The sequence below is a fragment of the Peromyscus eremicus genome, chromosome 5 (genome assembly GCF_949786415.1).
Source record: "Peromyscus eremicus chromosome 5, PerEre_H2_v1, whole genome shotgun sequence".
NCBI classification, from domain to species: Eukaryota; Metazoa; Chordata; class Mammalia; order Rodentia; family Cricetidae; genus Peromyscus; species Peromyscus eremicus.
Window position 1 is genome coordinate 127,679,516 of NC_081420.1, and position 288,358 is coordinate 127,967,873.

At 44.0% G+C, this 288,358-nt stretch overlaps 2 protein-coding genes and 1 long non-coding RNA gene across 4 annotated transcripts; 1 reads left to right on the forward strand and 2 right to left on the reverse strand.

The window, feature by feature from the left end:
• Nucleotides 1-26,445: 26,445 nt before the first annotated feature.
• Nucleotides 26,446-45,587, reverse strand: LOC131912025 (uncharacterized). The gene is made up of 4 exons (XR_009379500.1): nucleotides 45,326-45,587; nucleotides 28,813-28,893; nucleotides 28,026-28,109; nucleotides 26,446-27,150 (listed from the first exon to the last, which is right to left on the reverse strand). It is a non-coding gene; the product is annotated as an uncharacterized LOC131912025 (long non-coding RNA).
• An 84-nt stretch (nucleotides 45,588-45,671) lies between these two features.
• Lonp2 (lon peptidase 2, peroxisomal) lies at nucleotides 45,672-168,322 on the forward strand. Its single transcript, XM_059264503.1, has 15 exons — nucleotides 45,672-46,010; nucleotides 74,107-74,341; nucleotides 77,632-77,763; nucleotides 80,021-80,143; nucleotides 83,597-83,760; nucleotides 85,093-85,187; nucleotides 89,486-89,744; nucleotides 98,704-98,845; nucleotides 110,663-110,813; nucleotides 112,459-112,585; nucleotides 116,246-116,379; nucleotides 159,252-159,394; nucleotides 164,593-164,800; nucleotides 165,205-165,395; nucleotides 167,909-168,322. The coding sequence occupies exons 1-15, from the start codon at nucleotides 45,778-45,780 to the stop codon at nucleotides 168,128-168,130; spliced, it is 2,559 nt and encodes an 852-aa protein (XP_059120486.1). The 5' UTR covers nucleotides 45,672-45,777; the 3' UTR covers nucleotides 168,131-168,322.
• Nucleotides 168,323-175,138: 6,816 nt separating this feature from the next.
• On the reverse strand, nucleotides 175,139-200,013 carry Siah1 (siah E3 ubiquitin protein ligase 1). 2 transcript variants are annotated; one of them, XM_059264505.1, is made up of 2 exons: nucleotides 199,898-200,013; nucleotides 175,139-177,066 (listed from the first exon to the last, which is right to left on the reverse strand). In XM_059264505.1, the coding sequence occupies exon 2, from the start codon at nucleotides 177,062-177,064 to the stop codon at nucleotides 176,216-176,218; it is 849 nt and encodes a 282-aa protein (XP_059120488.1). In that variant the 5' UTR covers nucleotides 177,065-177,066; nucleotides 199,898-200,013; the 3' UTR covers nucleotides 175,139-176,215. The 2 variants fall into 2 exon arrangements, with proteins under 2 accessions (XP_059120488.1, XP_059120489.1); XM_059264506.1 differs by lacking the exon at nucleotides 199,898-200,013 and adding an exon at nucleotides 179,787-179,898.
• Nucleotides 200,014-288,358: the final 88,345 nt, after the last annotated feature.

Genomic DNA, 288,358 nt, shown 5'->3' on the forward strand with positions numbered 1-288,358 from the left:
GACCAATCACAAAGTTGTAGAAGGGTGCTACTGTGGTCATGAATGAGTTCAGAAGGAGCAGTCTCTGATGCCACTGTGGCCATGAGTGAGTTCAGAAGGAGCAGAGTCTCTGATGCCACTGTGGCCATGAATGAGTTCAGAAGGAGCAGAGTCTCTGATGCCACTGTGGCCATGAATGAGTTCAGAAGGAGCAGAGTCTCTGATGCCACTGTGGCCATGAATGAGTTCAGAAGGAGCAGTCTCTGGTGCCACTGTGGCCATGAATGAGTTCAGAAGGAGCAGTCTCTGATGCCACTGTGGTCATGAGTGAGTTCAGAAGGAGCAGAGTCTCTGATGCCACTGTGGCCATGAGTGAGTTCAGAAGGAGCAGAGTCTCTAATGCCACTGTGGTCATGAGTGAGTTCAGAAGGAGCAGAGTCTCTGATGCCACTGTGGCCATGAATGAGTTCAGAAGGAGCAGAGTCTCTGATGCTACTGTGGCCATGAATGAGTTCAGAAGGAGCAGTCTCTAATGCCACTGTGGCCATGAATGAGTTCAGAAGGAGCAGAGCCTCTGATGCCACTGTGGCCATGAGTGAGTTCAGAAGGAGCAGTCTCTGATGCCACTGTGGCCATGAATGAGTTTAGAAGGAGCAGTCTCTGATGCCACTGTGGCCATGAGTGAGTTCAGAAGGAGTGGAACCTCTGATCTCAGAAACAGCAAACCGTGATTGGCTTCAAAGTGCTGTTGGACCTCCCAGCTGACCTCTGAGCAGTGCACCTGGCCTGACCTCCCAGCTGACCTCTGCCCAGCATACCTGGCCTGCAGGACATCTTTTGCTATGGCCCAGTTGGGGTTTTGCTTCCCTGAGTTTTAGTCACCTACAGACAACTGAAAATATTAGATGGAAGACTCTAGAAGCAAACACTTTAGAAGGTTTTATTTAATTGGAGCCCATTGTGAGGAGTGTGACAATGCTTGGACTCCCTGACTCTGGACATCACTGCTGTCAGTCACTTAGGAACCAGCTAGGTATCAGATCAATTGTCAACAGAATCACTGTGCTCATATTCAAATGACCCTTATTCTGCGCCATAATCATAACCCAAAATGCAAAAGCTGTGATGCTGGCAATTTTATTACGGTATATGAATGGTTCCGTTTTATTATTCTTTATTGTGGTTATTCTCTTACTGTGCCTAACTCCTGCATTTCATTTATCACGTGTAGGTAGAGGGAAAGCATCATACAACAGAGGGCTCAGGGCCAGGTGCTCTCTCAGGCTTCCACTGGGGGGTCTTGGAATATGTTCCCCACAGACCACAGGAGCTTGCTCTATTTTAGACCTGTCAGGTCTCAGCTTTGCTTCTTCCTGCGGATTCCTCCCTCTGCTGGCTGTTTCTGGCTTCTACATTTTCTGAAGAAATTCGCTTGCATTTCTCTGCCTGCAATAAACCTGATGTTTTTCTCCTGGCCCTAAAAGGAGGTAGAAATGTGGTAACTGGACAATTAGGTAGTAAAATGGATGCTCCAAGGGGATGGACTCGGGGCAGGTTCTCTTTACACATGCCTGGAGTGCCTGGCTTCATGTGCCCCCCTCAATCCTCTATGGATGCAAATTGCTGCTAATAATATCACTTGACATTTATAAAGCCCTTTGCTTCATCTTCACAACAGCCTCAGGATGCCTCCTAAGCCCAGCCAGACTCTCTTTCCAAGTCTTGCAAACAAATCCAGATACAGCATGCTTACCAATGGAGGATGCTGAATTTAACCCCCATCTTCATGCGAGGCAGAGCAGAGATGGATTTCTACTAAGACAATATTTTGGTGCTACATCAAAGGGTACCAAAGATGGGATCTTGAGGTCAGATTCTGGAGCAGAATGATACAGAGGGGCTGTAGGTCTCTGCATAAAGGAGTCTTCCCAAAGAGATGAGCTCCCACCTCACACAGCACCCACCAGGGCTCATCCTAGATCAGGGAGCAGAGACTCAGCTGAATGAGCATACCTGGGAGAGTGGAAAGAGCACAAGAATGCATTGCAGGATGGTAAGAAAAGCTGGGCATCCTCGATAGAGCCTGGCACAGTGGCACACCCCATCTCAGCACTTGGCAGCAAGAAGGACTGAACCAGAACAGTCATTAGCTTCAGGTCAGCCTGGGATACAATGAGGTCAGCCTGGGATACAAAGCAAGATGCTAGGATGAAAGAGGAGGAAAGGAGGGAGGGAGGGTGAGAAGGAAGGAAGGGAGGAGAGAAGGAAGGAAGGAAATCTTGTTATATTTCTCATCCTTTGAAAAATTCTAAATATATACTGTTAAACTGAAGATCTCGAGACCAAGGATATCTAAAATAAAAGGATTTGTCAATTGCTAGGCACACTATCCAGAAAAGGGACCAGGTCCTGGGCCAAGTGTCTACAAGTTCCCAGCAGCAAGCTAAGTAGCCCCTGAAAAATGTCCTCCATGGAGCAGAGTTGAGACCTTGATATTTTTTCCCTTGAGGAAGGGAAGCCCTGTGGGAGGTCCACCCCACCCTCACCCCAACCACCACACCCCATCCCCACCCCACACCCACACCATCCCCACCACACCCCCACCACCCCATCCCCACCCCCAGCTAAAGGCAGGAGGGGCAGATAACACAGAATGGGAAGCTGGGAAGCAGGACATGGGCCGTTAGAGTCGCCACGCCCTATGTTGTGCTGCTTGCCTATCCCTCCTGTCTTGTCCTCCTCTGTCTTCAATTCAGATAGCAAGCAAGCCGATCAAAGCCAGTGATGGGCTTCAGAGGAAGACACTTCTTCTGCCAGAGTCAGGGTCCCTCTATCAAATCAAAAGGATGAATTAGATGAATGTTATTACTAATCTTTTTCCATGCTCTGGGCCTCTTTGATACTCCAATATATTTTCAGGATAGTTTTTAAAATGTCCAAGACAAGATACATAAAACTACAGATAGCCAACTATACTAAAACAGGTTATGATTTTTAAAAAAAGGCTGAATATTATGAAACATAGTCTGCTGTGTTGATACACTAAGTAACACAATCTAGAAGGAGGTCTCTTGACCAAAAGTCCAAAGCATCAATACATGTGAGAGTTGTGAAAATTGGGCAACTAAATAAGATTTGAGAATGCCCATTGGTGGGACTGTCCACATGAGGGGCACGGATATGATGTGTTTGGTTACCTCTGTTATAATAAAGGAAAATTCTGAAGTTCAATTTCTTTTTCTATTCTTTTTCTATTTTAGCCCACAGGCCCATGGACCACAGGGAAACTTCCAGATTGGCAATCTGTGAGTTCGCTTCTAGCACTGACATGGTTGAAGTCCACAGACTTATCAGATGAAACAAGGGGATAAAATGGGGAAAGAGTTAGGATTTCTTTTTTCTGAGATAGAGTTTGCTATTGTAGCCTGTGGTGATATATTGTGTACCCCAATAAAACTTACCTGGGGCTGGGTGGTGGTGACACATGCCTTTAATCCCAGCACTTGGGAGGTAGAGCCAGGTGGATCTCTGTGAGTTCGAGGCTAGCCTGGTCTACAGGACAAGCACCAAAACTACACAGAGAAACCCTGTCTCAAAAAAAAAAAACAAAAAAACAAAAAACCTTACCTGGGGATCAGAGGACAGACCCAGCCACTAGATTAGACATAGAGGCCAGACAGTGATGGCACACATCCTTAATCCTATCACTCTGGAGACAGAGAGCCATCTGGATCTCTGGAAGAAAAATGGCAGGACAAAAGGTATATAAGGCATGAGGAAACAGGAACTCACTGTCTTGAGACTGAGGATTTCGTTGAAGTAAGAACTTGTGGCTGGCTTGTTCTGCTTCTCTGATCTTTCAGTTTTCACCCCAATATCTGGCTCCAGGGTTTTTTTATTCATAAGACCGTTTAAGATTCACGTTACAGTAGTCCCAGGTGTCTTAGAACTTACTGTGTAGACCAGGCTGGCCTCAAACTCAGAGAGACCTGCCCATCTTTGCCTCTCAACTGCTTATGCCACCAGGCTGCCACCTAACCCTAGTTAGGATTTGACAGTCCTAAGAATTGGCACCAGAGTATCTCATGGATGGAAACAGTTTTGGTTTTGAGAGCTATCTGCTAGATGTAGTGGTTCATACCTGGAACCTCAGCCACATGGCAGGTTGAGAGTGGAAGACTACAAGTTCAAGGCCAGCTTCGACCATATTGTGAGTTTGAAACCAGTCTGGGCGACAGAGCAAACTGAAGGCCAGCCTGGGCTGCAGAATGAGACCCTACTTTAATTAATTAAAATAAATTCACCTTTACTGATTTAGCTGCTGTTGGCTTTGAGATGGGTCCAGAAAGAGAGGCTGCTGGAGGAGGTAGGGACGGGAAGGTGGGAGGGACCCTGTGGATCGGTGGCAGTGGCCTCTTTCCTGTCCTCTGACTCAGGGGTCTGGGTTTTCTGTGCTGGATTCTCTGTAAATCACTGCAGTTCTGAGTCAGCGGCGCCTTCATGCAATTATTGGGAAGAACCTGCCATCTGCTGGCCAACTTGAGGAAAACATGACGGCTACGTTAGGCTAGGAAGGTGCCTAGGAAGAAGTGTGAAAGGTGGACTGCTGTTTGGGGAAGGCATCCTGCTGGTACAGCAGGTTAGAGCCACACATCAAGTGTGAGAGGGACAGGGCCCAGGGAGTGGAGGAATTTTCAACAGGCAACTCTGGCCCAGCAGAAGCAAGATGAGATGGCACTAGCTGCTTCAGTTGCTCTTTAGGTGTCAGAAAGCAAAGAAAGAAGAAAGCGGAGTGGAGGGAGATAATAACTGGGCAAAGGGCCTCTGAGAGAGAAGAGGCATTCACTGCCAGGGGATGCCTTGAAGGAGAAACAGGTGCCACTGGAGACGCCTCGGGGCAGAAGGGGATGAGACCCTTTCTCCGTCTTCAGTGTGGATGGTGCTGTTTGCTCCCGAGATTGCGTAGCCCTCCTGCAAAGCTGTTCCTCCTGCCTTGAGCACGCTTCCTGACCCTGTCCTTCTTATCTAAGTAAATATTTGTTCGCTGCAGGCCCAGGAAAACCTCTGCAGCGCCTCCCCCAGGGAAGCAAGCTCTAAGGAACCTCATCTCAGCTCTTTGTCGACGCCTGGCGCTGCTCTAGAATAGCCTGCTGACTTGTTTACTGTTTACTTAGTGCCACAAGAGTCCAAAACCACCCACCACCAGGCAGGATATCATTTATCCCCAGCTCTATCCCAGTGTGGGAAACTGTGGGGACGATTGGTTTACTGGATTCATTTTTCTTGTGATATTTGGGGACTTTGGAGAGCATAATTTGAAAACAAATTAAAATATGCTTTGAAATGTGTTTCCCTAGAGATCTGTCTAGAAGTTGGAAATCATTTCTTTTCCTATTTTAGTGTCTACAAACACACTTTAGGGGCCTCCTGGTATCCATATCCATTCAGCCTTCTTGTAACAAAAGCCTCTCAATTTAGAACAGAAAGCCCTCTATCCAGGCCACGTGACTTGGAGAAGCTGACCCTATCCTCCTGCACAGAAATTAAGATGTGACATGAGTCTGGCAAATCCAACTTCTAATCGCTTAACATGACTGGTTCAGGGGTGAGCACATGACTGAGCTGACCCAATGAGATGCATCCTCACTTGAAACCTTGACTAGGAGTTGCTGAACTGGGTAGGCCATGAGCTTCTGGTCACTATGAAGCCACCAGGAAGTGGAAGGTGGCTAGAAGTAAAGCCAAAGGAAAGACAGTGTCTTCAAGATCAGTGTCCTTGCTACACTGGCCCCAACCCAGAACATTTTCTAGACTTTGCTCTTCCATGAGCCAATAAAGTGTCCTTCTGGGAATCAGCCCGGAGGAGTCCCTGGTTCCTGAAACTGAGCAAAGCATATGGGACATACAAAGCAGAACGTGAGGCTTTCCCTTCTTAGTCTTTTTGTTTACAAAACGAACACGTCATTGCAACCCTTCTGGTGCAGCCAGGACACTGAGAGCTCTTGCGTTATTGTGAAGATCCCCGCTGTGTCAAAAAAGGGCTGGGGTCCTAAGATGTAGGAACACCAGAGTGGTCTGTTCATGTCTTGCTGCCTGCTTCTCCTTTTTTTTTTTTTTTTTTAAATCCCTGCTCCCCTCACTGCATTTCAGCTCTGCTGCCTTCCATCTCTAGATAAGAGGCCATGGATCTGCAGTTGGCCGCCAGCCTCAAAGAAGTTTCCATGTCTCCTTGGGTGAGCAAAGAGCCGGCTATTGCCAGGAGGGTTGCAAGCAGTGACTGGGGTGCTTCTGTGGGCCCTTGGGCCTATCAAACTCCGCGACCTGAAAAATGAAGCAAGCACAATGCCTTATTTGTGTGCTGTTTTATTTATGTTCTCTGTTGTTTTTTCATGGGCACCCCTCCCTCAAGATGACGACAACCCTTTCACCTCGATGATAAAGAAATGATGGTTTATATGTGCTAAATGGCTTGCTCAAGGTCACAGAAGCATAATCTATATGAAAGCCAGGCTAGAATCAAAGACCAAAGCAGTAAGGGCAGACACTCTCTTGGATTCTGGCTTTGGCTCCACATTTTCCTGCCACAAGGGGGTGCATCGTCGCCGATTCAATGTGCTAGGCCGGCATCTAATCTTTTACTGTGCCTCCTTCCAGAGTCGCTTTCTTCAACGGAAATGTGAACAAAATCAAACAGCCTCCTGTGGTAGTAAACAGTATATTAAATCATGTGTATGGCACAAATAATTTCTCAATAATTTTTCGTTTTTACTGTCCTTTATACCAAATCACAATAGATTTGGCCAAGTTCGACTTTGATGTATCTAATCTCCAGATAGTCTGTGCACATATTGCTCATTCCCCTATGAAGATTTTCTCTCTTTTACTGACATGAAAGGTCCTGTTTATTCTTCCAGACCTTACTTAAACAGTCCCCCATCCATGGGGACTCAGGCAGTGCCACTCTCTCACCCTGGTTCCCTAAGCAAAGTCTCATAGAGATGATCTAACAGCTGCCGTCTTACCTTGCAATTCATCAGATCTTATACCTACACAGAACCCCCCTTCTAGACTGTGATACAAGCTCCTGAGGGAGCAGAGGAAATATCCCCATGGTATAGAGGATTGAACCTAGGGCATCATGCATGTCAGGCAAGTGCCAGCCACAAAGCTATGTCCCCAGGTTCTTCTTCATTTTGAGATAGGATCTCAGTTGCCAAGACTGACCTTGAATTTGCTATCCTCCTGCCTCAGCTTCCCAAGGAGTTAGAATCACAAATCTGTGCCACCATGCCCAGCCAGAAAATGTGCTTCATAAAAGTGTCTCCAGTAGGTATCACAGTGTCTAGACCTGGTAGCAGCTCAGAAAAGGCCAGTTAAATAGGCTGGATGAGGAAAGATGGAGGTTGGGAGTCAGTTTAACATTTCACCTCTAAGATTAATCTCTCTCTCTCTCTCTCTCTCTCTCTCTCTCTCTCTCTCTCTCTCTCTCTCTCTCTCTCTCTCTCTCTCTCTCTGAGATTCTTTTATTTATTTTATGTGTGTGAATGTTTTGCCTGCATGTATGTCTGTAAACCACATGCATGCCTGCTGCCTACAGAGATCAGAAGAGGGCACGGGATCACCGAGAACTGGAGTAACAGACAGTTGTGAGCTGCCATGTGAGTGCTAGAAATTGAACCTAGGTTCTCTGGAAAAGCAGCCAGTGCTCTTAAAAACCAAGTCATCGCTCTGAATCAGACCAGTCTTCATGCACCCGTCTTCCCGCCTCCCCGCCATTGCCCCTTTACAGTGAATGCACTATCAGAAGTAGCACTCAGCTGGAAAAACTCAGTCCCCAAATTGAGCTCCAAGGAAGCAGATGTTATGGTGAAGATGCTGGAATGTTCAGTGCCAGCTGCTCCGGTGGCTGGCCTGCCTGGACTCCTTCTGCTTCCCCCTACCCTGAATACATCTCCTGTGCAGAGTGTTCTAACTATATCTTAGCTCCCGACCAGGGAGACGAGAATACGTCACGTGGGACACTGAAGAGGATGGTGTCCCAGTACACTGCTTGCTGGAGTACTGAGCACGCTAATGTTTTTTTGTTTTGGATTGGTTTTTGTTTTTTAATTAAACTATGCCTTGCTTTTGTTTGGGATATTGCGATTTGCTAATGTCCTTGTATATCATAACCTTGTCCAATCTTCAACAATACCTTAGTGAAGTGAGTAAGATCAATCTGGATAGCCCAGCAAGCCAAGAGACACATGCTATCCTCCACACCTGACTGGTCTTTGATCATGCTCTTGCCTTATGGTCCCCAAGACCAGAACTGGATAGTAAAGGCTAGCTTGTGTGACACACAGGTACTCCAGGCCTGTGCTGTAGATGCCAATACTGTTATTTGGGACCCATCAGCCAGAAGGTCCACTCCCAAGGAGAACTTGCCCGTTGGGCAAGAAACCAGTGTTTCTCAATTTTGTGAGTCCTCACCAGGGAAGCCCATATTCCCCTATCCTTCAGACCTGAGTAATACCCCTCCATGGCCCTTCTCAATCACATTGAATCCAGAGAGGCTAAGAGGGCTGGGTCTCTGCTACCAGGAGTACTCAAAACCATGAATAACTTTCTTACAGCCCAGATCAGCAGTCACAATGGTGCCATCGAGGATGAAAAGTATCACCTCTGGGTGTCAGGTGATATTCCTGGAATGTGACATCATCCTGCTGTGACCACCTGAGTGAACAACTTGTTCCTTCCATGTATAAAGGAGCCACAAAGACATGCATCTTGTTTTTAAAGAGAAAAAAAAAAAAAAAGAAATCAATAGTTACATAAACCTCTGCCCAGGCTCTGTGGATCTGCCGGCTCCCAGCCACTGGGTATGTAACCAACCCCAGCCAAGCCCACAAATGGCCAAACTGCTGGTTGTGTGGTCAGAGGGACATCACGCAATGAGTTACCTTTCACCCCATAATCACTTAAAATACACATTGTAGGAACCCGTGTTAACAACACAGAACACTTTGCTAACTTATTGTGACACCCTAAAGCACTAGGGTCCTTGGGCCTGGAGAAGATGGTCCAGTGGTTAAGTGGCTGCTCTTGCAGAGGACCTGAGTTTGACTCCCAGCACCCACATGACAGCTCACAACCATCTGTAACTCCAGTTCCAGGGGTTCCAACACCCTCTTCTGGCCTTAGTGGACACCAGGCATACACGTAGTTCACAGACATACATGCAAGCTAAACACCCATATATATAAAATAAAAATAAATATATATTTAAAGTTTTTTAAAAAAAAATAACTAGAATCCAGAACATTGATGATATGGGTAGCAAAAAAAATGAACCCCCATGTTTGTAGCTTAGAGCCCTTGGGCAGCCCCCTCCCCCCACCTTCCATCCTTCTCCTTGTAGGTGGGCCTTCCTAGATACATTTTACAGGTGTGGTGGTTAATCCTCATTGTCAGCTTCACTGGATGTAGAGTTACCTAGGAGAACAGACAAAATCTAACCCCTTTAGAATGTTCAGTGTGCTAAGAATGTCATTGAATGGCTAGGGTCTAGGGCCCGAGGTGGCTTCAAGATGAGAGAGATCACTGGAAAACCAAGGCAAGATCAGAGGCTTGAGGCTTCCAGCTGTACCCTGCAGACTCCTGGGAGAGGTCACCAGGAGCTAAGGACAGAATCAACTATGCTACACAATAAAGCTTCTACAGAAGTCCAAAAGGTTGGGACTCCCAGGGAAAGGTGGAGCTGGGGCAACTTCTAGAGCATGGTACATCCCAGAGAGGGTGTAGGAGCCCTGCACTGCATCCCACTCGCCTGCTCTGTGCATTGTTCATTATGAAGTGGTAGACATAGGTGTTTCCCTAAGTTCCCTGGGTAAATTAATGAAACCTAATGAGAACTTTAAAGTAACTTCAGTTTATAACAGGCTGGTCAGAATACAGGTCACAGGTGATGCTTGTGATTAGCATCTGGGTTGGGATCCCTGTCGGGGCCTGGGTCCTCCACCTGCACAGCTTGCCACTAACTCCAGGCAGATGACCTCAGAACTGATCTGGGTGAGAGAAGGCCCAGCTGATGTCTGCTGAAGTGTCTGCAGTTCACCTGGCTCCTGGGAGGTTTCCTAGTTAGGGTTTCTGGTGCTGTGACGAACCATGACCAAAAGCAACTTGGAGAGAAAAGGATTTTATTTATACTTTATACTTCTATATCACAGTCCATCATCAAAGGAAGTCAAGGCAAGAACTCAAGGCAGAAACCTAGAGGCAGTAGCTGATGCAGAGGCCATGGAGGGGTGTTGCTTTTTGGCTTGCTCCCCATGGCTTGCTCGGCCTGCTTTCTTATAGCATCTAGGACTACCAGCCCAGGGTGTACTGTGGGAGGGTCCCTGAAGGCTTTACAACCTGCAGAGAAACAATCAGCCACTAGTTCAAACACTCAGAGTCTGACACCAGGCTGTTAGTTTTAGCCATATTTAAGTCAAGCACAATATTTGGGGGGGGGAGTTTTCTGACAAAAATTAATTCAGTCCTGTGGATATAGCAGAGCTTAAGGCATGTTCACATTGAAAGTCTTTACAAAGTACATCTTTCACAAAGATGGGTAGGTACTGTTGACTCAGAGATTGTGCCCAAGATGTAGGGTCTTAGAAGAATGAGGTAAACATAACGCCTGAGGGAGTCAGGACTGTCCTGTCCTAAGATAACATAAAAGTCACTTAGGCTGTTGTAAAGCACAAGTGACATCTCTCATAAGAGTGGGTTTTATGGCCTAGAAGCAATGCTCAAGATTTAGGGGAAAGGTCTGAGATAAATGAAACATAAATTCTGAGGGATACAGTGAAGCCTGACCCTACAGATAGCAATGGATCACCAGTTGGAAACTACATTCTTTCCCAGCATTCTGGGAGAACAAGTAACATCTTCCTTTGAAGCGATAAGCTTGTGTAGTTAACTTTTGCTGGCTTCTCCAGTGCTTATCTGTGTGCATGAGGACTATTTGCTCTCTGCATGGCACTGCCCACAGTGAGCTGGGACCACCCATATCAATCATCAATCAAGAGAATGCACCACAGGCTTGCTCACACACCAGTCTGGAGGTAGCATTTTCTCAAGGAAAGTTCCTTCCTCCCAAATGACTCTAACTTATGTCAAGTTGATATAAAACTAGCTAATACCTTCAGGACATCTTCCATGTCCTACTGACTGCTGGAGAAGAGGGAAAGCACAACTCGGTTTATGCCATGTCGTAATAGAGGCCAATTCGGGCGTCCAACAGGGAAGAAGCACCTCTGAGCAGAAGCCTAAATAAATGAAGGAACAGGAAGCTCTGTCCTCTCTGCAGGCCTGCGCCTCCACCTCAGTGTTGTACAGTGTTCTGTGATCTCTGTCGCTGGGCTCATGTCTCACACAGCCCCAGGAGGATTTCCAGGTCCTGGCACATCTCTCCAGAGTCCTAAAAGACTTTGGACAGCTCCATCCTGGTGTTGTTTATATGTGTGCTCATGTGTGCAAATGTGTGAGTCGGTGTATGTAAAAGAGATGAAGAATGGGCAAGATGCTTATGCTCCCTCAGCCTGGAAGAAGGGTATGCTATAGGCTGCTATCTATGGAACACCTGGTCTCAGGGAGCCACTATTGTAGACGTTCTCTCTGTGTACCAACCTGATTTCTACGTGTATTCCTCACAAGTCTGCGATTTCAGAACTTGAATTACCATCCTTGTATAGTAAAGATCCCCGGCACAGAATGGTTGCAAACTTACTCCGAGTCAAACAGCTGGTCACAGGTCTGGAGCCTGGTTTAATATGTACATTACAGACAACACATCCTCTGCCACTTTGCTGGATGTCATGCAGAATGATTAGCGTTAACTGCACCAGGCCAAACCCTGACTGGACAGTTCCTGGGCACTTTCAGGGGACTCATTAGCTGCTCTTTTGTGAATCTATGGCCTTTGATCTAGTTGGCTTGGGATCACGTCTCCACAGTGGAGGAGTGATTTCGTGTGTGCAAACGGCTCCAGCTCACCTGTCCAGCCCCTGAGCTTTGCCCTCCTGCACAGTGTCCCACCAGGACCCAGGCAGGACTTAGGGAATCAAAGCTCAGGAGATACTGAGCTAAGTGCTCCTGGTAAATGTACATGTTGCCACACTCAGATATGAGTGTGAGCACAGCACGGGAATCTATGTAGCTGAATTCTGAATTTTACATGTGTAGGCATGTTTTACAAGACGTGACCAGTGCAGACATAGTTCACCTCAGGGGGATCCTGAAGAGCAAGGACACTGCTTTGGCACACCTCAATAATTTCTCCACGGCTGAGGAGACGCCAAGAAGAGGGAAGGCCACAAACTGGAAGTTAATGAGTAAACCTGGGGGAGGAGGCCCTGAGAACCCACAGTGCTTTGCCTACAACCCTCCTGTGGGCTCAGTAACAATGACCCTTGACTGGCCACTCTAATCTATGCCACCTCTCACCTACCTAGCTCTAAGGCATGGAGAGACTCAGGCCCCAAGGCACAGAGGTCACTAACTCCCCAACTCCTAAAGAAACATAGTTAAACTTCACTCCCAACCTAGCCCGGGAATCTCTGACTGTTCTTTCCAAGTGTGGTGTAAGTAAACGCCAGGATTTGCGTGTGAGCAGCATGGAGGGAAGCAATCCCTCAAGCAGGAGCATGAGGGTCTGAGATTGCTGTTTTGTTCCCACAGGGGAACCCTGAGCCTGCCTGGGAGTCTCCAAGGTTGAGAAGATAAAGTAACAGGGCGGGGCAGAGAAGGGAGTCGTCCACATCTGGGGACACTGGCTGAGCCCAAGGTCTGTCCTCACTGTGTGTGTCCCCTCCTTAAGTTCCATCATCTCTCTCGACAAAAGCATTCTACCCCTTCCTCCCCAGCCTTTCATTATCCACATTGTTAAGCTCAGAGGAGTTAAAATGCTGATCTAGCGAACATCCGTAGGCCCTCGGTCTAACTTAGCAATTGCTAATGTGTTTGCTGTTTCTGAAGTCTCTGCTAGGCTCCTATGAGAAGGCTAAGGCCTTCTCCTGACCCTTCTACCTGAAAGACCTATCAATGTCCAGTTTTCACATGCCACTCCTCAGAACTTTCCGAATCAAAGCACACGTGACAGGAGCTCACTGTGTAGCCCAATCTAACCTTGAACTCATTATTCTCCTGCCTCTGCCTCCCAAGTTCTGGCATGATGGGCATGCAACCACCACTCGTGGCTCCAACATCTTCATTAATAATGTGTTTCCTGTGTTTGGACTAATATATTCTGTAATTAACATTAAAAAGAAGCCTTTAACTCCCCCCAAATTATAAAAATGAATCTGATGTGTTAGTTATATATTTTTCCTAAAGAATATTCAAATAAGCTGGTGAGAAGGATCAGCAGTTAAGAGCACTGGCTGCTCTTCCAGAGGTCCTGAGTTCAATTCCCAGCAACCACATGGTGGCTCACAACCATCTGTAATGGGATCTGATGCCCTCTAGCCAGAGCACTCACTTAAAAAAAGTAAATAAATATAAAAAATATTCAAATAAAGTTTTTGTTTACTGAAACAGAAAGTGTTGGTCTATATCCCAAACAAAACCACCTCATTTATCACTGGAGTGGGCACTAACCACAGACACAGTGCTTAGAAAGCACACTGCCACAACCCTTGAACTCCCTCACAGACCTCTCCACATTCCACGCATCAGACCCTTCCATGGCGATGAGTCACCCTCATCTTGAGGCTTTCCCATGTTTAAAACAGCGTACTTGACCACAGTGTGGTTCCCGTGTCAAGCCGCTTGGCTGGCCCTCAAGCCGATGACCCCGCATGAGTCTTTGCATCCTCAGTTCCTCAGCATGACATACCTCTTTCCATAGATCATGCTCACATGGCAAGGATCTCTACAAGTGTCCTCCCCGACACAGCAACTCCAGTCCCCATCTCCAGCCTGTCTCTGCCTCTCCTCCTGCTTCATGCCTCAGGCCAAGGATTGTGCTTATTTGCTTATTGGTTTGTCTGATTGTTTTTGAGGCAGGGTCTCACATTATAGCCCTGGATAGCCTGAAATGCAATATGTAGACTAGGTTGGCTTCAAACTCTGTCTCTGCCTCCCGGTTGCCTAGATCAAAGGCCAATGCCTGGCCTGACTATGTCTGCCTTATTCTCTACCCTGTTGATGGAGGCTGAGCACATGGCAGGGCCTCTGTAGACAGAATGAATAAATCTCTGTCTGTCCCACCCTGGATTCTCTCCTATGCCAACAGAACACGAGCCAGGATTCTGGTTAGCCGAAATTCATTGGGCTCCCAGGCCCAAATTTTTTTTAAGGAAAAGAAAATATGATTTCATTTTATCAACTGCCATTCTTGAGTATGCATATATAACATTCTATGCACACCACAAGATTTTTTTATCACCAGAGTTCCCATTTTTACTGTGCATACTCATAAACAGAATTATTATAAAAACAGACTTTACAATACAAAATGTTATAATCTGGTTCACTACTAATACTATAACAATTTTCTTCATTTTACAACAGTTAATACAGTTGTATAGCTTGGAGAAAACCAACCATTTTGCAGAAAAGATTCATTTAGCTTTTGGGAAGGTTTTGTGACATGGTCTTACCATTTAGCATTTGCTGACCTGGCACTCAGTACAAAGTCCAGGTTGGCATGAGCTCTTGGCAGTCCTGCCGAAGCCTTCGGAATGCTGCAGTTACTAGTGTGCACCACTGTGCTTGGCTGGATGGCTGAGCCTTTTAACTTGCCTATTGGTGCCAATGTAAGCCATAGTCAAACAACCATCCTATTTTTCCCAAACTGTCTGTCTCAGTTGCTCCCTCTTGTCTGTTGGTCCCTCTGCACAGACCCCAGTTGCTTCTCCTCTCTATCAGTTCCCCTGTAAGATGCTTTCTTTTCTGAAACACTGTTTTACTGTGTAACTCTGGCTGTCCTAGAACTCACTCCGGAGACCAAGCTGGCCTCAAACTTGTAGAAATCTGCCTGCCTCTGCCTCCCAAGTGCTAGGATTAAAAGCATGTGCCACAATGACCTGCCCTTTTCTTTTTTTTTAAAAAAAATGTCTTAACTGATTTTTTTTAATCTTCTTCAAGATTACTCTCAGTTGTACATTACGATTTAATAATCCTAGAATTGTTTTAAAATATTAGTTAAAGAAAACGTAAGAGTTACATTTATCAAGAAACACAGGATGTGGACACATGGTAGACAGCACATTTTTTGTTTGTTTGTTTGTTTGTTGTTTGTTTATTGACAGCACATTTTTAAAGTAAAGTTGCTTTTAGGCTGGGCATGTAACTCAGTGTTAGAGCACTTAGCAAATACAAGGCTTTCTAGCTTTGACCACCAGCTCAGCCAAAGGGGGATGAGTAGAGCAGACAGATGTGCAGGTAGAGCTTTGAGGGGGCATGTCAGGGATCACTACGGAAATGTGCGTGCTATTTTAAGATGAATAACAAATGACCATCTTTGTTAGGACACTAGTCACCAAATTCACATGACACTTACACTTGCTTTTCTAGAAAAAGACAAATGGCAACTTGGTACATGAATTCTGAAATGGTCTTTTAATAAAAAAAAAAAAAACGGAGTGAGATATTGGGGTAAACGCTGAAAGATCAGAGAGACAAAGGAACAAGCCACTGCCACGTCTTACCTCACCAACTCCATGAATCCTCTGACTGAACATCTCTGAAGCTCTCCAGCCAAAAAACCTTCAGCCAAAAAGGCTTTAGTTCCTGTCTCCTCATGCCTTATATATATACCTTTCTCTGCCTAGGCATATTACTTCCTTCTTAGTGTTGGGATTAAAGGCGTGTGTGCCTCACAAGTAATGGGAGCAAAGGCATGAAATCCCAAGTGCTGGGACTAAAGGTGTGTGCCACCACTGCGTGGCACCTATGTTTAATATAATGGCTTGTTCTGTTCTCTGATCTTCAGGCAAATTTTATTAGGGTACACAGTACATCACCACAGCAACTAGCACAAAACCAGCCAGCATGGATAGTGCTAGTCCGCAGTACTGGACCAGGTAGCTAGGCTCTAACAGGGAACACTTCTTGGGCAGCCAGGCGCCATAGGAACAGACCTATGGTGCTCTTTGCACACTTTGTATTTACAGTTGCATCCATGAAAGGAAGGTGGACACGCACAGAAGGACCCCAGGATGCAGGTCCCTCCATTCAGACATGGTTTATTTAGTCACTGACTACAGCTTCCTCCTGGTTCTAAACGCTGTCATCTCCGACAGCCAGGTCTCCCAGAGATGGAATAGCCAGCTCACAGTGGCCCATCCCTAAGATCTCTGCACTCAGGAGGAAGAGGAGAAGAGGGAAGGGGGAGGATCCTGAGTTAGAGGCCAGCCTGAGATACATGAAGAGACCCTGTCTCAAAACACTGAGGGCCCAGGATGTAGCTCAATGGTAAACTACACCAAAATCCTCAACATTAGTTAATAATGGTTAAACATGCAACATACATCCTTACCAAAAAAAAAGTCAAAATGCAACTTAAAACAAACGTCTTACAAAATCCTCAACATTAGTTAATAATGGTTAAACATGCAACATACATCCTTACCAAAAAAAAGTCAAAATACAACTTAAAACAAATGTCTTACTCATTTTAAAAATGTTTGTGTTGGGTGCCATCACTTAAACCATTTCCACTTTGGCTGTAGTTGAAAAAGTCACAATAGAAAATAAAGTCTTTGGGGTTTTGTGGGAGTCCATGGCAGTCCAGCTCCTACCTTTCCCACCTTTTCTAGAGTTCTTAGGAGGAGGAGAGAGGGATAAGAAATATTAGGTAGAAAGAGAGACCTAGTCCACGAGAAGAAAGACAGAAACACAAGATAGCTCCAGGAGGGCCTGGATCAATACCCAACAGCCTCATCCTTTGTTGAAAAGGGTTTTTTATAACACGCCAAGGAGAGGCTCAAGAGACCTCCCCCTTGCAAGATCAAAGCACCCCATAGAGCCAAGTGCAGTGGGCAAAGAAAAAAGTCTTTTTTGTTTTTTGTTTTGTTTTTCCAGACAAGGTTTCTCTGTGTAGCTCTGGCTGTCCTGGAACTTGATTTGTAGACCAGGCTGGCCTCAAACTAATGAGATCCACCTGCCTCTGCCTCCCAAGTGCTAGGATTTGAAGTCTTAAGAACAAGAACATGATCTAAAAATGAAAAGCAGAACAGAGAGGAGTATTGGTAATGTTTTATAGCACCAATCAACAGGCACTAGCTCAGCTCAGCCAGATCCCCACCAAGCAGTACAAAGCTGGTGTGTTGAGCTGTGTCCAAGTAACTCATGGGACAAGGTTGGAAACCTGCAGGGACAGAGCCCAGTAGGACTATGAGCTTGACCACAGACTTAGTTTGAGGCTTGACAAAGACTTCTTGTTCTGTCAGGCTCTGAAGAGGTGCAAGATAAAGTCCACTGGCTGTAGAACAGTAAGTGAAACCATGGAGAGACTCTGGAGTCCTTTACCCAGCCTCTTACCTGCTACAGGAATTGCTGCTGCCTCATCTTTAGCTAACTGTGTGTTCCCTCGGAGTCTCCAGGTCCCCCCTGATAAAATTGGAGTGATAATATATTTCCTGGAATTGGGAGGATTAAGCAGCTCTAAAAATAACACTACACCCCGAGGAGCTGTACAGGTTTAAAAGGTCAATATTACGATGTGCATGCCATATGCTATAACATGGGAAGGACTCAGAACAGTTCCTCTCCTGGCAAGTATTCCATCAGTATTAGCTCTCAGTATGTCATACAGATAGGACAATTAACCCAGGGTTGCTTAAGACCAGCAGCTTCAATGCCACTGCAATCTCACAGACCCTGGGCTCCGAGCTGAATTTACCTGTGACTGGCCCTTCTTAAGGCACATGTCAATGTGACCTCTAACAGCCAATAGCCAAGAGGCTGTTGGGAGATCAGTGAACATTTCTCTGTAGAAGGGCTCTAAGGTAAACATCTAGTTTGGTGTCCTTGGTCCACTGAAGTAGAGGAGGGGAAGTGGCTTCGTCATTTGCTCAAGATCACATCTCTAGGCTCCCCTACCCCTAGGCCATGGCACCAACAGACTGGCCATCTTCATTCCTGAAAGCATTTCTCAATCCATTATTTAAGTGCTACAGCTTGAATACATAAAATCCCCTTTCCAGGCTCACGTGGGAGACCTGGCTGCCAGATGACGGGCTTCTGGAAAGTGATTGGATCTTAAGTTCTTTGATCTAATAGATAGATTAATACATTGATGGAGTCTGACAGTTGGGGGGTGCGAAAGGAAGAGTGTCACCGAGGATGGGTCCTTGAAGGCTCTGTCTCACCAAAGGCCCTTCCTTGATTCTCTCTTTCTCTGCTTCCTGGCCGTTGTGATGTGGGCTGCTCTGCTCCACTGTGTCCTTCCCGCAATAACAGACTGAAACCTCTGAACTGTGACCCAAAACAAACAATTCCTCTCTAAAGTTGTTGGGGTCAAATGCTCTGTCACACTGGTAAAAAGTCTGGCCAGCAGAAAACCGAAGCAAATATAAGCAAAGAGTATCTATCAAGGCCAATAATAAAGGGGCCAGAAAAGAGGGGTGTCGACTCAATACAGACACATTACTGTAGTCACAGAGTGCCTTCAAGTAGCTCTCCTTGAGAATGTCCAGGTCCTGCTGACCAGGCAGAGCTCTCCCTTAGGTTTGCTTTCTCAGGAGGGAGGGGGACACAGGAGGGTCAAGAACAGGTTAAAATCCACCTTGATTCTGATGCCTCTGAATGTATTTAGTTTATTAGAATCTTAGTTTTCATTTCTAAGATCTTTTGTTAAATACTTGAGTTATAACAATCAGAATTTTCACAATCACCGGAAGAAATTAAAAGGCAAATAGGCCAATCCCTCAGAGATTCCCAGCACTCCTGGGACTTGGGGGAATTGAAGCACAAGAATATTGCTAGTTCTGTGTGTGGAGAACCTGGCAGACTAAGGATTGTCCCAGGCAGTGAGGAGGGTGCAGAGGAATGCTTGCTGCTTCTGAGTGCCAAAGGGCAGGGTGGGTTGTTAGTTGGTTAATCCCCCCCCACACACACACACACACCGCGTGCCATTCTTGGAGTTGAGCTGATTTTTCAGAGATTTAGTCTTTACTTTTGAATATTTAAAACTACAAAGGCGAACTAAACATCAATAAAACCATATAAAAACTAGAGAAAGGAAAATACAGAGCATTTTCTAATAGAAAGAAACTTGAACATTTTTCAAAATTAAGATACAAGTGTCACAGATTTAGGTACTGGTTATTTTAGAACCTTGGTGTGGTGACCAGGGCTTTCTGAGGGACAGAACCAACAGAATGGGTGTGTAGTACAGGGGGATTTATGGCTCTCTTCACACTGGACAGGCTGAGAACCCCATAGCTGCTTGGCCAGTGATGCTCAATGTGTCAGCAGGCACAATCCAGCACTGACAGCCTAGATGGTCCCTGGAGAACCACTGGTTCTGGGTCCACATCGGAAGGCTGGAAGAGCATGTCCTGGTGTCAGCAGAGGGTGGTATCAAGTTGGGCAGCAGCAACAATAGGGTAGATGAGTTCACAAACAGGGTAAATGAACTCACCAAGGAGACTCGAAGGCAAGCAATAACAAAGCAAAAAGCTTTTCCCTCAGACCTTACATCTGGGCCACCACTGGAAGAGTGGGTCCTTTCACATAGATTAGCCTAACCAAAAAAAAAAAAAAAAAAAGCCTCAGAGGTATGCCTAGAGACTAGCCTTTTAACTGACTCCAGATCCAGTGATGCTAACAACTAAGATTAACCTTAACATGAAGTCAACCTCAGCCACCAGGCACAGGTGCCAACCCCAGGCCTTGAGGAGGATCCCTCCTCCTGTTTCTGGCTTGGCTGAGACGTGATGAAAATCTTTGCTTCGTCCTCCCAAGACTGAACTTCACATAAACATAACTTGCATTCAGACTGTGAGGAACAATGGGTCCCTCCTTACTTGCTGGGTACTCTTATCAGAGCTTCTATGTGCTTTTCTATTACTGTTATAAAACAGCATAATCAGAGAAAGTTATAGAAGATCAAATTTACTTGAACATAGTGTTCCAAAGGGTAAGAGTCCATGATGGCAGAGCTGTGGTGCAGAAGTTGAGAGCTTGCATCTTGAACCAAAAGCAGGAGACAAAGAGGGAGAACGGGGTACAATACGAGGTTTTGAAACTTCCAAACCCACCCCCAGTGACATACTTCCTCCAGCCAGGCCACATCTCCTGGACCTCCCCAAGTAGCACTACCAAATGGAAACTTTGTGTTCAAATGCCCAAGCTATGCAGGGTATTCTCATTCAAACCATCAAACCCTATTCCACACCCTGAGTCTCAGCCTTTCTGAACTCCGTTCACTTAGGAAACATTTTATTTTTGTTGATTTCTGACACAACCTCAAGCTGGTTGATTCCCAATTTATCCTTTAAGAAACTATCCTGGGCCCTCCCCACAACTTCCTCTGCTGTCCCCAAATGGAGGCTGAACGCCCCACCTGTTCCTACAGGCTTTGTGCCCCATCCAGTGGTAAACACACACCATAGTACAATGGCCTGTTCTCAACACTCTCTTCTATTTGTCTACAAGCCCACCATGTCCCAACCCCTTCTTGCATTGTTCACTCACAACCATAAGCCCAATGACCACTAACAAATCTGGCACTGGTAATAGTTGATGATGATAAGTAAGTGAAGAACGGTAGTTCCAAGAGAAGGTGTGCTGCCGTGGACAGCTTGATGCTATGGCCGTATCAAGCCCATGAATTCTGACCATAATATACCTGGGATGTCAGCCTTCTCGGTTGTCAAATGCAGGTGTTCACATCAATTTGAATGAAACTTAGGGCAATTGTAAGCAGCTATACATGACAGTGCTCAGCCAGGAGGACCATGTCAAGGGACACTGACCTCTTAGACTCATGCTCCTAGCAGCAAGAGAGCGCTGAAAAGCTGTCCTCATTCTTATTTGCCCAGCAGCCCAGTGGATCATCAGCAACTATGGCATTCTGGAAAAGGCTGAACTAGTGGGGAAGAGAAAACCTGTCGTTGATTGACAAGGACCTGAGGGAAAGGAGAGAGAGAGAGAGAGAGAGAGAGAGAGAGAGAGAGAGAGAGAGAGAGAGAGAGAAAGATGAAAAGGTCAAACACAGGATTTTTAGGACAATGGAATGATTCACTATAATGCCAAAATGCTGGGTACATGTTGTTGTACCGCAGCGAAAATCTATGTGTGTGAGCCCTAACATAAACAATGGACTTAAGAACATACTGATGTTGGTTATCTAACTTTTACAAATGTTCATTTTACTGCAAGATGTTGAGAATAAGAGAAACAAAAAGATCAAGGTGGGGCAGGATGTACAAGAATTATTTTACTTTCAATCAGTTTATTTATAAAACAAAACCTGTGCCCAAAATGTGTTAACTAAAAAATAGAAGTTGGGGGAGGTTGGGAGTCAGCCTGGGCCCAGCTCCATGCCTGTACCACATCCTCAAACTTGTACAAAGTGGTAGACAAGCTTTTCATGGCCTTGCTGAAGATGTCTGGGGAGCAGGTCCTCTCAGATTATCGGCATAAGACTGAGGCTCTGTACAGCCAAGGATTGACTAGTGTGCAACCTGGGTTTGCCACCATCCTGCTCTCTTGGTTGCCATTGATGTTTAAAAAAAGAGGTCCAGACCATATGCATGCAGAGAAATGTAGTGGGAGAGCATCCTTCTCCCTGAGGTCATACAAGATGGAGGGTCTGGTAGAGGGTGAATACATATCCTGGACCCCATACAGTATGTAAGCTGTCTTCCCTTGCTTTACTTCCCCATTTCCCTGCAATGGACTAGGCCCCCACTGTGCATTCCTTGGGCCTCAGTGGCTTCCCTTTCACTGTGATACAAGCAAGGTAGAAACTCAAATCCCTATGGCCCTTGCCAGTCTGGCTCCAGGTTAGAGCCTGACAAGGAGAGGAGCCAATGGGGACTCTGAAAGGTTAAGTGTCGTGGAGAAGCCCTTACTCCCTCATAGCAACTTGAACGTGTGAAACGTGGCTTTGTCAACTGGTGTCTATCCATCCATGTGTCACTTCAGTTCATTCTGCCCACTGGTCACTGATGACCACATTCTGTCTCCTCCAGCTCTTCCAGTGGTAATGGAAGCCTCTAACGGGCAACATTAAGTCTTTGGAAGTTCTAAATAGCTAATGTGGCTTCCACTGTCCTGTCCATTTAGAACTCAAGTCCAAAGTTAACTAAGTGGAAAAACTTGGCTTCGGCTCGGAGTGTTGTATTCCTCAGGTCCTAGGCTGGGCTCCTTAGCCTCTCTAGACAGTGTCCCCACAGACAAGGAGAGAACAGGGCTGCCTAGCCTGGAGTATGGTCAGGAACATAAAAACTACCTAACACATGCAGCACACCAAGGCTCTACCCTTACCCTGGAGCACATTTTAAACAAAGCTTCACTAAAGAGGCAAAGCCCAAGCCAGAGGGAAATTTCCCTGAAGAGAGATGCACAGGTTCCCAGGGAGTGCTTGTGGACAAAAACCTCCTAATCATCCCAAGAGGCCTGTTCTGCAAAGCTGGAGGCCAGGACCAGGAGAGATGCCAGGCATACCTCTGTCCCAATAGCTCTCAGATCTGGCACTGCCCTATGGGGCCTCAGGGAGCAAGAAAATCCACTGCAAAAATCCCCCAAAGATGCAGCCTACCCCATCATCTGGAGCAGCCAACAAACAGCTCAGCCACTAAACACTGATGGTAGTGAGAAAGAATGATCCCACCATGGGAAGGGAAGTCACGATGGACATGCAACCTGAGAGGGAGATGAAGTGATGCATGGGTGCCTCAGGAAGGAGGAAGAAAGCAGCTACTGAGAGAGATGCTTAGCTACCCCAGGCTATTAGCTCACTGGGTGAACCCACCTCAAGCATCTTGAAAGACTGAGAAGAGTTGGGTAAAATTGAAGAGCCCTGAATTCAAATCCCAGCTCAGAGTCCAGCTTCTGGTTGTAGGACCCCAGATAAGTCACCAAATGTCTGTGCCATTCCTCCTCCTTGCCTATAATGTGGTGACAGTCATACCAGCCTCACAGCATGCTGGAGACAGTATGAGATAGCATGTGTCAGGCACCCTGACTTCTAGAGGAGAGTTACCCTTCCATAGATTCTGATGGTTCACTGTTAGAAATAGTAATATCAGCTACCCTTTCTATGGGATGACTTGGCAAATGAGTCACTGTTGTAGAATATTATTTTACAGTGTGGTAATTTTGTTTATGTTACATTTTTTAATTCTGTGAAGCTCTGTTACTGTGCCTGTCTAAAACACCTGATGGTCTAATAAAGAACTGAATGGCCAATAGCAAGGCAGGAGAAAGGACAGGTGGGGCTGGCAGGCAAAGAGAATAAACAGAAGGAGAAGTCTGGGAGGAGAAAATAGAGATGGAGGAGAGGAGCTAGGAGTCAGAGAAGGAGGACTCCAGGGGCCAGTCACCCTGGAGCTACACAGCAAGCTACAGAATAAGAGTAAGATTTACAGAAGTAAGAGAATGGGAAAAGCCCAGAGGCAAAAGGTAGATGGGATAAGTCAAGTTAAGGAAAGCTGGCTAGAAACTAAGCCAAGCTAAGGCCTGGCATTTATAATTAAGTATAAGCCTCTGTGTGTGATTTATTTGGGAGCTGGGTGAAGGACCCCTCCCCCCCCCCAAAAAAAGCCAAAATACCAACAAGTCACAGTGATTATGAATGGTAGGCATTTCATGTTATCTAGAAGACAGGTAAGAATTCTTATTTGATTAAAGTATTACCACACCTTGGACACAATTGGAATGTCACCCACCATGCTCTACAATTGGTTCTCCACTTCTTACTGCAGCAGCTGCTAATATGTACAGGGACCCAGGCCCTGCTTTTCATCTTCCTACCAATTAATTTGTATAATAAAAAATATAGCCAGGCAGTGGTGCACGCCTTTAATCTCAGCATTCAGAGGCAGGTGGATCTCAGTGAGTTTGAGGCCAGCCTGGTCTACAGAGCGAGTTCCAGGACAACCAGGACTGTTATATACAGAATGCCTGTCTCAGAAAACCAATATATAAATAAATACATTGTGGTGACGTTTATCTTCTTCATGGCAGAAGTTAGCCATTTGGGCAAGAAACTGTTCTTGCCTGGACTGCTTGACAAAATGTTGTATAAACCAGACATGCAGGACCCATAGGAAGGTGACCACTGAACTTTGCAAAGCAAGATGGTCCTTCAGGTTCCTGCTTCACAGAGGAAACGGCCAAATATTCTACAGGACATAGGAAGAAGTGACTAAAAGACTCTAGGGCTATTGGCTGAAGATGGATGCCCCAACGTTACAGAGGAACTTTGGATGACTATCCAGGCAGGCAGCTGTCTCTGTCATTTCCAGGTTTTTGGAAGTTGCTTACAAAGCACTTCCTGTTTACTTAGGTAATATTATATCCTTCTGGGGTCTTTGATGTAGTTGAAGACTAGATAGCTATAATTTTCTTTGGTTATGATAAGAGATAAGTTAGATATGAAACCTTAGACTAACAAATATAGGATAGATAGAATATTTTCTTTAAATTTGCCAAATATAAATAGACTAGATATTGTAACTATAATTCTTGCTTGATAACTGTTTTGTTGTATGTAATTTTACTATGTTAAAGTTAAAACCTTCCTTTTTGATTAGACAGAAAAGGGGAAATGCTGTGGGATAATGCCCTTGTACACTGGTTTAATAAAATGCTGAGTGGCCAGTAGCCAAGCAGAAAGTATAGGCAGGGTGAGCAGACAAGGAGAATTCTGGGAAGAGGAAGGCTGAGTCAGGAGTAGCCAGTCAGACACAGAGAAAGCAAGATGACAAGGCAGAACTGAGAAAAGGTACCAAGCCATGTGGCTAAACACAGATAAGAATTATGGGTTAAATTAAGTGTAAGAGCTAGTCAGTAATAAGCCTGAGCTAATGACCAAGCAGTTATAATTAACATAAGCTTCTGTGTGCTCACTTGGGGCACGTGAGTGGGAGAGATTTGTCCTGACCAAATAAATAAAGACCTTTGCCTGTTATTTTGTATAATGTGTGTATATGCACACATGCAAGTGTGTGTGTGTGTGTGTGTGTGTGTGTGTGTGTGTGTGTGTGTGTACAAATGTAAGCATGCCATGGTGAGCATGTCAGAGTCAACTTTCAGAATTCGGTTCTTTCCTTCCACCACATGGGAGCTTGGGATCAAACTCAGGTCATGAGCTTGGCATGAAGTCCCTCTACCTGGTAAGCAATTCCACTAGCCCATCAATTATTTTTTTTTTCATCCCAGCAAATTCATACCTCTGACATTGAAGGGGCCTCTCTCAGCCCAGGTGGGCTTTACCTAGGGACTATGGTACTGGATGATCTGTGGTCACCAAAGGTTAAGCAGAGATGATAGCTCTCAAATTCTTATGTCGATGAGGAGTAAAGATGCAGGGAGAGGAGGAGTGAGCAGAGCAGTGCCCTGAGAAAGCGAGAGGAATTCCTGAGAATGGGGTGGGGGAACTTAAGGAGGGAAAAACCACAGAGTTGCTCACCTGGGGCTGTTTAGAGGCTTATGGTAAAAACTACACAAAGACTGAAACAATTTCTATTGGAATTGCTTGAGGGGCCCACTCTGTGTATGCCCCTCTGGCCTAGCTGACAAGATGATGATACACTGCTTTCATACCATTTACCCAGTTAGGGGGCAGTCCCACATTAAAGCCCCATCTGTCCACCTCTGGCTTGTTCTCTTGGCTGCTGTCCTGGCTCACCTGCAGGCCTCTCACCTTTGCCAGCTTTTAGTCTCCAACCTTGCTGGAGTTGCCAGTCTCTGGCTAACATCTCGCTGGCTGTTAATAAATAATGCTCTCTTTGTTCTCAGGTCTCTAAAAGTCATGTATAGTTATACCTCAAGCCCTTTGTCCCTACTGTCTACAGAAAACTAACTCCTGACTCACCAACATGGCTCCTACAACCTCTCAAAAAGAAAACAGAACCCCAAATGAGAGAAATTGCAGGTGAAAGATATTGTTCCACAGAAAGTGAGAGACTAGTTACTTTATTGCCATGGCAAATCATAAGATACTCTGCTTAATTTGTGATGAATTTGTGCCAATTTTCAAAGACTTACACTTAGGGCATGAAAAGTAAAAACATTCCACCTAATTCAGTGTGTCTCAAGGATTGTGTTATGTGGACAAAATAGAAAAGCAAAAGAGTCTGTCTTTTCAACAACAAAAATTTCAAAGTTACATTTAAAAAAATTTTAAAAACTAGTTATGTATTAGTGTATTTGAGCAAAAAAAAATCAAAGCATGTTAGTGATGGTGAATTTACTAAGCAATATGTGGAGAGCATAACCAATGCAATAGGCCTTGGGAAAGGAAACTATTTCTGCAACTCAATTTGTTTCACTGGCTGATAACCAGGCAAAGTAAAGACACTGGAACAGGTATTACAGAAGCTTTTGTGTAGAGCAACCAACTTTAAATTTTAAATTGTGTGCTGTGATGACCGATGACATGCCGATGCTACAAATATGGATGGCTCAACTTGTCTCTAATAAGAGGCATTGATGGTGAATATAATAAAGTTGCTGAATCAATGGCTTCTTTAGTGTCATTAAGAGGCACTAGAACAAGAGATTTATATGAAGTAGTAAAAACTATGTTAAAGTAATTTTCTTTGTCCATTGCCAACATCTCTGATGTAGTTACTGATAATGTCTGACAAGAGGAGATAAAAGACTTTAAAAGTTAATAGATGATACAATTGCTGCCCTAAATTCACATTTAATGAAGTTTCATTGTATAGTGCATCAAGACAACATATGCACAAAAGCATTAAACATTGTGGGTAACATTGTGCAAATCATCATCAAGTATGTGAGTTTCATAAGAGCCAAGGGATTACTGAGTTCCAGGAATGCCTGGAAAGTGTTCATGCTGAGGGGCTGGAGAGATGGCTCAGTAGTTAAGAGCACTGGCTGCTCTTCCAAAGGACCAGGTTTCTATTCCCAATACCTACATGGTGGCTCAAACCATCTGTAACTCCAGTACCAGGGAATCTGATGTCCTCTTCTGGCCTCCATGGGTATCAGGCAAATACTCTGTGCACAGACATATATACAAGCAAAAACATCGGTACAGTTAAAATAAAAATAAGCAAATCATTTTTTAAGTGTTTATGCTGACTGTGGTAACATCATCTCCTTTTGAAGCTGAATGCATTTAAACCACACCTAAACTGACACTGAAATCAAAGCCCAAAGCCCCTCGTGGCCAGAGCTGGGGACCTTTTCTCTCCTGTTTCTTTCATGCCATATATTCCTTATCTGTCCAGTGGGTTTCATTACTCAGCAGAGGTACAGGACCTAAAGTCTAGAAAACACAGGAATAATGAGTGTTAGGGTCTGCAGATCAACCCACAAAAGACTACCACTCATGTATGCAAAGGCAAGGGCATTTATTTCTCAAGGGAAGAATTCTTTCATGCAGGGGTCATCCATACAACAAGATGGCAACAACCCCCAGAGAAGCTCACAGTTTCCTTTTATAGACAACCAGGAGGGATTAGGCCATCCTAAACATGATTGGTCAAGCGAGCAGCAGTCACACTAGTATGCTTCTGATTGGCTGGAGCTGTAAGTGCTGAATGATGCCTGGTATGCAACATCTTCCTCACCTGCCTCATCAGAAACCAAAACTAAAACAGAAAATGAGACCTAAACAGAAACTGAAACTCAGGTCTTGCAGAGGCTGGGGCTGGGAGAAGCCCACTATGGTGCTACCATGGCATCTCAATGAGCACCGGTGAAAAAATGACTTAGAGAGCTATCTCAGGTCAGAGAAATTTGTACGTGAGTGTGGTTGGGGCTGTGCAAGTCAAGCCCTCTCATTTCACACGTCCTCACATGCTCTGCCTGACCTATGTTTGGCGGCTATGACAGCCCCATGCCTGGAGTCCGGTACAGGCCCAACTTACCACTGGCTGTCCACATATGGTAGTTTTAGACATTCCCACTTCTGAAATTTTCCTCTATGGCCCTCTTCTTTGGTATTTGGAGTTCTGCACAGGGTGGGTAAAGAGAAGAAAAATGGATGCCTCCTGATAACCTTTCCCCTCTGGAGTTAGAAGTCCTAGCAACACCCTCCTTCTGGGTTTCTAACATTCTCAGGAAGGACAGTGGTGGAGGTGGGATTCATGTTGGTCTGACCTGATTATCAGGATTTCCAGGAAATCTGCAGCCAATCAGACCCAAGTCATCCCTGTTTGGCCTCTGCCCTAACATTCACTTCTGGGATTCTCCAGACCTCCTATCCTCTACAGTGTGTATCCTTGGTTGCTCAGCTGCTCTCTCTATAGACCATATGCACACAGGGATCAAGAAGACCTTGTACATCACTCAAGCTGAGGTTAGGAAGAAATGCCAGAAGCTCCAAAGTGTCGGCAGTCTCCTTTCCTACACCATTGTCAGCACTGCCCACGAGGTCCTGTCCATGGCTACCTGTATCTTTGGTGTTCCTGTGGCAGCTCTGCAGCCCATCTAGACAGAAAGCACAGGCGCAAATGTAGAGGGAGGGGCACTGTAGAAAGTTAGAACAGGAGTCACCTGAGTAGAGGCCTCCACGGAGAGCCAGAACAAAGGGGTCGCCTGGTAGACTAGGTGTCAGGCCTTAGAGGGGAGAGGAACCTGTGGGGCTTCTCCTGAATCTTCTGTAACAGATGCCTCCATCCCCATCCCATTACCTCTCCCACCCCACCCTGTTACCTCTCTGGGTGGTCTCATTTCACAGACATCCCCATCTTCTCACAAAATGATCCAGTCTCAAAACTCTAATCATGGGACAGTCTGCAGAAACAAGATCTTTTTAAAAGATATGCGAAGGTGTTCAACTTCATTATTCTTTAGGAAAATGTGAGTTTAAATAGAACGTTAGCAAACATTTGTTGGGCAACTGCAAGTGTTGGTGATGATCAAAGGCAAAGACTCATCTCATACAATGCTGCTGTGGAATGCTAAGACTGAGGGCTGTAACTCACCTGAAGAGTGTGAGGCCCTGGGTTCCATTGTAGCATTAAAAGAAAAATGTCGAGGAGGCTGTAGAGTACTTACTACCTCTACTTAAAGAATATCTGATGCCATCTACTTATAAAGAAGATTTTTGGATAATTATAAACCAACAATTCAACTAAATCTGCCTTTTAGAAAGCCTCTCAGGGGACTGAAATGGTGGCTCAGCAGTTAAGAGCACTTGTTGCTCTTACAGTGGACCAGGGTTCAATTCCTAGCACTGATACGGTGGCTCACAATTACTTGTCACATCAATTCCAGGAGATTTAATGCCCTCTCCTGAGGCATCAAAAATGCACATGATACATATATATATACATGGAGGCAAGCACATATATATAAAATAAAAATAAAATCTTAAAAAACTCCTTCCAATATGCACAGAGCAGATGTAGAAGGAAGCACACTGAAGTGCTTTTGTAAAAGAGAAAAATGGGAACAACTTCATGTTCATCTAAAGAAGTGTATTCTAGAATCTTCACATGTCAGAAAGTAAGCATGGAGGCATATGCTTATAATTCTAGCACTGTAGAGATGGAGGTAGGGAGGTTGAAAGTTTGAGGCCATACTAGATAATGTAGCAAGAACCTCAAAAAAATAACAACTATATAAAAGAAAGTGTATTAAATATGGAAGAGCTCAAATGCTGAGTTAAAAAGGCAAATTACCAAAGGACAAACAAAAAAATCAATATGTAAACTTTGAGACATATGCAAAAGGAACTTTATCACACCTGGAGATTTATACATATACTGTACAACTGCGAACACATTTACAGAAACATACCACAGAGAAAGATTGGAAGGTGGAGAATGGATCAACTTCAGCTGGAATAAATATTTCATTATTTGATATGTTTGGTAGGTATATGGGTTTTCAAGAATTATCTTCTAAACCTTTTTAAATCCTAATATTTTGTTCCTTAAAATGCAAAAATAATGGGCAAGAAGATAAATTAAAAAGGAAGAAAGAAAATGCAGTCCTTGGGGCGATTGATGGAGAACTGCCTGATGAAAGCCCGGATCCAGAGCAACCATATCACTGCACAACCCTCCACAAGCAAAAGTCAGCATGGGAATTCGCCTTCCTTGGGAGTGTTCCCTTTCTTTGTAACTTGAAAACCAGGGGTCCACCCATACATTTTTGAAAATAATGGAAACCTTAAAATTTGTTTGTTTTTAAATTAGCTACAACATATTTTACAAATCTATGATCTCTTATAGACAGCAAAGGAAATCCAAGTTCATATGACATTCTCTACATGCTATGATTTAGACGTGTCCCCCACCCCCAAACATCCATGTGCTGGAGCTTGATCTCCAACAGGATGGCACTGAAAGGTGGTTGGGACTTAAGAAGTAGGGTCTCATAGGAGGAAATTGGATCCGGGGTTTTGCCTTCATGATGGATTAATGTCTCTTAGTTACTTTTCCATTGCTGTGAAGAGACATCATGATCAAGGCAACTTATAGTAGAAAGAGTTTACTGGTGCTTACAGTTTCAGAGGGTTGGAGTCCATGACCATCATGATGGGGAGCATGGCAGCAGGCAGGCAGGCATGGTGCTGAAGCAGTAACTGAGTGGCTATATCCTTATTCAGCAAGTAGGAGGCAGAGAGAGAGAGAGAGAGAGAGAGAGAGAGAGAGAGAGAGAGACGAGGGGGAGTGCTAACTGGGAATGGTGTGAGCTTTTGAAACCTCAAAGCCCACCCACCAGTGGCACATCTCCTCCACCAAGGCCACACTTTCTAATCCTTTCCAAACAGTTCTACCAACTGTGGACCAAGTATCCAAACATATGAGCTTATGCAGGCCATTCTCATACAAATCACTACAGTGCCTTTCTCCAGAAACCAGATTATTTCCCTCCAGTCCAGATTAACTTCTCCCAGCAGTGAGCCAGATCTTGAGAGGTTAATACCACAGGTCCCAATCTGCAGATAGTTACCCAAAAATAGCATGTCTACAAGGCAAGAGTGGGCAGCTGTGACTGAACAGGTGGGCAGATGTGGCAAACAGGACTTCCCTAGTACAGACCAAGATATGCCCACAGTCTTGGACACCTGATAATCTAACACCCCTGAGACTTAAAAGAGGTTTTTCAAATTAGCTCAGTAAAAAAAGACAAAATGATTTTTAGTTAATTAAAAATTGACAGCTCTTAAGATGGTTCAACTTGCTGCCAAGACAGAAACCATGTAAAGGTAGTAGGAGAGAACGAAATCCACAAAGTTGTACTCTAGCTTCTCCAGCACTGCCTTAAGCCTCATTCTGACTCAGTCTGTTAACTGCACCTTTCTGTTGCTGAATCACCAACTTGGGCTGGGGTGTCATCTAAGACGTTTATACTCTGTACACTACTCAACAGACGGGCTGCCATTGCTTGAGGCTTCACAGAGACCACAGTGGCAAGGTCAACTCACAGGGCACCTGATGAGTTAGGAGTCCAGGGCAGAAATCTAAGTTACTGAGCATCATACAAGGTCCCCTGAGAGATTGGCATGGCAGGGAGTTCTGGGCCCATCCCTCACACAGCAATGATGATGCTGAGGCCAGCATTTAAGTCTTAGACTGCCATGAACTACTGAGGTCTCTGTAGAGAAGAGTCCAAAGGCTGGACAAGGCCCCATCTGTAATCCCAGCACTCAGAAGCCAGAAGCAGGAGGAGTATGAGCTCCAGGGCAGCCCGGGCTACAAGAGACCCTGTCTTGAAGGTGGTAGAGTAGTGGCAGCCTTTCTTGTCACTGCTGTGCATCAAGGTCACTTCCTTGTGATCTTGGACAAGCTGCTTGACCTTGCTAAATTTCAGCACCCCCATTAAATTCACTCATCCAACAAATTCTTAGCAATGCCCACTGTTCTCCTGGAGTAACATAGCTCTAAGCTTGGCACTATTCAAAGTACTCTGTACATATGTTCATTCATTCAAACCTCACAGCAGCCAGAGAAGAGCAGGAGCCTAATACCACTTTATAGATGAGACCTGTTCTTCCCATTGGAGGAAAAGCTTTACATATGAGAACTGAGCTCTCTGTCCCCAGTGATTTGCAAGCCCATTTCTTTTTCTTTCTTTTTTTTTCTGAGACAGGATTTCTCTGAGTAGCTTTGGAGCCTGTCCTGAAACTCGCTCTGTAGACCAGGCTGACTTCGAACTCACAGAGATCTGCCTAGCTCTGCCTCCCAAGTGTGCCACCAACGCCTGCTTACAATCCGTTTTCTAAAAGAAGGATAAGAGGACCCTCCTGGGGTCATGTGAGGCTCTCCCAAACACTCCAGTTCACATAGCCAGAATCACAGTTTGCATGTAATGTAGGTAGGCAGTGCTCAGTAGATTAAGCTAGTTTGGGACAGTAAAGTTGAGAGAAAAATACAACTTGATCTTGGGAGAGGGCTCTTATGTGAATTAAAAGTAGCTGTAAAGAACAAATTATCAGAGAAATGTTACAATCGGAAACCAGACCGCCTGTGCAGGGCCCTGGCTATGCTCCTGCTGGCAGAAAAAGTGCTGGCCAGCAGGACACCAAGCATGACTTCCTTCCTCTTCAAAGTCTCCTCAGCCTTGTGGGGCAAGGCTGCCTATCTCTACACCACAAGCCCCAATTTCTCTTCCAGGAGGAGAGTCTTGTCCTTGCCCTGAAAGCAGTGGCTTCTGGGAAAGATTGACTGCTTGGGGAAGGAACAGCTGGTGTCCTTCTGCCTTCTAGGGCGGCAGCCTAAACACAGAACCCTTTCTGAGCTGCAGTACCTACCTCCACCCACTTCAGTCATTTCCCCAAGGCCTGATTCAGGAATAGCAGTGGAGCACTTGGAGGTGTTTAAAGGAGCAGGTGGCCTGGATGTCAGGCCACTGAAGACATCCCAAGTATCAAAAGGAAAGCCATTGAACTCCATGCTAGGATATCTGGACTTGATCTTGTACTGTAGTAAACACTAGAGGCCTTTTTCATTTCTTTCCTCCTGTCATTTCTTTTAAACCAATGCACACCATTTGCAAACCTGCGAGCAGAAGCAAAGAAACACAAAGGAATCTCCCTGTCATCCCTGACTCTTAGTTACTTTTCTAGGAAGCAGTCATTAGTTTGGTATCTTATCTATTTATTCAGAAACAATTTATCAGGGCTGGAGAGATGGCTCAATGGTTAAGAGTACTGACTGCTTTTCCTAGATGTCCTGAGTTCAAATCCCAGCACCCACATGTTGGCTCACAACCATCTATAATGAGATACAGTGTGCAGGCAGAACACTGTATATGTAATAAAGAAAGAAAGAAACAATTTATCTCTATATATGTATTGTTCAGTATAAGTACTTGAATGTTGCTTTTAATTGTTAGACTTAGGGATTTTTTTTCTTAGCTTTTGTTGTTATTGTGGTTTTGTTTTTGAAACAGGGTCTTGTGACACAGTCTAGACTAGTCTGTAACTTAGTATAAGTCCAGGCTGGTGTTGAACTGAAATCTCCCCATCTTTACCTCCTGGGATTACACGTGTATATGATATATGGGATATATGGTTGGTTAACATTACTTAGAAAGCTGCCAGGCGGTGGTGGTGCACGCCTTTAATCCCAGCACTCAGGAGGCAGAGCCAGGTGGATCTCTATAAGTTCAAGGCCATCTTGGTCTACAGAGCAAGATCTAGGACAGGCACCAAAACTACACAGAGAAACTCTTGTCTCAGAGAAAGAGAGAGAGAGAGAGAGAGAGAGAGAGAGAGAGAGAGAGAGAGAGAAGGAGAGAGAGAAGGAGAGAGAAGAATCAGAGAGCTATATTGAAGAATAGAAGATTCACCTTCCATTGGAAACCAGACAGCCTGTATAGGGCCCAGGCTATGCTCAAAAACAAAACAAAACAAAAACAAACAAACAAACAAAACATTACTCAGATAGCTCTTAGATTTCCACTGTAAGGTGACACCATAGGTTATTTAACAAGTACTCTGGCAATGGACACCGATTGTGTTGAGTCTTTTGTCCTATAAGCAGCACAACATGAATGTTCTTGGGTGTGATTCTTTGTATTCGTGGGTGGAAATCTCTACACATTAAATATCTAGCAGCAGACTTGCTGAGCCAGAGGCTTGTTGTGCTTTTATTTTCAAAAGATATTTTAGAACTCATCTATGAAATTTCTGAGTCTTCACGAAGCAGTGGCAAAATGGGAGCTGTGCTCTGGGATGATTGCCTGGAAGGCAGCAGGCAGGGTGGAACTGAGTGGGGTAGTGGGGATAGGGAGCTTGGGTATCAATGAGAACTGTTCAATAAGATCATACACTGCCAGTGTCAGCAGAGTCAGGAAAGAGAGGGACACGAGATAGGTAGTAGACAGATTGATCCAGGGCTGGACTATTTGATGTAGAAGCATCAGAGGAAGAAGCAGTGGTCTTACTGGGGTGAAAGTTGGGGTGATGCTCTTAACCTGAACATGGAATTGGGGAAGAGAAGTGAGAGACCAGGGCTGGGTGAGCAGGTACTCATGAGTTGGCATTGTACATGACACATACGGTGTCCACAGGACAACAGATGTTGATTTAGGCATCTGTATTCTAAACCTTTCAATGTCAACGGGAGCAGCTTGTCAACCAAACAAGTAGTCAAAGAATCTGAGATCAACACATGTAGCATCCCAGACATTGCCTACAGACTTCTCTCAAGACCTCCAAGGGCCAGTCAGCAGGCCAGCCCTAGGGGAAGACTGCTGGGAGCTGGGAGCAGGGAGGATCTCTGAGCATGAATCCAGACCTGTGGCCTCTTGGTTGCATCATTTCATTACCCTATTTGTTTTCTTTCAACACATGGTCAGGATAAACCATGTCTTTGACTCAAAAATGTAAACAAAGAGCTAGGGAGATGGCTGTGCAAGCATGGGGGCCTGAGTTTAGATCCCCAGCACCCAAGTAAGATGCTGGTAACCCCAGACTGTGTCAATGAGTGGAGACAGAGATCACTGGGGATTGCTGGCCACAAGCCTAGCAAAAATTACAATGAGCACAGGTTCAGCAAGTTCATTTCTCAAAGGCATAAGACAGACAGCAATAGGGGAAGTCACCAGTTTCTCCCTCTGCCCTCCATGTGCTCATATATAGGTGCAAGTACCTGCACACACGTATACACCACACACACAGACACAGACACACACACACACACACACACACACACACACACAGACACACACACACACACACACACACACACACACACACACACACGAGGAAATGACCATATCAGAGAGTATATATAAATATTTTATTTTCAACATTGTTTTGATGTTATGTGTTTCAATATGAGGAAACCTTAACTATAAATAAATAAGAAAGAGATATGAGGAAAACTTAACTATAAATAAATAAGAAGTAAGATATGGGGAAGAGGATTGTTTCCTTTCCTGTTGTTGAGACCAAATACATAACAAGAAGGAACTTACGGGGGGGGGGATATTCTGGCTTACAGTTTGAGGGGATACAGCCATTAAGGCGGGGAGGATGTAGCAGGAGAAATGGGAGGCAGAGGGTCACATTGTGTCCTCCAAAGCAGAGAGATGAACACCGGTGCTCCACTTGCTTGCTTTCTTTTACTTAGCTCAGAGTCCTCAGGGATGGTACTGTTCACACATAATTTCACCTCAGTTAATCCAATCCTGAGACTTTCTCATAGATCTGCCTGAGGTTTGTCTTCTAGGTAAGCCTAGATTCAGTCAGTTTAAAAATAGTAGCCATTATAGGCAAATAGAAAGATGGATATGATCATCGAGGTCCAAGTTGCTATGCTGGCATGATTTTACAGATATGTATTATAAGCAGACAAATAAATAAATGGAATAGATGATTTATGCACAGATACAGAACTAGAGATGGTCAGATAGTCAGATATGCACAAACCATAGGAAATGTGTCATAAGTAGGCATTATGACTCATTTAATCCTGAAAGCCTACACACATCATTGCCATAAGGCCATCTACTCTTTTCTCTACTGGGAATGTGCTTGGCCTTGATTCCCAAGCCTCAGGGGCAGTCACTTAGGGAACCTTTCTCTAGCTACCATCCCTACTTTGCCCCCAGACTTCCATCTTTTGTGTCATCTTTTGACTCATCAGAGGCCTATTCAGAAAGCTGTCTTCCTGGCCAGGCATGGTGGAAAGCCTGCTGCCCCAGAACTTGGGAGGATGATGTAGGAGGCTTGCCTCAGTTACCAGGAGCCTGGTATTTTCACTTGGCATTGGAGTCTATGCAATTTAGGGTTTAAGTCCTGGAATCCAGATACAGGTTTTGACATTCAGATTGGATTATGCTGCAAGTAAACAGACTACAAACTCACACATTATTTTGAGAGAAGATTATCTAATTTTCTTTATCCCATCCTCCTTCCTTTAACAGCTCACAAAACTCTGGTAGATTGCTTGAGGAAGACAGACTTCCCTGCTATGGTATTAGGCTATGTTTACTTGCTGCATAAGGGTAGAATGTGGGCCCTTCAGGGATGTTGGGAAAACAGAGTGTTTTAGGTAAGAGAGGGCACTGTTCATTCTGTGATTAAGATTCCAAGGGTGGGGGTGGGGGCCAGTTTTCTGGTTACATGAGAAACCTAGATCATAGACATACTGAGGCAAAAACCAATATGACCCAATCCACTGAAACTCTGCTGGCATATTCCTGTGAGGTTTCTTCATACACAAAGACTCTCAGTGGATCGAGATAGGTGAGAGGTAAAGGCAGGAAAGCCTGGATTGCAAGTCATGCACCCTGGCAAGCCATCCTTGGTGTTGATCAAGGTGTCTGTAACTAACCTACAAGCCATGGTCAGTGTCCTAGTTTGCTTCTTTGTTACTGTGATAAAACGCTGACCAAAAACAATTTTGAGGAGACAGGGTTTATTTGGCCTCTAGGTTATAGTCCATGGTTGAGGCAGGAACTGAAGCAGAGGCCGTACACGAATGCTTCTTATGGGCTTGTTTCTCCTGGCTTGCTCAGCTACCTTTCTTGGATAGCCCAGGTCCACCCACCCAGGGGTGGCACCACCTACAGTGTGCCAGGCCCTACTACATCAATTAGCAATCAAGAGAATGCCCCACAGACATGTCCAAAGGCCAATCTGGTAGAGACAATTCCTCAGCTGAGTTTCTCTCTTCTTAAGTGTATCACATTGACAATCAAGACTAACCAGCACAGTGTATGGAGTCCAGTTTGGGGGCTGTTTGAAATTTTGCTCTACATTAATGATTAAGAGAAAAGTGAAATGCCAAAGACCTGTGCTGGTTGTATTTGCACTTGTTTGTCAATAACCCTAGGGACTATTGAATAGTTTCTAAGCCTGAAACTCCCCCCACAACTACTTACCTTGTGGCAGCTATAGACAACGTGTTTGTGAATTAATTGATATCATTAACATTTCCTACACTTCCTGATTAAGCCCACATAATTAACAAAATAATAATAAGTCCTTATATGTATCCTTTACCAATTTCTGTCATGTAAATATTCCCACAGTGGCTGATTTCAAGGAAGCAATAGACTCTACTAAATATAGAACTGGGAACAACAGCACATAATACCTTCTCCATACTACCTGTTACTACCATGCAAATGTGAGCTTCAAAACTAAAAATAATAGATGGGTGTAGTGGCCTATACCTTTAATCCCAGCACTCAGGAGGCAGAGGCAGGCAGATCTCTGAGTTCAAGTCCAGCCTGGTCTATAGAGTGAGTTCCAGCAGAGCCAGGACTACACAGAGAAATCTTGTCTAGAAGAAGAAGAAGAAGAAGAAGAAGAAGAAGAAGAAGAAGAAGAAGAAGAAGAAGAAGAAGAAGAAGAAGCCGCCCTACCTGATACCTTTGTTTTTATTATAATTTGTTTAATTCTAAGTTTAATACAGTTTATTTTAAAGATAATATTTGTATTGTAAAACTAAACTTGTCAAAATTTCTTGTTTTGGTGATCAGTTTGCACAAGTCATTGTGAGCAGGCTCTCCAAGCACCCCAATTAATAAAAGTGGTGACTTGGTGTTGCTAAGATGGCTTAGCCAAGGAAAGCACATGTAAGCCCAATGACATGAGCATGTAGAGAAGCCAGATGAAGCAGCATGCATCTGTAATCCCAACACTCTTGCTTCAAGATGGGAACCAGAAACAGAAGACTCACCCAGAAGCTTGCAGGCCAGCTAGCCTGCAGTACGCATTACAGTGACAGAGATGAGAGAGGCCTTGTCTGAACTAAGTGGAAGGCAGGAACTGACTCCTAAAAGTTACCTTCTGACCTCTGCATGAGTGTGGTGGCATGCTTGTTGACATCACATCACACACACATGCTGTGGAATAATGCTTTTGTACACTGGTTTAATAAAACACTGATTGGCCAGTAGCCAGGCAGGAAGTATAGGCGGGATAAGCAGATGAGAAGAATTCTGGGAGGAGGAAGGCTGAGTCAAGAGACGCCATCCCGCCATCCAGGGAGCAGCATGTAATGGCACAGTTAAAGCCATGGAACACGTGGCAACATATAGATTAACAGAAATGGGCTGAGTTTAAGTGTAAGAGCTAGTCAGTAGTAAGCCTGAGCTAATGGCTGAGCAGTTTTAATTAATACAAGCCTCTGTGTGTTTACTTGGGTCTGAGCGACTGACTGCAGACCAGGCAGGACACAGGAAAACTTCCAGCTACACACACACACACACACACACACACACACACACACACACACCAGTAATTTTTTTTAATTAAAAAGAAAGTAGCAGGGCAGTGGTGGCGCATGCCTTTAATCTCAGCACTGGAGAGACAGAGCCAGGTGGATCTCTGTGAGTTCGAGGCCAGCCTGGGCTACAGAGTGAGTTCCAGGCCAGGCACCAAAACTACACAGAGAAACCCTGTCTCGAAAAACCAAAAGAAGAAAAAATGATAAATAAATAAATAAATAAATAAATAAATAAATAAATAGAAAGTAATGGTGAGTTTTTTCCTAAGTGTTCCTTCCACTAAGGCATCCTTCACAATTTGCTCCTAGGTGCTCTGTGCACTGATATTGCTGTGTCTGTGTGGCTGTTAGCTTTCCTGTGGTGTAGATGGAAATAAGTCACTAGCCATGGTGGTTCATTCTAGCCCTTGGGAGATGGAAGCAGGATTATTGGGAGTTCAAGGCCATCCTAGCCCACACAGCAAGCTTGAAGCCAGCCTGGGTTGGCTTTCGAGACAGGGTTTCTCTGTGTAGTTTTGGTGCCTGGCCTGGAACTCACTCTGTAGCCCAGGCTGGCCTCGAACTCACAGAGATCCACCTGGCTCTGTCTCTCAAGTGCTGAGATTACAGGGGACCCTGTCTCAAACAACCAGAGAGAATGAAAGAAGTCAGAAGTGTAGGTGAGCCTAAGGGATTTCCCAGGTTGTGAACAACTGGGCTCATAGGAATATCTTGGAGGGGGTAAACTGCCAGCAGAGGTGGGAGAGGTGAGGCCCAGCAATAATCAGGTGAGTGAGTCAAAAAGCATACCTGAAAACTTACACACGATACTCCAATGACAGTGCAGGCGGGGGCCAGGTAAACACAGTTATCGCCTGCAAATCCTAGAACAGTAGAAAAAGCTCAGGACCCTGGCTGCTCTGAGCCCGAACCTTTGCTCATATTTAACAAAGCTAATTCTATCACTGAACCAGAAAAGATCCTAGAGTGGTTAAGCTTGAACATTTCCTTTCCTTGCATTAACCAGCAAATGACAGCCCATAAGAAGAAAAGATTCTGAGAGACCAAGTAAATTAAGAGTTTCCTTTGCTTTTTAGCTGAAACATAATTTGGTGGCCTGATATATTCATACCACCAGCAGTGACAGCCACAATGATGGTACATGCCTGTAATCTCAGTGCTTGGGGGCTGAGGCAGGAAGGTATGAACTCCAATGAAATCTTATCTCAAAACAGCAACAACCACACACACACACACACACACACACACACACACACACACACACACACCTGCAAACTAATGCTCCAAGAGTTTTGTATGTGTGACTCTTTCCTCTACAGGTTTTTTCAAGAAACTAACTGTACAGGAAATAATCCAAATAAACAATGATGAAGTGCAAGTGTGGATAATGGTCCTGTTTCTAGAAGGTGAATTGCTCATCTCTCCCCTACTGGAATTGGCTCATCTCCTTGCATTTCAGTAAGGTCCAGCTTCTTGGGCCAGCTACAGGAATCCCTCTAGAGTTTCAGTCCCCGGGACTCTGAAAAGTTCCCTGGCTTCCTAACTTCCTCTCAGGAAGAAGCCGGAGCCAAATAGAACAGAGAGGAAGCAATTGCTTTCAGCACCGTGTTTTCCCTTCCCCATGATGGGGGCTGGGGGGAGGAACAAAGGTAAGGATTACAAATTTGAGCCAGGCAATCTGCAGCTTAAGTTTTCTCAAGAACCTTACTTATTTCCTCCTTACCATACTACCCTTCCCCAGCAGAGTATAGTTCTGAAAACCGGGTCTACCACAGGGTGAGAAAAGTGCCCAGGGCAAGTGGCAGCAGGCCTTCCTGCCAGCTCTGAAGATGTTTATGAGGGCCATGCATTTTTTTTTAAAGATTTACTTATTTATTTATTGTGTATAGTGTTCTGCCTGCATGTATGCCTGCAGGCCAGAAGAGGGCACCAGATCTCATTACAGATGGTTGTGAGCCACCATGTGGTTGCTGGGAATTGAACTCAGGATCTCTGGAAGAACAGCTAGTGCTCTTAACTGCTGAGCCATCACTCCAGCCCCAAGGGCCATGCACTTTTAAAAAAAGTTTTGTGTGTGTGTGTGTGTGTGTGTGTGTGTGTGTGTGTGTGTGTAAGAGAGAGAGAGAGAGAGAGAGAGAGAGAGAGAGAGAGAGAGAGAGAGAGAGAGGTAGAACTAGAAAAGGGAGCCATTATCGAGAAGAGAAGGGGTTATTTTTGTTTTTTGGTTTTTTTATTTTGCTGTCGTAGCATGCCAATTTCTCTTCCATCTGGCCTCAGCACAGTCCTGGTCTCTTTCCACTCCAGAGTCCCACCAGCAGCAGGGAGACAGCACCCCTGAGAGCTTCCCTCAGGCTGCTCTTCCCGTCTATGCCTCCTCCTATTCTTTATCTCTGGAGCTGCAGTCACCAGAAAGGTTGCAGCCCCCAAGGTTGGCACCTCCCAGCCGACTACCTCAGGCCATCTGCTTGCAATTTGACTTGGCCCTTTTTGGGGGGCACTCTGTCGTTTCTAGGTGTTTTCCCCATGAAGTAAAAATCTGTTTTCTTAAAAAAAAAAAAAATCTGTTTTCTTCTTTACTTCAAACTACCAGTCTCTTCCTTTTCTTCATAATGAAAGGGGGAATGAAATCTCACATACAGAACCCCCCTTTCCCCTTATTTAAGATGTTGTCACCGACTCTTTCCACAGTAAAGCTGTGAAACCTTGTTCTCCATGGCATGCAGGCCCGGGGTCTGGGACAGTGGTGTAAGGATTCTGTCCTTATTACGTCATCAGCTTGCGACTGCATCCCAGCCTAAAAAGCGAATGTGTGCTCCCACGTGCTCTCTCTGTACTCCTTCTCTGCATGCTCTCTCTCTCTCTCTCTCTCTCTCTCTCTCTCTCTCTCTCTCTCTCTCTCTCTCTCTCTCTCTCTCTCTCTCTCTCCTAATAAAGCTCTAAAAAGGTAACCATGGCTCGTGATTCTTTTGCCACCACAGTATCTAGCGCCAGCTACTAGCGCTGTATACCCGCGTAGCCCCGGCCAGCCACTAGCGCCGCCGTCTACCCCTTCAAGTGGGTCTGGATTTCTAGATGGTTTCTCCTTCCACTTAGGGTACTTGCTGAGGCATGGGGGCCTCTGACATGTTTCCTCCCTCACCCACCCCAGCCACTGTTTCTTTAGAATCTTTCAGTCAACTGAGACCCTAATTTTTAGGCAATTTGGTTTGGAGTCTTTTTATTTATTCTGTTGGGTTTTTTTTTTTTTTTTGGAGGAGGGTCTCAAAAAACCAAGAAACTAATAAAGCTGGGCATGGTGGCACATGCCTTTAATCTCAGCACTCAGGAGGCAGAGGTAGGCAGATCTCTGTGAGTTCAAGGCCAGCTTGGTCTACAGAGTGAATTCCAGTACAGCTAGGGAAACTCTGTCTTGAAAAACCAAAATAAATAAATACATAATAAAATAAATATAATTAATTTACTAATCATAAAATAAGTCCAGCAATTAGTATGCCAACAAAACACTTACATGTTTGTTGCTTTTAGGATATGTGTGTATAGTAGAAAGCATTAAACAAGTGTTTTTAAAATAGGTACAAGGATTTTAAGATGGTCACAGAGATTCCTCATTAAAATACCTAGCATGTGTAAAGCCGTTGGTCCAATCTCTGGTGCTATTTTTAAAAAGACACCAGAAGTCTCAGAGAGTATGGGCCCTCTACTCTCCAGAAGAGACTCTTAATGAAAAGGTAAGCTCTTGTGGACCCGGACCATGCAAATTTTGTTTTCATATCACTCTCAGAGTCTATCTCAAGATATACTACACAATGCACACCCAGAGGCATGCTCCAGGATCTGTGTGTCCATCAAGATCAATCAAGATCACCAGCTACCAGTTTATCCTTCCTCGACCTCGGTGACTCAGCCTAGAATCTATCACCTAAATTAAGACCTTCTACAAAATAATTGAATGCCCTTTAAAAAGTATCTGCTTAATGCCATGGTGACGTCCAGGCCAGAGCTGCAGTTGAGGGCCATGTCTGGGGCCATAACTCTACTGCAGCTAGGGTTTGTGTTGATGTTTGAGGCTCCTGTTATCATCAAAGGCCATGAGGATGCCCATGTTAGTCTGGGCCATGTCTGGGGCCATGTTAGTGTCCGGGAGCTGCACTGCCTCTGGGGCTGGGCCCATCTTGAATGGCCCACACTGCCACCTGGGGCAAGGGTGACATCCAGACCTGGCTGCTGCTGAGAACCATGTCTGGGTCTGTGGTCCTACCACAGGTGGGGTCTGTGTTGAAGTCCAGGCTTCAACCTGAGGCCTTGTTGAGGTCCAGGGGCCATGCCACCACCAAAGCCATCCTGATCTGAGTGGCTAGTGCTTCCACCTGGAGCCTGGATGTTGTCTAGGCCGGAGCTGCTGCCAAGGGCTGTGTCTGGGTCTGAGGTCTAGTTGCAGCTGGGGTCTGTGTTGATATCTGTGGCCTGTGTTACCTCAGGAAGCCATAGGAACCATGGGAGATGAAATCAGAGGGCCATGCTGAGCTGGCCCCACCCTTTGCTGGCCCAGGGAAAGCTGTCCCTGCCTCTCCCTGGACACTGTAGCAAGAGAGCTGGCCCTAACCCTCACAGGAGAGCTGCCCACCACACACACACTCGGGATAGATGGCCCCACCCCTCACCACAGGTGAGGGAGAACTGACACTGATGGCATGGGCATAGGGGAGCTGGCTCCACCAGTCACCTGAGGGGGCAGCTCCAGTGGCCTGCATTGACCAGCTCAACTACCACGCAGGCCCACCCAAACATCTACCCCATCTAGGACCTGCTGGAGCTCTTAAAGGAACTTGTCCTATGGGACGATACCGGAAGGATTTCCATGAATTGGGGCAGCCTTGGGACATGCCAGAGGAGTTTCAGTGAGGATCCAGTGACGATGGTGTACCAGAAACCAGAGGCCTTGAACCAGACCAATGACTCATTGCAGTGAACATTTGCTAGTAAAGCTGATTGGACAAAAGGGTAGACTGTGTGACATACTGTAGCTCCCAATGCCATCAAGGACAAGTGAAGAGGTAATAGAGAGGCAGGAAAGATGGAGGAGCAAAAAGGTTTTTTGTTTGTTTGGTTTGGTTTAGTTTGATTTTTTTTTCTAATTTTAATTGTGGGGCGCTGCAGGGGTGAGGGGAGGATATGGGGGATAGGGAGGTGAACGGAATTGGGGTGCATGATGTGAAATTCCCAAAGAATCAATAAAGAAATTATGTTTTTTTTTTTTTTTTTTTTTTTTTTTGGTTTTTCGAGACAGGGTTTCTCTGTGTAGCTTTGCGCCTTTTCCTGGAACTCACTTGGTAGCCCAGGCTGGCCTCGAACTCACAGAGATCCGCCTGGCTCTGCCTCCCGAGTGCTGGGATTAAAGGCGTGCGCCACCAATGCCCGGCTTGAAATTATGTTTTTTGAAAAAAGAATTCACATATAAGAAGACACAAAATGTTCTTTATAATACCATAACTACAAGGTGTCAGGGGCCAGGGTGGGGCTCAAATGGAAGAGATAATGAAGAAGAATAAGGGAAATTCAGGAGATGACCGGTATATTTCTATCTTTATCAAGGTGATGGCTCCATTAGTCTATACATATGCCAAATGTTATCAAATCATATGCTATTAATATCTACAGTATGTCAGTCAATCTGCAAGGCTGCTTAAAAGAAACCAACTTCAACCTTCACTAAACTGTGTTATTAAGAGTGACGAAGCCGGGCAGTGGTGGCGCATGCCTTTAGTCCCAGCACTCAGGAGGCAGAGCCAGGTGGATCTCTGTGAGTTCAAGGCCAGCCTGGTGTACAGAGTGAGACCCAGGCCAGGCACCATAACTACACAGAGAAACCCTGTCTCGAGAAAACAAAACAAAACAAAACAAAACAAAAAAAAGAGTGACGAGTTTGCCTCTTTGGAATTTACCTCATCTACAAACGACAATAATATTGGATTCCTGTGAAGCTTCAGGCTCACTGTATCATGTGAAATGGTTTTAAAATAAAGAGCCATCTCTATATTTTTTAAAGTATCTGTTTAAAATACTAGTAAGATAAAGCAAAATGGAAGCAATGTCACAGACTCAGGAGATCTCGGAGATAGGCAAAGTGAAAAATTAAGGACAGTAGTAAAAGCCAGAAGGTTGAGGAAAGTTCTCTGGATTAGGTAATGGTAATACTAACTTCTTGGTTTTGATAATGAGCCCGGATTGTGTAATATAACAGGGAAAACCGGGTGAAAGGTGTACGAAACTTGTTAAAATCTAACATCTATTCAACAAACAGGTTAAAAAATACTTCTAGTATACACCGTTCACATACGCTCCTTCTCAACACTCCTTTTGAATCTAAATGTCGGCACAGTTCGCGCTGAATGCATACGGGTTTCAACTTCTGGCATCACATCACGGCCTGCGTGCATGGTTGTGTCTCAGTCCCCTCCCCGTGAAAAGTGGGAGTGACGCTTTTAACCAATGACCGTCAGTGAGCTAGATAACTCACGGGGCAATACCTGGCATGGGTACTCTGCAGAGCGCAGCGGCAGTTTGGGCCAGGGGGCGCGCCAGATCTCTCCGCCAGCCGGAAGCGGAGGCGTTCCGGTATAGGGACCAGCCTAGGGGTGCGGCCAGAAACTGAGGGGCCCAGGCCTGGGGGCGGGGCCAGAGCCGTGCGCTTAGGCCTGGGGGCGGGCCATAGCACAAGGCCGGAAGCCTAGTCGCTCGGGCCTCTGGGAGGGTTGTGGGCGGGCCGGAAGCAGCGGCACATGGGCCTGGGGGCCGGGCCAAAGCCGCGGGGCTTCGGCCTAGGGGCCTGGGGAAGGGGCGGGGGGCGGGGCCGGAAGCGTCGGCACTCAGGCCGGTGGGGGGCGGGCCGTAGTGCGCTGTCTGTGGTGAGCTCCACAGCCTTGGCTGGCATAGGACGCTTAGAGTCCTCCTGACCGTCCTGGTGCTAACAGCGGTCGCCATGTCGTCCGTGAGCCCCATCCAGATCCCCAGCCGCCTTCCGCTGCTGTTGACCCACGAAGGTGTGTTGCTGCCCGGCTCCACCATGCGCACGAGTGTGGACACGGCCCGCAACTTGCAGCTGGTGCGGAGCCGCCTGCTCAAGGGTACGTCGTTGCAGAGCACCATCCTAGGAGTCATCCCCAACACACCCGACCCGGCCAGCGACGTGCAGGACCTGCCACCTTTGCACAGGTATGCCGGGCACCCGGAGGCCTCCCCACCCGCGCCCTGGCGGCCTGTGTGCATGGTTGTGTCTCAGCCTCCTCCCGTGAAAAGTGGGAGTGGTGGTCTTATCCAGGGACCGTTAGTGAGCTAGATAACTCTCGGAGCAATACCTGACATGGGTAGAAACTCCGCTGTTGATTACCTGCCTGTTGCTGTTGATAATCTGATTCGAATCCTGGTCCTACCCGGCCGGCCCCCTTCAGCGCCATAAGCCAGTGCTGTTTACTTCCCAGGCCCCTCCCTTCTCCCTGGGTATTGCTCCCTTCCCCCACCCACCTTTCACCCTGTGCCCTTTCACCCTGTGCCCTTTCTTTCCTTTTAACCGGCCTCCTGTCATGTTCTCCAGTTGAAACAGTATAAGTCTAGAGATTTTTTTTTCTGCCATGCCTAAACTGCGCAGTTAAGTTCCTGCGCAGTTTTGCTTTACACTTTATGCTACCCCATTTTCTCCACCCCCAGTGGCCTCTTCCTTGAAGGGCCTTTCCTGTTCGCGTTTTCCTTGGGGGTCTCCCCCTTCAACCTTTCTAGCCTCTCATCTCCCCTTTCCTCCTTCCTAGCATTTTTATCTTAGGGTCCGGGCTTGTTACTGGATTGCCCTGTGCACTGGCCCTAGTTCTGTGACCTGCGTGATAGATTTCACCGGTGTCTGACTCTTCCTCTGCGTTTTTGAAACTGCGTCTGTCTCTTAGGTGTGTTATGAAGGTCCGTCCGTGTAGACTGCTTTGCACCATGCTTGATGGCTGGCTTTGCTCCCCTGGACTGTACAGTGATTATGGATCTAGAGCACTTGAAGGGTGGCTGGTCTAACATGAGTTTTAGCACTGGAGTGGCTGTGTTCCAGAAAGGCTGTCAACCCCAGGCAGCTTAGGGCAGTTGGTCACATATGTCATAAATGTGCAGTGCACACTAGACTTTGAGAAAGCATGAAAGATTTTGATTAATGCTACAAAGAGTAAATGTTGGAATGCTAATATTTTGGCCATTTCACCTGTTATTACTTTATTTGTGGATACTAAAATCACAGATGTGGCTCGTATTTTTATTGGACGGTACTAAAGTATAAATAGTATGTCTTAGCAGATGTTATCTTCAAGCTCTTCTCTCAAGTTCATGTTCTATATATTGTACTGAAGGCATTTCTCCAGTTTGGGGAACCTCCTCCCCCTCCTTATTTTCAAATTATGAACTCCTGGATTCTGAATGGATTTTGAAAAGGATTAGAATGCCTTATTTTTACTTAAGTGGGACTACATTACTTTGACAAAAGTTTTAGCTCTTCTTCATGTTTTCAAAGGAGACTAATAGCTCCCTAAAAACAAAGCAAACAGTAAAACATAAAACAAATCCACAACAACTAAATAATGGTAGTTAACTTTGTATCATCATGAAAATATTTTGCCTCCATTTGATCTGTTTTGGCTGTTGCCTAAATAGGGTTGGACACTAAAGTTTCAGTACTTTATTCCAACATACTATATTTGACACTAATTTCCCAACATATTACCTCATTCCTTAAACTTCTGCTTATTTCTCCCATATAATTTTACATTCTGTGTTCAACCATTTAGCTGAGGCAGAAGTTCTCATGATTAGATTTTTTTGTTTTATTTTTTCTGGGGGGAGTGCTTTGGAGATTAAACCCATGGTTCTCCTGCTTGCTAAGTACCATTAAGCTATATCCTCAGCCCTTTTTTTACTTTTTATTTTGGTACTGAGTCTCACTAAGTACTCTGTGCCAGCTTTTGCTGTAGAATAAAACTTCTGTATGCTGTGAAGATGCGTTTCTCTCATTGTTAATAAAATCTGATTGACTGAGATGGAGGCAGGAATTTTGGTGGGGAGAGAATGGTGGGAAGAAGAAGGGTGGAGTCTCGGGAGTTAGAAGGAAACACCATGAGACTCAGTGAGCAGGAAGGGAAGTGTGTAGATGAGGTAAACAAGCCTGGGGCAGCACATACATGAATAGAAATGGGTTAATTTAAGTTATAAGAGCAAGCTAAAAACAAGCCTAAGCTATCGGCCGAGCATTTATAATTAATATTAAGTCTCTGTGTGGTTATTTGAGAGCAGCTGGCAGAACAGAGTGGATCAGCAGTCCCTAGGAAAAACTCCACCTACAGGCTTTGAACTCTTCTGTAGCTCAATCAAGTATTGAACTGGTGGTCCTCCTGGCTCAGCCCTTCAAGTAGTCAGGATTATATGCCTGTGCTACCAGGTCTAGCTTGATTTATTTCTAATGTGTGCTGGATAGTTTTATGTCACTTTGACACAAGCTATAGACTTCTGTCTTAGTTAGGGTTTCTATTGCTGTGAAGGGACACCATGACCACAGCAACTCTTATAAAGGAAAAACATTTAATTGGGGTGGCTTACAGTTTCACAGGTTTAGTCCATTGTTATCATGGTGGAACATGGCAGTGTGCAGGCAGACATGCTGGAGAAGGAGCTGAGAGTGCTACATCTTGCACAGGCAGTAGGAAATGGTCTGAGGCTCTGAGCAGTTATCTTGAGCATATACAAGACCTCAAAGCCTGACTCACAGTGACATACATCCTCCAACAAGATCACACCTACTCCAACAAGGTCACACCTCCTAATATTGCCACTCTTTTGGGGGCCATTTTCTTTCAAACCACCACATCATTTGGGAGGAGAGAACTGCAATTGAGAAAATGCCTCTATAAAATCAGGCTGTAGGCAATCCTGTAGAGCCTTTTCTTATTTAGTAATTGATGTGAGAGGGCCCAGACCATTGTAGGTGGTACCACCCTGGGGCTAGTGGTCCTGAGTTCTATAAGAAAGCAGGATGAGCAAGTCACAGGGAGCAAACCAGTAAGCAGCTCCCCTCCATGGCCTCTGCATCAGCTCCTGCTTCAGCTCCCTGCCCTGCTTGAGTTCCTGCCCTAACTGCTTTTGATGATAAACTGATATATGGAAGTGTAAGTAAATAAACCCTTTCCTCCCCAAGTTGCTTTTGGCCATGGTGTTTCGTGTAGAAGAACTTTGGAACTTGGGGCTAGAAAGGCCATTGAGTGTTCAAAGTTTGGTGAGCTTTTCTGTGGGAATTTGGAACATTAGAATGTTGAAAGAAGTGCAGATAGTGGAGCCCTGGCTTACAAAGTTTCAGAGGAAAGCAAAAACTCTACTGGGCCTTTGTGTAAAGAATCTGTGGTGTCTGCTCAGTTGGAGCTGAAGAAGAACTGGATGCAATTAACAAGAGACCAGAACCATTAAACTAAAACCTTTGCTTTGCTGGGACAGTGGATGCTTGCCAGCTGGGGCTGAAGAGTCAGTTGTGATTAGGAAGAGGCTAGCATCATTAAGGTGAAATCTTCTAGGAAGTGCTTCCTTAGAGTCAGAACATAAAAGCTGTGTTCCAGAGGTGACCAAGGTTTTGCCTTGGTGTGGCAACTGAACTTGGTAGTTCAAGTGTCAGCCAGGTATTACTAGTTTTGAAGGCATGAAGGGGTCATGGAGAGCAGCTAGGGCTTGGCACTGTGTGGCAGGGCTGGAGTACCTGAAGAGAGCCCAGGAGAGGCTATTGGTGAAAGTGGAACCCAGATGGACAAGAGACCCCAGCATTTTGGAGATGCCAATACCATGGGATGACCACCAGGAACAGCAGCAACAGTAGTGTGGAACCATTGGAAACATACAAGACTAGCTGTGTGTGCTGCAGAGGGCAGTGCTGGAGAAGTAACCCAAGCTCCTTTGAGGAGCCTAGGAGATCATGAGTGAATAACAGATAATTGGACATTGTGTTATTTATACCTTTGGAGATTAGTTTTGCTTTGTTCAAATTGTGATTGTGCCCTCGTTCTTCCCTCTTGAAGTAAGAATGTATTTAACTTACATTTGATTTTACAGGAGCCCACAGTCAAACGACTAATTTTTAAAGAGATTTTAGATTTTAAAAGAAACTTCCAATTTTTAAAGAGACTTAATTTTAAAGTGTTTGAATTTGTAAAGACTGAGACTTTTGAAGTTTGTAAAATGTTCTATATTGTGATTTCGTTGTTAATGTGTGATCTTGGGGATGAACAAGAAAGGAAAGATTATGGCTTAACAGTGATATGTTTGCATGTCAGCTGACAAGAGGTCAATTGTACGGGCTAGTTTTATGTCAATTTGACACAAGCTAGAGTCATCTGAAAGGAGGGGACCTCAATTGAGAAAATGCCTCTATATAAGAGCAGGCTATAGAGCATTTTCTTAGTTACTGATTGGTGGCTTACCAGTTCTTACCCAGCGCCAAGTTGGGTCACCCACAACTGCCTGTAACTCCAGCTTGAGGGGATCCAATGTCCTCTTTGGCCTCTGCAGGCACTGGCATACACCTGACATGTGCACATAGCACCCCCCCCCCCCAGATACACACATGTACATGTAAGTTAAAAAGAAAATCTTTTAAAAAGTAGAATTAGTCATATTTTAGGTTTGAGGTTTTATTCTGGCAAGAGTTTTGAGGATTACTAATTGCTTTCCCATAAATAACTGCAAATAACAATAACTAAATTTTCCTTGCCTGAAACTAAGTAATAGGACAAGTGATGTGCAGTCTTAACATTCATATGTGCCTTTGTTTAGGTGATTCAAAATTAACTGGCAGTGCTGTTGGTTTGTTTGCTTACATTGCTGGGGGAATTGAATCTGGGGTCTTAGCATGCTGAGAAAAGCACTGAGCCACACTCAGTCTAATAATTTAAATTAGAATGTGTCTGTAAAAGCCTTTACAGAGTTTCTGCATTGTAAGAACTCACTGTGTCATAGCTATATCAGAAATATTGTTTGTTACTTGAGAAGTTTACATATAGAAAGATTGTACTATATTCTTCAGACTAGATTCTGGAGTCTTTTCTCTATCATGGCTTTCAACACGCTTTGTGCTTTAATAGTAAGAACACTGAGATAGCTAGTGTTCACTTGCTTCTGCACACAGATCTGTCCTTCCCAGTTACCTCCTTTTCTGGATGCTAGTAATGCCCAGAGGAGAATGGAGGGCTCTGTTCCTGCCTGATTTCCTTTACAGTCTCCTGGTGACCAGCCCCAGTACCCAAGGACTTTGCTCTCCTGTGTTTCTTGCCATCTGTTTGCTGGCTTCTCTATGTAGCACAGCCTCTTTTTTCGTGTTTAGTATATAGGCATGTTACTGCATAGGAGGCGTTTTCAAAGGAATGTGGATCTTGGCTTCCATGTCACCTAAGGACTGCCTGTATTTCTTTGTTTAGCTGAATTGTATAATTAGTGGCTCCTGTGTGATATTACCTGTCTCATTAGTGAAAATAGGCAATCATTTAATACTATTTTCACAGTGTCATTCATTCTTCAGCCTCACATTTTAAAAGCTTTTTTTTTTTTGTGAGTGTGTAAATGTGTGTGTGTGACTTGGGGGTGAGCACATGTACTCTGTGCAGCACCTGTGGAGATCAGACAGCTTGGAGAGTCATTTCTCACCTTCCACCTTGTAGGTCCCCAGAATTTAACGCACATCTACAAGGCTTGGCAGCAGGTACCCTTACCCCTGAGCCATCTCACTACCTAACTGTTGTGGAATATTAGTTGACGATGTGTTACATCTGTTTATGTTCTCGAATATTTGTTTAATGATGAAAAAGATGTGTTTCATTCTTTTATGTTGCATTTGTTTAACTCTGTGAAGCTGTGTTATTTTGCCTGACTAAAACACCTGGTTGGTTTAATAAAGAGCTGAACGGCAAGGCAGAAGAAAGGATAGATAGGGCTGGCAGCAAAGAGAATAAACAGGAGGAGAAATATGGGAGGGGGAGATCTAGGATCAAGGAAAGAGAAGAGGAGAAGGAGAGTAGGACATCAGGGACCAGTCATCCAGCTACACAGCCAGACATGGAGTGAGAAGGAAAGAAAAGATATGCAGAAATAGAGAAATGTAAAAGCCCAGAGGCAAAAGGTAAATGGGATAATATAAGTTAAGGAAAGCTGGCTAGAAATAAGCCAGGCTAAGGCCAAGCATTCATAAGAAAGAATAAACCTGCGTATGGTTGTTGGGGAGGGGATGGCGGGCCTCCCAAAGAGCAAAGAGCCAAAAGAGCAAAAGAGTAAAACAAACAAACAAACTTGACTTTGTTCAGGGCCCATGGATGCTAATCCCTCAACCTCTGTTTATTTGTAGGCTTTCTTACTCATCTATGAGGCCCTAAGTCATTTTCTTTGGGATTTATATAACAAAGTATACAGACTTCAACAGATACATAGTTCCACAGCTGGAAGGATCCATTGCCCATACGTTACTCCTATTTGTACCCATCAATATTCTTAGGCACCAAGAAGTACTATCTGATAATAATGAAATTTTTAGATTTAATGTTTTATATTAACAGGTAGGTGTGTACTGAAGGTCTACTTAGATCTTCCAAAGTCTTTATCTGCTCTCCTACGAAAGGTCTGTTTGCAAGTTGGATGTCTGACATTTGGAAATAATGTTTTAGGAAAAGATGACAATAAACTATCCTATAGCAACAGACATCTCTTCCAGTTTATACAACTTGGGATTGTTCTAATAGAATCCTGCCTTGTTTCTAAATAGTTATTAATAATGATAAATTTTTCAAGAAATCCTCACTGGCAACAAAGCTAAGAGTGTGCCACTAAGACAAAAGTAAAATCATGTTTCCCAGAGATGTGTAACTGTCTCCACTGTGTCATTAATGCTGTATTTTCTGTATCTTACCTAGTTAGAAGCTACCTGTCCAAGTTAGGGTTACTATTACTGTGATGAAACACCATGACCAAAGCAACTTGGGAAAGGGTTGATTTAGTTTACATTTCCATATCACTGTTCATCATCAAAGGAAGTCAGGGCAGGAACTCAAATAGGGAAGGAACCTAGAGGCAGGAGCTGATGCAGAAGTAATGGAGGGGAGCTGCTTACTGGCTTGTTCAACATGGCTTGCTCAGCGTGTTTTCTTTTTATAGAACCCAAGACTGCCAGCCCAGATGTGGCACCACCCACAATGGGCTGGACCCTCCCACATCAATCACTAATTTAAAAAAATGCTATACAGGCTTGCCCACAGCCTGATCATATGAAGGCATTTTCTCAACTGAGGTTCCCTCCTTTCAGATGATTCTACCTTGTATCAAGTTGACATAAAACTAGCCAGGACACTATGCTAATATGTTAGGGATTATTATTTTAAGGTGTGTTACTTTTGTTTATGTTGCATTTGTTTATCTCTGTGAAGTTGTGTTACTTTGTCTGTCTAAAACACCTGATGGTCTAATAAATAACTGAATGGCCAAGAGCAAGGCAGGAGAAAGGATAGGTGGGGCTGGCAGGCAGAAAGAATAAATAGAAGGAAAAATCTGGGAGGGGAAAAAAGAAGTAGCCAGAGAAGGAGGAGGACTCCAGGGGCCAGCCACCCAGCTACACAGCAAGCCACAGAGTAAGGTGTACAGGAATAGAGAAAGATAAAAGCCCAGAGGCAAAAGATAAATGAGATAATTTAAGTTAAGGAAAGCTGGCAAGAAATAAGTCAAGCTAAGGCTGGGCATTCATAATTAACAATAAGCCTCCATGTGTGGTTTATTTGGGAGCTGGGAGGTGGGCCCCCAAGGAGCAAAGAGTAAAAACAAACAACGACATTTTAGTGTACCACATGGCGCTCAAATTTCCATAGTGACTGAGAAAGCTTTGAAAAAAAAAAAAAGAAAGAAAAAAAAAGAGAAAAAGGACACAGCTCCTTTAAGGTGATATTCAGCTTCTAGTGATAAATAGAAACTAGAAACGACAAGCTAAGTAAAAACCACTTGTAGCAACACAAGTACCGGCTTCCATAGTTAGGAAGATTTAATGCAGTTTTTGGTTACAAACCTCTGAGCAGGCCGTGAGCTTTAGGCTTGGCTTTTATGACCTGAGAAATAGTCAGAGCCTGCTGAGAGAACCACAGAGAGGATCCAGGTGTAGGTTAGCAGTTTAAAGGTTTGCTCATATGGTCAGAAAGACTAAAGATCCTCATTAAAGGCAGGTTCAGACGGAAAAACCTTTAAACAGGTTCCAGTGTGTTTTACAGTGTGTAGGCTTAAGAAAGAAAAAGGGTATAGTATTGGTGAAATTATTAAAACCACTCCACATAGTTAAAAGGAGATTTATTTAATGTTGTAACTTACAAATTAAGGGATAGGTAGGTCGCAGGGTCTGGGGAAGGTGTATCACAGTCCAGTGGTGTTCTCTGGAGCTCTGCTCAGTCGACCTCCACCATTCAGGGTCCTGGAACAGAGAGAGCGCTGGCCCATCCAGATCTCGGGTCTCCAGGCGCCTCCCTTGGCCCCGCCTTGTAGGCGTGACAGTTGCTGAAGTCTCAATGGGGGTTGGAACTTCCAGATCAAAATTGGAATGGCTGCCCACTACATCTCCCCCTTTTTGTCTAAATAAGAAGGTTCTAACCTAATACAAGACTTTATACAAAGGAATGATTATCAAATATTATCCAGAAATAATGAGGGATAATTAGATGGAACTACAACCAATGCAAACAATATCAAGCAAGAAACACATACTAAAATCCAGAGAAGTATAGAGTATAGGTAAATGGCATGTTACAAAGATCATTCCAAAAGGTGTCCTATCCTAAAGAACCTGAATCTAATACTTAATATGTTCTATCTAAGGTTTTATATATATATATATATATATATATATATATATATATATATATATATACATATACACATACACACACACACACACACGCACACGCACACGCGCGCGCACACACACACACACACACACACACACACACACACACACACTAAGTTGTAACTATAACTGTTAGTCTTCAATCCCATCAAAGACCTGAGAAGGAATATAATGGTACCTGAGAAATGGTAGATGGATGCAAGCAACTTTTGGGAATCTTCCAAGAGTAGACCGAGACAGGTGGCAGCCTGGACAGTCACCTAATGTTTCTCAGCATTGTTGGTGCATTCAAATTGGCTACAGGCCTAGAGTATGTGACAGACCATTTTCAGAAGCAGGAATTCTGAAAGACCATCTTACCCTGTCTTGGCAGAGTACAGTGGTCGCTTTCCTTGTGTCCCGCTTGTCCAGAAAGGACAGAATTGCATTCGTACTGTCAGCAGTCGAGGCAAGGGCAGTTCTTTGCCCAGTAGGCCATTTTGTGCCAAGAAGACAAACTTCCAAATGGAAATGTCTTAGAAGCCCAACATTCTCTCAGGATCAAATTGGTGCAGCCAGGAGCAATTGTGTCTCAAGTCAACAGAATTCTAAGTTATTTAAATGCCATATTCTCTAGGTCTATGAAGTATTTGAAGATTACCTGTCCATCTGACCTATGTATCTGTAAATATGGATAACCTAACTAACAGAACTATAGAGATGACAAGCATAGGTGACTATAAATCTGTAAGTCTTATCTACCGAAATAATCTAAGGACTATGGCTTCACGTAAACAAGGTAAACAGTCTATAAGCAAATGTATGGTAAAGAACGATGACTTCAAAATTGTGAGAATACACAAGATATTTATAACAGAGGTAGGAATATATAGTGCGATATGCAATATGACATTAATCTTAAATATATATATATATCAATATATCGAATATCCTAAACAGAAGTAGAACATACATAAAGTATAGATATAAATTTACATTTGTATCAATATACAAATATTTCAAATAAGAGTAGAAATATATGTACATTATAACAAATATAGTTCTGCATTTGTATCAATATACAAATTATCTTAAATAGGAATTTAAAAATAGTTTACATTTGTATCAACATATAAGAATCCATAACAGTGCAAATTATCTAAGGCTGCTATTTTACTAAATTTGTTTATTAGTATATACAATAATCTACCATAATATCTTATACTTATCCATTCCATTTCTTCTTTTCCCTTTTTTTTTAGAATACTGAGTCTAATATTTTCTTCCACCCCAACCCTATAACCATCATCCATAACCCTGAGAATTATGAAACCTGAGGGAGAAGGGGCGTCGTTTTCTTAGAATTGCTTCCTGCTGTTTAGGGGGTGTTGTTATCTCTGTTGGGTACTCAGATAGTTAAATCTCAGTTAGACTAACTGTAGGTTCTGTAGCAAGTCTTAGAGTAATGGGTAAGATTGTCTGAAATTCTGGCAAGAAGTGTAGTATGATGATTACCATGGCATCATTCTGGATTGGGTAGAGTTGTTGTTGGGGCTCCATCTTCCTTCTGGAGACTTCCAAGAATGCTATTGGAAAAACTTATTTGTTATCAAAATGGAAGGTTTGGATTTAAAGAGGACATAGCATGTAAGAAAGGATTCTGAGAAATCAAGAGTAAGCATGGAGAGAATTAGAATCTAGAAGATAATGGTCCCTTTTTATTGGTTTTCTTCTGTCCCACACCAGAGGGCTCTTCTGATACAGGACTGAAGAATCTCTCAAACTTTTCTTTTAGCAATATGCTTGGGTTTAGAGGAGTGAGCCAATTCCAAAGCCAGCTTGGCTTATAATTGAATTGGAACCACAACTTTACTAGATTGATAGAGAGATAGATTTTAGACAGTGAGATTTTACCATGTGTAGATTGGTACCAATAGATTCTTTCTGCTGTAAACATCCGGATATCCAAGGCCTTATGATTTTTGGAAGATGGGTATTTCCATTATCCTTGAAAGACAAAAACAGAACCCTACCCCAACCTTTGATTGTTAAATTTTTCTTACAACTTGTAGAGATGTCACATTGGTGGATGATCTTTTACTTCTCCTCATCAAGGGGTTTTTCCTGTTTGAATCGAATTTTTATTAATTTTGTTGGTATCCATAGCTTTTCTTCTCCTGCAGAAACAAAGGCAAAACCCCTTCCCCAACATAGAAAATATCCAGGTTTCCATTCTGAGGTCAGCACATCCTTGAAATAAACCGGTTGGTTTAGCTCAGGAGTTTTGTCTGTCGTCCAATGTCTCTCCGCAGCTGTTGTTCCTTTCTCATCAGCATTGAGAAAATTCAAGGTTAATAAAGCACTATGCAATCTATTTCTAGGAGTCATTGTTACCTTTTGCTGTTTATTTAGCATATCCTTTAAAGTTCAATTGGATCTTTCTATGACTGCTTGGCCTGTGGGATTGTGTGGTATACCTGTGACATGCTTTATATTGTAATAAGCAAAGAATTGTCTCATTTTATTGGAGACATATGCTGGGGCATTGTCTGTCTTAATTTGTACAGGTATTCCCATGATGGCCATAACTTCTAATAGGTGTGTAATCACAGAATCAGCCTTTTCAGAACTCATAGGAGTTGCCCATTGAAATCCTGAATAGGTGTCAGTGGTATGATGTTAAATCCTGAATAAGTGTCAGTGGTATGATGTACCTACTTTAATCTTCCAAATTCTGCAAAATGAAACACATCCATCTGCCAAATTTCATTTCTTTGTATACCTTTTGGATTGCTCCCTGCAGGTAATGGAGTTTGGTTATGGATGGAACAAGTAGGACATTTTTTCACAATATCCTTAGCCTGTTGCCAAGTGATAGAGAAATCCTTCTTCAAACCTTTGCTGTTTACATGGTATTTCTTATGATATTCTGAGGCTTCTAGCACATTACCTATTAGTAACTGATCAATCTCATCATTACCTTGTGCTAGAGGTCCTGGCAGACCTGTATGGGATCTGATATGTGTTATATATATAGGATGTTCCCTTTTTCTGATGATTTCCTGCAATTGTATGAATAATGAAGTTAATTCTGTATTATCAGGAATAAATTCAGCAGTTTCAATATGTAAAACAACTCTCTCTGCATATTGAGAGTCAGTGACTATATTGAGGGGTTCTGTGAAGTCCATCAGTACAATAAGAATGGCATACAGTTCTGCTTTTTGTACAGAGCTGTATGGACTTTGTACCACCTTACTTAAGTCTCCTGATTTATATCCTGCTTTCCCTGATTTATTTGCATCAGTATAGAATGTGAGGACTCCAGAAATTGTCTTTTGTCTTACAGTGTGAGGAAGGACCCATTCAGTCTTCTTTATGAATTCTATTCTCTTGCTTTTGGGATAGTGGTTATTAATCTCTCCCAAAAAGTTACTGCAGGCTCTCTGCCAGTATTCATTATCTTTCCATAGTGATGAAATTTCCTCATTAGTTAAAGGTACTACAATTTCTGCTGGGTCCATTCCTGTCAACAGGCGAAGTCTTAATTTACCTTTTTGAATCAAATCAGAGATCTTTTCTATATAAGTCTTTAATTTCTTATTTGGTTTACGTGGTAGGAATATCCATTCCAATATAATATCTTCCCTCTGCATTAAAATACCTGTTGGGGAATGTCTGGAGGGGAGTATGACCAGAATGCCTTTAAGTTCTGGATTCACACGGTCCACATGTGCTTCTCGAATTTTCTTTTCTACTAGAGCCAATTCCTTCTCAGCTTCGGCTGATAATTCTCTTGGACTATTTAATTCTTTGTCCCTTTCTAGAGTATTAGCCAAATTTTGTAGTCCATCTTTGGGTAATCCTATGATACCCAGTAAGTTGGAAATGCTTCCTAATAACTTTTGAAAATCATTAAGAGTCTTCAATCGATCTCTCCTTAGTTGTACCTTTTGGGGTCTAATTTTTTGTAGCTCTATCTTATATCCTAAGTAATTAATAGAATCTCCTCTTTGTATTTTTTCAGGAGCAATTTGCAGTCCCCAGCAAGGCAAAACTTTTTTTACTTCTTCAAACTTGCTTTCTAATGTATCTAACTTTGGATCAGCTAATAGGATATCATCCATATAAGGATAAATTATGGATTGTGGAAACTTTACACAAATTATCTCCAATGGTTTCTGCACAAAGTATTGGCACAAAGTAGGGCTGTTTAATATTCCCTGTGGCAGGACCTTCCATTGATATCTCTTGACTGGCTGAGAATTATTATAGTTAGGTACTGTGAAAGCAAATTTTTCTCTATCATTTTCTTGTAAGGGTATGGTAAAGAAACAGTCTTTTAAGTCAATAACTATTATAGGCCATTCTTTGGGTAGCAGAGAGGGCAAGAGCATCCCAGTCTGTAGGGAGCCCATTGGCTGAATTACTTTATTAATAGCTCTCAGATCTGTCAGTGTTCTCCAATTACCAGACTTTTTTAAAATAACAAATATAGGAGAATTCCAAGGGCTGGTAGATTCTTCAATGTGTTGAGCATTTAACTGCTCTTGAACCAGCTGTTCTAAAGCTTGTAGCTTCTCTTTTGTCAAAGGCCATTGTCCAACCCAGATAGGTTTATTAGTTAGCCATTTTAAAGGTAAGGCAGTTGGTACTTCTGAGAGTTCAACAACAGTCGTGCTCTGTTTGTGAACAGCCTGAATGGTTGGTGACTGATTTTTATAGCATGTCATGATATTATTCCTAGAAACATGCATTAGTCTGTATTCCTTTTCTGAAAGTGTAGGAATTTTAATCTGGGTATTCCACTGTTGTAACAGATCTCAGCCCCAAAGATTTACTGCTACATTTGCTACATATGGCTTCAGCCTTCCTCTCTGTCCTTCTGGCCCTATGCATTCAACCCATCTCGAACTCTGTTTTATCTGAGACAGGGTGCCAATCCCTAAAAGTTGGAAATCTACCTCTTGAAGAGGCCAATTCGGATGCCATGATTTTGGTGTAATTATAGTCACATCTGCACCTGTGTCTACCAGACCCTCCAGAACCAGGCCATTATTTCGAATTCTAAGCTTTGGTCTTTATTCATTTATGGAAGTCTGCCAAAATATGTGTTTTATAGTGTTCTTTGTAAACTGTGATCCATCTATCAAAGCTGTTTTATCATCCATTGCAGTATCGGTTCTTACATTAGGCATTGGTTTATTCAATTGTCCTGGAGAGGAATTTCTTCCACAGTGGCTGGGAATGTTCATACTGCGTTTGAGTTGGGGGCCTGCAAGAGGCCCCCTGAGGCATTTCCTGCCAGTAAAGGGTTACCTTGTATATCTATTTTTGATCTGCACTCACTGGTCCAATGTTGGCCTTTGCCACATCTTCTACATAATCCAGGAGGTGGTTGGGGTCTCCTGTTTAGGCTATTCCTAAAAGGAGTATTACTTCTAGGAGTATCCCACGTACAGTTTTTACTTATATGACCTGGTGTACCACATTTAAAACATTTGGTACTACGGGGCTTTCTTTCACCTCTGGGATTTGTCTCTCCTATCCAAGCCTCATTACTGTAGTTAAGAGACTCAACACCATTAGTATATTGAATCCATTCTTCCAAAGGAGCTGATCTGATCTGATCTTTAATGGTGTAAGTATTCTTCTGCATTCTGCATTAGCATTGTCGAATGCCAAGGACTCAGTTAATACTTTTCTTAATTCTTTATCTGACACAGCTCTTGTTATAGCTGTGTTCAGTCTTTTTAAAAAATCAGTGAAGGGTTCGTGCGGTCCCTGAAATATCTTTGTGTATACCTCAGTTGGTTTTCCAGGTTCTGGAATTTTTTTCCCAAGCATTTAGAGCTGCTGTATGGCATAGGGATATTGTATGGTCATCATAAGTGGCTTGTACATTCCTGTCAGCGAAACATCCCTCAGCAAGTATTTGATCTTGGGAGATCACAAAACCTCTGATTTTACCTTGTTCTAAATTTTTTGCCTCTTCTCTCAACCAGCTTTTCCACTGTAACTGCTGGCTATATTCTAGAACAGCTGAAATTAACTGATGCTAGTCATCTAGAATGATTCTATGTGAGGTAGACCACGAATTTAACATCTGTTTTACGTATGTGGAGTGTATCCCATACATAACTACTGCTTCCTTTATATTTTTAAAGTCCCTTGTTGAAATTGGTTGTAGTGTATATGTCATATGTGGCTCAGGGTGTGTGTCATCTGCTGGCTTCTCATGGGTGATAACAGGATAAGCCATTGTATGAGAGCCATTTGGAGATGTTACAACCTCTATGGTCTTGCCCTTCTGCTTATTAGGTACCTTGTCATGTTTATTGAGAGTTTCTTCCAGGGCTTGCAAATGAGCACCTAGGGTCTGCTCTAGGGAGTAAACCTCCTCTCTTGCAAGGGATTCCAGATTTCTCATGGAATCATGGAAGTTTTTATGTTCTTCTGAAACACATGATTCCATGGACCTTATCTTATCAATTAACAATAATCTTTCTTCCTTATATACTGTCTGAGTAACCACAACTTCACTCTGGAGAGTTAGTGTTCTATCCATTAAATATTTATATTTATTATCAGTAAAATTAATTTTGGGTACAAGCCTGTTTTATAAATCCTGATTAGCAGATTCTAGAGAAAGAATCTTTTTCTGTAAGCTTTCATTGCTATCTTTGAAAGCCTGTAAATCCTGGTTAGCAGATTCCAGAGATAGAATCTTTTTTTCTGTAAGTTTTCATTGCTATCTTTTAAAGCAGCTTCCAGAAAGAGAATCTTTTTCTGTAAGCCTTCCTTGCTATCTTTTAAAGCCTGTATCAGTCCCAATAATGACTCATCTTTGTTCTTGTTATTAAACCAGTGTTTGAACACTGTGTGAATTATTATGATAAATGCCAAAATGGTACAGGCCAGATATGCCTTAGGAAGGTCGTATATTTCCAGGAAGATGTCATTCATCATACAGGTGAAAAGGTTTTTAAATTCTTGTGAGGTAATGTTGTCAGCCATATTACAAGAATTACTCAAAATTTGTTAGTCAATTTTAAGATATAAAATTATCAAGTACTTTTACTTGAAATAAGACACTGCTTTGCCTATATTACCTTTCCACGGTTCTGGGGGTGTAGTAGGACTTTTCAGCCAGAAGGTGGCATTGGTACAGCTCCAAAGCAGGGCCTGCTGGCGACCTTGGCTGACCACAGCTAAAGGCAGGAATCCAGATGGTGGGGAGCCGGAGCCGGCACTATGGGAACAGGGGAATACCTCACTCACAGCGGTTTTTCGCTGGTCTGGGGGCTAAGCTAGGGAACTGAGAACGGACTGCTCCCTTTTTCAGGAATGGAACCATGTAGGCATTCCCTGGTTATATGTAACTTTGCAGGCGAGTTTAGGTACCTGCCAGCCGGGGAGGAAGCTGAGGTTGGGAGCCACCTAGGCCTTTGGAATTTGCCCCACGTGAGCACCAGATATTGGTGAGATTATTAACGTAGTTAAAAGATTTATTTAATGGCATAACTTACAAATTAAGGGATAGGTAGGTCACGGGGTCTGGTGAAGGTGTATCACAGTCCAGTGGTGTTCTCTGGAGCTCTGCTCAGTCGACCTCCACCATTCAGGGTCCCGGAACAGAGAGAGCGCTGGCCCATCCAGATCTCGGGTCTCCAGGTACCTCCCTTGGCCCTGCCTTGTAGGCGTGACAGTTGCCGAAGTCTCAATGGGGGTTGGAACTTCCAGATCAAAGCTGGAATGGCTACCCACTACAGTATAGTCATAGAAAAAAAATGAACAGTTTATAAAATAAATTCTTTAAAGAGAGAGTAAAAGAAAAAAGCCATGTAAGGTGAGAAATACACAGGGAGTCTGGATCCTGTTATTGTGTTGATTTTGAATTTTTTGATTGTTGAAAAGCAAAGGACAGCTGCAAAGAGACCTGGAATTGAAAGAGGGACTGTTGAAATAAATCAGGCTATAAACTTTAGGAATGCCTTAACTTTTAAAAATTTAGAAAATACATTTGTCAAATGGAAATAAAAAATGCTTTGGAGTTTTGTTCCCACAGGGGATGGAAGGCTGTGGATTCCTTCAGGGTTAATGTGGATCAAGATTGATCATGGGAGACCTCCTGAATTTTGACAGGTGATATCTATCAACAATGGTTACTGCTCGTCTTCCCAGGACTTGGTCATTATCTCAGAATTTTCTCAAGGACCCCTAAAGATGCCTTTGCCCACAGCCAGCAGGAAGCAATTTAGAGAAAACTATGCCCACATTCCTAAGTGTTGGGGAGAGTCGGTGGTTTTTGGTTACTTGGTGGGTTATGGATGTTTGTTATCATTTAGAGGAATATAGAATCTTGATACAAATTTAAAGTTATTTTTGTTACACTATATATATGTTTCTACTCTTGTTTAAAGGATTTTTTGTATATTGAAGCAAATCTAAGGTTGTTTTTGTTACCACATATTGTATATATGTTTCTACTCTTGTTTAAGGTATTGTACCTATGCAGTTCACTTAAAAGTGTAAGGTGAAGTACTCATTTTTGAAAGCTATCATCATAAACTATATAGGACAATCAAGAAACATAGGTCAGTAGTTAGTCATTTATAACAATCAAATTTAAAGATATGTTAGGTATGTTTTCTAGGTTAAATAGATATATTTTAGATAGATAGCCTTCAAATACTACAAAGACCTATAGAATATGGCATTTAAAATGTTTTGTTGATTTTAAGTTTTTCATGACAATGAGACACATCTGTTCCTGGGTGTACCAATTTACTTCAGAGATGATGGGCATTGAAGAAACTCCATAGGAATTTGCTTCATTGTGGTAAGGTTAGCCACTTATCAAAGAAATTGTTCTTGCCTTTGATGCTGACAATGTGCTGTGCAGACTGGACATGCAGGACACACAAGCAAAAGACTGTTGAACTTTGTCAAAACAAAGGCAGGACAGATCTTTAAAATTCCTGCTTCACAGAAGAGTCTGCCAGATACTCTGCAGGACACAGAGAAAAGTGACTGATGAACATTGCCAATACAAGGCAGGATAGTCCTTCAAATTTCCTGCTTCACTGAGAAGTCTGCCTGATACTCTAGGCCTGTAGGCTGAAGACAGATGCCCCAATGTTGTAGAAGGAACTCTGGGTGACTGTCCAGGCAGTCAGATATTTCTGTCATTGCTAGAGTTTTGAAAGTTGTTTGCAGTGCACTTTTTGTTTACTCAAATAATATTATCCTCTGGGGTCTTTGATGGAGTTGATGACTAGATAGTTATAGTTATGCAGTTTTCCTTAGATATGAAATTAAATTAGGTATAAATTAGAAAGTAAATTAGGTATAAAATTTTGGATTCACTAAGATAAGACAGATAATGCATTATTTTCTCTGAATATGCTAACTACAGATGGACAGAATATTGGGAATGAATGCTTACTTGATAACTGTTTTGTTGTGTATAGTTTCACTATGTTAAAGTTAAAACCTTTCTTTTTATTTAGACAGAAAGGGGGAAATGTTGGGGAATATTATTTTAACATGTATTACTTTTGTTTATGTTGCAATTGTTTAACTCTGTGAAGCTGTGTTACTTTGCCTGTCTTAAAACATCGATGGTCTAATAAATAACTGAATAGCCAATAGCAAGGCAGGAGAAAGGATAGGCAGGGGTGATAGGCAGAGAGAAAAAGAATGGATAAATCTTGGAGGGGAAAAAAGAAGTAACCAGAGAAGGAGAAGGAATCCTGGGGCTAGCCACTCAGCTACACAGCAAGCCACAGAGTAAGGTATACAGAAATAGAGAAAGATAAAATCCCAGAAGCAAATGATAAATGGGATAATTTAAGTTAAGGAAAGCTAGCAAGAAATAAGCCAAGCTAAGGCCGGGCATTTATAACTAAGAATAAGGTTCCATGTATGGCTTATTTGGGAGCTGGGTGGCGGGCCTCTAAAAATAGTAAAAAAATAACCAACAACACTAATAAGTACTCATTTTTATAATTCCTGATAGTGCAAATTTATATCATCCATTGTGGTGAGATAGAGTGACAGCTGTCATAGGACCTAAGCCAGGAACTCCATTGCTAACAAATATCTTTGTAACTATGGGTATCCACTTTATTTTCCCGGTTTTGGATCTCAATTACTCATTTGTCACATTGAGATATTGGCACCTTCTTAGTTATAAAGGGAATATAGCAATTATTTTATATTATTTATATTATTATAGCAAAATAATACTCAAGGAAGCTTTTTATAGCTGGAAAGCACCTATACCCCCATGGAGGTGTTGCTCTCTGAACAGGAAGTTTTAAGCATAGATTTCATAGAAGAGGATTGAGGAGAGGAGAGGAGATCCCTACATTTCCTCAGCATGGGCAGAACTGAACTGGCATCATTACAGAAAAGACTTGGAGGGTCGTGAATTCTAATATGAATAGTGGGCTTTTAGTAAAGTGGAGACAGCAGTGACAACAAAGATCACGTGTTTGGTAGATAGGGCACGGTTTAGATAATTCCCTTCTGCTCTCACCGTAGAAAACTGCCCTTCTTGAGTGGTCCATTTTTCTACCACTGTACAAAGGGGTTTTCAGATAGTTCTGGAACTCCTGGATTGCCCAAGGCAGATTCCAGATTATACAAACCATAGCCCTCCTACTCAGACTTCATGTGGAATAACATTCTGTGATGTTTTACAAGCCCTGAAGGTACATGGCAACTGGGAACTTCAAAATTTCTTTGTAGATAAAAAGAAACAGGTTAAATTAAGTTACAAGAGCTAGTGGAACAAGTATTAGAACAAGGTCAAGCATTCATTACTAATAAGAAGTCTCCATGTCATGATTGGAGCTGGTTAGTGGCCCCAAAGAAAGCCTGCTACAAGGAAACAGCAAGAGCACACCGAGATGGCAGGAGGCTTTGAAACTTCCAAGCCCACCCCCAAGGGTACACTTCCCCAGCAAGGCCATACCTCCTAAGCCTCCCCAAACAGCATTACCAACTGCAGTTCAAATATTCAAATGCCCAAGAATATGAGGGACATCTTACTCAAACCACCACATTCTACTCCCCAGCCCCAAGAGTCTCATGGCCATATCATAATGCAAAGTGCTTCCAGTTCAACTTAAAAATTCCCTGTAGTCTTAGACTGAAATTTTTTGAGACTCAAGGAAATCTCTTAACTGCAATGCCTTGTAAAATCAAAAAGCTAATTAAATAATTCCAACATACAATGGCAGGGGATATATATTACCCTTCCAATAGGGATAAATTAGGGCATAGTGAGGAAATATTGAACCAAAACCCAGCAGGGCAAACATCAAAATTTCTAGCTTCATATCCAGTGTCAAAGGGCTTAGATGGCTCTGTCCTTCCAGCTTTGCTGCCTACAACACACTTCTAACCTTTCCTAGGCTGGTTCTTCACCCTGTATGCAGCTCTCCTTGGAAGACATCCCACATCCCTGGCATTGTCAACATTTTGAGGTCTCCACTGAAATTCAGGATTCAACTTCACAGGTTCATGAGATAGCCTCTCAGAGCCTTCATTCAGGGACTCCCCTGTCACATGTCTGGCCTCAGTGGTTCTCAGATTCCACAGAGGAAGGTTCCACAACTTCTTTACTCATGTATCCCTCATGACTATAAAGCCAGAGCCTGTGAACACTTCCAGCTTCAGCTGCCAGCTTGGGATGTACCCTGGCTTCTTAAATCACAATTGCAGCAGCTTTTACTTGTTGTTCCTTTCTAAGAGCAGAATATTCCTTAGGTCTTCTCCTTCTATAAGTTGGAAGCTTACCTGAGTGGAATCTTGCCCTAAGGATGCTCCTCCCTTTATTCCAATGCAGCTTTGGCCCATCCTTAATGACACTAATCTTAACAGTGTTCAGACTCTCTTCTAGCAAAAGCCTTGGCTATAACATTAAGCTTTCCAATGGCCATTTTCTCTCCAAACTATACATTTTTGTATTATTTCTGTCCCACTTGCTCTTTCTTCATTATAGTCGTGCATAAGTATAATTACTAATAACCGTGTGACAGAGTCAATACTAGGCTGTCTTGAAATCTCCTCCACCAAAGAAATAGTCCATTACTTTTTAATTTAGCTTCATGAAAGTTCTTAGAATGTAGGCAAAAAAGAGCCACACTTTTTGCCAATATCAACAACAGTCCTCTAGCCCTGTTGCTAATATTGTTCCCCTCGAAAACTTCTTGAGTTTGGCCTCCACAGTCTTCATCACTCTCGGCACTACTGTCTTCTAAGATCCTACTAGGATGGCACCTTGATTTCTGCTTACAATGTTCAACTGATTTCCTAGTCCAAATTTTTGTGTTCTTTACCATTCGCCAAAAACAAGAAACAATGTGATCAAGTCTGTCACAGCAATAGCTCAGTCCTTGGTACCAACTTCTGTTCAGTTACGACCTCACTGTTGTGATGAAACACCATAACCAAGGTGACTTATAGAAGGAAGGGTTTATTTTAGCTGATGGTTCCAGAGGGATAATAGTCTGTCACCATCATATGGGAAAGTGTGGCAGCAAGCCCAGGCATGGTGGCAGAAACAACTGAGGGAACACTGGGGGTGGCAGGAGGCTTTGAAACCTCATATCCTGTCCCAAGTGACACACTTCTGGCAGCACCATACCTAGGAGTGTCCTCATCAACTGAGGACTAAGTATACAAATGCCCAGGAATATGTGGGACATCTTACTCAGGCTATTGCAAAAAGATGCTGCAACTTGCCTAAAATAGAATTAAACTTTCCACAATACTTTTTATCTGAAATTGTCTTTATCAGGTATCATGTTTAATAATACCAATAGTGTCTAATCATGCCTCAAGTCATGTTTTTCTTTGAAAGGCATATATTCAGGACTGTGAAGATAGCTCAGTGGGTAAAGGTGCTTGCGTCCAAACCTGACAATCTGAGTTCAGTTCTGGACACACATAATGGACTGAGAGTACCAACTACTGCAAGTTCTCTGATTTCCACAAATGTACACATGCAGACACACACACACACACACACACACACACACACAATATATATATATATATATATATATATATATATTGTGATAAAAAGGCACATGTTCTGTTATGAGCTGCAGGATTGTAGTAAGAATTCAGCTGAATATGGTAAAGCTGAATCTGGAAAAATTAAGGCATTCTTCCAGAGGATTAAGCCAAATATCAAGGAGTATTTGGTGTTATTCGGCTTTTAATAAAGCAGCTGTTTCCTGCTATGAATTTCATGTGTGTTCATAACTTCCCCAAGAACTTTTAACAGTGTATTTTACCTGAAATTCTTCTCAAGCATCCTAGGCCAAAACGGCAGTCTCCTGAATTAAGGTAAACATCCTTCTGGAGACACCAGCCTAAGAGACAAGTGCATAGCTTTGTTTCTTGTGCAAATGAAGTTTATACCCTCCTTTCTCTCACAGCCCAAATGGCATGAGGCAATTGACTCAAAACAAAAGGTTCTGCATACCAGGTGCAATGTAGCTATGAGGCAGGTTTCCTAGCTCCAAGCAGAGTCACCCAGCCCTGCCAGGATATGGTGGCATAGGAAAATAGAGGCAATTTTATTTTAATGACTTATAGTCTCTTTTACCTAACCACTTGTAAGATTGTAGTTTGAACACATTTATGATAGACTTGTAACATTTCACCTAACCACTTACAAGAATGTATTTTGAGCACAACTTCCCTTTCTGACTTACTCCAGGCCTTATCTGACCCTGTCTCCTCTATTCACTCCCCTTTGGGGTTGCACATGAAACTGGGTATCACTGCTCTTTTTTTTTTTTTTTTTTTTTTTTTTTTTTTTTTTTTTAATTTTTATTTTGCAATACAATTCAGTTCTACATATCAGCCACAGATTCCCTTGTTCTCCCCCCTCCCGCCCCCCTCACCTTCCCCCCAGCCCGCCCCCCATTCCAATCTCCTCCAGGGCAAAGCCTTCCCCACAGACTGAGATCAACCTGGTGGACTCAGTCCAGGTAGGTCCAGTCCCCTCCTCCCATGCTGAGCCAAGGGACCCTGCATAGGCCCCAGGTTTCAAACAGCCAACTCATGCAATGAGCACAGGACCCGGTCCCACTGCCTGGATGCCTCCCAAACAGATCAGGCCAATCAACTGTCTCACCCACTCAGAGGGCCTGATCCAGTTGGTGACCCCTCAGCCATTGGTTCATATTTCATGTGTTTCCGTTTGTTTGGCTATTTGTCTCTGTGCTTTATCCGACCTTGGTCTCAACAATTCTCTCTCATATAAACCCTCCTCATTCTCACTAATTGGACTCCCAGAGATCCACCTGGGGCCTAGTCATGGATCTCTGCCTCCAGGTCCATCAGTAGTTGGATGAGGTTTCTAGCACGACAATTAGGGTGTTTGGCCATCCCATCACCAGAGTAGGTCAGTTCGGATTGTCGCTCGACCATTGCCAGCAGTCTGTTGTGGGGGTATCTTTGTGGATTTCTGTGGGCCTCTCTAGCACTTTGTTTCTTCCTATTCTCATGTGGTCTTCATTTACCATGGTCTCCTATTCCTTGTTCTCCCTCTCTGTTTTTGATCCAGCTGGGATCTCCCACTCACCCAAGCTCTCTTTCCCTCGACCCTCGCCCTTCACTACCCCCACTCCTGTCCAGGCTGTTCATGTAGATCTCATTCCATTTCTCTGTCGTTGGGCGATCCCTGTGTCTTTCTTGGGGTCCTGTTTTCCAGGTAGCCTGCCTGGTGATGTGAGTAGCAGTCCAGTCATCCTTGTTCCACATCTAGTATCCTGTTATGAGTGAGTACATACCATGTTTGTCTTTCTGAGTCTGGGATACCTCACTCAGGATGATTTTTTCTAGATCCATCCATTTGTCTGCAAACCTCATGATGTCATTGTTTTTCTCTGCTGAGTAGTATTCCATTGTGTATATGTACCACATTTTGTTTATCCATTCTTCAGTTGAAGGGCATCTAGGTTGTTTCCATGTTCTGGCTATTACAAACAACGCTGATATGAACATAGCTGAACAAGTGCTCTTGTGGTGTGGTTGAGCATTCCTTGGGTATATGCCCAAGAGTGGTATAGCTGGATCTTGGGGGAGATGGATTCCCAATTTTCTAAGAAATCGCCATATTGATTTCCAAAGTGGTTGTACAAGCTTGCATTCCCACCAGCAGTGGAGGAGAGTTCCCCTAGCTCCACATCCTCTCCAGCATAAGGTGTCTTCAGTGTTTTTGATCTTAGCCATTCTGACAGGCGTAAGGTGGTATCTCAGAGTTGTTTTGATTTGCATTTCCCTGATGATTAGGGATGTTGAGCAATTCCTTAAATGTCTTTCAGCCATTTGAGTTTCCTCTGTTGAGAATTCTCTGTTTAGTTCTATAGCCCATTTCTTAATTGGACTGTTGGGCATTTTGATGTCTAATTTCTTGAGTTCCTTATATATTCTGGATATCAGTCCTCTGTCAGATGTGGGATTGGTGAAGATCTTTTCCCATTCTGTAGGCTGTCGCTTTGCTTTGTTGACCGTTTCCTTTGCCCTACAAAAGCTTCTCAGTTTCAAGAGGTCCCACTGATTGATTGTTTCTCTCAGTGTCTGTGCTACTGGTGTTCTATTTAGAAAGTGGTCTCCTATGCCAATGTGTTCAAGACTACTTCCTACTTTCTCTTCTAGCAGGTTCAGAGTAGCTGGATTTATGTTGAGGTCCTTGATCCACTTGGACTTAAGTTTTGTGCACGGTGATAGATATGGATCAATTTGCAGCCTTCTACATGTTGATATCCAGTTTTGCCAGCACCATTTGTTGAAGATGCTTTCTTTTTTCCATTGTGCACTTTTGGCTTCTTTGTCAAAAATTATTTGTTCATAGGTGTGCGGATTAATGGGACCTTGGAAGCTTTGCACTGTATTGTAAGAGGATGCTGGTAAGGGAGAGAACTGTTCTGGGAGAGGAACAGGAAGGAACCACAATGGAGAAGAACAAGGATGAAGATGAGGACAGAGATGGAAAAGAGTTGGAATTGTTAGAGGGTAAGAGGAGAAGGGACAGGGGGAGTTAAGTATAAGTACAGAATTGAAGCTGTATAGATAGAATTTAATCTCAGAGGAATAAAGTAGACAGATGAAAGAACCTGATGTACTTAGATTATTTTCCTGCAGATTATTCCCGCCATTAGTAGTATCTCTTCTGGGCCCCTGGGAAGGAAACTAAGAGGCAGGATCTCAATAATTTCTAAAAATGTTCTTGTCGACTCTGTGAGTTCAAGAAAGAACCAATTAACACATTTAAATCTTTGTCCCTTTAGGAGCCTGAGGGGTATAATATAAGCCCAGCTTAAACTTGGTTTGGTTTGTAACATATTCCTTTCAATATATGTATATATGTATACATGGATATTCTTTGTAAGAAAATTCATTTTTAGTGTAAAATTCTATCAGTGACCTAGACAAAATAATTAAATTTGTCTTTCAATCTGGGGGTTTCAGTTTGGCTCATCTCTTTAGTTTTGCTTCGTTATATAAAGTAGAGAGAAGCAAGCTAGAAGACTGAATGTTGTATATAATCCAACAGAGTTTATAAGAAGTAATTGGGAATCTGCTGTATATACAAGTCAGCAAGTTTACTGAGATAGTCACCATATTTGTGTGTGATTCATTACATTTGAGATAATTAGCCACAAAAGTCTAGTGTTCCATTTTCCCAAAGTGCGGTGTGCTGGCTAGTTTTATGTCAACTGAACATAGGTTAGGGTCATTTGGGAAAGAGGAACTTCAGTTGAGAAAATATCCCCACCAAATTGGCCCAAAGACAAGCCTGTAGGGCATTTTCTTAATTGATGTGGAAGGGCTCAGCTCACTGGGAGCGGTGACATTCCTGGGCTGGTGGTTCTGGGTTGTATAAGAAAGCAGGCTGGGAAAGCCATGGGGAACAAGGCAGTAAGCAGCACTCTTCCATGGCTTCTGCTTCTGTTCCTGCCTTGTTTTTCCTGCAGTGGATTCCCTGGGTGATGGGCTACAAGCTGTAACATAAAATAAACTCTTTCCTCCCCAAGTTTATTTTGGTCATGATGCTTTATCACAGCATGTCAAGACAGTGTGTCATGTTAATTTTAGCTTTGTTCTGAGATTGCCACCTTCTCTTAGGGGATAAAATATTCTAACTTGGGATCTGGAAACTTTTTGCTTTATTTTGGGTAATTTTTTTTCATTTATTTTGTGTGTTAGAGGGAATTTTGTACATATGCCACAGTATCCTTTTGAGGGTCAAAGAAAAGCCCACAGAAGTCGGTCTTCTCCTTCTACCTTGTGAGTCCTCAGGTTGGGAGGCTTGGTAGCAGGATCCTTTACCCACTGAGCTATTTTCCTGGCCCTGCAGATAAGACTTTCTTTCTGTGTATTACATGGTATTACATGTGCATGTGACTTGATCAGAAATATATCTGATAAGGAGCTAAAACTTAAAACATTTCAATTCATTCAGTGGGGTTTTGCCACATATAACTAGGGTTGAGGATTCTTGGGACACATGCCTTTAGTCCTCTTAAGTCCTGCAGTGTGTACGTGGGAGTATTTACTTTCCATGTGGAGCAGTTCAAGATTAAGTGCATATAAATCTAAGTGACAGGTTGATGTTGGAGATAATTGGCTTGATGTTAGGAGAGGCGATACTGGAACTGATTTGGACATTCATTTGTGCTGTTTATGTTTTGGCCTTTCAGAATGGTATTCAGATATTCCTACTTGGTGTAATTGAGTTAAATAATTGCCAACAACTTTTATTCCTACATTTTTATATTTAAATAATCCAAATATATGGGATTCTATAGTGAGTCTTTCTTGTCGGACTTTCTTTGGACTGCCAGCCCCCAAATAATGACATGGAGACTTATTATTAATTATGAAGGCTTGGCCTTTAGCTTAGATTTGTTCCTGACTAGCTCTTATAATTTAAGTTAACCTGTTTGTATTAATCCGTTCTGCCATGTGCCTCGCAACCGTTCCATCCCAAATAAACACACAGAGGCTTATGTTAATTATGACTCCCTCTGTGTCTCACTTGCATCTCATGCCTGAGTTCCTCTCTCTGCTTGGAAGTCCCTCCTATTCTCTCCTGCCTAGCTATTGGCCATTCAGGTTTTTATTAAACCGGATGCCTTAGGCAAGTGAGATAAAACAGACACATTTTCACATAGTGTGATCAAATATCCTGCAACAGAATTTATACTTCATTTTTAAAAGAAGTGCCAAATAAGATTATGTGCTTTGTACCTCACTAGATGGTTAGTAGTCTAACAGACCACATACCAAATGATATTTTAAGTACAGAAATAGTAAATTCATACTTTAGATCCTCTTTGTTATTAAAAGAATTTATCAGGAAAGCAAACATTTCTGAGTTTTATCTTTTGCTAATTTTTTAGTTAGAACATGAAGTAATGGGTCTCATGAAATTTTCTTTTCTTTCTTTTTGTTTTTGTTTTTTTGAGCCAGGGTTTCTCTGTGTATCCCTGGCTGTCCTGGAACTCACTCTGTAGACCAGGCTGTCCTCAAACTCGGAGGTCTGCCTGCCTCTGCCTCCTGAGTGCTGAGATTAAAGGCGTGTGCCACCATGCCTGACTCATTGTGACATTGTCATTTCATACATGCATATAATAACTGTAGCCAGAAGTTTTCCTGTGTCCTGCAACCGTTCCGTCCCAAATAAACACACAGAGGCTTATGTTAATTACAAAGTGTTTAGTCTGTGGCTCAGGCTCATTGCTAGCTAGTTCTAACATCTTAAATTAACCCATGTCTATTGATCTATATTTTACCATGTAGCTGTAGCATTACTGGTGTGCTGACATCTTGCTCCTTGGGTAGCTTGATGGTGTCTGCTGCTAACTCTGCCCTTCTCCTTGTCTCTCTGCTTGGATTTCCAACCTGGCTCTTATCCTGCCTTACCATAGGCCAAAGCAGCTTTATTTGTTAACCAATTGGATCAACATATATTCACATCATACAAAAAGACCATCCCACAGCATATAACTATATTTTGTTCTTATTTGCTCCCCCCTCCTTGCTCCCTTTCTTAGCCTTCTTTCTCCCCTTCAGTGTTCCCTTTCTGCTTTTATATGCTATAGACATAGGTGTACACATATATCTATAAGTTTAAGTCTATTTTGTACGTGAAAGAAAGCATGATATTTGTCTTTCTGAGTCTAGGAAAGTCAGCACTTTTGTCAGAGTTGGAGGTTTTTCCAGTATTGTCCTGGATGTCCTAAAACTGCTCTTTAGACCACGTGACCTTGAACTCAGAGATCCCCGTCTCTGCCTCCTGGCTACATTAGCACTTCTTGAAAGGAGTTTCTGTTTTGCCCTGTTAAATGTAATGCCAACGTTTTGTGTATTTTTCAGGATTGGAACAGCTGCCCTGGCAGTTCAGGTTGTGGGCAGTAATTGGCCTAAGCCACACTACACTTTGCTGATCACAGGCCTATGCCGGTTCCAGATTGTACAGGTATTAAAAGAGAAGCCATATCCTGTGGCTGAAGTGGAGCAGCTGGACCGACTTGAGGAATTTCCCAACACCTGCAAAACCAGGGAGGAGCTGGGAGAGCTGTCGGAGCAGTTCTACAGATACGCAGTGCAAGTGGGTGGCTTCCACTCCCCCGAAAGCCTTTCCCCTTTGGTTCTTTGCTGTCCTGAGATCAGGTGACTCTATTAGGTGGGGAAGCTGTTGGGCTGTAAAGCTGCGTATATTGAAATGGTTTGTGGTATTTTGATAGTGTATTCCAGTTTTCTTTTGCTTAGGTTTGTACTTAAATCACCCTGGACATATTGGCCAACTCTTTCTAAACGTGTTACAAACGATATGACCACAGTTTCTTGATAATCCCCAGTGCCTCCTAAGTGCTTAATGTTAAAAAAAAAATAACACAGAGTTGCCACTAAAACACCAGCCAGAGTAATAGCAGTTATATTGTTTCAGGTCCAGTCCTAGTGCCCAGGTTCGTGACTGGAAGGGTGAAGCCATAGTGGACCAACTTCAAGAATGGTTGCACTTTTGTCTAGCCAGAATGCCAGGAGGGACACATGCTTTGACTATGCATGAAGGATTGCACTCCTTAATTCTAGATGTCAGTTTTTTGGTCAATCCTAGATTAAAAACTTCCTCTCTCCACCTAGTTTTACTTAAAACTGTAATAAAAATGCAAAATGGTATCATCAGATGTAGTTTTCTACTTTTCTATTTGTGTAATCCACTGACCCTGACTGAGTCTGTGAGGACTAGCTGGTGTCTAAGGTCTTGATTTCAGACACCACTGGTGACTGAAGTGTGGAGCAGATGTGCACAGCCTATGGCGTTTGCATCTGATGGTCATTCAAAGTAATATGCACTCCTGATGTGGGGACCAGCAGTAGAAATCTGGAAGGTTTGGAGTTGTAACTTCAGGGCTGAAGGAAGAATGTACTGGAAGGAAGAACCTCCAGGATGTGAACTGGTACAGGCAGGCTTATATACTCCTCATGTGCAGAGGGGTGGGGCTAGAGTGGCTCCCACATCACACAAGGATGCAGCTCTGTAGCCTCATTTCTGGCCTTTACTTCTCCCCAGTTTGAGTCCACAAAAACCTGTTAAACATGGGAAGATTCTACAGTGACATTAGAAGACCTTTTGTAGGGAAATCAGATTTAGTTTCTGCCTTTTTTTTTTTTTTTCTGGATTGGTCTATATTCCACTTCGTTTTACTTTTATATCAGTGTTTTATTTTTGTGTTATGTACTTTTAATTAAGTGCATGGAGTAAAGTCACTGGCTTTTCTGTCCTCGTTAGGCTGTGAGAGTGTGTTTAGTGAGTGCTTCTCTTGGCTTCCCTGCAACACCTTCCTTTCTGGCTGTACAGGGAGACCTGCCTCTTGAGTCTTCTCCCTGACTCATTCTCCCTGCTGAGCCTTTCTTCCACAACAGCGACCATGCAGGCTGAGAGTGCATCTCAATGGTAGAGCTGTCTTGATATGTCCAAAGCCGGGGTGGGTTCTCTTGAGGAAAACATGTAGGATGAACTTCAGATTTCCTAGCAATGCTAAGTAAGGCCCTTCATACAGTATCTTAGGCCTGTCTTGCCTCAGCTCTGGTTACTATGCAGTGATCAATAGTTCTGGCCATGCTGAATAACAGAAAAGCCCTACATTATTTCTTGTGACTTTTGCTTTTTGTTCCCGCTTTCTTCTCTGAATTTTAGACTCCGTGTGCTTCCCACCTGCTGTGTGGCGTTGCTGTTCCTTCCCCTTCTGCCCAGCCGTGTGCCATCAGTGCTTGTCTTGTGTGAAAATGTCTTACAGTCCTGTTTCTCCCACAGACCCCAACTCCACACTGTGCTGGCCATCCTGCAGGAGCAGCACACTGTGCTGGGCAAATAGCTTCTAGTCACAAGGCCGGGGGATGAATTTTAACTTTTGGTTTCTACCAGTGAATTCCTGGGAACAAGATTCTTTGAATTTTTGTGTTTTTTAATGGCTTATTTGTTTGTTTGTTTTTATGTATTTTTTTCTGCCTAGCCATCTGTATCTAGTTGTACTTTAATCCTCTTGATTCTTGGAAAGTATGGGTAGTTCCCGAAATTACAGTGTTTTCAGAGCTGTTTGATTATTACTGGCCTATGAAATCTTATTAGAGTTGGTTACATGAGGATTGATATATCATTTATAAATTAGTTAGTATGAACCAAGTTTTGTAATTAGCCACAAAACAGAACTCAAATAATAAAGGTTTATTTATTTATTTATTTATTTTATTTATTTATTTTTGCTGTGTCTTCATGCCTAAAGCTATAGGTGTAATGATCTGTCTTTTCATGTCACTTAAGAACCAAGGTAGACAGGATTTAATCTTGAGATATCCTCCCTATGCTGAGACAGAAAAAGGAAATCAGACAAATCTTTCAGTGACTTAGTGTTTCTGCCCAGAAGGAATGTTTATACGCCTCTTACCTTTCAAAGATCAGCACAAGACTGCAGCTGCCTCTGTATTCAGAGGAGGTGAGGAAGAGCAGGCCTACTGTGTGCCCAGAAGAAAAGGGAATCACTGTTATTTGTCCTGATGACTACGACAGTTGCTGGAAGCTTATCTTCAGCTTAATCTATTGCAGTATTCCAGCCTGGAAGTTTTGTTTGTTTTGTGTGTGCTCGCCAACTAAATTATCAGTGTGCAGACTAATTAATCCAAATAGTACATTAAAAATCAGGATTTCAACTAGTAATCGGCTGTCATGTTAGCATCAACTGTACTATCAATTTCCAGAATCTAATTATTATATTGTAGTTATGTAAGAGAGTGTTCTTTTGTTAAGAACATGAGGCATGATGCCTGCAGCTTGCATGTAGTGTGTCTGGGAAATGCACAGAGAGAAAGCAATGTCACAAGATAGGAAGAATTAGTGAATCTAGATGAGGAATACAAGGAGTTCATCATATTCTTCTTGCAACTTGTTATACATTTGAGTTTTAAAGTCATAGAACAGATTTATAAAGCCTTGTATAAAATTTAGTATTAAATACTTACTACCCATTTTTGCTTTTCATTCATAGACATTTAAAAATATTTTATTATTCACTTATTTTTTTGTGCATGTGTGTGGGGTCAGAGGACAACTTTCAGAAGTCAGTTTTCTCCTTCTACCGTGGATCCTGGGGGTTAGACTCAGGTCATCAAGCCTGGAGAGTGGCACCTGTATCTGCTAAGACACCTCTCAGGCCCTCCGATGTGCATTCTGTGAAGTACTTGTTTCTTCTGTAGCCTGTGAAATGTTTGCCATGTATGAATCAGTGATCTTTCAAGACAAAAGATGCAGACCCAAACATTAAACCTGCTGAAAATCTGATTATTTTGGTTCACAAATGCCACTGCTTGATTTCATTAGACTCTCTTTTTTCCTTTTAGTTGGTTGAAATGTTGGATATGTCAGTCCCTGCCGTTGCTAAATTGAGACGTCTTTTAGATAGTCTGCCAAGGGAAGCTCTTCCAGACATTCTAACTTCAATTATTCGAACAAGCAACAAAGAGAAGCTCCAGGTACTGTGCCCTTCTGGAATAGATCTGGATAGTGCTCACACTTTCACCTTCATAAACACATTCTGGAGGCTCAAGGAAGTAGTTAAAATGCTTTTACTTTTAAAAAAAAAAAAAATTGACCTTTGCCAGACATTATGGCACATGCCTGTCATCCAAGCATTTGGAGGTAAGGGCGGAGAGATCAGAAGTTCAGGGTCATCCTCGGCTGCATATGGAGTTCAAAGCCAACTGTAGCTACATGAGACCCTCTCTCAAGAAAAGAGGAAGAGGAAGTGGGGGTGGAAAGAAAGAATACAAATTGACTTTCGAAGGTGGTTATTTTTACCAGGCCTGGTGGCACATACCTGTAATCTCAGCGTTCTGGATCAGCAGTTCAAGGCTAGTTTAGACTGCACAGCCAGACTGTGTCTCATGACCAAAAGCAGAGAAAACAGAGTTTACATTGGTGTTTATACAACCAATGCTTGGGGTACAATCAGTAGTAGTAGTTGTCAGTTAATGAAAACAGAGAAAGCAAAAATGATCTTTTAAAGTAAATATTTAATTTTTATTTAAATTTATTTTTCTTTCAATTTCACATATTTGGAGTGTATGGGGAGGAGGTGGTCAGAGATTGATATTGGATGCCTTTCTGCATCACTTTACACCTTACTTCTTTAGACAGGGTCTCTCATTGAACCTGCAGCTCTCTGGTTGGCCAGACTGGCTGACAGTGAGCTCTGGGACATCTGCCCAGCTCTTCCCCTATCCTGCAAGTGTTAAGGTTATGGAGGTGAGCCAGCACACCCAGCTTTTACAGGTGCCTGGAAATCCAAACTCAGGTCCTCAACGGCACTGGTTGGTACGCATTCAAAAGGTAGAAGCAGGAGAGAGCAGGCATGCTTTGGAGTCATCTGGCTGCAGCATTAGTGAGCACATTGTCCTGAGGAATGGGGTGGAGCAGCTGCCGGATCAGGCTGTCCTTGAGAGCTGTTAATTAGCTACAGAAAAATGTAATATTTGGGCCTGGGGAAATTGCTCAGTGGGTAAAGTGCTTGCTTGCTATGCAGGGATGGGGACCTGAGTCAGAGTTTTAGCACTCATGTTAAACCACCCAGGCATGGAGGTAAGTGTGCATTTACAACTCCAGCACTTCAGGAGACTATGGATCCTGGAGGCTCACTGGCTAGCAAGTGTCTAGCCAAACTTGGCCAGTGCTGGATTCACTGAGAAATCCTATCGCAAAAGATAAGTTGGAATGAGATAAAGGAAGACATCTGACATTGACTCCTTTGGCCTCCATGCACATGTGCGCATGCACACCACACACACACACACACACACACACACACACACACACACACACACACCATGCATACGTACACAGATACATACATAAGTTAATATTTTGAACCTAGAATTTGCTGAGACCCAAAATATACATAGACTAATTTTCAGAAACAGTTGAAATCAATTATGTTTGGTTATCTTTTTTCTTTTCAGTACTAGAATTGAACCCAAGGTCTTACACATACTAGGCAAACATTCTACTACCATTCTATATGCTCAGCCCTATTTTTCTACTTTGTGTTATGAGACAGTGTCTCATTAAGTTGCACAGGCTGGCCTTGAACTCACTCTAGTCTAGGAAGGCCTTGAACTTGACATCCCTGTCCCTCAGTCTGCCAAGTAGCTAGGATTACAGGCCTGTGTTACCAAGCCCAGCTATATGTTTAGTTCTTGATCATGGGATATATGACATTTTCAAATAAAAATCAATATTTTGGTTGTGTCTTTTTACAATTCTGCTCATTTCCACTTGACTGATAATATAGTTAATTATGCTATAGCATGATTCCTATCATGGTTGTTAATGGAATTGTTGAGGTTAGTTTAGTTGTTAGTTTAGAGGAGCATACATTGAAAATTGGCAGGGTGGCTGCATCCCATCCAAAGCTCCCTGGAGGAGACTGGCTGGCCCAGTGTGGCCAACGTCCCAAAGTGGCAGGGAGGTAAGAGATTCAGGCAGGGCTAGAGATGAGGCCCACATCAACACAGAGTGCCTCAGATCTGCTCCTTAGACAGCTTTGCCTCGGCAGCTCAGTGGCAACTGCCCAGGCACTGCCACACCACCCTGATAGGGCCCGGCAGGGCCAGGGCCATTCAGATTATAGTTTTGTCCTTCTTGTAATTTTAAGGACTTAAGTCATGGTTCTACCTGCTGTGTTTAGAGTGTGTGCTTCTGGGATAGTGCTCTTGATTGACTCGAATTTCCTAGATCTTAGATGCTGTGAGCCTGGAGGATCGGTTCAAGATGACCATACCTCTGCTTGTCAGACAGATTGAAGGCCTGAAATTACTTCAGAAAACCCGGAAACCCAAACAAGATGATGACAAGAGGGTAATTTTTTTTTTTTTTACCTTTTCTTTCCTTTTTTTTTTTTTTTTTTTTTTCTTTGGCAGCGTCTTGCTTTGTTGCCCAAGCTGGACTTGAACTCACAGCAGTTCTCTTTCTCTAGTCTCAAGAGTACCAGGATTATAGACATGTGCCTCCATACCAAGCTCACTCTTTTATTACATTTTTTTCTCTCTCTGTAAGATTATAGATGTGTGCCACCATACCTAGTGCTCTTTTATTACATTTTCTTTTTTGTTCTGTAAGATTTGTTTTGTACATGGACTGACAATGCTTCCCGGAGGACCAGCCTCCAGGCAGCACCCAGGGTATGCAAAAAAAAAAAAAAAAAATCCATGAATGTGATGAGGGCTAGACTTTCTGTCTGAGGGGTAATAAAGAAACACATATTTTCTGATGGTAACTTTTTCTTTTACTTCAACTTAAAAAAGTCTGTTTCTGAAAATCTCTCTGTCTTCACACAGCTATATCTCTTTATATACAGCTACATATCTCTTTACATACATATGTCTCTCTCCTGCACAGTCATACATCTCTACACACAGTTACATCTCTCTCCCCAGTTACATCTTCCTTCTACACAGTCACACATCTCTATACATAGTTACATCTCATTTTTACATAGCTACATAAGCTCTTTCTTCTACATAGCTATTCATCTTCTACACAGCTCTTTATACAGCAGCTTTCTACACAGCTCTATACAGCTCTTTACACTGCTCTTTCTACACATACTTCCTTCAACAGCTATATCTCTTCTCTCCATGCATCTCTCTTTACCCACATCTCTCTCCTACACACATCTCTCCCCTACATGCACATCTCTCTCCTCTACACACCTCTCTCTACACCCACATCACACTACCTTTAACAGCTAACATCTGAACAAATATGAGTTACATATACAGGGTCTGACCCATTCTAATAACACATGGTAAGTCACACAGTTTCTTTCAGGCTAGGGAGGTCACACTGACCAGGCATGGTGAGTAAAGCAGGCACGTAGCTCTAAGTGATCAGGGTTCCCAGACAGAGAGTGACATTGAAATTCAGGACTTAAACAATAAACAGTTGGCTGAACCTTGAGGTTAGGAGTATGCTCAGAAAGGCAGTTGCTGATGTTGTTTTATGCCTGACTTTGGTTGAACAAACAGACACTTGGGAATTTGTCTTTATACAGTTCATCTCCAGGGGCAACTAGTTTATTTTGGATTTGAAAAAGCTGCTTTGTAGCTGTACTGTCATTTTCCTATTTCGATCTGAATTATGAAAAATATCTGAGTATTATTTCTATTCATCAGAATTATATAGTGTGAACAGAAATCATCTTCCTGACCATCCACAGCTATATGTGTGCCCAGTAGATGAAAATATATTCATGAGATAAACACACAAGCAATGGGGAAAATACCCATAGCTGTAGTCAGAAGTTTTCCTGTGTCCACCTGGCCCATGGTCAGGACAAATCTCTCCCACTTGTGTCCAGAAGCTGCTTAGTCCCAAATAAACACACAGAGGCTTATATTATTTATAAATTGGATGGCCTATGGCTCAAGTTTCTCGCTAGCTAGCTCTTATAACTTAACCCATTTCTATTTATCTATAAGTTACCACGTGGCTTCATGGTTTACCAGTACTTTCATATCTTGCTTCTCCTGGTGGCAGGTCTCAGTGTCTCTTCCACCTCCCCTTTCTTTCCTTTTCCTCTCTCTCCAGTTGGAATGTACCACCTAACCTTATTCTGCCTCACCATTGGCCAAACAGCTTTATTTCTCAACCAATCAGTGCAACACATATTCACAGCATACAGAAAGACACCCCACAGCACATAGCTGTTATTAGAGAAGAAATGTAATGGCACATGAGAAAATTACAGACAGAAGCAACTGGTTGTCAGAGTCTGTGGTCCCATAAGCCTTGCTGAGGAGATTCCTCCATCAGAGGGTTACTCCTCTGATGGGTCAACACCTGAATTATTAATTGCCATCTGTTGTATATTCTTTTTTTTTCCTGTTGTATATTCTTAATGGCTACCAGCATGCCACCATACCCAGTCATTCTTTTATTACATTTTCTTTCTTTCTCTGTAATATGAGATTAAGTTCTATTGAAAAAAGAAAAATTTGGAAGCCAATGTATGTCTGTATTTCTAGCTACTAGGGAGCTGGAAGTAAAGTGATCTCTTGAGTGAAGGAGATGGGAGCCAGCATGAGCTACATAGCAAGACCCTATCTCACAAACAAACACACTTGAGAAGAATTTGAAAAAGGAGAAGACAAAAGTTCACTGTTTCTCAGAAGATCTTGATGTATCAAAGTACTTCATTTTATTGCCTAGATTTTATTCTTTTTTAGTATATAAATCCCATCTCAGTTCTTAACAACATTCCCAAAATGCTATTATATCATGTTTGTCTAGCAATAGTTGGAGATAGTTCATGATACTAATGAGTTGGTAATTCAAAGAACACATACAGTACTTTTAAAATATGATAGTAAGATCATGGGGAAAAGCCAGGTGATGATGGCATATGCCTTTAATCCCAGCACTCGAGAGGCAGAGGCAGGTTCTGAGTTTGAGGCCAGCCTGGTCTACAAAGCAAGTTCCAGGAGAGCCAGGGCTACACAGAGAAACCCTGTCTCTTTGGGGAGGGGAGGAGATCATGGGAAGAGAAAACATAAATAAAAACCGTTTGAGAAGGGAAAGGCTGTTTGAATTGGCACAGAAAAGAGTTTGGATTGGAAAAAGAACAATTTGAGCATGATGGACTAGAAGCCAGAAGTTACTGAAGCAGTGTAACTAATGGGGGTGGGGGGATTAGCAACCCCTTGCTGGAGAAGCAGAACATCACAAGAAGGAAGTAAGCAAGGTGGCACTCACCCAGGATGGGTCACGAGACAGGTGAAGTTGAATTACTGTGGAAAGGTTGGGAATGCTAAGAGACATTTGCATGCGGGAGAACGATGGCAGTTACTGAGTGTAGGTGGCATGTGTGTGAGAAAACAGTAGGGCAGTTAGGTGCAGAAGACACCTGTGCTTCCTGGTGTTTCTTGCAGACACGTTTTAGCTGTTGTGTGCACTGACAGTCCTGCCCATTTTATGCTGGTCTGCTATTTAAGTTCTACAGTATGAATATGTGCACCTGCCTCCCAGTAGTTCTGAACCTTATTTCCTAAAGAACTCAAAAAAGCCATAGAAGTGTCTGTGTAGCACCCATCCTGGCCTACCTTAGCCTAGTACTTCTCTCCTCTCCCCTCCTCTCTCTCATTCTTTCTCACCCCCCTTTTCCTCCCCCTCACTGCTCCTTTTTTCTCTCCTTTCTTGTTTTGTTTTATTAATATTTTGGAGACAGGGCTCACTTTGTAGCCTGGATTGCCCTTCAATTCTTATCCCTCCTGTGTCAGCTCCAATTTGTTTTGATGTGTCCTTTCTACTTAGGTTATAGCAATACGCCCCATCAGAAGGATTACACACATCCCAGGGACTTTAGAAGATGAGGATGAGGAAGAAGATAATGATGACATTGTCATGCTGGAGAAAAAAATAAAAACATCAAGTATGCCGGAGCAGGCTCATAAAGTCTGTGTCAAAGAGATAAAAAGGTAAAAAGTTCATTAGTATTTTCACTTTGCTTGCTAATGTTAAAAAAAAAGCTGCATATTGTTTATTCACTGATAATTTTTTTATGCTTGATCAGTTCTTAGGCTACCTATGCATATTACTTCATTGCCAACTTTTGTCTTTCTGACCTTCCTAATTCTTTGCTTTCTTTCTTTTAATTTATTTTTTTACTTGTATGTGTATTTAGCCTGTACATACATGCAGTGCCTGAGGAGCCATAAGAGAGCATTGGATCTCCTGGGATTGGAGATGGTTGTGAGCCACCATGTGGGTGCTGGGTATCAAACCCTGGTCCTCTATGAGGATAGCAAATGCTCTTAACTGCTAAGCCGTCTCTCCAGCCCCACCTCCCTAACTCTTGATTGCAGCTGTGATTAGTGGAATTCACCCTCTTTCTTCATTGTTTTGTGTAGCTTACATTTTTTTTTCTCAGCTTTTTTGGAATCAGCTTTTTTTGGAAACGATCTCTCTGTGTAGATCAGACTGGACTTGATCCTGCCTCAGCCTCCTAAGTGAATAGACCATAGGCATGTACCACCATGCTCAGCTGTGAAAACATTGTTAATACTCCTAAACTAACACCACTTTCACTAATCTTTTCTTCAAAGACTAAGAGGTGGTTTATCTGTTCTGCTTGTATTCTGCTGTCACAACTATTGTAGCTGCATTTTCAGTGTCTAAAAGAATTGGCCAATTTTCTTTGTTTAGTTACAATGTTGTTCACATGTCAGGAGTCTGTTTGTTTTGTGGTTCTAAGGGTTTAACCCAGGACCTTGTAGACAGTAAGCACGTGCTCTGCTGCTGAGCTGGTGTATCCCAGCTCTGTTATTTCATTTCTCATTGGATTATAAAGCCAGAGGAGAGTTGGGGCTGTAGCTCAGCAGTAGCATGCTTGCCTATCACGTACAAGGCTCCAGGTTCTGTCCCCAGTACTGCAGTGAATTAGTTAATTAACTCCAGGGGATGGGGACTGTCAGTTTTTCCTTATATAGGCAAATTATAGGAAAACCGCTACAACAAAATAGGATATATTTTATTAAATTTTTACTTGTATGGGTATTTAGTCTGTACACACATGCAGTGCATTGCACATTCAGGATAACCTTGGAGTTTAATAGAGCATCCATTTTCTGATACATATATTTTGATTTTTATATATAATATATATATTATATATAAACGTGTCGACTAGCTCTTTAAAGCCTTTGTTCGGGGTTTTCAGTTATACATGATAAGGAAACGTGCTTGGTTTTTCTGTTTTTGTGGAATTATTGTGTTCTTGAACCTGTTGGCTATATATTTTCTCCCCACAGACTCAAAAAAATGCCTCAGTCAATGCCTGAATACGCTCTGACCAGAAATTATTTGGAACTTATGGTGGAGCTGCCGTGGAACAAAAGCACAACTGGTGAGCTCACACCGACACCTGTCTGTCAGTCTCAGGCTCACTCAGAAAGCTGATGCTGCCGATTTTCGTTTTACACAGCACAGCAGGACGTGATGGTACCTGCCTGTATTCCTACACTCAGGGTTCTAGACTCAAGGCCAGCCTGGGCTACACTGGGAAACTCTATCTCAGAAATCAAACAGCAACAGATTTTTACTTTGTCATTTTGAAACCACTTTATTGAGATGTTGTGACATAGAAAAGTTGCACACATGTTAAGATGAAATTCAAAATACCATTCATGAAATTATCGCCATCACCTACTCTATAAGTATACCTATCACTTCCCAAAGTCAACTCCCATTCATTGTGCTCTTCTAGTTGGCATGTATGTGATAGAGAAGCAGAGTCGGAGAGGGAGAGGTGATAAAAACATGTGACAACTGCTCTTTGCAACATTTTATGTGTATGTCTGTGTATCACATGCATGCAATGCCAAGGAGACTAGAAGAGGTTTGTCAGTCCCCTGAAACTAGAATTATAGACAGTTGTGAAAAGCTGTGTGGGTGCTGGGCATTGAGCCTGGGTCATCTGGTAATGTGACCAGTGCCTTTAACTGCAGAGCCATTTTTCCAGCCCTCTTAACAAATTTTGGTTTAGTTTGGTTTGGTTTGATTTGGAGACAGTGTCTCACTGTGCAGCTCTGGTTGTCCTAGAATTCACTGTGTAGACCAGGCTGGCCTCAAACTTACAGAGATCTGCCTGGCTCTACCTTCTAGCAAATTTGAAGAGTACATACAGTGTTGTTAGGTTTAGGCACTGTACTGTGTAGTAGAGCTCCAGAACTTACACTTGTCTAACTGAAAATTGAGACTCTTTTTCTATCACCCTCCCACACCCTCTTCCTCGAGATCCTGACAGCCGTCATACTCTGCTTCTAAGAGTTTTAAATTCCACGTTTTAAATGAAACCATACATTATGTGTCTGTTTGTGGCTCATTTCTTTTAGTGTAATGAACTCTGTTGAAAGTAATGAGATTTCCTTTTTTTAAGGTTAAATATAATAGTTACATGGTATACCACATTTTCTTTATCTGTTCATCTTAGTGGGCATTTGAACAGCTTTCATTTCTTGGGTATTGTAAATAATATCATGTTGCATTTTATGTCAGCATGTAGACATTCTCTAAGGTCCTGATTTCAATCATTTATGCATATACCTAGAAGTGGGGCTGCTTAGTCACATGGTAGGTTTACTTATTTATCTATCTATCTATCTATCTGTTTGTTTGTTTATTTGTTTTGTTTATTTGTTTGTTTTTAATTTCTTGAGACAGTGTTTTTCTATGTGTAGCTCTGACTGTCATAAAACTCACTCTGTAGACCAGGCTGGCCTCGAACTCACAAAGATCCACCTGCCTCTGCCTCCCAACTGGTGGGATTAAAGGAGTGTGCCACCACTCCCTGGCTCATAGGTTTATTTTTTAATTGTTAAGAAGCCTCTGTATCATCCAAGACCACAGCAGTTACTGAAAACGTGTCCAGGATTCCGGAAGTGAGAGGAAAGGAAAGGGTTAGAAGTGTCTTCTGGTACCAGGTGTGGCATACACACCTGTAATCACAGCATCTGAGAAGCAGCAGCCAAAACATAATAGCTCAAGGTCCCTGTGGCGGGTTCAAGGCAAGTCTATGCTGCATGAGACCCTGATTAAAAAAGAAACAAAAAAAAAAAATCCCCCAAACTATTTTTTTTTTTTAATTTCTTAGGTGTTTATTATTTTCAGGCTGTCCTGGTTTTTGTTTTTGTTTTTCCAACTTGACGAAAGCTAGAGTTATTTTAGAATTAGTAACCACAGTTGAAAAAATGCTTTCATAAGACTGGCAGGCCTGTGAGGCATTTTCTTAATTAGTGATTGATGTTGGAGGGCCCAGCCCATTGTGAGTGGTGCCACCCCTGGGCTGGTGGTTCTGGGTGTGTAAGAAAGCGGGCTGAGCAAGCTGTGGGGAGCAAGCCATCAGGCAGCACTCCCCCATGGCCTCTGCATTAGTTCCTGTGAGTTCCTGCACTGACTGCCTTGAGTGGTAGATGGGATATGAAAGTGTAAGCTGAAATAACCACCCCCCAAAAGAAAAGAAATGTCTGTACTGTTTTAATTCTGGACATACCATTTCACATTCCTGTAGCAGTGTGTGAGGGCTCACATTCCTCCACATTCTCAGTATCACTTGTTATAGTTTGTTTTGTTGCTTATTTGAGACAGGGTCTTATGTAGGCCAGGTTGGCCTGGAACTCATTATATAGCTGGGGAGGATCCTCCTGCCTTCCCCCTGTCCAATAGTAGGATTACAAGCATGCACACCATGCCCAGCTCTTGATTTTGCATTTCATGACTTGCTGTTGATGTCACTTTCAAAATTATCATTGCAAAAAACAACTCGAGGAATTGTTATTCATCTGCATGCTCTAACCAGTTCTCACTACAGCATCTGTTTGAAGAGACTATCCTTCCCCAGTACACATCTTGACAGCCTTACTGAAATGAGTTGGCCATATATGGATGGGTTTATTACTGGGCTCTGTTCTGTCCCAGTGTTGTGAATGTTTTTATACCCAAGCTATACTTTTTGATTATTGTATAACCCACTGAACTTGCTTAGTGTTGCCCCTGTGCACATGAGTGTAGGGCTGTCCACTGAAGCATTGACAACATACCAGTGGCCACAACCCCAAGAAAAAAAATTATACTTCCTCTCTTAGTACCTCTGGGTGCCTTAACCTGGGTCAGTTCCAGCCTCCTCCCTGCTCCTATAGCTTGGCCCATGTATTGTGGGCTGCCTGCCTTTGGGTGCCTTACCCTGCGTCAGTTCTAGCCTCCTCCTTAGTTGTCAGCTTCTGCCCCAAAGTTTGCTGAATTCTTATCATAAAAAGAAAGTGAATTTTGTCAAATGCTTTTCTGCATTTATTGAGATGATCATATGACTTTTCTGCTAATGTAATGTAGTACATTTATTGATTTGTGTGTTAAATTACCTGTGTAGTCTCAGTAAAACATCCTACATGGTTATGCATTTGAGTCTTTTAATGTGTTTTTGAGCCCAGTTCAGTATAGGAATGGTTAAATGAATATGGATGATTAAATAATACACTACAAAGTAGCCACAAAGTGTTGCTGAAATGTACATATGCTATTGAAAGTTGCCTAACATTAAATGGGGAAGAAAAGGAAAGCATTTTACAGAAGCCCTCCTAAAATCTCATTTTGAAAAATATGTGTGTAAGCTCACACTCACACCACCTGAGACAACACACCAGACTGTTAGGAGAACAGATTAGAGGTACCTGCTTTCTTCTTTTTTATTAGTTTCTAAATTGGGGGAGGGCATATATGATATTACTGCTGAAATGAAAAAATACTCTTTAAGTTTTAAAGTTTTTGTTATTACGTGGAGGGGATCATGTCAGTGGACAACTGTGTGGAGTTGGTTCTCTGCTTTCACCTTTATGTGGGTTCTGGGTTGTCAGGCTGTGCAGCAAATGCTTCTATCCCCTGAGCCATCCTTCTGCCCACCACCCCTCCTCCCCCCAAGGAAAAATGCCAGCACAATACATTATATAGAAACCATATCCCCCAAAGAAATAATGTATCTATGGAAAATCATTGCAAATTATGTGATTTGGGCAGGGGTCTCTTTTTTTGAGCATCTCTGGAGACACTAAATCTTAAATAGAATAACCAGACACAATGGAGGACTCTGCCTTGTTTTCTATTGCTGTGATAAACACCATGACTAAAAGTTACTTGGAGAGGAAAAGGCTTATTTCATTTTACAGCCGGTAGTCTATTATCCAGGTTATTCGGGTAGGAGGCTGGAGGAAGGAGCTGATGCAGAGGCCATGGAGAAGTGCTGCTTACTGGCTTGCTCCTCATGGCTTGCTTATTCTGCTTCCTTATAGTACTCAGGACCACCAGCTGAGGAGTGGCACTACCCACAATGGATTGACCCACATCAGTCATCATTCAAGAAAATGCAACACAGGCATGTCTATAGTTCAGTCTTATGGAAGCATTTTCTCAATTGAGGTTCTCTCCTCTTAGATGACTCCAGGTTGTGCCAAGTTGACAAAACAAACAAACAAACAAACAAAAAAAACCTAAAAAAACCTAGCTAGCATAATCTATTTGAAGACTTAGAGGGATCCAGTCTGTTTTTTATCATTTTCTTTCTGAATAATATTTAAGCTCTTGCAAAGCTTGAAAAGAGTTCTTTCACTTAAAAGTTCCAAGTGCTACAATGACTTCTATTGGATTGTTTGGCAGACCGCCTGGACATTCGGGCAGCCCGGATTCTTCTGGACAATGACCATTATGCTATGGAAAAACTGAAGAGGAGGGTTCTGGAATACTTGGCTGTCAGACAGCTGAAAAACAACCTGAAGGGCCCGATCCTCTGTTTTGTTGGCCCTCCTGGAGTAGGCAAGACAAGTGTGGGGAGATCAGTGGCCAAGACTCTGGGTCGAGAGTTCCACAGGATTGCACTTGGGGGCGTGTGTGACCAGTCTGACATTCGAGGACACAGGTAAAACACTTCCCTCAGCCTCAGCTCTGATTCTGCTTCATGATTTAACTGGCATTTGTACAGTGGGCTAACTAGTGTATGCCTCAGCTTTTTACAGTCTTACTTGAATGTGATTGGACATTTAGCCGCCTTTACGTTTACTTTGGCCTCAGAGCATTACCTAAGTAATGACAGTAACTTTTTAGCCTTTAGAAGAATAATTATAGTGCTATGGGTAGATATGAGGAGGTGAGTAATCTTTGAGAGCAAATTTGCTCTGGCTTCAGTCTTTCTTTTATGAAAACCAGGCTTCACTAAGGAAAAAAGTTCGCATATCCATCACTGATTACCCTACACACTGGACCCACTTTCTGTTAAAAAAAAAATAGACTAAAAGAGTGTTATATTTGATTAACCTACATTATTATAATCAGATTTATCTTTCCTTTCCATTATTTGGCTCTGTGGTTCTCCCTGCTGACCTGATTGGAAGAGCTTTAGGGAAGCCCAGATCTGTATTCTGTGGTCAGAGGGCTCCATGGCACTTGCAAACTGTGAGAACACACCCAGAATATGTGTGTAAGAGAAGGGAGGGGGGCTGCAGTGTACCTCAGTGGTAGAGCCTGGCATGAAGAAAATGTGAAACATGGAAATCCTGAACTGCTGGTGAAAGAATATGACGCATTTTTTAACACCTTTTTCACAGGGATCACTGACCTTAGGTAATGATGGAGACTTTTCTCTGAGAAATGATTGTTTTCTGAGTGGCCCATGCCTGTAATCTTGGGAGGTGGAAGCAGAAAGGCTCGAAGATCAAGGCCAGCCATAGCTGTATACCAAGTTTAAGACCAACCTGGGCCTGTTTAAGAAAAGTATTCTCTTTTATTTGTTCATAAATAAGATTATGCATAAAAGGAAAAGCCTGAAAGGTTCTAATAAGGACTGAAAGTACACATCAGGCCAGAGAATTGATTTGGGTCATTTTTCTGACAATTTCAAAGGATTCTTTCGTTGCCTGCAGTCTTGTTCTCCCTGGTGCCACTAGGGGCTGTAGTTCACTCTCATAATGAAATGGCACCCTCACTGTGGACCAACAGCTGAGAATTTGGAGGCTGAAATCCGATTTTGACTACAAAACTCACCAGGCTTGCCCCATCCCAGTGACTTGATTTGTACTCTCTCATTTTGGATTATTTCCTTTCTTAGTGCAGCACAGTACTATGTCCGATGGGGTTTAGACATTGTTAGGGAGTTTTTGTTGCATGTACATGGTTGATAAGGAGTTTGTCTTTGTTTCTTCCTCCATTGGTGCTGGTAATTCTGTAATGCTCAGTGCCTAGCACACGGGCATGCAAGGTCTCATCACTTTTTACAGACTTTGCTGAATTTAAACACATCTCTGTTCTGAATTTTTACTTAAAACTCTAGCTTTGTTATTATTTTAAATGTAAATTCTCAGGAGGACGAGTATAAGTTTATAAGCTTCAATATGACTTCCTATAAACTTTAATCTGATTTTTAAATTGCATCCAAACCATTTGTCCTATGCTCGGTATTATTATTTATATTGCAGAATTATGAAAAAATGTCTCTTGCCTAGTAATGAATATATACTATCATGAGTCTTGCCACTAATTATTTTGTATGTTTTGAGATGAGGGTCTCATATAAATCAGAGTGGCCTTGGACTTACTATGTAGTCAAGGCTGGCCTTAACCTGAAGAGCCTTCTACCTCAACTTCCCAAATGCTGGTATTGCAGACATGCAGGGTGTCATCATTTCTTAACAACATTGTTGAATTTAAACACATCTCAGTTCTGAATTTTTGCTCTCAAATAAAATTTGTCAATAATTTTCAAGCGAATATACTTTGTGTATTGTATGATTGTATTGAAAGCTAAATCTACTGAAAATTAAAATTTATGGTTTCCATTGCCTAAAATTGTAGCTATCAGTTCACTTAGAAATGGATGGTACAGATAGAGAATGTGATTGCTGTCCCCTCCCTCCAAAAGATATTTAGGTTTGGTTATGAATTCAGTCTGACTTTAACTACATTCTAGGCATGTATCTTCTGTAGTTTATTGAACAACACAGCAATCTTTCCTTGTGCTGCTGGGGACAAATGTAAAGCACTAAAACCCAGTGACAGCTTTTCTCTTAAAACCTGTCGGAGGCTCATGGACAGTGGGGTGTGCTTGCTCAGGAATGGAGAATGTGAGGACAGAGTGTGAGTCCACAGCCCAGTTATGAACTGGATGTGACTGGAAGCGGGCAGAAGGAATAGTCCAGGGTAGAACACAGCTCTGGGTGTCCCCTGAGAACATGTAATCCATGTGACAGTGGAAGCCTTTAGGAAGCACCCAGGTTTGGGCTTTGAGTATTGGTCACATACACTCTATCAGCATTGATGGGAAGTTGTTCTTCCTTAGCCTCCAAGTGGGCGCCATTACTCTACAGTCTGAGAAGAGGAAACACAGTTGCTTTGGGTTGTCCCCTCACTTCATCACTGTTTTCCCATGCATGAGACTCTAACCGTTTGCTAGTATTACCTGTTTAGAGAAAAGAAAGGTGCTAGTAAGTCAGGGATCAATTTTTAAAAACAACCAAAGACTGTATTTTTAGTAGTTGAAAAATGATGAGGTAAGAGGGAGATAGGGGAGAAAAAGAAAGACTTGACTTACATTTATGTCTTAAAATAATGATCTGATGAAAGGAGTATTGCTATAATTAATGAGGCAATTCCATGTAGTTTATCTGGTAATTAAAAGAGGTTTATTTCAGGGGTAACTTACAACCAATAAAGGGTCGATTACAGGATCCAGGAGAGATGAGGTACAGTCCAGCATAGTTCTCTGGGGAACTCTGACTTGGTCCGCAAATCCAGCCTCCAGGACCATGAGGAGCTAAGAGAGCAAACACGTATGCATCTCGGGTCTTAAGGGGTCTCCTCTTGGCCACACCCCAGGGGCAGGTCATAGGCAGGGGTGGCACTTACTTGCTGCCACACTAGGGGCAGTGTTTCAAGGTCAGAGCTGGAACAGCTACCCACTACAAAGGAGCCTGTTGTTTTCTTCATATTATTTCTAGTGGCTTAAAGGAAGAATGAAGTAAACCATAGCCATTAATTCACTCATGCAGTTTTATCTCTGCATAGTTTTCTGTCTATAAGCCACAAAATGCCCATTACTGCTGATGAGTTCTTGTGTTTAAATAAATGAGTTATCAGGAATGTAGTATAAAAACTTCCTAAAGGATGAAGTTTATGAAATTGTGTTTGCATAGATCTGGACTTTTTTGTCTTTGTGTGTGTGTGTGTGTGTGTGTGTGTGTGTGTGTGTGTGTGTGTGTGTTGTGTTGTGTGTGTGTATGTGTGTTCTCATATGTATGGGCACATGTGTATAAGTGCATGTGCATGTAGAGACCCCAGGTTCTTGTCAGGAATCTTTTTCGGTTGCCCTTCCACCTTGTTCTTTGAGGCAGGATCTCTCAGTCAGACCTGGAGCAGAGTTTGCCAGTTCAGCTAGTTTTGTTAGCTAGCTTGCTTCAGTGGTCTGTCTCTACCTTCTGAGGCTGGGGTTACAGACAACCTGCAATGCTACCTGGCATTTGCACGGGGACTCAGGCCGTGAACTCACAGACAACCTGCCGTGCTACCTGGCATTTGCATGAGGTCTCGGGACATGAACTCTGGTCCTCTTGTTTGCTCAGCAAGCACTTGAACAACCCAGCCAACTCACAGCCATAAGTCTGTTTCTTATTTGTTGTTCTTAGATGGAAAAAAACTTATCCCTGCATTATAACTCAAATCACTGTTGATATCATTGAGTCTTTGAAGTAACTTTGCTTCCTACATGTACAGGTAATAAAGGTCTGTCATTGCAAGATGACTCAGTTTTAAAACAAGATGAAAAGAAAATCTTGTAACTTCTAATGTTGATAAATTTTCATCTGTAACTGAAATAGAAGTTGTAAATAAACCATCTATTCTTCTGTGAAGTAAAAATAGCCATATCAGTAAGTTCTTAATATTTTTTTTATTGAAGTACATTAGACATACTCTGGTGCACTCATATCCTCCTCACCACCTGCCTCTGCATATAGCTCTCCCACAAGAGGTTTACTTTATCTCTCCCCCCGCCCCCATGTTTAATACTGACTGTCAACTTGACAAGATCTAGATCATCTAGGAGACAAACCTCTGGGTATGTGTGCAAGTTGGTTTTCAGTTGGGTTAACTCAGGTGAAAAGCCCCAATCTAAATGCAGGCAACACTATTTGGAATGAATAAAGAGGAGAGAGTGGGCCAAGCATTCTTCAAATTTGATTTTTAGCTAATACATAAACACAAAATTTGTAGTGGGGTACTATGCTATGTTTCCACAGAATCCCTGTACTTATTATCTTATTTATTATGGTGATGGGGTTGGATGCAGGGTCTTCCACATGCTAGGCAAGCACTTTGCCATTGAGGTTTGTCTCCAGCCAGAATTCAGGTTTTTAAATGAACATGTTTGCTTCAGTTCTTGGTAGTTGTGCTCTGAGGCTGATTTGTTTGTGGGAGTGATGTTCTGTACACACTTACACATTGTGGGCATGTACAGGGAGTGATGTTCCATGCACACTTACACACCATGCTGGGGATATACAGGGAGTGATGTTCCATGCACACTTACACACTGTGGGGATGTGCAGGGAGTTATGTTCTGTACACACTTACACATTGTGGGGATATACAGGGAGTGATGTTCCATGCACACTTACACACCATGGGGATGTACAGGGAGTGATGTTCCATGCACACTTACACACCGTGCTGGGGATGTGCAGGGAGTGATGTTCCATGCACACTTACACACCGTGCTGGGGATGTACAGGGAGTGATGTTCCATGCACACTTACACACCGTGCTGGGGATGTGCAGGGAGTGATGTTCCATGCACACTTACACACCGTGCTGGGGATGTACAGGGAGTGATGTTCCATGCACACTTACACACCGTGCTGGGGATGTGCAGGGAGTGATGTTCCATGCACACTTACACACCGTGCTGGGGATGTGCAGGGAGTGATGTTCCATGCACACTTACACACCGTGCTGGGGATGTACAGGGAGTGATGTTCCATGCACACTTAACACCGTGCTGGGGACATAGAGGGAGACAAGGCTAGCCTTCGCAGCTTTCACTTACTTCCTGCCTCTGTGGTTTCTCCGGAGGACACTTTCATATGTTTGATTTATTGAGAAATGACTACTGTTTGGCGGGTTTGAGAGAGATGATCTTTATTTTGTGTGTGTCTGAATTCTCACTAGCCAAGTCCATATTCCCCAGGCTTCTTAGAATAAAGTATATTCTGCATCTTCAGTCGGTGAATGACTTGTCCTGCCATAACGTTTTATGTAACAAAAGTCGGTCCTGAATAGAAAAACATGTGCAAACAAATTGAGCATATATAGACACTTGATTGCTACATTTCTATGGTAGTTTTAAAAAGTTAGAAATTTTCTCCTCTAATAACTAGAAGTAGTATTTACTCTTTCCACTACATAATCATTTATCTAACCAGCTCATGGTAAATCAGTGCTTTTCTCTGCTCATGGAAAGGAATATACTCCCCAGTGAAGCTCGAGCCTCAGACTCAGAGTGTCAGTAAACTTGGTAGATTTGGGTGTTGTGTAATGTGGGGATTCTCTACTTTGTTGTGAACTCACATAGACATTTGCAGTGGCGTATGAGCTTTGTAGTGTCATTCAGACTTGTCACCCTAACAGTGGTGACTGGATCCCTGCATGTTCGATCTGATAGTGATGGTTATCTTCTTGGCTTCATTTTAGACTAGTGGCCCAAAGTTTGGAGATGTCACTTTCAACTGAGGAACAGTAACAATACTGTGTGTGCCTGGTGCTATTCAAAAGGCATTTTTGGAGTTGTTTTCACAAAGCAGAAATTAAAGTCAGGCTCAAATTCAGTTGTCCTGATTTCTACTTTAAGTCGTGGTTCCTGATCAAAGTCTGATGGCTTCTTCCCAAGTTTTCATGAGATTAGTGTTGGCAATGTTGTTCCTGTTTTATAGGTGAGGAAACTGAATCTTAGGTCAAATAATTTGCCCAAAGTACCAGTGGTGGTTTGGAGTATCTGAGGGAGCAGAATGTAACTTCTGTGAATTAGCTGTGCTCTGTCAGCAGCCTGCTCGGTGCTCAGAGGTTACAGCATCCAGACTGAACTAGGTCATAAGTAAGAATCAGATGAGTTGTGGAGCCGGTCAGCGCTGTAGGCATGGCATTATTGAAGATTACTGTGGGAGACGTGTTCAGGAGAGGTCTCTGAGAACTCTTGGAAATTCAGCATGGTGGCAGCCCATGCCTGTAACTCAGGAGGATAAGGCAAAAGAACTAGCCCAAATTCAAGGCTACCCTAGGGTACATAGTAAATTGGATACACTGGATATAAAAAAAATTTCATTTTTATAATGAAATACCCGAGGCAAGCAACCAGTCAAAGAAAGACATGTATTTAGCTCACAGTTTTTAAAGTTGAAAATCCAAACAGCATTGGACAGCCTCTTTCAAGGGCTTTCTTTGGCTGCGTCACATCCTAGGAGCTAATACTGGAGCAAGTGGTTACACTGATTTCGGGAAGCCTGGCACAAGTTTGAAGACAGTGTACTCCTTTCTAATAGCCCTCTTCTAAGAATCAATCATAGTTTATTAGAAATATCATAATCCCTTTGTTAGAAATATCATCCCCTCCCAGTAGACCCTACTTAAAAAGTTTCACTAACTCCTGATACTGCCACCTGGGGACCAAAGCTTTACCACATGGGGTCCTTGAAGGACACTCAAACCATGTCTATTACCATAGCAGAGAACATGATGTTAAGAACTGTAAAGAAACCTCCTACAGGTTTTGTGGATCTTGTTTATGAATGAAGCAAGAGAAGGCTGGCGCTGTTGGGGAAGTTGCTAGCAGGTAGACTGTGATGACCCTTAATTCTAGACAGAGGGGTTTGGATCTTTTCTGCGGGCTTTGGGGGAAAGTGGGCCATAACAAGAACCTGTTGGTTTGCTCTAGAAAGGATCCTAGGATGTCATTTTCTCCCCTGTCTCTAGGTATAGAATTGTAAGTACCTGTTTTTAAAACCTTATCAAAACCAGAAAAGCAAGAGAATTTGAAATTTTAATTATTTTCTTTTCTACTACATTTAAACAGAGTAGGGGCAAGTCTGTATTCACTAGAGAAAGAATTTGAAAAAGTTTAGTGCTTTCTCATGTTCTCCTTTTTGTATTCCATTATCAAATTTATTATTATTTATTATTACTATTTAAACTTTTTGTTAAATTTTTTCCCACACAATGTATTTTTTAATTGTGTTTTTCCCCTACTTTAATTCCTCCCAAATCCTCCTTACCTCTGTACCCACCCTACTTAATGCTCTCTCTCTCTCTCCCTCTCAAAACAAAGGCAAAAACAAAACAAAAAAGGGAACAAACAAACAACCCCCCCCATCAAACCACAAACATGAAAATCAGCATAAACAAGCAAAAGACCAATAAGACTGAGACAAAAATGCCCAAACAGAGCATGATGAGACCAAAGGTCTCCAAAATACTATTGAGTTTATTTTGTGTTGGCTAACTACTCCTGGGCATGGAGCCTGCCCTGAGGTGTGGTCACTGTACTGAGGGAGACTCTATTAGAGAAAACTGACTCTCCCTTTGCCAGTGGGTATCAATTGCAGGTAGCTTCTTAGTTACGTACGTGTGGTAGCCCATGCCCACTTCCCCCTCTGAGCTGGCTTGAGCTTGTTCAAGTCCTGTGGATGCTGCCAGTCTCTGTGAGTTCATACGTGCTTCAATTCAGTTGTATCTGGAAGACACTGTTCCCTTGGAGTCATCCATTACTGCTAGCTCTTACAAAGATTATTATTATTTTTAAGACAAGGTCTCGTGTATCTCAGGCCAACCTCACTTGCTATAGAGCCAAGGATGAACTTGAACTTCAGATCCTCCTCCTTGGCTTAGGTAGTGCTAAGGATCAAACCCAGGGCCTTGTGCATTGCTAGTCAAGTGCTCTACATCCCCAGAGCTCCATTCTGAAACCTTAAATGTGCTAATTTCTTATTGTAAAAGAGCATTATTGTAGCTAACTTCAGTACTGTTCACCTCCCCTGGAAAAAAAGCCGTTCCCATGACAGTTTTTCGGGCTTTCTTGTTTTTTTCAAAGGTCACTCTGTTTGTTCTGCCCTACTTTGTGCAGTCATGTGGCAGAGCTGAGGCTTGCTCTGTAAATGGGCTTTGTGGTTGTGTGGGTCATGATGTAACTGCTGCTGCTCCACTTAGTGCTGAGCGTTTTCTTCCAGGCAGACTGAAGCCCTTGAAGCCCTTTCAGAGGCAAAATCTGCTCTGCCTGGTGGAGGCACCAAGGCTGTAGTAAAATCAATAGAGTGCTGCAGAAAGCTTGCCCCCTCTGGGCAGAGGCCTCTTTTTGTTGTGTAAACATGTTTACATCTGCTGTAGTTATGTAATGATTCTGATTCACACGTGACACGCAGCCTTTGACATTTTCCCTCAGTAATACTGGACTGAACTGAGTTATGCCATTTAGTGCATATGGGGCAGGAATAGGCCAGAGTAATGGAGTCTTGATAGAAGTACTGTTTACCTCAGATTATTGTGTTTAAAAACTAGAGATTTGGATCTCTCTCTCCATCTCTCTCCCTCAAGCAGAACTATGTGACTTAAAGTTCTTCCAATGTCATGGGCAACTCGTGATTAGAATCAAGCAGAAAATTTGAATTGAATCGAACATCTTTTTGACACATCATAATTATGGTAGTGCTTTTGTGTACGTAGAGCTTTCTTCCTGTGCTGGTGAGAACTGAGGACGTCCCAGTCCCAAGGTCTCCCTCCTCAGTGGTGTTGCCCTTTGCCTCATCATTGCCTTGACCTTGCTGCTCTCTCTCTCTCTCTCTCTCCAGGCGCACCTATGTGGGCAGCATGCCTGGTCGAATCATCAATGGCTTGAAGACTGTGGGAGTTAACAATCCGGTGTTCCTGTTGGATGAAGTTGACAAGCTGGGTAAAAGCCTACAGGGTGATCCCGCAGCAGCTCTGCTTGAGGTAAGGTCTAGAAAATTCCCTATGAAATCATACTTGAGTATGAATGAATGAGCATAGGCCATACCCAAGTCACATATATCTTGGTGTGTAGTTGCTTATAAGAAAAATGGTGGAGCACAGACCAAAGTCTGAAGCTGGTTAACATCTACATAAAAATCAAAGATTCCTTCCTTTTTGTGATGTCTTCCTTTTTAAGTTTTATGAAGTAAAACAAAATTTATACATGCTTGGGTAAGCAGAGGTGGAGTTTTTTTTGTCCCGACCACTCGATCCCAAATAGACACACAAAAGCTTATATTAATTACAGAATGCTTGACTGATAGCACAGGCTTAGTGTTAACTAGCTTTTACATTTAAATTAACCCATTTCTATTCATCTATGTATTGCCATGTGGCTGTGGCTTTACTGGTCCCCTAGCATCTGCTTCTTGGGTGACTCACTCTCGTCTCCCTCCATTCTGCCCTTCTTCATCCAAGTCCTCAGTTTGATTGCCCCGCATAACTTTATCCTGCCTTGCTATAGGCCAAACAGATTTATTATTAACCAAAGAGAGTAATACATATTCACAGCATACAGAAGGATTATTCCTACAGCATGCTTGTTGTTCACAGACTTAAGTAGTGAGTTTATTGCAGGAAGAAGGTATGAAGTCCCCTTTCCCTGGGTCCCATCCTACTCCTCTACTTTAGCCTCTAAAAGGCTTTGTTAATTTGCTCCATTTTCTAAATCGCTTAACTTAGCCAGATACAGTGGTACATGCCTGTAATTCTAGCTACTCAGGAGACTAATGTAAAAAGATTGAATTCACTGTTAGGCTAGGCTGTATAGCAAGATCCTGAAGACAGAAGTAGAGGACAGGGAGGGGCAAGAGAAGGGGTTCAAACCTGCAGAGCAGCTCATTCCTCTGTGTAGACTGCTATAGCAAATTGAGAGTCCGCCTTTATTCTTTTGATCCCACTTCTTCCTTTATAGATTGTTCTCTTTGGTTAGCTCCTGACTGGCTGTTCAGTTTATAGATCATGTGGTGCTTTTCCCGCTGACCATGCAGTTAACCCACCACCTTTCCTCTTTGTTCTTCTGTTCGTTTGCTTATGCTGCTCCGAGAATCTGTGTTGACTTTAGCAGTTCGTGCTCCGCTCTCGGGACAGTCGGGCACTCTCGGGACAGTCGGGCACTTCAGGTGTCTAAGTTTTACCATTGTTAGTCTTCCAGTCGAAACCAACTGTTTGCTCCCTGTGGTACATGAAGCTCCCCCGTGTCGTCCTTCACTCCCACCATGTTGAATTTCCTGCCTCCCTAGGCCGTGTTTCGGTTTACCTCACTCTGGAGAAAGCTCATCTGGGTGGTATTTTTAAATGTAAATTTTAAAGCATCTTCATGTTTTCCTCAGACTTGCTTGATAATTTGACCACGCATGGAATTCTGGTTGGGAATAATTTCTTTAAATGGTTTTCCTTTGTCCCAGTGACTTCTGGGCTCTAGTGTTGCCGTTGGTAAGCCTGAAGTCACTCTGTTCTATCCTACTTTACTGTCGGAAGACTTGTGGAAGCGCAGCCAGCAGGGCAAACAGTCAGGCTGAGGTAAGAGTGAAACTCATCAGCCCGATGTAGAGAACCAGCGCTGGGTCAAGACTTCAAGTCTGGCCTCAGCTCGTTTGCTCTTGCCATATTTAAGCATAGCACACTTTTGGGGAAACGTCTTTGGATGGCAGTTAATTCAGCCTGGTGAGTAAAAGGCCTAAGACATGTTTACATTGATCTTTACAAAGAGCATATGGCTTCTTCTGTAAGAAGGGTTCTTGTTGACTCAGGAACAATGCTCAAGGCAAGTGGTTCTCAACCTTCCTAATGCTGCAACCTTTTAATACAGTTCCTCAGTTGTGGGCACCCCCAACCATAACATTATTTTGATGCTACTTCAAAACTATAATTTTGCTACTGTTATGAATTGTAATGTAAATACCTGTGTTTTACATAGTCTTAGGCAATTCAACCCCCAGGTTGAGAACCACAGGTCTAGGAAGAATGACTGAGGTAAACTTAATCCTTGTGGCAGTGGGGATTTGGCCTGGCCATAAAATAACATAGAAGTCACTTAAGCGCTTGTAGAGTACAAGTTACATCTCTCACAAGGATGAGTTTTATGGTCTAGAAGTAATGCTCAAGTTTCTAGGGAAAGAGGGTCTGGGATGAGTAAAACATTAATTCTGGGGGATACAAGTAGAGGCTGGGCCATCAGACAGCAAAGAATCACCAGGTTGTAAACTACATCTATTCCCAGCATTCCAGGAGGAGGCTAAGCATCTCTTTCCTTTAAAGAAGGAGTGTGAGTTTAATTTTCCTGGCTTCTCCAGTGCTTATCTGTGTGCACAAGGCTTTTGCTGTCTACAAAAACTCTGAATCTTCTCTTTATTTCAGTGTTGTTCAGTTTTATAATGTATATCATATATATGCGTTATCACACATATATAATAACCTTATATACATTATATATACTATATAATAACCTGCCTGTTGTGGGTCTCTTCCCAAACATTTTTGCTGATTCTTTAAAGAATCCTTGAATTTTTCTTGTCCTTCATTTTGGAAGATTTTCTTTAATTTTTTTATTGATAACTTTTCCATCCATTTGTTAGAGCTCAAATTTTTATTCCTATTTCATGTGTATGAGTTTTGGTGGCACATATGTTCATATACCATGTTTGTGCCTGGTACCCACAAGAGGGCATTGGATGCCTGTACCTTGTTACAGATGGCTGTGAGCTGCCATGCGGGTGCTGGGAAGGGAATCTGGATCCTCTGCAAGTGCAGCCAGTGCGCTTAACCACCGAGCTGTCTCTCCAGCCCCAGAGACGTTGGGTCTTTAATTATCATGTCTTTTCTTTCCTGCTATTCACTCCCTTTATTTTTTGTTCTACTTTCTATGAGAAATTCTTCAGCTTTATCTTTTTTGGGGGGAGGAGGTTCTTTTTGTTTTTTTTCAAAACAGGGTTTCTCTGTATATCAGCCCTGGTTGTCTTGGAACTCACTCTGTAGACCAGGCTGGCCTCGAACTCACAGAGATCCACCTGCCTTTGTGTCCTGAGTGCTGGAATTAAAGGTGTGCACCACCACTGCCCAACCCAATTTTATCTTTTAAAAAAAATGAAACTTTTCATTTATTAGTCATTTCAAAAAACATCTCGACATATTCTTTTCTAGCATCCTGATTTTGATATATAGAGGTAATTCTGTGAAAAAGATATTGATAGATTTTTTTTTAAAAAAAATTTTCCTTCTTCTTAAACTATTTGAGATATATATATCATGTTAGAGTCTTTCATTGGATGTCTGTAAAGTTTCAGTTCTGCATTCATATTTAATAGCAAAGAATTGGAAAGCTGTGGACACAGAAATGGAGTGTGTTGACTGCAGTCACATTGGGGTCATCTGCTGGACTGTGGGTTTTCTTTTCCCCCTTAAGATTTATTTTACTTTTTAATTTATCTGTATGTGTGTGTGCACATGTTTGGAGACTCTAAGGGGGCACTGGAGTTCATGGAGCTGGAGTCACAGGCAATTATAAGTTATGAGCTATTTGACATGGGCACTGGGAATCAAACAGTCCTCTGTATGAGCAGTAAGTTCTTCGTCTTTTCTTTTGTTTGTTTGTTTGTTTTTTAGTTTTTCAAGATAGCATTTCTCTGTGGAACTCGCTTTGTAGACCAGGCTGGCCTCAAGCTCTCAGAGATCGTCCTTCTACTTTCCAAGTGCTGAGATTAAGGGCATATGCCACAGTGCCTGGCCAGCAGCAAGTTCTTAAGCACGGAGCCATCTCTCCAGCCCCAGTGAGGTCTTTCTTCCTGGATTTCCTTTCCCTCAGAAAAGACTCTGGCTCTCTTGAGCATGAAGGCCAGCACTAGGAAACAACAAAAATGGTCTAGGGTGTCACTGTGTTCAGCATCTATGTGTGCACAGTTTCCTGAGCCTTCGGAGAACAGAACTTGCTCTTCTCAGCCGTGCCCAGTGTCTCATGGGCCAACAAACAGAAAGAAACAAAACAACACTGGTTTTTTTCCTTAAGAAAATAAACCTCTGGTGTTGGGAGGGATGTGTGTCAGTGAAGGGGCACATGTTCCAGAAGTGGCTCCAGTGATGGTCTTACAAGGGAAGTTCAGAACATGATGCATGCTTGCTTTTTCTAACTTTCTCTTCATCGAGACAGTGTTGAACAGCCAAACTAAACTCACTTAGAGGAACAAGGTCTTCTGTTGTCAATTCTTAATTTTCAATGCCAGCAATCCTTGTTTCCAATTCATAAGGCATCCTTGAAAACTAGACCAAAAAAAAAAAAAAAGTCATGCTGTTCTCATTAGCCTGTTGCTTTTCTGTCTTTCTCTCTCCCCTTTTTTTTTTTTTTTGGTTTGGTTTGGTTTTTCAAGACACGGTTTCTCTGTGTAGCCCTGTCTGTCCTAAAATTGACTGTAGACCAGGCTGGTCTCGAACTCAGAGATCTACCTGCCTCTGCACCCCCTCCCCCACCCCAGTGCTGGGATTAGAGGTGTGTGCCACCACTGCCCGGCTGTCTTTCTCTTATTTTTATCTCTCTTTTCTTATTATCCACATTGTGTACAAGTGCCACCTGGATGTATACAAGTGTGTAACAGCTCTTAGTTGTTTTCCTAGCAGTTTGTTCTTTTTCATTTCCAGTTTAATACTCCCACTAGTAGAGTTCAGTAGTGACTGCATTTCCATGAAAATCTTAAGAGTTGGAGAATTACGGTATGAACCCACAACTGACTAATAATCCCCAACACTTCCTTTACTCTCCTGCCATCCTAAGAGATACCATGTCAGGGAATCGTTGAGATGTACATCTCAAACCCTGACACTTGCCATCTTTTCGTCTCTGTAAGGACCTACCAGTGGCTTCAGTAGTCCCATGTGAAAAGAGAAATACCCAGCTGAAGTTATGATGGGCAGTTCCATTCACAAGTAGAGAGAGGAGGCCAAGAGTGATGGAAGCTGCCACCCACCAACTAAACCAGAGAGCTTTATCTTTACAAAACGCATCTAGATATATTGTATTGATTTTGAAATTTTATAACCTTACTGAAGTGTCAGGAAAATGTCAGATATCATTAAGCACACGAACACATGTATAATAGGACAGAAGAAAAGGGAACAATTGTTTAAAGAAATAATGGCTAAAGTCTCCCAAAAAATGAATTTCTAGAAACTGAGCTTGACTTCATTATTTTACATTGTATTCATAAATCAAAGTATCACTTTGTACCCCATAATATATACATCTGTAATTTGTCAGCTATACAATTTTTTTTAAAATTAAGCATTAAAAACAAAAAAATTGTTAAGAAACCATGGTTCTTTTTAAAAATAAAATAATTTTACTACTTTTTTTAGAATTTCCTACATGCATTCAATGTGTCTTGATCATATTCAGTCCCCACTCCTCCCTCTATCCTCCTAAATCCAGTCCTATCCTCCTACACCCTCCTAACTTCTTGTATTTTTTATAACCTAACAAAACCATATTTCAAACATGAAAGTAAAATAAAAGCATTCCCAAATAAAGAGTAAGAATTCACTTTAAGCAAACTCACCCTACAGGAAACATAAAAGGAGAACTTCAGATGGAGAGTGAGCCGCTCAGAGCTACAAACAAAAGCACCAGTGAAGGGATTTCCTTAGTGAAGAGAGGAGAAAGGCTTCTTCTCCTCCTCACTGGTTTAAAAAGCAGTTCTATAGAGCAGTGTGTGTGTGTGATATGCATATGAAAATATAATATGTTTAATAACAATACAGTGGGGGTAGGAGGAAACAAAGCTGTTCTTCACTGGGGTAAGGAAGTGACTAATCAAAAACACAAGGCAGCAGGAAGCAGAACTACACAAAAGACCTACAAGCAGGTAGCAACAAAGAAGGCTGGAGTAGCTATACTAACATCAAACAAAATAGGTCGTAAAGAGCAGTATTTCCTAACAAGGGAAATTGACCAGGAAGTTACAGTGGTCTTCCCCACTACCACACACACACCAGAGCCCCAAGACACTCGAAACAGAACTAATAGACAGGAGAAGTAGACCACTGACCAGTAATGGTGGATAGCGACGTCACCACCTACTTTCAGTTGTGCTGGAAACCAATTAGACCCCGGGGGGATAGAAAGCCCTGTGGTCCTCTGTGGAGCACTTTCTACCAGCAGCAGCATCCACATCTTCTCAAGCTCACAGGGACATTCTCCAGGATAGACTATGTGCCACACGTCAAAGAAGCCACAATATAGTTAAAGGGATGAAAGCATAGGATGTGTTCTCCTAAAGCATCACAGCAACTAGAAATCAGCAGTGGGAACTGGAAACAAATACATGGAAATTACACATTCCTGAGTGACTGGTGGACCAAAGAAGATGCAAGAGAAATTGGAAAGTCGTGTAAAGTGAAGGAAACGGCAAAGCATGTGTGTCTAGTAGACATTAGACCCGTGTCCTCAGCACTTATCCTCAACTAGTAACTTACTACAACTTCAGTGCTTAGTATGGTATCCTAGAACGTTACTTAAACTATTTCTTAAATTTGGTGTTATTAGAGTCCTTTTTTATAAATAATTAAATTTTGGAAAAGCTAGTGTTTTGAGATCTTCTACCTGAATTAAGGGTCCTGACAAAACTTCAGTAAGCTGGATGCAAGTGTCTGTGTACTGCCGTCCACAGAACACTTCTGATCTGGGGGATGGCCTGCGACCCAGCTCACTCATCCCCCACCGTACCCCTCACAGGAAGCCTGGCAATGGCAGATACTCCCTGGCTCTCGTTTGACCTGTAACCAGTGTATGCCTCCTTAAACATCCAGCCCTCTGGCTCTGGGGAACTGACTTGTGTTCTGCCCAGTGGTGTCTTTGGGAAAAACCACACTGGGCTGTCTCCTTTAACTGAAAGGCACAAAGCTTATATACCACCACAGCAAGAATAAGTTCAGCTTTTGTTAACAAATTGAGGGCAAGGAGGGCACCATGAGACAGAAGGGCAGTCTTGTCCTGGGTCACATGAAGTAGCAGGCAAGAAGGGAGACAGTCAACTGACAGTGTGCAGAGGAATGGCTGTGGGCCACTTTACAGTCCAGTGCCTGACTGCCACTCTAAAGGAAGCAGCAAGAAAGGGTCTCCGTGGCCTTTTCTGATCGTATGTGGCACAGTCATGGCTTTCTTGATTGCCAGTAGTAAATACACCAGGACTTTTAAAACAAAAAACAAAACAACCAATGTGTATCTTATCCCCTCATTTTTTTTCAGTGTTTTGTTTTGTTTTGTTTTGTGTGTGTGATGCCAAGGATGGAATTCAGGACCTTGCACATGCTGTCACCCCCCCACCCCACACCCCACCCCCCGCCCCAGGTTGTTTTTTCTTCTGGTCGCCATGTTAGTCCTAGCTGGTGTTATTGCATCAAGCAGCTGCAGTGTTAAACAGTTGCCACTGATTGCTGGGGTAGAACTTGTTGCATGAACATTTTCTTAGGTAACAATTGGAGAGCTTTTCCAAGAACATGCCATGTGAGCCAAATATTGACCATTCTCCAGGGCTGAGGCTAGAGAGCTCTAATTCTGCTCTGCCCTATGGTGCTTGCTAGACTACAGGTTTTCACACTTTCCTAGTCACAAAGCTGGTTTCCCAGGCGTCTGTCAATCTGGGAAAGGGAGGTGGAGTTAAAACAAGTTTAATATCACAGCACTTGAGCCACTTGCCGGGATCCAGTGTTTTTCTGGAATATACACCGTTTGGGTGATTCCAGGTCGGAATGGAACGTCTAAGGAGGTCGATTTGGACCTTTTTGCTGGAGGGATGACTCATTGCTTTTGTGGAGGAGCAGATTTTGGGAGTTCCTGGCTCTGCTTCCTGGCTCTGCTTCATCCCGTTGGAGTTTTAAATTATTTCGGTGCTTGCTTTTGACATTTTTATTGTGGTTTATCTCCTGTTTAGATAATATGTATCTTCAGACTACCTTTTTCAAGGATTTGTCTTTGAGCTGTGTTTTAAGCCCTTTCATATTTGAAGCCTCTTTGTGATCTGTGCCATTAGCTTCTATGTGTTCTGTTCATAAAGCATGCTAAAATTATGCCCTCACATACATGCACATGTAGACATGTTACATAAAACAAGGATAGGTCATCTGTTAAGGCCACCACACAAAATACTAGTGTAGTTGGCTTCTAAAAACTTGACAGCTTTGAAGGCTGGAAGTCTAAAATCAGATGTGACAGGTTGCGTTCCTCCCAGAGCTTCTGTGGCTTCTGAAGGTCTGTCTTCTGTGTATATGCATTGCTGGGGACTTCCTGTTCTTGAAAAAATACTAGTTAGATAATATTAGGACCTCATGCCCAATCTCTTTTAACCTTACTCTCTCCTTAAAAGTTCTGTGCCCAAACAATCACAATGTGTGAGAGTGTGTGTGTGTGTGTGTGTGTGTGTGTGTGTGTGTGTGTGTGTGTTGTATGTATGATGCATTTTTAATAAAGCCAATGTGTTTTAATTAAATAATTGTTTTTGAATTCATAATGTTATCATGAAAACTTATTTCAAAAAGAAAAATGCCACCTCTGTTATTTCCTGTTCAAATCTTTGTCTTTAATGGTCTGTTGCAGTCATCTTTTACAACTACTCTCTGCATGTCTGTTTTGGAATGCTTAACCTGGCACACATGTGCCAGATGCATAAATTACAATGAAAGCAGGTGAGTGAGCACACCATAACTAGCTTTGCCCACTGGCTTTCTGCTCACTTTAACATACTTGGCGCTATTGAGTGAGGGCATCACTTCAGTTTATATATTGTTTTGAAAGCCAATTTCTTCCTAGTATCTTCAGATAAATAAGATGAGTGTCAGGGTTTCTGCTTGTATTTTGTAGGAGGTCATTTTCTACTCTGTGGCCACTGATCTAAACATCTAAAACAAATGTATACCTACCTGGGTAGAGGACTCACAGTGGTCTCTTTTGTTAACCTTTATATCTTATATATGTTACATATTTTCTGTGTATTCAGGATTTTGAAGATTTTAAAGCAAAATCTAGGCATTGTGTCTTTTTGTAAATATTTCAGTTCCTATCTCTAAAAGGAATAGCTTTTTATAAATGATAATAGATGGATAACTATACCATCATACCTCAATATGGTGATTACCAAGCCATCTCTGGTCAGAGTAATGTTGCCTGTAAAATATAGTTCACCTCTTTTCAGAAAACATTGTTGAAGAACACTTCTCAATGGATACCTCACTCTCCACACACACAGGTCACATCCCTGTCCCCTGACTTCACCCTCCAAGGAATAAAGTGTTGCATCTCAGCTTCTTCCATACTTCCCAGGCATGCCATGTTAGACAGGAATTCTGTTCATAGGGCTGATGTAGAAGTTGGCAGAAAAGGAAGAGATTGCTCTAACCAGCCAGGAAAGCCAACCATATATGCAGCTGAGCTGTAGAGACAGATAGCCCTGGCACTAAAGTAGGCTAAAAAGCAGAGGTTTTTGTGGTGACCAAGAGCAAAGGGCAATGCTGTTCTTTTGTGTGTTCATCACTTTCCCCTGAGGCTTACTCTGAGAAGTAGTTACTAGAAATTATTTTCTGCTACGTTATTGATTAGTATTTCTGGAGCTTTTAAAAAGGTGTTTAAAAAACACCTCCCTTGGTGTTTTTCTTGAATAAAAGATTAAGGGCTACTAACTTTCTCTTCTCATCACCTAAATCCCTTATAATCCTTTTCCTTTCCTAGACTCCAGTGATCTTCCCACTTAGCCTAGGATTACAAGACACTTGCCACCATGCCCATATGTAGTATTTTATATACATTACAAGAGGATTTATCAGATTAGTTTACAGGTATGGTCTAGGTAGTCCAACAATGTTCTCACACTAGAGAAGCCAAGAATCCAATAGTTGTTCAGCCCACAAGGCCAGATGTCTGAGCACTCAGTCTCAATCTGGCCCTGAAGGCCTGGAACATCCCTGGAGAGCTGCTGGTCTTCATTTTATATTGGAACCCAAAGAAGCTCATCCCAGTGTCAATGAAGAAATGCAGTACCAGGACAGATGAACTTGCCGTCAAGACTGAGGGCAAGCAGCACAAAGCAAAGCTTCCTTCTTCCATGGCCAGAGCTGCTGCACCATTAATCTGATCAAGAAAATCCCACAGGCATACCCGGTGACTTGCCTTTAGTTGGTTGCAGATCCAGTCAGGTTGACACCAATATTAGCCATCACATACACTGTCTTGTTTTTAAAGGGTAAAATATTACTTCATCTAAACAGTCAGAAAGTGTGGTTATTCTTCACCAAGAATACTATTAGAGCTTTCTTTGGGTGAATTGAAAGTACTTTATTGTTTTTATAATATTAAACATTATTGTGTTTTATAAAAATGTGAAATTAGGGTCTTCTGGGAAATGCAGTCTAGAGAGATACAATGAGTTTCTGAAATTCAGGATTCTAAGTAAAAGGCTTTGAATTAAAATCAGCTGGTGTGTGTGTGTGTGACTTTAAAAAGAAAATCAGAAGCAAGAAAAAGCTATTTTATGGTGAACTTACAATGAACATTTTAAGAGACTAAATTTGACATTTTGGGTTTGTGTTATTTTTTTGTTTGGTTGGTTGGTTTTTTTCTTTTTCTTTTTTTTTTTTTTTTTTTAGTTTGGTTTTTTTCTTTTTTTTTCTGGGTCGCCCTGGCTTTCTGGGAACTCACTCTGTAGACTGGGCTGCCCTCAAATTCGGAGATGTGCCTGTCTCTGCCTCCCAAGTGCTGGGATTAAAGACGTGCACCACCATACCTGGCCTGTGATGAATATTAAGTCATGCAATTTCCATTTTGAATATGTATATCAACCCTAGAGAGTTCTCAGTGAAAATATGTTGAAGGTTTAGGACATGCCTGAGGGTTTAACTAGCTTATAGTCATGTGTAACTTGTGAATATGAGTGCCTGTAACTTGAAGTACATGAGCAATAACCTGAAGATTATCTCTTTAATACAAAGTTGTTCATTTTAAGAAACTAATTACTAAGGAGGCCACAGAGATGGCTGAGCTGGTAAAGATACCTGCTGCCACCTGGACCCATGTGATGAAAGGAGAGAATTGATTCCCATAGGCTGTCTTCTCACCTCCATAAGCATGCTGTGGTGCACATGCATGCAAGTGTACACATATCCAAAATAAAAAAAAAATTAAACCACATAATTAATACTAGTTATTAAATTAGCTATTGCATCAGGTTAACTATTTTTTTTTTTAGGTCTAATGGTGTTTTAAGAAGTCAGTTTCTCATTGTGCTACATCAATATACAGTGACAATTTGTATAAGTTTGTTTCATTTGGCATTCTCCTTCTAGGCAAAGAATTTATACCAGACATTCAGATAATGTCTGAAGAGATATCTACTGTTTATTAATTTATCTAAGAATTTTAAAATAATCTACATATTTACTTTATGTTCCATAGTGACTAAGACAGCTGTGTTACCAAAAGTAAAAGTGGTTCTTTAGCTTGTGATCCACGGGAGCTGGTGGTAGAGAGGTCTGCGGGCAGAACTCTGCAGTGCGGTGTTTGTGGCTTTGTGTGGGTATGCCCGCCTGTGTTTCCAGGTATTTTGACAGTAGAACTATTTAAAGGATATAGGATATGGGGAGATCAGGGTTTTTTGTTATCCCAGTGTTTATCAGCTAACTCTATTGAACAGAAGTGTCAAGTTTGCTGATACGTTGAGTGGGTTTTAGATTGTGGAACTTTCTGTTGTAACTAAGTTTGTTTAAATGTTAATCATTCTTTCCTAGGTGTTGGATCCTGAACAAAACCATAACTTCACAGATCACTATCTAAATGTGGCCTTTGACCTTTCCCAAGTTCTTTTCATAGCTACTGCCAACACTACTGCTACTATTCCACCTGCTTTGTTGGACAGGATGGAGATCATTCAGGTTCCAGGTACTTCATTCATAAATATATAGACGCACACGCACACGCACACGCACACGCACACGCACATGCACACACTTTGGAGCATACCCTTTAAAATTGGTTGTGTTATGGAGTTTCATTTGTCCAAAAGTTCATCTGTCACTATTTAATCTTCCAAAGTTCTGAGCAGAGTGTATAGACCATCTTTTCTGTAGCTCCAGAGTCAAACAAGAGTTTGTTTGTTTGTACCATGACAGGTAAGAGTCAATGTGTGTTCTAGAAGACATCCAGCAAGAGTCAGTGTTGACTTCACACTCGGCTCCAATGCTGCCTTCAGGGATGATTGCTTCTTAGAATGTCAGACATTATTTTCTGAAGCAATTCTCAAAATTACAGGTGAAAAGGATTCATTTCTACAAAGCCAATGTCTTAGACCCAGATACAGCTTTACCTCTCTATAAGGTTTTTTCTGAGAATATATTACACAGTAATTGACTGTAGTAACTCTTCCTGGATGACGCTGGCCCTACTCTTATCTAAAAGCTCATGGTACTTTCAGACGATCACTTCCCTTCAGTTGATTATGTCAGATAGTTGCACGGTTGTTTGTGTTTTTCAGCCATGTTTTCTTGTCTTTTTAGTTAGACTCAGATCCTAACCTTTTCACTTTATTTAATTAGTCAAAATTATTTTTGTCTTAAAAGAGATCCAACATCAATGAGTACTCCAGTGAAAATAGGGTAGACTCTAAATATATTCAAAATGTAAGTGTAGCCATATATTTTACATTCAAAATACATTTTACTCTTCAGTAAATGTTAATTGAATTTCTCAATTACCTGCAAACCTTGTAGATTCTCTTATTTAGTTTTAAAATGTGGTGAAGTAAAATGTTGCTTTTGTGTATTCATAAGACTAAAGTAAACAAAGGAGATTCAGTTGTCCAGAATCTACACATGAGGCAGCCAGTCCATGCACTGCACTGCTGTGAAATGAAGTGATGAAGACAGTGGCTGCAGAGGTGGCTCTGGGATGCTGCCTCTTCCTTTGATAGATGCGGTCCTGTCCTCTAGCCTGTGTGATGCTTTCAAGCCTCTTCTTCCTAACCGAAAGATGCTTTATCAGCCCATGTTTATTAGACAGAGAGGGACGTTAGTTTAGGTGGGATTCTTTTTCTTACAGAATTTAAGCTCATTGGGGCTTCTTAGTAATAAGAACATAGTCTCTTAAATGTGTAATATATATTTTTATAAAATGCGAAGGTAAAAATCGAAACTGATTTAGTATATATTTTCTTATTCTGCTACAGTACTGAAGAATACTTAAGCTCATTCTAAATCTCAGGTCTACTGAATCTGCATTTGATTCATTAAATTTTGTGGCAGGGACCACAAAGATGGTTCAGCAGTTTGGGGCACTTGTTGCTCTTACAGATGACCTGTGTTTGGTTCTCAACACCCACGTAGTGACTCACCACCAACTGTAACAACAATTTCAAAGGCTCCTATACCCCCTTCTGATATCTATGGGCACCAGGCATGCACATGAGGCACCAGCATACTTGCAGCCAAAACATTCACACACATAAAGTAAATTAAGCTTAAAAACCAAACAAGACGTGACATTGTGGAAGCCTGGCCGATAATTACAGACCAGGTCTCTTCTTCTCCAGGATATACACAGGAGGAGAAGATAGAGATTGCCCACAGGCACCTGATCCCTAAGCAGCTGGAACAACACGGCCTGACTCCTCAGCAAATTCAGATCCCTCAACTTACCACTCTGGCCATCATTACCAGGTTAGTCATCTTGAAAATGGGATTTTTTTTCCCCATGCCAATAATTTGCTGAAAGTCTGTGCATTGAAGAAATGTTTAACTGTCATCCTAGAACATGAATTCCTCTAGCAAATGGAAAGCATTGCTGTAGCTGTGACTAGCTCTGGATGAGGAGGAATTTCATAACAAAACCATGTAGAATTGTCTTCGTTGCAAACAGTCTTCATAGAGCCAGAACTTTGACTTTGCCACAATGGCAAACTAAGGGTTAATTTAATAGATTAAGAACCAAACTCATGAAAAATATAGAAGTGCTCCTTTTTGCACATTAAAAACTAGAGTCAAAGCCAGGAGTCGTGGCTCACACCCTTAATCCCAGTAGGGAAGTAGAGGCAGGTGGATCCCTTAGTCCTAGGCCAGTTCTAGCTTGGTCTGCTGAACAAGTTCCAGTACAGCCAGGGCTATACAGAGAAACCCTGTCTCAGGGTGGGGACAAAGCAAACAAACAAACAAACAAAAACAAGTCAGGCTGCTACTTTCAGACAACCCATTTTATGTTGTTCATCTTTTTCTTTTCTTGTCTGACAGACTAAAATAATAATAATAATCCTTGGAGTTTTTATGCTGAGACTTCACACTGGAGCAATAGAGAATGTGCTTTCCCAAGTCTGCTCCAGAATGCTTAAGCCCATGATAAATACCACATACGTTTCCTGAGTAGAGGCTGCCATGGGGGCGCACACCTTTAATGCCAGCACTGGGAGGCAGAGCCAGGCAGATCTCTGAGTTTGAGGCCAGCCTGGTCTACAGAGTGAGTTCCAGTACAGCCAGGGCTGTCTCTCTCTCACCTCCCCCCAAAAGAGTAGAGTATTGCTTCATCTCATTTATAGGTCGTGTGTTTGAATGACAAATAGACCCTGTTGGGAATTTATATTGGCCATAGCCTCTTACAGTTTTCCTGGCTCACTATTACAGATTGATTGCATCATCCAACATTTTAAGTCAGCCAAGAACTCCAGCAACCCTTTCCTAGTAACTTGTTTTCAGGAAATGTGAAATTTCTCTCCATGCATGGCCTTTCTGACTGCCTTATGATCTGTGCCAACTTTTTTCTAGGTCTATTTAGTTATTTACAGAAAGTAGGACTAAGTCTAACCCAAGAGTTCCTTTTTCTTAATTTGTTTTGACATAAACTATGTGGATAATGCCAGAAGAAATAAATTGAGTGATTATCCAATGTCTTCCAGCAGTGACATCACTCTGGACTTCTAACAAGCCACATGAACCTTTATGATAGTGTCTATATCTGAAAAGGGGGAGTGAGTAAGAAGACACGTGGCTTACCTACTTCTGAAAATGATGCTGAAGAGTTCATTATTTGTAGTTCCCGATCACTGCCCCTTACATACTTGTTAGCTCAAAATGTGAGATGGTAAACACTGTAGACGTTCGGGACTTTCTTGAGCAGTCTTATTGATTTAATACTTAAAAACAGAGCACAACCCAGACAGTGCACTGGACACTGCTCCTCTTAAGCTCCAGGTACTGAGTTACCAGACACAGGAGACCAAAGGTCATGGCCAGACCTTTTCATCTGCTGCTGGGCAATGTAGACATGGCCCTTGGTGTCCTTGTCCCCTCCCCTCCCTGTGTCAAGCTGATTTGAACCTTGTAGTTCTTAGGTACTTACTGAGCTCCACTTCCTTGAGAGAATCCTGAATGTTGCATGTTTTCAAAGTCACTGTCCTGTGAATGTATACTCCTGTCTTGTAGAGACGTGTGAAGCCTAAGTATAATTCCTCTGAAACTTAATCCTTCTGAAGTTAGCAGAAACACTTTCAGGTCTCTACACTACAAACGCTTCTTCTAACTGAATGTTCCTCTTCTTTGCCACTTCTTGAGGGCTGAGGACACAGATCAGTGATAGTGTTTATGTCACCTGACGAAGCCTTGGGGTTGGTTGCTTTTAAGACTTCACCTTTCTGGTTTGCTGTCTTTTTGAATGAGCCGTGGAACCCTGCAGCCCTACATCCAGCTCTGTTACTAAGCTGATGCAGGGGGAGCCACATTAGTTATTTTTTAAATTAATTTTCTGGTTAGGATACAAAGAAATGAGTTTCTTGTGATATTTTCATACATGTATATCTTCATACTTTGTTCTCCCTTACTCTCCTCATGGTCCCCTTCTGTTTCTATGGCATAGCTCCATACTCCCCTCTTGTTCCCCCTTCCCCTTCTCAGAGTCCTCCCCCACTCCCTCGTCCCATGTCACACACAGACTCAACTCTAGATTCTGTATTTGAAGAAAACATATTATTCTTTTTGTGTATGGTTTATTTCATTTAACTTGAGTGATTTCTCCTCTGTCATAATTTAATTCTTTTTTACCACTCAATAAAATTCTACTGTGTCTGTGTACCACATTTTCTTTGTCTGTTGATGGACACCTAGGTTGTTTTCATGTTTCAGCTACTGTTAGTAGAACAGCAATCAACACAGATGTGTAAGCATCTCTGTGGCATGCTGACTTACAGACCTGCAACTATCCACCCAGGAGTAGTATAGCTGGATCATCTGGTAATTCTAGTTTGGATTTTATGAGGGCCCTCTACACCAGTGGTTCTCAACCTGTGGGTTGTGACCCCTTTCACAGGGGTCAGATATCAGATATCCTGCATAGTAGATACTTACATTATAGTTCATAACAGTAGCAAGATTACAGTTATGAAGTACCAACAAAATAATGTTCTGGTTGGAAGTCATCACAACATGAGGAACTGTTAAAGGGTTTCAGCATTAGGATGGTTGAGAACCACTAGAATACACTGACTTCCATACAGTTTACCTTCTCATCAGCATCCCTGTATCCTCACTAGGATTTGTTGTTTCATAATGACAACTATCATAATTGGGTGAAATGGAGTCTCAGTGCAGTTTCAGTTTGCATTACCTGGTGGCTGAGAATGTTGAACACTTCTTACATCTTTATTAGCTGTTTGTGTTTCTTCCTTTAGGAGAGAACTGTCTATTCAATTCATTAACCTTTTCTTGATTTATGATTTGGAGGGGGTTGGGTGGGTGGGTGGGTGGTTGGTTGGTTGGTTGGTTGGGTGGGTGGTTGGTTGGTTTTATTTCTGTCTTAGGTTTTAGAGGGTTTGTCTGTTTGTTTGTATACCAGTTAGCCCAGGCTGCCCTCCAGCCCATGAGGATGACTCTTGGTCGCTCTACTTTTACCTTCCAAGTGCTGGGATTGCAGGTGTCACCAAGCTCTGGCCAGTCTCTCTGATCCCTTCAGCAATAGTTCAAGAACAGTACATTTGGAACCAAATGACACTGACAAGTTGTAGCCAGTAAGCTCCTTAATATACACCAAGAAACAAGTGGTGTGTAACGTACTGCCAGGTTCACTTTAGGTGTGTAAGCTTGCAGGGCCAAAGGTCTGCTTTTCGATAAAGGGTAGCAGTTCAATATAATGTATGTAAAGGAAATAACTGTGGCCAAAAAGATACCTTAATAGTTAAAAACACTATTTAATGAAATGTGTTATGTGTGGAGAAGTTAGCATTTTTTAAAAATCTACATTTTCAGATCTACATTGTTTCTTTAGTGAAGTGGTTGCTTCTGTTTTACTTACTTACAGGTGGTGTTTATCCAAAAGTAAAATGTTTTCCTTTGTAACAGATACACCAGAGAGGCAGGAGTCCGTTCTCTGGACAGAAAGTTTGGGGCCATTTGCCGGGCCGTTGCTGTGAAAGTTGCAGAAGGACAGCATAAGGAAGCCAAGCTGGACCGTTCTGATGTGGCTGACGGAGAAGGTTTGTGGCCTGGTCCTGGTATTGTCAGTCGGGCAGCGCAAAGTAAATGGTACTATCAGCTGAGTGTGGAGCAGGGAGAGTATCAGGTAGTCCTTGAAATGGTGGTGTCCAAGTGAAGTTGTAATAACATAAGATGTGATGGGTTTCGAGAGGTTTTTTTTGTTGGTTTTTGCAAATAACAGTATTATTCAGTATTCTTCAATGTTACTACTTTAATGATATAGTAACCTCAGATTGCCGTAGTGTACACTTTACACATGGTTTGCTGTTCTCTTTTTGGACAAGTGCAGGCAATTGTTAAATTCTTTATAATAAAGTTGTTAGAAGCCAAATGTGATGACAGACCTCTGTAATCCCAGCACTCCTAAGGCTGATGCAGGATCAAAGCCATCCTGGTCTACATAGCAAGAGCCTGTCTTAAAAATGCTGCTGCTGATATGATGATGATGTTACATTTTTTAAAAAAACGTAAGCTGTTCAAGTCTGCCAAAACATACCTGTACATTAGAAGAGATTCACGTGTTTTCTCACACAGCTTCTTTTATAGGCACACAATTAAATGTAATATAAACTTTCCTCCAGTAATTCTGGAGGTGACACTCTAAGCGGAGTTGTTCTACTGTAGTTATCCAAATGCACGTGTTTCTTTTGCTTCCCGGTTAAAATGTGTGCCCTTCTTGCCCCAGAACTTTAAGAAGCTTAAGCTTCAGTTCATCACAGTATGTTGTTAAGTAATTCCCCAAAACTTGCTTTTGTGAACATGTAGCAATAAGGAATTGAAATTGCTGCATAGGAAACAGATATATTAGAGTTCTACCATTTCCAGAACTCTTTCCAGAATGCAGGTAGGTGACTGGGAGAGAGTAGCTGCACTCTGTGGTAGTTGTAGTAGACCAGATGTTGTTTCAGTGCATGGAAGAGTAGGTACTCACGTGACCCTCTTGGTTCTGTGTAATCTTGCCTGCTCCCACTTGGCCTGGGGCCTCACTAGTTCATTTTCTCTTGAGAATAACCTCCACTTTAGCTGAATTGGAGCAATATAGTTATGGTATGTAGAGTATGGATATTTATATGGATAAACAACAAGTCCAGTTGTTTCTTATAAGGACAGAAGACTTCTGTTGTCTTTTGTATGATTTGTGTCTCCCAAGTTCATATATTGGAAACTTCACCTCTAACGAGTGTTCTGAGGTAGGGCTTTTAAGAGATGATGAGGAACTAGGGATGTAGCTCAGTGGTGCGCTTGCATAGGATCCACAAACTCCAAGTTCTATCCTGATTGAGTCAGAGGGCTCTTCCCTTATGGGGATTAATGTATTATCTTGGGAAGTATATATACATTTCACAGTTGTAGATTCCTGGTGAATGGATGAGTTTGGGTTTCCTTCACCTCTGTCCTCTCAGGAGCTCTCTGTCATGTGATTCTTTCTGCCATGTTGCACATAGGCCCTCCTTGACATAGTTCTTTGCTCTTAGATTTCTCAGTCTCCAAAATTAGGAGTCAAACACATTTCTATTCACTATAAATGACCTAGTCTGTGCCTTCTGTTATAGCAGCGTAAACAGGCGAGGTCAGTTCTCACCCATACTTTCTGTCATTTTCCAAATTCTGAGTCTTTTTAGAATTTCATGGCTCAAATCAGTTTGTTGTTGATCACTCTGCTTAACGCTGTAGACACTGAGGTTTCTGCTTTCTCTAACCTGCTAAATTTTCATTGTATTTTTGTCTGTTTACATTATACTTTCCAAAATTTTGTCAGCATTTCTTTATCAGGTATCTTCATTCTCATCTTATTCTTAAGAGTTTGTACTTTTTCATTTCTGATTGTTTTAGTAGAAAGTTAGTAGAATTAAATAGAGGAAATATAAAGACATGTTCAGATTACACTTTGTCGAAATTGTAGTTTTGAAAACCTGTCGTAGGCCTATGAACACAAAAGGCCATGCAGCAGCATGGATAGCTCTTTCTCTTGCCTCTTTAGAATTAGGAGCTGTGCTTTTCCTGTACTCCAGTGTGCTCAGCCCTCAGCCATCTAAACCTCTGCCTTTTTGCTATATCTGTGAGATGATAGAAAGTAAAAGTTAAAATGAAATGTATCCATTTAACATATTCAGAAAATTATGTTTAAGATTTAGATGGTATTTTTAGAATTTTTAATACATTCAGAGGTGTCAAATGGAATTTTCCATAGCTATAATGCAATTTAATATTTATATATACATATATAATATTTCTAATATTTGTACTTATATTATCTTTACAAATGTTCAAGAACCTGTTCAAAAAATTTGTGAACTATTTATGAACATACAGTTTTAATGAGAATATTCCCTTGGGTTTTGTTGTTATTTTCTTTAATTATGGGTCGTCTTATACATGATCAGGTAGCTAAGCAAAATTGAGTAGTTAAGCTGTCACCTAAGGTACCTATGTGTCTTCATAATTAAGAAGACATTTATGTTTCAAATACTTGGGCTATAATTCTTATCAGAAGCACAGACACAGCCCTAGGTGGTTCTGATATCATGAAACATAGAGTTACTAGAAATGACTATCCTCCAGACTTAATAGAATAATTGTAAGGAATATTATATTTATAACATATAGTATATAATATAATTATAACAAGTGCTATTTATGACCTCAAACAAACCAAAAGGAACATTTCTGCAAAAGAAACTGCATGAGGTTTTCATGCCAGAAAGTTCAAATGGAGCTCAGTAACTGTTTTTTATTAGAAAATGATTTATTTAAAGTAGGAGTTATTTGCTAAAACAGTTGTTTCAGAAATTTCAAGCAATTCAGTGGGTGAGTTATTTTTAATGTTAGAAATAATGCTGGACTCAGAGTTACTGCCAGGAAGAAAAGTAACTTTGGGCCATGAGCTTCAAAACAGGCAGAAACTGGCAGTGTTTTTAACCAGCTTCTGGAGCAGACCCAGCATTGCTGGTCTGTGAGCAGCGTCTTTATGTTTGTGGGATTGTTTAGACAATTAAATTGGCCACATAGCAATGGGGGATCTGAGGAGGCAGATGAGGGACAGAGTTGATTAGTGACAGAAGAAGAATACCGATGCTTCCATCGGCTGTGAAGCAGGACCTTTCATGAAAGCATTGCCTGTTTCTCTACATGGTATTAGGACATTCCAAATTCAGTTTTTTCCTTCCTGGGGTATTAGTTGGGTTGAAGAATAAAAACACATGACTGAAGTTTTATTCTGCTATTTGCCTGTCTTTTGCTAAGACAAATATTCCATGTGTTCAGCTTTACATGCTTGGGTATTTCTCTGTGGAGTTAGACAAATGCCTGCTTATTCTTATGTGTCATATGAGCTCAATGACATACATGCCTGGTAAGGCTTTTCCTTAGCAGAGAAATTGTCCTTTTTGATCCTGATTCCATTCATAAATCTTTCCCGTGTTCTCCAGTAAACACTTTGCCTTGGCCATCGGATTCTGGGAACAGACACATATCAGATGTGTGACAAAGTGTGACTTGTCCATTTGTTTGCAGGTCTGGAGGTTGGACATAGAGCCGTGCACACCCTAAGCAAGTTCTCTTTCTGAGCTCCATCTTGCCTCGTTTTCTTTTTTCTTTTCAGTGTTTGTTTGTTTGTTTTTAGACAAGGTCTTATTAAGTTGCCCAGACTGCCCTTGAGCCTGCTAATTCTCCTGCCTCAGCCTCCTGAGATACTGCAATTTCAGGCTTGTACCACCAGGTCTGATAGATATTGTTTATGTTTGTTCAGCTTAGGATTTCCCAACCTTTTGGAATGTGTGAACTAATTTTTCATCAGTTTTAGAAAATTTATGACAGTTGTTTTTCATATTTGTTTTTTTCCTTCCCCATTGGGACTCTAAGGAAAAACTATATTGTCTCTTAACCCTTCTTTTCCCATTAATTTAGCTGTCTAATTCAGTTTGTATATTTTTTGTTGCCCTCTATTCCAGTTTATAATTGCTGACTTCTGCTATTTAAACATATGAAATTGTTTTCATAAATTGTGCTTTCTGCTTTTTAAATGGCCATTTATTTACAAATCTGTGAATATGTATATATACATATATTTGTCCCAATGGAATGTCCATTTAATTATCTATATGTATATCTATGTTTTAAATATTTATATATTTTTTTTCACATAATGGATTCTTCTATCTATCTATCTATCTATCTATCTATCTATCTATCTATCTACCTATCTATCTATCTCTTTTGGTTTCTCAAGACAGGGTTTCTCTGTGTAGCTCTGGCTGTCCTGGAATTTGCTCTATAGGCCTGGCTGACCTTGAACTCAGAAATCTTCCTGCCCCTGCCTCCCAAGTACTGGGATCAAAGGTGCGCATCACCATCACCCCCAGCTGCTTTTCATCTTCAGTCCATTTTTCCCTGTTTTCTTGGATACTCAGCATGGGTTTAGGGTATCTTTGATCAGTCTGTCATCTGATCCAGCTGTGAGTCTGTCTGTGTCACCTGCCCTTTATGGCTGCTGCTGCTGCTGCTGCTGCTGTTGGGGAGAGGGGGAGTTGTTGTCTTCTGTTTCTGTTTTGTTTTACTTGATTTCACGTCTTCTGTTTGTACAGAGCTGCAGGTTGAACCTAGGCTCTCACATCCTAAGCAAGCGCTTCTCCCTCTGAGTTCTGTCCCCAGCCCTGTTGCTTCTTGTTCTCCCTCCTCCTGTGCCTCCTGCTCCTCCTCCTCCTCTCTCCTGTGCCTCCTCCTCTTCCTCCTCTTTCTGCTCCTCTTCCTCCTCATCATCGTCATCCTCCTCCTTCTATAATTTATTCTGTTTCTTACTATTCCTTTTTTCTTTTTGGTTTGTTTTCTCCCTTCCTTATAATGGAAAATATAAAGGCTATAGCAATCACTGCCCTCTAAAAAGGGGGATATTTTCTCCTCACAAATCACTAGGGACCAGCAGGCCACTTTTGATACTGCCAAGACTTAATTTTAGACTTTGTAGGACTACTCTATTTCTTGATTAGCTTTATTCCTAAACTGTGATCTTCTAGAATGTGATTCTCAAAAAATGCAGTTCTGACTGCTGATGTGACCCCTCACTTGTGAGTTCTCAATTTCGAATCTGGTTGGGCCTTTACTTTTTGCTTATTTTTCCTCCTGAGTTTCTGAAATCCCACCCTGAACGTGCTCCAGTTAGGAGCTAGTCACATTAGGGAAGAACTTCAGTGCAAGTTTTCTAGCTTCTTTGTCAATGATGTCAACTGTTTTGACAAATTTGACTTCTCATAGTTACTTTAACTAAGTCCCTTCAAGACTGAAAACACAGCTCGTCTTCTAAGCATTCTGAGGTATGGCAATTCTAGCCCACATCCCCAAGCAAGGAAAGCGAAAAAGAAATACATCTGGTCTGGAGAGTTGTAGCTCAGTGCTGAGAGTACACACTTGTCCAAAAGACAGCATGTAAGTGACCCTGGTGTGAGTCCCAAGTCCCGTCACAGTACTCCTCAGCTGACACTGAGCTCACCTCCTTCATCCAGTTAACAGCTGACCTCCCAGTCCACAGGAGGATAAGAGCTGTGCTTTCGAGGAGAGAAAAACTGGTAGTTGGATTTTATTTCCATGAAGACAGCCTTGTCCTCCCATAATAAACCTCTGAGCCCTATGCTGGGCACAGAATCCTGGACTATTGAGGACAGGCTGTGTAGTTCAGTGTAGATCCTGTTTTGCCTGAGGTGCATTTTGATCTGTATTAGTCTCACTGTCCTCCAGAAGGTGTACTTACAGTGACTCGGCCTAAGGTAAATACTATGTTTAATATCTTTTCTCATTCCTTTCTAGGCACCTTCACAGTTTAAAATACGTCAGAATAAAAGATTTTCATTCTGTACCTTACGACTATCGTTCATTCACTTTAATTCTTGCCTATAAGCAGGAATGGAGTGGGTGAAGGGAAGGTAACCCACCCCCTGAGCTCATTTACTTAGGGCAGGGTCCAGATGGCCTCAAGGAGCGCTGCTCTGCACTTCCGGTGTCATTCCTCACCCCACCCGCTGTGGTAGCTCCTCTCAGGCTCCAGTTCTGCAGGAAGAGTTGGTCCTCCGGTGGGCAGCTAGCTGTCAGAGTTCTTTGTAGTGGTTTCCTGCTGTTGACTTCTCAGGTGAAAACATGCTCTGCTAGATGTTCTAAGTGTAGCTCCTTCCTAACCAGAACAGGAAGCTGTCCTGCAGGAAAATCAGGGGACTTTTTCCAACTTCTTTTCTGACTAGTCTCCAAATTTGAAGATTTGCATCCTCCTGTCTGTTGCCATAAGTATGTTATGTGGTAATGAAGATAGTGAATATATATAGTCAGGTGCCTTGGCTCACACCCATAATCCCAATGCTTAAGAGAAGGGAAGCCAGAGGTGGACAGGAATTGGAGGCTAGCCTAGGCAACAGTGTGAGACCTTGTCTCAGAACATAAAGTAAATAAAAAACGGTATATATGATACTTGGAGGTGGTAAGGTTTGTGCTTTGTGTAATTTTTTGCTAAATCCTTTTTATCTACTTGTTGCAAGATTTGTCTTTTGAATTTCAAATTACTTATCAGTTACTTTGTAGCAAATTACCCTGTAAACCCAGCAAACTAAAACAATTTATCAAGTATTTATTTCGAAGTTTCTGTGGATCAGGAATCCAGGAGCAGGGAGGGTGGTTGAGTAGCTGTGACCCAGGCTTGTCCTGAAGGTTTGTAGTGAGGCTGCAAGCTCACCTTGGGGATATCTGCTCACTCACAGTTGTTAATGGAGCCCAGTTCCCTGCTGACTGTTGGCTAGAGTTCTTTTCTTTCCACAGGGGCCTCTCCCTGGGCTTAGGACTTGGCAGCTAGCTTCTCACAGTGAGGATGTGATATGTTACACAAGAGAGGTGGGGAGAGCCAGAGGCAGAATGGGCAACCTTTCCTAATACTGGTACCACATTCTTTGATAGGCAGTGAAAAGGAACTGACTTCATAAAGATGTGAACACTAGTTGGTGGGGATAGGCTGCTTGGGAGCCATCCAGTAGACCCTCTGCCACCAGCTTACTTGTTTGTTTTATTGCCTCCCTCCCTTGTTAGACTTTTTGTTTTTCTTTATTTGGTGCTGGAAATTGAACTTAGGCCCTCATACATGCTAGGTAAGCACTCTACCACTGAACTGTGTTCGAAGGCCAGGTTTAAATACCTTTTTTTTTTTGAGCATTGACTTGTGTGCTATTCAGTTTACATGCCTTATCGCCACACATCATAAAATCTTCACAAAGTTAGGTATACCTGCCCTATTTTATGAAACAGGAATTGGCTATCCGGGGAGATGACCTGTTCATGATCATAGAGCAAACAACTCATGCATCTCAATTCACATAGGTTAACCCCAAATAATGCGGTCTCCCACAGTGGCACACGCCTTTAATCCCAGCACTCAGGAGACAGAGGCAAGTGGATCTCTGTGAGTTTCGAGGCCAGCCTGGTCTACAAAGTGAGTTTCAGGATAGCCAGGACTGTTACACAGAGAAACCCTGTCTCAAGAAACCAGAGACAGACAGACAGACAGACAGACACTGTCCTCCAAGCCAAGCAGCCACCATCTTGAGACATTCAGCCACACCTCCTTGCTTCCTGCTGCCTTTCGTGTGCAACTCTGCCTGAATTGCATGCGGCCTGGAGGAGGGCTGGAGTAGATAGGCAGGGAGGACTAGGAAAGGGTGCTCCATCAGTGCCGATGCCCGGAGCCTTCATCTCTGCTGCGTGAAGGTTTTCCAGGGGTGGCTTGGCAGGGTGGGAGCACGTACACCCTGTAAGTAACCCAGGCACTGTAAGGAAGCCCAGCAGACTCATTGGCTCCCCAGAGTGAACTTGGGTGGACCACGTCTTGGTTTGTCATTGGAACCATAGGAGAAATGGTAGACTCTGCCATGTCTCCCTCTGAGAAGGGATCTTAATAAGAGGCCATGCTAATCATCTCTAATCCAGTTAGTGTATGTGCTGCCAGGGAGCACAATTTATTGCTGTTTTGAGGTTTTTACACATTTCATTTCTGTTGTATAGCACCATTTCCCAGAGATTAATTAGTTTGTTTAGAATTCTAAAGAAATCCTGTTAATAGATAGTATAAATTTCTGTGACACAGAGCAGCAGTAGGAATAGGTTTAGACCATTGTTGAATGCCCGTGAGGGGAAGAAAGTCTATAACACCCATAAATGAATGAATCTCTAGCAGAAATTGAGACTGCTTGTCAGCATGCAGTGTGGATTTCGTTGTTCTTGTTTAAAGACATAAAAACTTCATTCATGGGGCTGGAGAGATGGCAGTGCAGGTAAGAGCTCTTGCTGCTCCTGCAGAGGACCCATGGTTCACTTCCCAGCACACACATGGTCACTCATAGCCATCTGTAATTCCAGTCTAGAAGATCTGCCCTCTCTGACTTCTGTAGGCACCAGGCACACACATAGTAGACAGACATGTGTAAGCAAAACACTCATATACACATAAAAGTAATAAATCTATTTTTAAAAAACACCTTTCTTCACTATTTTTAGTGAAGTGAAATTAATTGGAAGGTTTCTAGTTACATAGAAAAGTCCTCAAGTATTTTAACCTACCTTTCATGCCTTTCTTTCTGGTTGGATTTAAAATAAAGAGAATAATTTGTGTATTTGCCTCTGTTGGCCAAAACCATAAAGCACATGCCTTGGCTGCTTGTTTTGGAATGCTTCAGGACTCAGAGGTGAGCTTTAGTTTCTAAAGTAGTGCCTAGATCTGATGGTAAGTTTGTGACAAGTCACAATTTCTGTGTGCCGGGGGCTGAAGAAAGCTGACCTCCATTTTCCTAATCTTCAGACTGTGTAGCTTGAACTCTGCCTGTTCCCAACAAGTCTGGCCATTGAAAAGCTGTAAGAGTCAACAGTCATTGTAGTCTGAGACACTTTGATTATCAGGAGAATGATTTAGCCAACACTGAAGTTTCTTACTCAAGACCCAGGTTATACAGGTAGGGCATGGAAGTGTTGATTCTGTTCACATTTTCAGTGTTGAAAGTGTTCCTCATCTTGTCAATCCTTTCCTACTCTTTGATTATATTGGTAATTCAGAACAATTGAAAATCTGCCACTATCAAGGGCCTGAGGTTACTGTGGGGACTATGGATTTACACTGGTAAATCAGTGTAAGCGTCGCCCTCAGAAGGAAATACTTAGTACATCTTCATGATACTGGCAGGTGTGAATAACAATTTTCACTTCAACTTTTCAAGTCACTTGGCCTGCCTGCTGGTAAAGTAAAGGCTTTTGTGGCCTTCTACAAACTAAAATGATAAAATTTAAGCCCAGTGTTGATAGCTTCTTATAGTAAATCCTTTGTGTTTGGTGGCAACAGGTTGTGTCTAAACATCTAAAATCAGACAGTATTCTAATGTTGAAGTGAAAATTGTTATTCACACCTGCCAGTATCATGAAGATGTACTAAGTATTTCCTTCTGAGGGCGACGCTTACACTGATTTACCAGTTGTTCCTGTATGGGTACTCGCCTGGCCCAGGAGCACAGTGTTTGCCTATCTATGCAGATGGGATATATAGGGCACTGCAATAAAAGGAAATCCAGCCTTTCTCAACTTTAAGAATACTTAAGGTTCTACTGGGAATTTTTAAATACTGTGCATGGTCTTTTCAGCTAAACTAATCCAAATAATTGTCTGAGAATATTTTCTGAATCTCCACTATAGAAAATGAGTTTTGTTAAGTAACTCCTGTAAACTCTTTGAGAAACTGGGGTAGTGCCAAACAGGATCATATGGCTTAGAGTATGTTGGTTCATTCAGTCACTGGGTCAGCTAGCACTGCTGAATGCTTGCTGTATGCTGTGCAAACTGAATAGAACTTGTGACAAGCATGTCGTCTACAGTTGAAGGAGACGCATAAAGAGTCATCTATTGGCGTCACAGGGAGTGCTGAGTTTCATAAGGACGGTTCATTTCAAGTGTGTTAATATTTTAATAAGTATGCTCCCCACCTGTGCTGTCCCTTTCCTCTCCTCCTCCCTCCCCTCTTCCTGAGTCTGGATTATTTCACTTATTGTGATGATCTCATATTCATTTTCCAGTAAACCACAGTTTCATTTTTCTCCAACTTCGTCCATCTTTATCCATCCATCTGTTGACAGCACCTCAGCTGATCCCATGCCTTGGCCATTGTGAACAGTGCTGCAGCAAGGGTGTGCAGGTGCCTCTGTGGGGTGTTGACTTGGGTTCTGGTAAACATCCAGGCAGGGCGGAGCTGTGTCATGTAGCAGTTCTGTTTTTCATGTTGGAGGAACCCCCATATTGATTTCCATACTCTCTGGCCTAATTTACATTCCCATCCGCATTATCTGGATGCTAAAGTTTATGTCAGCAGAACTTCAGTTTTTGTAGCTACTGTGGCTTTAAAAAATGCTTGTAATAAATTGAAACAAAAAATAATTTACTTTGACATCTAAATTCATATGAATGAAAAAGGAAGGTTACAGATATTTTTTATATTCATAATTGTTACTCAAATTGAAATGTGACTCACAGTCATAACTTTCTGCTGTATTACAGTGATTATTGTGTCAGATGTTTAGTGAGCAAGCAGAAATAAAACATACTTTGTAATATTTAGGTTGTATTAATGAAGAAAATATTAACAGAAAGAAAATAAATTACTATGAGCATGAAGATTCTTTGGCTATTTAATCCATAGATTCCTCCATTTACTGCTAGTTTTTAAAAAACATTTTTTAATTTTTATTGCACTATTGTTTTGTGTGCATACATACATACATACATACATGCTCCTGAGTGCCAGTGGAGATCAGAGGACAATCTGAGGGAATTGTTGTCATCCCCTTCCTTGGGTCTGGGGAGCAAACTCGGGTCATCGGGCTTGGAGACGTCCACCTGTGAGCATCTCTCCAGCCTTTTAAGTTGTTTATCGTGATCATGATTATCATTTCCGTGTGATTGTGGAACTCGGGCCTTGCTTGCTAAGCTCTCTACCAAACTATCTCCCAGGCCCTATGGCTAGCTTGTTTCTTTAAAAATTTTATTTAAAAATAAAAATAAAAAATTTTATTTAAAAATAAAAAGCCAGTGGTAGGATTCATGCATGGCTTTAATCTCAGCACTAGGGAGGCAGAAGCAGGAGGATCCTCCAGGCCAGGTCAGCCTGGTTTACAGAGCAAGATTCAGGACAGCCAGAGCTACATGGAGTAAACCCTGTCTCAAAAAAAAAAAAAAAAAAAGGGGGGGGGGGAGTGGGAGTGGGAGGGAGGAAAGGAAAGGAAAAGAGAGGAGTGGAAAGGAAAAGTTCAAAAGTGTGCAGGCTCAAATGCTGAGTCCCCCTGGTTAGTAACTTGACTCTTATTTCCTTTGGCATGCTTCCTTCAGTTGTGAAAAGGGGTTTCTGGAAAGAGTAACCGGAAACTGACCGCACAAATTATGCAGTTGGATATATTCTGGGTTTTCGGATTTTTAAAAATATTCAGTTTTGCCCTTTCTGGGTTCCACTGAGGAGCTTCGCATATCTCCTGTATTTGATGGTCTAGTTTTAAGAGATCTAATTCTGCTGTCTTATAAAATAACAAAGGTACTTATATCCTATTTTTTTTTTTTAAATTGTGTGTGAGAGAGAGAAAAGAATGGGTGTTGCTGATGCGTGTATCTGTGGAAGCCAGAGGTCAGCGGCAGGTCTCTTCTGTTGCTCTCTACCTTATTTTTTGAGACAGAGCCTCTCACCGAACCTGGAGATCACCGCTTGGCTAGATCCTGTCTGCTGGAATTACAGATACTGCACCACACCCAGCTTTGCATGGGTGTTGAGAATATAAACTCAGGTTGTCCTGTTTGTGAAACAAGGTCTGAACTAACTGAGCCATCTCCCCTGTCCCCTTCCTCTTTTTAATGTTTTGGGGCTCAAACTCATGGCCTCACACATATGCTGGAGAAGTGCTCTAATCACTTCAATTTTTAAAGATTCATGGGGGAGGCTTGAGACAGGGTCTCTCTATTAGCTGGCTCTGGCTGCCCTAGAACGCACTATGTAGACCAGGCTGGACTTAAAAGAACTATTTTTTATTTTTTTGTGTCTGTGTGAGTAAATGTCACATGCGTGAGGGTACCCACGGTTTGAAGAGGTTTTCAGATCCCTTGAGCTGGAGTTACAGACTGTTAGGAGTTACCCTCATGTGGGCGCTGGGAGTTGAACTTCTGCGAGAGCAGTATGTGCTCCTAGCTGCTTAGCCATCTCTCTAGCCCCCATTATCTCACTTTTTAAAGCAGGGTTGTGTAGTAGAATATTATTTTAAGATGTGTTACTTTCGTTTATGTTGCATTTGTTTAACTCTGTGAAGCTGCGTTACTGTGCCTGTCTAAAACACCTGATGGTCTAATAGAGAACTGAACGGCCAGTAGCAAGGCAGGAGAAGGGATAGGTGGGGCTGGCAGGCAGAGAGAATATATAGAAGGAGAAATCTGGGAGAGGAAGATTAAGGAGCCAGAGAAGGAGGAGGACCCCAGGGGTCAGTCACCCAGCTACACAGCAAGCCACGGAGTAAGAAATGAAGAAAGGTATACAGGGATAGAAAAGGAAAAGCCCAGAGGCAAAAGGTAGACAGGGATAATCTAAGCTAAGAAAAGCTGGCTAGAAACTAAACCAAGCTAAGGCTGGGCATTCGTAATTAAGAATAAGCCTCCATGAGTGATTTATTTGGGGGCTGGGTGACGGGCCCCCCAAAACAGTAAAAAGCAACCAGCAACAGGGTTGATTAAACTGTCTTTGAAAGACTTACTTGATTTTATAGCTGCCATGCATATCCTTCTCTCCGTGCCAAAACAAGATCTAAATTCATGGAGACCTAAGTATGCTGCCAGGGTGAGTGAAGGGTCAAAAGACAGCCAAGTGGAAACTTGCTCTTCAGCCATCAGTTGAATGGCGTTTGGGGCGATCATACCCCCAAACCAAAAGGCTATTGCTGACTCCCCGAAGTCCTGGAATGACACCCTCAGCTCTAAGGTGGCTACTGTCCTAGCTGCTTTCTGTTTCCATGACAAACACTGTGGGAGACCAGCCCCCACACTTATTTACCCCAGGAACTCTTGAGGATTGAGGGATAAGAGACTTAGTTAGAAACAGAGAGTAAAGAAACAGAGAAAACACAGGATAGACTCGGGTGAGCCTGGATCCTTATCCAGTGGCCCAGAGCTTTATTCCAAAGGTCTATTTATAACAATGCCAGGGGTGGGGCAAAAGACCTCCCCCTTGCTAGTTAGACCCTTACAGACACCTGGTCCCCAGGCCTGTGGTCTAGTCAACCTCTTATGCAGTCCTGCTGGGTACAGCCACTAGGAAACCTAGTGGGCTCCAACAAAACACAGTGACTAAAAGCACTTCGGGGGCTTATTTGGCTTACACTTCCATGTTGTAGTCCATCATCCAGGGAAGCCAGACAGGAACTCAAGGCAGGTGCTGAAGCAGAGACCACAGAGGAACACTGATGACTGGTCTACTTTCTGTGGCCTGCACAGCTTGCTTGCTTATACGATCCGGGATTACCTGTCCAGGGGTGTCACCACTCACATCAAGCATTAATCAAGAAAGTGCTCCCACAGACCATTTTGATAAAAGCAGTTCCTCAGTTGAGGGTCTCTCTTTCCAGGTGATTCCAGTTTGTCTCAAGATGACAAAAACTAACAACTGACTCCTTAACCACTTGACACACAAACTAACACATACTGTTAAGCCTTAATATTTTCTGTCTTTGTCCCCAAGATCTCATGTTTATGTTAATATCATAATATAAAACACAGACCAACTTTTAAAAGTCCCATGGTCTTTAAATTTTTCCAATGATGTAAAAGTCTTAAGTCCTCTTTAAAACTCCAGGCTTTTAACTATGAGTTCTTGTGAAATCCAAAATAAGTTACATACTTATTTTAAAACAGAAGAACCAGAGTGTAGTTAATCAGATCAAACCAAACCCAACCTAACCGGGGAAACAGCACAGTGCCTAACAGCCTGGACTCACTGTCTTCTAGGCTCCAAAAGGCTGGGGCAGTTCCACTTCTCAGACTCGGTCATTACAGCATACACAGCTTGTCTCAGCGCTCTGCTCCACACCCGTCACTGTCCTTGGTGGTCATTGCATGGTCCTGGCATCTCCAGTATGTTGCAGTAGCGGCTGCATCTTCATCAATGGCCTCTCCTGATCACTTAAAGTGCCAAGTCTTAGTGGTTCTCTATAACCCATTCAGTCCTGAAGCTTTCATGCTACCAGAACAGTACCATGTGGGAGACTCGTACACATGACCAAGTTCAGATGCCAGATTGGGATGCATCCATGGCCCACTCTGGACCACACCTTCTCTGTGCTGATCCTGAAGAAACACTCCCCAGAAGATTTCACCTCATTTATTGTGGTCTCATTAATTTCAGCTTATTCTTCAGTCTCAGTTATCCAGCATCAGCCCCAGTTACCAGCATCGTGTGTCACAGGAAAGCAAAAGTTTCAGTTATAGTATATCACATGAATGGCCCTGCTAGAGTCTTTGCTTCCCTCTGAAACTTTACAAGCCAGGTCTCCATTATCTGTACATCTTTCAACATTTCTTTCAGGCTCCTATAACAGTTCATTAAGCTTTGAGCAATGGCTTTTCCAGCCCAAAGTTCAAAAATCCTTCCACAAATAGGGAAAGCTTGACTTCTTCCTTTCCAATTTGTATCCCCTTAATCTCCTTATGTTGTCTTATTGCTCTGGCTAGAACTTCAAGTACTATATTGAATAAGTATGGGGAGAGCGGACAGCCTTGCCTCGTTCCTGATTTTAGTGGAATTGCTTTGAGTTTCTCTCCATTTAATTTGATGTTGGCTGTTGGCTTGCTGTAAATTGCCTTTATTATGTTTAGGTATGTTCCCTGTATTCCTGATCGCTCCAAGACCTTTATCATGAAGGGGTGTTGGATTTTGTCAAATGCCTTTTCTGCATCTAGTGAGATGATCATGTGGTTTTTTTCTTTGAGTTTGTTTATATGGTGTATTACATTGACGGACTTTCGTATGTTGAACCACCCTTGCATCCCTGGGATGAAGCCTACTTGATCATGGTAGATAATTGTTTTGATGTGTTCTTGGAGTCTGTTTGCCAGTATTTTATTGAGTATTTTTGCATCAATGTTCATGAGAGAGATCGGTCTGTAGTTCTCTTTCTTTGTTGTATCCTTGTTTGGTTTAGGAATCAAGGTAATTGTAGCCTCATAGAAGGAGTTTGGTAATGTTCCTTCTGTTTCTATTGTGTGGAACACTTTAGAGAATATTGGTATTAACTCTTCTTTGAAGATCTGGTAGAATTCTGCGCTGAAATCATCTGGTCCTAGGCTTTTTTTTTTTTTTTTTTTTTGCTTGGGAGACTTTTAATGACAGTTTCTATTTCCTTAGGGGTTATTAGAATATTTAAATAGTTTATCTGGTCTTGATTTAACTTTGGTATGTGGTACCTATCCAGAAAATTATCCATTTCTTTTAGATTTTCCAGTTTTGTGGAGTAGTGGTTTTTGAAGTATGACCTGATGATTCTCTGGATTTCCTCAATGTCTGTTGTTATGTCCCCCTTTTCATTTCTGATTTTGTTGATTTGGATGCTCTCTTGTAGCATGAATCTTAAATGTTCTTATTAATAAAATCAAACTTGAGCCAGGTAATGGGGTGAACACTGGAAGGTCAGAGAGACAGAACAAGCCACAGCTATCTCACCTTGCCGGATCCTCAGCTGGTCCTGTTTCCTCAGACTGGAAGCTTCTGTGTCCTCATCCCAATGGCTCTCAGCTGAACTGCTGCTAGAAGCCTGAATCTTAACCAGCCAAATGCTTAACCAGCCAAATGCTGCTAGTTTCTGGTCCTCACGCCTTATAAACCTTTCTGCTTTCTACCACCACTCCTTGGGATTAAAGGTTGCTTTCTGGGATTAAAGGCATGAGTCACCATGCCTGGCTGTTTCCAATGCGGCCTTGAACTCACAGAGATCCAGAGGGATTTCTGTCTCTGGAATGCTAGGATTAAAGGCGTGTGCTAACATTTTCTAGCCTAAGTATCTTGTGGCTTTTCTGTTCTCTGACCCCAGATAAGTTTATTAAGGTACACAATATTTTGGGGAACACAATACCACCACACTCTCTCTCTGTCTGTTTGGTTAGTTTGGATAAGGGCTTGTCTATCCTGTTGATTTTCTCAAAGAACCAACTCTTTGTTTCATTGACTTTTTGTATTGTTCTCTTTGTTTCTTTTTTATTGATTTCAGCTCTCGCTTTGATAATTTCCTGGTGTCTATTCTTCCTGGGAGACTTTGCTTCTTCTTGTTCTAGAGCTTTCAGGAGACCACATGAGAATAGGAAGAAGCAAAGTGCTAGAGAGGCCCACAGAAATCCACAAGGATACCCCCACAATAGACTGCTGGCAATGGTCGAGAGACAGCCCGAACTGACCTACTCTGGTGATGGGATGGCCAAACACCCTAATTGTTGTCCTAGAAACCCCATCCAATGACTGAGGGATCTGGATGCAGAGATCCACAGCTAGGCCCCGGGTGGAGCACCAGGAGTCCAATTAGCGAGAAAGAGGAGGGTTTATATGAGCGAGAATTGTTGAGACCAAGGTTGGATAAAGCACAGGGACAAATAGCCAAACGAATGGAAACACATGAACTATGAACCAATGGCTGAGGGGTCACCAACTGGATCAGGCCCTCTGAATGGGTGAGACAGTTGATTGGCTTGATCTGTTTGGGAGGCATCCAAACAGTGGGACCGGGTCCTGTGCTCATTGCATGAGTTGGCTGTTTGAAACCTGGGAGGAGGGGACTGGACCTGCCTGGACTGAGTCTACCAGGTTGATCTCAGTCCTCAGGGGAGGCTTTGCCCTGGAGGAGGTGGGAATGGGGGGTGGGCTGGGGGAAAGGGGAGAGGGGCGGGAGGAGGGAGAACAAGGGAATCTGTGGCTGATATGTAGAACTGAATTGTATTGTAAAATAAAATAAAATAAAATAAAAATCCTTCCCCAAAACATGATCTTCCATGACCAAACACAGTCTTCCCCAAAAACATGATCACCATGACCAAAAACAATTTGAGGGAAGAGGTTTATTTGACTTATATTTCCACATCACAGTCCACCATTGAAGGAAGCCAAGGCAAGAACTCAAAGCAGGAATCTGGAGGCAGGAAACGAAGCAGGGACCATGGAGGAGTGCTGCTTACTAAATTGCCTTCTATGGGTTGCTCAAGTATTTCCTATACAGCCCTGGCCCATCTGTCCAGGGGCGGCACCACTCACAATCAAGAAAATGCCCCACAGACATGCCCCACAGACCAGTCCGATAAAGGTAATTCCTCAGTTGAGGTTCCTCTTCCAGGTAACTCTAGTTTGTATCTCCTTGACAGAAACTATCCAGCACAGCTGCTCTACTGGATATACCACCAGCAATTGATAGGGTTACTACAGAGTGAGGGTGGCCCAGACAGGTTTAGTGAGTTATTCTGAAAAGATGTTTGAAGAGTCCTGTGCTCAGGAAACAAAACATTGTTAGGATGCCTCAGTGATACACACATTCAATGTAGTTCTTTCCAAACTCCAATTGCCTTGGTTTGGGGTTTTGATTTTGAAACTGTTTACTATCTCACTCTGCAACTGAGGCTGGCCTCAGACTTATAATTCTCCTGCCTCAGTCTCCCAGTTGCTGGGGTTATAAGCATGTACCACCATACCTGGTGCAATAGCCTATTTAAAAGAAATGAAAAAGACAGTCTTCAGATCACATAGAATTGAAAGAAAGATTAGCCAAGTCTTGGGGAAGAAGAAAAAAATGGTTTTTCATCTTTGGGCTTGTGAGAGTAATGCTGCCATGCACGTGAAGTCCCCACATGCAGTTCTTTAGATATGCACTGTGTGTAGGAATGGAATTGCAAGATATATTGTACTTCACGTTGCAGTTCTTCTGACTTTGGACTCACTGACTTCAGAACCTGCTACACTGCTGTAGGAGTGGAAATAGTATGATGCTGGCCTAAGAACAGAAGTGCAGATGGATGGAATGGAATGGAGACACAAAGAATAAATGCTAACCAGATGAATTGTATTTTAGCAAGGGATCCAAGCCTATTCAATTAGGAAAGGACTCTCTTCAACAAGAGATGTTCAAACTTGATGTCCACATGCCACCAAAGAATAAAGTTTGGCTTGGATGTTGAACACTGATGTTAACTCGAAATGGACCAAGCTCTAAACTGAAGAACTATAACCGTATTTTTAAAAGAACCTGGTAGAACTTTTAATGATATTATAGTTGACACTGGGTTTGTGGACATGACACCAGAAACAGGAAACAAAAAAGAAAAATGAACTGACTATCATCACAGTTAAAATTTTGTGTATTGGACTGGGAAGGTGGCTTGGGAAGTAAAGATGCTTGCTGCCACTCCTGCAACTGACTCCTGCAAGTTGTCCTCTGATCCTCATATATGCAGTATGGTAAGCATACACACACACACACACACACACACACACACAATAAATAAATAAATAAATAAATAAATAAATAAATAAATAAATAAATAAATAAATAAATAAATGGTGCATAAAATAGATGCAATTTTTAGAAAGTTGAAAGAAGGGCTGGTGAGGTGGCTCAGTGGGTAACGGTCCTTGCTACCAAGCCTGACAACCTGAGTTCAACCCCTGGCTCCTGCTAGGTGTCCTCTGACCTCCATACATGCACCATGGCATGCATTTATCTGCACATATCCACACATAAAATAAATTTATAAAGTTAATAATGAAAGTGAACAAAGTCTACACAGTGAAAGAAAGTACTTGTAAGTCATATATGATTAAGAATTAATACCCAGAGCATATAAAGAACAAAACATAATTCATAGAAACAACCCAATTAAAAATGCCAAGTATTTGACTGGCTATTTCTCTAAAGAAGTGCAAATGGTCCATGAGCACATGAAAAGATGCATAATATCATAATTCACTAGGAAATGCACATCAGAACTACAGTGAGATCCACTTCATGCTTAGTAGGGTCACTATAATAATTTTTAAAGGACATGTTAGTGTTGGCAGGAATGTGAAGAAATTAGGACAACTCTGCATTTCTGTCAGATGGTGTAGCCACTTTGAAAAGAACATGGCAGTTCTTCAAAAAAATTAAAAATGGAACTAAAGTAATCCAGCAGTTCTATTCCTGGGCACTGCATATACCTGAAGGGAAGAACACAGATATGTGTCTTGTCATGTTCATAGCAGAATTATTTCCATAAGCTAAAAGGCAAAAACAGTCCAAGTGTCTATCATCAAGTGAATTGAGAAACAATATGATATGTAAATGTAATGGTTACCAGGGCTGTAGAGAAGGAAAAATGGATAATTATAGTTTAATACAGTGGTTCTCAACTTATGGGTTGAGACCCCTTTGGGGATGAATGACCAGGTCAGAGGGGTTGCATATTAGATATTCTGCATATCATATATTTACATTATAATTCATAACAGCAACAAAATTATAGTTATGAAGTAGCAATGAAAATAATTTTATGGTTCCTCACCACAATATGAGGATCTGTACTAAAAGGTCGCAGCATTAGGAAGGTTGAGAACCACTGGTTTAACAAGTTCACTTATGCTAAAGATGATGGGAAGTTTGGGTATAGATAATGATGATGTTGTATCATCACTGTGGGTGTATTTGATGTGTCCAGATTGTTCATTTGCTGGTTAAAATGATAAATACTGAGCTACACATTTTACTCTAATAAAAGCAGCTTCTAGCAAAGGATGCAAAAGAACTTTCCTAACATCTGTTTGCGAATGAAAGAGCTGGACTTGTACGCCAGGTTGTCTGACCATGAAGCATCTTGAAGGTGGAGTGAAAAAGCAATTGCGCCTCTGCTGAACATTTTGGAGAATTTCCCCCAAAGCCTTGGGTATTGGTCCTTGCCTTCCACATTGTTTGAGGCAAGGTCTCATTCATTTTCACTACTCTATGCACAATTCTGTCTCTCCTCCCATCTCCCCAAAAGGGTATGCAGGGCTACAGATGGTCACTCTATGAGTCTAGCCTTTATGTGGGCTCTACATATTTGAACCCAGTTGCCAGGCTTGCACAGTGAACACTTTACCCACTGAGCCTTCTCCCCAACTCCACTCCTTTTGGAGACAGGGCCTCACCTTGTAGTCCTGGCTGGCCTGGAACTCACCATGTAGACTAGGCTGGCCTCAAGCTCCCAGAGGACTTGTTCCTGCCTCTGCCTACTGACTGTTGGAATCAGTGTGCTACCATGTCAACAATCCCCTAAATTTTTAAAACCCAAACTACATCCATTGTTCTTAGAAGTTAAAAAGTGTTTACTGTAGCTGGACTTTCTTAGTAGGCCTTTCTTTGGACCACCAGCTCCCAAATAATGACATGGACACTTCTTATTAATTATGAAAGCTTGGTCTTAGCTTAGGCTTGTTCCAAACTAGCTCTTAAAACTTAAATTAACCCATTTATATTCATCTACATGCTGCCACGTGGCTCGTTACCTCTGCTCAGTATCAAATGTGTCCCATTCTTCCATGCCTGGCTGGCAAATTCCCATGGCCCAGATTCCTCTCCAAGTTCCTATCTCTCTCAGAAGTCCCGCCTATCCCCTCCTGCCTAACTATTGGCCGTTCAGCTCTTTATTAAACCAATCAGAAGGTGCATTAGAGAGATACATCTTAGAGAGTATACAAAAAGATTATCCCTGAGCAGTCTACTCAGAAAAATCTACCTCTCTTTGAGGAAAAAAATGTTTCCTGTACAGTATTTTAACAAATAATTAAAGTCATTACTAGTGTATAAATAGGTTGATGTGTCGAAGATTTAGACAACTCATCAGTTGAAAGAACCTGTAAGGTTTTTCATTCTGGTTCAGTAGAGAACCAAAAAAAGAAAAAAAAAATTTATTTGCAAGTGGTAGTGCTGAAACCAGAAATCATTTTGTTAACAAAGCCTATTTCCTGGAGTGGGAGGGGCCACCTGTACCCCACAGACACAATTTATTTTTATTTCTAACAATTTATGCAGTTTAACAGAATTGGAAGATAGATGGAAAGCTGTAGATAGCTTGAGGGTAAACAGACCACAAACCCTTCTCTTATTTCCAAGTCTTTCCTGGTTTCACCTAGTGATAGTCAAAGAAGTATGGAGGTATAGTATCACAAGAAATCCAGGGAGCCTGCTTAAAGGGTAAAGGGATTTATTAGGGAGAAAGACTCACTACAGCATGGGAGATTTATTGTAGGGTCCTGGAAGGCTGAGATACAGTCCCATGCTGTTCTTCCATCTGAGTGTGTCCCAGCATCCAAGCCCATGAGGGAGAGAAGAAGGAGCTTAAGTACATCTCAGGTCTTAGTGGTAGCCCCAGGGGCAGTGTAGCTGTAAATTTCTCGGGTTCCCCACCCCTACCCCCACCCCCTATGCCCTCACCCCACCCACCCCTCACCCCACCCACCCTTGCCCCACCCCGCTCCCCTACCCCCACCCCCCATCCCTCACCTCACCCCCCACCCCCGCAGTCCAGACATACCTCTTACCCACAGTCCCGAGTAAACACACAGAGGCTTATATTATTTACAAACTGTATGGTCTATGGCAGGCCTCTTGCTAGCTAGCTCTTACATCTTAAATTAACCCATTTCTATTAATCTGTGTTTTGCCACGTGTTCCATGGCTTTACTGGTGTGCTGGCATGTTAATCCTTGGGCGGCAGGCTGGTGTCTCTCCAGACTCCCCGCCTTTCTGTTTCTTGACTCTCTCCTTGGATTTCCTGCCCGCCTCTAAGCTGCCTTGCCATAGGCCAAAGCAGCTTATTTATTAACCAATGGAAACAACATATATTCACAGTGTACAGAAAGACAGCCCCCAGCAGGGCAGGTACTTCAAGGTTATAGATAGAATAGATATCCACTACAGTATAGTTTTTGTTTTGTTTTGTTTTTTATTTTTTTAGTTTTTGGTTTTTAGAGACAGGGTTTCTCTGTGTAACAGTCCTGGCTGTCCTGGAACTCATTTTGTAGACCAGGCTGGCCTCAGATTCACAGAGATCCTCCTGCCTCTGCCTTCAAGAGTGCTGGGATCAAAGGCATGTGCCACTACCACCTGGCGCAGAGGTATGTTTTGATACCACTTGTACTGGTTAATTTTCAGTTAAAAAGGTCTCTTTTTTAAATTTTTTTATTAAGAGATTTTCTATTCAATTTACCTATCAACCTCAGATTCCCCTGTCCTCCCTCCTCCCACCCCCCAGCCTTCTCCCCCATACCACCCCCATCCCCATCTCCTCCAAGGCAAGGTCTCCCATGGGGAGTCAGCAGAGCCTGGTGCATTCAGCTGAGGCAGGTCCAAGCCCCTCCTCCCTGCACCAAGGCTGTACCAAGTGTCTCACCATAGTCAGTAGGTTCCAAAAAGCCGACTCATGCACTAGGGACAGGTCCCGATCCCACTGCCTGGGGCCCCCCTAAACTGTTCAAGCTAAACAACTGTCTTACCTATCCAGAGGGCCTAGTCCAGTACCATGGGGGCTCCTCAGCTATTGGTCCACAGTTCATGTGTTTCCGCTAGTTTGGCTAGTTGTCCCTGTACTTTTTCCAATCATGGTCTCTATATCTCTTGCTCATAGAATCCCTTTTCTCTCTTGTTGATTGGACTCCTGGAGCTCTGTCTGGGACCCGGCCATGGATCTCTGCATCTGCTTCCATAAGTCACTGGATGAGAGTTCTATGACAGTTCATGACAGTTGGGGTATTCAGCCCTCCGATCACCAGAATAGGTCAGCTCAGGCACCCTCTCGACCATTGCCAATAGTCTATAGTGGAGTCATCTTTGTGGATTCCTGGGGACCTTCCTAGCACTCTGCTTCTCCCTATTCCCATCGTGTCTTCATTATGCTCGCCTTATATTTAAAAAAGTCTTTATAGAAGTTGGGGGATGTGGCTCAGTAGCGAAGCAATTGCCTAGCATTAATGGGGCATTAAGTTCGATTCCCAGCACAATAAGAAAAAAAAAATCTTTCCTGCAGTCTTCGTCTTCTCTCTTGCTCAGCTGGGATTCTGTCTGTGTTGCTCAGACTGGTTTCTGACTCATGGCCTGAAGTGGTTTTACTGTCTCAGTCTTGTCGGTAGGTAGAGTATGGATACACACCGCCACGTTCAGCTCACATAGTCTAGTCTCTAGATTTGCCGCTCTTTGCCTTGTCAAAGAACTCCTGGGCTACAGGTGTATTTTCAAGACTGGACTATGAAAATCAGTCTGGCTGGGAGTCAAGGCCTGATACATCTATGATTGCTCTGGATTCTGGTGAGATGTTTCATCTCCCAGGGTCTGTCTCCCTGGGCACAAAATTGGACCAGCTTAGCCCAAATTTTAAGATTTTAAATATCATGCTTCTCTCGTGTGCTTCTTGAGTTCCCAGTTCTTCCTAAATTCCCTAACCTCAGGAGTGACCTAGGTGTTACCAGAAAGCTGTCACCTAAGGACATCACGTTAGTATGACACAAACAGTAACATTTCTATGGAAATTACCTTTGTCTATGGACTCTCTTACTAGCTGTAGTTAACTGTGTTCAGTACTCTTGTACATTCTATTGTTTCAGCCTTCGCCTGCCCAACAGCCATTAGAATTCTGCTTTCTTTGGAAACAGACACACCTTTCATAATCTCTGGAAGATTATGCCCAAAGACCACAAAATGTAGCTTTTAAACTTATGGAACTGGGGCTGGATAAGCAGTGTAGAGAATAAAAAATGGTAACTAGGATTTTCTGCCCCAGCAAGGATGGAGTGCAGGTATAGGTATCCATCCTAGAGCTGTCTTTGGGTGTGTCATAAATAAATAAACAAACAAACAAACCACAGCTTTTATCCTAAAGGGAATAAGAGATAGTTTATTCTAGAGCCATTATGAGTGACCATGAACATAGATTATGTTGCCCTACATGTTCCAATGTAGAAGCAGTTTCATGGGGTTTTTATAGTTGTATAGAACAAAGGAAGTCATAAATCAAGCCAATTTTAAAATACATTGGTGGTTACGTCACAGAGGCAGATACGTCTAGATGAGGAAATGTTGTCTTTTTAACCATTGCTGCCTTTTAAGCCACCACTTGCTAATCAGCAACTGCAACTCTGCCACTACCAGCGCAGTTCCCATGAAAAGGCCACAGCCTGAGGGGACTCCGTTACCTCAGGCTCTGACTCTTTCAAAGCTACCAAGGGAATTTATCTAAATCTCTGTCCCTCTAAAGAACTCAAGATTCAAAGGTTGAGGTGTAATTCTGCCCCTCAGAGAGGCTGAATAGCAAGTCACTCACCTCCTCTTCTTGCTTGCATCTCCCAAAAAGCCCCTGACCTTCTCCCAGGCCCCACTGAAAAGCCCTTCTGCCCCTGGCTCCTTCCTATCACTTCCTGTCAGCTAGTTGCTGACTCAGCCTCCTGACTGTAGGTGAATATTATTTAATCAAACAAATGTAACACATCTTGCATCATTAAACAAACGTTCAAGAACATAAACAAAAGTAACACACCTTAAAATAATATTCTACAACAGGGAAACTTTTCTATAGGCCCAAGATGTTATCTGATGACATTCTTAGCCCTTGGATTGGTGGAAGCTAGTGTTTGCTATTAACAGCTTCTACCAATTTTCTGTTGGTGGTGGTTTGGTTTTTGTTTTGTTTTATTGTTGTTGTTTTAATATCACAAGGTGTTAGTTCAGATACAGAGTGGGGTAAGGGATGGCTGTTCCAGATGCCAAAACTAGGTCAAGATAAAGTCATTAGTCTCTGAACCTACAAAATTCCCGTCTTCGCACCGCTGAGATTCTGATCAGCCCACAGATCTCTGCAGACACAGAAATGCCTTCCAGGAGGTTTTTGTTCATAGCCAGACACAGCTTCTTTTCAGGGATTTTGTTCACAGGTGTTTTGACAATTCAGTGTGGGGCTCAGTGGTGAAGCAATTGCCTAGCATTCATGGGGGCATTGGGTTTGATTCCCAGCCCCAAGACAGGCCACCTGCTTGGACAGATCACCTTAAGGAGACACCATTGTAATGACAGATTTCTTTCAAAGGCGATTCTCTGGGCATTTAGAGACCTGCTACAATTTCCTGAGGTTTTATACCGTATCATCTTTCTCTTTACCTCACCTATTTTTTTTAATGACAGAGTCTAATGTAATACAGGCTAGCCTCAAACTTAGTATGTTGGACAGACCACCAAAGTCTATTAAACCAAAAGCAAACTTTATTCCAGAAAAAAACAAAGGAGGAAAAAAAAAATCACCGCAGTGCACAAAAGCCTATCAGCTACCTGAGACCACAGCCAGGTTCAGGATTCGGAGGCTGTGGCAATAGAGGCGGAGTCTGGCCCCCCTTTCATAGCCATGGGGAAGGCATCAGGCACAGGGTGCATGCGAGGACTAATGGAGGAACATCAGCCGTGGGATGCATGCTAGAAGTCAAAGAGAAACATCTATTAAAAGTTAAGTTTGGTCCAGGCAGTTTTTTGGCTATCAGGGGCAAGGGGTTAAAAGTTAACCCCTGCCTGTTGACAGAGGAGCTGGCTATAAGCAGAGAGCCACTGTTAGAAGTTAACCTTTAGAGCTGATGACTGTCAGCTTTTATTTTTTTAGGTTTACAATTTTATATTTCTATATTCCTGGACCCTTCATTCCCCTTGATTTATAACCAGAATCAAACCTTTGATTCTTCTAGGTCTAAATATGAGCCAGATTATAATCTTGAATAGTTTATATAAAAAAAAATAATTTTTAAGTGTGGTGATATTTGTGTCCCCCAATAAAATTTGTCTGACGATCAGAAGGAAGTACGCTGCAGGGAGCTTGGGGTCCCAAAGGGTTGCAGATAAGCAACCCAACGGCCGGAAGAGGGGTCGAAGCATCCTTCATCCCCTCCAGCTCAGTGGTCTTTGGTGCATCCACCTACTCTTATTTAGCTCCAGTTTTGTCAAGACACCAGATACAGAAAACTTACCTTTTGACCAAAACCAGTAGAATAAAGTTTGCCAGAGACTAGGGTACCCTTCCCAAACCCAGTATTGTGAGAAATCCTGGTTTTCAGCACCAAAATGTTGGGTCCGGGGTCACGCAATAATGGGGACAGACCACCAAAGTCTATTAAACCAAAAGCAAACTTTATTCCAGAAAAAACAAAGGAGGGGAAAAAAATCACCGCAGGGCACAAAAGCTTATCAGCTACCTGAGACCACAGCCAGGTTCAGGATTCTGAGGCTGTGGCAATGGCCCCCTTTTTATAGTAAGGGGGAAAGCATCAGGCACGGGGTGCATTCTAGGAGTCACATGGAAACATCTGTTAAAAGTTAACTTTGGTCCAAGCAGTTTTTGGCTATCAGGGGCAAGATGGTTAAAAGTTAACCCCTACCTGTTGACAGAGGAGCTGGCTGTAAACAGAGAGTCATTGTTAGAAGTTAACCTTTAGAGCTGATGACTGTCAGCTTTTTTTTTTTTTATGTTTACAGTTTTGTATTTTTATATCCCTGGACCCTTCAAGTATGAATCCTTGAACTTTGGCTACTCCTGCCTCCACCTCCTGTGCTGGGATTACAGGCATGTGTCACCACTTTTTTTTTTTTTAATGTGCTAGGATCAAAGCCAGGGTTGCATGCATGATAAACAAACCCTACCAACTAAGTTACATTGTCAGCCCCTTTCTCAATTTCTAGAACCTTCTTTGCCTTTCTCATGACTTTTCGATAGCTCTGGGACCTGCTTTTCATCAAAATCATGTTCAGTTATGGAAAAGGTGAAGAGGACACCTGCAAGTCTCTCAGTAGCTGACAGCTGCTTGAGGAAAAACTCACCTCTCTTCCTGAGGGGTCTGTGACAGCTCAAGAGTGTGCCTGGTCTCTGGGAAATTCACCCACCTCCAACTCTGCCTTGCATCTGTAATTCCCAGCATCCATACTGGAGCACCCTGCACAGTGTGCTTCCCTGCTACCTTAGTGCAGTTCGGTACCTTGATTTTCCTCTGACCATCTTGGCTGTATCCTGAATTAACTTCAGAACAGTCTGGATTACCTATCAGAAGGGCTTGAAGATTATCTGAAGATAGTAAGTCAGTTTTTAAAAACTTCAACTTCCTTTTGTGTGAGGGCCCACAGAGGCTCCCTAGTAAGGCCTCACTCAAGGCCAGAGAATCTGAGCTTGCTTTACCCAGCAGGGCTGCATAATGGGATGATTTGGCCACGGGCGTGTTTACCAGGTGTTTTGAAAAGAGTCTACTTGACTATACATTGTGTTTTGATCTTGAAAGGGGTAGGTCTTTTGCCGCTCCCCTTGGCAGTGTATAAAATGTCCATTAGACTAAATCTCTGGGCAGCTGGGTATTGACCCAGGGCCCTCCTGAAGCTATCCTGTGTCTCTGTCTTTCTCTCTGTCTAGGTCTATATTTCTATCTAATACTTCCTCATTCCTCTCTCCTCTCCCCAAGAACCCTTTGATAGGTTGGAGCGCATTCTGAAACTGTTGGTTTCAAACCAGTTGAAGCAGGGAGGAAAAAGTTATGGGATGGGATTGACCTAGCTTTTCTGCTACTCGTGTTTTTTTTTTAAACATCTTTTATTTGTTGACAATTTCATATGTGTATACAATGTATCTTGATCATATCCTCCCCAGCTCTCCTCTCTAACCCTCTAGAGCATCCTCCAACACATCCCCTTCCTGTTTTCACATCCTCTTCTTTACCCCATGGTGTCCAATTAGTGCTGCCTGCTGGACCATTGACCAATCTCTTTGGCTTGATTTTGTGAGGGTAACCACAGCTGCAATGTGTTCAAGAGTGCCGTGGCCATGTCATGTCCACGGGACAGCATTTCACAGAGTGCCGTGGCCATGTCATGTCCATGGGACAGCATTTCACAGAGTGCCGTGGCCGTGTCATGTCCACGGGACGGCATTTCACAGAGTGCCGTGGCCGTGTCATGTCCACGGGACGGCATTTCACAGAGTGCCGTGGCCGTGTCATGTCCACGGGACGGCATTTCACAGAGTGCCGTGGCCGTGTCATGTCCACGGGACGGCATTTCACAGAGTGCCGTGGCCGTGTCATGTCCACGGGACGGCATTTCACAGAGTGCCGGGGCCGTGTCATGTCCACGGGACGGCATTTCACAGAGTGCCGTGGCCGTGTCATGTCCACAGGACGGCATTTCACAGAGTGCCGTGGCCGTGTCATGTCCACAGGACAGCATTTCACAGCACTTCTCCCTTCCTCTGACTCTTACACTCTTTCTACTTCCCTTACCTAGTGTTCCCTGAGTCTTGAGTAGAAGAGATTAATACATATGTTCAGTTTAGGGCTGAGCATGCAACAATCACTATGCTCAGCACTTTGACCAGTCTTGAGTTTCTGTATTAACTGCTACCCATTGCAAAAGAAGCTCCTCTGGCCAAGGTTGAGAAAAGCCCAGATCTGTGAACGTAAAAATAAGTTTGACGATATGTCCATTTAACAAATCGACAGTGGTAGGTTACCTGTTAGGCCTATCACTGCCCAAGCCATGGACTTCTGATTAGGTTTACAGTATCAGGCATAAATTCCTTCCTGTGGAACAGGCCTCAAATCCAGTCAGAAAGTCGCTGGGCATCCCATAACTTCTGTACCACTATTGCGCTGACAAACAACTCTCTGGTAACCTTAGTTGGGCTCTCTATTGCTCTGATAAAAACCATGACCTAAAGCAATTTAGGGAAGAAAGGGTTGATTCACTTCCACTTTCACATCACAGTCCATCATCAAAGGACATCCTGGCAGGAGCTCAAGGCAAGAATCCAGAGGCAGGAACTGAGGCAGAGGCCATGGAAGAACACTGCTTACTGGCTTGCTCCTATGGTTTGCTCATCCTGTTTTCTTATACAACTCAGGACCACCTGCCCAAAGATGGTACTGTTACAATGGGATGAACCCTCCCACATCAGTCATTAATCAAGAAAATGCCCACAGGCTTGCCTATGGACCAATCTGGTGGGAGTATTTTCTCAATTGATGTACCCTCTTCCCTAATGACTCTTGCTTGCATCCAGTTGGCAAAGGATTAACCAGGCCAGTATTGTAGCTTTCAGAGTTCAGCATTAGATAATATTATTGGTGACTTTTCTCCCCCAGCAGCCTGCGTAGCATCTACTGGCACTATGTAGACTAGCTAACAGGGAGGAAGTTTTCAGATCAGTTCCAGCTTGATTTTTCTGTCTTAGAACAAGAATACGTCATGTCATCAGCAATGGGGTCTTAGCATCTAGTTATGATGGGCAACCATGAGCAATAACAATAGCCTGTGTTGTTTGGGGGGCCTCTGAGTCCTCCCTAACAGTAACTCAAAGGGAGGTATCCCACATCTGACTGACACTGCGATTTTGATTTAGTAGCCCATGTCTTCTGGAATCCTCTGCATTGTCCATCTATGCAGTGCATCTGTATTCAAACTCCTTTTTATAATTATATTTTTAATTCGCTTACAAAGTAGTGTCTTTCAATAAAGGTTTCTCATAAATCCTTAGTGTTGACTATCTTCCCTCTACTCCTCCCCCATACCTGCTTAAACCTTTAACCCCCCAGTCTTTCCTCTGTTACTTCCACAGCACATGTGTGTGCTGTCCCCTTATTCCTTAAGGCGTCTTCCCTTACTATCTCATAGACCTTTTTTTTGTTTGTTTTTTTAAAGCTTCCTGACCTTTTTGAATCAGTCCAAGTTTAACCCAGAGATATAAAAGTTTGAAGCTAAGATCCACATGAGATCCTATATATGAGATCCTATATATGAGATCCTGTATGTGTGTGTGTGTATGTATATATATGTGTGTATGTATCTGTGTGTATGTGTGTATATGTATATACATACATATGAATATATAAATATATAAATGCATCCTGAGTCCTTTTAGTGTTCGTGTGTGTGTGTGTGTGTGTGTGTGTGTGTGTGTGTGTGTGTTTAACTGACTTCTTGGGATTGGGTAACCTATTAAGGGACTCATTTTTAGAGAAGACTGATTCTCTTTCTCCAAGACATTAATTGCTTATAGCTCTTCATCTAGGGGCGGGGCCTTGTGAGATCACACCCATCCATGTTGGCATGCCAGCTGGTGATGTTGTGCAGGTCTTGTTTAGGCACTCATACTTTTGAGATTTCATGGGTATAGCTTCCCTGTCATATATAGAAGACACTATCACAGTAGACACCCTGGTCTTCTGGCTCCTACAATCTTTCTGCTCCCTCCTCTTCAATGTTCCCTGAGCCTTAGGTATGCAGGATGTATTATAAATGTATCTACTAGTTGGGCACCCCATAGTCAGATGGTCTCTACATTTTGACCAATTGTGGATTTCTGTAATAGTCTCCATCTGCTGTAAAAAGAAGCTTCTTCGATGAGGGGTGAGAGCTGCACTCATTTATGTATATAAGGATAAATATTTAGAATACAGTTAGAAATTGAATTGGTTTCAGAAAAGTGGGAGTAGTAGGTTCTCCTCTAGGGTCCTGACCTCACCAGCCTCAGGTAGTTGGCTAGGTCTACAATAATAAGCATGACTTCCCTCTTGTTGAGCAGGTCTGTATTCTAATTAGTCAGCTGCTGGTTGCTGCCAAGATATAAGTGCTACTATTGCATCCTTAGGAGTATCTTTCCAGGTTGGCAGTTCTGTGGCCAAGTATTTTGTTGAGCTGTTTGTTTAGTTTCTTGAGATCTTTGTATGTTCTAGACACTAATCTTTGGTCAAATACAAAGCTGAAAACGGTTTTCTGCCACTCAGTAAGCTGTCTCTTCTCTTGATTATTGGTTTCCTTTGCTGTGCAAAAGCCCTGGGATTTTTAAAATCCTATTTGTTGATTGTTGGCTTTATTTCCTGAGCTATCAGTCCTATTCAGAAAGTCCTCACCTAAAGCCAGTGTCTTGAAATGTACTTCCTACTTTTTCCTGTAGCAGTTTCAGTTTCAAGTCTTATACTGAGGCCCTTGATCCACTTAGAGCTGATTTTGTGAAGGGTGAGAGATAAGGATTTAGTTTCATCCTTCTACATGTGTATCCAGTTTCCCAGCATCATTTATTGAAGATGCTAGCTTTTTGCTAGTGTATTTCTGGCCTCTTTGTCAAAAACCAGGTGGCTGTAGTTTAATGACCTTACATCTTAGGCCTCTATCTACTCATTAATCTAATGTCTCTTTCTGTGACAGTACCATGTTTTTTAAAAATTATTTTACTGTGTTTGTTTTGTGAGTATATATGTGGGTGCACACATGCTATGAGGCATATGTGAAAGTCAGAGGACAGCCTGTAGGGTTTGGTTCGCCCCTTCCACTATGTAGGTCCTGAATGTAGGGACTGAAGTGGCAGATGAGCTATCTCACCTGACTAGCCATGCTGTTTTATAATTATGACTCTGTAATATAACTTAAAATCAGGTATGGTGTTAACTCCAGCCATCTTCTTTCCTGAGATTACTTTGGCTATTCTCTTGTGGTTCTATATTAATTTTAAGATTGTTTTTCCTATTCCGTGAAGAATGACATTATAATTTTGTTGGGGATTGCATTGAATTTGTATGTTGCTTTTGATGGTATGGTCATTTTCACAATATTATTTGGCAGGTCTCACTATATAGCTCTGGCTGTCCTGGAACTCATTCTGTAGACCAGGCTGATCTTAAACCCATAGAGATCCACCTGCCTCTTCCTTGCAAATGCTGGAATTAAAAGCATGCGCCACTATGTCCAATTCTCTTCAATTTCTTTCAACTGTGTTTTAAAGTTTTTACTGTAGCTGTCTTTCACATACTTGGTTAGGTTTATTCCAAGGTATTTTTTAAGACTGTTGTTGTAAATGGGATTGTTTCCTTGGTTTCTTTTCAGTTTGTTTGCCATTGATGTATATGAAGGCTAATGATTTTTGTGTGTTTATTTTGTATCTGGCCACTCTGCTCTAGGTGTCTATCAGTTTTAAGAGTTTTTCTAGTAGAGTCTTTGGAGCATGGAGTCTTATATACATAATATACAGAATCATATCACCTACAAATAGAGAGGCACTTTTGACTTCTTCCTTGCCCGTTTGTATCTGTTTATTCTTCTCTTGTCTTACTGCTGTAGCTAAGACTTCCAGTACTATATTGTATGAGAGTGGAGAATGTGGAGAACCTCCTTTGTTCCTGGTTTTAGAGGAACTTTGTGTTTTCCCCAATTCCATGTGATGTTGGCTGTAGGTTTGTCATATGTGTTTCTTCTATTATGAGTTTCTTCAGAATTTTTTTTTCAAGATAGAGTTTTTCTGTATAGCTTTAGAGTCTGTCGTGGATCTCACTTTGTAGACCAGGCTGGCCTCAAACTCACAGAGATCTACCTGTCTCTGCCTCCTGAGTGCTGGGATTAAAGGCGTGCTTTACTACCAACTGGCTTGAGTTTCTTCAGAATTTTTTAACATGAAGGGATGTTTAATTTTCTGCATCTATTGAGACAGCCATGTTTGACCTTATATAATTTATAACATTTATTGATTACATGTACTGAACCATCCCAGCATATAGTTGGAGTTAAATCAAACTTGATCATGGTGAATGATCTTTTTGACGTGTTCTTGAATTCAGTTTGCAAGTATTTTGTTGAAAAGGTTTGCATCTAAATGCATCAGAGAAATTTCCCTTCTTTTTTCTTTTTTATCTATCTTTGGTATCAGGGTAATACTAGCTTCATAAAAGGAATTGGGTGATATTCCTTTCTTTGCTATTTTATTGACTAGTTTTAGACATGTTATTGTTAGTTCTTCATTGAAGGTCTGGGAAAATCCACCTATGACTCCATCAGGGCCTGGACTTTTTCAGTTTAGAGAGATTTAATTACTGCTTCAGTCGCACTGCTTGCTACAGATTTGTTTAAATTGCTCATCTCCACTTGGCTTAGTTTTTATAGGTCATCTGCATCTAGAAATTCAAAATCTCATTTCTTAGAGATTTTTCCAATCTAGTAGAATATATGCTTTCAAAGTAAGACCAAATGATTTTCTGAATCCCACTGGTATTTCAAATAATGGCTCCCTTTTCATCCCTAATTTTGTTAATTTGGGTCTGCTCTCTCTCTCTTTTGGTTTGTTTGGCTAAGGGTTTGTCAATATTTCCAAAGAATCAGTTTTTGTTCCATTGATTCTTTGTACTTTTGTTCGTTTCCATATCATTAGTTTCGGCCCTGATCTTAATGATTTCTTTCTATTGACTGATTTGGGGGTTGTCCTGTTGTTCTCCCAGGGCCCTAAGGTGGATCATTCACTGTTACTTATTTGTAACCTCTCTGATTTCTTAATGTAGACACTTAGAGCTATAAACCTCTTTTCCTAGGGCTGCTTTTGTTGTATCTCATAGGTTTTGAAATGTGTTTTCATTTTCATTTGTTTCTAAGATTTTTTTTGTTGTTATGTTCTTGATTTCTTTAGGGACCTGCTCATCATTCAGTAGGGTATTGATCCCCAGGAGTTTGTCTGTGTTCTGGGCTTTCTCCTGCTGTTGATTTGTAGTCTTGTTCCATTGTCATGAATAGGAGGAATTATTTCAATGTTCCTGTATTTGTTGAAAGTTGCTTTGTGTCCTAAAACATGATTTATTTTAGAGAAAGTTCCATGGGCTTCTGAATGTATATCCTGCAGTGCTTCAATAGAATGTTCTAGAGTGACTGTTAAGTCCACTTGATCTATAATTGTTTAATTCACATATTTTTAATTTAAAAAAATATATATTAATATATATGAGTGTTTTGCCTGAATATATACTGTAAACAATATGTGCGCCTGGTGCCCATGGAGGCCAGAAAAGGGTGTCAGATCTCCTGAAACTGGAGTTATAGAAGGTTGTGAGCTATTATGTGGCTGCTGGGATCAAACCTGGGTCCTTTGGAAGAGCAGCCAGTTCTCTTAACTGCTGAGCCATCTCTCCTGTCCCTCTATTTATTTTTTGTTAGGAAGACTTGTCAGTTCATGAGAATGAGGTACTAAAGTCACCCACTATTATTGTGCAAGGTTAAATCTGTGGCTTTATGTCTACTCTAATTGTTCCTTGAAATTGAGTCCACCTGTTTGGGGGCATATGTTTAGAATCATAATGTTCCCATAATCAATACCGAGTGGCTATCTTTTCTTCCTAGTTTGGATTTGAAGCCTGTTTTGTCACATATCAGGACAGTGGCACACCTGCTTGTTCCCTAGGTCCATTCACTTGGAATACCTTTGTCCATCCTTTCACCCTGAGGTAGTATCTGTCTTCTATGGTTAGATGTGTTCTTGGAGGCAGCAAAAAGACGGTCCCTGCCTTTTGATCCATTCCACTGGTCTGCCTTTGACTGGGAAATTAACACCATTAAGAGCTAGTATTATATATTGATTTCTGTTATTTTGTTGATTTTTGTAGTATTTGGGTTTTTATTCCTTTTCTTTCCTTCCTTAACTATTATTCTAGCATGGCTTATTGTTTCCAGTGACCTTGTGGGTGGATTTTTTCTCTCTTTCTTCAGTCCAAATGATTCCTTTAGGTAACTTCTGTACAGCTGGTGTAATGTTCATACATTCCTCTAGCCTATTTTTATCATGGGAAGTTTTTATTTTTCCTTCAATTATGACAGATAGAATTAATAGGTTTAGTAGTCTGAGTTGGTAGTTATTGTCTTTCAGAACTTGAAATACATCTGTCTAGGCTCTCATGACTTTTAAAGTTTTAGCTAATTAATCTGCTGCTCCTATTCTGATGGGCTTGCCTCTGTGTGGCTTGGTGTTTCTTGCTTGCTTCTTCCTGTATACTTTTTGTTTTGTATATTTAGTGTTTCAATTATAATATGACAGAGGGGTTTTTTTTCTGGTCCTAACTGTTTGCTGTCCTAAATGCCTCCTGTGTCTGGATTGGCATCTCTTCCAAACTCTGGGAAATTTTGTTGTGATGATTGTTTGTTAGGATAGAAAGAGTCTCACTGTATGGTCCTGGCTGACCTAGAACTTGCTATGTAGACCAGAATGGCCTGAGTCTTATATAGATCCTGCCTCTGCCTCCTAAGTGCTGGGATTAAAGATATATACCACCATGCCTGACCTGTTAGGATTTTTTAAGGTTTTCTGTGTCCCTAGAATTATATTTATCTTCTATAATATATAAGAATATAATGGAATTATATTCTGTTCTAAATCTTTGTCTATTATCCAAAGATTCAGTCTTTTCTGCATGCCATGTGTATTTGGAATTCCTGCTGGCACCTTGTTATTGCTTTGTCTTTGTCCTTGTTGGATGGTTCCAGTTTCTCTACCTTGTCATTAAGCTCAGGTATTCTGTCCTTTCCTTGATCCAGTGTATTGGTGCTATTTTCCACAGAGACTTTTATTTGACTAATTGGTTTTTTTCTTCATCTCCATCATGTCACATGGTCTGTCGTCAGTACAGTTCTTTGTATAATCCCTCTCTGATGGTTTGCATCACCTTCCTTGTCTCATTCAGCTCCTTGGTTCTCAAACAGGCACTTATTTCCTTCTTTTATTTTATTGAACACCCTTGTAATTATTATGGTCATTCTTTTGCGTTCTTTAGCTGGCATTTCATCTAACTCACTCTCACCATTACTGTTGGATTAGTAATTTTTGGAGTTGGCTTGAGTTTTCATGTTATGTTATTGCCTAGGGATGTACACATATGGAGTTATTTGCTTGGTTTATTTTTTATCAGCTATATTCTTTCAGTTGACATATTTACAGTGTTCACGTGGGACTTTAATGTGGTGGAGTAGAGTGTTTGGTTCAGAAAATGGTTCCTCAGTCCAAGAGCTCAGGGTACCTGGTGGAACCTCTTTATTGTTCCCTAAGTGGAATGGTGACTGTGAGGTCAACCCCAGCTGTGGATACTCCCACTCTGTATGTGTGGTGCAAACCGGTCAGTGACAGCAGCTCGTGGGACCTCAGTCACTGCTAGAACGAAGATGAAGAGCCAAGGACAGTGTGGAGTAGACTCGGATCGTAGACTAGGAGTGGGAGGGAGGTGTAAGGGTCAGGAGAGGGTGGGTAAAGATGGAGGTTAAGTATTACATTAAAAAGTGAACTGGGTAAAGAAGCTAGGAAGAGAAAGCTGGCATACTGTTGAAGTGCACAGCATTAGGGATTGTTAAAGCTATAGAATGCTTTAATCAAGGAAAAAGAGGAGGGGTTAAGGATAAGAGAGAGGAGAAAAACCTAAGTGGAAGAACATCAGTACCAGTTCTGAAACCTAACTGAAGAATACCAACAAAAGCAAAACCATCATGATACATAATATGCAAGTGCAAACACTAAATAATAGAAAATAAGAAAGGAATACTCAGGAAGTGAATTGTGGGCACAGCTGCACTAGGTTGAAAGGTCACTTTTTTTTCATACCCTTTCTGTGCATCCCGTTTAGTAGCACTTTACTACAGAATACTCTGTTATTTCCAATAATATGCTCTGTCATTTTAGAGAACTTTAATAGATACCATTCTATTAAATATTGGGCAATATATAATAAGTATAGATGTGTCTTGAGTATTAACATCTTATTTTCTTATATATGTTTAATTTACATAATTGGAAACAATTGTGTAATTGTGATCAGAGCCCTGTTTGTTCCTGGATAGAATTAAGTTGTGGAAAGCACTTTCTGTTCTTGTAATGAGAGGATAATGGGGTAGGAACACTTGAGTTCTAGAAATATGTCATGATTGTGACTCTGAAAAGCAGCTAATAGTGTCATTCAGTACCTGTCTTACTTCTGGAAGCGCTGTGACTGCTTTTGTTTTGTTTGATTAGAAAAACAAATGCAAGGAGGTAAAGTAATTTTGTTCAAGGGTGACTTGGAAACCAGAGATAGGACTACAGTGTGTGTGTGTGTGTGTGTGTGTGTGTGTGTGTGTGTGTGTGTGTGTTTGTGTGTGTGTGTGGTGTGTGTGTGTGTGTGTGTGTGTGTGTGTGTGTGTGTTGTGCTGTAAGAAATTACACCCTCCCCTCATTTCCCACCTAAATCTTGTTTCAAAAAACCTTTTGTATACTACTTTCAGACACTTTGAAAACAATTTTAAATTGTGTCAGGTTATTTATTAGAAGGAGTTGTGGGGATTTTGTTTATTTTGTTTTGTTTGTTAAGATAGACTCTCGCTATGTAGCCATCATGGCTGGCCTCAAACTACCATGTCACCCAGGCTGGTTTAGAATTCTTGGCTGTCATCATGCCTCGCCGGCCTCCTTAGTGCTAGGAGTATAGGTGTTGTGATAGTTCGCTTTCTGTTGCTATGATAAACAACATGATTGAAAGCAACTTGGGGAGGAAAGGGTTTCTTCCTTTACAGGAATACTTAGGAAGTGAAGTCTTACAGGTTAGAGTTCATTATCCAACCTTAATACATGTTACCTGGGTGTAGCAGCTTTCTGGACCTTTGGTGCACACCCACACGACCTCCTCAGTAATGCAGCACTTGCTAAGTGAGTGCTGTTTGTGTGCCATTGCCAAGTTGTGCAGCTTGACCACAGTTGCATTAGTCTCTGAGAGCAGCTTTCCTCAGCTTAATGTTTCTGTGTCTCTGGTATCTTGAGGTCTCTGTTACAACTGAGGTTTCACTTACACAGCTTCACACACAGCCTACTCAGGAGCTCCATGCAGGGAATCTGGCTTTGGTGGCTTTCTGGAACCTTGGTGTAAGCCTCCATGGTCCTATAATTCTTACATTTTGCATGCCTGCAAGACCAGTGCCATATAGATGATGCCAAGTTGTACCACTAGTTTAACCTAGTTCCCTTGGACCACAGCCTTAGTGGGCTCTCTGCCCGGGACTAGTTCTCTGAGTAGTCCTGGTCCTGTAGGATGTCCTAGAAGTTCCTTTGTTCAGTCATTCTCTTTTCAGATGAGTTTGCACTGATACATGCTGGAGCTCTCTGTGGGTGAGGTCTTACCTCAAGACAGCTTCTCAGTACCATGCAAGTGCCAAGTCCCTCCACTCTCTTCAGTGGCACTCAGCTCTTTAACCACTGTGCACACTGCCAGCACCATCCCTGGCCACAGCTTTAACTCTGTTCACAACTTTAAACTTACTCATAGTCCTTTCCACACCAAACTGCATGTTCTTAGAAGTATCATCCTGCTTGTCTGGTTATAAATGGCCTGGATATCATGCTGTTTCTGAATCTCCTCCACCAAAAACTATTTATTACTTTAGCCTTACTCAAAGTTTCAGGACACAGACAGAACACAGTCACATTCTTTACCAGAATGTAACACTGATGGCCTCTAGTGCAGTTCCCAGTAGCCTTTGATCTTTTCTGAAACCCCGTGAGCCCAGCTCTCTCTCCACATTCCTATTAACATTCTAGTTCCCAAGTGTCCATCAGAATAGCCCATGTGCCTCTGCTTACAGCATTCTACAGTATCTCTAGGCCACTACTCCAAACTCTTCCAGATTTCTTCTACAAGCCAGTTATAAAAAGCTACAAACCATATAGTCATGTTTATCCCAACAGCTCCACTTGGCTAGACCAGTTTTATTTTAGGTACCCGACAAGAAGCAATTTAAAGGAGCAGAGATTTGTTCTGGCTCCAGGGCAGTAGGAGGGTTGCAGGGCAGTAGGAGCGGCTGGTTCCATCTGCCAGTGGTCAGAAAGGAGAGAGGCCAGTGCTGCTGATCAAAGCCAGATGCTTTAATTATGGAACGTTTTTACTATAGATTAGCTCTGAGCTCACTGGATTTTTATAATAGCTGCTGGTGCATAAAGGGCCATCCTTTCTGTAGAAAGGTCTCCTTCCTCTGTATACAGAGCCTTGACTCCAAGGCTACACCTGGAAAAGGTTGGCTGTCCCAAGGCAGTACCTCCATAATGGTTTCTTGATCCCCCCCCACCCCCCTGTGTGGCCTTATCCCCTCTGACAATCCAACAACAGCAATTCCATCTCCGCAGAGCCCGCAGAGCACTTCCCGGCAGCTGGCAGCTGTCGGAGGCACTTCCTTGCACTCTGGGGTGCAGTAACCTGAAGCAGGGAGTGCTTTCTCCTGCAGCTAACGAGGGACACCTGCTTTCTCTTCTCCTCAAAGATCAAATGCAGCTGAAAACAGTCACATGCAGAAAGTCTGCCATTTCACAAGCCTCAGAGAAGCCAACAGTTGCTCTCGTGTGTGTGTGTGTGTGTGTGTGTGTGTGTGTGTGTGTGTGTGTGTGTGTATAAGAAGTGCTATGAAGAAAGTTAGGAAGATCAAAAAGACTTTGTAGTATATGTTGAGCCAAACCTTGGAAGAGCCTGTGCATTACAGGCATAGTTATGAGCATGTAAGTGAGAAGACTCCACACTTCAGTACATGTCCATCGCACTGTGGAATCTAGAAAGATTTTCTTTTTAATTCTTAGAACCCCATAGAAATAGGTAGTGAGGACCTTGCATAGCTCAGCTTGTTCTCTTATCATCTTGCCGACAAGTCTTATTTTCATTCCTCTGTTACCCATGATTTATTTGTAAAGAGAAGGCCAGAAGAGCCTTTACCCTTCAGGTCACACTGTGTCATTTAATGGTCCCCTCATAATGACTCCAGTTAGCATTAGAGACTAAATTCAGGGTTTGCTGCTGTTATGCATACTTGGTAATCACTTTTGGAAGAAAAGAAGTTAATGAAACAAAAAGTCTTAATGTTATGACCTGTAAGAGTAAAAGAAAGAAAAAGAAAAAATGGGAAAATTGTAACAAAATGAAAATATATAAACACAGGATTTTCGCTGACTGTAATCACTGTATCTTTCTAATTGTGTGCACAGTGATCACTTTCACTGGGAGGATGAGACAATATAAGTACATCTTAGATAGCAGAGGAAATCAAGGCAACACCAAAAGGAGCACAAGGCTGGTGTCTTAGTTTGCTTTCTCTTGCAGTAATAAACACCGTGACATAATCAGCCTGAGGGAGGAAAGGGTTTATTTGGCTTATACTTGCACATCACAGCCCATCCTCAAGGGAAGTCAGGGCAGGAACTGAAGCAGATACTGTGGAGGAATGCTGCTCACTGGGTCTTCTCCAGGGCTTGCTCAGGTTGTTTTCTTACACAATCCATGGCTATTTGCCCAGGGGTGGCATCATTCACAGTGGGCTGGGCCCTCCCACATCGATCATTAATAAGGAAAACTGAATGAAAAAAAAGGAAATAAATAAAAAGGAACATGACTGCTCCTAGGTATGGTGGTGGAGTTTATTGTAGATATGTGGGAGAGCATAGTCAGAGGCAGGGACTTCTGGGAGACTTCAGAGAGGACATACCCTGAGCCATGTGAGGAGAAGGGGCGGGGAAGGGAGAGGGAATAGAGGGGGACCAGGTGCAGCAGCCAGGAGGCCCAAAGAGTAGACAAAATGGACCAGGTAACCAAAATAGTTGGATTATCTAAGGAAAGGCAGCCCAGCCCCTGGGCTGGAGAAATTAAGGGTAAAGGGGTAAGGGGGCAGAGTGTACCAACCAGGAGGGCCCTGTAACAGGTAGGGACTGAGGGATGCTGGGAGAACCTGCTGTCAGGCCAGCTTTGATATGTTAAATAGGCACCTCTGCCATTTGTCCCTGGTTTGAGACCTAACAAAAACAAACCCACAGACATGCCTACAGGCCAATCAGATGCTGGCAATTCCTCAACTGCCCTTTCCTCTTCCAGGTGACTCAGGCAGCACAATAGCTATGAGACAGAGCAGAGGCACAATTTCCTACAGTGTTGAAGACGTTTTTATGCCCAGCATGGTGACACATGCCATTCACTATTCCCAGCACTCAGGAAGGGCAGTTAATTTTTAGTTTGAGGCCACCTAGTCCATATAGCGAGTTCCCCACCAGCCAGAGCTATACAGTGAGAGCCTGTCTAAAATATGTGTACTGATTTACAAATTGTGGGTGTGCCCATGTGCACCTGCATGCATACATAAGTCAGACGACCATGTGGGGGCCCAGGAATCGAACCTGTCAGAATGGGCTGCAGTGCCTTTACCCATGAAGCTGTTTCTCCAGTCCATACACATTTGGGGGGTGGGGGATGATTTCTGTTTTGTTTGCTTCGTTTTTTATGTGTATGAATGTTTTTGCCTTTTTTGCCTACATGTATGTCTGTGCACCGCATATGTGGCTGGCACTCAAGGAGGCAAGAAGAGGCATTGGGTCCCTTGAAACTGCAGTTACAGAAAGTTGTAAGCTGCCATATAGGTGATGGGAACCAATCCAGGTCCTCTGCAAGAGCAGCAAGTACTCTTAACTGCTAAGCCATCTCTCCAGCTCCCCTGATCCCTACAGTTTTAAACCTCCTTTTAGGTCTGATTGCAGGTCATGTAATATCTTTCACCTGAGGAGTTACAAAAACTGATAGGAGAGGTAACCTCTGAGCTCAGCATGGTCTAGCCCCCATGTGCTAAACCCAAATGAAAATAAGTACTTTTTACTTTATCATCAAGAGCATGCTCCAATGGGAGAAGTACCTCAAACTCGGCTTCTGCATCTTCTGCTGTAGCATGCCCAATTATTTATGGGCAGGTAATAACCTTAAAGTTGAGCTTTATCCATACAGAAGAGCCATTGCTGGCTAGGTACCATGGCACATGCCCTCAACCCCAGCACTCAGAGTGAAGCAAAAGGATCATGAATTGGAAGCCAACCAAGCTACAAGGCAAGGCCCTGTGTTTAAAAAACAAACAAAACATACAAACAAAACCCGTACATAGACCATCAGGGCTCTGTCATCTCCAGGCTCACATTGCCCATTAGATAGTGAGACAGGACACCTGGACAGGATTGGTTGCACGTATCTGTAATGGTAGCACTCAGGAGGTTGAGGCAGGAGAATGAATATTTGAGGCCAGTTTATTCTATGTAATAAAACCCTATCTCCAAAAACATATAAGAAAATGGGACACCATATCAAACTCCTCTATCGATCCAACAGAACTGTACTAAGGGACGTTGTGTCCACACCCTCAGCCTCTGGTCTCTGGGACCAGTAGTTGAATTGTGCCTGGTGTTCCTAGTGTGCAAGTTTTGAGACTAAGTCCTCGTATACGCTAAGCAAGCACACTCCCAGTGAAAATATCCCCAGCTGCTTTCCTTTCTTATTTACTTATTTCTCTATTTACACTGTTCAGGGTCTCACTACATAGCCTTTGTTGTCCTGACCAGGACGGCCTCCCATTCACAGAGGTCTGCCTGCCACCTCCTAAGTACTGAGATTAAAGGCGTGTGCCATCATGCCCGACTTTTTGTTTCTGAGGCAGTCTCACTAAGTTGTCCAACTTGCTCTTAAATTCCCTCTCTAGCCCAGGCAAGCTTTGAACTTGTGATCCTTCTGCCTGAACCTCCCAAGTGCTGGGATATAGTCCATTTTACCTAGCCTGCCTCAACATTACTACTTTGGAAGGTGTTTGTTGTTTGTAGACAAGATCTTATTTTGTATACCAGGCTAACCTGGGATTTTCAGCAGCCCTCCCTCTCGGCTTCCCAATTGCTGGAAGGTTTGAGCCACCACACTCAACCAAACATTATTCCCAGTGAGAGAATTTATATTTTAAAAGAAGACAGTCCAGTTTGCCTCTTGTGATTGGGCAGAGACAGTAAACAAGTAAAGGCATTGCAGATACTCCCTTCAGGGCTCTGAAAGACTGAGTCTCCACTTGTGCACAGGTAAAGGAAGGCTCTGCCCCTAAGAGCATAAAGGACTGAACTGGTGGCATCCACCATGCCTCCAATTGCACTTTACTACTAATGGATTTTCAAACCGGCAGCTCTCTCAGAACTTGTAAAGAAATGTTTCTCTTAGGTTGCAGAGAGCACGTGCTGGAAGATGCGAAGCCTGAATCCATCACTGACACTGCGGACCTGGCCCTGCCACCCGAAATGCCGATTCTGATCGACTTCCACGCTCTGAAAGATATCCTGGGGCCACCACTATATGAGCTAGAGGTGATAATTTTCATAACTGTATTTATGTGGATGCTTACTTGGTATCGGGCAAGTAGAATTGTGGTTTCTGAGGGTGAAGCTCTGTCTTAAATGGGAAACTTCCCTGTGTACTGTTACATGTGATAGTGTGGATCTGTAAGGGAAGAGACCCTGGTCATGTCTTCTTCTGGACAGCCAGGCTGGCTTGATTTAGTCATCCGCTCCATCTCAGGAGTGGCTCATGCTAGTGGATTTGCTGCTGCAGAGAATCCAGTCTTCTAGTGTATGGATTTTAATCAAGGATGTCTTGTGCCACTGAGGGCTTGGGAAAGAGGCAAGGAATCTGCCTGGTCCCCGCTGTCTGAAAGCAAGAATCTACCTTTAGTGTCAGACAGCTGCTAGTGTCTTTCAGGAGCCTGTTGACCCATGGATAATTCCTTTGGGGTTAAACCGAGTGCTGGGCTCACCCTATTACTGTTCTTTTCTGCTTTTCCCTTTCCTACTTCGCAGAAGGACTAAGAGCCAGGATGAGCTGAGGCAGCAGATGGACATGGGTTATAAAATAGGATGTTGAAGGCATTATGACATGTTTGGGGGTGTTTAGATGTTCAGGGTGCTTTCACAGTTCCTAGGAAAGCTTTGTAAAGATGTCTAGAAAATGAATCTGTTAAAACATGCGTAAGGCAGTCTCTAGCAAAAATTCAAAATCATTACCAGTGATGATGGTTTTTCCCAAGGGCTCACAAGCAAAGGGGAGAAGAAACACTCCCTGCACCCATCTTCCTTGCTCACGTATTAATTTTTGAAGTGGCTGTCGAAGGTGACAAAGCTCCCAGTCACCAGAACTGTCCTTGTTTATTCTTGCCAGCAAATCTGAACTGGAACCATACAACCAAGGCATTTGGGCTGTTTGAATTCTTAAGATACCATGGATTTGAATTTAAAAGCTTTTAAAGAAATTGAGCTTAATTTTTGTTGAGAAAAGTAGTTAATCTTTCTCGCTGTTAGAGTCAGTGAGTTTGTGAGTGAAGACGGGTTCTGATCCCATGTTCTGATCCACTTTCTCTAGACCAGAAAAAGCTCATTCCAGCAGTTCTGAGAATTTGAACTATTGAAACAGAGTTGATACTTGTTTCTGTCATAACCCTTCTCAGCTGATGTTGAGTTTCTGCCATTCCAAGAGCTCTGGCAGAGAAAGAGCAGGAAGAACAGAAAGGAAAAGCTGTACACATGGCTTAGCAGTGCTCCTTGGTGTCGCTTTCTTTTCCTAACAGCTTCTTAGCTGTTACGTGGGACTACTTTACCAGTTGAATGGAAAGGAGGACTCCAGCAGGCGGTTTGCAAGCCCATTCTTACTCTAAGAGTCTGCTCTGACGCTGTCCCTCTCCCCAGACAGGGAGCTCGCCTCTCCAGGGCCCCTGCAGAAACAGGCACTCTGTGGATGCACTCGTGGCTTGCTCCACTTGCTCCACGTTCTTCATCTGTCCATGGTCTATCAGTCCTGGAGCACATTCCCATTTATATTCCTGTAATGTTTGCCAGGGCCTTACTAGGACACCATGGCTCTTTGTGAAAGGAATGGAGTGACTGTAAAATCTTGGTGGGTCCACAAGTCTTCCTCTAAACTAAAAGAGTCAAAAGAACTCTGCACATTTGAAGATGCCATTATTTTAGTCATGTGAGGTAAAAGCAATATCAACTTGGCCACAATTAGATATGCAAATGCTTCTTAAATGTTGATATTTGAAGTTTTAAAACCAATAGGGCTGAAGAAACAACTCAGCAGAAATGCTACTAAGAGACCCAGTCTAGTGTCCAATAACCTTTTCTTTAAACATGTTAAATGTTTCCTTGTTCTGCATGTAGCATAATTGGCAGTATGAGTGGGAACATAACACAAATCTCCTTGAGGGCTGGGGTTAGCGTTCAGAGGTAGACTGTCTACCTAACATGCACAAGGCATTGGAGGGCAGGGATGAACCTGAGATACTCTTATTCTACTTTGATGCATAGTGAGAAAAACATTGTTTGTTTGTGTAGCCTTAACTGTGCTTGGCTGTCTTGGAACTCTCTCTGTAGACCAAACTGGCCTCAAACTCAAGAGATCTGCCTGCCTCTGCCTCCTGAGTGCTGGGATCAAAGGTGTGCGCCACCACTGCCCAGTGAGAAAAACATTCTTAAAAGGTTTTGTGTGTTTGTGCACAGGCACATGTCACAGTATGCATGTGGAGGTCAGGGGACATATTTTGGGAGTCAGTTCTCTCCTTTTACCATATGGGTTCTTCTGTGAATCAAACTCAGGACATGAGACTTGGCAGCAAGCACCTTTACCAGCTGAGCCATCTCTCCAGCCCAAGAAAACAGTCTAAACCTCAAGTGTCCACCTGTCTTAGTTGATAGAAACGCTGACTCTACAAATCAGTAGTAATAATGGGTAAACAGGGTTTTGAATTGTTTTGTTGAGTCACTTCTTAAGAAACACTGTAAAACACAGCTTGCTCTGTAGAGGGGCCAGGATTTAGCATTGCATTTAAGAGATGTTTGGGCTCCCCATGAGCTTGATTGTTGAGTTTTATGTGAGAACAAAAAACATCAGGACCCCAAATCTTGGTCTTTCCTTGGGTAACTGTACTAACCTTGACCACAGGGATCTGCTGTTTGATCATAATTTCATTCTCCTGCTTGTGTATGTCACTGTTCTCCGCCTCAGGTCAGTCTCCACTTACTATGAGTCTTGACACTTTCAGCCTGGCCACACCCACTCTTCCAGTTAACAATCTCCCAGTCTCCTGCCCAGAATACCAAGATTCTCAAGCAGACAATGTTAGGAAAGTAGCCATGTATGTGCGCTTGCACGCATATGTCGGCATGCCAGTCCACTTGCATGCCATGATATACATGTGGAAGTCAGAGGATAACTGCCTTCCTACCTTGTTTTTGAGGCAGGGTGTTGCTGAAGTTTTCCTGGTCCTGCCTGGCCCACGGTCAGGACAAATCTCTCTCACCCGCCAGTCCCTCAGTCAAGTAAATACACAGAGACGCTTATATTATTTATAAACTATATGGCCGAGGCAGGCTTCTTGGTATCTAGTTCTTATATCTTAAATTCACCCATTTTTATAAATCTATACCTTGCCACGTGGCTTGTGGCTTACCAGTATCTTACATGGTGGCAGCTGGCAGTGTCTCTCTTGTCCCACCTACACTATAGCAGGGTCCTTCTTGGTTTTGACACACATATATCAGGCTAACTGGTGCTGTGGATATCTGTATGCTGTGAATATGTTGCTCTGATTGGTTAATAAAGTGCTGATTGGCCAGTAGCCAGGCAGGAAGTATAGGCGGGACAAAGAGAAGAATGCTAGGAAGTGGAAGGCTGAGTCAGGAGACACTGCCAGCTGCCACCATGAGAAGTGAGATGTAAAGTACTGGTAAGCCACAAGCCACGTGGCTTAGATTAATAGAAATGGGTTAAGATATAAGAACTAGATAACAAGAAGCCTGCCACGGCCATACAGTTTATAAGTAATATAAGCCTCTGTTTTTACTTGGTTCTGAGTGGCTGTGGGCCTGGCGGGACTGGAGAAATCTCCAGCTACAAACTGGTATGCAAGCTTCCATGATTCTCCATCTCTGCCTCCAATTGCCTGTAGGAATGCTGAGATTAAATGCACATTGCCATGCTCAGCTTCTTACTTGAGCATGGGATTGAACTCAGGACATCAGATACAGAGCAAGCTCTTTTACCTTCAGCATAATCTACCCAGTCTGGTTTCTTTCTTTTTAAATTTTATGTGTATGGGTGTTTTGCCTGAATGTTTGTCTACGTACCACTTGCATCCTTGGTGCCTATGGAGGCCAGAAGAGGGGATGGGATGCCCTGAAACTGGAGTTAACAGGCAGCTGGCTGTGAGCTGCCATGTGAGTGCCAGTAGCTGAATCTGGATCCTCTACAAGACCACTAAGTGACCTTGACTGCTGACTCATTTCTCCATCCCCTTGCCTGGTTTCTTGAAGCAACATGGTTAATAATTTTGAGGATTCAGCTGTAAGAATGTGATTGACAGCTATTAAAATTTTAATTAATAATTGTGGCTTACTGTGTTAAAGATGACTTTGCATTCTTAAGATTATTCTTTAGGGTTAGTTCATCCAGCCAGGGAAAGAAGCCATGCAATAAAAAAGAATACGAAAATTGATCCTGTACTAATTTTTTAAGATTGTGAACAGTTTTATCATCTATTTGTCTTGTTCTTAAACAGCACTGGCATATCTTTCCCATCTTTCTCATTAAATACAGCACAGAGCAGGTGCTGGTGCTAGAGGGTGAGCGGGGCTGGTGCCCATGGCTAGCTAAATCTGCTGTCTCCCTGTGAAGTGAAAGGTCAAAGTTAGCTCTTAACGTAGGTGACTACCCAGTGGCTCCCCTGATGCCACAGTTTTCTCTGCACACACCTGCTAGAGAAAGATGGTGTGAGCACCCAGTCTTCTATCAGAAGCCAGCCAGTCTCTGCTGTCCCATAGTGACACAGGTACCTGACAGTGGAGAAACCTCACAGTGGATTGGTACTGGGTGATATACTGTACTTACTTCCTCTGACTCGGGTAACACAACAGAATGGGCAGTCTGGAGACATGGGGGTGCAGCAAAGTTAGCACTGCTGTCTTTAATGCTACTTTGCATTTTCATACCTGGGGTGTGTCAACCTATAGTTTATCACCTAGACTCATAATCCCAGCTAAGCAGCTCTCTCTACTTAAACTGCAGCCACGCAGCACAGGGCTGTCCCATGCCCCGAGTCTAGGATATCACTAAGGAGTGGCAGTGTTTCTGCAGTAGCAACAAAAAGCTTCGAGAGCTACTGCTTCTGAGTGTCAGGGGGAGGAGTGCTGCTCCCTGAGGCATGCGCACTGATAGAAGGACTGCTTCCTGAAAGTCAAGGTATATATAACTGGACCCAGCTCTGGAAGTCAGTGACTCACCCATGTTCTAGAGCTAAACTGCATCTGGTAAATACTAAATAAGAAGTGTATGTATCTCTGTGGCAGAAAACAGGGTAGTAAGAGGTATGACTCCAAATAATGTCAGGTACCGAGTTCTCAGAGATTAGTGCTTAAGCTTGCCCTGGGAAGGCAGAATCTTAGAGGACAGTACAATTAAATGCTCTGGAAACAATTTCTTCATGTTGATATAGCTGATCATTTTTTCTTCCTTCAAGGTATCTGAGCGTTTGAGTCAGCCTGGAGTGGCAATAGGATTAGCATGGACTCCCTTGGGTGGCAAAATCATGTTCGTGGAGGCAAGTCGAATGGACGGTGAAGGCCAGCTAACACTGACCGGCCAGCTGGGGGACGTCATGAAGGAGTCTGCCCATCTCGCCATTAGCTGGCTTCGAAGCAATGCAAAGAAATACCACCTGACTAATGGTACATGGCCTAGTGGCTGTGGGGACCCAGCTGGGAAGGAGGGCGCTGGGATCATGATCCAGGAAGCATCTTAGAGTGTGTGACAAAGGTGACCCATTCAGTAAAGTCTAGGGCTTGGCTTCTGAATGCCTACGGAGACTCTAGTGATCATATTAGACCTATCTGGCTTAGTGCCTGAACTAGAAACAAGAGCAAAGGTTTGTTTTAAATCATACTTAGAGCGAATCTTTCTGTCCAGACCTCACTCTAAGTACACTAAGAGTGAGGTGTACTCTTAGTGTAAGTAATATTTTTTGAAGGATCCATTTACACAAAACATCCATTTTTGTGTTTGGTTTTATTCAGAGAAAAAAAAAGTGTTTAATTTTCTACATTAAAATCCCTTTTTTCCCCCCCTTTTAAAGCTTTTGGAAGTTTTGATCTTCTTGACAACACAGACATCCATCTGCACTTCCCAGCTGGAGCTGTCACAAAAGATGGACCATCTGCTGGTGTTACCATAGTAACTTGTCTCGCCTCACTTTTCAGTGGGCGGTTGGTGCGTTCAGATGTAGCCATGACTGGGGAAATTACTCTGAGAGGGCTTGTTCTCCCAGTAAGTATAGAAAGCATTCATGTGCTTGTCATTTTTACTCAAATTAATATTTTTAAATTTACATGAATAGTAGTTTGCCTTATTTTTGTAAAAACTCTGGTTTAAAATAGACATTAAATATATAATCTGTAACTAATTTATATTTTAAACTTTGGGTCAAGCAAAAGAAAACCTGACTGTCTCCATGTTCCCTTGTCATCTAAAAAGATTTATTAGTGTGGTTGATAGGAAGATCAAGGTCTGCAGTCTCTCTACTTAGCAGTTAAAGTGCCTTGCATTTACATAAAGTCAGATGGTTGCTTTTAAGCTCAACCCACACTTCTTGAAGTGTGTTTGAGACATTCTATAACCTTGTAGAAATCTTAGATTACTGTAACTGGCAAGATTTATAGCAAAACTAGGAGCATAGAAATGGAAACTGAATTAAAGTGAGTTCCAGGACAGCCAGGGCTGTTACACAGAGAAACCCTGTCTCCAAAAACAAAAAACAAAAGATTGACAGATCCATAGGAAAAAAGAAAAGAGCTAATGTTCTTTACTCTGCAAAATATGAATGAAAGTAGATTATAGAATTGCCAGTTAACACTAAAGGGGCCAGGCACACACACCTAAAACCCCAGCAACTCAGGAAGATTGAAGCAGCATAAGCAACTTAGTGAGACCCTGCCTCAAAGTTAAAAGGAGCCAGAGCTAGGCCTCAGTTAGCAAAGGACTTTCTTAGCCTTGCATGTAAGACTCAGCTCAATTCCTAATATTGGAAAACCACTGAAACTACTGTACTCCAAGATTTTCATTCAACCATGCAAGTATGAAGAAAAGTGGTAGAACTTTAAAAAAAAATTGCTGAGGCTAAAATAAAAGGGAATCTTATGGGTGGAGTGTGGTTAAAGAATGACTAGGAAAATAATATACAGTATAATCAGTCTGACATGTCCAACATCTGACAGGAATTAGAGCAAACAGGAAGATGGACTAGAACAAATAACCAAAGAAATAACAGAGCATGTCCTGGAGTGGAAAGACTACACCAAACAGCCAAGATGTTCTCAGGACTTCTCAGCTCACTGAGTAACAGTGGATATACAGTGTTATTAACAGGATTATATATCAGCTCACTGAGTAACAGTGGATATACAGTGTAACAGGATTATATATCAGTTCACTGAGTAACAGTGGATATACAGTGTAACAGGATTATATATCAGCTCACTGATTAACAGTGGATATACAGTGTAACAGGATTATATATCATGTCTGTGTCAATGAAGTGAGAGTGTAAAAACAAACATTTCACACTGGAAGGAAGCAGTCTGTCTCAGAATTTTCTCTGAAGAAGGCACTCCAGAAAAGTGCAGTCTGGGGCAGGGTGACAGCTGTGTAAGAAGGTCTAAAGCTAGCCAGTTAGGCTGGAGCCCATGTGGGAAGGCCCGGGGAACTTAGCCCTTTTCTGGTTCAGGGTTTTGACTGCAGGCCACAGTCACCTGGGTGACTCAACAGGAGGACCTGCTTCTGTGTGATGCATAGGAGGCCCAAGTCCTCACCTTGCGGGTTTTCCCAGTCTGTGTAGATAACTTCAAACATGATACCTTGCTACCTCTAGGGCAAGTGGTCCAAGATAACAATCTAGGCACAAGCTTTCTTTTTATGCCTTAGTGTTGAAACTCACAAAGCATCACTTCCATATGCTTCTTACAGACAGGTTACAAAGCCAGGTTCACAATGGAGGGAAAGGGAATCAGCCCCATCGTTTGTGAAGGAATCATTGTGGGCATAGCTTTCTGTTTGTTTTTAGATCACAAGAGGGGCCAGCCCTGGTGGCACATGCCTTTAATCCCAGCACTTGGGAGCAGGAAACAGTAGCAGACAGATCTCTATGAGTAAAGGCCAGGGTAATCTACAGTGATTTTGTCACAAAACAACAAAAAACCACCAGAGCTAGTTTGGAGTGTTCTCATTTTTAGGTGGAACAAAGGTCTTTGCTTTGTGGTAATGAAGGCAATGATCTCATAACACAATTGAGCTTCTTCTGTAAGACCAGTTCTGTTTGTTCATTTAACTTTTAAAACTTTATTTTATAAAAACAAAATTGTATATATTAAGATACAGATCACATTATATAACATTTAAACCAACATATTTATTTCCTCCATTTGTCATTTGTTTATGGCGAAAATCTCCCAAATCCTTTCTTCTAGCTAAGAATAGTATAACAAAGCTAATGTAATGCTGCCACGGAATCAACCGAAATACAAGGTTGCAATGACATATATATGTATTTTTTAAAGGTATCCACAGCCATCATAATTTCAGATTTTCTCTCATTAAAAATATTTAATATGGAAGTAACACAAACATTTTTAAAATAGGCTACCATTAAGCCTTTTAGTGGCATCCCAACTCATACTATTAACAAATGGGAGGTGGGCTGAATATCTAAGCCAGTGATAGTTCAGTGAAAAGGAGATCCCCTTGGCAGACAATAACCCCTGACAGCTGTCTTCTCTCACTAACAGGTGGGGGGAATTAAAGACAAGGTACTCGCAGCACACCGAGCAGGGCTGAAGCATGTCATAATTCCCAAGAGGAATGAGAAAGACCTTGAAGAAATCCCAAGCAACGTCAGACAGGATCTAAGTTTTGTCACAGCAAGCTGCCTGGATGAAGTTCTAAATGCAGCTTTTGATGGTGGCTTTACTGTCAAGACCAGACCTGGTCTCATTGACAGCAAACTTTAGGCCCCAACTTCAGATGGAATTTCAATTATGAGGTGCCAGGAGGTCCTGGTAAGGCTGGTTTTAGGCACCAGTAAGAGTAAGCAAAATATCTCTAATTTGTGGACATAATCAAAATAGCAATGGGTCTGTTCAAGTAGCTGTTGATGTTTATTATTACAGCAATGTTAGTTTAATAAAGAATTAAAACTTAAAGTGTGGTCTTCAGTGGGATTGGTGTCCCTGGAAAAGATACACAACAGAGGTTCTCTGTGGTCCCAGAACCACAAAAAAACTTGCTAGAAATGTCAACCATCAGGCCTACTACAGACCTAAATCCAACTCAGAGATGTGGAGTAGAGATCCAGGAATCCCTCCGATGTGTCTGATGTGCTTGATAACTGGGTGAGTCAAGTGTGGTAGCACATGCACTCAGGAGGCAGAGGCAGGTGGATCTCTGGACGTTTAAAGCCAGCCTGGTCTACACACCAAGTTTCAGGACAGCCAGGACTACACAGGGAGACCCTATCTCATTATAAGTAACAGTTGACATATACTTTTAACCCATATACACTTTACTGGATCCTGTAACCAATCACTTAGAAGGAAATCTAGCAAAGACAAAACTCTAGGCAACTGTTCTTGTTAAGAGTCTAGGATGAGGCCCACACATGACAGTACAGGTCTTAAGCTGAGGCATGTATTGGCAGTCATTACAGGAACACAAGGGCTTCGGGTTCCTGTAACTCAAAAAAAAGTACAGGCCCAAGGGAGCAACTGTGTTCTGGGATGATCCTTAAACTTGGAATCATTTGTTTATGCCAAATCCCAAGTACATCAACTTCCCATGACTGTCCTCTCCTATGGCTCAGCCCAAGGCACCAAGATAAAGGCCCCTTGTACTTACTAGCTTTCTGGATCCGTTTCATATATGTTCATGTGTGAAATAATAGTATTATTGCTGATTCAACAGAATGCAATGTAAACAATGCAATTTTAATTCTGGAGTCAGAATCTTATATTACAAAATGTAAGAGCTATTATAAAGATACTTTTGATACTTCCTGGATGAGAATGGGGTATGCAAGTTACCTGAAACCCTGCTCAGGCCTGCTAATAAAAATCTCTGGAGGAAATGCCAAACCAGGACTACTTGGGGCACTCACAGCACTTGATGAGGTACCGACCTCTGTAATCTTACACAAGGAGTGAAGGAACACCGAGCTCTGCCTCATACCTGCCTGAGGTGTTGACAGAACATGTTAAAGCTCCAGCTTCTCTGGGTCCTAGACATCAGCCCTGACCTGCACAGGACACTTCACAGATCATCTGTGCTGTTTGAAGTATGTATTTTTTTTAAAAAGATTTGTGCCCATCTTTGTGTGTGTGTGTGTGTGTGTGTGTGTGTGTGTGTGTGTGTGTGTGTGTGCGCGCATATAGGCACTGAAGAGGCCAAAAGAGGGACCCCTGCAGCTGGAGTTACAAGTGGCTGTGAGCTGCCTGGTGTGGGTGCTGGAAACTGAGTTTAGGTCTTCAGCAAGAACAGTGAGCATTCTCAACTGGAGAGCTGGCTCTCCAGCCCATCTTTCCTTTTGAAAGGAGCCATTTGGGATTTAACAGTATGGTTCTTGTTTTTCTAACACTGTTTTTGGTTTGCTAAGGAGGAGTTTTTGATCTGAGAAAATGTGCATAAAATTCACCACTATAACCACTTACAAGTATTTAATTCAGGGACCTCTGTGGCATTCAGTGTTCCCACTGTCCATGATTTTTTTCAGCACAAACAACTGAACTCATTCCCCCAATTGCAGACCTGGTAACCACTCTTCCATTTTCCTTATTCTAAAGGCTTTGAAGGTTTTTCGTTTGTTTGTTGTTGTTGTTGTTTTCCTTGTCTGACATCTCACCAAGTGGTCAAGTTTATCCCTATATCATGTATCATGCTTTTTATGGCTGAACAAGCCACTGTACACATATGGCACCTTTTGTTTATCCATTCCTCTACTGTTTTGTGACTATTGGCTATGAACAGGAAGGTACAAATCCCTGCTTTTCTAATTATTTTGGGATGTGTGCGCAGAAGTAGAACTTTTGTGGTGGTGCTCTGATCAGAATGCCTTCCCAAAATGCATGTGTTCCACTCTCACTAGGAAAGGGCTCAAGAGAACTAGCTAGTTACTTTGTATGGGCATACTTCTCTACCAGGTTAGCACTGAGGCGACATCTCACACGTAGGGGCATTTGGCCCCCACCATTCAACTCACCAACCCTCCAACTTCCGCCTCCAGATCTGTGAGAAATGCTTTTGTCCTTTACTAGCCACAAACAACTGAGATAGTCCGTCCAACTTTCTGACTCTGCATACGTATGTATGTGTGTACATGCACTAGGGACTAAATACAAAATACTAAATACTAAACAACACCTCAACCCCAACTCCAGCCCCAGCTCCAGCTTTTCTACCTTGGCCATACCATTTGGAATTCTCACATGCACATAAGTTTTCAGGTATCAAAGTCGAACAAAGCTGTAAGTACCTTGGTTATCAACTTTATAGGACAGTTTCAATTGGTTCTGCCCATTTATCATTCCTCTGGATTTTTCTATGTACTACAAAATAAGACTCTGAGGTCCTGAGTCACATAATAATCTATATGCAAATTTAGGGGCAAATGCCTTCTGTTTTAGTTGTTCCTAAAATATTTAATAGCAATTGGTAAATCAGTGACTATAAGTAAGATACCAGATTATAAATGATATAAAACATACATGAATCTTTAAAAAACACCAGGTCAATGTATATACTAAAACATTATTTTCCTCTTCCCTGATAGCAATTAAAATTTGTATTCTGGACTAGAGGTATAATACAGTAGAATGCTTGCTCAGCACTGGAGAGGCTATGGCTTCAATCTCTAAAATACAAACCAACTTGTGGCCATACCACATACCCTCTTCATAAAAGTGGGGACACAAGGGTCTCATTTACAGCACCAACTCCCAAGTCAGAGGCAGTCACCGAGTACATTGATTCCCATCTGGGCACGGTGGTTAGTGATGTCTACCATTCATTTCCAATACTAGATGAAGGAACAGTCACTTTTCATTGCTGTAACAGAATAACCTGAGAAAAAGACTTCTTTGGGCTTATGGTTTCAGGTTGCCATCCACAGCTGAGCTGCCCGCCCTATCGCTGTGGGCTTGCGTTGAAGGAGAACACCATGGTGGGAAGGAAAGGCATGCCAGAATAAAGCTGTTCACCTCATGGCAGCTGGAAGCAGAAGAGCCAGAGAGGAAGATCTAAAGACAAGATGCATCTTTCCAAAATATATTCCCCAGTGACATAACTTCCTCCAACTAGCCCTCCCCAAACAATCTATTCAGCCATCAACATATCCACTGATGAAGTTATCAGTGACCCACTTTTCAATACCATCATCGGGGTCAAGCCTTTGACACCAGCCATTTTGGAGGATGCTTCATGTCAAGACACATCTCCCCCACCAAAACCAACGCAAATCAGGTCGTCACCTGCAGAGGACAAAAGCACTTAGTGTCTTCCCCTATGAAAATTACATGAAGTAAACCACACTATTAGTAAGAGTCTTGACAGTAAGTCACACAAAAGTATTAATTTTGACAATTCTTCCAAATACAAACTGCAGCTGGGATTATTCACTAGTTTTGTTTAATGAAATAACATGTTCATCACATTACTCAGACCCAAAGGTATGAGGCCCTCCCTGGGAAACCCCTAGCAGCTCCTTCAGACAAGAGAAGTAGGCTTACTCAGTCTCTGATTTGATGGTTAAGATCCAATGCTAAAGTACTTCTCCTTGTTGTATTAACACACAGTGTGCCTTACAATGAAAATTATTCTTTATTAAAAACAACAAATGAGCTGGGCGTGGTTTTAATCCCCGCCAAATGCTGAGAATCCAAGGTCTTACGGAGCAAGTTCCAAGCTAGCCGATGCTGCAGAGCTGCACTTCAAGACCTGGCTTCGTAAAAGAGGTATCAAAAGGATTTTAATTCTAGGGAAAATTTGTTTTCAATAATAATTCACTTCAGATATACTATAGGGCTTTGTATGAAAGCTAACTTTTGTTTGGGTAATGCCAGCTTGAAAAACATGAGTTTCTTTTGATAAATGTAACCAGCTTACCTGGGCAAGTCAGACACTGAGAACTCTTGTGTTTTATACACCCACAATGGAATACTGCTCAGTCCACACTATCCATACCTTTTTTTTTTTTTTGAGACAGGGTCTGTGTAGCCCAGGCATGCTGCTTAACTGCCTATGCAGTGGTATGTTATGATCCTCCTCCTACAGCCTCCCAAGTGCTGGTTTGGGATTACCTTTTTCAGATAATGCATACAGTGGCAGTACCAGGAAGTAATATGCTCTACGCACTCTTACATTCTGATCTTATTTCTGTCCAACTAATGAGATGGTCACAAACTGACCCCAGGTATATTTAGTTTGATCCAGTGTTGGGTTGGTTGTGGGTATTTTGTTTTGGTAACTTAAAAAAAAAAATTTTTTTTTCAATTTGTTATGTGTACAAATATTTTACCTGTATATATACCTGAGTACCATGTACATGTCTGGTGCTCATGGAGGCTAGAAGGCATCAGATCCCCTGGAACTGGAGTTACAGACAGTTGTAAGCTGCCACAAGAGCACTGGGAACTGAACCCAGGTCCTTTGGAAGAGCAGCTAGTGCTCTCAGCCACCGACTCCTCTCTCCAGCCCACTTTTTATTTTTAAATTTGGATTATTTACTAGATTTTCCTTTCAGGAATCTGAATAAAATTCTACATTTTATTTATCATCATTGTAGATGTTCCTGAATTTGAAGAGCTCTGGAATTCTTTGAGGACAGAAAGTGAGAAATGAGTGTCACTTTTTTTGAATTAAAGTCACCTAAGTGTACATGGCATAAATGTTAGCTTTCAAGTCGTACACACAGTTTAAAAAATTAAAGCAAAGGTAAACTTCCACCAGTCACTGATACACACTAAACTGGTCCAGGACTTAATTCAGTATGACAAACTGAAGCTTAAGAGGTAGGGGTGTAGCATGAGAGGCCCTAGTTTGATCCAGAGCAACACAAACAGGAGTATTAAAAGCAAAAGAACAAAATCAAGGAGGATCATGTATACCTACCCATAAAACTTCTGATACTAAGAGGGTCAAGAGCACAACATAAATTATCCATTCTAACAAACAATATAAAGACTTAATAGCTAATAAATGTTAATGTGTCAACCTTACCTGCTGCTAAATATACATAAAATATGCCTTCACTTGCTAAAATTAGCAAAAACAGAAGGTAAACAAAGTCCTTCACAACTGTGGGTCCCACTGAAGCCTCTCCAGAGAGCACTGCTAAAAATGTCAAGACTTTTAAAATATTAATGCCCAAAACATATTAAGATAGACAGACAGATAGATAGATATTAGAATGTACAGGCTAATTTGTAAGTAGCAAAAATAAAAAATATTGACATACAACAAAATATCAGCTAAGATTACAGTGAGTGGTCAAGTTTCTAAAATGTTTTTTCTAGGGATTCAGTTCAGTGGAATGCTTGCTTGTGGGTTATGCAGAGGCCCTAGGTTCAAGCCCAATAATAACCAAAAAAAAAGGTCTAAGTTTTGTTTTTGTTTTTTTTCTGTTTTCAAGACAAAGCCTTGCTGTGTAGAGCAGGCTGACCTCAAACTCTTGAGTCTGCTGTGGCCTCCAAGCTCTGAGATTGTAAGCATGAACCATGACCAGCCTTCCCAAGACCATCAAAATGGTGAAGTCTAGGGTGATCAATGTATGTGTTAAGGGTTACAGAAATAACCAATCAACATTCTCAAAATGTTGTGTATAAGAACATGCACGTGCATTTAACTAGTAAAATAAAAATGTTAGTCAGCTCACTTCATGGAGGACAGTATGGATTTCTACTGGATATGCCGTTTGAGATGTTAAAAGTCTGGGCAAAATACAGTGAAACCACAAAATGGCATTCCCCCAGACATATACTCAGTTGCTTTTCAGCCATCTTATCTGTCATCATAGCAGTTGGGGGACTGAGGTGAGATGTAGGATTCAGGGCCTTCCCAGGGCTAGCAAGACCTTGTCTCAACATACACACAAGCTGCTTTTCTAAATTTTCATGCAAATAAAAATCTGGTTGTAATCTGTGGCTAAACTATTCCTTTCACCCCAAATATAGCTATATAAGCACATGACAACCAATTCACTAGAAGGCTTACCTGTACTGAAAATGGCTAACAGAACCAAGCTCCATAATCCAGAATTGGAAATAGGATAAAGGAGAAACGCAAATTAATCCTCAATGACTTTCTAAGCTTGGGGTACCCACTAGGAAAACACAAAATTATCAATGGCAGATTTCTGCTGTGTGCCTGAGTGTAATTAGGAACATGACACTAAAGGCAAAGTCCAGGGCCCCACACTGGCTAGATGCTTATGTTGTGTGAAGCACTGTTTCAGGTTAAAGTACTAGTTCCTCATTTAACCCTTCACATACTCATCATAATTAACACATTAGGAAACTGAGCCCAGGGTCAGACAGCTGGCTAAGTTGGGTAAAGGTAAACTGGTATATAGGAACTTGGCAATCAGGCTATATAGTCAAGACTCTACCACCGGAATTATGAAATAATAAAACAACTTACTTTTTATAAAGGAAAATTGTGATCAGCATTAATTAGCCATACTCCGAATGTCCTTTTGAGAATCAAAACGGGGGGGGGGGGGGGGGGGGTGCCTAGTCTTTTCTGTGCTTCAGAATAAAACTAACGCACTTCAGACGGTGGCATACAATCTTCTGCTCTAAAATACAGACTGGAACAGGAAAATACCTTTGGAAGTTATCAAAGAGCTCTATTTATTAGAGCCAGGGGCTGGGGATATCGCCCAGTGGTAGAGTGCTTGCTTAGCAAGTGCTAGGCCTCAGTTCTGTCCTCAGCTCCAGGGGAAAAAAAAACCAACCAACCTAGAGCTAAAGTAAACACATTAAGATTTTTTTTAATTTGCCAGATAATCTTTTAATGAGAATTATAAAAGACCAAAAACATTTTTTGCAAACTGCCTTTTTTTAAAAACAAATGATTTACTTTAATTACAAATACTGTGTATGATGATGCACTCTTTTGCAAAACCAATAAATGCAAGAACCAATTTAAACATGTGATTTGCCCAAGACATTTGAAGAGAGGAAAAGCCTGATTTTTTAAATACTTATATAAATCAGAGTTTACTCCCTAACCTAACCTTTCAAAGAGCAAGCCTGACGGTGTGACTCACACAGACAAGACCATCCTACACCTGCTGCAGCTATGACAGCTGCTCTCACGTCACCTTTCCTTTCTGGAATTCCTATTTTCACAAAAGGGCTGAATTAAAAATATTTCTAATAAATTGACTGAAGGAAAAGAAAGTATGTACTGAACACAAACTTTTGACATAAGCAATTATGAATATCAAAAAGACACTAACTTAAAAGGTACAAAAGTGAGAAAAACCTGAATTACAGAAAAGAAAGTCAAATTTATTTCATGAAAAACTAGAATAAAAATTAGCAAATACACACACACACAAAAAAAAAAGGAGAAAAAAAACCAACAAAACAAAAAACACAGCAGCACTATGTATTGACTCACAAGGGGAAAGCAGTGGTCTATGACCACGCAGATGGCTTGTCAGTTAAAGGAAAACCAACCACACATGTGCACGCATGTGTGCACAGACACACACCCCCCAAAAAATTGTTGTCAACAATACAATCAATCTACAACAAACACAAAGTTCAGAAATATTTTACAATGTTTCCTTTCTTAATACAAAAGATGCCCATCTTGGGTATATATATTTTTTTTCAGTGGTTTACTGTTGAATTATTTTTAAATATATTAGTGTTACTACATGCAACTGTTTCCTGTATTAACAGCCTTTCTTTTTATTTACCTTCATGTGTCTAGCTTCTACCTACCAGGAGAGTTTTAGGTTGGCAAGCAGATGGGTGCCTTATTCTCTGTGAAGTCAAATGCAAATTTTAAACACTGGCCAGAAATATTTGATTGCCGTTTCAACACATGGAAATAGTTACATTGATGCCTAAATTGCCATTTTCTGCAAAAAGCTGTGCAATGCTGGTGTCAAACACTAGGCAGTCACTATTCATAATGGCTGTTGCAATTCCCTCATGAATAGATCGAGGAGTCGCTTCCCAAGTCAATCGCCGCCTATGACCATTTAACTCAAGTCGATAAGCAAAATTTTCAGCTTGCTTGCGTGTTCCTATCAGCTGTACAATTGCGAAGAACTGCTGGTGACCATCATACTTTTCCTGTTTCTCCAAGACTAACATGAAATGAAAGCCAAAACAAGACTGCATCATCACCCAGTCAACAGCACCAGGAAGGTTAATGTCTGTAGCAAGGAAAACTATGTCTTCTCCTTGCAGGGTTGTAATGGACTTGTGCTGATGCATCAGGTGGGGCATGACAGCATCCAAGGAGCCTTGCCACTTACAGGAAGCACCAGGGCAGGGGCAGGAGTAAGGCCTGAACTCACAGAGCTCCTCATGCTCTGCCTTTTCTGTGTGCGGCAGAGTTATTTCACATCCAGAAGAGGCATATTTACAAGGGAAAAGTACTGAATTGGCCACTTTCTCCATAGCCAAGTTGCGAATGGATCCCAATGGGCCCCGGCAGGTCGGACAACATGTGAGTTTGGGGCGACAGTTGCTACAAACAAGATGGCCACTCTGACACTGAAGAATGGGTGGCAACACATAGTCAAAGCACACAGGACACTCAAAAAGACTCGCCAAGTCATTGTTGGATGCAGTTGTGCCAGTCAGGGCAGGTACCCTCTGGGATGGTGGACACTTTGAGGTGCCAGTGGGTAATGCTGTAGCAGTCTGACGGCTCATTTCTGTAATAAAACACAAGAAAATAAAAGGAGGCAAGAGAAAAAGTTATAACTTTAACACATTCATAAATAATGTATATATGTCATAAACACTTGTAAAACATCCCACAAAATTATCATGAGCAAAAGAATAAAGTTAAATAAATATGGTTTTAAAACTATATACAAATAAAAATTAATGTTAAAGGTGAGTTTTATTAGAATTATGTAATAAGTAAACCATATTTCCAAAATGTTCTACAGCACACTTAAAATACCTTTCTGTTTAAAACAAGTACTGAAAATCTTCGGGTAGACTACATAAGAATCGCAACCGGGCAGCAGTGGCACACACCTTTAATCCCAGCACTTGGGAAACAAGAATCATGTGGATCTCAGTGAGTTTGAGGCCAGCCTGAGTTCCAGGACAGCCAGGGCTACACAGAGGAACCCTGTCTCAAAACAAAACAAAAAAACAAACAAACAAAAAAAAAAAACCACACAAAACAAGCAAACGAACAAACAAAAAGTGTAAATGTAACCAGGCAACCAGGCAGTGTGGTGCACACCTTTAAGCCCAGCACTCAGGAGGCAAAAGCACATGGATTTCTGAGTTTGAGGCCAGCCTGATCTATAGAGAAAGTTCCAAAACAGCCAGGGCTACACAGGAAAATCCCATCTTGGAGAAAAAATAAAAAGAAAGAAAGCAAAAAAAAAGAACATAAATACAAGGCTGGAGAGATGCCCCAACAGTTAAGAACACTGGTTGCTCTTCCAGGGGACCAGGGTTCAAATCCTAGTACCCAAATGGAAAGGAAGTTCAAGAGAGGCCTCCAAGGCACTGCATACATGTGGTGCACAGACATACATGCAGGCAAAATACCCATACACATAAAATGGAAATAAATCTTCTTTAAAAGAAGAAGACCTTAAATACAACAGAAGACTTTTTCTCCTCAGAGTCTCCCTCTCTGTCTATTTCTTCTCAAGTCTGAGTTAACTCTCACAGCTTCCGGACCTACAGCTTGAGTCCTATGTACTTCATATGCCAAAGACTATCAGAGCCAGACCAACTCTTCCCAGCAGTGAACAGCATCTTCTGGAAAGGTGTGTTCTGGGAATGGGGCTCAGAGGGCCGAGGGAAAGGAAGAACTATCATCCCGTTATCCACCTGCAGCTATCTACTAGGTCTTCATTTGAATCAGCTAAGCATCATTTTGTTTCTTGTCAATCAGTGCCCACCTCCAGGCTGGAGAAACAGGGAGAAGTGGAGAGGCATCCTTCAGTAAGTTATTGCTCTGGTATTTAAGAAAGTCCTTATTCTGTTTCCATTCTGCAGCACAAATCTCATATAACGTACAAGGGGAAGGGGAACTCAGTAAAAGATAGGAGGAAATAAGGGTAAAAGCACCACAGAAACACAAACACTGGATGGGGATGAGAGGCAGACTCCACAAGCAAAGAACTCTCTGCCCCCTTCGGTTCCCTTGTGTGGCTGCAGCACACACCAACTATACACATGATGCTCACTATAGTCATCTGGAAAGGACCAGTGAGTGAGCATCAAGTAAAATAAGCTCCTTTCCCCAGGACTCTGCCTCTGAGGGATATGGCAGGTCATAATTGATCTCAGAAGCTGACAAAAGATCAATGTCCTAACAGTGTACTCTCTGAGACTACACTAAATACTTAATATAGTAACTCCTCCTAGTTATAACCATCCTGTTGTAAAGACCTTTAAGTTTCAAAAACAACCATAGTTATAAATGTAACCAAGTCAATACAAACGGATTTCTGGATTGCAGTAAACAGTAGACATTGTAAATAAGGGAGCTAAGAGCAGCATTGGAGGTTTAATTATTTTTCTTGTTACTAAAGCATACTCTTAAGTTCAAAGGACAAAAAAGACTAACAAATGTTTAGCTTGCCCATGTTCCTCAGGTTTCATCTCCAACACATACATAAAGTATAACAAAACTCATCACAACGGCTCTGCTATGGAAGAATATAACATGAATCAACTCTCATCATCTAAAGCCCTGTGATCCAGGTGTCACAATAAAAAGGGCACTCTGTAATCTACTTTCCATCTGAGCAAATTCTTTATGCAGATGATTTATGCATTTTAGATCACTTGTAAAACAATGGGCTTGGCATTACCAAAGCCATCAGTTTCCCACCTACTCCACCATGGTAAGTGTGGCTCACTTAAAGGAACACCGCAATTGGAAAGTGATTCCTTGAAACCAGCCTCGGTCACATCAAAGAGCTCAGTTTATATTTAAACACAATATAGCCAAGTTCAGAAGAAAAACACTAGCCCAGTGCTTTGACCTGGCCAAATTCCTCTAACTTATCAGCGTAAGTTCAGGTCATGTTACAACGTATTTTTATTACCTTCCAAACATTGGAGAAAGCACACTGATTTCTACTGGCATGATAAACAAAATGTGGCTGGAAGTGCAGAAAACTGCTACACCATTCCCAAGTTAGAAGGGTGGAATGTGGCTCTACCTTGAGTCACAAAGACTCTCCGACCAGCAGCAGCCCAAGGTAGAAACCAAGGACAAGTCTTCAGAAGTCGTGGCACACCTGAAGCTAGATTTAAACCCAGAGTTGCTGAAGCTCCAGTGAACCCTCACTGCCCACCCCACAGCCAGACACAGCCGTGTGGCCTAAACCAGAATGTACGGATTCACACAGTCCAGCTTCTGTCTTGAGAACAGATGCTTTTATGCCCGTACCTTTCCTCTTCCTGGTCCTGGTCCTAACTGTTGGCAAGCATGTGAGCAGGACTCCCTTCCAGGAATGCAGAAAGGGTGCAGGCGGCTTCCAGGTCATGAGAAGCGAGGCTTCAGGTTCCTGCAATCCACAAAGCCAGCCTGCACCAGAGGACCCTCGTGGGCCCTTGGCTCCTAAGCATAGAAGGCTGCTCACTTCCATTCAGTCTTAAAGTAGCTCAAGGGTGGCCTGTCCCCAGGAGGGACAACACCTCCAATGAACTCTAAACTGGGTGGTCAGCAGAAGGCAGCCTGCGGCTCTGGTGTCCTGCTGCTTAGGCTCCAATACCTGGCAGGCCTAGCGAAGGGGCGGACTTTGCCCCAAGCCCCGCCCCACAGACCACCTGAGCAGCTCTGGCAGGCGCCACCCGCGCAACATGAAGCCTCTGTGCACTTGGCAGCACTGAAGTCTGGTAGAACATGTTTCCGGAAATCAGGATCTCAGTGCTTTCTTAAGGCTCCAGGGTAGGAAACATACAGGGACAAAGGCAAATGTGCAGCCAGGCAAGCACTCCTAAAGCCAACTTCATCCTATGAATTCTCAAGTTTGCAGGAATGAAAGACATTCTCCCCAACTCACTCAATACTTACAGGCCTCAGCTACTATTTTCCTCAATTCTAACTCTGCCAGCCTATTTCAAATGCCCCCTTCCAGTGCAGTAAGAATCGTAAACACACTCAGGACACATAAGACTCTACTTCTACCTCCGAATTGAGATTATATTCTCATCCCACTCTGGGAAAGCTTTCTTTTCTTTTCTTTTCTTTTTTTTTTTTTGTTTTGTTTTGTTTTGTTTTTTCGAGACGGGGTTTCTCTGTGTAGCTTTGCGCCTCTCCTGGAACTCACTTGGTAGCCCAGGCTGGCCTCGAACTCACAGAGATCCGCCTGGCTCTGCCTCCCGAGTGCTGGGATTAAAGGCGTGCGCCACCACCGCCCGGCCGGGAAAGCTTTCTTAACTGGCCTCATTAATCTGGAGTAGCTTGCCTTATTTTTAAACAAGCATTACCCTTGCCCCATAAAGTCCTATGCACTTCAGACCTGGATGGTGTCAGCTGAAGCTTCAAAGGTTTCCGTTGGTATTACATCATGCTTTAGGACAACCTTCAAATACAACCAAAAACTGGCAGTGAGTGCCTCCAATACAATAGGTTTTACCCACTTTCAGCAACTTCAACTCTCCAATCACTTGCCCACCTTTACTGTATTCAATTACTTCCACCTAACTTTAATACTAGACTACAATAAAAATCTTTAAGAACAGAAATACAACCTACACTTTCTAAATTGTACACCAAGCCCATTTTTGGCAGAAAGCTTAAATAGCTATTATCTACATGGAAGAAAACAGTATTAATGCCTTTAATTTTCTCTTAATAGTTTCAGGGCATTTAGCCATGGTTGGGGTTTTTTGTTGTTGTTTTGGGGTTTCTTTTTATTGTTTGTTTGTCGAGTCAGGACTCACTCATTCATTAATCCTAGACTGCCACTGAACTTTAAGAGCCTGAAAATGACCTTGAACTTTTGATCATCCATCTTCCACCACCTTCTTTCTAGTGAGTACTGGGACCACTCAGCACCACACCTACTTTTATGTGGTGCCATGCCTTTGCAAAAACTAAGCAAGCATTCCACCAACTGAGCTCTGTCTGCAGCTCATACACATGTGTTAACGTGTATCAGTGTTTTGCCTGCGTGTGTGTATATGTACACTACCTGCATGCATGGTGCCAGCAGAGGCCAGTAGAGGGCACAGGATCCCCTAGAACTGGAGTTTGGAGCGTTGTGAACCACCATGTGGGTGCTGGAAAACAATCCACTGCAAGAGCAGCAAGTGTTCTTATCTGTTGAGCCATCTCTCCAAGCCCTGCATTCTTTATTTAGAGGGAAAAAATGATAGAATGCAAAGACTATTCACCTCTTCTTAATTCCCTAAAATTCTTCTCAGAAATTACATGTTTACTATAAAGCTATAATGATAAGGGTATAGATCAATGGTGTGAGAACAAACCCAGAACAAATGGATGGCTGAGGAGCCTATTTAGTGGCACCTGGCTGCCAGGATCTCCCTGTATCCCACAATCCCTACCTGTTACAGTGTATGGCTGGCATACCCCATCCCCTTCTCTAAATTTCTCCAGCCCAGGGGCTGAGCTGCACTTCCCTATATAATCCAGTCATTTCGGTTACTCCCCGCCCCCTCCCACCAACCCTCCACCCACTCTGTCTACTCTTTACTCTCCTGGCTTTCCCCTTCCTTTACATGGCCAGGCTCAGGGTCATGTTCACTCTGGACCCTCCCAGATGTTCCTGCCTCTGATCTATGCTCCCCCTTTTACCTACAATAAACCTTCTCCTCCACCATACCTAGGAGCAGTCATGTCCTTCCTTTTATTTCTTTATTTTCACTCATCTGGTACCAAGAGCTGGGACTAGCATACATGAGCTCCCTTCCAAGGAACTGGGCTGCTCTGAACCAGGCTGCTGACCTGACTTTCATAAGTAGGGATCATTTGTTTCCGCTGACTCCTGTCACCCATCAAATTTGACCCCACATCTACAGTCTGCCCTCTCCCTACTTCTCCCCCCACCCCACATGCTCTAACCATGCCTCTCCTTGTCTATGCCAGAAATGAATCTCTGACTCCTAGAGCCTTCTACATCCTTGGGATGGGCACCCACCCACCTGGGCACTCGCCTCACATCTCTCAGCTCTGGCCTGCTACATCCACCTGGGTCTCTACTAAAGAGACTTACCGTCTCCCTTCTCCCTGCTCTCTCATCTCTCCCAGGTAAGTGCCGCCCCAAGCTGCCTGCAGTGTCTCCTATTACTGTTAGTATTCTGACCCGCCCCTTGAGGCTGCCCTGTGTCCTGATGTCAAGTCCCCTTAAAAAAGAAAACCCCTCCTCCCCCCTCGCTCTCTCTTTCTCTCTATCCCACCCTCTCTCTCCCCTCTCTCTTCCCCCCACCAAATCAAACTCTTCACTGAGCGCTGTCTGCATGGCATCTCCGTCTCTCACCTGCCATGGGCCACCTTGGCTCTACCCACCAAGGCCTCCCACATGCTGTATCATAACAATCACTACGAAAGCCACACCAGTGTGCCAGAAAGCTCCTCTCGGCCTACTTGGGCCCCAGTCACGTGGGAAGGGACATCTTTCCTCGTGATTTGGAACACTTTTCTCTTTGACAAGTTTCCCGTTCCCCCTGAGGATGCCCTGGATGGAAACTCTGGTCACAAAGACTCTTTATCCACCTCAGCTCAGCTAGCTTTCTCCCGCCTCCCCCTAGGAACTTCATTCAGTCCTACCTGCTAGCTCTCAGCTCCCTCCTAGTTTCCTCTCCCCTCTTGAGCTGCTGCTCTGTCTCTTCCTTAAACCCTCACAGGCCTCTCCTCCTCCTGCACAGTCTCTAAACCCTCTAAGCCCCAGCCCCTCGGGCCACTACCCCCTCTCTCAGCTCCTCTTGGAGCTTACAGAAGTTTCCTCCAGAGGAGTTTCAGTTTTCAACATCCACCACCCTCCTGTCCTCCCACTATAAACAGCTTGGCCTAAGTACAGATCAATGGCCAAAACCTGGCACACTTGATTTCCAAATTCTCACCAATCTTAACATCTGCCACAGCATAAACAACTGATCCCCAAATCTCTTATATCTAAACTAGCTCTGCTCTACCCTTCTACTTCCCACTCTTAAAAACCTTTATCTCTATAACTTCTCTTTGCTCTGCTCTCAAAAAACAATCTCTTAAAACTATGCTGGAAATCCTATCTCAGGATTTGTAAGTTCTTTGGGTATAGTTAAAAAAAAAAGAAACCTATAAATCTGTAACAAAACTTGGCTTTAAACTTTTAACAAAAGACTTGTAATTAAAAATCTATACATAGGCAACCTTAATTTGCTACAACTTACTATATATATGTGACTCAACTCTTGTTTAGAATATACTGTATATGCAACTCAGATTCAATTCAATTTGTTTTGATTTGGGGGGGGGTTGTTTGTTTTGTTTTGTTTTTTGAGACAGAAGGTTTCTCTGTGTAGCCTTGGCTGTCCTGGAACTCACAGAGATCCACCTGCCTCTGCTTCCCGAGTACTGGGATTAAAGGTGAGCACCATCACCACCCAGTTGGATTCAATTCCTGTTTTAAAAAAAAAGAGAGATCTATAAAAATAAAAATTAAAAAAAAAAAAAGATGTTTAAGGGCTGGAGAGATGGCTCAGCGGTTAAGAGAACTAACTAGCTGGTCTAGCTGGTCTTCCAGAGGACCTGAGTTCAATTCCCAGCAACCACATGGTGGCTCACAACCATCTGTAATGAGATCTGGTTCCCTCTTCTGGCCTGCAGGCATACATGCAGACAGAACACTGTATACATAATAAATAAATAAATCTTTAAGTAACAGCTATGTGGCTGGCAGCCATCTTTACTAAGGTTAAAAAGTAAATGCCATGGGACTTATCCACCATCTTATGATGACCACATAGTATAAACCAACTAAGGCAACACCTATATAACTTTTTAGTCCTATTGAGCCTTCTGCTTTCTAATGAAATAACAGGTCTCCAAAATATTTTGGATTGGTATGGATCATGATGACAAAACTTTAAGGTTATAAAGGTCTACTCAGATTAACAAAAGCTGACTTAGAGGTTTACACCTAACTACTTATGTCTTTGCTAACTGTTCAACCCCAGGCTTCTAGAAAATTTAGGTAAGTAACAACATATGTTTGATAAACAAGGTATATTTGACAAGTAAGGTTTATAAATTCCTAAGGTCTACTCAGGATCACAGTAATATCTGTCTAGCTTCTTTGTCTATGCTCACCTTGTTAAGCTGAGCCATCTCTCCAGCCCCTGTTTTTCATTATTAATTTGGCTCTTTTCATTGATTATTGAGGATGGGTGGCCAAACCTGGCATAATGGGGTATATTCTATGAACCTGAGTCCAGCAACACAGGGATCTCAAATATTCCAGGGAAGTGCTCCACCAGCAGGCCTTCTGTATTTTCACAGAAGAACTCCTAAGTATAGCCAGTTCTGCTGTTCACATGGAAAACCGTAACATGGAAGCCATAACAAAGTATAAAAACTGAAAAGGAGCCAGGCAGTGTTGATGCACGGCCTTTAATCCCAGCACTCAGAAGGCCAGCCTAATCTACAGAGAGAGTTCCAGGATAGCCAGGCCTACCCAGAGAAACTCTATCTCAAAAACAAAACAAAACAAACAAACAAAAAAAGTTTAAAAAAAACTCACATGTACATCATTGTTAGGATAAATTATCTTAATTAATTCTTCAAGAAACTCATATTATTCATATTTTTAAAAAGATAATAAAATGATAATAAGCAGACATAACTATGCAAGGACTCAAATAACAGTGATAGAAGGAATCTTTAAGAAAACTACTACTGAAGTAATCAAATTAATCAAATAATTAACAAGAAGTGGAAGTCTTAGCCCAGCACAGGGATTCAATCCCTAATCAGCACTTTGGAGAGGCAAGAGGGGAGGGCCAAAATCCTTGAAATCTTTTTATGCTAATGAATGGCTGATATCTGGGGTTACAGGTTTGCTAGAGGACAAAGATGGTGGCCATGGATACAACTCTGTCACTCAAAAACTTGACTTTTCAAAGAGGGAGAATTTCTTGGCTAAAGGTAGGGTTGACTGCAAAAGGCCAGAGATTTAATCAAATATGTTTAAATAATGAAGCCTCCATAAAAATCCCAGAAGGAAGCCGGGCGGTGGTGGCGCACGCCTTTAATCCTAGCACTTGGGAGGCAGAGGCAGGCGGATCTCTGTGAGTTCGAGGCCAGCCTGGGCTACCAAGTGAGTTCCAGGAAAGGCGCAAAGCTACACAGAGAAACCCTGTCTCGCAAAACCAAAAAAAAAAAAAAAAAAAAAAAAAAAAAAAAAAAAAAAAAAATCCCAGAAGGATAGGGCTTAATTTTCAGAAAAAGGAGCAGGAAGAAGTGTCTGGAGGGTATACACAAGAAGACACAGAGCCCTTTCCCTCCTAACTTGCTTTATTCATTTCTTCTACTTGGCTGCTCATCGTATGTTATTTGTATCATTTATAACAAATGAACATCAGCAAAATATGTAACCGAGTTCTGTGAGCCACCCTAGCTAACTACCAAATCAGAGAAAGCAGTCCTGTAAACCCTACTTTATGTCCATCCATAATGTAGAGTGTAAATTACAGTCTGAGAATGACATTCGAACCTCTAGACCCAGAGCTTAACCTATAGGGTCAAACTTGAGACAGCGCATAGAACTGAATTACAGGATACCCAAATGGTGCTGGCGGGAGATCTTGGTAGGTATGAAACCCCTACCTATAGAGGTTAAGGGCTTTGTAATTGTTGGGTTTTGTTTGTTTGTTTGTTTGTTTGTTTTTGGTTTGGTTTGGTTTTTGAGATGGGATTTCTCTGTGTAGCCCTGGCTCTCCTGGAAGTCTTTCTGTAGACCAGGCTGGACTCAAAAGAGATCTGCTTGCCTCTGCCTCCCGAATGCTGGGACTAAAGGTGTGGGCCACCACCACCCAGCTGAGGTTCAGGTTCTTAAAAGTAAAGCAAAAGGGGTCTTTCACCCTACTCCCTTCAGCAAGGTAGTAATCATGTGGTAAGGAAATAGCCCCAATCCAGACCACCTAGAGGGGACTTCATCAAAAGCAGCCTTGGAGATACAATAGAGTCACACAGAAGGTTGAGGAGGGTGTGGCCTGAGAGTAGCACTTAAGAAGACCATAAAGAGAAGCAAGTGCATGGTAGCTGGAAGGCTGAAACTTTAAACTTCTTTTCTGTCTTTAAATAGGAGATACCAGAATACTGCAAGCATTAGAGTCCAGTAAACAGGGAAGGAGAGAGAGCACAAGAAACAGCAAAGCAGTAACATTCTTAGTAAGAACAAGACTGCTGGAAGAGAGAACTTCCCCCATATATCCAGGCCTGCTGGGTCTGGCCAGTAATCCCAGCTACATGGGAGGCTGAGCAAAAGGACAAGAAAACTGAGTTCAAGGCCAGCCTGGGCAACTTAGTGAGATCCTGTCTCAAAAACTAAAAAGACAGGTTGAGCAGGTACACAACTCTGTGCACAATTCTCAGTACCTGAGAAAATAAAGGAACTTCTTCCGTATCAATAGAAGAAAGTATATACATATAGTCAGGCTGGAGAAGGCTAAGAAAATACCAGATTTCCATTTTCCTTGCAAAGGAAGCATAGTCACCCTCTCTTGGGGGAGGGGAATGGGTGATGAGAAAGACGAGAAAGACAAAGTAAGTTTTAAGGAATCCCTTTGAAACATCAAAAGAGCATGTAAACCAGGCATCATAACAACTTGTGCCTTTAATCCCAGCAAGCAGAAGCAGGTAAGTTCTCAGCCAGCCAGAGCTACATAGAGACCCTGTCTCAAAAACAAACAAACAGCCTGGCGGTGGTGGCGCACACCTTTAATCCCAGCACTCGGGAGGCAGAGGCAGGTGGATCTCTGTGAGTTCAAGGCCTGCCTGGTCTCCAAAGCGAGTTCCAGGAAAGGCGCAAAGCTACACAGAGAAACCCTGTCTTGAAAAAAACAAAACAAAACAAAACAAAAAACAAACAAACAAACAAAAACTCAACCAACCAAAGAGGGCACTGCAGACAGAAGTAAGCCTGCTAAATGTTACATCACTGTGAATCCCCTAAACCTCTTCCTACTGTCTTTCTTAACCAAGGAAAAGTGATCTGTCATTATTAGCTTATACCAAGGAGAACTAAATGACTGTCACCAGGACTGAGTGCTTTAAGTATGTGGAGCCCTGCAAACCTGACTTCACTGTAAGAATGGTACAGTCATAACTTCACCACTGTAGTCAGTTCTGCTACACAGCACACACAATTTGTCTACATAATGTCAAAAATGAAGTATTAGCATCCCCCAAACAAAACACTTTACCATCCCAATAGAGTCTTTTTCCTTCCTTACTCATGAGCAAGTCCAAAACCCAGTTGATGCTAGAGATTGTGGACAGTATTGCATACTACATATATTGTAGTTTGGGGTAGTACATATACATATTTACATATATATTATATACAGACCTGTGACAAAGTTTAATTTAAAATTAGGCACAATTAAGAGACTACCAGTAATTTACTCTATATGTTCTCTGATAACTTTTCTTCCCTATTAAATCAAGAGCTTGATCTTTTCATTTAAAGAAAGCTGTTTCTACCCTCTCAAGATCTTAATCACCAGTAATAAAACTCTTAGATTTCTGAACTAGTGTTTAAATTTTCTTTTTCTTAAAATTCTATGTGTATAAATGTTTTGCTTGTGTGTATGTCTCTGCACCATATGTGTGTCTATTGCCTATGGAGGCCAGAAGAGGATTTCAGACATCCTGGAACGGGAGTTACTGCCAGAAGCTACCATGTGGGTGCTGGGACTCAAACCTGGGTCCTATGGAAAAGCAGCCAATGCTCTTAACTGCTGAGCTCTCTCTCTCTAGCCCTCTTGAGCCACTTTTTAAGTAAAACAAGGACTATTCAGACTTACTCACTGTAATGCCATGACAATCTGTTGGTAGATGGTACGATAACTTAGTTGGCCGCAGGTAGCACATACAACATGGACACACTAGATGAGGGTAATTCATGACTCAAGTGATTCCATCGTACAAATCTGAAATTCATGTATTCTCTCCAGAATTTTCCATATATTTTTGAGACATGTGATCACAGATAAATGAAACTTCAGTAACTAAAATGACAGATATAGGTAAATACCATAATAGATTTTTCCCTTTCCCATTTACCGGGAAAAATAAATGTGGTATCTTTTCTGTTACAACCACAGTATCTCAAGAAAGTTTTGAGAAGTCAGACAACTGACTAACGCTCGACACCTGAAGGTCTTGGCTTTTCCACTTAGGCTATGTGAACTCTCTACTGTGTTCTGATATTTAGTGACACACATGAAATGCAATATATGTTGATTTTAGGTAGTCTTCACCCCCAACAGGCTGTCTAGACACACACAAAGCATCAATAAATCCAAAATCCAAAATGATATGACACTTATGCTTTTTAATTTTGAGGCATTTCAGATTTCTAGATGAGAAATGCTTAACTCACAAAGTCTACGCAAATATCACCAAATCCAAAGAAACACCAGAATTTGAACTATTTCTGGGTTCAATGAGACAAACTGGCCTAGACATTTAGCTCTCTAATAAAACTCTGTGTGTGTGTGTGTGTGTGTGTGTGTGTGTGTGTGTGTGACAGAGTTTCATGTAGTCCAGACTAGTCTCTAACTCACTATGTAAACTCTTGAACCTCCTGCCACCATGTCCAGTTTTATGAAGTTCTGTGGATCGAACTCAGAGCTTCATGCTAGGCAAAAATACTATCAACTAAACTGGATCCCCAGCCAGGTATTCTGACCTCCAGAACCAACTGCCAGCATGCTGACCAGCTCATTCCACAACTGCCTTAAGACATAAATTTAGCACACAGTATCCAATATTTCAGGACATTTTGTTTGCAAGTTATGAACTGTCACCAACATGTGACAGTTTACAGATCAGCCTCCTGCCTTATAAACTTTAATCACTAACTGATGACTTTCTATCCTTTTCATCATCCTTTGATTACTCATTTTCTCTCCTAACTCCTGAACGTCAGAGTTGCCCACAGGCACCTTTTCTTACAGTGGTAACTTGTATGATTCTTTAAATTCTCCAAGAACTTTAATTTGTATCTCTAGGTACATCCTTCACCAGAGTCTAGACAGGTAAATGGATAGAACTAGAAAAGATCACATTGAGAGAGGTGAACTGCAAGTTCTCTCTCAGCCGAGGCTCCTAACTTCAAATCTTCAGATGTGAGTATAAAACCTGGAGTAACCTCAGAAACTAGGAAAGTAGAGGGGACTGGGGAGAGGGAGGAAGAGCAACAAAGAGGAAACAGATTATAAGTGATTTTGTAGAAGAAATGGTACAAACAGGGAGGGCCTTTAATTATGGAGGAGGAGGGAGATAAACTACAGGAGGGTAAAATAACAGGAAGTCTGTCAGAAAGTCATAAGGAATCATTTATTATCTATCTACTGAAATTATACATAATACATATAAGTCTGTATATAAATATACATATATAGTTTAAATGAAATTTTTCCTTCTGGGCTGACAATGCTCCCACAAGAACCACAGCGTATCTAGCAAAAATCCCAACACCATGCATGAAACCTTTAGAGTTGTTGGTCAGGGTTGTCCAATAGACTTCCAAAACATTACAGGCTATTGCTATTGTCCTTGGTTGCCTCACAGAGGTGCAAGGTTAAATTCCTATTTTTGAAGACACCATATACTTTGGACACAGGACCCAGAGGACCTCAACTAGATCTGACCTGAAAGTCTCCTCTGAGGACTAGCATTCATGATACCAGAAGATGCCATGCAGGCTTCCAAAGGAAGGAAGCATCCAATACTCCCACACAGCTATGACACCCATGAACCACAGTAACCACAGAGTGCAGTGGCATGACTACCTTGGCAGTAACCAACAGCTCTCTAATTGGACTTAAGACTCACTCAACAAGAGGGAAATCATGCCTTGGACTGGAAACCTAGCCAATCACCTACGGCTAGTAAAATTGTGGATCTTGGAGAAGAACCTACAGCACCACTTTACTAAACCAACATAATTCCTAATTACATTCTAATTAATTACATTTTAAGTATTTCTCCTTATACACAGATAAGTGTTCTCACCCCTCATCAAAGGAAATTCTCTTTGCAACTGACCATTACAAAAAACTAAAACCAACCAAAATCCGGAGAACAAGAGATCGTGTGGTGCCAGTCCCAACTGACACATCTACAACAGAACTCCTGAACCTAAAGCTCAAGGATCACCAGATAAGAGGGAAGAGGGGTGGAAAAATTCGGAGACAAAGAACAAGAGTTTGTCAGTCTTCCGAGAGACTGTGTCTCCTAGAAATGTCGGAAGCTACACCCATGAAGTCTCAGCAACATGGCTACCTAAACAAGATCCGAACAATGACAGCACCACTGGACATGCTAACACGGAAGTGGGAAAACTCACAGGGAGCCTCAATCCTAGAAAAAGAACAAATGGGGGAATGCTGAAAGGAGAAAAAAATGGTTGTTCCCAGGAAAGAAGCCTCCCCCACAAGTGGTTATCCAATACCAAGTAGTCAACTCTGAGATCATACACAGAAAGTAAGTGAAGGGTGCACGGAAGGGTTGAGGGAGAAGAGAAAGGGGGAAATGATGTTAATTCTAAGTTCAAAAAATAACTTTTAAAAAGTATATCCCTAGCCCAAATTTAAAAAAAAAGCCCAGCTGTCTGTAATATCAGCACATGAGAGGAAGAGGCGGAAGATCAGGAGACTTAAGTCACCCCTTTTACACCATATACCTAAAACAACCAGTCAATCTTATTGTCTCTCCTTAAAAGTCATGTAAGAATCTAACCATTCCTCAACATCTCTACACTACCATCTGGCCTAAGACACTATTTCTCACCTGGCTCCCACGTTCATCCACCAATATGTTCAAGCACAGCAAGCTTAGTCCAATTCAAATTTATATCACATTATCTCACTCCTCTGCTCCATATCCTCCCATGGCTGCACATACAGATTGAAAACTAAAATCCTATAAATGGCCTGTAAGGCCCTAAACAATATGATGATGTGTTTGCAATACTCTGTATCAATCATTTCTTTCTCCTCACTCTTCCATGACAAGGCTAGGTTGTTTCATTCAAGCAGGCTGGAAAGATGGCTCAGTGGTTAAGAGCACTGGATGCTCTTCCAGAGGACCCAGGTTCAAGTCCCAGCACCCACATGGCAACTTAGTTACTGTCTGTAACTCTAGTTCTAGGGGATCTGACATCCCCACACAGACATATATGCAGGCAAAACACCAATGTACATAAAATTAACAACACCAAAAAAAAAAGTCCTCATTCAAGGACAATTCAATCCTGAGTTCAATGCCCAGGACCCATACTTAAGTGGAAGGAAAAGAACCAAATCCTACAGGGTATCCTCTTGCTTACACACACACTATCATGCCACATGGACATGTGTACACCCCCACACTAAAACGTAATAAAAAAGATTTTTAACAAAAAAAAAAAAAAAAAAAAGCAACCCTGTGCCTTGACTACTAACCCCTCTTTTGTGCACTCCTAAAACCTCTACACCTCTTTTCTTCTCTCCTTACTTCCCAGGCATCTCTAATGTTTATTCCTTAGACTGCATTACTCTCTATATACTATACAATTTACTTATGTTAATTGCTCCAGGCCCATTCACCCTTATTTGGAAAGTGGAATTTGTCTAGTTCAATGACGTACCTCAAATACTTAAAACAAGACTTAGTACACACAGCATCACCTCAAAATACATTTGTTGGATGGGTAAGTAGAAAGCACAGAAGCACTACACTTTTGAATATCCAGTTACAAAGCAATATGGTATTGCTTTTTAAATTCTTGAAGAAAATAATTATCCAGATCAAACTATGCTGGAAGTGTTGAGAGCAAAATAATGATGCAACGTTTTGAAATACTACCTCTTCTACATATGTTCTCAGGAAACTGGACAAGCTCTTCAAATTCAAGGAAATGAAGCAAGAAGGAACAGGGGTTGCAGTAAACAGAGCCTAAAATAAATTCAGTGCAGTACAGGGGGCTCTAAGAATGACAACTTAGGCTAGAGAAGGCAGTGACCTACAGTCTGCAGCCTGCAAGCAACTTGAATATTTAGAAAAGTAGCAAGGGATGTGGTGACAGTTACAGTAAAGCACAGAAAACAAAGTAAAGCTTAAAATAAAAAGAGGGTTTTAGCTGTAAGAAATACAACTTTAAGAGTGCAAGGGGAAAATCATCGTGTACTATATAGATGCAATTATAAGCAACCTTTCCAGCCAGGCCCGAGGGGGGGGGGGGGCTCTCACTTCATCCACAGCAGGAAATCAATAGACAATGATAAGTACAAAAATAATCAACTAAGCCTAGCTGTTTCTGAAAAAGAAATGGGGAGTCATCCTTCTTTTAAAACCTTGTAGAGAGCTGGAGAAATGGCTCAGGGTTAAGAGCACAGGCTTTTCTTCCTGGGGACCTGGGATCCCAGCACCCACATAGCACAGCTCATAATTGTATCTCCAGTTCCAGAGGATCCAATGCCCTCTTTCGATCTCCTCAGGCAGTAGGCATATACCTGGTGCATGCAGGCAAAATATGAAAGACATGAATTTAAAAAAACAAAACCCTTGTAGGGGGCTGTGAGTAAGCTTTGTAAAGCTCAGTGGCAGAACATTTGCCTGGCATTTGAGAGGCCCTAAGTTCTATCCCAAATAGAGCAAAACAAAACTCTTGAGAAGTTAGGCACAGTGGCTCACATCTGCTATCTCAGTGACTGGGAAGCAGAGACAGAGGAATTGCTTTAAGTTAGCCAGACAGGACTACACCAATCTGGGCTACATGGTACGACCCTGTCTCATAACAAAACAGAAACACACAAAAACCTTGTGAATTCTACACTATATATAAAACTTTTCAACCAAAGGGAAAGTTCAAAACGTAAAGAAATGGCATACATAAATTTGTTTTCAAAGATTTTTGTCTTAACTCCTGGCAAAAACGTAGGGAATTTTCCAACTCTTTGGGAGATACTTATGTAAAAGGTGCTCACAATTAAGCAGTTTATGCCACAATATTAAGTGTATATCTCTGTGATCTAGCACATTTTCTTCCAAGGGCCTTTCTTCTGATTCACATGTTGGCAAAGGTATATGAACACAAACACCTACAACATGTATAAAAAGGAGTAAGCTAAAAAGCAGCTCTTCCTTAAGAAAGTGGTTTAAACTGGGTGTGGTGGAGCACACCTTCAGTCCCAGCACTCGGGAGCCAGAGGCAGGTGGATCTCTGTGAGTTCAAGACCAGCCTAGTCTATAGATCGAGTTCCATACAGTCCCATACAGCCAGGGCTACACAGAGAAACCCTATCTCAAAAAGAAAAAAAAAAGTGATTTAAATGTGAATCTACTGCTAAAATTGGTAAGGTATCTGGGAACAAAACTCAGTGGTAGAGCACTTTCCTAGCATGCCTGGGGCTCTAGACTTCTCCCCAGTACCCCAAACAACAATAATAAGTAGAGGGAAGAAAAGTCTAGAATAGAATTAGCACAGAGGACGTGGGGCAGATGTACCTACCATCACAAGTATCAAGTTGTAAGATACCAAGACTTATAAGCACCAACTCCTTTTGAGATAGCCAGCTCAACAGTTACTAACAGTTATCTAACATTTAATGGGAAATGCCAATTTCAATCAGGTCAACAAAGTTAACTTTAAAATATTTATGGCTGAGGCTGGAGATGGCTCCATGGTTAAGAGCATGTCTGCTCTTGCAGAGAATCTGAGTTCAGCTCCCAGCACCCACACTGGGCAGTTCACAACCACCTAAAACTCCAACTACAGGAGACCCAATGCCCTCCGCTGGCTCTGAGGGCACAGCATACTCATAGACAAACCCACACAAAGACACATAATTTGAAAATAAATAAATGTTGTAAAAGAGAAAACCTTCAATAAACTGGGAACTGCACAGAGGCTTAGTGCTTAAAAGCGCTTACTGCTCTTGCAGAGAGGACACAGGTTTGGTTCCCAGCACTCATATGGCAGTTCACAGCCACCTATAACTCCAGTTCCAAAAGTTCCAGCTACAGAGCAAGAACATCTTACAGAAAACCAAAAAGGAAAGAGAAGAGGGGAAAAGGAGGGAAAAGACATATTTGTCACTGGCAGTCTCTGCTTATAAATATAGATTAGTTTTTCTCCTTCTGGTTCATGTGCCCAAACCTTTATTCCAAACAAACAAAAAAATCTACAAAAAAGAAAAAAAAAAAAAAAAAAACCAAACTTAATGAAAAGTCTTTGCCAGTCAGAATCACTTGGTCAGACTTTATCAGCATTATTCAAGCTGCACTTTCTGTTGACTTACAGCAAGGATGCACAAGATGTGTAAGTCCTGGGATGCTATGTCATTTGGCTGGTGACCTTGTCAGGAACAAACTCAAGAACTAAAACAGATGGAAAGGAGCACAAGCAGCATTAATCCATTCATAGAAAGCTCCAAAGCAAATAAATTCCATCTTTGGCATTCAATGACAAGAGGTGCCTCCTGTCGGGAGCAGTAATTAGATGAGGAAAAGGGGTTTCTTGTTCTGGTAATGTTCTTAACTCCAGGGAATGGTTACAACAGGGGGTTCACTTTGTGAAAATTCAAGGCCTGCACATGATTTGAGCACCTTTCTATACGTAATTATGTAAAATGTCGATCAGAAAGCATACATTTAAGAACCAAAGTGCATCATTCAATCACTTTAGTATTCTCCTAGGATCTCCTTGAACAGCAAGCATCTCCTTTCACCCTGCACAGATGCTCAACCCATGTCTATACCTCTGACCTGCAACATACAGTACCTGCATTCACTCAGGGTTTCACCTCTCCTACTTTCAGAAAAGACAGCAGAAACCACCAAAGTCAAAACTACCTTATCTTCTCTCCATCAAGCCTACAGGCTAACTTCTCTCCCTTGGAATTCAAGAAAAATCCTACCTCCTATCTTATTGCTTCTAAATGTTACACTTCCCTCTTGGACCACGTCTCTCCAACACAATGATGCACTAAGAGCCCCCATCTGGCTTCTAAGCCACTGAATGCCTATTGTGTTTTCTCCCTCCAATTGCATAGACATCCTAACTCAAGCACATGACAACTCTGAATTTTACTGCCATCCTGGCTCATCCTCTCCTCCAGTCTTTTTCATCTTGACAAGTAGCAACACAACCCATAGTCGCTATAGCCAGAAATCTTCATTCCTTCCTTTTCCTACTTCTCACGTCAACCCATTAGCAAGATATGTTATTATTATGTATCAAAAAATATCTGAAATCCATCCACTTTGTTCATCTTCACTGCCAGCACTTTAATCCAGGTCATAATCAACTATCATGGATTATAAGAAATTAAAGTCTCCAAACAGCTTAAAGCAACCTCTTTTTTTTTTTTTTTTTTTTTTTTTGCTGTTGGTTTTTCAAGACAGGGTTTCTCTGTGTAGCCCTGGCTGTCCTGGAACTCTTTCTGTAGATCAGACTGGCCTCAAACTCAGAGATCCACCTGCCTCTGCCTCCCTAGTGCTGGGATTAAAGGCATTCACCACAACCACTACCCAGTTTAAAGCAATCTTTAAAAGTCAGTGGATTATGTTATCCTTGTAAGGAAACCTTTTTGAGTTTCCTCGGGACTCTGAAAAATTCACATTTCTTGCTGACTCAACAAAATCTGACACCCCCCACCACCACCACCACCTGCCTGCTTCCTCAATCCATCATTTCATTTCAGTGGCATTCTCCCAGCTTCTTAAACACTCCAAATTCTCCAGCCTCAAGGACCTTTACTTGGCTGCTCCCCTGCTTCAAAGGGCTAACTCCAGTTCTTCATCTTCCTTTAAACATTACCACCCCAAACAGCAGCTGTCCCTTCCACCCTGTCTCTACTTTCTCTACTTCAGTACCTGTGGCTCCTTTTATAGGACATAAAATAACTTGTAATTTTATTTCTCCACTCAAATGTAAGACTAATATTTAGAAATATCTTACTGCAATTTTAATTATTTAAGCTGTGTGTATAGGCATTGTGTTTTTTAATGCAGATGTAGGCAGTATCTCTGCTCTCAAGGATCTTAGACAACTGACAAATGACAGGGAAAAAGACACATCCAGGTCTGACTCTTAATGTTTAATTACACAATTACAATGGTACTTCAACAGTAGGACCTGGGTGGTGGGTAGAGTAATATATTTAACAGCTATTCACATAGTAGTACTTACTAGGAACTAAGACTCAGAGAAACTAATCTTCCCAAAGTAGCAAAAGCAGACACTGAAGATTACACACAACCACCAAATACTATAGAAACCTACAGTATTCAAGAACAAAATAATCTAGTTTGAATAAGTAGGGCGAAGATGCCATGTTGGGATAAGGCTGGAAAAGTCTATTTAAGTCAATGTAAGTCATTTAGCATTGATTTACTGAGCACCAACTATATGAAAACGTAGTGCTGAACAAGCAGGCAAATGAAGCTAAATCGCAAAGACATCACAGCCTATCTGGAGAAGCAAAGAACTACACAGAAAAACAGAGCTCAGGAGACACTGCAGTGGAGACAAGCAGAGTACTGTGGGAATATGGAGAGATGGCACCCAATTCAATGTGGGGAGTCCAGGAAGAGCTCAGCTAATGATGACTAGGCTATTATGAAATTAGTAGAAACAGAGGGACCTGGAAGCACACAGTCCATCAACAAGGCAAGGAAGCAACAGTAGGGGTCAGCTCAGGCAAGGCGCTGTACTTATTAAACACATCAAGGAACTTGGGACTCCATCTTGAAGGCCTTTCAAGTCGGATTCATAGGTTTAATAAGAATGCTCATGTACACTGATACACTAGGCAGCCATAGGAACAGCTAAAGTGGGGCTGGAGAGAAGGATCTGCTGTTAAGAGCATTTGCTGTTCTTCCAGTGGACCCCAGCTCAGTCACCCATGTCAGGAGCTCACAGCTACCTGTAACTCCAGCTCCAAATGATCTGATTGCCCTCTTCTGGCCTCTGTCATCAGACGATTACCAGTAACTATATTTACTGTAAATAAGAAAATTTCTTTCCCATGTCTGTTTCTAGGGAAGGATGAGCTCTAAAATAATCATACAGATCTGGTTGAAGGCAAGGTCTAAATGAAATGCATCAAACATTTAAATATTTTACAGATTACATGGAGAAATCCCTATTTTTATTTCAAGATCTGAAACAGATCTTGCTAAGAGAATGTCCAGTCTTTAAAATTGAGTGTATCAACTAGATGTAAGTCATCTACAACTATGCAAAGTCACTCAACTTGTTCTGTTACCTTCATTATGTAAGACTGGTTTTCAAAATAACTTACACACTGAAAACAAAACTCTACTCTTCCAATCAGTGTCAAATCTGGCTACTTCTCCTGTTACTACTTTTAACCAAATAGAGTATTTTTCTGAATTACAGATAATAAGAATATAGCAATTTTTGAGGTGTGCGTGTGTGTGTGTGTGTGTGTGTGTGTGTGTGTGTGTGTCCATCCCTAGCTGGTCTAAAACTTTTCTCCTGCCTCAGCCTCTCAAATGTTGGAATCTTAGGCAAGCAATGTGCGTACAGATTTCTACCACCAAACCCAGCTTTCTGGTGTAGGAATTTCCCAAAGACTTCAGAGAACAGATATTCTGATGCAAAATGAATTACATTTGTTTCTAAATGTAATCTTTTTTTGTGAGACACTATCCTGACAAATTTGCAATTCCCCAAATTTGCTACACTGTATTTCAGTTTTAGATACTGTTACAAAGCTATGCTGCAAAGATGCCAAAAGGGGTCTCTTAAACTAATTCTAATACACAACAAATCTGGCAAAACCCACATTAAGTAAAAAGGTCTGAACAAAATTGCACCTAACCTATTCAGATTTACAGAAGTCTGTATTGTTATTTAAATTTCCAAAACAAAAAAGTATGAGTAATTTATGTAATCCACTTTGGGAAAATCTACCAGTCACAAACTTATCCCACAGGTAAATACACTCTCCACCACGTGAGCCAATCTCTCTGTGACAGTTACTATGTCATTCCATTTGTCACAGCAGCTTCTGAAGGAGACGGTGACACCACAGGTAACCACACTAATTAAAGGTATTCACTGTCCTACTTTTCCAAGTTAAGTAACTGAAGTCCTTGAAAGTGAACTGATCCATAATCTAAAACTGCCAAAAGGAACCTTCATTTTAATCTATTTGACTTTCCAAATTCCAGAATGTATGTACTGTATCTACCAATTCATATCCCCACGACTCGAGTCCCAAAATTTCACCATCTCAGAAAGTATGTCATTCTGTCCCCTAAAATCCTTTCATTTAACAACAAAACTCAAGCACTAACGATTTATAATTCCAAATATTTTGGTCTACGTACTTCCAACGCATCCATGCCAAGACAACTTAAGCGTATTTTATGAGACAAGAGCCTTAGCAGTAATCATTTGCTGAGCACTTACTGTAAGAGCTCTTTGCACTTCAACTATTTCCCATCTCATCAGTTCTCAACAGTCTTGAGGTAAATACTCTCCATTAGACCCATTTTGCAGAATAGGAAAATGAAGCACCCAAGAAATTAGGAATCTTGCCCAAGGTCACAAACCGGTGGGGCAGGATTTGATTCAAAGCAGGAGAGCAGAGTTCGGAGCCCGTGCTCCTAACGCTTCAACGAGTTAACATTTCACCCTTGACAGTCGCCTATCAAGAAATGGCAAATGTTCAACGCTAAGAAGAGCAGTTAAGATCCCTGTCCTACATCCACACTCGGGGCTTCCATGACTTTGACAAATCAACTACATGGCCTCATTTTGCGAATGCACAAATGTGACTCCTGCCAGGGTAAACAAATTCCCTATCTTTCCAGGAACCGGCGCTCCGCAGCGGCCCAGGGCGTGCACACTAAGTTGCATCTGGGAGCGTGGAGGAAGGACCCCAACTATCCCGCAAAGGAAGCTGGGCGGAGCAAGGCTTATGCTTAAAGGTTGGAGCGGCCCGGGCGGGCGTCCGCGCGCTCGCTCGTGGCGACATAAACAAGGGAGGAGGCTGCGTTCTTCCCCGCACAATGAAGGCACAGGTCCGGGGGAAGGCCGCCCGACCGGAGCCGCCGAGGCGAGGCCCGGCCGCGGCCCGCGCAGCGCGCGGCTGACCTCCGCCATGTTGGCCGTACACCCGGCCGCACAACAAAGGCTGCGCGAGGGCGCGGGCCGGAGCCTCGGCGCGCCCGCCCGCCCGCCGCCGCCCCACACGGCCGCTCTCGGCTGGGCCCGCCCGGGGCGGCCGAGACAAAGGCGCCGCGGCTCCGCGAGGGACCCGCCGGCCCTCCCCGGGCCGCCGCCGGCTCCTCCCTCCAGGCCGCCCGCTTACCTGTGGGCGGAGAGCGCGCCGCGGACCCCGGCCCCGTCTAACGCGCCCGGTCGCCAGCTGCCGCCGCCGCCACCGCCGCCGCCGCCACGGGCCGCGCCTCCACCTCTCCCAGCGCCGAGACCGACGGGACACCCTGGGCCGCCGCCCTCGAGAGCGCGCCCGCCCGGCAGCCCGGCTCCCCTGCCGCCGCCGCCGCCGCCGCCCCGCGCGTCCTCGAGCCCGCCGCGCGCGCCCGCTAAACACCACACACTGCGGCGGCCGCCATGAGCGGGCGCGCGCCGAGAGCCCGTTGGGGCGGGGCTTCCCACGGCCGCGCAGGCGCAGAGGCGGCCGGCGCCGTCGGCCCGCGCGCCTGCCGCGGTACTGGTTCCCGCGGTGGCGGTTGGCGTCGGGACGCTTCGGTTACCGGAGCTGCGCCCCGAGCATCCCCGCGAGGCGGCTGTGCGGTCTCCGGCCCTTCTTTGGGGCTGCGCCTCTCCTTTCCCCGGGCCCGCGGCCTGTAGCGGCCGCCACGACCCCACTCCTGGAAGAAGAGGGGGCCGCGCCTCCCGGTAGGCTAGTTGGAAGCTGGCCAGTTAGAAGCACGCCTTTTCTTCTACATCCCCTCTCATCTAGGAAGCTCCTCGTTGGGGACTGTCCATCCTGCTGCTTTAAATTAAAAAAAAAAAAAAATGGGAGCCAGGCACTGTGGAGCACGCCTGTGACCCCCAGCACTCGGGAAGCAGAAACGGGATCCTCACAAGTTTGGGGCCAGTCCGGTCTATATCTATGTAGAGAGTTCTAGGGCCTCACGGTGAGACCCTGTATCTAAAATAATAAAATGAAAACCTCATCTTCAGGGCTAGGGATGTGTTCGTGAGGAGTTCTTGCCTAGGATGAGACTCCCCAATTGCGGGTGAAGGGGTGACGCCTTTACATTTGATCCTGTGGTGTGAGGCTGTGTGTGCGGAGGTCAGAGGGACAACTTGTGGGTTCTGGGGGTGGAACGCAAGTGGTGAGCCTTGGTGGCAGGGCTGAGCCATGTCACCAGTCCCCGTTACAACTCTTTTGATGGGTGCCTGAGTCTGACCAAGTTCCTGAGTGGATTTCCAGGGAAGAACTGTAGGAATGGAATGCTGTGTGCAAACAAAGTACTTTTTATATGGGATTTCAGGAAAGTCTCCTCCCAGCCGAACCATCAGCACAAACACCGCCCCAGCCAGAACCCAGATTGTGCTCAAAGGCAGAATTTTCAGCTTCCCTCAGCATATATGTAGTCTGTGCCTGCGTTGATACTTCTGTTCTCAATCTAATATTTTTCTTATTGTGGCCTTCCTCTGGGACCATTAGCACATCCAGTTGACAAAGTTTTTTTTAAAGGTGTTTTTAGCCAAAAGCACCATATACTTCTAATATGTTAGTCCTCAAAGTCCAAAAGCTAGATGAAGAGTTTGTGTTATGTAGGTCCACAAAGATTTTAGATTTTAGTAGGGTTCTTGTTCATTTCAACAAATATTTATTTACGCAGGCCGTCTAAAATAATCATACACTGTGCTTAGTCACGGACCTTACCAAATAGGAAGATATTTATTCACTCTCCCATTCATTGAACAAATGATAGTCACCACGCTAGTCCTGAGAATACAGAACTATTGGCTGGGCACTTAGGAAGTATTTATAATCTTGTAGGAGACACAAACATTAGTCTCATAAACATACCCCTACTGCTGTTAAAAAAAAAATCCCCAAAGAAGGTGCCTGACTCGGGGATGTGAGTGCATGGGTGTATGACACAAAGCTGAAGGATAAGGAATTAGATTGGAGGGAGCCTGGAAATTGTGGGGACACTAATGAAGTAAGAAAAATGTCAGAAGACAGCCCTGTGGCTGTCCACTTCTCCATGGGTTTTTTTCTTAGGGGGTGGGCTGAGGAAGGGAGGGCATAAGACCCTGGGGTGCTGCAAAGCCAGTGGAGTTCAGAGATGCTGTGCTTTGAGGACCAAAGTGCTCACTTGTGGTTCCTAAGGGTCAGTACTCAGCCTGGTGACAAAACAGTGTGAGCCTGAATGGGATGGTGGGGAGGCCAAAGAAGCTGATGGAGAGAAGAAATGGGGGAAATTCGAGAGAAAACCCACAAAATCAAAGCCTAAACCAGGAAGTGGCCACAGAGAAGGATCTTTTTCAGGTGATTTAGGATGGGCACAGTAAAATAATATCAAATGCTACTACACCTCAGTGCCAGATTCACATTTTACTTCATCAGTCCCACAAAAACTCCATAAAATAAGCCGAACGGTGGTGGTACATGCCTTTAATTCCAGCACTCCAGAGGCAGAACCAGGCAGATCTCTGAGTTCAAGGCCAGCCTGATCTACACAGAGCATCCCAGGACAGCCAGGGCTACACAGAGAAACTATCTCGAGAGGAAAAAAACAAAACAAAAAACAGAAACCTTCTCGAAATAACTGCCATTATTGTTCCCATTCTTGCTCTGCTAGAGCAAGTAAGGCACAGGAAACCTAGAAGGTGCTAGATGTCAGTCAGGATCCAAATCCAACCCAGGTAGTGCACAGTGGAGCATGCTTGTAGAGCCGGTACTTGGGAGAATGAGACAAATGAATCATCACTGAAGACATTGTCTAAAAAAAAAAAAAAAAAAAAAAAAAAAAAAAAAAAAAAAAAACTAAATTACTAAATTAAATGCAGCTTCAATGTCATAACTGCTATTCCAAGGTTCTAGCAGAAAGCAAGATGCATCCTTGTTTTTGTTTTTCAAGACAGGATTTCTCTGTGTAGCCTGGCTGCCCTGGAACTCAGTCTGTAGGCCAGGCTGGCCTGGAACTCAGACACCTGCCTCTGCTTGGGATTAAGGGTATGTGCTCATCACAAGACACGTTCTTTAAATAGAAAGAGCTTAGAACACATGTAGAAAGCATGGAAACAGGGATCGAGAATTCAAGGAAATCACAAGTCCCTTGCCCCTTAAGGAAACCCCTGTGTGGCTACATGAAAGCAGATTTTTCTGGAGTCACAGGTAAACTGATTTTAAATTAACCAAAAAGGGTTTGTTTTGGAATGGACATTTTGAGGTTTGTCGATATCATTACTGCATAACTAGATACTATAAAATGGAATTATGGAATATAATTTTAAATAATGATGGTTCATGGCTGAGGCAAGAGTTCAAGTCCAGCTTTGGCTACATTGTCAGCACAGAATGAAACATTGTCTCAAAAGTAACAACAACAACAAACTGCCTACAGCTCTAATCTTAACAAACTGCAGGAATAAAATAGAAAAGGTGACAAGCCAGGAATGGTGTCTCACTCTTGTGGCCCCACATTGTTCTTCAGTTACCAGTGAGACTTTGTTTACAAAAGTGAGACTGATATGGTGGCACCTCATTAATCCTAGCACTCAGGAGGCAGAGGCAGTCAGATCACTGAGTTTTTCTTTCACTCTTTACAATAAACTTACAATTCCTTTGTAAGAGAAAATAGAGACAGTTCAGGAGTGAACTTTGCATTTTCACAGGCACTGGACCTGGATACAGGCTTGGGAAAGAGCGCGCTAGCCGGTCTGGGGTGGGGCATAGTCCCCCAGCCCCACCCCACCCCCAATCTCTTGGTCTTTCTAAACACAACAAGATGAATAAGAGAAGCTGCTGTTGAGATCCTGCCGGCCCAAAGACAGGGCATCTCTGCCCCTCACACCTTACCCCTCCTTTCTCCCAATAGCATTTGTCCATCTGAAAATGACAGCATCTGTCTGGACTGATGCTGACAGACAGCCAAGAGCCTTGTAAATGACTGGAGTCTTTGAAGTTGCTGGGTACCCAGGACAGCGCGTTCCCAGAGATGCCAGAGGAAGGCAAGTCTCAAGGTGTCGGCACTTTTACATCAGCACCCAGATGCAGTCCTGCCTCCTGAATTTGTTCATTCCTTTTCCTCTTGGCCTGTTGCTTTTCCCTTTGACTGTTTCAAGCCTCCTCTCCTCCAGGAACCAAAATTCTCTCCTTCCTTTTTCTGATTCCTTTTTATACAAAGCTAATCTCATCAGATTAATTTCATCTCGGGTTTAATGAGATTTAAAAACCCAATTGGCTAAGTCCGGGTGATAAGTATGGGTAGGACATGAACCTCACTGTCACAAAGTTAATAGACTTCCCATTTTAAAGTAAAATGCCACATGGATGGTGGCATTTCCATGATACTGTAGAAAAGCACTATTTTACTACTTGCCCTGTTGGGGGATCAAACCCAAAACCCCTTGCTTGCTACAGAAGCACTGTGCCACTATGCTGTGGAATATTAGTTGAAGATGTGTTATATTCGTTTATGCTGTAGGGTATTTGTTTAATGATGCAAAGGTGTGTTGCATTCTTTTATGTTGCATTTGTTTAACTCTGTTTAACTCTGTAAAGCTGTGTTACTTTGCCTGTCTAAAACACCTGATTGGTGTAATAAAGAGCTGACCGGTCAATAGCGGGGCTGGAGATAGAAACAGGCGGGGCTGGCAGACAGAGAGAATGAATAAGAAGAGAAGGAAGAACAAGGAAAGGAAGAGAGGAGGATACTGGGAGCCAGCCACACAGCCAGCCACAGAATAAGAAGGAAAGAAAAGATATACAGAAATAGAGAAAGGTAAAAGCCTGGAGGCAAAAGGTAGATTAGATAATTTAAGAAAAGCTGACTAGAAATAGGCCAAGCTAAGACCGGCCATTCGTAAGAATAAGTCTCCATGTGATTATTTGGGAGCTGGGTGGTAGCCCCCCCCCCCCCCCGCAAAAGAACAAAGAGAAAAACACAAAACAAAACCCAACTACACCACTAAGTTGCATCTCTAGACCAGAAAGGCATTTTGTAAACAATAATGTTGTAATGGGGGCATTTCAGGACCTGAAATACTCCAAAATAAGAGTGCCTAAGGATCTTGTTGAGTGGCAATCACATCTCCAATGGGATATAAAGCACCTGTCCTGTACTGACCCTTGAAGGGCTCCAGTGACAGAAATGACTCACTTTCCTCTTAGGAACAAAGCAGACATCCATGACTGTATCTTTATTGGAATAGTTAATATAGATGAGATACAAAGTTCCTAGCATTGTCTCACAAGAAGTCTTTGATGCCTGGTGATTTTCTTAAGAAATGAAGTAGGAACAAGCAGAATAAACACACTGGGTCTTGCATTGCCCACCTCCCTTTTCCCTGAGATATAGTGTCTTGCTGAATAGCTCACACTGGTTTCCAATTTACAGTCCTCCTGAGTGCTGGGATTATAGGTGTGCGCTACCACACCTGTTTTAAATTCAAGTTTCAAATACTCTGGGATGCCTATAAACCTGACTAGATAGGTGTACTGAGAACTCTTTAATCGCCTCTGTGCTGTAGAGCAAATTCAAGGACAACCTGGGATATATGAGACCCTGCCTCAGCACAAGCATACACAAAGGTGAATTCAAGCTTCATGTATGTATACAGTTCAGATATCCCAAAACTCATCCCTCCAATATGCGACACCACAGTAACTTTCAAAGTGTCTCAGCCAGCATGGCCTTCGCCCCAGCAGTCTGTAGTACCCTGTTCCAAAGCACAGATCCTGCTCTTATTTCATCTGTTTGCTGCTACACTCAGGAACGGTTTTCCAGGGTCTCCGCAGTCTCTCCATTTTTAGAAAACCTACTCAATCTCTCCTCCATCAAGCCACTACGGTTCACTGACTCTACGAGGAATGAATGTATTCCTGGTGTTTAAAGAAGCCCACTGGCTGTCAATGCATGGTGTCCTCTGCATGTGTTTAAAGCAGTTCGTGTCAGACAGGGTATCCCACCCCTGTCCTCCCAACATTTGAGAGGCCGAGACAGGAGGTTATCAAGTGGGAAGCCAGCCTTGGCTACATAGCAAGACTAGGTTTTAGCAAATAAGAAAACAAAAGGACCAAGCCCTATAATGGTGCCAAATTGGCCGAACCAGTCACATGTTCTCCAGATGCCATGTGACTACAACATCACCTCACAAGGACAACCTCCTGCTTAGGTCTCCCACCTGTGCTCCTTGTTTCCGGGCAGTTACAGTGTCTTTTGCCCTGGAAGACACTTTCCCCTTTTCTCCTATTTTTGTTGTTTTAATTTTTAAATTTATTTTGTGTGCCTGTGTATGTGTGTGAGTGTGCAGTTGGCAAGCTGTATGTGTGCAAGTCAGAGAACAACCTGCGGAAGACAGTTCTCTCCATTCTCCATGTGGATTCCAGGGGTTGAGCTCAGGTCCTCAGCTTGATGGCAAACACTTTTTCTTAATGAGCCACCTCACTGGCTGGATTTTTTTCTTTTGAGACAAGATTTTACTCTCTAGCTCTGGTGCCCTGGTTACACCATGTAGCCCAGGATGACCTCATATTCACAGCAGTCTTCCTGCCTCTGCCTCACAAGTGCTAGAATTATACAGGTAAGGGCCCAGCTATGTTATCTCGTTTTATGTATGGCTGTGAGTTCACATTTACGGTCCTGGAGACATAATCGCATTCCTCTCAACACTTCACTGTGCCGCTAGCCAGACAGCAGAGCCTTTCTTGGCCTGAAACTGGGAAGTGCTCCTCCCTCCCAGATTCCTATCAGCTCTGCAAAGAAAAGCAGTTCCCAGGCTTGTCAGACATGCCTGAAGCAGAGCAGAAACAATGTTTCCTTTATCAGACACACCTGTCCCCATCCATTCACTGTCTGGGGTTGAAGAACTCATTAAACAGCATCCAGAAAAAGACTCTTAACAAATGGGAAGTTGAAAGAAGAATTGAGGTATTCAAGAATGGAACTAGCTGCAAAAGAAGTTCCTGAATGGTCAGGGAATGCATGCGCCCATGACTATAGCTGACTGTAGTTTCCCCTACTATTCTTTGTCTTTGGGAAAAGGGTTATGTGTTGGCCAACACATTTTGCAAGAAGTTAGAAAACCATTTACAGGGGACTGGTTTAGAGTACTTGTTACTCTTGCAGTGGATCCAGGTTCAATTCTCAGCACCCAAGTGATGGCTTACAACCACCTATAACTCCAATTCTAGGGGATCTGACACCTTCTTCTGGCCTCTGCAGGCATCAGGCATGCACATGGTGCACATACATGCATGCAGATTAAACACTGACACATATAACATAGAATTTTTTTTTTTTTTTTTTTTTTTTTTTTTTTTTGGTTTTTCGAGACAGGGTTTCTCTGTGTAGCTTTGCGCCTTTCCTGGAACTCACTTGGTAGCCCAGGCTGGCCTTGAACTCACAGAGATCCGCCTAGCTCTGCCTCCCGAGTGCTGGGATTAAAGGCATGCGCCACCACCGCCCGGCAAGAATTTTTTAAAAAATCTTAAAAAATTTTAAAAAGAAAAGAAAATCCTTTACATCTTTATTATTTTGTCATTTTGGTGGTTTCAGGCAGGCAAGTGGTATTGACAATTACTTTTCAAATGTCTTTTTTTTTTTTTTTTTGAGGGGGAAGGGGCAAAGTCATCTCTGTTTTGAAATTTTTATTCTTTCATAATTTCATGTTTATGTATGATGTACCTTGATTATATATTTTTCCTACTGTTATCTTCTCCCTTCCACCCAGCCCCTTCATCTTCTCATCAAGTCCTCTGACTGCTTTCATATTTGTTGGCTGGTTGGTTAGTGTCTTAGTTACTTTTATACTGCTGTGATAAAACACCATGACCAAGCAAAGTATAGACGGGTTTATTTGGGGCGTATGGTTCCAGAGGGAGGGAGTCCATGACCATGGGTTGAAGGCAAGGCAGCAGGCAGCTGGATCAGCTGAGAGCTCACATCTTGATCTATAAGCAGTAGCCAGAGAGTGTACTGGGCATGGGGGAGGCTTTTGAAGCATCAAGCTTGTACTCAGTGAGACACCGCTTCCAAAAAGACCACACCTCCTAACCTTTCCCAAGCAGTCAAGTGCATGGACCTATGGGGCCATCCTCATTAAAACCACCATAGTTGGTTTGCTGCCCATTTAATTAGGGTCAAAATGGGAGACTGGAGAAAGGGCAACTTATAGGTGGTTACCCCAACAGCCCTGAACTGCCCATAGCTTTCCAGATAGGAATGAGGCCTTGTGAAACTTTTCCCCATCCATAATGGAATCTGTTTGTTTGTTTGTTTGTTTGTTTGTTTGTTTGTTTGAGACAGGGTTTCTCTGTGCAACAGTCCTGACTGTTCTGGAACTCTCTCTGTAGACCAGACTGGCCTCAAACTCACTGAGATCTGCCTGCCTCTGCCAAGTGCTGGAGTTAAAGGCGTGAGCCTCCACTGCCTGGTCATAATGGAATCTTGATGAACCCAATCTTGTGCTGGTGGCTACCCCTGCTGTGACTTAATGAACATGACAGCCATTCATATTCAAAACAGAGCTCTCTGTGGCACTTCTTTCTATCCTTTAGCTCTTACATTCTTCCTATCCCTTCCCACAATGTTTCCTGCCCTTGAAGGGAGTGTTGTAGATATTCAGAGTACTCATAGCCACCTATCCTCAGGACTGTGATTGGTCATGAATTAACCATTGCCCACTCCAAACAGAAGTTTCTCTCGCCAAGACTGGGAGTAACACTAATCAATGAAACATAAATATTTAGAAGGCAATTAGAGACATCATGACCATATAGCAAATCACAGTAATGTGACCTCTCCAGATTGGGAGGTTTTTGACCATGTTTATAACACTAGGCTCTTATGGAACAGGCCTCAAATACAATGGGGAAAAAGTGGTTGGTTACTGTCTTAGGGTTTCTATTGCTGTGAGGAAACACCATGACCATGACAACTCTTATAAAGGAAAACATTTAATTGGGTGGCTTACAGTTTCAGAGAATTAGTCTGTTACCATCATGATGGGACATGGTGGCATGCAGTCAGACATGGTACTGAAGAAGGAACTGAGAGTAGAGAAGGAGCTTCATCTTGATCCCACAGGCAACAGGAAGTGGTCTGTCTCACTGGGTGTAGCTCCAGCATTAGAGACCTCAAAGCCCACCCCTCAAAGTGACACACTTCCTCCAAGAAGGCCACACCTACTCCAACAAGGCCACACCTCCCATTAGTGCCACTCCCTTTGGGGGCAATTTTCTTTCAAACCACCGCAGTTACACATGTGACAGTCATTCTACTATTGCATCAGTGGGCACATCTTGCCTGGCAGGTTGGTTCTGTAGCTCACAAGGTTCACAGCTAGATCAGATGACCATTGATGACGTTTCTCCCCTAACAGTCTATAAAAGCCAGACAACAGGAGGATACCTCTAGCTCAGCTCCAGTTTGTTCTCTCTATGTCCTGCAAACAGTGTGGTGGTGTACACCTTGTAGTTTGAATGTAATTGACCCCCCATAAACTCATAGGGAGTGGCACTATTAGAAGGTGTAACTTTGTTGGCATAGGTATGGCCTTGTGTTGGAAGAAGTGTGCCACTGTGAGGGTGGACTTTGAGGTCTCCTATGCTCAAGTGTGCCCAGTGACAGAGTTCACTTCCTGTTCCCTATAGATCAAGATGTAGAACTCTCAGCTCCTTCTCCAGCACCTTGTCTGCTTGCATTCTTTAACTGTAAGCCACCCCTGTTGCAGGATATTTGATCCCACTGTAAAACTCCGAGACTGTCTGTGTTTAATAAAGTTAACCTTGAAAGGGGGGAAGGAGCAGAGCCAGTGACTAGTTGACCAGAAAAGAGTGTCAGATTTCCTGTCTGCCTGATTGGGTGCTAGGAATTATACCCAGGTCCTCAGGAAGAACAGCCAGCTCTTAACCACTGAGCCATCTCTCCATACCCCCTGAATGGGCTCCAGTCCCGCTGAATGGGTTCTAATCCCAGTCCCAACAAACAGCAGGCTGAGGCAAGAAGATGGGGATTTTTGAGACCAGCCCAAACTACAGAGCAAGACCCCAAGAAAATAAAATAAATATGAGGATGTGGGAAAGTGGTGGAGCAGCTGCCTGGTCTGTGTAACTCTGGCTTCAACTCCTGGTATAAAACAGGAGGTATTGACTAGCCCAACTTTTCAGTAGTGTGCTGCATTCCTTGTCTTTGTCCCCTTTCTTAATAAAAATGTAGACCTTAAAGATATGTTGAAAATGCTTCTCAGGCTTACATCATTATGGTTTGAATGAGCCAAAAATTCTATTTCTCTCCTCCCTCCCCCCCCCCATTACCCAGAATAATAACTCTTAAGAGCTAAAAACTTCAAAGCACTTCGAGAGCCCTTAATTAATCCTCTCTGGTGCCAAAGAGAAAGACATAGATATTCACAGAACTTCATCCTGACCTTCTTCAATTTGGCAAGCCTTCTGCTGACTTCGAAAAGCCATGTCTGTCCCACGAAGGTTATTTGGGCCACCTCAGCATCAGTGGCCCTTACCTAATGAAACCTGGTAATCCAAGCGGTTCGAATTGCTGTCTCCTTGGACTCTGGCGGGCCAAGGGGAGCTGCTGAAAGCCTAGAAGAGAAAGGGCAGTGATTCCCGGGAGAGCAGGAATACAAAGTGCGTCTGTAGGGAACCAGCGAGAACTGCGCGCGATTGAGCCGATTGCATCAGTGTCCGATTGACTCGCTGGAACTGGGGCACCGTGGTAACCCAGCTCTTCTCAGAATTCCGCTCTCCTGAGGCCCTGAGCACCAGCAGCGGGCCTCCACGTGCTCATAGCTCACCTCCTGTGCGTGGGAAGCTCCAGGCCACACTTTTCTCTCTATTCAGACTTGCTTCCTGCGGAAGGTCTAACGAAAATAGAGCAGCTGTGCCTGGGGGGAACCCAGTTCAGGAGTGGCTGCCTTCCCGCCCCACCCCCATCAAAACCTGGTCTAGTTCTTGAAATTCTCACCACCTGATCTGTTACACAATGGCAGGAATAGCATCAAATATTATTATTATTATTTATCTTGATATATAGTCCAGGCTCGTCTTGAACTCCCTATATAGTTCAGATGGACCTTGAACTCTTGGCAATCCTCCTGCCTCAGCCTCAAGTTCTGGAATTACAGGCTTGTGTCACCAAGCCCATCTTCAGATTTTTAAAAAGACATTAGTATGTATGAGTGTTTTGCCCGTGTGTGTGTGTGTGTGTGTGTGTGTGTGTGTGTGTGTGTGCGCGTGCCTGGTGCAGTTAGAGGTCGGTAGAGGGTGTTAGATTCCCTGGAATTGGAGTTACAGATAGTTGCAAACCATTGTGTCATTCTGGGAATCGAACTCAGGTCCTCTGTAACTCTTATAACAGGTGCTCTTAACTGCTGAGCTATCTCTCTAGCCCTCATGTTCAGATCTTACTTTCAATTCTGATGCAAAAGATTAAGAAATGCTTACTGAATGTTTGTTATATGTCAGGCACTTATGGAGCCTTGGGTCTGGCCCAGACCTCAAGTGCCTTCATTTTCAGAAAATAACCACGCTGCAAACCCAGTGGTGGAGGCACCAGCCAGCCACCACCGAGAGGAGCTGCACATGAGAAGGGGCATGCTGTTCATCAGGAGCAGGAAGGAATCGCCCTATGGTGTTTCATCCTATGGTGTTTCTGCTTTGGTTTGCCGTGTGAGAGATCAAACCCAAGGCCTTGCAATGCTGGACAAGCACTCTCCTATGGAGGGACATCCCACATCCAGCTTTGGTCTTTTTGATTATTTTAATCGCTGTCAGAATATTCTGAAGAGCCCCAGACTGTCTGCACTGTTCCTCACGTCACAGAAGTCTTGAGTCACTTCGCTCCTTTGTGCTCAAATGAAAACTCCTGACAGTAGGAGTTAGCAAGAGGCCTCGTGAGCTCTGAACAACCCACTAGCCAAGAAGAGGTTTTACATTTGTAAGTGGTTAGGAAAAAATAGTCATGACACATAAAAATGACTTTAAGGTGCAGTTTTTAGTGTTCATGAGTAAAGTTTTACTGTGACGTGGCCACACCCCTTCATTTACCAACCGTCCACTCACCCTGGAGTTTGCTACAATAGCAGAGTTGAGTACTGGCTTCCTGGACCACACAGCTTGCCTTAGCTAAATATTTACTCTCTCGCTCTTTATAGAAAGCCTGCCAGCCTCTGCTAGAGTAAACACATTGATACAAGCCTTTGAAAATCTTATCATGTGTCACAAATGAATAGTAAACTAGAAAAGATAATTTTAAAACCAAAGTACAGATGAGTAGTAACTAGAAGAGATAATTTTCAAAGCAAAGTAACCCAGAGGTACATCCTCTAGTGAAGCTTTGGGAAATGCTGTTGTGCTCCTAGGGCAGCACTTAGGCTAGGTGAACTTCTTTATATGGGCTAATGAGAGCAGTAACAAAGTAGCTCATGGTCTAACGTGAACAAGGTTAAGGACTTTACATGTAGAAAGCCATTCTGGCGTAAGAAGGTAAAGGCTCACAGAGGTAAAGTAGTTTGCCCAGCCAGAGTCACACCAATAGAAAAAGACACCTTTAAGGGTTTTTACCAGGTTTTGGAATTTTAAGGCTACTGTGACTTAAACATTAACCCACCATAGTTTGACACTGTGACACCTGTATGGTACCAAGCTGAAAAGTCCATCCCTCAATCTGTCCTCAGAAAAATCCATTGGCAGGTTCTGGGCAGGGGGTGTTACCCACACAGAGTCCTGCTGTATTGTGATTCATCTGTACAAGCTGAGCAGAAAAGATGTGATGCCATCCAGGGGTGCAGGAACAGGTTCGTTTTCTCCTCCAATTAAAGAATTACATCTTGGGGAGTCCTGGCAGAGCCATCATATGATAATGGGGAAAATGGGATCCCCTCTTAGGGTTCTCAGTCTCATTAATTACACACACACACACACACACACACACACACACACACACACACACACTCAAACAGAAGCCTGAGAAACAGTTTGTCAGAGTTTAAGAGGAAAACCTCAAGGCAGGCAAACTCTCACAGCTGCAGGGAAGAAGAGAGTGGAGAAGCTAAGCCAGCATGGAGGCCACAGACATGGTTGCAGGCAGCCACACAGCCGGGAAGGAAGCTCAAGGGAGAACACAAGGATGCCCAACATACACCCCCACCATAATATGCCGACTCACCATTGGCCCGGTGCTCAACCAATCACAGACTGAAGCCTCCAAAGGGCTAGTTGGGGAGTTTAAAAATATATGTGGGTTCTGGCCAGCATCAGGAACAAAAAGAAGAAAGGGAATTATGTCCCTCTGAATCAGAACTCAGAAAGACAGACTGATCCAGCTGAACATCATAGATAAGCAGAAGACCAGGGTAAATTAGCCCAGCAGTGGTGGTGAAACAAAATAAAATGCTTATTTAATAAAACAGACACGTGAGGAGAGGCACTAGGGATTTGACCGTATGGTAAAGTGCTTGCTTTGAATTTGCGAGGACATGGGTTTAAGTTCAAGCACAGCAGAACAGATGTATAAGGAGAGAGAAAGGCCAGAACACCCCAAGTTGTGAATCTCAGTGACTAGGAATGGTGATGGGGTTGGGGGAGGGAACGGGATGTGGTTTGGGAGTGTTCTGTGGGGGGTTCAGGTAGAGAAATGCAGCAGAGGACAGCAGGGAACTGTGGAATGGAAGTTAAGAGGATAGTATGCTTTGGGCTGTCATCTACCTAGAGCAGATGCTTAAAGCCAGAGCAGGTCCGTGTTAGAAGTGCTTAGTGCCAGCCAGCATGGCCTGCTGGGAGGTGGTGAAATCTTTACCACGAGGAGCCTAGGGAGGGGCCTCTAGGTTGTGGTGAGTGTGTCCTTGAAGGACATAGGGCACCTCCTCTTGATCTCTTTCACTTTCTGACCACAAGCAGAGAAGCTTCACTCCCCCAGACACCTCTGCTGTAGTGTGCTGACTCACCAGGAGACCTGATGCTAAACCAATCACAGACTGAAGCTTCCAACACTGTGAGCAAAAAGAACCTTTCTGTAGGTGGATAGCCTCAGGTATTTGCTATCAGAACAAAAAGCTGACCTGGAAGCCAGTGAGAATTCAAAAGGCAAGAGGTAAAGGTAGAGGGAAGAGCCACAGAGAAAGACAAGAGAGTGGGAAGAGGAGAGTCAGCCGAGAGGTGGGGAGAGCAGAAGGAGGTGAGGTTCCATCCAGCCAAGCGGTGGGGAGAGCAGAAGGAAGTGGGGTTCCATCTCAGAACCAGAGGAACAACAAGCAGGTGCAAGCGGGGACTTTGAAGAATGCTGGGGTCTGTGCCTTTCTCGGGGTGATTTTGAACTTCTCTTCCTCCTGACTCTACCTCCTGAGGTTAGAGGAATGGAACTCCACAGTCGGCAAGGTTTTTTTCTTCCTTCCTTTCCTTTTTTCTTTGAGACAGGGTTTTCCTGTGTAGCCCTGGCTGTCCTGGAGCTGGCTCTGTAGACCAGGCTGGCCTGGAACTCAGAGATCTGCCTGCCTCTGCCTCCTGAGTGCTGGGATTAAAGGTATGTACACTACCATCACCTGGCAGCAAAATCCTTTTCTAAATACAGAGAATTTAGGGGTTTCTCATGCTAGGTTTAAGTGTTTCTGTCTTTCATCAGTAGCATAACCTCCTTCTGTTTACTTCTACCGGGTAGGATAAAATTTAGTAGAAAAGCAGATATTTATGTGGACAGATTGAAACTGTTTTTCATCACCCTGACATAATTAGTTTTTGGCCAAAGGAAACAAACTACTCCTAGCAAAGAAGCCAACTATGAGGACCTGGAGAGATGGCACAGGGACTAAGAGCAGAGATCCTTGCAGCGGACCCAGGTTTGGTTCCCAGAACTTAAAAATTGGCTTACAACCACCTGTAACTCAGTTCCAGGGAATATGACACCCTCTTCTGGCTTTCTGCAGGCACTGCATGCACTTGGTGCACACACACACACACACACACACACACACACACACACACACACACACGCAAATAAGTAAACAAGTAAATGTAAAAAGAAGAAGAAGCAAAAGAAGCCAGCTGTGGTGGTACATGCCTGTAATCCCAGCACTTGAGCAGGAGGCTCAAGAGTTAAGTCCAACCTCAACTACGTATGGAGTTTGAGGTTAGCCTGGCTACTTAAGATTGTCTCAAAAGCAAAAACAAAGCATCCAGTGAAGAATAGCCATGGCACCAACCCCTGACATTTAGTACTGGAGGAGAGAACTGTCTAGACGGGTCTAAAAGATTCATAGCAGTCCTTTGCTGGCATGGCAAGTGTGGTAAGGCCTGAAAGCCATGCAAGGTGCATTCAGACCTGAGGCAGGGAGGTTTTAAAAGCCCAGAGTAGGTAAAAGTCTTGTTAAGAAAGATCTTCCATTCAGTTCAATTTCTTTCGGTGCTGAAGATTGAACTAGAGCCTTATGATTGCTATGGAAGGCCTTACCACTGAATTCTATCCCAGCCCAGAACCCTCCAAATAACTCTTTATGTGACTTTCTTAGAATCATGTTAAATCCCCTCCCATCCCACTAGAAAGAGAGTACAAGTTCTAAACAGTCCCCATTTTCCCCTGGGTATTAAGAGACAAAGCAGGGCATTATGCACCTGGCATCCTTCAGGACCTTGGAATAGCAAGAAAGATATTAAGGGCCTTGAACTCAATGCAAGGATGTGCACTGACAAAATCCAGCGGGTGAGCAGAAAAGGCAGTCACTACTGTGCCCTCTGGATCCTGGCTGGGTCAGCACAAGAGTTAAACTAACCCGACAGGCCCAGCTGGGGTGCTCACAAACTCCCCGTGGGGTACAGTTTCTCAATCCTCCTGTGGCGGTGGGGGCGGGGCTCTCAAAGCCTTTCTTCCATCTTAAGTAAGTGAGTCACTGGGGGCCACAGAGATGAGAGCCCAGCAAGGTCTGGGAGCTGGCAGAGAGAGCTGGACAGGGCAAATACCTTATTCCTGAGTTTATCTGTCCGTGAAATGAGAGAACTTTCCTCACCCTGGTTCTGCGTGCTCAGGCACTTCTTCACGGGGTGGGAGGTCTAGGAAGATTAAAAGCAAGCCCCCTTCTGTCACCACAGCCATGACAATGCAGTTGCTAGACTGTTCTCCCTGTTCCATAAGTAAGGAAATGTGCTTCAGGAAATGTCACATGCTGCACCAAGGCCGTTGTGGTTAGATGGCCATAGGGCTGCCCTTCACTTTGAGGTCTGTGTCACATTGCCCCCCTCCCAATCGTTTTGATTACAAGTCCTAGGCTCTGACAAACCTCTGACAGAAGAGAACAGCCAAAACCCCCACTGCTCACCCTGGGGCCCTCAGAACCCGTCTTGTATTTAGGGTTCACAGCTGAGCCTTCAACAGCAGGCCCTGGCCCACTCCATCTTGTGATAGTGAGTACAGACTGAACTTTGCTTTGGACTGGGCTCTCCCAGTGATCCTGTGACCCTCAGTACCAGTCTATGACATGAGCACCATGTGGTCCACACTTCAGACCCAGAGTGTTCATGAAACCCAGCGGGAACTGCTCAAGCAGGTTGGAATAAGAGGTTGACTATCTCATACACCAGACAAATGACTGCCCTGTAAAGGAAATGACCATTCCCAAAGGCTGATGATCGCTCCATAATGCAGGTTGTGTCAGCTATGAAGCATCCACACTCCACACATCAAGAATGCAATGTTAGTCTAACTTGCTCCTTTCCATGTCTCTTTTCTGCATGCCCACCCTGCCAATGTTGGGACACATCTGCTTTTAGAGCCAGTCTATGATTATATTTTAAGATGACTGGCTGGATATGACCACTCTCATGATGACCCAAAGCCTAGGACATGAGGACAGGGAGGTAGGTGACCCTTTGAGTAGGTCGATTTCTTTTTATATCACATGACCTAGACCTATTTAAACCTTCCAGTAGATTTCTGTACACCTAAACAAAGTCCAGGATTTTGCCTTAGGTGATCTGGCCTCTTGTCTGATTTTTACATGGCCAGATAATTCTGACTTGGGTTTATTTGTTATGTTTTCAAAGACTTTTAGTTTATTTATTAATTTTGTTCCTGGAGCTGGGAATGCAGCGTAGTGATAGAATACTAGCCTGGCATGCAGAAGGCCCTGGCTCCAGTCTCCTCAAATGACTTTCTGACCTCCTTCCCTCCTCAAGCAAAAACACTCTGAAGTTATTGCCACTCCTCAGTGTTTTTCTTATTTTCATTTAATATTCAAAGTAATGAGTTTTGTTATGACATTTTCATGATGTGTTGCACTTTGCTCATAGTCACACCCTGATTATCCTGTCCCCTCGACCCCTCCCACTGATCCTTGATTAACAGAAAACATCAGCACAAACACAATCCCTCTCTGAGAACAGTTCTCCACTAGAAGAGAGGCTCTGCTTGCCTTGTTCCAGACCCTTCTCAAGGGTCTGTCTGGTGAGCAGCCTTTGAAGATGGAGATGATGCCTCCTTCAAAGAGCAGAGCTGCTTACAGCATCGGAAGATGGAAAATGCATCTCACTGACCAGCAAAGGGAAGGACCTCAGGTTCCTCACTCTGGGGGGCCTCTTCTGTGGTATAACCAGCTGTAAATGTGTATATCATTTGTTCCCTGGGCTTGGGGAACTGATGGGGAAATCCTGATGTTCTGCCACTGCTAACCTTGAAATAAAAATCTGCCTCTTGTGTCTCCCAGGCCCCGGTGAATCTATAGACTAGCCAGTTAGCCTGCAGGTGAGGTCATATGCCAAGCTTCCCATGCTTCCCAACAAGCCACCCCATGCTCAGTTCTGGTGATGCACTTTTGTGCACTCACACTGCCAGCATCCAGGGCCAGCACAAGTTCAGGCAGCCCTGAAATCCATGCTGCTTCTGGTCTGTGCATTGCCAGGAAGTGGACGCAGGGGCCATCACAAGACGACTTGATGGCACAGCCAACAGACCCATTAGAACTGAGTTGCATAAGCTCGGCAGTAGAAAGAGCTCATTGATTTCCCTTCATCCTCCGTCTGGAGCCTTGTCCTGCCCTTTCGTGCACCCTGTCCCCATTGCTGCCCACTCTATGGTACTCCAGTACATGTGAATTCTCTTCCACAACCCTGGCAGAGTAGCCTGGCACCATTGAGGGGATTTCTGTTCTCATGGGACAGAATGTAATAACTATCCGTACTTAGTTGTATGGTAAAGCAAATTCAAACACTAAAAATAAAATGTAATTCATTATGTCAAAAATAAATTCTAATATCATGTTCCCTTTCCCCTGTTTTTATAAAGAGATTAGTATCGCTGAGGCATATTATTCTGTGGGGAATCAATAATTGGACTGAGATAAAGAGAAAAGAGAAGTTCTTTAAAAATTCAATCAGGGAAGGGGGTGTATCTCAGTGGTAGCAGGTTGTGTTTAATATTCGTCATCCTTAGCGCCATTGAAAGCAAGCAAATTCATTCACTACCTACCTACCTACCTATCTACAATGTTACCTATATATAAAACATAGACACACACATATAAATGAGGTACAGGTGTAGCTCCAGGCTAGAGCACTCACCCCGTGAAGTAGAAAAGCATATGAGCTCTGACCTCTTGCTGAGAAGGTGGCTGGGCACAGAAATGGAACAAAGCAGAAGTGAGTCCGTGGAAGAGGTGGAATTTAAGGCAGGGGCACACTGCCTTTGACCTGAACACAGGAGACTGGAGAAGGTGGGGAACATCCGTGGTCTGAGAGGCTTGTTTGGGGGACACAGAGAAATGGGTGCATCTGAGGAGGGTGGAGTTGGAGTTGGATCCAAGACCTGGAGGAAAGCTGAGACGTGGCTTTAGGAGAACTTTGAACTAAGTGAGTAAGCTGGTGTGTGCTGTGGGAGTGTGGGATCAAGGTACCAGCTGGAGAAGGCGGGCCACACAAGGCGACATGTGAAGAACAGGGGGCGTTGGAGGGTTGAAAGTCACAGCAGAGGGCAATGTGATAAGATGGGAACAGGGAAGAGGCCAGAGGGAATTCCCCGGGGAAACTGTTCCCCTTTGCCCTGGTTGTGGAGAGGCCCGCGGAGACTCACGCTGACAGGCAGAGGCCTCTGCCACCTTCCTTCAGAATGCCAGCTCAGCAAGGGTACAGCCTCCACCTAAAGTCACATTTCATCCTGCCTTCGGAACAGATCTGAGTCATGAAAGTTTAAAATGTTAGACGTGGGAAGCATTTGTGCTCGTGGATCTAACCGGATCTCCCTTTAATAGCTAACTCTTAAAATCTGAGGTATTTTCAGATTGGGCACCTTGAATGTTTCTATCCGACGAGAGAAAAAGAAGAGCCCACATCTTCCAGCTCCCCCTCTCTTTCCTCTCCTCTTTAAAAAATGTATCTGATCTTTTAAGGCCGTGTCTCTCTATGTAATCAGTCTAGGGTGGTCTAGAACCTATGATCTTCCTGCATCCATCTCTCAAGTGCTGAGATTACAGGTATCCACTACCACACATGGCTCCTCCTTTTCTTTTCTTTTTTTTTTTTTTTCTAAATTTTTTTAGGTGTGTATGAATGTTTTGCCTGTATGTATGTGCACTACAGAGGCCAGGAAAAAGTGTGGGATCCCCTGGAATTGGAGTTACAGACAGTTGTCAGCTGCCATGTGGGTGCTGGGAATGGAACCTGGGTCCTCTGGAAGAGCGTTCAGTACCCTTAACCACTGAGCCATCTCTCCAGCCCTCTTCCTCCTTTTAATAAAAACAAATAGACACATCTGTTTGCTAGGTGAAGCTTTTGAGAGCCTTGCCAGGCAACGCCTTTGGGATGGCCTGGAATACTACAAGCAGACTTCGCATTCCATTCTCTCCAAGGTGACACTTGTCCCAGGTCCACACTTGCTGCAAGGAGGCTTCTTTGTCACCCTTGACAGCCAGTTCAGTGGCTCCACCTCTTAAGTCCCTGACAAGCAACAACCCATCAGAAGTAGGCCAAGGGTCATGGTGCACACTCTTGAGCAATCCTGAGGTGAGGGTTGTGTTCTCTGCCCTCACCATTCCTGCTTCAAGTTCTCAGCAGGCACCTGTGAGGTGCCTTAGAGTCTTTTAGAGTTCAAGGGTGGGTGACATCCAGGAAAGGGGCCTTGTCCTTGAACTCACAGAGTGAAGCAGGAGCCTTCCTGATCAGATGGTAGTCCTGCCCCACCTTGGCACTCGCACAAAAATTCTGTGACATCTCTCCACACCTCTTAAGTGCTAATTACAGAGGTTTGTCCACACATGTGACCAACCTCCTCAGCCAGCTCTGCAGCAGCCTCTGCTAATGGAAATACCTTGAGGTAACCAGGGCAAGGATATCATTGCACAATCCTTGCCTCAGCCAATTTTTCCACTAAAAACCAATTGTTACTTAGCAACCAAAGCAATTTGGCCCAGCTCAAAAAAATTATCCATCCCTAAATAGTACACTAAGATAGACTATACCCACCAGCTTTCTCTGAAAGGATTTGAACGTGGGTTCCTTAGAATTCAGAATTGCAAGTATTTGTTGACAATTTTGTAAAGGTGGGATTAGGCAACAAACAGATAAAAAATGTATTGTTGACTAATGAAGGTAGTTGGTTGTCGAAGGTGGAGTGGATGAGACGTTCTGAGAGCCAGCTAAACACCATTCCTCATTTCCAAGCCCTATTAATTACTGCTAATCGCAAAAGCCCTCGATCAGAGAAGTGATCAACTCAGGGCAACACTTAACACTTCTCTTTCCGCCCAGTGTTGGCCTTGAGGTCATGGCTCTGTCCTCCAGAGGTGGCAGATAGATTGGGCAGCCTTCTACACATGTTTCAGGGCTTCCCCACAGTAACCACACTGACTGGAACCATTTCTCAGACCCCTTTGAGCATTGTCAAACAGCATGCCCCTATTTGGTTTTGAACTTAATTTCTAACCAGGTGCCAGTGTGGTAGTACACTCTTAGATTCTTAAGAGATTGAAGCAGGATGATTCTGATTGTGAGTTCAAAGCCTGTCTGGGCAAGTTTGAAAGATCCTGACTCAAAATAATAAAAGGGTAGTGTGTAGCTGAGGGTGTAGTTCAATGAGTAGAGTGCTGGCCTGGCATGCATGAAGCCCTAGCTCAAGTCTCGGCATCACATAAAACCAAGCATGTTTGTACAGGCTTGTAGTTCTGCTGCTCAGGTGGGAGATCCCAAAGTCATTTTCTACTATACGAATTGGAGGCCAGTAGGTTACAGGAGACCCTGTCTCTATGTAGATAGATAGATAGATAGATAGATAGATAGATAGATAGATAGATAGATAGATAGATAGATAGATAGATAGCTGTTAGAGAGAGAGAGACAGAGACAGAGACAGAGAGGAAGCTGAGGATGTAGTTCAATGATAGAGCACCTCCCTAGTATTTGCAGTGTCCTGGGCTTAATTACCAGTACAGAAAAAAAATTAAACGGGTGATTCACCCCAATAATAAGTAGAGGAGGCCTTGATGAAGATGGACTCAACTTTTATCGTTCTGCTAGGAGTTAGAGACAGGGTTGGTGGGCACCATTTGGGGAGCAGGTACAGAAATAGAAAAGAAACTGGTTCTAGCGAAGAAGTCCAGGGAGAAACAAGCACAGGTGAGATACGTGAGCACGAAGTGTCAGTGTGAGTCCACATGGAGGTGTGAGAGATGATGTGGGAGACAGGACGACTGGGGAATCTTCTATGACATGGTATGAAGCTTCCGTTTTAGCTTATAGCTGTCGGGGAGTCCAAGAGAGCCCAAGCAAACAAGTAACGAGGCTGTGTCTGGGCAAGACCATTCTAGTCACCAAGTTCTGGAGGGCTGGAGAGAGGCCAAAGAGGCTTTAGGGACCAGGGAAGGGCTGTTGCAGTGACTCAGGCATGAGACAGTCTTTGTTTGGGTCATGATCTGGGCGCAGAAAGAAGGGTAAGTAGGAAAAGATAGCTATGGGCCAAACTGTGGCATGGATAGGGAGGTAAGAGCTGAGGCCAGATCAAAACATCTGGGGCTCTCTGGGGGAAAAAAGGGAGGAGAGGGGGGGGGAGGGAGAGAAATAGCAGTGCAGCAGCCTGTGCTTGTAATCTCCACAATGTTGAGACAGGAGCCAGAGACAAGAGGATCCTGGAGCTCAGTAACCTAACCTACTTGGTGGAGTTTCAGGCCATAAAAGTCCAATCTCAAACAAAAGGTACAGTGTACCTGAGGCTACCCTCTGACTTCCACATGCAATTATGTTCATACCTGCACGTATATACCCACACACATGCTCACATGCATGCATCCCCACACATACATACGAGTATGTACTCCTTACACGTAGATGCACACATGTGTGGACACATACATCTCCTCACATACACACACACAACACAAACATCTTGTTCAAGCACCAGCTGAATGTGATTCAATCACATGGTATAATGAACTAATTATATCCCTTCTCCAAATGTATAGGCTGAAACTCTAATTCTCTTTTGTTGTTGTTGTTTTGTTTTTGTTTTTTTTTTTTGTTTGTTGTTTGTTTTTGCTTTTTGAGACAGCGTTTCTCTGTGTAGCCCTGGCTATCCCAGGACTTGCTGTGTAGACCAGACTGGCCTCAAACTCAGAGATCTGCCTGCCTCTGCCTCCTGAGTCCTGGGATTAAAGGAATACACCGCCATCACCACCCGGCACTGAACCCTAATTCTTAATAAGACATTAAGAGATGGAGTCTGCTGGGCGGTGGTGGCGTACTCCTTTAATCCCAGCACTCAGGAGGCAGAGGCAGGAGGATCTCTGTGAGTTCGAGGCCAGCCTGGTCTATAAAGTGAGTTCCAGGACTGTCAGGGCAGTTACACAGAGAAACCCTGTCTCGGAAGAGAGAGTGTGTGTGTGGGAGTCTTTGGGAGGTGACTACACGGGCACGAGGGTGGAGTCCTCATAAAGACTGATTCCTTTATAAGAGACGCAGGAAGCTCTCATCGGCCCTTTTTCCCACATGTAAGGATACAACGGTAAGTTGTCAGTCACCCAAAAGAGGGCCCTCACCAGAACCCAACCCTGCTGGGTTCCCTGATCATGGCCTCCTAGCTTTCAAGAATTGTGATAAATAAGTTTGTCATATATAAGCCATCTGTTTCGTGGCTCTTTGCCATAGCAACCCAAAGTAAGAGACATGGCAAATTAACCCAGACATGTGTGCTCAGGATGGAGCTGGAAAAATCAACAGTGAAGTTTGAAATGCTCTCAAGAAATTTGTGGAATTCATGCACATGCTGAAGAGAAGCTCCAAGAACACGTGAGTGCATGGCAGACCAGTGTATGGCGACTTAGTGTCTCCTGAGGTGCCTCTTGCCCACAGCACTGGTTTAGCCTGTCTGTGTTCCTGAACCCCAGGATGCCTCCTACACAGCCTGTGACTTAAGGCCCAGGGCTTCTGCAAGACTTGTGCAGAATCAGTCACAGTGAACTGGCTCCATGTAGATTTTTCAGGCTGTTTATAATTTTACATTTTTGTTTGAAAAACAAATACTTATACATAGTAAAAGTTCAAATACAAAACTATAGCAATAACAATAACGTCCCAAAGGAAATCATCAAAACAAAAAGCCAGAAGTCCCTCCCACTGACAGGCTTGTTGACAAGGTGGTATTGTTGACCACATCTGGGATACTGGAGTTGTGAGTCCTTCCCTAATAATGGGTGTAGGTTGCCAGCAAGCTACTTAGCTGGGAAACACTCCTCCCTCATGAGTCACTTAGGAGAAAGTTAAGACAGCCTGAAGTTCCAAGAAGGTATAGAAGCCACAGCTTCAGCAGAGAGGAGCTTGCCCAGCCAATCAGCTGGACTGCAGTGCTGGGTACCAGCCAGAGCTACCTCCAGGGCTCAGGGCAGAGCCAGAGCTGGGTAAGGAGACTGCAGCCAGCCTGTCTCTTTACTTTGATTTTTTAAAACCAGCAAGACATGGTGGCTCACATCTGTAATCCCCACACGTGAGAGGTTAGGCAGGAAGGTTGCTCTGAGATCCAGGCTAACCTGGGCTGCCTAGTAACACTGTCAAAAAAAAAAAAAAAAAAAAAAAAAAAACAACCCACAGATGTGGTGGTGCATGCCTGTTACCCCAGCATTGGGTGAGTAAGGCAAAAAGATGGAGGATTCAGTGTTGGTGGTTGCTTTTACTCTTTGGGGGGCCTGCCACCCAGATCCCAAATAAATCACACTTGGAGGCTTATTCTTAATTGTAAGTGCCTGGCCTTAGCTTGGCTTGTTTCTAACCAGCTTTTCTTAACTTAAATTATCCCTTCTATCTTTGGCCTCGGGGTTTTTACCTTTCTCTATTCCTGTACACCTTTTCTTTCCTTCTTACTCCGTGTCTGGCTGTGTAGCTGGGTGGCTGGCCCCTGCTGTCCTCCTCCTCCCTCTCTTATTCCTTGTTCTTTCTTCTTTTTCTCCCAGATTTCTCATTCTATTTATTCTTTCTGCCTGGTAGCCCTGCCTATCCTTTCTCCTGCCTCGCTATTGGCCAATCAGCTCTTTATTAGACCATCAGGTGTTTTACACAGGCACAGTAACACAGCTTCACACAGCTAAACAAATGCAACATAAAAGAATGCAACGCAAGCCCGGGCGGTGGTGGCGCACGCCTTTAATCCCAGCACTCGGGAGGCAGAGGCAGATGGATCTCTGTGAGTTCGAGGCCAGCCTGGGCTGCAGAGTGAGTTCCAGGAAAGGCACAAAGCTACACAGAGAAACCCTGTCTCGAAAAACAAAAAAAAAGAAAGAAAGAAAGAAAGAAAGAAAGAAAGAAAGAAAGAAAGAAAAAAAGAATGCAACACATCTTTGCATCATTAAGTGAATGTTCCACAGCATAAACAAATGTAACACATCTTAAAATAATATTCTACAAGCCAGGCGGTGGTGGCGCACGCCTTTAATACCAGCACTCGGGAGGCAGAGGCAGGCGAATCTCTGTGAGTTCGAGGCCAGCCTGGGCTACCAAGTGAGTCCCAGGAAAGGCGCAAAGCTACACAGAGAAACCCTGTCTCGAAAAACCAAAATAAATAAATAAATAAATAAATAAATAAATAAATAAATAAATAAATAAATAATAATATTCTACAACAATTCAGTATGTAGGCTCCATAGTGAGTTATAGGACAATCCAGGCTCCATGGTAAGATCCATATTAAAACGATATGTCAGTGGTTAAAGCCACCTGCTGCTAAGCCTTATGACCTGTGTTTGATCCCTGGAACCCACAAGCAGGAGGAGAGAATTGACTCTTGCAAGTTGTCCTCTGACTTCCACCTGTGCACTGTGGCACATGAGCACACACACTCATCAACAAAAAATATATAAATGTAAAAAAAAAAATCCATTCTAAAAGCCAACACCTCTGTCGGGATTAGACAACACATACCCATGATAAAAATACAAATAAACAAAACTCTAACTTTATCAAAGCATCTGCAATAAAAAGGAATTCTTTTATCCCTGTCATTCAGTGTCCCAGGGCTGTTGGAAAACACCCCATTTCCTTCTAGAAGCACAGTGATATGGATATGTCTGACCTCTGACCCTTTCTTCTTTGCTCCATGACTCTCTGTCACGACAGTGCCATGCTTTTCGGGCTCTCTTGGGCCTCCTTCTCCCTCATGGGCAGCAAAGGCTGAGCCACCTGCTGCTCTGTGGCATTCTGAGTGAGGATCTGGTCGCTAATAGCTGTGATCCTAGCAGCTGGGGTTGGGGGGCCCATGTCACTCCTGGTCATGCAGGGGAGGGTTTGTGACTTAGATGCCTTGCTGAAAGCATGTAAGTGCTCGGGCTGGTTTATGGAAGCAGAAGAAAGAGCGAGTTTGTGAGTCTCGCCAATGATCTAGGGACCTCAGTTTTCTCTACCTCCTTCAAGCACATGGAAAACCTGACTGGACTCTTAACATCCAGGATAACCTCAAGGAGGGGTCTTGTGGAGACAGATGGACACTAAGACACTCATCTGGATCAGGCTGAATAGGAAAATGAAGCAACATGGCTCACACAAACCTACCCCACGTGTTCCCAGGCTTCCCAGAGCTGGCATTCTGGTGGGGGCGAGGCAACAGCTCTGTCCATCCACTGTGGGAAGTGCCACAGAAGGGTCTTGTCAGAGGATGCTACACCACAAGGGCCATGACAAGCAGGTGCAGGAATCCAGAAAGGCTTCCCAGAGGAGGCGATATTTTGGCTTAGATCTAGAGTGACTCATATTAGTTGGGCAAAGTAGAGGGTATGTTAAGAAGAAGAAACCACAGAGCCAGCTGTGCTCCTACATGTCTGTCATCCAAGCACTTAGGAGGCTGAGGCAGGAGAATTGTAAGTTTGAGGTCAGCATGGGTTACACAGAGCAAGAACCTATCTTTGAGGTGTGCGCACGCGGGGGGGGGGGGGGGGGGGTGTTAGCTTAGTGCCTGCCTAGCAACACTGCAGAGCCACAGAAGGCCATGGAAGTCCCTGTTAATGGGTGAGCATTCATCAAGACCTACAGCAGGCTGCAACCAAAGGGTTAAGAGCCTTGGAGTAGATTGCGGGCTTTCCCAGGAAAGGTGTGGACAAGGGCACCACCTTGTTGGGCCTGAATTAGATTGTTGCAGCCTTGAATTGTTGAGAGGAGGGAGGTCAGAGGTCTCATGGTACCCAGCACAGGCCAGTTTCCCCTGGTGCCTGCCCTTTGTACTTGGCAATTCTCTGGTACTCATTCATATTCTGCAGCCTCGTCCTAACTCAGCCGGGCTCCCTCTCCACCAAGAGCTCTGAGGTTATGCTCCACGGACTCCACCTCATCTGCCCTTGCTGGCACCATGTCACAGAGTCAGGCTGTCTGTCAGCTTTACTTCAGTGTCCCATCCCTTAGGTGTGCTCTGGTATCCTTAACATCTTCCAACAATCCCAGGGGTTCCATTAGCATCACTGAAATGTTCCAATCAGTAAAACCTCTCTGAGGAGGAATGGGTGGAGCCAAATTAGTTATGCATGAGTGTGGAATGCTTTTAACATCAGCAGCAGGTCTAGAGGACTGTCAGGATGCCATGCTGTTTTTACCTAGAGATTGTATTAATCCTGAAATAGTGTCTCATGGGCTTATCAGCAATATCCAGGGAAATTTGCAGTGACTCAAACATTGATCGAGGCCCTTCTCTGGGCCAGATCTAGGCCATATCCTGAGGATACAAAGATGATCTTGCAGACTTAGAACACAGCATCTGTGGGGAAGAGAAGAAACTGAAGCCCATACTGTAAATGCTAGAAAAGAGCTCCAGAAGAGCCTGTAGGCGGGGCTCCTGGGGGCCATCCACATGGACCATCCACTGCACAACTCCAGGGCACCGGTCACACAGACCAAAGTGTTAGGGTTTAGATGTGAAATGTCCTCTAGAGGGCTCAGGGATTGAAGGCTTAATCCCTCGATGCTGAGGCCAACTGTTCAGAGGTGAATAGCCCATGAGGATGCTGTCTTAATCTTTCGGTTAATTTGAAAGCACTGTCCGGAGGAGGTGGAAACTTTCAGAAGTGGGCCTAGTTGGAGGGAGGAGCGTGTTTTACAGGGATAGCTCTTATCCTGGCCCCTTTCTCATCTTCTCTTCTTCCTGGTTGTGTGGTGCACAGGTCTGTTCTGCCACATCCTCCTGCCATGATGCTGTCCCTCATCACAGGCCCAGAAACAATGGAACCAGCTGACCACGGATTGAATGCTCCGAAACGTCAATTCTCCAGTACGCCAAATAAATCCTTCCTCCTTTTCAGTCGTTTCTGTCAGGAATTCTATTACAACAGCAGGCTGACCAACACAGAGAGGGCAGCAGACTTTCCGCCAAGGACTAGGTAGGAAGAAATCTGTGTTCACAAGCCAGGTCTGGCTCTGTTGTAACCACTCAGATCTGCTCTCACAGCCCAAACAGCCACACACAATGTGTAAACAAGGGCTTGGCCCTTGGACTGTCCTTGGGTGACCCTGACTTAGTGCCATGGAAATGGTCTCCCCAGGAGTCATGCAGCACTCAGGCCATGCCTGGGGGTGACATAGGCTGGCTTCCTCAGAAGATTCATTTCATTTTAGTTATCTGAAACTCTGTCTAGCTCTAAGGTCCAGACTGGCCTCAAACTTGATATGATCTCGCTTTAGCCTCCGGCCGCTAGGATTACAAGCACGTGCCACCACACCCAGCTAGAAGATTCTTCTTGACCTAAGATTTAAAGGGTAAATGTCAACAAGGTAGACATCACAAGGAAGAGGTTGTAGGCAGAGGGAGCTGGATAGGCAAAGGCATAGAGTTGATGATCTCCTATCCCATGCTCAGAAGCATGGACTCTGCCCTGTGGGCAGCAGGGAGGCATTTGAGGCCGAAAGTGACCACCTGAGGTACTTCCGGGGACAGAGTAGAGAATGGAGAAACCTGTTGGGAGGTTTTTCACTCCAGGCCATGGAGAATGGTGATGACCCAGCCAATGAGGGCAGGAGAGTTAGAAAGGAGAGAGAATGGAAGATGTTCAGCATCACCAATCACTAGAGAACTGTCAGTCAAGACTACCATGAGATGCCACATCATACCCACCAGGGATGGTTATAATTAAAAAGGCAAGTAACAAGTGCTGGCCAGGGTGCAGACAATTGAAAGCCTCCTTCACTGCTGTGAGGAGTAGTGATGGTGCAGCCACTCTGGAAATCATTCTGGAAGTTCCTCAAGTCAGCTTCTACATGACCTAGCTAGCAATCCACTGGCTGAGTATGTACCGTGAGAACTGAGGATACGTGCACATTTGTGGATGCTTGTGGAAGCATTGTTCATAATGGCCAAAAAGTGGTAAGCCTGTCAGCTGATGTAGAGATAACTAAAATGTGGTCTACCCATGCAATGGGGTATTATTCATGAGTCAAAAAGAGTACAGCATTGCCACACTCTGAGGCATACATAAACCCTCAGAGTCTCAGAGAGACTATGCTGAGGAAACAAAATACCACATTTATGACTGTTAGGTGAAAAGCCCCGAGTCAGCAGATCTACAACAGACAGAAAGGTTAGTGGCTGCCTAGACTTCGAGAGGAGTTGAAGTGGGACCTGAGGTGTGACTGCTAAAGTGTTTGGAGTTTCTTATGGGGGAAATAAGAAGTTTTAGAGTTGGATGTGGTGATGGTCTCAGAACTTTGTGAATACGCTAAATATTCACAAAGAAATACGTAAATACTCCTGAGCTGTACGTCCTAGCTGGGTGAAATGGGTGACGTGTGACTCAGGTCCCAATACAGCTGTTAACACGATTGCATTAATGGAACTCAAGCACCACAATGTATTTCTCTTGGCGTCTCACTAAATAAATCGTTGAACCAGTCATCTTTTGGTTGTAAGATACACACAGGTTTCTGTAATGTAGACTTTTGTGTCTTGTTAATTTAATTTGATGCATGTGTTTTTATCTTAGAAATGCTAGTCCAACAATCACTTCTTAGAAACTAGTTCAGGCCAGAGAGGTGACTCAGTGGGTAAGGCCGGAAAGAAAACCTGCGTCGGAGCCCGACAAGCTGAGCTCCATCTCCGGGTCCTGAATGGAAAAAAATAAAATAAAGGAAGGGCATGACTGCTCCTAGGTATGGTGGAGGAGAAGGTTTATGGTAGATAAAAGGGGGAGCATAGACCAGAGGTGGGAACATCTGTGAGAGTCCAGAGTGAACATGACCCTGAGCTGGGCCATGTGTGGAGACGGGGAAGAGGAGAGGAAAGAGCCAGACCAAGAGGCCAGGAGGGAAAAGGGTAGACCAAAGGGGACTGGGTGACCAAATGGCTGGATTATACAGGGAGGAGCAGCTCAGAGAAGGGCAGCCCAACCCCTGGGCTGGAGTAGTTTAGGGTAGGGGCTGGGGTATGCCAGCCATACCCTGTAACAGGTAGGGACTGAGGGATGCTGGGAGAACCTGGTGGCCAGGCCCACTTTGGTATGTTAAATAGGCACCTCAGTTAGCCATTTGTCCAGGTTTGAGACCTAACGGGACCCACGTGGTAGAAGAGTCTTGTGTGTTTCAGGCTGGTCTTGAACTGAGGAGTATAGGTATGTGCCACCATGCCTGGCTTTCACTCCTTTTTATTTTAATTTTTAGTTTGAAACACGGTTTCCCTAAGCTGCCCAGGCTGCTCTTAAACTTGTGACCCTTGGGCCCCAACCTCTGAGTAGCCGAGATCACAGCCCCGTGCCACTACATCCAGCACATCCAGCTCATTAGCATGACTCAAAGCGAACCTCGCCACACCACGTGATCTCCTCTTAGCTTTTCATTCCGTTTCATAATAATTACAGGATGAGAGGGGTGCAGGCAAGCATGTCCTTCCTTCCTCTTTACAGGCTTGCTTGCTTCTCGTCAGGGAGCAAACAGAACCAGAGACACGGTCGCTGGAGCAGGCCTGGCTCCTGCAGGTGGGCGTCCAGTGCGGCCCTGCTCCAGAGCATCCACCCTCTCCAGGACTCTTTCTTTAAACAGTGTTGGCAGACTCTGCACAACAAGACATATAACTTTGCCTACTATTTTTTTTTTTCTTTGAGACAGGGTTTCTCTGAGTAACAGCTCTGGCTGTCCTGGAACTCACTATGAAGACCAGGTTGGCCTTGAACTCTGCCTCTGGAGTGCTGGGATTAAAGGCATGTGCCACCATCGCCCGGCAACTTCACCTCCTTTTAAGGGTCCAATTTCGTGGCGTTAATTAAGTTCCTAACATTGCACAGCTGTCAGTATTGTCTATTTCCAAACCTTTTCCATTTACGTGAACAGAAACTCTGAACCTCTTCTAAAAACCCCTCAGTTCCTCCCTCTCGCCCCTGGTGACCTCTAGTCTACTTTGTGTGAATTCCCCTAGGCTAGACAAGCCACATAAGTGGGCCACACAGCATGTGTCCTTTTGTAACTGGCTTATTTTCCTTAGTGTAGTGTTCTCAAGGTCATCCATCCCCTCATCTAGAGACGAGGGTTGCTTCCATCTTATGGCTGTTGTGAACAGTGACCAGTGACATGGGAAATTCTAGTGGTATGTTTGAGTCCCTCTGTTCTGTTCTCTGGTGTTCTAGAGGTGGAGCTGCTGGGTCATGTGGGAATTCTGTGTTTAACTTTTTTTTTTTTTAATTCCCATACTTTCCAAAGCACATCCGCCATTTTATATTCCTACCACAGCCCATAAGGATCCCAATCTGTTACACCTACATCAATACTTAGTTCTTAAATTATAAAATGCTTGTTTTAATTGGGTGTGGCAGTGCATGCCTTTAATTCTAGTGTTGGGAGGCAGAGACAGGTGGATCTCTGTGGGTTTGAGGCCAGCCTGGTCTTCATAGTGAGTTCCAGGACAGCCAGAAATACAAAGGGAGACCCTGTCTCAAAATCCTTATTCTTTCTTTTCCCTTTGGTTGGTTGATTGGTTTGTTTTTGAGACAGGATTTCTTTGTGTAGCTCTGGCTGTCTTTGAATTTGCTTTGTAGACCAGGCTGGCCTCGAACTCACAGAGGTCTACCTACCTCTGCCTCTCGATTGCTGGGATTAAAGGTATGTGCCACCATTGCCCAGCTAAAATATTCTTATTCTGGGAAGTATGAGATGGTGTGCACTGTGGATTGATTTGCCTTTTCCTGGTGATTAATTTTACTGAGCATCTTGGCCATTTTTATACCTTTGAATAAATATTTGTTCAAGTTTTTGTTCTCTCTCCAACCCCCACCCTGTGTGTGTGTGTGTGTGTGTGTGTGTGTGTGTGTGTGTGTGTACATGTGCTTATGCTTACATGTGGAAGTGGTTCCACATACCTGTGCATACATGTGTGGGGGGACAGAGGTCAACTTGGGTGTCTTCCTCTATTGCTCATTGCCTTAGGTTTTGAGACAGGATCTCTACTCAATCTGGAGCTCACTGTTTTGGTTAAGACCAGCAAGCCAACAAGACCCCAAGACCATCTGCCTCTGCTCCCCTGTGCCCTGCCTCTCAGGGCTGGAGTACATATCTATGCTGCATTTCTGGCTTTTTATGTGGGTTTGGGGGATTTGAACTCAGATCCTCAAGCTTGCACAGCTAGCATTCTATCCACTGAGCCGTCTCCCCGTTCCCTTTGCCCACTTTTAATTGGCGTGTTTTTCTTTTCTTTATTGAGTTCTTTACACATTCTGAATCCCAAACCTAAGGGTTTGAAAGCTATGTATTTTTCCCTAAATTTCTATGTATTATTTCTCATTCTCTAGGTTACCTTTTCACTTTTTTGATAATGTCCTTTGAAGCACAAAAGCCTTTCATTTTGATTAAACACATTCATCTATTATTTGCTTTCAACTTTGTTGATATGAGCACTTTTTCTACCTTCAGACTCTTATGCAGGAGAGCCAGGGCACATAGACAGACCACAAAAGAATAAACAGTTAAATCAACATCATTATATGTAGAAATATTTGGAAAGCTACATATTTACACTATTGGCTAAAACATTTTATCAGATACTTTTCCCATACAAGGTTGTTTCTTATTTCATGAATTATTTGGTTCCCACCACAGTGAGCAGTTAGAAGGGCATTTGCCTAATCCAGAAAACATTGTGCTTTCTAAATGACCTACCCACACACCATCTACTCCCACACGTAGGAGGGTGTCCCTGGAAGCCATATCTGTACCTCATGATCCCATGCCCAGCCAGGCCCTGAGCTGGGCAAATTGTTTCTTCCATGGGAATCAATATTTGAGGCTAGAAATGTCACGCTCCTTACTACAGGGGCCTGAGAGTAGAGTTGGGCCTGGCCTGTTGCTTCTGCTTCCCTGCCTGCCTACAGGGCCACGTGGGACCCACATTTCTTGACAATAAATGGTCCTTCTTTTCGGGTTTACCTCAGCTCACTGCACACCAGTGTAATCTCTTGAAGCAGTGTTTATGAGGTTCCTTTACTGATGTACTGTTTTCTCCTCTGCCACCAGGGAAGCAGTGACACGGGAGCTGGAGGGGAGGTGGCTTAGTGGAAATCACAGGCACACAGGAGTGGACCTGAAGCATCCCTTTCCTCCACAAAAGACTGAAAAGAAGGGAGCTGGAGGAAGTATGAGAAGATTGCCGCTTCCTGTGTCCTCAGGGCTGTGCTTCCAAGGATTAGGGTGTGTGTGATGAGTTTAAGGTCCAGGCTTGTCACCTCTAGACATGATCTGGGGAGGCTGCTGGCCCAGAGGATAACTCTGCTCTCTGATTTGGCCCATTTTAAAACTTCGCTTTCTTTTTTAAAGTGAGTTTGTGAAAACATGAGCCTTATTATGAGGTACTCATATATGCATGTGGCACTTCACACATATTCACCCCATTACCCACACCCTCACACCCCATAATTCTGCACATCTGATATTTGTCTTTCTAAAGCTGCTGATTTTTTTAACACAATGGTCTCCAGTTCCATCACTCCCCTGAGGGTAATATGATTTCATTCCTGAATAACTCCCCCCCACCCCGCCCGTGTGTGTGTGTGTGTGTGTGTGTGTGTGTGTGTGTGTGTGTGTGTGTGTTATTTTCTCTGCTTATTCATTTGTTGATAGACATCCAGGCTGGTTTTATAACTTGGCTATTGTGAAAGTGGTCCAGTGACTTGGATCAATGTCAATGGGACATAGGAGAAATGGCAAGGATCTAGCATCAAAGGTAGCTACAAAAACCAGTCTAACATTGTGGCTCTCTGAAGTGTGGCATTTGAGGACTCCGGTGTTTCTCCATGTCCCAGTGAGAAGACTCAGAGAACCTATGAACCATCAAAGGCCTGGATTGTGTGAAGAGCCACCGTGGTAGGGATTACGGCATGAATAGTGGAAGCCTGAATAACAGTCATATTTCAGTGGTCACCAATCTGAAGGGCAGGTGGAGGAGATACTTAGCTTCAAATCAGGGAGCATCTACAGGCACCAGATCGGAGTGACCTTGCTATTGGTTGCAAGACTCAGGAACCAGCTGAATCAAAGCACTACATTAGGGAAGTTAAGGGGTGTCCTGGAAAGGGACTGTGAATCACTGCCTTGGCTCCCTATTTGGAGGAGACAGGTGCCCTGCTTTTCTTTCTCATCTTTATTTTTCTGCAGAGTATGTATTCATAATACACTGAAAAACTAAGATTCCATATTTTCTGTACACCTGCTCTATAAACTTACTGTGCTGGTTAATTGTAACTGCATTTGTAGTCACCTAGGAGATACATCACTAAGCATGTCAGTGAGGGTGTTTCTAGAGAGAATGAGTTGATAAGGGAAGACCCACCCTGAGTGTGGGCAGCACCATCCCATGGGCTGAATAAAAAGAAAAAGAAGGATAAAGTAAATAGAGTAATACACACACACACACACACACACACACACACACACACACACAGAGAGAGAGAGAGAGAGAGAGAGAGAGAGAGAGAGAGAGAGAGAGAGAGAGAGAGAGAGCCACAAAATAGAAAGGGATAAACCCAGTCATCCATTTGTTGCTCTATGCTGTCAAGGCTGGCTCCGGGCCATTTTCTCCATTTCCCTGTTTGATGAGTCCTGGTTGGAGTAATTTTACAGCTGTCTCTGGCAGGAGAAGCGTCAGTATCCCTCATCCTTGACCAACCTGGCTCTTGAAAAAACTAGAACTTGGAAAGCATCGGGCATCAGCATCAGTGGATCCTAAACCCACAGTCATCACACTGCCTCCACCAGCCAACTCCCAAATCATGACACGGAGACTTTTTATGAGTTATGAATGCTTGGCCTTATCTTATGCTTGTCCCACTAGCTCTTATAACTTAATTTAACCTGTTTCTCTTCATCTATTTTTGCCTCAGAGCTTTTTATCTTTTTTCATTCTGTACATCCTGCTTTTCCTGCTTCCTCCGTGTCTGGTTGGCTGGCGGCTGACTGGCTGGCTGACCCCAGGCGTCTCCCCCTCTTTCTCCCTTGTTCTCTTCTCTTGAGCCTAGATTCCTCCTTCTATTCATTCTCTCTGTCTGCCAGCCCCGCCTATCCCTCTACTGACTAACTATTGGCTGTTCAGCATTTTATTAGACCAATCAGGTGCCTTAGGCAGGCAAGGTAAAACAAATGCAACACATCTTTATATAGCTAAACAAATGCAGCATAAACAAATGTAACACACTTTTACATAGTTAAAGTAATATTCCACAACACTTCTTAAACAAAGTACATGTCACAATTGAGGCCACCCTGAGGGGAGCAGATCCTACTCTCTGGGAAACTCTCTGTGTGCCTACCTTGGGATCAGTTTAGGGAGACAGACACTTGAACCAGGTACCTAGGTTGCCCCAGTTTTTAAATCCTCTGTTCTCCAGGCCTACCCCACTAGAACTCCCTTCTGGTTCTCTCTAATCTTAGCCCATTTTCTGTGAAAAAGTGGCATCTCATCCCCAGCAGGCACAGCATCAGGGTCCCAGCCTCAACGTTAACCCCACTTCTCTTTCTCCTCCCAACTTTCCCACCCAGATCCTCTGTGAAATTCTCACTGGTGGGGCTGGAGAGTCGGCTCAGAAGTTAGGGATGGCTTGGCAGTTAAGAGCATTTGCTGCTCTTGCAGAGGACCCAGGTTCAGTTTCTAGCACCCACACGGGCAGCTTACAACCATCTGTAACTCCAGTTCCAGGGGATCCAACACCCTTTTCTGGCCTCCATAGGAATTGCACACACATGGTGCACATACATACATGCAGACAAGCCTCTCATGTGCACAAAACTAAAGTAAATACATCTTTAGAATTTTTTCATTGGTACCCTCAGAAACAGCATGAGGGAACTGGGCTTTATAAAACCATCCACTTAAGTGGTTTCAGATTAAGTCCTACTGTGTTTTCTCTCTGTCTGTTTATGTTCTAGTTGTTAACAAGATGCTAGGTGAGACAAGTGAGAAATTATGGTTTGTTTGTTTGTTTGTTATTTAATAAGCCAGATGCTATGGTGTGAATATGGTATCCCCAAAGGCCAGTATATTGAAGATCTGGTCCTGAGATGGTGGTGATATTTTAGAGGTTCTGGAACCTCCAGGACGTGGGACCTCAGCGGTACTTTGCCCAGCCCCTTCTTCCTGTCTGCCCTGACGTGCTCCCACTGTCACGATGCTCTGCCCAAGTGCTCGGGCCACGGACTGAGTCCTGTGGAACCAGGAGCTACAATGAGACCTTCCTCTTTAAAGTTGTTCTCAGGAGCTTTCTCACAGCAGTGACAGGAGGAACTGAGGTTCAGAGCCCAGGCCCCGGCAGTCCTGACAAGCTAGGCTTTGTCACCCACCTCAGCAGGCCAGTTAAACAGACGAAGATGAGCAGGGAAAGAAGATGTGTTCAGTGTGGCCACACTGGGAAGAGAACAAAGAGGTCCAGTGACCGCTGCAAGTCTGTCTTCAGGGTTGAGACATGGGGTTAGCTTTAAATGGAAGGCAACGGTATTCATATGTCTTACTCAGGGTTTACTATTGCTGTGAGGAGGCACCATGACCACGGCAACTCTTATAAAGGAAATGTTTAACTGATGGGGCTCACTTACAGTTTTAGAAGTTCATTCCGTTATCCTCAAGATGGGGAGCATGGCAGCATGCAGGCAAATGTGGTGCCGGACCAAGAGTGCTACATCTTGCATACAACAGTATGACTCAGTTGACTGATTGTCATACTGAGTGAAACTTGAAAAAAAGACCTCAAAGTCCACCCCCGCAGTGACACACTTCCTCCAACAAGACCACACTTCCTCCAATAAGACCACATCGCCCAATAGTGCCACTCCCTTTGGGGGCCATTTTCTTTCAAACCACCACAGCATAACTAAGGAATCCTGGTAAAGATGTGTTTCCACCCACTGACCATCATTGTCTCCACTCCAAGACTGTCAGAAATGTGTGAAATCTTTTCCTGGAAGACTAGTCCTTGTCATGGCTGGCAACAGGCTCCCATCTCTTTCCTTCTCTCAGCATGAGTTTCCTGAGGAAATTCCAATTTCTTGGGCTCCAGTGTTTCAGTAGTCTGATAGACAAACAAGGACACAGGTATCTCTTTAGAATATCTGCACTCCTACCAAGACGGTTATGAACTAATACAATAGCAGGAAGGCATTGGTCCCAACTAACCACAGCAGGAAGGAAAGAGGAGAAGGGAATGAGCAAGGTCAAGACCAGGACTATGAACTCATACCTGGGTTTCCAAGAGGCCTGTGAAGAGTTGATTCTCCCACCTCCACTTGTATTATATCTAGGACTTAAGCAGGGACAATGAGCTGACTTTTGCAAACAAATCATTGGACTTACCATAGATGTATGCAGGACTTCTTAGAGGTTACATTGTACACTACATGACTTACCATAGATGCATGCAGGACTTCTTAGAGGTCACATTGTACACTACATGTGTGCTACCTTATCTAGCTTGTTGCTTGTTTGAGAGAGGTCTTTCTGGCAGCCCAAGCTAGCCTAGAATCTACTTTCTAGCCTAGGCTGGTCTTGAACTTAGACCTTCTGAGAGCAGGGGTTATAGGCTCACACCACCACACTCAGCTCTGGCTCGCTTCTTCTCTGAGTCAGTAGTGAAGAAAGAACTCTAGGTTTCTGATCTATCAGCAGAGAAAATTGAACACAATGAATTGGTTATGCAGACAATGGGTAAGATGGCAAGTTCAATGGGGCATAGTGAAGAGCACATCACATGAAGCAGAAAGCCAGATCCCCAGGCTAATGTAGTGCTGGCCAGCAGAGGCTAGAACTGCCAAGGCAGCCTGTGGAGCAGGCTCTGTGGAGGCAAGAGTGGTCCTCAGGAGCTGGGCTACAGGCGTGGCCATGGTAGAACGTGCCACCCTGTGGTGATTTGAATGAAAATGTCTTCCCAGAGGCTCTCGTGTTTGAACATTGGTCCCCAGTTGGTGGCGCTGTTTGGGGTAGGTTATGGAACCTTTAGGAGATAGAGGCTTGCTAGAGGAAATAGGTAACTGGGAACAGGCTTTAAGAGTTTGTAGCCTCATCTCACTTTCAGTTCTCTCTCTCTGCTTCATGTTTGTGATTGAAGATGTGGTCTCTCTGCTCCCTGCTCCAGCTGCCATGCCTACCTGTCACGATGGGCTCTCATCCCTCTGCAACCACAAGCTGAAACAAAGTCTTCCTTCTATAAGCTGCTGTTAGCCGTGATATTTTATCACAGCAACGGGAAAGCAGCCGTGATAAAATAGCAGCAGGGGAAAAGCCCCAATTCTCCCCGTCTTCCTTCAGGCGGGTTCTCCATTAGGCAAAGCTACATAAAAGCCCTTTTGGGGAATCTGGAAATGCAGCCTTTTGCAGTACAGAGCAGAGCATTAGGAAGGGAGAACTAAACCCCATGCCTCACCAAGAAAGTAAGGCTGCTCGATGAAATTGCTGGGAAATGGAGACCTTTGTAGAGAGGCAGAGCTGGGCAGGCAGCCTGGGGCCTCACAGCATCAAGTTCCAAGGCACGGAACCCATGGCTGAGCTGCCCCAGAGGCGTTGAGGCCAGTGGCAAGCAGACCAGGCAGAACCCGGAGTGACAGTTCACCTGTGAGTGACCAACTGGCCACTTCTCAATTCTCTCCTGCTCCTCTGATGCCTCAAGGAGAACGTGACAACTGCTTACTATGCTCGTCCCCAAAGGCTCATTGCTGGAAGCTCAGTTCCTGGTGTGACCATGCTGGCTGGGGTGGTAGACAGTTTAAGGCGTAGGGCTAGCACAGGTAATGAGGTGACAAGGACATGGCTCTGAGATTTGGAGGGCTAGCCTCCCCCAGTGAGCTTGTTCTGGTGACAGCAGAGCCACTCTGCTTGTCTATGTGTGCACAGCCAAGGGAACCCTGACGAGATGTGACAGGGCCACCTGTGTGCCAGGAGAGTAGGCACAGAAAAAAGTGCACCACAGTTAACACATGAAAGAAGTTGGTTGGCAAAAGAATAAAAACATTTCCCCACTTAGGCTACACGTAACTAACAGAGCATGCACCAGAAAGGCCACGATATGTGACCACCCAAGAGCAGGGTGCTGTGAAAACGACCTGTAAAAAGGCCATGAGTCCTGGAGTACTGTGCTTTTGAGTAGGTGCCTTTCCTTGCTCCTAGCCCACTCTGATCTTCAGGAGAATTGCAGCTGGAACATCTGCACTGGGGCTTTCAGTCTCCAACACTGTAGGCTGAACAAAACTCTTCCTTCCTTTCTCTTGGTTTAGTTACTTAGTTTAAATAAATATTTTACTACTACTACTACTACTACTACTACTACTGCTATTACTACTATTACTACTACTACTAATATTATTTTGTTTTTTTTGAGACAAGGTTTCTCTGTGTAGTCCTGGCTATCCTAGAACTTACTCTGTAGACCAGGCTGGTCTCAGACTCACAGAGATCCACTTGCCTCTGCTTCTCAAGTGCTGGGATTAAAGGTGTGCGCCACCACTGCCAGCCTTGTTTATTTTATTTTATGTGTATATGTGTCTGAGTACATGTATGTGCACCACATGAGTACAAAATCCATCCTTCAGAGGCCAGAAGAGATGCTTGATGCCCTGTTGTGAGCTACCATTGATATGCTGGGAATTGAGCCTGGGTCCTGCAAGAACAGTCAGTGTTCTTAATCACTGAGATTTCAACCCCCCAATGTAGCATGAATCTTAAAAGTTCTTATTAATAAAATCAAACCTGAGGCCAGTTATTGGGGTTAATGCTGGTAGATCAGACAGAACAAGCCACAGCTATCTCACCTTGCCAATTCCTCAGCTGGTCCTGTTTCCTCAGACTGGAAGCCTCTGAGTCCTCATCCAGAATGAATCTCAGCTGAACTGTGTTGCTCCAAAGCCTGAAAGCTTAACCAGCCAAATGCTTCTAGTTTCTGGTCCTCACGCCTTATAAACCTTTCTGCTTTCTACCACCACTCCCTGGGATTAAAGGCTGCTTTCTGGGATTAAAGGCGTGAGTCACCATGCCTGGCTGTTTCCAATGCAGCCTTGAACTCACAGAGATCCACAGGGATTTCTGTCTCTGGAATGCTAGGATTAAAGGCGTGTGCTAACATTTTCTAGCCTAAGTATCTTGTGGCTTTTCTGTTCTCTGACCCCAGATAAGTTTATTAAGGTACACAATATTTTGGGGAACACAATACCACCACACCCCAAAACATATTTAATTTTAAATAATAATAATAATAATTATTATTATTATTATTAGTGTGTGTGCATGTGTGCATGCTCAGAGGCCAGAGGTGGTATCAGATTCCTCAGAGCTGGAGGTACAGGCTTCTACACGACTAACTGCTTGTTAAGTGGGTACTGGAATATGAACTTTAGTCCTCATGATTTCTCAGCACATGCTTTTAACTACTGAGCCATCTGCCCAGCTCTGGCCTTAAAAAACAACACACACACACACACACACACACACACACACACACACACACACACCCCTGGTAAAAAAAGGCAGAAGTTACTAAGGTAGGTGGCAAATAAAGATCTTCTCCTGATCACCTTTAGGGGGTGCGGGGAGTGGGGGGAGTCAAAAGTGTGCTTGATGACAGCAGAGGGGCAGGTAGCCATAGCAAAGCCCCCAAGAGCCACTCGGCCCAGAGTCCTTCTCTGCTTTCAGCCTCCAAGTTTCTCTGCCTCACATCTCTGTCTCTGACTCTTTGATGGAGGCTAAAGCTGAAACAGATGGGATTCTGAAACAAAGCCTATGAAGGAGCTTGTTGCTGTATCCTGTAACCATGGAGTCAACTTCTCCAGACTCCAGCCATCCTACTGAATCAAGTTAAATGCCTTCCCACAATGAAGGACCCATCTGGGTGTTTGTTTTGCATCTTGTGAACAAATAAGGAAATTGGACAATGATGTTGAAAACAGAAAAGAGTAAGTCCCAGGGAGCAGATGGCTGAGGCCACTGTATTCTTGAGCAGGCTGCTTCGGCCTGGTCCCCACCCCTTGCTCCAGCAGCTCCTGCCTCAGCTGAAGACACCAGCAGGCTCTACAGTCCATTTGGCTGCTCACATGAGAAGTGTCTGGAGGAGGCTCTACCCACCTTTCCCCGTAGTGGGCTGTTTTATTTCAAGAACAGAGCGAACAAGCGTGTGGTTGTAGAAAGCCTATCAGTGGTAAACATTCCTAAGAGGTTTATTTTCTTTCTTTCTGGTACTAGGGTTTCAGCCCACAGCCTCGCATGTGCTGAGTTCTGCAGTACTGAATCACGTTCCGCTCTCATCATTTAACGCTAATGGAAGACAAGGGGCAAAAAGCTTTCTGGTCGCCTTCTAAGTTGAGTGCACAATTGTCTGTAAGTTCTTCTTCAGTGTGTCGTCCACCATTTACAGAGCGTGTATCCCCTCCCTGTCTGCGTTATCACGCTAACTCTCTTCTCTCTTTCACTCGGCATCTCTCCCTCTGAGCCCACGAGACGGGGCACAGAGGAGGGAGGAATGGAAAGTAGCCCAGAAGCCTCTGTAAGGTCACCTTTGAGGAAGGACATGGGCACTGTCTTGCATCAATTCTCATCGTCTGAATATCTACTTCTCAATGCAGGTGTGTGGCCTGCCCTTGGCCTCAAGGCACTCACAACCTGTACACACCCGGAATCCATCCACAGCTCTGTCCCCTGTAAGTCACTCAACTGTCTGTCCACCAGTAAGAACGGACCATCTGTTGACAGGTCAAAATGGCCAAGAAAATGGAGCAGCTGCCAACGGTGGTGGCGCGTGCCTGTAAATCCCAGTGCTGGGGAGGCTGAGGCAGGAGGATGGCAAGTTGGAAGCCTGTCTGGATTATATAATAAGACCTTGTCACAAACACAAATAAACAAAAAAAGAAAGTGGAATGAGTGAAATGTGCCATCTTCTCCTCTGTGGCAGACTATACCTTCTCTTTCTCACTCCCAAATGGTTTGCCATGTTTAAGGGCAGTGACAGCATGTACAACACAGAACAGGTTTGTAGCAGTGGCATGACACCCACAGGTCAGCAGACAACAGAGGCTTTCTTGAGACACACATGGCTTTAGGGTGGGCTTGGAGGAAGTCTCGGGGACTTTGATGCTGGTATGACAAGGTACTGGCATTTAGCAAACTGCCAGGCGGTGATAAATACTCAATGGAAACATCAGAGTAACAGTAGCAACAGCGGCAGTGGCCGTGGTGTATACTGCTGCTGCTTAGACTAAAGTGCTGCGCTGTCTGAAGACAGACTCCGGGACCAGTGCTAAGAACAGACCCAGCTCTGGACTTTGGGGGGGGGGGATTTCCCCTCCTTTCCCTGTCACAGTAGCTGGAGGCTGAGCAGCTGGCAGCGGATGCAAAGGCCCAATCCTGAAAGCCCAGACGATCGTCTAGGGACTTGGTGAAGTCCCTGCACAGGGTCTTCCTCTGAGTGGCCAAGGAAGGTTCCTAAAATGCTTTCTTACCAAGCTGGGGCCTCAGTACCCACTCCTGGTCCCATGTTGGTGGACACGGCTCTGCTCACTTCCCTGTGGCTGTGCTGAGTGGGTGGGGACATAAGATGAGACTCTAGCATGCTTCTCTGGTGGAGGGGAGGAGGTTCATTGTCTGCAGGACGGGGGTGGGGTGGGGGACTTGACGGCAACGCTGGTATTTATAGATTACATGATGTCATTCTGCTTCCTTCCTATAGCCCGAAGTCCCCAGAATTCTTCTACTTAAGTGTCCACACCCCCTTTCCTTCCCAGGCTCAGTTGTTGTTTGGTTTTTGTTTGTTTTAAAATGTTATTTATTTTTATTTTATGTGCATCAGTGTTTGTCTACATGTATGAACCCATGCAATATACAAGCCTGGTGTCTGTGGAGGCCTGGAGGGGGTGTCAGATCCTCTGGAACTGCAGTTACAGACAGTTGTGAGCTGCCATGTGGGTGCCAGGAACTGAACCTGGATCCTCTGCAAGAGCAGCCAGTGCTCTTAACTGCTGAGCTATCTCTCCAGCCTTGTTATTTATTTATTTGTTATTTTTCTGATTATTATCCCTCTGTTTGTTTTTGAGACAGAGTCTCACAATGTAGCCCAAGCTGGTGTTGAATTTATAGAGATCTGTTTCTCTCTGCCTCCCAGGTACTAGGATTAAATATGTATACCACCATTCCTGGCTGTTGTTGTTTTAATATTTAATATTAAATATTTAATATGAGTTCCTTAGTGTCAGATTCCTCAGAAATTCAAAAGGCCCTCTGAGAAGTAGTAATTCTGCCACTAACAATCCATTTTCTATTTTTGGACTATGTAGCCTAGGCTAGCCTCGAACATACTAAGCAGCCGGGCTGGCTTCATACTTACAATTCACAGGGCTACCTAGTAATTCAAGGCAGCATTTATGGGGCTGACTGTGTGCAGGGCCGAGTGCCGCCACCTAGTTCTTCCTCATCCCGTTAGTGCTGCAGTCCTCTCAAGCCGCATTGTCCCCCCAGCCTTGCAGACCGGAAAGCTGAGCATGGCAACACAAATCTCTCCAGAGTCCTTAAGTACAGGGGCAGAAAAGCAGACCCGGCCCTTCAGCCCCAGACAAAGAAAGAGGTCAGAATGCAGCTCCTGTTTCTGACAATGGGATGGAAAGATGACGAAGTTCTTGGTTTGTAGGTGGTGGCTGACTACGGGATGTGATGGCTGTCAGTGGCTGGGGGAAGTGGCTTTTTGTTTTGTCTTGTTTTGTTTTGTCTTGTCTTGTTTTAATGTCAAAAATGAACCCAAAGAACAACTTCATTTTTGGCTCTAGTCACAAGCAAGACAGCTTTTCCTGCTGGTCATTTTCCCTCATCCCTGGGCACGGAAGCCGGGTCGTGGCCGAGGGAACACAATTCCTGGAAGCAGGAAGGAGTGTGAGAGCAAGAGAGACTGACCTGAGGGCCCAGCTCTATCCTGCAGTGTCCCCTCTGCAGCCAGGCCACATGGGGAGATTCCGACCGGCAGCCACAGGGCAGCAAGGCCAGGGCCGCTGGGGTCTGCGCTTTGATCTGCTCGTTTGTTTGTGTTAGAGTCTGGCTTTGTTTTCATCATCAGGGAATATCCAGACCCAACTGTGGTATGTTTGACCCTTGACCTCATTCAGGCAGCTAAGCCCAGAATTCCTGATGCCTCAGGGGGAGCAATGAAAGTGAGAGAGAAAAGTATCTTTTCTTTTGCACTTCAAAGTCTGCGCTCTTGTGCAAGCATCAAGGGCTGTTCTATTGCTTAACACGGGGGCATGAAGTCCCTGGAATAGAGGACTGTGTGAGAGGAAACCTTTGACCCCTGTACCCTGCCCGAGCCTCAGGTCAGAGGCAATCCTGAAGCTTCCAGGGTGGGGAGCAGAGGGGTACTCTGGGCACTCCTGTGTCCCCCACTAGGAGAGCTCTATCTATAGAACCTGGAGGAGGGTTCCCAATAATAAGCTGTGAGGACAGCTCCATCATTGTGTCCTTGAAAACAATCACTGGATAACATCCCCCCCCAGAAATCATAGGCAACTCTGAGAAAGAAAGAGGTGAGTACCCAAAGTTGCCTGACGTGATGTTCTTGCCGTGTAGTATAAAATAACCTTTCCAGAAAAACAAAACAAACAAAAAAAACAAAAACAAAAACAAACAAACAAAAACCCCCCCACACCTGTGCTGGATCCATAGGCAGACTTACAGATTAGAACTCCCTGGCTGGAAATGTTGGAATGTTGCAGATCCAGGACCAAATTACCTTTTGTCTCTCTCATAGCCATTCATTACTGACCTCTGTGTTTGATCTAACATTCTCCTATTATCAGTCAAAAATCTTTGAACTACACTAACCTATAGGTCACCAGCTTCCAGCAGCTCCAAAGCCAAGAATGTTATCAGAGAGCATCCGAGACCATAGCTGAGATTTCCTACTTGGCTATATCCTGCCTACCTGCAACGCTCATCAATCTGTTTGGCATTAATGCACTGACTTGGGACTTTCTTTTTAGTTAACTAATAAAAGCTCACATAACCACGTTTATGTCAAACTTGCTGTTTGAGGTGACCGGCACCTAGGTTCCTGAGCGACAGCCGTTCACAGTCGGCTCCGAATAAATGACCTCTTACTCTCTTTAAGGTGAGAGCTGTGTCTGTGCCAACATGAGCAAAAGCTGAGGCAGGGGTGCTAGGGAAGCAGGCGTCTTTCCTCCAAGACACCGGGTTTGCAGGTACTGTCACCTTGCACGGGTGGCATTTGTCTAGGGCACACACCATTGCTTTGAGGAGCCCGGGGAGGCTCAGAATAATCCTGGAGTCTAGGGAAGACCAAGTCTACCCAACACAGGTGGGCTTCCCAAGGGAGTCTCCGCAGCCTCTTCTGAAATGGATTCCCAGCTTACAGCCCCATGATTCACCCACCTCCCTGTGTTCAGCTTGGAGCGTCACATCTCGAACAGCAAACACGGGCAGCTGAGGGCATTAGTTCTGGTGTGTGGAACTCGTGGGTCAGCATGTGTTATCTGGCCTTCTTCAGTTGTTCCCACATCACTGTCTGCCAGGACTCATCTCCCAGGAGGCACTCTGATATCAGCTTTTCCAAAATGGCTGTCCTGGCATGCCCTTCCCTCACACCCATCTTCATCCTTCACCCTACCCCACCCCCGCCTCCCACATGTACTCCTGACAGGTTAAGGCTTAGCTGGAATGTCAACTCTTTGGTGAAGTTCTCCAGGTAGAGCTTTGTCCCGTGGCCTCACTGTGCTGAGTTTGGATGGTCACCATGGTGTCTGCATCACTGTGAAACTTGTCTGTTTTCATGTCTTTTCCTTCCATCACAAGACTTTCGGGTTTGGGGACCAGAGAGGACTGCTAACTACTTTGCTATGAGATGAGTGTGGACAGGTCATGATATTAGCATTGAAGATGGCCCTTCAAAGAAAGGGATTTTGCCAGATTTTACTTTTAAATACAGATTGTCTTTGAATTCCTCATGCGTCCCCAGGACACATAGATCTTGCTTTGTAACCTCAGTGGCCACTGACTCACAATTCTCTTGTCTCTACTTCTGGATTTTGGGGACCACAGTGTACACCACTACCTCCAGTCAGGGGACCAACTTTTAAGATGCTTTGTTGTAGGATCTGAGCTCCAGCAGGGAAGCCAGGTGGCCCTTGAGATCACACTCCAGAAGCCACAGTTGCCCTGGCAATCAGAACCCCAGGGACACAGTGCAGATGCTTCCCCCTCCCTTCTCGCTCTGGTTTGAGCGGAGTCCCTCCCGGAAGCCATTTGAAGCTAATAGCATCAGGAGACTCCCCGTGTGCAGTGTTCAGTTTACCACAGGGGTTCTCAGCTGGTGAATCCCACTGGGTTTGGAACCTCATTTTTGAGAGGCTCCTGGGAGCAGTCTTTGGCTCTAATGTGGCCTCCTCAGGCTTGGCTCAAGGTTCATGGGAGGGATGGCTTCTGAGTCTCGTTCAAGGGCCAGAGGAGACAGGATTGGGGTTCACATCTAAAATCCTGTCTCTGCCTCAGTGGAAGTTCTCAACCCATGTCCCCATACCACCTCTTCCCACAGCTTGACATAATTGTTAATGTTTCCAATTTAAAACAAATATTTTGAAAACTCCTTTATTGTTCTGAAGTCAAATGTATACATAACTGACCTAGTGGGGAAGTGTGGTGGTTTGAAAGTAATTGGCTCCCATAAGCTCATAGGGGGTGGCACTATTAGGAGGTGTGGCCTTGTTGGAAGAAGTGTGTTACTAGGGGGTGAAGGGTAGGCTTTGAGGTCTCAGAAATCAAGCTACACCCAGTGTATGACAGACTCCTTCTGTTGCCTGTGGATCAAGACAGAACTCTCAGCTCCTTCTCCAGCACCATGTCTGCCTGAATGCCACCATGTCCCACCATGATGATAACGAACTAAACCTCTGAACTCGAAGCCAGTTGAATTTTTTCCTTTATAAGAGTTGCCTTGGTCATGGTGTCTCTTCATAGCAATAAAAACCTTAAGATAAGAAGTAAATCTGTTTTCCCTCTAAAATCACAATTAGCACAAAAGACTTCTGTAAGTCCCAAGATGTGGGGCCTGGGATGCAGTCCGGTGGTAGAACAAGGCCCTGCATTCAATCTCCAACACACACACACACACACACACACACACACACACACACACACACACACACACACAAGGTAGGATTCCTTCCTACTCTCAGCTTCCTTGAGCCCAGTCAGTTCTGGCACCACCCATCTGGAGATGGGGACAGATCTCACAGGTAGAGAGCTCAATGCTTGATGCCCCCACCTCCTGCTACCAAGGCCACAACCCCCTTTTGATGACACGCCTACAAACTCCATCCCTCCATCCCTCCTCAGAGCTAATCAATTCGTTTGTACAGCTCATGGACCCCAGAGAGACACATCTAGTGGTTTATTGTAAAGAAGATGGATGAAGAAGTACCCAGTGCAAGGCACCTGTGAGGGACCACAGCTTCTAGACTTTTCTAAAACAGCCATCCTCCAAGGCCTCCATGTGCTTAGCAATCCCAACCTACCTGTTACAGGTTTTTTAAAAAAACAATAACACTTATCTGAATGTATATGGTGGATAGGTTGTGTGCATGTGTGTGCAGGTCAGAGGACAACTTAGGAATTGGCTCTCTCCTTCCACCATGTGGGTCTCTGGGATTTTTCTCAGGCTTGGTGGCAAGGACTTCACCAGTCGAGGCCGGTCCTGCCGGGATCTGTGGTGGCTCCTTTGTGTGGGCCGACTGCTCACATTATTGGTCTCTGGTGATCAGCTCTACTTTCAGCTGCTCCATCTGTCAAGGTTTAAAGTCCCAAACGACCATCACATTAGCTCTTTCCAGTGAGCCTTCCTATCCTGAAGCTATACACAAAGGCTCTCAGCACAGGGCCAGCTCAAACACTACAACTAAAATAAGATGAGGCTCACCACTCTCCCTTACCAGGAGCATACCAGGCAGTTGGAAGACCCAATCTAAATTTCATAGTATTACACAGACATAAAAGAAATCCATAATAACGTAACACAAAGTAGCATGTTTTCAATACGTAAAAGCCCCGGCCCAACAGTATTAATGGACTCAAAGGAGTCAGTGCTTGTATCTCTGTGTGGTTATTCTAAATGTGTGTGTTCTTTTGTTATGTGATTTTTAAAAAATCTTTACATGCATTAGTGCTTTGCCATGGGTTTTGGGTCCCCTAGAATTGGAGTTACAGACAGTTGTGAGCTGCCATGTGGGTGCTGGGAATGAAACACTGCTCCTCTGGTAGAACAGTCAGGGCTCTAAACTGATGAGCATTCTCTTCAGCCCCTGTTATGTGACCTTTTTTTCTTTTCTGTTACTTCTTTTTGTCTTCCTGTGGTAAGATCTTGCTGTGTACCTCTGACTGGCATAGAATTGCTTAGAGCATAGGCTGCCCCTGAGTTCCTGGCCCTCCTGCTTCAGGCTACGAAGTGCTGGGATTATAGTTGTGTGGCCCCACCTTGGCCTAGCTTCTTTTAAAAATAATGTTTTGCCAGGTGGTGGTGGCACACGCCTTTAATCCCAGCACTTGGGAGGCAGAGGCAGGCGGATCTCTGTGAGTTCGAGGCCAGCCTGCGCAAAGCTACACGGAGAAACCCTGTCTCGAAAAACCAAAAAAAAAAAAAAGTTTTAACTGGAAAATAAAAATCATTTATGTTTGTCATGCACAGTGCTTTCCAAATATATGTTCACCTTGGCACTTATAAATCTAGATAACTAACACGTATATTACCTCACATTTCATTTTGGTGTTGTAACCTGATTTTTTTCTTTCTTATTTGAAACAGGGGCTTGATGCACTGCTCAAGTTAGCTTTGAACTCTTGGGAACCCTTCTGTCTCAGCCTGTGACCTGATGATATGTCAAATACCATGAGCTGAGCCCAGTGTGGTGACGCATACCTATAATCCCAACACCTGAAAGGCAGAGGCACAAAGGTCAAGAATTTGAGGGCAGCCTCGGCTTAGCAGCAAGTTTCAAACCAGCCTTGGCTATATGGTGAGTTCCTGTGCCAAAAACAAACACAACAAAAATTACCATAAGCTACTGCTGTCATTGTTTTAATTTTCTAGAATTTTATGATGAAGTATTACAGTGGCCTTCTGCATCCGTGGATTCTGCATCCAAGAGGAGGAGAGTGTGGTGGCCCAGCCCTGTATTCCTAGCATTTGGGAGGCTGAGGTAGGAGGATCTTGAGTTCAGGGTGAGCCTGAGATACACTAGCAAGACCCTGTTTTAAAGAAAAATTTGGTGTTTGTATGTAACACAGAATTACATAAAATGGATCATCAAACGTAACTATTAAGAAGTGCATAATCTGAGGCTGTTTGAAGCAGTCAAAGGCCCGGCAGGAAGAAATCTCTCATAAACCTGTAGGGCTGGGGTACAGCTCACAGAAGGGGTGCTTGCCTCTAACAGCCCTGACATGGCAAAGCACAGGCAAAACCCTATCACCGTGACAAGCCGGAATCTGCCCCTGCTTCCCGACAGCGTTTTCAACCCTCCTCCTGATGGATAGCTTGCGGAGAAGCTGGGGCAGAGAGAGAAAGCAACCTCCCCAAAGGCCAACTCTCCAACTTGTGCCATGGCCTGAACCCCAGCTCAGTGCCCACCTCAGCCAACTCTGTTCCGTGGTGCACATTGGTCCCTATGTCCCTCCAAGGCCTCTGTCGAACAGTTCTAGCCAAAGCAGTTCTGCTTTTATTTTGTTCACAAAGCATTGAGTAATAAGCATTCTGGGGACATTTACTGTGAACCAGGCACTACCTGTGTGGTGCCTCTCTGTAGAGAGCACACCAGACTCCCATAACCAACAACCAGTATCCCATCCCACAGATAGAGTGAAGGCTGAAGGCCTCTTCGGAGGCCCCAGGTTTCTCCTTCTGACCTGAGGCCCACCTGCCTCTGCCTGTTCACACCACCACGCACTTCCCGCGCCTGAGGCTCACCTGCCTCTGCCTGTTCACACCACAGTGTGAACTTCCTTGGGTGATTTCTCTGAAAAAGGATTTTGCTGGGAAACCACAGCCTGAGGGAGGCCACTTCAGCAGGGTCTGAGTCATTTGGCCAGCGGAATTTGGATAAGATCAGAGTTGAGTAACCTCCAAAGAGTAGCCTGCCAGAATGTTCTACAAGAGACACCCAAGCAATCAACCATTGCAAGGAAGAGGGAGAATACTGACAAGCAAAAAAAAAAAGAATTAACAAGCAAGCAAACTACTGTAGCTGGTATAGGAATGCATATGGAGGCTTCTCCAAGAACTGAAATTGGAACTACTGTACAATCCACTACCTAGGTATACACCCCAAAGAGTCCAAGCATATCACCCAGTCCTAAATGGGATGCCTCCATCAAATCCTCCCTTCAGGGCTCAGAGAATGCTGTGGAAAAGGAAGTGGAAAGAGTGTAGGAGCCAGTGGGGATAGAGGCAGGCCATCTATGTGAGTTCAAGCTCAGGCTGATATACAAATCAAGTTCCAGGACAGCCAGGGCTTCACAGAGAAACCATGTCTCAACCTCCCCCCCCCCAAAGGTTTTTTTTTTTTTTAAGTGTAACAGCTGAAGAGACCTTAATGAGTCATTGGGGGAGTCCCCTCGTCACCATCATAATCAGTAAAGGAACTAGAGAGCCAGACATGACTGCATGCACCACCACTGCCCAGCTTGTTATCACTTTCATAAAATATTTTTTTTCATAATTGTGTGTGTGTGTGTGTGTGTGTGTGTGTGTGTGTGTGTGTGGTGTGGTGGGGTGGGGTGGTGGTGAATGTGTTGCAGCATGTGTGTGGAGGTGAGAAGACAATTTTGTGGAACTGGTTCTCTCTTCCACCTTTATGTTGGCTCCCAGGATCATCTCAGATTTCCAGGTTTGTGTGGCTAGCACCTTTACATTCTGAGCCCTCTCTCTGGCCCATTATCACTTTAACTCCCAGCCATCACCCTGGGAGGCCAACTGATGTTTAGTGATCCTCATTTTGTTGAGAAGAAGGCCCAAGTTCAGAGAGGTCCTCCTCTAGCCTGCTTCTGCTCTCTGCGGACTGCTGGGCACAGTCAGCACACTCCAAGCAAGTGGTTTCTCAGAACAGCCACTGGTTGCTGGCCGAGACCTCTGGCTCCAGAAGACAGATGAGGATGTGGGCAGAGCCCCAGGCAGCTGCCAGGCAGGGCTGGTTCTGCATGGCACCCTGGGGATCCCCTTCAGTGGCGCCGGTAAGCCTGCTTGGTCTCTTAGCAACTGTTGGTGGCATCAACAGTAAAGGGGTTTTGAGAGCCAGGGTGGATAGCATTTCAGAGCTTCTACAGTCTTAAAAAGATTAGCCTTTTCTCTTGCCAGTAGATGCCCTTGAACCCAGGGTGGGCCTTCTAGAGACAGGCAGGCGCTGGGCTTTGCAGTGTTCTTCCACTTCCCTGGTCTTAGTGGACCCTGTCCTGTCTCTAGGCTTGAGCTCTGCACACACACAGTCAGTGTGCTCTCACAGTCCCCTTTCTCCAGCAGCAGCGCTGGAGGTATTGGAGCTCAGGCCTTCCCTGCATTCTGATCCACCAAGTATGCTGGCATGTGCCAAGTCTCTACCATGGGGGCGGGTGTGTGTGTGTGTGTGTGTGTGCTGGACTCAGAGCTTGGATGTGTCTGCAAAGCTATCCATCATCTAGACTTAAAGGTCCCATTACAAGCTCCTGTCACCCAAGATGGAAAGTTTCCATCCTTCCTTGCCTCAGACCTTCCAGAAAGGGGCTGAGGCTTATGCGAAAGCAGACAGACTTCTTAGGATGGGGTATATGTTGACAAGATGTTTGTTAGAGTTAAGGTCACCTGAGAAGAAACCTTAATTGAGAAAATGTCTCTGTCAGATTGGCTTGTAGGCAAGCCTATTGGGCATTTCCTTGATTAATGACTGATTTGGACAGGCCTAGCTCATTGTGAGCTGTGCAAGCCCTGGGGAGGTGGTCTTGCGGTACATAAGAAAGCAGGCTGAGCAAGCCCTGGGGAGCAAGCCAGTAAACAGCACTTCTCCACAGGCTCTGCTTCAGTTCCCGCCTCCAGGTTCATGCCTTGCGTTTCTGCCCCAACTTCCCTTCTTGGTGGACAGTAGGCTGTAAGATGAACCCTCATCTTGAATCAGGGTCTGGAAAAGATGCTCTTATTTAGCATTATCCCACAGCACTCTTACCCCTGGGGGCTGACGGTACACAGGGAAAGTGATCCAGTATGAAGCATCTGCATCACACCCAGCTTCTTCCGCATTTGCTGGGAATTCAAACTAAGGTCTTCATCGCTTGCATTGCACAAATGCTCTTACCCCCGGGGCCACCTCCCCAGCCTTGGGTCTGTATTTGGAAGTCTGTCTTGTCCTGAGTCTCTTTCCCTGTGCTCTGCTTCTCATCAAAATGAGGCGAACAGCTTCCGCCGTCACGTTTTCCTGCCACCACCGTGCTCTGCCCGAGCACGTAGGACCCAGCAATGATTGACTCAACCCCTGAAACTGTGAACCAGAATAAATTCTCCCTGTATTAGGAAAAGTTGAAGGAAGAAATGGTTTATTCTGGGTCACGATTTGAGAGTGCATGTGAGTCATGCCAGGGGAGCCATGTCAGTGGGAACGTAAGACTGCTGGCCGCATGGCATCCATAGTCAGGAGACAGACACAGATGAACTGGGGATCAGCTCACTTTCCTCTCAGTCAGGACCCCAGCCCGTATTTAGGGTGAGTCTTTTCCTTCATTAGTCCTGACTAGAAACTCTCTCACAGACGGTCCTAGAGGTGACGCTAAATGAGTGGTTCTCAACCTGTGGGTAGTGACCCCTTTGGGGGCAGGGGTCAAATGACCCTTTCACAGGGGTCACCTAAGACCATCAGAAAACACAGATACTCACATGACAATTAATAATTCAACTTTCTATATTGACCAAGCATTTAAAAATGATTTTTTTTTTTTTTTTTTTTTTTGGTTTTTCGAGACAGGGTTTCTCTGTGTAGCTTTGCGCCTTTCCTGGAACTCACTTGGTAGCCCAGGCCTCGAACTCACAGAGATCCGCCTGGCTCTGCCTCCCGAGTGCTGGGATTAAAGGCGTGCGCCACCACCGCCCGGCTAAAAATGATTTTTGTTATTATGTGTGTGGATGTTTGGCTTGTATGTATGCCTGTGTACCACGTATGTAGCTGGTGCCCATGGAAGCCAGAAGAGGGTCAAATGCCTTGGAAATGGAATCACATATTGTTGTGAGCTGCTGTGTGGTGCTGGGGATCGAACCCAGGCCCCCTGGAAGAGCAGTCAGTGCTCCTAACACAGAGACATCTCTCCAGGCCCTGAATAAGTCTTTCTAAATATGTAAGTAAAATAATGGAAGCAAGAACAAGTCCAGGCCCTGGAGGACTGTTTTTTACTCCTTGTTCTGTAACATTAGCTGCAGAGGCTTCTGCTGCTGCTGCTGCTGCTGCTGCTTCCTCTTCTTTTTTCTTCTTATTCCTCTTCCTCCTCCGCCTTCATCAGATAAACAATCCAGCCCCCACACTCTTCAATCCCACTGATCGCTCTCTTATTTCAGGATCAGGTCTGATCCCCTGAGGGTCTGGAAGATTGTTTGTGTGTAGCTAGAGTTTTTCTCTCTGGGTCCTGCCAAGCCCCGGCAGTCCCGTAGCCCACTAATAAAATAAACATGCAGATGCTTATATTATTTAAACTGCTTTGGCCATTAGCTCAGGCCTACCATTGTCTAGCTCTTACTCTTATACTCAGCCCATTTCTGTTAATCTATATGTCGCCACGTGTTCCATGGCTTTACCTGCTGCCTTTACATGATGCTCCCTGGATGGCCATTTGGATATGAGGACACCCCTCAACCTCCAATTATTATCTTAACCTCTGTATCTTTGTTAGTATCATTGAAAAAGCTATTTGTATATTCTACATAGCAATCCATTTTGCTACTTAATCGCCACAATTCTGTTTTTCTACATTTAAGTTTTCAGCAACTCAATGAAATTCCAATTCTGTTACTGTTGAACTTCCAAGTGTTCTAAATATAGAGAAATCTCCTCCTCTCGGCCTTCATGTTCCCCCAGTTCTCCTCTCTGCTAGTCCTGCCTATACTTCCTGCCTGGCTACTGGCCAATCAGTGTTTTATTTATCAATCAATCATCCACAGCATTTGTGCGTGTGTGTATATGTGTGCCTGTGTGCGTACCCATGTGTATGGGTGTGCATGCATGTGTGTGTGTGCATGTGCCGAAGGTAAAGAACAATGTCAGGTGTTGTTCCTTAGCTACCATCCACCATTTTCTTTTTGAGACTGTCCCTCTTTGGCCTAGAGCTCACTGAGTAGGCTGGACAGGCTAGCCAGTGAGAGTCAGTCCTGTAACCCCAGCACCTGGGAGGCAGAGGCCAGAGAGTGCAGCAAGTTCCTGAAAGGGCAGGAGTTCCTAGGGCTGGGGCTATGTGAAACATTGTTTCAAGACATAAGCAAAACCTAGAAACCTGTTTGAAGTGTAATACTGCAGAAATTCAGGTATGTTTCCTTACTCAAATAACTTGAACATACCTAAGGATCTGTAGGGTAATAATTAGACATTTTGCTCAAACTAAATCTTTATAAAAAACTTCAATCTATATGTAGCATTTTCTCTAATAAAAATGCTGAATAACATTCCCTCTGCAGAGCTTGGGTATTTTTTCTGATTCAGGTCCTTCAAAACTACTGAGATAGAGCTGGAAAGATAGCTCAGAGGTTAAGAGAACTTGCTTCAATTCCCAGCACAATTTGATGGCTCACAACCATATGCAAGTCCAGTTCCAATAGATCTGGAACTGGATCTCATGTAGCACAGACCACTCTGTCCAGAACTGATACCCTCTTCTGACCTCCACGGGTGCTAATCGTGCATGTGGTGCACATACATACACACATGCAGATACAACATTCACACATAAAATAAAATGAATAAATCTAATTAAAAAATTAAAAGCTTGCTGAGAAGGACTTTCCTTAACTCCTGGTGGGGAGTTTCTCATGGGCAGGCTTGCTTTCTATTCTCAGAGGAACTCCTTTAAGAATGCCCTGACCCTCTAAGAATGCCCTGGCTCCCTGGCTGTAGATTGCCTCAGGCCCCCTGCTTGTCCTCCTGGGATCCCCACCCCACCCATCAGAAGCATTCGTCCCTTTTGGTGAAGAGTGAAAAGAGGTGTGGTGCCAGTTTTCATCCACGAATTCAGCTTACAGGAGGAACCTTCATTCTGATGGCCCCACCATTCTCAGGCTTGTAGCAAGGCCAGAGGTGCCTGGCCGGAAGGTATGAAGGAGGGAAGCTGAAGAAATACCTTTCACAGAACAGCCCAATGACCCACTTCCTCTAACTAGGACCCACGTCCTAATAGCCCAGTCAGTGTCATGTCACTAATGGGTCATCCATGGAGGGGGTCAGCACCCACACAGTTCAATCACCTCACAGTGGTACCACCAGCTAGAGACCCAGCCTTTAGCACAGGAGCCGTGGGGAGGCTACTCTACATCCACACCTCGACGGGTCAGAACTTTGCTTACGCTATGTTCATTGATTTTATAGAATGACCCCAGAACACAGTTCTATTTTACTCCATTGATAGTCAGGGGCTTCAGTAAAGCACACTGGCTCCCTCATTCTTCATGCAAGAGTTTTAAATTGAGTGACTAGCTTTCTGGTATGTGTGTGCATATCTGTAGATATACAGCTTTGACAGTGCACCACCTGGTTAGATGATAATGATAACACAGTCAGTGCTTTTAATTTTTTTAATTTAATTTTTTGTATGTGGATGTTTTGCCTGCGTGTTTGTCTGTATACCACGTGTGTGCTTGGTGCTCAGGGAAGTCAGAAGAGGGTGTCAGTTCCCCTGGAACTAGAATTTCTAACAGTTGTGAGCCACTGTGTAGGCTCTGGAATTGAACCCAGGTCTTCTGGAAGAGCAGCCAGTGCTTTTAACTGCTGAGTGATTTTTCCAGCCCATAACTCATATTGTTTCTTTCAAGTATGATATAGAATGATGTATGCCATACTAATTACATGCATATGTATTCATCATAGGCAGGGCTCATCAATGATTCTGTAATATCAACTATTGGACACCAGTGGCCTGTATTCTCAGCCACTAGAATTAGCTTCCCCACTTTCCTCAATACTTTAAAAATTTCAGAGGGAACGACACACACCTGTGATCCTTTTCTTTCTTTGGTCTTGTTTCAGACATTGTTGTGTGTAGCCCAGGCTAACCTTGAGCTTGTTATGATGCTGAGGCTGATCTTGAACTCTCGACTTTCCTGTCTCCACATCCCGTGACAGCCTTCTTTCTCTGATTCTTGCAAAGCTCCTCTTTCCTGAACTTCCAGGACCCTGCTCCACAGGGTTTGTCCCCTTCTCCTGCCCCTGCTCAGACTCCTTGTTCATCTGTCTCTGAGATCTGCAATCCCTAAGCCTCAGGCCATCCCGGGGCTTGCTTTTCAGGATGGGTCTACTCTCCATGTCTACTCCGTTGGGAATCACAATCAGTTTCATGACTTTAAATAGCAACTGACTTTAAATGCTACTTGCCCACAGATTCTATCTCCAATACACACCAGCCCTTGACTTCCAGGCACACGTATCAGAGTTCCTGATCTACAATCTCCACTTTGCTCTTTAATAGACACTTCAGAGTGGAAATCTTCCACTCCAGAGGGGAGCCCTTCATCTCATCCTCAACAGTGTCTCTTCTCATTCAGCCTTTTCCAAACCAGAAGAGAGTGCTGATGCAGTACGGGGCCTCCTCCTCCTCCTCCTCCTCCTCCTCCTCCTTCCACTTAGATACCCATTTATTATTAGTGTATATTATTAGTGCGTGCGTGCGTGCGTGTGTGTGTGTGTGTGTGTGTGTGTGTGTGTATGTGATGTGCCCACATGACAAGATGTGCATATGGAAGTCAAAGGGACCACTTTCTCACTCCTTCCACCTATATGGGGGTTCCAGGGCTTGAACTCAGGTCTTGAGGCTTGGATGACTAGCACCTTCACCCTCTGAACTATCTCTACAGGCCTTCTTTGTACTCTTCGAAGTACTTGATGACAGCAAGTCATTAAAAACTCATGATGACTCCATCATCGTTATCATCATCATCATCATCGTCATCACCATCACCATCACCATCATCACCATTTCACAGGATGGTAAGCTGAGGTATAAAGAGGACAAAACACAGTGGATGACCCATAAATGGTTCCTGATCAGTACATGAATGAGTGATTACATGATCTCACTTATGTAATGATTACAACCTAGGGATTCTGTAGTTGGGATGTCCCCCAGGTGAGCTACAAGTCATGTGTACTCAAAGTAGCCAGGATGCAGAGATAATCTTCTATTCAAGATGGCCCATGACATATGAGCACCTGGGGACATTGTTCCTTCTCACATCTCTCCCATTTACGGGCCTCTAGAGGAGCCTCAGGGTGACCAGGAAGTTAATTATTAATATTTTTTATTTGCTGTGCTGAGATGGAACCCAGGGTCTTGCTAGGCAAGGGCTTTACCACTGAGCTTCATCTAGCTCTGCCTAGGAAGTTACTACATCTGTAGTAAGGCGTGTCTGCCCCACTTTGCCAGCACAAGAATACTTTTCTTTCTTTTTACTGATGGCAGGTGGTCTCCTCCTAAGTACTTCAGACCAACTAACCAATTGTCTCTTTAGCCTAAACAGTAGAGCCTTTTAGTAATGTTGTTCTTTAGTTGAAGAAACTAAGTGACTTTCCAGTGGCCTACTGTACGCAATTGACTATCCTGAGGTGGTCAATGGGAAAAGAAGCTGTTTGTGGAGACCCAAAGCCACAGGAATGGAGAAGGTCGCCTACACAGTCCTTGCTGGCCAACATACCTGTTGTGGAATAATCTTTTTGTACATTGTGAAGATGTGTTACTAGGATTGGTTTAATAAACAGCTTAATAGCCAATAGCTAGGCTGGATTTCCAGGCACAGATGACACTGGGAAGAAGGGCGGAGTCACCAGTAGACGCCAGGACACAGAACAAGCAGCATGGGCATTACAAAGTAAAGGTAACTGGGCCACGTAAAAGAAGCAGACTAAAAGAAATGGCTTAATTTAAGTTGTAAGGGCTAGTCAGAAACAAGTCTAAGCTATCGGCCATGCTTTCAGAATTAATAAGAAGTCTTCATGTCATGATATGGGAGCTGGCTGGCGGGACAGAGCAGGACTTGCAACACACACCTGCTGAGCTAGGATGCTGCTAGCCCCATGCGTGTATCCCAGGTCCTATCTGTAGTTGGGTTCTGAGCAAACGAGATTCCCAGAGAGAATGAGTAGTTAGAATTGCTACCTCTTGAAGCTCTTGAATTGCTTGACTTCTGGGGCTTGAGGAAGGAATTGTTTTGAAAGGTCTGAGGACAGAGATTTAGTGGAACTCCCAGCTACCAGACACACACACTGTGGGCAGCACTTCCCCTGGTGAGGCCAGATTTCCCCTCTAGCTCCTTCTAGCCCCTCCTACAGTCTGCCCACTGAAGTCAGTGTGGTGTCAGCTGTCACCAGACCGCTCAGTGGGCAGCTGTCACTTTATAACTGTTGCACGTTCCAGCCTGGATGCTAACCAGGCACTAAGAAGCTGCTGTGTGTCAAATGGCCAGATCTTTGGACATAAACACAGAATGAAAGCCTTTCACATGCAGTGCTGCCAAAGTCTGTGATTCTGATGACTAGCAAGGCACGGGCCCCTCTTCCCGTTCTTCATTTGTGTGTATTTCCCTTCCTGCGCACCCAGCAAAGCTGTCAGCTCAAGAACAGAGTGCTGACCCAGCACAGCATCAGCGCTGCGGACATTTTCTCCTTGACAATTTCACCAGTGATGGCCATGGACCAGCGGGCCTCAATGCCACAGTTACCTTGATGCCATGCCACACTGGAACTGCTTAAATGAAATAATACCCTTTTCAGAATTGAAAATCAATGGCCAAGAGAAATTCACACGTGAACCTTCCCAATAGCTAAGAGGTAGAAACAACTCAAGAGGCTATCAATGAAAGAGTGGATACATGGACTAAGGCATAGCCATCCGTCTGGTGGAGTGTTACTGAGCCATAAGAAGTGAAGTCTGGTGCACACTACCTTGAAATCGTTGTGCTGGGTGGAAAACTGAAGGCCAAGGGCAAAGGGACAGTACTGTGTGCACTATTTTTGTCAAACGTCATCAACAGAAAAAAACCAAAGAAACAAAAAGTCAAGGCTTGCTTTTGGGCTGATGAGAATGTTCTAGAGCTAGGCAGTAGTTGCACGAGAAAGTGCTGGATGTCAGCAATGGCATATTTTCTGTGATATACATTTTTACCACAAAAAGTTTTCCTAGAAATCAAAAAAAAAAAAATTCAGGCCTATGTGGGCTTTATCCCAAATTAATATTTACCCCTCCTTCCCAAAGAGAAAATTAACCAACTAAAGTGTTAATTGTACAAGTGTATTTTGTCAGAACTCTTTGACTTATACTAAAGGTCCATAACATTTCACTAAATTTTACCTCAGTTAAAAACTGGCCAATCGGTGCTTAAGTTGGCAGCACAGACCCTAAAGCCTGAACAACACGATTAGTGTGGCCCCTGCGCAGAGGTGACATAAAAAGTTCCACATTCTAAAAAGGAAAGAAAAACAACAGCTGATCGAGGAGGGAGAACAAAGGAGAAACTCTGAATCTGTGGAAATGTGATCTTTCTTACCAGCAGGACTTGGGGGGGGGCGAGGGGGGGGGCGGCAGGTCCTCTGTCTGCTGTGCTCTGTCAGCTCTGAGAAGCACACCACAGTCACTCAAACCGCCACAGAGTTCCAGAGGGACTCCGATGTGGAATTAGAATTGGGACAGATGTTCTGTGACAGAGATCACGGTGTAACCCCATCACACTGTGTCCATGTGTTTGTGTGGTCAAGGGCTTACTTCCCAGCCCCAGGAAGCTTGAACGTAATTTCACTTAACAGTTTTTAAGCTGGGTGGAGTGGCAGAGGCAGGAGGATTGCCAGTTTGAGGTCGACCTGGCCTCTGGAATGAGACACTGTTCTACCCTTCCCTTCCACCCAAGCCCTTCATGATCTGCTGTTGAGCAGCCAATAATGACAAATCCCCATTGCCAACAGACGTGTTTAAAAGCACAGGCTGGAGGAGATAGAAACCGTATCACTGACTGGACACACGACCTCATATCCATGCTACCATTGTCACCGCAGAGTGTTTAAAGCACTGTGTGTTTGATAAGTGAAAAGGAAGGGTTTTTCTTCTTTTTAGATTAGAAGTTGGTTGCTCCAGGGCTGTGGCAGTTGGGGATGGGGAACAGAAGCTTCCATTAAGACTATTCCTAAACCGATGCAAACATTTCACACCCTTGACGATCTTGATTGACTGTTGATTAGCAAAAGAGGCATAGACTGACTGACAGGCAGTCTTAGAACTTGACTTTATATTCCTGATCCGAATCAGCTGGGTTCCTCGGTATTTCTCCCATCTAATTAAAGTGACAAGCCTCCCAGTTCCCAAGGACCTTTGTCTACTTTTAGCTCCCATCCCTCCCTTTCCGATCTTTCATACCGGATAGAAATGGGGATGTATGAACGGAACGGTCCAAGACAAGTGGTGAAGGGGGGAGTGATTTTAAGCTCCAGGGGTAAAATGTAAATAAAAAAAAGTAATTAAAAAATACTCTACAGTGAATGTATAAATAATAAAATGCTATCAGTTAAATCTCAACCTTTAGATCTACAGTACGGGCTAGCAGCCCTTGGCTGTAGAGCCCTTGCCTGCCACACACACGGCCCCGAATTTGACCTCCAGCACCACATAAACTGGGCCTGGTGGCTCATGCCTGTAATCCTAGCATGTGGGAGTAGAGGCAGGAGGTTTAGAAATTCCAGGTCATCCTCAGCTACACAGTGAACCTGAGGCTAGCTTTGGATTCATGAGGCCCTGTTTCAAAAACAACACCCCCTGCCCCCCCCTGCAGAAAAAAAGAGAATCAAACCTACCCACCCTCCATATTAAGTAAATACATTTTATTTTAAAAGGGTTTTTTGTTGTTGTTGTTGTTGTTGTTGTTTTGTTTTTAATGTGCTCAGGGGCTGAGGAGATGGTTCAGTGGGTAAATTGCCACACAAGTGTACGGACCTGAGTTTGGAAGCCCAGAACCCACATAAATCCAGACACGGTAGCACACAGGGATAATCCCATCACTCCTACAGTAAAAAGAGAGGTGACAACAATAGAACCCCCAAACTGGTCAGCTGACCTGGCTCACTCAGGGAGAAAACAAGAGACCCAGTCTCCAACAGATGGGGGATGAGGCTCAACAGTCAAGGTTGCCTTCTGACCGCCACACATGTTCTCTGGCATGCATGTCTCTCCTCTCCCTCTCCTCCCCCCCCCTCTACACACACACAGACACACACACACACACACACACACACACACACACACACATACATGTACATATATTTTAAAAATCTACCCAATTTATCAAATCACCCTTGACTAAAAACCACCAGACTAGGCTAATACCATGTACAAGTCAGTACACTATAAATATCCCCAGAAGACACAGCCAGGGGTGAGGGCCCGCGATCTAAGTCAATGGTATCAATCCCCTATTTCTTACAAGTGTCTTGGCTTCCCATGTAGCTATGTGAGGTCATTCAACTTAAACAAGGTTGAAGTGGGGTTTTGCTGGGGGCTGGTGGAAGGAAGTCTTTTAAAAAAAGTTTTAAAGATTTATTTTATGTGTATGAGTGTTTTGTCTGTATGTCTGTGTACCACATTCGTGCCTGGTGCCCTCAGAGGTCAGAAGAGGGCATCAGATCGCCTGGAACTGGAGTTACAGGCAGCTATATGAACTACCACGTGGCAACTGAACCCAGGTCCTCTCCAAGAGCAGCCAGTGCTCTTAACCACAGAGCCATCTCTCTGGGCCCCAGAGTATAAGATGACATGCATCCTGTTTCTTTCTCGTTTCCTTCTTCCTCTCTAGTATGTTGAAGTGATGGCTGGAGCTGCAGCAGCCTTTTTGTGATAGGAAGAAGATGCCCGTGCACATAAAAGCTAATCCACTAAGGAGAGCAGAGAGGAGAGAAAGAAAGCCGGACTGCTTCCTAGACATTTCTGACAGCTGCACTAACAATACAAGGACTTAGTGACAAAAATAGCTCCTGTGTAAACCCCTGTGCTCAGGTTTCTGTAATTTGAGAGTAAAGCAATCACAACTCCTGAAGTTACAAGCATAATGAAAAGAGGAAGTTAAAATAGGCACTTTATCCTGGGCTGGGTAGTGTTATCAGCCTGATACAAACCCAGGCATACGCCACAAGAGGGGACCTCCACTGAGGAATTGCCTCCATCAGATTGGCAGCAGGACTTGGGTGCTGTCTCCTGCCCTCAGAGTTCCTTGCATAACCAGAGACTGACTGGCCCTTTCTCCCTGCTACCTCATCTCTGCTTCCTGTTCCAGGACTCAAAGGGATCTGTCAATGAACCCACTGAACGCTTCCCAGCAGCATCTGGCTTGCTGTCTGGAAGGCACAGACTCACGGTGCAGGTGCTGTGGCTGAGACTCCGCAGCCCTACTTTTCACACTGGCCCACAGAATGAGGGGCCAAGAAGCAAGCATCGGTGAGCAGCCACCAGGAGGCAGGCTCATCTGTTCCTTTGCCAGCATCTGCCAAAAGCAGTTTCCCTTCCCCGCAGTTCAAAGCAACGGTCTTAGAGCTGAAGCCACAGGCCGGCCTGAGTCAAGTGCTCATCCCTGCCCTGGTCACTGTGGCCAGAGGAGGGTTGTAATAGGTCAGGCTTTCCATACGCCTGCCTGAGCCACAGGGACTGACTGTGAGGCAGGGAGCTCAGGGTTGTCCTGGTCCAAAGAAGGTGTGAGCATATTCCTACAATCCCACCTACTTGGGAAATGAAGAGAGGACGCTCACAAGTTCAGAGGCCACATGAGTAATTTAGTGATACCCTGTCTCAAAATAAAAAGAGGCTGGGACAGAAATAGAGGGCTTGCCAGGATGTGGGAGGTCACGGCCTCACAGATATCTGCAGTGATGCCTAGCTTTTTGTCAATTTGACACAAGCCGGGGCCATCTGGGAAGAGGAGCCTCCATTGAGAAAAGGCCTCCATCAGATTGGTTTATAGGCAATCTGGAGGGCATTTTCTTGATTGATGATTGATGTGGGAGGGTCCAGCCCACTGGGGGTGGTGCCATTCCTAGGCAGGTGATCCTGGGGTGTGTAGGAAAGTAACCTGAGAAAGTCATGAGGATCAAGCCAGTGCACAGAGTTCCCCCATCATCTCTGCATCACTTCCTGCCTCCAGGTTCCTGCCTTGGCTTCCCCGGATGACAGACTGCTATATGCTGTAAGCTAAGTAAATCTTTGCCTCGAGTTTCTTTTGGTCATGGTGTTCAATCAACAACCAACAGAGAATGAAGGCAGCTGCTAAGGAACAAGGGATACCCCCGCCCCCGTTGCCTTACTGAATTCTAGGCTCAGGGGATGTAAAAGTGTTATCAAGAACACTTGTGGGGAGGGGCGGCACTGGATGTTTCCCAGGTTAAAGACATTCATTGGCTGCTCTTCCAGAGCAGCCACATGGCAGCTGAAAACCTTCTCTAACTCCAGTCTCAGGACTCTGACATCTTGTGCCTCTGTGGGTACCAGGCATACCCATGGTACACAGACATACTTGCAAACAAAACACCCATACAAAACTTAAAAAAAGAAGAAGACACAGTTCAGACCTGTCCCGTATACTGCTGTACAACACACATGTCTTAGCTCGCTGGCCCACAGTGGGTTGGGCCCTCCCACATCAATCATTAATGATGAATATGCCCCACAGACACGTCTACAGGGCAGTCTGGTGGAGGCAATTCCTCAACTCGATTTCCCTTTCACCAGGTGAGACTAGTTTGTATTAACTTGACAAATTAACCAGCACAACCCCTTTCCTCCCACAAGCTACACTTGATCATCCTCTACCTTGCATGGTCAGGAAGACTTTGGTGGCTAGGTGGCTCTTTTGGAGAAAGCAGCACCCCATGGGTTGTTGTCTCAGGAGGAGCATTTCCTTTTTGGCCAGACACCCGCAAGCACTTTGGTCTGGGGTTTTCCAGGTGACTTTCTCACTGTCTGGTCTGGTCTCACGTCTCACTCTCTGCACACTGTACTGTCCCCAGCTCCACAGGGCAGGTGATGAGAAGTCATTCTGCCTGGTTCCTTTCAGGGACAGCAACTCCAAACCTCCACTCTGACTTCCTTCCGTTCTGTAAGTGGAGATGAGGGCCCTCTCCAGTTAGGCCCCCCCACCCCTCAGGACCCCAGAAAACTGCATCCTCTATCCCACCTGGCCAGGTGGGAGGTGGGTTGGCTTCCAGGAACTCAGGCCATCGCCACCTGTGACCCTCCTACCTTAGTGCTGGCTTCTCATTGTACTGCCCTGTCATGCTGCCTCAGGAGTGGTTCCACAGTCAGCAGAGGTGGCTGTTCCAGCAAGGCCTGGTGATTGCTGACAGGTGAAGGGTCAGGTGCCTCAACCCCACCTTCTCTAAGCAGGTACTCCAAATGCTCTAAGTCTGCAACTCTGGGACCATTACATGCCGCAAGTGGAAGACTAAATAGCACTTTGCTTCATGGAGTTATTAAACACATTATACAGGAACCATCTCGGGCTATGCATTTCAGGTGTGCATGAAACAAATTAATTCCATGTTTACACTTGAACCCTCCCTGAAGATATCTCATCATGTATTTACAGAATACTCCAGATATAAAACTTGGAGCATTTCCGGTCCTAAGCATTTGACTAAGGTATCCTCAGCCCAAGTGTCCACCCTCCTTTTCCTCTGGGATATTTGTGGCCACCACAGTGACTTAGGCAAATAGAATCAGCTAAGAAATGTTTATTGAGTATCTACTATGTGCCAAGGAATCCTGCTTTCAACTTTTCAGCTAGATTTGGGAACAGGAGATGGAGAACGGGCTTGTTCTCGTGGCCCTTCCACACACACCCCAGCCCAGCTCCACACCCCAGCTGAAGAGTTTTCCAATGGGCCATAGCCCTCTTCCATGCAATGACTTTCAATGGCTCCCCACTTCCGTAGGCTACAGTCCAAATTACTTTGCATGAGTGAGCAGCTCTTCCTGATCATGCTGACCCTTGAGAGTGTGGTTTCTTCTGTGGAGTCTCCTCCCCAAATGTGGCCTGAGGTGTTCCGACTCCTCATCTGTGTCCTCGATGTGGCAACAGGAAAGCTCTGTGCTGGGTGAGTAGACCTCACAGGGAGCCAGACAGCCAGATTCCTTGGGGATTACGCAAACCCATAAGGAGGTGTTGGTGGCTGAAGTGGGGTGGTAGGTGAAGGAGGGGTTTTGTCTCAGTCTGCAGCTCAGGTCAGAGGCAGGCAGGAGAGGCAGATAGCCCAGGTGGGGACTAGACACCTAGAAACCAGTGAGCACTCCCAGGACCTCTTGACCTCTTGATCCATGCACAGCCTGGCAGCTTCTGTCCCCCACCCCCTCCTCCACTCTTGATCCACACTCAGTACAGCAGCATCCACTCCCCCACCCTCCGCCCCTCACCTCCACTCTTACATCCACACTCAGTGCAGCAGCGTCCACTCCCCCCACCCCCACCCCCACTCTTGATCCACATTCAGTACAGCAGCGTCCACTCCCCCCACCTCCCACCCCTCACCCCCACTCTTGATCCACACTCAGTGCAGCAGCATCCACTCCCCCCACCTCCCACCCCTCACCCCCACTCTTGATCCACACTCAGTGCAGCAGCGTCCACTCCCCGCCACCCCCACCCTGCAACAGTTGCAGACTGAGACACCTTCCCCTCCAGGAGCCTGGTCAGGGGCCATAGGATGCTGAGTAGGAGGATGAAGCCTATGGAGCCTTGCAGGGAAGTGAGGATGGAGTGTTGCCAGGAACAGCTGAGGTCAAGGTCCTCAGTGGGAGCGACGGAGACCAGGCTTCCACGAACACTGACTTAGACGCCTACAGACCCTAGAGTAATCCTTGGCTGGCAATAGAAGGCTCTGGATCTCTGAAGCTGTGGCACCTCAGACTTCTTGTGTGAATGCAGAGGGTTAGAGCTAAAAGGACCCATGGACTCAGTGTAAAGACATTGTTCAGGACACTGCAGGAAGCAGTAGCTGAACCTGAGCCAAATCCTCCCAAGACTGCGGGGTTGTCCTTCAACTACCAACAGGTTGCTTTAGCCCCTCTGAGCCACAGTGTACTCATCTGTAAAATGGGAATAAGAACACCGGCTCAGATGGCTGTTATACCGATCACAAGAGCTTTTTCTTCTACTTAGCAATGACTACTCTCCCATTCTTGGAAATTAAGCCCCAAATTTTAGTTGAGAACCTAGTCACACCAGAATGGTTATGCTTTATCCATCTCTAGGGCGTCTGTGGTGGTTGATGTTGAGGGGTTTGAGTGAAACCATCAACATTTCACTTACGCCTGTACAAAGTGTCCCATGGGGGACCTGTACCTCACCTCACATAAATGCCACCATTTTCTGAATCCGTGACCTGTGAGAGCTGTGAGGTTTGAGTATACATGCACAGGCCACTGGCCACATCACTCCCTTTCAGCTCACGCTCTGCTCCACAAATATCCCCAAACCCTATCCTCAGGCTCAAGGCAAATTTGAAACTTCGTCTCTGATCTCCATGCCTGGCTGGTGTAATGATTCACCTTGATTGTCAATGTGATTGGAGAGAGGTCTGCGAGATTAGTAAAGCATCCCTCTGTATGTCTTTGAAGATATTTCTAGAGGCGATTGACATGTAAGACAGTAACTGGCCGGGGGAAGACCCAGGCTGAATGTGGGCCACGCCATCCAACAGCGTGGGAACTGGGATGGACCGGATGTGAGAGAGGAGAAAGCCAGCTAATACACACAAACTCCACTGCTCCACAGAGAGTGTGTCAACAGTGCTGCTGTTGCCTGTGGGTGTCACTTCACGCTTCTCCAGCCTCTCAGCACAGCCCTGTAGCAGTGGTTCTCAGAGGCCTCCAGCCTTCACCTTCTGGGTGGGGCCACATCACCAACTGCTCTTGTTCTGATGCCTCAGAGCAGAGCAGCTACTAGATTCTCTGGCTTTCCAGCCTGCCAGACCAGGAGACTGTCAAGCATCTCCTGCTTGTGCATGCTACTCTAATAAATCCCCTTTTGTACCTGAGGATTTGAAGGGAAGAAAAAAGGATGGAATTTGGACATGGAGGTTCATGTCCATAATCCCAACACGTAGGAGGATGAGGCAGAAACGTGGTGAGTTCCAGGCCAGCCTAGGCTGTACATTGAGTTTCAGGCTACAAAGGGAGTCTCCATTAAAAAAAAGAGAGAGAGAGAGAGAGATGATTATTTTATGTGAGGAATTTCCCCCTGGCAGGAAGGACAATGGCACAAAGAAACAATAAAAAGCGATTGGTGGGGGTGAGAGTGTCTGGAGAGCTGGCTTGGTGATTAAGAACACTTGTTGCTCTTGCAGAAGACTCAGGTTCAGTTTCCAGCACCCACATGGAGGCTCACAACTGTCTGCAGCTCCATTTCCATGGGATCTGATGCCTTCTTCTGGCCTCCCCAGACCCTGCATACACATAGTGCACATACATACTGTAAGAGTGATAAGTGGTGCATGGAAAGGTCAAGGTCACAGCTACACCCAGTATCAGTGTCAGAGCTTTATTAGGAGGAAGCAGCGGGTGGGTGGGGGATGGACAAGAGAACTAGGCCCAGGGAAGGAGCACGTGGAGAGAGAGAGAGAGAGAGAGAGAGAGAGAGAGAGAGAGAGAGAGAGAGCGAGAGAGAGAGAGATGGTAGGGGGAAGAGAGAACAGAACAGAGAGAGAGGGTAGGGTCTAAGTCATGGCTCTTCAAGGTGCAGATGGGCTTACAGAGCTATGTCATGCATGCACAGATTGCATGACCACGCCATGCGTATGTAATGACCAGTGCACACCGATGACGTAAGACGCAAGACCCCTTGTCTAGCGCCTGAACTGTGCATGTGCAGTCATGCAGCTGGAGCGTGACAGAACCCTAACACATACAAGTAGGCAGCACTCGTACACATAAAAATATAAGAAGATACACAGAGAGAATGTCTATTTGGAAATGGCAGAGAGGGGGGAGGGAGGGAGAGAGAGAGAGGGAGAGAGAGGGAGAGAGAGAGAGAGGGAGAGAGAGGGAGAGAGAGAGGGAGAGAGAGAGAGAGATCTGCTATGGTAGTTGTGGTCAGACAGGGGACAGCATGTTTTAAGGACAGACAGGGCCAGGCCAAGCAGGCTACAATGAATTCAGCCTTCTTGCTGAATGGGAGATGAGGGAGGGAGCCCTTAGGGCAGCTGAACAGAGGGGGGAGCTGTAGAGTCACAGGCAGCCTTGATTCCTGCCCTGTCTGTGCTTTCTGATTGGCAGCAATGTGAGCAGCCTTGGGACCCTCCCACCCCGGGCAGGAGCTAGTTGCTCTGCCATGTCTCCTCTGCCAGGATGGACTTTATCCCCTGAATCACCAACCAGGATACCCGCCTCCTTAAATTGCTTTGTTAGGTATTTGGAAAGAAACTGACACAGTGGGTCCTGAGTCAGGGTTGAGGATTCAGGCCCAAGGGGATCCCAGCGTTCTGCTCCTCTGAGACGGTCCCCTCAGAAGGGGCCCAGGATGCCCTGTATCTACCCAGCTGTCATGGCTTGTCAGGTGTGTCTGTTTGCTTCTGAGCTTTGTGGCTGTTTCCTGTTCCCTCCCTGCCTCTTGTCTGCCTTCTTCCTCCCTTTTATTTTATTTTTAATTCCGTGTATGTGCAGCGGGTAGATGCAGGTGTATCCCCAGGAGCTGGACTTACATGTGGTGCTGTTAGGAGAGTGTGGGGAGCATGGATTCTAGGAAATGAACTCAGGTCCTCTGTGAGAACATATGTTGCTCCTCAGCACTGAGCTATAGCTCCAGACAAAAGAACAAGAGATTTTTTTTTTAAGGTACAAAGATAAAAATCTCTAGGGGCTGGAGGGATGACTCAGTGGTTAAGAGCTCTTGCTGCTCTTGCAGAGGACCCAAGTTCAATTCCCAGCATCCACATGGCAGCTAAAAACCACCTGTAGCTCCAGTTCCAGGTAATCCAAAGCCCTCTTCTGACCTCCTTGGGCACCAGGCATATGCACAGTATATATATATGCAGGCAAAACACTTATACACATAAAATAAAATTTTAAAATTATAAAAAAGAAAAAATTCTAGGAAAAATAAAATTAAAATCTCTAAACTGTTGCTATTCCTGAAATACCAGCCTTTCTGTGATCACTTGATTCATCAAAGTGTACATTTTTTAAGTAAATACTTAATTTTGAGGACACACTTAGATCTGCGGAACATCTGCTGAGCTAGCACTGGTTCCCACGAGCCCTCTCACACCCTCTTTCCTGTTTTCAATGCTCACATCACTAATGAACCAAACTTGTACAGGTTTCCCATAGGTCCTTCTGTTCTAGGATGCTGAAGTACATTCAGACAGCGTGTGTCTTGCAGCTCCTCATGGCTGCTGGCTGAAAGACCCCCCCCCCAATTCTGTGTGTGCTAAGTTGTTGTTTGAAATAGGGTCTTGCCTTTGTAGCCCAGCATGGACTTGAACTCTGTATTATCCTGACTTAGTCTCTGAGTCATCATGACCTTTCACCCTGCTGTTTAGTTTTTTGTCAACTTTGACATAAGCTAGAGTCATCTGGGAAGAGGGAACCTCAATTGAGAAAATGCCTCCATCAGATTGGCCTGTAGGCAAGTGTGTGGGGACATTTTCTTGATTAGTGATTGATGTGGGATGGTCCGTCCCACTGTGGGCAGTGCCACCCCTGGACAGGTGGTCCTGGGTTGTGCAAGAAAGCAGGCTGAGAGCGCGGGAGGGGAGAATAAGCAGTAAGCAGGGCTTCTGCCTCAGTTCCTGCCCCGACTTCCCAAAGAACTGTATCTCTAAATTGAAATAAATGCTTTTTGCCTCAAGTTGCTTTGGGTCATGGTGTTTATCCCAGCACTACAAAACAACTAACACACCCCTACTTGTTTTGATGGTCTTCCTTGCCCTGGGAAAAGCTCCTGCATATCATTGACCAGGGCAGGGTTTCTCATCATTTTACAGGCGTGGGACAAGGCCTCCCTAGAAGAGGAGGAACCTAGTAGGAGGGGACAACCCAGATCTGAGCTCCCCCTGGAGAGAGGACTTATCTATCCTTCCCCCACCACACCTCCTAGACCTGGCAGTGGTCCAGGATAGCAGAACTGCCAGGTTGGGGTCCCTGAGGGTAGCTACCACCCTCAGGCTTCCTTCTTAAATGGTTCAAGTTCATGGCTAATCATGGCTAATTTTTAATAATGATGTATGCTGCCCTTGGAGATCACAAAGGACCATTATTAATGTCATAGTGCCTCACAGCACAGAGCTGGGCAGTGTCAGGGCCATTGTCAGCAGCCCTGGATGGTGCCAACACCATGCCCATTTCACAGACTATGAAGTAAGGAAACAGACTTACCCTAGTCCTATCTTGAGGCGATCCAAGCTCCCACTGTTACAACTGTCTGCCTTGCATTATCTTATAGCCATGAATCTCCTTTGTACAAATGAGGGAAGCAAAGCTTGAGAGGGCAAGCTGCCAGTCCTCTACGAAGGGTTATGATGGTCAGCTTTAACTGTCAACTTGACACAGCCTAGAATCACCTGGGAAGGGAGCCTCAACGCAGGATTTTCTATATTGGGTTGGCCTGTGGCCATGCCCATGGGAGATGGTCTTAATTAAATTAATTGCTGTGGAAAGACCCAGCCGACAGTGAGAGACCTGACTGTATCAGAATGCAGAAATCAAGCAGCGCATAGGCGAACAAGCGAGCCAGCTAGCTGGGCAGGAAGCATACATGCATTCATATCTCACTGCTCTTAACTGTGGATGTGATGTGACCAGCTAGCTGCTTCAAGTTCCTGCCACTGTGACTCCCCAGCATGATGGACTGTAACCAGACATTTGAAATAAATCCTTTCTTCCCTAAGTTGCTTTTTGTCAGTATATATACATATATATATGTATATATACTGACAATATATACATATATATACTGACATTATATACATACATACATACATACATATATATACTGACAATATATACATACACACACACACATATATATATATACATATATATCAAAAGAAATGAAACTGAAATAGTGATTCAGCCTGGGTCAGTGAAGGGGTCCACTGGCAACCAGCTCAAACAGATGGCACCCACAGACAGGTCTGTGTAAACAGAGCCTTTCCTCAACTCTGGGGTCCTGGGCTTAGCTTCCTGCAGGGGTAGCTGTGTGGACAGTCCTTCCAGAGAAACCTCAGCAGGAGTGTGGAGACCACACAGCCCATCACAGGACACTGTATAGTTTATAGTCAGAGCCTACATGAAGCAGGATCCCAGGCACAGCAAAGGAGTGTGTAAAGCCACCAACTTCACTTCTGTCAGGAGGAGACCCCCTTTCCCACTGCCAAGCGCTTCCTTTTTGTTTTGAGCTGTCCTGCCTCTTGACAAAGAGATTCGCTGGGTCCCACCTCTTCCTTCTGACTTAGTTCTGTGTCCTGGACCACACAGAATGGGAGGAGCTTCCAGCACTTCTCTTGTGATGCTCAGGTGAGTGCCCTCTACCCCCAAGTAGCCTCAGGGTCAGTTCACCCACTGCCCAACTGTTGATGTTAAATCTGGCATGCCTCACCCCCACAGACTCACGTTCTGAACACTTGTTCCCCAGGAGCAGATTCTATGGTGCCTCTGTGGAACTTTAGGAGACAGAAGTAGGTTTCCTTAGTCAGTGTTCTATTGCTGTGAAGTGAAGAGACACCTGACCACAGCAACTCTTATAAAGGAAAACATTTAATTGGGGCTGGTTTACAGTTCAGAGGCTTAGTTCATCGTCATCATGGCGGAAAGCATGGCGGCATGCAGGCGGACATGGCGCTGGAGAATAGCTGAGAGTTCTTCGTCCGGCTCTGCAGCCAGGAGACAGAAAGAGACACTGGGCCTGGCTTGAGCATTTGAAACCCCAAAGCCCACGCCCACTAGCACACCTCCTCCAACAAGGCCACACCTCTTAGTCCGGTGGTTCTCAACCTGTGGGTTTCGACCTCTTTTACAGAGGGTGCGTATCAGATACTTTGCAAATCATACATTTACATTACAATTCATAACAGTAGCAAAATTACCATTGTGAAGTAGCAACAAATATAATTTAATGGTTGAGGGTCACCACAGCATGAAGAACTGTATTAAAGGGTTGCAGCATTAGGAAGACTGAGAACCACAGAACACAATATAAAATCCCTGTCAAGTAGCACCACTCCCTCCTGACCAAACATTCAAATCTGTGGCCCTACGGGAGCTATTCTTACTCAACCAACCACGTAAGTCAAGAGTGAGCCTTTGGGGCCTACACTCAGCCCCTAAAGCCTGTCTTGGCACCACATGCCTAGAATCCTGGTGCTTAGGAGGCTGAGGCACAAGTATGTGGGTACAAGTATCTTAAACAAACAGGCCCAAGAGAGGGCTCAGCAGGTAAAGGCATGTGTGCTCAGCCTGGTGACCACAAGTTTGATCCCAGGGACTTGGATGGTGAACGAAAACTGACTCCTGCAAGTTATCTTCCAACCAACACACACACACACACACACACACACACACACACACACACACACACTCGCATGCACGTGCATGCACACAAGTAGGTGTAATACACACACACACACACACACACACACACACACACACACACACACACGAGGAAACAGCACCTTAACTCCTGCCTCACTCTCTGTTTCCTGGCCCCTGTGATGTGAGCAGCTTCTGTCACATGACCCTGCTTCTGTGAACCAAACCACCTTCTGGTGTCTCCCCCACCATGATGGCCTGAAACTCCCCCTCCCCTAAGTTGTGTTTGCAGGCACTCTGCTCACAGCAGCAGTTCAGAAGCAATGAGCCAGCCCACACCACTGTCCCAGCCCACACCACTGTCCCCAGCCCACACCACTGTCCCAAGCCCAGACCACTGTCCCCAGCCCACACCACTGTCCCCAGTCCACACCACTGTCCCCAGTCCACACCACTGTCCCCAGCCCAGACCACTGTCCCCAGCCCACACCACTGTCCCCCAGCCCACACCACTTTCCCAAGCCCACACCACTATCCCAGCCCAGACCAGTGTCCCCAGTCCACACCACTGTCCCCAGCCCACACCACTGTCCCCAGCCCACACCACTGTCTCCCAGCCCACACCACTGTCCCAGCCCACACCACTGTCCCCAGCCCACACCACGGTCCCCAGCCCAGACCATTGTCCCCAGCCCACATCACTGTCTCCCAGCCCAGACCACTGTCCCCAGCCCACACCACTGTCCCCAGCCCACACCACTGTCCCCAGCCCACACCACTGTCCCCAGTCCACACCACTGTCCCCAGCCCAGACCATTGTCCCCAGCCCACACCACTGTCCCCCAGCCCACACCACTTTCCCAAGCCCACACCACTGTCCCAGCCCAGACCAGTGTCCCCAGTCCACACCACTGTCCCCAGCCCACACCACTGTCCCCAGCCCACACCACTGTCTCCCAGCCCAGACCACTGTCCCAGCCCACACCACTGTCCCCAGCCCACACCACTGTCCCCAGCCCAGACCATTGTCCCAGCCCACACCACTGTCCCCAGTCCAGACCAGTGTCCCCAGCCCAGACCACTGTCCCCAGCCCACACCACTGTCCCCAGCCCTGACCACTGTCCCAGCCCACACCACTGTCCCAGCCCAGACCACTGTCCCAGCCCACACCACTGTCCCCAGCCCACACCACTGTCCCCAGTCCACACCACTGTCCCCAGTCTACACCACTGTCCCCAGCCCAGACCACTGTCCCCAGCCCACACCACTGTCCCTCAGCCCACACCACTGTCCCCAGCCCACACCACTGTCCCCAGCCCACACCACTGTCTCCCAGCTCAGACCACTGTCCCAGCCCACACCACTGTCCCCAGCCCACACCACTGTCCCCAGCCCAGACCATTGTCCCCAGCCCACACCACTGTCTCCCAGCCCACACCACTGTCCCCAGTCCACACCACTGTCCCCAGCCCACACCACTGTCCCCAGTCCACACCACTGTCCCCAGTCCACACCACTGTCCCTAGTCCACACCACTGTCCCCAGCCCACACCACTGTCCCCAGCCCACACCACTGTCCCCAGTCCACACCACTGTCCCCAGCCCACACCACTGTCCCCAGCCCACACCACTTTCCCAAGCCCACACCACTGTCCCAGCCCAGACCACTGTCCCCAGCCCAGACCACTGTCCCCAGCCCACACCACTGTCCCCAGTCCACACCACTGTCCCCAGCCCACACCACTGTCCCCAGCCCACACCACTGTCCCCCAGCCCACACCACTTTCCCAAGCCCACACCACTGTCCCAGCCCAGACCAGTGTCCCCAGTCCACACCACTGTCCCCAGCCCACACCACTGTCCCCAGCCCACACCACTGTCTCCCAGCCCAGACCACTGTCCCAGCCCACACCACTGTCCCCAGCCCACACCACTGTCCCCAGCCCAGACCATTGTCCCAGCCCACACCACTGTCCCCAGTCCAGACCAGTGTCCCCAGCCCAGACCACTGTCCCCAGCCCACACCACTGTCCCCAGCCCTGACCACTGTCCCCAGCCCACACCACTGTCCCAGCCCAGACCACTGTCCCAGCCCACACCACTGTCCCCAGCCAAGACTACTGTCTCAGCCCAGACCACTGTCCCAGCCCAGACCACTGTCCCCAGCACAGACCAGTGTCCTCAGCCCAGACCAGTGTCCCCAGCACAGACCAGTGTCCCCAGCCCACTGTCCCCAGCCCAGACCACTGTCCCAGTCCACACCGCTGTCCCCAACCCACACCACTATCCCCAGCCCAGACCAGTGTCCCCAGCCCACACCACTGTCCCAGCCCACACCACTGTCCCCAGCCCAGACCACTATCCCAGCCCACACCACTGTCCCCAGCCCAGACCACTGTCCCAGCCCAGACCACTGTCCCAGCCCACACCACTGTCCCCAGCACAGACCAGTGTCCCCAGCCCAGACCAGTGTCCCCAGCCCAGACCAGTGTCCCCAGCCCAGACCAGTGTCCCCAGCCCACTGTCCCCAGCCCAGACCACTGTCCCAGTCCACACCACTGTCCCCAACCCACACCACTATCCCAGCCCACACCACTGTCCCAGCCCAGACCACTATCCCAGCCCACACCACTGTCCCCAGCCCAGACCACTGTCCCCAGCCCACCACTGTCCCAGCCCAGACCACTGTCCCCAGCCCAGACCACTGTCCCCAGCCCACACCACTGTCCCCAGCCCAGACCACTGTCCCCAACCCACACCACTGTCCCCAGCCCACACCACTGTCCCCAGCCCACACCACTGTCCCCAGCCCAGACCATTGTCCCAGCCCACACCACTGTCCCCAGCCCTGACCACTGTCCCCAGCCCACACCACTGTCCCCAGCCCAGACCACTGTCCCCAGCTCACACCACTGTCCCAGCCCACACCACTGTCCCCAGCCCACACCACTGTCCCCAGCCCACACCACTGTCCCCAGCCCACACCACTGTCCCCAACCCACACCACTGTCCCCAGCCTGAGCTGTATTTCCACCCTTCTCCTTGCTTTTATTCTGCTCTCTGTGGGTTGAAATATGGCTCCCTAAAAACTCAGAAATATAATTACTGTAGAGGTGGTTAGCTGGACTGATCGTTAGTGTGCCACCACCCGGTGACTTGTATCCTTAGAAGAAAAAGAAATTTCAAGTAGGGCCTGGTAGCCAACATCTGTAGTCCTAGAGCTGGGGAGGTGGAAGAAGGAGAATGAAAGGTTCGAGGCCAGCCTGGTCTACATAACAAGTTCCATGCCAGCCAGCTCCACACAGTGAAACCTTGTCTTGAGAATGAAATAAAATACACACAAAAGGTAGGGAGATTTAGACACAAAGATTTTTATATACAGGAGATGCGGTAAGGCTGGTGATAGAGGTGGACAGGGGGATGAGAGAGGACAGTTCAGGAGAGTGACCTAGAGCAGATCCTTGCCTTACTCTCCCACAAAGTCCTGCCCAGGGACACCCTGCCCAGGGTCACCCTGCCCAGGGTCACCCTGCCGACTCCAGCCACCACTGTCAAGCCCTTGGCTGGTGCTGGGGATAAAGCAATAGCAAAAAGAAGGGATAAAGAGTCATTGACTTTTGGGAGCTTGCACCTTGGGTGGGGGCAGATAATGGCACATGGTGGTGAGGCCTATGACAGGAGCAAGAGGCCCCCCTGTCCCTTGTCACCTCTGTCCCTGTCAATCTTTTCTGCCTTCCCAGGAAAGGCCTCTCCCACCCTAAGCAGGACTCTTCTCACATCTGCTGTGCTCAGAGGCTGGGCCGGGGCTCCATGCAGGCACCGGGGAGCTCTGGGAAGGATGGCTGCCAATCCCCTCAGCTCTCCTGCACCCCTGAGCCTGGCAGCTCCTCTGCCCTGGTCTTCAGCCACCTGCTCACCCCTCACAAGCCCTGTCTTCTGCAGCCTTGCTCCTGCCCTCTCCGGCGGCAGGGCCCTTTCCTCTCTGAGGCAGGACCTGCCAGCTTGCCTCCTTCTGGACTTCTCTACCTGAGATCTCTTCTTTCACCTTCTTTCTCCCCTTCTCCTTGGAAAGTTTTCAGACTTGGAGCAGAGCTGCACTAATAATGCAGTGAGTCCGTCTCTGTCTTTCATCTGAATTCCCCAGCTGTCAGCAGGCTGCCGTTTTTCGTATCTCAGTGTGTCTGCACTTGGAGGAGTGTTATTTGTGGAGTCATTGGAGATTAAGTCAAAGCCTTGTGAGTCACCAGGCTTAGTTTTGGCTGTGTTTTCTAAGAAGAGGACATTCTCTTACATAGCTACAATTTAGATGTCAATGAAAGAAACCGTGTATTGACACACTATTTGTATATAAAATACAGTCCTATTTAAATATCACAGTTGCCCTTAAAATGTCCTTTTTTGCAGTCTTCTTTTCTGCCCAGGAGCCAGCCTGGGAATACCTATTGCTATGAATCAGCATGCCTTGCTTCCTCCAGAGTCACTGCCCCCAGGCTGTCACTCAGTGAGATCCTGTCCCTGTTTCAATCACCAGTCCACCAGAGATGGCTCCTGGCCCCTCCAGCCTTCTTTTGGCTCCTTCTCTCCTTTTTCTCCATCCCATGTTGGCATCCCTCCGGGACAGAGCCTCTAGTTTATATCTCCTTTCCCAGAGCCATGCCTGCCAGAGTCTGGGAGAAAGAACCCATGCCTGGAATCAGCCAGACCCAGATCTCAACTGTGGCTCCTCCCAACCCCTGCCCAGTTTCTGCTTTTGAGACCACTGTGTTGCAAGTTGCTCTCAAGGACAGTGGGCTTTTCTGGCATCCAGGAGGATCCGACTGGATGCTGTCAGAATGCCTGGCTCCAAGTACACATGGGTGGAAGGAAGAGTGTGTATGGTTCCCATCAGAGTGCATAGAGCAGGAGGACACGGGGCACCAGCCTCAGCTCCTGGTTGTCCCTTCCCCTGGTCTGACCCTCCGGAGCCTGATGCAGACAGGCCTCAGATTAAAAACACATTTAACAACACAAGGAGTCAGGCTGTCTGGGCCTGCTCTACATACCTATAATGCCATCATCTTGTCCAGTCATTCCACGAACCTGACAATCACCCATAAGTTTGGCCAGCTAATAACCCCCCCAACTGGCTACACCAGAAGTGCCCCCCAAAGCTCTGCTGGGTTTGGGTGTATGAGGCTTCTGTCCACCCACAGCAGGAAGGACCAACTGCCTGTGGAGTGCTGTTGACATCAGATTCCTAAGTAACATCTGGGCCCCATTTAGCAGCAGAATATTGAAAACCAGGGCTGGCTACCAGCCAGCACCCAGCAGGAGGGGCAGGGCCACCACTCTTTTTCCAGGGTGATAGAGTTGCCTGAGCCTCTGGAGGTCTACCCAGTTTCCACAAGAAATCCTGAGGAAAGGAGGGGGAGTAGCTTCTGCTGACAGCCCAGTACTGAGCTCCCTCAAGAGTCATCCCTGCCTGCCTCTCAGGTTTTCCAAAACAATAAAGTGAATGCTATGCTGACACGATGGCTGAGAGCTAGGGGGCGCTCTGCCTGCACGGGCTTGGAGTTGAGGGTAGCATTTCCACCTAGTGCAAAAGGTCAGGCAGGCACAAGCTGTCTGTCACTCACCAGCACACTCTGTACATGCAGACAAAAGATTTGCCTTACCAGGTCAGAATCCATCAGAGGCATGGATCACCCTGTGCCTCCCCATCCTCAGACTCTAGAACAGTCCCTTCTTGTTGCAGAATATTATTTTAAGGTGTGTTACTTTTGTTTATGTTGCATTTGTTTAACTCTGTGACTCTATTACTTTGCCTGTCTAAAGCACCTGATGGTCCAACAAATAATTGAACGGCCAATAGCAAGGCAGGAGAAAGAATAGGTGGGGCTGGCAGACAGAGAGAATATATAGAAGGAGAAATCAGGGAGGAGAAAAGAAAGAGTGAGAGAAGGAGAAGGATGCCAGGGGCCAGCCACCCAGCTGCACAGGAAGACACACGGTAAGAGTAAGATTTACAGAAGAGAATGGGAAAAGCCCAGAGGCAAAAGGTAGATGGGATAATTTAAAGTTAAAGAAAGCTAGCAAGACACAAGCCAAGCTAAGGCTGGACATTTATAATTAAGAATAAGCCTCTGTGTGTGATTTATTCAGGAGCTGGGTGGCAGGCCCCCCCAAAAAGTAAAAACCCCAACAACATTTTGGCATACCAATGTGGCACTTGAATTTCCATAGTACCTGAGAAAGCTTAAGAAAAAAAAATAGGGGATATGGCTCCTTTAAGAGTTTTGGCTGGGCGGTTTCTATCAGACAGTGAGCCCTTGAGCAGCAAGTACATTAAGGAAGAACAAAAACCTAAGTGAAAATGCCTACCACAGTGCAAGCATTGGCATTCTAGAGCTCTAGGAAGGTTGAATGCAGTTTCTGGTCAGACAAACCTCCAACTGGCCTCCAATTTCATGCTTGTTTTTCACAACTGGAGAAGTGGGCAGAGTCAGCTGAGAGCTGCTTCTGGAGGATCCAGGTGTAGGTTAGTAGGATGAAAGATACGTAAAAGAGGTCCAGACTGAAAAGCCTCTAAACAGGTTACAGTGTGTTTTAAAAATGTGTGTAGGCTTAAGAAAAGAAAAAGGTATAGTCATAGAAAAAAATGAATAGTTAAAAAATAATAAAGTCTTTAAAGAGAGAGTAAACGTAATATAAAAGAAAAAAGCCATATAAGACGGGAAATACACAGGGAGTCTGGATCCTGTATGTTATTGATTTTGAATTTTTTGATTGTTGAAAAGCAAAGGACAGCTGCAAAAAGACCTGGAATTGAAAGAGGGACTGTTGAAATAAATCAGCCTATATACTTTAGGAATGCCTTAACTTTTAAAAAGTCAAAAAATATATTTGTCAAATGGAAATAAAAAATATTTGGAGTTTTTTCCCCCACAGGAGATGAGAGGCTGTGGATTCCTTCAGGGTTTGATCAGAAGAGACCACCTGAAACCTGACTGGTGATATCAGCAAAGGTTACTGTTGGTCTTCCCAGCAAGCCACAGAGTAAGAAATAATGAAAGGTATACAGAAATAGAGAAAGATAAAAGCTCAAAGGCAAAAGCTAGATAGGATACTTTTAAGTTAAGTAAAGCTGGCAAGAAACAAGCCAAGCTAAGGTTGGGCATTTACAATTAAGAATAAGCCTCTGTACATGCTTTATTCGGGAGCTGGGTAGAGGGCCCCCCAAAAAGAGTAAAGAGTCAAAAAACAACCAACAACACCTGCTCTCAGTTGGATGTAGGCCAGCAGGATCCCTATGGTCTATAGGGAAAATGTCTGTACCTAGCACCCACATGAGCAGCTTGCAAGGACAAGCAAGTGGCTGAAAAGAGCATGTTGGATTTGTTTCAAAAGAATGTGTGGAAAAACAAGAAAAAGCAGCCTTTGTCTTGGAAGCAGACAACTGAAACTAAGCAAGGCCAGCTCTACCTGGGCAATGGCTGTCTGCCTGCTGCTGATGCAGTGCCTGCAAGGCCAACCCAGCAGGTATGCCGATATGACTACAGGTTCATGCACAAGGAATCAGAACAGCAGGGATGGAGTAGCCCTCCAGGACCAGGGAGGCCACCTTTCCCTCTACTATTGGGACTGTCACTTATGGACACATGACAAGATGATTTCCTGAGCCATGTAACTTGGGGATTGCAGATTGCAGAAGTCAGGCCTGTGAGCTCCTTTAAGGTCAGGGGGAAGTGAGTGACTTCTTCAGGCAGAAGTCCTCAGAGAGGTGCTGCGAGCATGGCACCATTGGTAGGCTTGCACTGAACAGCTAGCTAGGAGAAGGTAGACTGAGCACAAGGACCTGGCTCCAGAAAGATGGGGAGATCTAGAACACATTAGCCGGCATGTGAAGGTGGCTAACCTGTGAGTGGCATGGGGTGAGGTGTTCTGTCTTTGGTAGCCTGCACAATAACTGCTGTGACCCAGAGATACTGTCTTCTTGTGACCTCTCTAGTCCAAGCAGAAGCCCCACTAGGATACCTTCACTGGAAAGTAGGGCCATGTGTAGTGTGTGGGTGGCAAGGTCATGGTATTCTTGAATAGCCCCAGGCAGAAAAAGCCATGACAAGTGTCTTAGTTCCTATTGCAGTGAAGAGACACCATGACCATTGCAACTCTTATAAAGGAAAGCATCTAATTGGGGGCTGGCTTACAGTTTCAGAGGTTTAGTCCATTATCATCATGATGGGACATGGCAGCCTGCAGGCAGACATGTTGCTGGAAAAGGAGCTGAGAGTCCTACATCTTGATCCATAGGCAGCAGAAGCGACTGTGTCACACTAGCCAGACTTGAGCTTGTAAGACCTCAAAGCCCACCTCCACAGTGACACATTTCCTCCAATAAGGCCACACCTCCTAATAGTGCCACCCAATATTGGCCAAGCACTCAAACACATGAGTCTATGGGGGCTATACCTATTCAAACCACCACAATAGGAATATAGCATGGGTCTCTGTACACTTGACAAATAGGGGCTCCAGACAAATTTAATTTGATTAAGAAAAAGCAAGAAATATGGTATATAAGTGCTAAGAAACACAGCAACCATTTACTGTGCCTTGGGGGAGTCTGGACTTGACAGACACTTTTACAAACATCCCTCAACAAATCACACAGATTTTAGGGGGTAGGGTGGGTACAGGCTTTTGCACATACATTCATCCTACCTCCATCCCACCCAGCCTTTCTGGGAGCCTTCCTCATGCCAGTAGATGTCTCAGTCCTTCTTTTTCTATTCTCAGACCATGTGGGGTATGCTATTAGAGGGGAATCTGTTCAGTTGGCTTACAGAGTATGGTCCAAGTAGTCCAACCATGGCTGTCTCACCCTGGAAAAGCCAAGAATCTGGTAGTCACTCAGTTTACAAGGCTAGATGTCTCAGCAGTCCCAGTATGGTATTGAAGGCCTGGTATTCTTGGAGAGCTGCTGGTACTTTGGAAACCTGAAAAGGTTGATTCTAATATCAGTGAAGGAATGCTGCAACATCAGGGTGTGTGAACTTGCCAGAAGGAGCGAAGGCAAGCAGGTGAATAGTTTCCATCTTCCATGTTCTTTTATATTGGCTGCCACCAGAAAGTGTGGCCCAGATTTAGAGTAGGTCTTTCAACCTCGAATCATCCAGATTGAGGGTGGGTCTGCCCACCTCACATGATTCAATCAAGAGTGATCTCTCACAGGTGTGCTAAGATGCCGGGGTTTCAGTTGATTCCAGATGAGGTCTAGTTGACAAGCAAGATTAGCCATTACAAGCCCACCCCTTGCTAACTTGGCATAATCATACCTCTTAATGTTATGTTTAATTTCCAAATGTAAACAATAACCAGGTAGGTCCTAGGTATGCCTAAGATGATATAACTATCCCACGTACAGCTGCAAATGCAATATATATCTTAGAATAGGTGGCAATGTATCTTGAGGGACATTCTTTTAGTGTCTCAGCTTAAATATGATAACTGATGATATTATCTCAATTGATGCTACATTATAAGATAAAGACATAGAGGAAACCAAACACAGAAATTTGCACAAACATAGTCTTTTTTTTTTTAAGATAGGATTTCTCTGTGTAGCCCTGGCTATCCTGGAATGCCTACCTCTGCCTCCCCAATGCTGGGATTAAAGGCATGCACCACCAACACTTGGCACAAACACATTCTTAACAAAATATGACAGAAATACTCATATTAATTATAATCTTAACTTCTGCAACTGGTCACATGGCCTTAGCTGATATAACTACTTTCCTCGTCTACCCATTCTGTGTTTCCTCCACCCTAAATAAGAATTTAAATAGGCATGTCTCAATTCTTTACCTGGAGGAGTGACCCATACTTTCATTCCTGATGGATCTGTGCCCTTTGTCATCCTGCCTGGATTAGGTTGTTGTAGTTTCCCATTGACTTTAATCACAGGACACAGTAGCACCAAGAGATGCTCCTAAAGGATCTGCACTGCAGACATAATCTTTCTTACCTCCATTGTGAGGAAGAAATCTAATTTCTCCTTGATAATCTGAATCAACCATCGCTTCCAACACTGTCATCCCTTTCTTAGCATTTTCGATAAGAACATGAAAGGCACCAGAAACCCAAAATGATGAGGGGAAAGTCTGAGCGTCCAGTTCAATGGAATGTTTGTTGTGTCCCTGGCATGAGTGATCACTCATCTGGAAACAAAACTTCTGGACTAGCAGAACTTAAAGCCTCAGGATCAGGAAGCAAAAAATTTCCTAGTGGGTAACTAAGAGTAATAGTGAGCGGAAGCTATCCCATTTCTACTCCTTGGTTCCTGGACTCGTGGATCCTGGCTATGAGAGAAACCAAACTGTAGCAGTACTTTCTCGTTGGGACCGCCAGCACACAAATAATGACACAGAGACTTATTATTAATTATGAAAGCTCAGCCTTAACATCATTCATTGCCTCATCTCTGTACTGCCCATCCTGCTTCCTCCATGTCTGGCGGTGACTCCACCTTTCTTCTTCACAGAATTCTCTCTCTGCCTGGAAGTCCCACCTATACCTCCTGCCAAGCTATTGGCCATTCAGCCTTTTATTACACCGATCATAGCAATACATCTTCACACAGTGTACAAATATCCCACAACACCATATCATATATTTGACGTTGAGTCAAAGCATATACCACCTTCTGGAGAATCCTATTTTAACCTTCTGGGCTACTGCCATCCATTTGGTGTTACAACTATGTCTTCCAAAGGCCTTTTTGTCATTCTCTCAGGCCGGCTGCCCTAGGGTGGTGGGGAACATGGTAAGACCAGTGGATTCCATGATCATGGGCTCACTGTTGCACTACCCTGGCTGTGAAGTAAGTCCCTTGGTCAGAAATAATACTGTGTGGAATACCATGTCAGTGGATCAGGCATTCTGTAAGTCCATGGAAGGTGGTTTTGGCAGGAGCATTATGTGCAGGAAAGGCAAATCCACAACCAGAATAAGTATCTACTCCAGTAAGGACGAAACATTATTCTTTCCATGGAGAAAGTGGTCAATGTAGTCAACCTGCCACCAGACTGCTGGCTGGTCACCTGGGGGAATGGTGCCATATTGGGGGCTCAGTGTTAGTCTCTCTTGCTGGCAGACCTGACATTCAGCAGCAGTTGCAGCCAGATCAGCCTTGGTGAGTGGAAGTCTATGTTCTTGAGTCCATGAATAACCAACTTCCATCTCTTCCACTATGGCCACTTTATACATGGGTCCATTGGGCAATGACAGGGATGGCCAAGGGAAGAGTTTGGTGGTTCATATAACAGTACATCAGATCTATTCCTCTGCTGAAGTCACCTTTTGATGAGCATTTACACCAGACATGAGTGTCTTCACATCCTTCATCCATTTGGAGAGATCCATCCACAAACTTCTCCAAATGTCTTTCTCATCCATTTTTCAATCATGCTCTTTCCAAGTTCCTGCCCATCCTGTCAGTTCATTGGCTACAGCCCATGAGTCAGCGGACAATCCCACATCTGGCCATTTCTCCTCCCAAACAAAATATATGACCATATGTACTGCCCGAAGTTCTTCCCATAATGAAGATTTCCCTTTACTATCATCTTTCAGGGTTGTCCCAGAAAGGTGTTGTAATGCTGCAGCTGTCCACTTCTTGGTAGTACCCACATATTATGCAGAACCAGCAGTAAACTGTGCCCTAATCTTCTCTTCCTTAGTCAACTGATCATAGGGCACACTGTGAGGTTATAGGTGCATGCTTGGCAGTAATAGAAGGATAAATAATAGGCATTTTGGCCTATTGTTTCTTGAAATTTGCTCATGCCCTCAGTACCTCCCTGAGCTTGATCACATATATATCACTTCTATTTGATACTAGATTACTGATGTACAGATCCTCCTCTATGGCTTAGTGGATCTGATAACACCCAATTCATGATGGGCAGCTCAGGTCACATGATAACTTAGTGGCCCATTGCCAAATGTTCAGTTTCCACTAAGGCCCATAGCAGGCCAAGAACAGTTGTCTGCAGATGATGGTAGAGCCTTGCTCCAAAATCCCAAAGGTCTGTTCTGTGATCCACCTATAGGGACTGCCAAAGGCTCCAAAGAGCATCCTCATCTGCTAATGACACTTCAAGTACCATAGGATCTGTGGGATCATATGTTCCAAGTGGTAGAGAAGTCTGCAGAGCAGCCTGGACCTGTTGGAGAGCCTTCTCCTGTTCCAGGCCCCAACCAAAGCTAGCAGTTTCCTAAGCCACTTGGTATATGGGGCAGAGTAACACACACAGAGTAACAGTAAGTCCCAAGTAAGGACTGTGCTGTCTCCAGAATCCAAATAGGCCCACTAAATGCTGCGCTTCTTTCATAGTGGTTGATGTTTTTTTTTGCAGCGCTCTTGCCCCCAAGGAAAAGTCATGACACAGAGAGTCCACTAACAAGAGTTTTATCAAGACAAAGAGAAAGGGATAAGGTGATCAGGCCTGTGGAAAGACAACGTGCGAGAAAGAGAGCAGAGGAACATGGGGCCTGCCTTATAAAGGCCAGGACACACCTGTGCACACAGGCCCACGTGGCTATTCCACGCATGTGCATAGATCACGTGGTCATGTCCGCGTGACCACGTAACCATGGGGCATGGGTCACGCAGGACGTATGACCCGGAAATGACTAGGCGGAGATGACTAAGCATCCTGCCAGGCATGCACGACCATGGGGGTGTGGTTGGAATTCCTATCATCCCGAACTCTTTGTTTTTATAAAAGATGGCAAATGAGTGGGTATGGGGTGTTGTTTCTCCCAAAAACTGCTTCCAGCTGACTTGGTGGGCATTGGTTGGCTCTTAGGGGGAATAGGGAGGGGGGTCTTCTGAGGTAGACAGGCGTCCTGGGAAGGGGCTGTCCTGTTGCCCTGGTGCTGTCCATTCCTCTTGGCTTGGCACCCTGGCTGCTTTTGTGTCTGACAGGATGCTGGTGAGACAGGAAAAGCCTGAAGTAGATCCAACCTGTCCAGATGGATTTAAGCTGGTTTCTGGAGCTTGGGAAAAATTTTGAACATGTTAAGAAGCAGCCATGAGAAAATTAGTGACCATTTGTAGTGCTTAGTACTCTGCTTATATTGGTTAGTGTTAATGGGAGAGACAGAGAGATTGGAACATGTTTTTAACCTTTATCAGAGACAGATTATTTAAGGCTCCTGTTTCCTTTACTAGTTTAGCACCCAGGAGACACAGGTGATCAATTGTTGAGAGCATTTAGCAGTAATAAATGGTTATATTAAAGTCTGTTTTTGTAGAACCCAGACACTTTTGGGTCTGGGGGGTATAAATACCTTTTAGCTGTTACAGTTTCTTACTTGATGATCTCTGGACTCCAGTTCTGTGGCGGTCCTGTACCATTAGCTGAGCAGTGAGTTAGGAGAGGGAACTAGGAAGAGAAAAGCTTGTGGTACATGAGAACTTATTTCTTTGGAATTAGGGACAAGGCAGAGATCAGGGCCCTGTCTGTGTGCACAAGGATGAGAAGCACTCCTGACAGGTCTTGAGTGAGGCACATGGAGGAAGCAATGAAATGAAAGCTCCTACCTTAGCTGGAAAATCTTTTCCCATTAAGTAACCCTGAAAGTACAATTAAATCTGGTAGGAGGGTAAGGTTGTCCTCCCTACCCCGACAATAGAGAAATAAGGAGAGATGGGTCCCCAAAACTCCCAAGACCAGGTCAGTGGCTCTGGTGTCCAGAAGGAAAGAAATAGATTGCTTCCATGCTGCATTCTGGGTTCCCTATGAGCCTGTGGCCAAGCCTATGTCTGCTGGAGGTCTTAGCTTGATGTTCCCACGCCATCTTGGTGCCTGGGGGCAGTCAGCTGACCGGTTGTCTTTCTAGGTAGCACTTTGAACAAGGCTCAAATGATGGCCTGGCCTGGCAGGGCACGCACTAACCCACGTGGCCTTTTTTCTTTTTGCACTTAAAACAGGGACCCAATGGCTTTTGGGAGCCAGTGTGTGCCAGCACTTGGCATTTTGTTCTCGGGCTTTTTATCTCTCCCCGGGTACACCTTAAATGCCACAGATGAAACTTTTGCCTGTGGGGTCAGGAGGAGCCTTGCTTTCCAGATACTTAGTTTTAGTCCTATGTCAGGGAGGTCTGGGGGAACAAGAGACAGATTTTACTCCGTGTCTTGAATTTCTTTTTTCCTTGATGTCTGCTGGCTTGAGGACAGCTTTAGGAAGATCTGTCAGGAGGCAGGATGTGAACTGATCTCTGGCTAAAGAGCCATTCTTAGTACTGTGATCCCCATGTGGGTTTTGATTGTAAACTTGTTTGCATGGATCCTAGCCTGCTTCCAGACCCACCCGCCTGTGCTTCTCACAGCAGCTTGAGAACAAGTGGGAGGAGTTAAGGTGAGTTAGGGTGAGAGTCAGCAGAAGGGGCCCACCCAACCCTGGAGAGTCTGCCCATTCATTCAGGAGTTAAAGTGAGGTGGGTTAAAGCCCATCCAATGCTGGAGAGCAGAAAGCAGAAGTCAGATAGACAGAAGTGGTTGCACATAGCAGGGGGCCGTAAGGAGAGGGAGAAGGGTTCAGAGCCTCAGTAGAAAGCTTGGGGATAAGGTAACTTCATTTGCCTATCCGCTGGCAGAAGTTCCTGTGAGGCCATTATGCAGCCAAATTTACTAGTATCTGCCCCTATGTCCCATGGCTGCAGCCGAGAGAGAAAAATAAAAAATTAAAATAACAAACTGGGATCACACTCCAATCCCAGGTGTCCCTGAGGTAGGAGAAGGATCTATGAATCAGCACAAGTTACACTGGTCCTCTACCGCCCCACTTCGTCAAGGAGGGGTAAGGGTTGGGAGCATATGCAGCACGTGGGCCCCCCAGGAGTTGGACAGCATTGACCCCTTCGTCAAGGGAGAGAATGTGTCATTGCCAGTGCAGCTTGAGGACCGCCCCCCCCGGGGGGGGGGTCCTGTGCAAATAATATACCTCAGGCTACAGCCGTGGAGACTCACCAATCTTGGGGATATGCAGCAGTGGTGGCGGCAGGAGCCACGGTGGAGGCAGGACACGGCTGCTCTGGTAGCGGTTGTGAACACAGTCCCAATGCAGTACCATGGTGGCAGGCAAATGCATAGTGGGCAGAGCAGTCGCAGGTCCTTGGTTAGGCTTCTGACATTCAGCCCCAGACACTGAGAGTGCAGAATTCCCTATCCGAGTTCACGGCACCAAATGATAGTTAAACGGCGCTGGTTGGTGGCACTGGTTACCGTAGGAAAAGTCATGGGCTATGGCAGAACCCAATGTTAGGGGTAGGGAGAAGGAGACCAGGCCTGGTGAGAGAGAAAGATGTGGGAGGGAGTGAAGCAGAGCAGAGAGGAAACAGAGAAGACACAGAGAGAGGGTGGGGGGTCTGCGTCTGGCTTTTTAAGGTGGGGATTGGGTGACTATGCAGTGGGTATGTAGTCGTAGAAGCCAGACCCGGAGGAGTGAGGGCAGGATCCTAACAGTGGTGGGAGGGGCCGGGTGCAATAACTTATCCTTCATCTTAAGAAATGTCTCTGCAAGCCCCACAGCACAGGACTCCTAGAATTTATGCTGAGGTAGAGGTCCTGGAATTTTGGTTGGATTTATTTCCCATTGTCTTAGGGTTACTATTGCTGTGATGAAACACCATGACCAAAGCAACTTGGGGAGGAAAGGGTTCATTTGGCTTACACTTCCACACCACAGTTCATCATCAAAGGAAAGCCAGACAGGAACTCAGACAGGGAAGGAACCTAGAGGCAGGAGCTGGTGCAGAGGCCATGAAGGAGAGCTGCTTCCTTAAGAAAATGCCCTAATGGCTTGTATACAGCCCGATCTTACAGAGGCATTTTCTCAACTGAGGCTCTGTCTTCTTTGATGACTCTATCTTGTGTCAAGTTGACAAAAAACTAACCAGTACA

Coding starts and splice junctions, on each gene's coding strand:
- Lonp2 (XM_059264503.1), top strand. CDS start 45,778: ATGTCGTCCGTGAGCCCCATCCAGATCCCCAGCCGCCTTCCGCTGCTG. Junction 89,745..98,703: donor TCTGACATTCGAGGACACAG/GTAAAACACTTC, acceptor CTCTCTCTCCAG/GCGCACCTATGTGGGCAGCA. Junction 98,846..110,662: donor CCGCAGCAGCTCTGCTTGAG/GTAAGGTCTAGA, acceptor ATTCTTTCCTAG/GTGTTGGATCCTGAACAAAA.
- Siah1 (XM_059264506.1), bottom strand. CDS start 179,883: ATGACCTGGAAGCCGCCTGCACCCTTTCTGCATTCCTGGAAGGGAGTC. Junction 177,067..179,786: donor CAGGACCAGGAAGAGGAAAG/GTACGGGCATAA, acceptor GTTTTATTACAG/AAATGAGCCGTCAGACTGCT.